At 40.5% G+C, this 207,699-nt stretch overlaps 1 protein-coding gene across 4 annotated transcripts; it reads left to right on the top strand.

Moving 5' to 3' along the window:
* Positions 1-35,157: 35,157 nt before the first annotated feature.
* On the top strand, positions 35,158-179,438 carry PDGFD (platelet derived growth factor D). Of its 4 annotated transcripts, none has more exons than XM_048294664.1 (8): positions 35,158-35,708; positions 117,100-117,286; positions 121,051-121,231; positions 121,899-121,940; positions 146,066-146,125; positions 151,393-151,594; positions 164,377-164,591; positions 175,905-179,438. In XM_048294664.1, exons 1-8 carry the CDS (start codon positions 35,579-35,581, stop codon positions 176,037-176,039), a joined length of 1,152 nt encoding a protein of 383 aa, XP_048150621.1. In that variant the 5' UTR covers positions 35,158-35,578; the 3' UTR covers positions 176,040-179,438. The 4 variants fall into 4 exon arrangements, with proteins under 4 accessions (XP_048150621.1, XP_048150623.1, XP_048150620.1 ...); XM_048294663.1 differs by having other exon boundaries at positions 35,159-35,708; positions 117,082-117,286; XM_048294666.1 differs by lacking the exon at positions 121,899-121,940.
* Positions 179,439-207,699: the final 28,261 nt, after the last annotated feature.

The raw sequence follows: 207,699 nt of genomic DNA, 5'->3' as shown, positions 1-207,699 counted from the left end.
AGCCCATGGGGAAGTCAGGCTCTCTGGGATGTGGATCACTTGGTGGGTGCTCAGCACCACATACAGAATGCCCTCCTTCAGAGTGCAGAAAATTTCAGCTGTGTCACATTAAAGCCTGGGATAACGCAGTACTTGTCTGGCACATCAAATCCTAAAATGAATCACGTGCTTCCAGTCACACAAAACGACTGGTATCTAATCTCCATTGAGACACCACAGTATTCTATACCTTCTCTCCAAAAACTAAATCCAGGTGTGACAATTAAAACATACTAAGGAGCTTCCATTCAGAAAAGGAAATTAAATCTTGTGATTTCTATGAAAATAAATTGGGCAAGCTTCTGTCCATTTCACTGCACTTCATGTCGTCCCATTCACTTTATTGTTTTCACTTGGTTTCACAATTTTCTCTCTTTTTTTTTAGCATTTCATTTCTTTGAATTCGTCTCCTGTCTCTTTGTTTACCTTTCTTCCCTGATTTCAGGATTTCAATGGGAATAATTTTGGCAAGTTTTGGTCCTTTTCACTGCACCTCATTTCATCTCAGTCCATTTTGTTGTAGTGGCTCCATTTCCCAATTTTCTTTTTTTTCAATTGCATTTTATTTTATCATATCTCCTTTCCAGAGTGTTTGTTCCACTTGGTTCTCTGATTTCAAGATTTCATTTCCTTTCTTGAAAGGAAGAATTTTAGTTTGTCATGTGTCATGGGTTAGCAAGCATAGTCCTGGAAGTGATGTTCTTGCAAAGGGGTGCTCACAGCTTCTTCTGTGACCTAACGGAACCTATCAGCTGGCCAGTTTGAATATGGACAATTCTTTAAGCCACTTAAAGTTGTGACCGCCTCTGTGATCCACACTTAAGAATAGGAAACTCCGAGGCAGAGCCTCTCTCTCTCGTTTCCGGTGCTGGGACAGGTGGCTGCGGGTCCCGTGTGGGGGCCAGAGGGCCCGGCCCAGCCCCTGCTCAGGCCAGGCCAGGCTGGGCCAGGCCATCCTGGAGCCGATGGGCCCTGTTCCACCCATGGAACCCCCCCCACAGCTCTGCTATGGGCAGCCGGAGCGGCTCAGCTCCCCCTCTCCACTGCGGCCAAGATTCAGCTGAAGCTGCCCTGCTGTCCAGCAGAGATCATGTGACCAACAGTGATAAGCCACATTCCAGCTGCAAGGCTGAGGTGAGATTAACCCTTTTAGTACTATGAAGAGCTGAAAACCGGAGGGAAGAGAAAAAGGAGATGATTAAAGCTGAAATTCTGTTGTGAAGCTATGATGTATCAGAGTACCTGTTGTAATTTCATGAAGGCATGGGGGGTGGAGCGTTCAACTTGTACTTGTGAGCAAAAGCACCTGCACTGAGATAGGCAGATGTTGAAGCAGCTGTAATTTCATGAGAAGTTTGAACAGGGAGAGATGGAAGCTATGAGGACTTTTGCTCCAAATGGAAAAGGAGAAAACCTCAGTTCCTAGAGATGGTCTCAGAGATAGTCCTAAAGATGAAGATGAGGAAGACCCTTTGCTCCCAGAGAAGAAGGGCCTCTGTTCTTAGAGATGAAATGCTCCCAGAGATGGGTGAAGAGAACTTTTATTTCTGAATGGCTCAACCTTAAAATTGCACCCCAGTAATTTCAAGAGTGGACCCTCGAAAGCAGTTGTGGGGAAAGCTGCAAGTCGGGGGGAAGGGACTCGCATGCGAGCAGAGAACCAACCCGGGCAGCCGTCTCGTGATAATGTTTTGATAGCATGGACAAGAGAGACTCCTCTTCCTAAATGGACTGAACAAGGTTATTATGGAAGTGATAAACAGACTGAACATCTCAAGGGTTGTCTTTTTACATTGTCAGTGGGAGAAGGGAGGAAGGTGGGGGGAGGAGAAGAGCTCTGTAGTGTAGTGGTTATCACATTCACCTCACACACGAAAGGTCCCTGGTTACAAACCAAACCCACTACATCATGTCAGCAACTTTCAGAGTTACTGCAGGCACATTACACAGCTATGAATACCAGAAAGTAAGGAGTTTGCTCCATTCTGATCTGATGCCCCTGAAATTCTCTCTGTGTGGCTGAGGATCAGTATGTGCCATGTCTGGTCCTGTCCTTTTCTGGGCATGGAGCTGTAAAAGGCAGAACAGACAACAGGGCACCCACACTCCCTGGCCATGGGCTACCCCAGCCCAGGGCTCTACAAGTCTCCCAATACCTTAACTTGGCATCAGTGTCATAAGAGAAGGTAGTGAATCTCTGGCTGTGTGTCTAAGGACGCATGGCTAGAGCCTTGTGTGGACCTCTGGCTCTGGAAAAGGAGGGGTAGCTGCCATCTGTCACACCATGTGCAACCCCTGCCTGCTGTGTGGGCTCAGCAAGCATGCTGGCCTCCCCTCCCTGCCCTCCTCCGTGCCCTCTCGCCTCATGCTCCGGCCTCCTCACCTCCGTTCTGGGCAGGCTCTCACACAGCCTTTTCTATACACACCCCGGGCCCCTGTGTCACAGCAACCACCAGCATTCTCCCTGCTGTGACACAGCCGCCATATCAATGGAGGGAGCCAGAGCCAGAGAGAATGCCCAGGAGAAAAATGGCTGTTGCTGTTCAGCCTTGTTAAATGCGGTGAGATGGATAAACCCCACAGTTCAGGTCCAGGGAAAATGGCCAACAAAGAGAGCTGCTGTCACTCCTGTCTCTCTGGACAGCTTCTTAAGCCAGTGCTGTGGTCACCTCACAGTGGTTTAGCACTAGCGATGACCCTTTATTCTCTAAATAGAGCATTTCATCTCACAAGTCATAATTATATGAATGGGTGTTCAATCATTTATAACAGTACTCCCATCTTTTAGTAAATCCTGAAAACACAATGACTGCCATGTTGGCAGCTACAGCACAGGATGAACTGTATTCAGTGGAAGAGTGATGACAAAGTGTTATTCAGTATACAGCTTGACATGTTTTTTCTTGGCAAGGTACTTCTGTCCTGATCCAAAGCTAGTGCACATGTTTTCTTCTCTGGTCTTCCTGTGATGTTTGTCAAAATTATACAAATTTACAGTCTTTATAAACTCCTTCCAAGGTAAATCAGCACTAATTTTAGTCACAAGGATAGAGAGGATCTTTAGTAACAGAAAGTTGAAAGCGTCTGCAAATTTGGGATGCCCAGACTGAAAATCTTAAGGCCTGGTTTTACAGGTCTCCTGGCACAATATTTATCATTCATCCCATACTGACTTTGTTTTTGTAACATCTATGTGCCACCAAAATCCCTGGGGATTGGTATTCATCTCCTTTCACCCCAGGAAAATATACTGTTGACATCTATAGAGATGTCTGTCTCTATAGACACGTAGACAATTGAGTCAATGGAGAGTGATCAGTTAGTATTTCTACAGCGGATGACCCCTTTGATTAAGATGAATAGCAGCATTAAATGTTCCTGTTTCTCTCCACTGACTGTAACAAGAGTCTAATGCAATCAGTCCTAAGGACAAAGGATGCCTCTTCAGCATCATAGATTGTGGTTGTGGAGCAAGTCCTCCAACTGCATGAACTTTGCTGCTTCCCAAAGCCTTGATTCTGTACACCAATATTTTACATGCTCACACAAGAGGGGCAAGTTCTGGGTGTCACCAGGGCTATTTATGCAGTCTGCATGGCACATTTATTGGAAAATACATATAAACAGTAGCATCAAAAGCCTTTTTTTGAAAATATATTATTTATTATTCTACCCTAACGTGACTCAGGGTCCCAAACAGTAAGAAAATACTTCAGTACTATGTTTATAGTTCCCATGGGTATTTGTACCATGTAGCAACACCCTTTATTAAGGATAAAATCTGAGCAGGATGAGGATTTTATTATGAACAGATTTCCTCTCTTCATAATTCTGAAAAAATATTATTTCAGCAGTAAGGTGAATGCAAAGGTCAACAAAAATAAGCAATAGATTGCTTCTCAGACTTGCCAAATCTACTGTTCTCCCCTTATCATGCCCTCGCCTTAAGAGCAAGAGAACCTATTCCAGGTTTTTGAAGCCAAATTCCACACAAAGAGGTTTAACAGAAAATAAGATGTGTGCTAGCGTTTTTTGCTAGTAGTTATGGTTCCAGAAAATTTGACTTTTATTTTCCTATGATCTCTTTTCAAACACCACCATTTAGATTACCCAAATCCAAGTTTCTTAGATTGTTCTACACATGTCAGCAAAAGGTGTATCATTCCTCAGGCACCAAGCAATTCAATATCCCTTCTACCTTTTGCATGGCTCAAAGTATGTTACTGTGCGTGGTGCGGGTCTTATCTATTTCCACCTTTGCAAATCTTGGAAGAGAGATCCCTGCAGATTCTGTTTCTCTGCTGCTGGCATCCATCCCCTTGCACAAGAACATCAGCCTAGCAGTCATTGTCTGTAACTCCTGCCAAAACGAAGTCTGATCCCAAACAGCTTTGAAGATAAATACAAAGGACATTAAGAGATGGTGTGTGGGAAATTATATCACTCCCACTTTACAGAAGTCCACTTTTCTACTGTACTCTATTTGGCTGCAGTTTGACATAGGTCACAAAAATTTCTTGTCCTCTCACTCCCCAAAGTTTTCCCTTCCCTTCAGGAAAAAGACAATGTGCTAGGAAATTCAAAAAGTCCATGGAACCCAATAGGTGTCATTGCCTTCTGACCTGGAGTAAGCCATTTCCCAGCACTTTTCCAATTCAGATCTTACCATTTAATTACTATACAACATCAGTAGCACAAAACACTCCTCTTCACCATAATTACAAACATGTTGTGACCAGTTACTTGCAACTTATTTCATGCAAGCTTATGACAGGATGTCGGCAGATATATTTTGGTAGTAGTGGTCAACATGGAGGCTGAAGACACCAAAAATTACGAGAAGGAACAGAAGAAAGGGGAATATAGAGATAAGCATCAAGTGAGAAAGAATGATATCAAGATAGATAATATGTAAAACATGGAAGAATCACAGAACCATAGAATATGCTGAATTGGAAGGGACCCATCAGGATCATTGAGTCCAACTCCTGACCCTGCACAGAATACCCCAAGAATCACACCATGTGCCTTGAGAGCATTGTCCAAACACTCAGACAGGCTGGGTGCTATGACTACTTCCCAAGGGAGCCTGTTCCAGTGCTCAACTACCCTCTGTGTGAAAAACCTTTTCCCAATATCTAACTTAAACCTCCTCTAACTCAGCTTTATGCTGTTTCCTCAAGTCCTGTCACTGCTCATGAGTGAAGAGATCAGTGCCTATTCCCCTCGTCTTCCTCTCATGAGGAAGTTGAAGACTGCAAGGAGGTCTCCCCTCAGTCTCCTCCAGGCTGAACAGACCACTCTTCATATGGCTTCTTCTCAAGGCCCTTCACCACCCTCATGGCCCTCCTTTGGACACTCTCCAATAGTTTAATGTCGTTCTTACATTGTGGCACCCAAATCTGCCCCCAGCACTCGAGGTGAGGCCGCCCCAGTGCAGAGCAGAGCGGGACAATCCCCTCCCTTGCCCAGCTGGTGATGCTGCGCCTGGTGCCCCCAGGACAGGGTTGGCCCTCCTGGCTGTCAGGGCATTGCTGACTCGTGTACAACTTGTCATTGACCAGGATCCCCGGGTCCCTTTGTGCAGCCCTGCTCTCCAGCATCTCATTCCCCAGTCTATACACACAGTCAGGGTTGCCCTACCCCAGGTGCAGAATCTGGCTCTTGTCTTTGTGAAACTTCACATGGTTGGTGATTGCCCAGCTCCCTAATTTGTCAAGGTGTCTCTGCAGGGTCTCTCAGCCTTCAAGGGAGTCAAGAGCTCCTCCCAATTTAGTATCATTGGCAAACCTAGTATTCCTTCAAGTTCTGCATCCAAGTTATGAAGATGTTGAAGAGAACTGGGCTGAGGATGGAGCCCTGTGGAAACCCACTAGCAACTGGATACCAGCCTGATGTCACCCCATTCACTGTAACTCTTTGTGCCCTACCCGTGAGCCAGCTGCTCACCCATCACAGGAAATTAAAGTCATTCTTTTTCATACTCTTGCCCCTTATATGCATTTCCTCCTTTGTAGACCAATATAAGACAGTCCATGAAAAGCTTCTAGCAATAGAAATAATTAATAATTTCTACTTCCCTGGTATATAATTCCCTCTTATTCACTATTCCTCCCTATTCCCTAGTGAGCTGGTACATCGCTGCAGGACAGAAGTATATAGGCAAACAGAAAGACTGTGTTCTTCCTCTATTTAAATTTTTTAGGCGTACTTATATTCCCTTTCATTCAGTTTCTTGCTCTTTCCCGATGGAAGATTCAGACTCATTAAGGGGAAACCAGGAAAAACTAAATGCTATTTCACTGCATTATTAACTGTCATCCAAAAATAATTTCATCTTTAACAATTGGTCTGTGCCCCTGGAATACTCTGAAAGTTTTTCTCCTGACTTTAATACAAGTAGTGCCCTGAAAAGCAGGCTGAGAGAGATGGGTATTTTCAGTCTGGAGAAGTCTCCAGGCTGATCTTATTGAGGCCCTTCAAAATGTAAAGGGGACTTAAAAGAAAGATGGACAGAGAATATTTAACAGGGCCTGTAGTGAGAGGACAAAGGGCAATGGTTTTAAAGAAGGTAGGTTTATATTGGCGATAAGGAAGGAATTTCCTATGATGACGGTGGTGAGACACTGGAACAGGCTGCAGAGAGAAGCTGTGCATGCCCCATCACTGCAAACATTAAAAGTCAGGTTGAATGCTGCTTTGAGCAACCTGACCTAGTTGAAGGCATCTCCTCCTATGGCAAGGGGGTTGGACTAAGTTATCTGTGGTAGTCCTCTCCAACCCAAACGATTCTATAAGTGTTAAGACATGAAATCTAGCACTCCATCACATATTTTATAAATTCACCTGTGTAATGCAAAGTACAGCACTTCAGTGCTAACTTGGCCTGTCTCTGAGAACATGAGATGCGACACATCCCCATCGGGAGACTAAAATTTACAAATTTTAGTACAAAAATTATACATAATGCTATTTAGTTTCCCCTCAGAAGATAAAAATGTCACTACTGCCATGGTCAGCACAGATTTAGTCTTGAAAGTGCTAAACAACATTTTGGAGAAAGCCTGTGCTTTTTCAGATGCTCAAACTAGTTCTTCTGCTCATGTCACTATGAGGGTTTGACCTGGCAGAAGTGGGAGGTCTTGAGGACACATTCTGAACCAAATTTCACACAAAGTAAAAAAAAAGTCCTAGAATATTTAAGGGAAAGATTAGAGCTGTACCTACCACAAAGATCTGGAAAACTGTCCATACTGTAATAATAATCTTTCAGTAAAAAAATAAAATTCTGGCTCTTCTATTTATATTTGGCCTTTGTTACCACTATGGATATTCCAAGGCCTGCCCAGAATTTACCTGCCTGTCTCAGACAGCAGGAAGCAGCTTCACTAAAGTATCTGGCTGAGTACCCCATTCAGGAATATCTCTAATCTACATAGGTAAATCACTGTTACAATTCCCTCACATGGAGGAATAAACTGAAGCTGTAAGTGTTTTACACATGTTGGATGGGTACAATAATCTGAGAGTCATTGAATAAAGTATGTTGAGTAGTTCTTTAGCCATGTTTTGTGAAAGAAATTTGAATGAGGCACTTCATTTAATGAAATTTTTTATGATTATAAGTCTCTTTCTTCTGAATGAAGAAAGTTTCCTAAATCCTTGGAGGAGAAGAGTATAGTTTAAAGCAAACACATCTGTTTATGGAGGAAAATCACATTCTTGCTTTCCATAGGCAAGTTCCTGGTCAGATATGGACTTTTTCCAATCCCTTTCTTTTCCACCAATCACTACATCTGAGTATTGTTCTTCAGTGGTCATCTACGATCCTGGGAACTAAAATTCATAACTAATGGAGTTATAGACTGAATAGGGACATGGGTTCACAACCCTTTACAATCTTCCAGTCACTTCTTCCCTCTGCCCATAGATGGCACCAGTCTGTTTTTTGTCTGGTATAAAAAATATCAATTGTTCACAGTTGCACTTTAGTTTGATACTTACAGTGTTTCTCCTAGAGAAAACCTTGTTCCTCTGAAAGCTTGTCTTCCTTTAGATACATATATATCCATACACATGTATATACACAAAAGCTAGACAAATACAAATATTCCTCATTCCCACAAACTTTTTACTAAGTGCTTTTCTCTCCTTCTGCAAGACAAATGAAACAAAGGCTTTATTACTCTACTCAGTGATCGTTTCAGATCATGGTAGTCAGCATGATTCATTTCCAAACTGACCCTGCACTAGGCTGTAATTTTGTTTCCATGGAGTGCTGGTTTCTGCACAAAATGGATACTGTTTGGTGTAGACCGGAATGCTCTTGCTCTGAATGCTCTGTGGATTCAGCATGAGGGTAACTCACGAATTTATACATTGATATAGTTTTGGTTTCTGTTTTATCCCACGTAATTTCCTCATAAGGCATAATTTCTGGGACATGATCTGTTGATTTTGGTTTGGTGGGTTTTTCTGGGTTTTTTTTGATTTGTTGGTTGTTCTGTCGGGTAGTAAATGCATTTTTTCCATTGATCTATCTGTCATAACCTCAAGTCTTACTTTTATAGCATTAATGATCACCTCAGACTCCATCATTTTATACAGGAAACTGAATGTCTTTCTCCTCACATGCATCACTTCACATTTATCTACACCAAATTTCAGCTTTCATTTTATTGCCCAGTCACTCAATCTCATAAGCTCCCTATGTAGTTCTTCATAGTGATCTCCTGTCTTTTTTAGTTTGAATAGATTAATATCATCATCAGACTTTATGACCTAAGAGCTCACACACTCCTCCAGCTCATTTATGAATGTTGTCTGGAGAACAAATGTATGCTGTTCAGAGAAGAGGTCTTAGTGGAAGGTACTGTGAACCTTCAACACTTTGACTTTGGTACAAAAGCATCCACCTGAGAATTTTGTAGAAGTGACCATCAAATGCCAATGGATGGAGAATTGCACAAGTTGTCATTTGGATGTTCCCTATGGAGACAGGTGTACTAGGATGCAGTGATAAAGGCAAGAGAAAGGTTTTCCACTCAGACACATCAGAGGAGGTAAGGGAATAGTAATTCCCAGATAACACGGGAAGGATTGCTCAATATAATGACTACATAGAGCTTTTTTTAAGTGCTGTAGTTATAATTTGTTAGAGGGAGGAAGGTGCTCTGGCCACTATTCAAAAGACCAGAGCCATATGCATTGCCATTTCATTTCATATAGTTGTTTGAAAGTAGACTTCTCCATTCTTTGAACTGTTTTCATTGAGAATTAGCTTGGGTTTGGTGTTTTTATTCTGTTATCCCATTGCTTTAAATCAAATAATACAAACCCAGAAGCAAAGAGTTTATATCATATTGAAATGAAGTTATTATTGGATAAATTATTGGATATATTATTATAAAAGGCATCTTCTTTATCATCAGAGAGATGAAATGTGTTTGAAAAACCATCAGTCATGAACTGAATGTACAATCCCAAAACAAAGCTGCAGCAGCTAAATGGGCAAATATAAACTTTGTCTCTCTAAGCAAGACAGTAACAAAGATGAAGGTGATTTTCCTTCTCTGTCTGGAGAAAAATTAATTTAATTTAAAAACATATGATTGAAAGTGAAAGGTATCAGAGATCACAAGAATGCAATCTATAAAATTCATGCAATCCTGCATTATACTAAAAAAAGAAACTCAGTATTTATGGAAAAAAATCTGAAAATTACAATAAGCAGAATCTGGGAAAAAAAAAAGTGAGAAACTCAGTGACTGGAAGCTCAAACAAGACAAAATCAAATAAAAACTAACATTGATACTTGAAGTGAAGTAATTGACCGTTGGGTCAAATGGACTGTATTACTTCATATATTTCAGTGGTGAGTTGGTATTCTTATACAACGATGATCTCACTGAAACAAGTTAAATTCTTGTTATGCAAGCTCGTTTGTAGTTGATATCGCCTTTGTCATGATTTAGGGCTTTAAAATAGACAAAGATACAGACTCAGCTTCAGACATGGGAGTAACTGTGTCTGAACTAATGTTTATGGAGAGGAGTTCAGAATATATATATATATATACATATAAAATTATACTGGATACACATGCTTTATAAAGTGTCAGGGTGTTCACAGACCCTTATTTCTATATCTCTGTGGCCAAATTGCAAAGTCATCACAACTGCATGAACCTCTCTATCCATTTAATCACCCATTTGACAAGTAGTTCCACATTAGAATGATCCTTCATGCCGGAATTTTAATATCTAAGAATAATTTTATGCACAGTGTAAGGTCTCTGGTACACTCCAAGTCAGAAATATCTTGGATATAACAAAGCAATCATTAGTGGGGTTTCATTCTGCTCTCAGTTCTGGATCCAGTGTTTTCATCTTCTGAGCAGAAGGCAAGATAGAGTTGTTGGTCTCAGTGTGATGACTTATCTAAACAATAATTGAGAGCTTTATCTCTCATTATTCCTTAATTTTTTACAATTTCATAGACCTAAATAGTCCTCTTCCTGATGGATCAGTTTGTACCCAACAGTCCCAGAACCAACACTGCAGTATCTTTCCCAGATGATCTCATTTAAAAGACTTGTTCCACTAAACTACTTGAACTTTGCAGCTTTATATGCTTTGGTACAGTTTCATAATTTCATAATTAGTCCATTCACTCTTGTGTTATATGATGTACTTCTCCTGTGAAAACTTTAATCCTAAGGGACTGCGGTATTTGTATTAATATAATGGAAGTATGCCCAATTTTGTCCTTATCTTTAGAATTCCACTGAAAAGTGCCATTTGGGAATGAATTTATTAGTTTTAATCACAGACTTGGATTACTAAATAATGTGTATCCAGCACAAACAATTCTTTTGTTCCTTGGTTATTTTATGCTGGTCATGGATAACGAATAATTCATCACTAAATAATATTTGTGGCACCAAAGGTAATGTATTTTTTACACAAAGACAACTTTTTTCATTGCTCTTATTAGTACCTGCAGCAACTTTTCAGTTCTAACTTTTGCTTGTGAGTTTTAATGTATGTAATATCTACTGTGCTAGGCCAGCATGATGGCTCTCTTTTTGATCCAACAAATAATCCTGCACATGATTAAAGCTGTGTGCTTAATGCTTCAGGGCATCCAAGGGCTTTTTCTGTCACACTTATCATGGCATTACATTTCGGAGACTCCATTTCACTTGCAGGTCTAGGCATTGCCAAACCACAGCCTTTTTTCCTATGTGTATTATTGGCTTTCTAGACCTAGAACCAGTCGAGGTAAATTAGCACAGCTCTACTTTTATCAGTGGAAAACTTCTTTTTATTACCTAATCCATTCTTTCTTACTGTTAAAGCTTAGTAAAGTCATCTAGTGAAGAAGATCCCACATAGGAATCAATTCTCCAGCACAGTTATCAAACACTAGGGAAATAAAGCCCCAACCATGTAAAAGAACACTGGTAGACTCCAGCTGTTCAGAAAACCATTTGTTACAGTTAGATTATGTGTTATTCCCAGGTGACATTTATGAGCCTCGTGTTACTTTTTAATGTCTATAAAAATCCAGCAGAAGGTGCACTTGAAAAAATTCCACACTGCATTTTAGATGATGTTGCTTTCCTGCAAAAATTGTACCATTCCTCATAGTTTACAAATATTTTTCTGATGTCTGACTTTTCCATTTTCTATTTCTAAACTAGTATCTGTGAACATTGCCCTTTTTTTTCCACCCACATATTTCCTCTGCTTCTTTTCTGCACTGGATCACAAAACCAGTGGTATAAAGATCAGGGCACTCTCACTTAGGCTTTGGGAAGGCTGCCAACTGTCAGATGCAATGATCATATTCAAATATCCTTTCAAAAAGTCTTTTTTCCACCCACCTTATAGAATCCAGGCTACCTAGGATATGATTCAGTACTGCGTGGTGTTGCGGTCACAGAAAGGCTTTTTTTCTTCTTCCTTGGATGTGAATTGCTCTCCTGACATGTGTGTTCCTTTTCCTGTGAATCCTAAATAGACATTCTTAAGGACACCTAAACCCATGTCTTGGTTCTCTAAGTCAAAGTAATTTTGGCTTGAAATATAAGAAAGTGAATGCTTGCTATGAAACATATAAATCACACTAATAAAAAAGAAGCAATTCAAAGGATACAAGGGAATTTGTCTATTTATCCATTGGCTTTTCAGGACTGTGTACCCTAAAAAAAAGTATTTTAAATATTGAGATCCTCTAACAGTAATTCCCAACAAGTTATGCCACTAATAATAATAAAAATAAAATCCAAAATATATATTACAATGTGATTTCATGAGAATATATCGGTGTCTTAAAAAAAAGCACTCAAGCTCAGTGTGCAACAATAATCAGAATGAAACTCCTTATGTGATTTGCCAGGAAGTAATTTACGTGGATATTGTAACAACTTAGAATTGTTAGAGGTTGGGTTTGGTTTTTTTTTTTTTTTATTATGAGAGTAAATCTGATTAAAGAAAGTAACTTTGTGATTTAAAACTGCTTAAAAATGAGTGATTGGATGTTTTGCCCCAAAATCTGTCCTGTGAGTGGTGTTTTAGTGAAGCATTAGGCATGAGGCTTGTTTTCTAGAGGTATTTGGTGCCATTTGAAATGCCTTCTGTATCCAGTTGGGCCTTCAGATGTTACTGCAGAAGGCACAGACTTCTACAAATCTTGAGTGGTACCAGTAAGGTGCAAGGAATTCTCTAGAACATTTCTAATCTTACATACATTTTAGATAACTGAATCATATTATGCATGCTTCAAACAATTAAAAAGAATTGGTGTGACATCGAGAACAGCTTCTGCATCATTGCCATGTCTGTGCTGCCAAGCTGTTAAAAGCATGAGGTCAGCTGAGTCCTAAGGAGGGACTCAGACCACTTCAACAAACTTCTCCAGCCTCTGTATCCTTTCCTACTCTCAGGCATATAGAAGAGATGCTACAATGATTGCTCTGTCAGTGGGGCAAGCTGCAGCTTTGAGAGCTAAAAATTGCACAAAGTACTCCATAACACAGAGTCACAGAGTGGTTTGGGTTGGAAAGAACCTTAATGAACACCCAGTCCAACATACTTGCCATAGACAGGGTCGTCTTTCACTGGATCATGCTGCTCAAAGCCTCATACAACCTGACTTTCGACATTTCCAGTGGTGAGGCATCCACAATGTCTCTCAGGAAACTGTTTCAGTGTCTCACCACCCTCATGGTAAAACAAACAAAAAAATCTTCCTTACATCCATTCTGAACCACCCTTCTTTTGTTTTAAAACCATTGCCCCTTGTCCTGTCAATAGAGGCCCTGTTAAAAAGTCTCCATTTTTCTTATAAGACCCCTACACATATGGAAGGGCCACAATAAAATTCCCCCTGGAGCCTTCTCCAGGATGAATAATCCCTGGACACATTACTCCAGGTGGTGTCTCATGAGAAGAGAGATGATCATTAAAATTCTATACATACTCTGCTCTTCCCTTTCTGCAGTAGCAGCAATGAATTTTGTAAAATGCTTTCCACTACTTAAAAAAATTCTCTTTCACCCTTTACTTGATAACTTCTCCTTTCCTAAGAAATCTTGGTATTTTGCTTGTAAAGGATGATAATTCAGATTTTTTCAAGTAATTAAACCCCCAACCTCTTTGTTTTTTAAGTCTTGTCTTATCTTTTTGTTTTAGGGGGAACAGTGTACCCTTTTAAATATAGCTAAGTCAGTGGATAAAACATTCTCAAGTCTTGTTGTATGACCACAGAGGTCATTTGTTCTGCTGTTGTGCTGATTCTGTAGATCCTCTGGAGGGAAGTTGAAGGCACCCCTGCCGGGCTGGGCTGCTTACGAGTACAGACTGTGGGAATGCTTGCACTCTGGAAAGGGCTTGTTACTGAGTCAGGAGCCAAACATTTCAGCCCTCATTAAAGACTGACGTGTCTGGTCTTGCCCAGGACAGGAACACAAAGCATCTGCTGGACGTTACTGTTAGAGGGACGGGATTACTATCTGCATTTCTGCACTGGAATGTTTAAATTTCATGCAGCCTTGAGGAGGTGTCCCAGACTTCCATTAATATTTCCATATATCAGTTTCACCTGAAAAATACTCAGGTGCTTCTCTTAGAACCCCCATGTTCCAAAGTTGTACATGACATACAATACTGACCTGATGAAATTCATAAAAAAAGGTAACAGGGATGGATTTTTTCCTCTCATAGAAGTGAGACAGCCCAAAAACTTGGATCTTGACAGTGGTATCAATCAACCACAAAAAAAATGGAAGTTATCACTTTTTATCTCATAGCAAATTTTGTAAAAAATCTATAGGAAGACTAAAATGAAAAATAGCAGAGAGATACACTTGGTGCATCTAAAAGAGCACCTGGTAGATTTTCAGGGAAATTTGGAATTGGCTTAGCTCTTTGAAAATAATCCATTTTTAGTCACTACACCTTTTTTTGTTTTAATAGAACTTGAAATACATTTCCAATGCCTTCACATTCCTTAAGATAATTCTGTTTCACATAACATGTATCTGAAAAATATAACATATTTGTTCATACGTATTTTTAATGTTTTTCATAGTAGCAACTGTGTAAATTTTTTTTTTTATTTATTTTCTCCCCCAATTGTTTTCTGGGTGATTTTTTTTGTTTTTGTTTTTTTGGTGGGCTGGGGGAGTTTGTTGGTCTACACCCTTGGCGTTACAATACACTGAGAAGGCAGGGCACAGAGCAAAGCTCTGTTAAAAGCTTTCAGTAAGATTTCCCTCCCTACTACTTCTGTGGCTCATCAGCATTCCCATTCCACAAAATAATTAAGAGGGTGCTTATACTTAGGCTTGTAAAGTGGTTCAATTTGAAGATGGATGCCGCAAGGTTTAAAATAAGGCTCAAGACATTTTTCAGACTCAGGGACTCATTATTTTCCTTATATCTGAGGCATGCCATATCAAAGGGTCCCAGAAAATCGTCCAGCAGTAATGTAATCATAGCTGCCTGAGAATACAGGCATGGAGAAATCTGTAAATAATGGCAAAGCTTTTCTTTAGTCAAAATAGTACAGCTGGAAAAGCAGGAAAGATGAAGAAGGGCCTTTACATAGGGTCTTTTACAATTTTATGGCTTGCCAGTGCTGCACGATTTCTGCTTCCCTTGAGTGGATATGTAATGAGAGCACATGGGGTACTTAGATATCACTTACTGTAACGCAAGCTACTGCAGCTGAGCAATATGTATGAACTTCTTCTAGAAACTACGTACGGCTTTTCTTTGCCTACACAGAAAGTTCAAAGAAAAATGCTTTATATGTGAAATTGTCTTATGCACCTTGTATAATTTATACAGCTCTGAATGCCATTTAGCATTCAATGATAAGGTACTTTGCAATTTAGGTAATTTGTAGTATCTCTTATAGAGTGAAAAAATAGAATTTTGTATCTTTCCTATTTTATTTTGTATCAAATAAAGTAAATTTTGCCATGTCTAACCTCCGTCAGTGTCTTCCTGCTGTCATCCATAAAGCAAAGATAACTGCATAGAACAGCTCCATATTCTTTGGCAATAATGATTAACAAATCATTGCACAAAAGACTGAAAAATACCCCTGATAACTAAAAAGTCACAATAAACTCCGGCAGCAAGTTGAACTTTGGAAAAATCCCATTTACTTATGCCTTGGGAACTCATACTGAAACTCATATTTATATTTCATTTGTCTTGACTTCTAGGAAACCATCTATGTATTGAATCTCAAGTACAGGAGAATACTACAGAGAAATATAGTAGAGATTAGCGAGTACAAGAAATATTATTAAAGTGCACATTTTTTGGGCTTTATATGATATACAGGCAACTTCATAAAGAAATTTTGAATGGAGAGGACTAGAATCTAAGTCTGATAGGTACTTGACACAGCTCTTCCACTGATGTGCCTCATCATTAATTTAGCTCCTTTGGACTTGCATGTGCTGGTCTTTAACACAGCTGCCCTAAACTCTGCCAAACTCACAGGGCCCTGAGAATTTAATAAATAATATTTGCAAAATAGATGCCTCTCTTAGTATAGGAAGTGTTTGCTACATTAATGGGACTTGATTAGGAAAGTTACTGGAGGACACAAGGGTAGGAATTTGTTGCCCAAATACTTTCTAAAATTTGTCCCCTGCACTATATGCACTATATGTGTATTTAAATGTAGATGTTTATATAGTGACTGAGACTGGGACAGTGATTGTTTTACCAAGTCTGACAATATAATTTCCCAGAAAAATAAGACATGCTAAACTGCACTGAAGGAGAGAGTAAGGAACTTCTACTTCATGAACAGCAGTTCATTTTTATTTCCTTACATTTTTCTACTTTTAATTATACAACCAATCTGATACTAAATCTGAGCTACTTCTAATTAGGAATATTTTCTGAAAGACCAGTTATAACCACTAGCTTTTTATCCCATTCCACAGCAAGAACTAATTTTATATAATAATTCAGTCTAACAGATCTTTTGCAGTCCTTTTCCACAATATTTTGGACACATCCTATCTTCACAGAATTTTCACTTCAGTTTTGCATAGTAATAACAGATTAATTGATTAATGAACTGAATCAACAATTTTTGGCTTAAAAGAGAGCCAAATTTCTCACCCTTTTAAATCCTGAATAGAAAGCAAAGTGCAGAGCAAATTTCTTGATGGAAAATACTGTAAAAGCTATGTTGTGAGAAATAAATAACACTAATGCTCAGGGGGTGTTACAGAGCTTGCAATAAAAGTCTGTATGCTGGCTTGAGATGATATTATACATTAAACTTCATGGTGGATCACACTGCTTCTCTGTGACTTATCAGTCAAGAATTACAAAATCACAGATTAACTTAGGCTGGAAAAGATCTCTAAGATCATCCAGTCCAACTGTTAACCAAGCACTGCCAAGTTCTCCACTAAACCGTGTCCCCAGTGCCACATCCAACCTGGCCTTGAACACTTCCAGGCATGGGGCATCCACAGCTTCTCTGGACAACTTGCTCCAGTATCTCATCACCTTCACAGTAAAGAGTTCTTCTAATATCGCCTCTTATCTTGACCTCTTTCAGTTTAAAACTGTTCCCCTATGTCCTCTCACTACATGTCCTTTTAAAAATTCCTCTCCACTTCCATCTAGGTCGTCTTTAGGTACTAGAAGGCTGCTATATGCTTACTCAGGAATCACCCAGTGTTTTTCTGTTTCCTCCTGAATTCTTAGTTTCAGTACATTTTCTAGCAATGATTTACACTGGTAGCTTGCTTGCTTATCTGCTTTTCTTTTTCTTTTTAATATCAGCTTTACTCACGTTCACATGTCTGCAACCACATTTACTTCAACATCTCTTCAAGTCCTGTGAATTTGGAGTCAAACTCTGAAAATTCTCCCCAGAGTATTACATTAGGTTGGGAAAGAATAAATTATGCATAAAAGCATTATATTCTTCTCCTGTGCATAATAATGCTATCATGAGAGAAAAATTAGCTTATTCATGTCACATGAAGTCTAAGAGTTTTAAGAGATAGTCCAACCTGGTATCACATTCTATTCCTCCTTTATGCTGAAGAAATGGTGTTCTCTGATGTAATGCTGCCAATCTGCCCTTACCATTTTCTGTTACAGCCAGACTAATTTTTATGTATCTCATGCCCTTTGGGTCTAAAATCAGCTTAGTAGTACTTAGAAGCCAAGTTTCTAGGTGCCTTTGAAATTCTAGAGAAGAGAAAGCCACAAAGATTGTCCAGGGTTCCATTTACCTTGTATCTATTTTAAAAGCGCATTAAATCAAGAGCTTAAAGCACCCTTGCTAATTACTACTCACCATAGCTAATCATAGGACAAGATGGAAAAACAGCCTACTGAATCATTTGGACAGACTGCACAAGGATTTGATCTTCTGTAATGCTATGTCTTGAATTTCAAGTTGCTCAGAAAATTCAAATCCATGATCTAAATCAGCTAAACACTGCAGCCTCTGGGTTCAGGGCTAATACCTGTGTACACAGGATTATAATCTCCTGCCTTCTAAGAATGTTTTGAACACTAACTGGCAAGTATAAATTGCTTCAGTTATAGGACAGAAAGCCAAATATCTACAATATTACTATGGGATATGGAAATAGAAAATTTAATTCCCTATTTTATCACATACCCCCTTGTGTGATACAAGGCAAGTCATGTAGCCTCAGTAATGGAGTCTTTACTGAACCTGAGCTGTCTGGTCCCAACAATGTCACATGCTCATATACTCATACTCTGGTTCCAGGTATCTACCTTGCCCCTATAAGCAGTCAAAATGAGGACTGACTGAAAATCCCACTCTCTCTTGCAAATGGTAAATCAGTACCTTCTAAGAATTTTGTTCTCTCTTGCATGCATGATATTAGTCCTGTGATGCCACTGCAAAGGCAGGCAAGAAATATGAAAATGGCCAGACACATTCTGCTGGGGTCGATCTGCTGTCACTGCAGATAACAGTGCCTTTGGGTGCACTTTACAATGCAGGAGGTACTAGAGATTTTCCTACTGTGTACAGCGGCTGGCTTACCCTAAACCTGGCCTTTGCATCACTCCTCATGAATAACATGGTCAATTAGTGAATCTACATTCAAAGAACAGTGTACACAGAATCTCTGTTTTCCAGTTCTTCTGTAAAACAATGTCAAATTATAATTAATAATGCATAACAGAGGTATTATGGAGATTAACATATTTGGAAAATGGCTCAGATATTATTTTAGATGGGGACTGATTGTAACTGCATCAGTTCCACATAGTATATTGCATAAATTGTATTAAAGACATGATAATTCATTATTATTTTTAGTACTACTAAAACAACCCATGCGCAGTTACAAGGTGTTACCTGCAAATATTAAGTTTTGCATAATGACACAAGAGGAAATCTAATAATCCAGAAATGCATCCAAATGGTTTAATATACAAAGCATTCAGGCAACAATCCTTCTATTTGGGAGAATCAGATCTCAAACTTCTAAATGTATGTTCTCCAGTACTTACAACCCTAAAACCATAGATATGGAAATCATAATCTTGCTTACAAAAAGAATGTAATAAACTGACTTTTTCACTACTTGAATAGCTAGGGTCTGGCTGGGTTCATTCATGAAAGCTTTTCCATATGCAATCACTGATTATGTCATGAACTGAACACAGCAGAAGATGGCTACAAGATCTTCATTAAGTTGGTGATAGGCATCTGGCTGATAATAAATCCAAAAAAAGAAAGTTTGTGAAGCCCTCTGCTCTAGCAAATTCTTCATTTATCAATGTCAGCCTGGCATACAGGCCTATTAGTAATCATAGTAGTTCAACTGACTGAATTAGGCACACATTTTTGGCTAATGGAATGATAATGCACTGTGCTGAATAAGGCTGCTCTACTATCCAAGGTTTCATGGTCTGAAATGAGAAATGGTTTGTTGGAATTTGGATTAAAAACTAAAAAAATGTGTATTGAGGATATTGGTTATATGTGATTTTCTCCTGGCCCACAATTAAATTGAATTTTATATCTTTTTCCTCTGTAGATCACTGCTGAAAATTCATAGCAAGATACCAAAGAACTAGTTTTCTTCTACATTATCTAGAGAAGAGCTCCTTTTGCAACAGATGACACATGAAGAAAGAGCTGGACTATGTAAAAACAACCAAATACAAACAATGCAGAAATTATCTGTCGTCTAGGAATAGCTTTTTTCCTTCAATCAAAAAGAAGTCATGCATATTATGAGCCTTGAAGTCATATATATTATGAGCCTTATCATGAAGATGAAAACACAATAGTCCCCAGTATAAAACCAAGATGATTTTCCATGACATTAAAGCTAATTATAAAGTCATCTCTTTTAAAACATCTTTTACAGAAATCATAGAATTGTTCAGGTTGGAAATGGTCTCTAAGATCATCAGGTTTAACCCAGCACTGCCAAGTGCACAACCATGCACATGTCCCTGTGTGCCACATCTACACACCTTTTAAATACCTCCAGAGATGGTGACTCAACCACTGCTGTGGGCAGCCTTTTCCAGTGCTTGGCATCCCTTTTGGTGAGGAATTTTTTTCCTAACATCTAACCTAAACCTACCCTGGCACAGTTTGAGGCCTGTCTTGTCCTATCACTTGCTACCTGGGAGGAGAGACTGACCCACACCCCACACACTGAAAACTCCATCCAGCTCCATAGATTTATGTGTGTCTAAGGAGTGTAGCAGTTGCTGACCACTTCCTCTTGGGCTATAGGGAGTTCATGCTGCTCCTCATCCCTGTCTTCCAGCTCAGAGGACTGGGAAACCACCGATCTTAGTATTACAGACTGAGGCAAAGAAGGCATGAAGTACCTCAGCCTTTTTTCTCAGCCTTTGTTGCTATGTGTTCCCCTGCATCCAATAAAGGATGGAAGTTCTCCTTAGCCCTTCTCTTTTTGCCAATGTATTTGAAAAAGCATTCTTTGTTGTCTTTTATGGCAGTAGAGAGATTAAGTTCTGGTTGGGCTTTTGCTTTTCTAATTTTCCCCTTTATAACCTCATGACAGCCTCACAGTCCTTGTGAGCTGCCTGCCCCTTTTTCCGAAGTGTTTCATAAACTCTCCTTTTTCTTCTTGAGCTCCAGATAAAGCTCTCTGTTTAGCCAGCCCCTCTGGCTCATCTTTTGGCACATGGGGACAGCTTTCCCCTGTGGCCATTAGAAATTCTTGCAGGATGTCCAGCCTTCCTGCAATACTTTGCCCTCCAAGTCTGCCTCCCGAGGGACTCTATCAACTGAACTCCTAAAAAGTCTGTGCCCTATCATGTCAGGGCACATGGAGGGGTAGAGCAGTCACAGAGGAGCTGCCTCATGAGAAGCCTATATGGGACCATGATGAGAGTACAGTGTTCTGATTATGTATCACATCCTTTTCTTTAATAAATCAAATATAGTGTGGAAAATACAAAGTAAAATGCTGAGAAAAAAAAAAAAATAAGGCAATGAAAGTAAGTTCACCAAAGCACTAAATCAGAATAAAATGAATGAAACCTTTAAATGTCATTTTAGTAACTACATGCAACAATGGCCTTAATGAAAAAGAGTGGAGAAAATATTTGAAAGGCCAAGCATGGGGATCTCAATATTTGGAAAGTTTGCCCTTTGTACCTTTTATGCTGGAAATTTGAGGGAAGAAGGGGCAACACTCAAAGGCTAAAAATATGGTCTCTCAGCACAAAAAGAGCAAAAGGATAAAGAGAATGCAAAAGATGACAGCTTTTGGATAAAAGCCAGCCATATAAAGATATCAGCACAGAATAATAGGAGAGACTGGCACACATCCCAAATCAATTATGGAAGATTAGTGCAGCATAGGTCAATATACTTGCCTTCAGAAAGCCTAAGATGTGCATAGCAAAGTTCAAGAATAGCTACAAAAAAAGGGAAGAAAATGTGAATTTTGGGAGATAGGAGGAAAATGAAGGCCATGCTAATTATAAATCAAAGGAAGGCACAAATGTATTATTATTTCACTACACCTGTTTGTGACCTCTGTATGACCACACAAGGTCTGAATTTACTGATTACAGACTCTACCTAAGACAGTTATTCAGTGGGTGTGGAACATTTGAGACACTTCATCCTGTTACCAGGTAGATTGTCACTTGATGTTCAGTACTTCTGAAAAGATACAAATTACTGTAAGCTCCCAAAAGCTTAATTTACTCAAAATGTGAGATATTCTTACCAAACCAAGCATATCTAACATGATAGATTTCCATTTTTTAAATTAATAATATTTTATGGAGACTAACAAAAAACTTCAAGTAAAGTACTGCTCATGAATCAGTTCTGGTTGTAAATAAGCCCAAGGCCATTTCCATCACTCCTTCAGAAAGGAAAAAATGATACCTTGGGTATCTTAAAACTCAGGGTGAAGGTAAAGTAGCACATAAATGCTGTGCAGGGTAGTTCAACGTACATTAATAATTTGTTACTGGGACTACAACTAACAATTACTTACTTGGACTACAGCTCACAGCTGTCAATCTCATTGAGACTGTGTCTGAAAATACCGACAGGAAGTCAAGCATTAAAATCACCTACTGTTCAACTTTTATGAACAGCAAACTACCATTGCTGATTTACTTCTGTAAACTACAACTCCTTCCTCTGCAATTATGTACTGAATTCCAAGCTAAGAATGATCATCTTCCTTGGATTCATCTTTTCTTTAGTGCTTCTCAAACACCTAATATAAGAGCAATTCTTCTAATTTTTCTTCTAAATCTCTGTTTACACTATTTAAAGCGAAACAGACTTTGAAGGGCATTTTCAGAAAAACAGAAAATTGTCCCTTCCACCTCATTTGCTTTTTCTTCTGTGAGTTCAGCAACAGAATTTAGAAGAATTCATTATTGCTTCTGTAGAGAGTTATTATCCTTATTTTGTTATGAAATTGTTAAGAAAATGTGATATAAAAATAGCCAGACTGTAAATCATAGACTGGTTACCTGCCTCACTGTCACAGAGCTACGTTACTAGAACTGAGGTCCTTTTCATTACTGACTAGATCCAATGAGGGGCATAAAATAGGATCTTTCTCATGCAAATATACGACTCTCTGTGTGTTTCTGCAGGTGTGTGCAGCGAATTAGTCCAACAAACAGTAAACAACCAGTACTGCATGAAGAGGTAAAAGTGTCAGCTCTAAGAATACAGTAAAAATAGGCATGTAACTGCCAATAAAAAATCTTACACAAACAATACTCTTTTCAATTACCTAATAAATTCCTTCTCTGTTAAAACTGTGAGAATTGATCAGAAAACATTGTTTGAATGCTTTTGTAAAATGTGCAGTAAACCTCTTTTACGTCTTTTAATCCAAGAAAGAGACCGATCATTTTTCCTTTTACAAATTGTTCTTTTCAGATCTCAGTGACTCAGCTGATTTTGCTCCAGATTAGTTTACTTTGACACCTGACTGAAGACCAGAGCTGCAGATTCTGTAGTCCTGTGTTACAGTGGGGATTCTGTTACACGATGTATCAAACAACGAGGCCCGTGGAAAAGAGATATGTATGGACCGATTCTTGCTAGCTGTTTCAGAGATGTTTATTTCTCCAGCCGCATGGCCGGAGCTCTGCCGAGGAACTGAGGCAATCACGGGACCCGAGGGTCCTTGCCCGCGCAGGGAACACAAAACAACCAATGGGGAACGAGGCTGACCAGGGGCAGGGAAACCCCCAGGGCCCCTCTCCCAGGGCTCCATGGCAGGGGGAAGGGACCCCAACAGTCCTGAAGTTTTAGGCTGGGATATTTCTTTCATATGTAAATATCTGTAAATTTCTTTGTTGCAGTTTTTGCTTGGTGTCTTAGATCTGCACCAGCACCATGATATGCTCAGTCTAAAACACCTTTCTGTGTATAGCATCACCGTGTGACTTTTTGTCATGCAAATTTGCATAGGGTAAATTCATATGTCAGATTGATAAATAAAATTCATTCCCAACTCCAGTGACTTTTGATATAAAGTAGCTGTCACTATAGCCACACAAATAGCAGTTCTCAAAAAAATCTTGGTTACTCAATGAGTAGTCCAATCGTTCTTATTTAACCTGAGTGTAGTATGGTAGTAATGCAAATACATCTAATCTTGTGCTGAATTAGTCAGTGTTAACAGAATGACTAAAAAGTTCATGGTCCATTTCTCTTCTTCCTTCCTAAATAAATCTGCAACTGCAATAGAGATAAAATTGTAATGCTTGGATATCTACTGTCACTGAAGATGGTGCCCTCTTCTGAAAATCAGATTTCTAAAATTAGTAGGCAGCTTTGGAAATAAAGGTCAAAAATCAGTTTTCTGGTGTCCTGTGGTAAACTAAATCAAGTTAGGCTCAGAACTGAGCCTCCAAAGCCCTTTCACAATATGCTAGATGTTTATGCCCTGCCTAGGAAGGTCACAAATTCTCATATACCGTTCAGTGAGTTAATAATGGCTAATAAGGAGCTCACATGGCCTAGCCCTGCTTAAAGTAAGTTTTCATTGCAATGCCGCCAGAGTGAGCCTACAGCAGAGCCTCTAATGCCTGATCTTACTGACTTCCCTCATCCAGAGCAGCTTCTAAGGAAGCAAAGTTCAGATGAAAGAAATTTAGGAAGTACATACAATGGTAGATAATGCTGTTTGGTGAGATCAAAAGACTTTTTCTTGCTCATAAAATATCCACAAGACTTACACCAGGAAGACACATGAAAGATGGCCTTGTAAGTTTAACATAAACTGTGTCTGAGGAACTGTGAAATAAGCAGTATAGTCATCTCCTGCCAAACACTGTTATCCCTGAGCTGTTTTAAGTGATCATATCACACAGTTTTCAGTGCTTAGTCAAGGTCCTTTTCCTTTTAGACAAGCCTGTAAAATCAGCATACAAAGTCATTGCCACATGCAATGGGACAGTGCAGCTTTGCCAGGAAGAAACAGAGAGAAAACATTTTAGGAAATGTTAGCCTAATGAGTTAAACACTGACTCGTACTTCCATTTGTTACCTGCTAATTTTGTTCAATGTGACATTGGACAAATAATTGCAGTTTATGTTTTCCCCATTTCTACAGTGTGAACATTACCAAACACCTAGATAGCTTCCAGAGAAAGGCTCTGAGGATTGGGCCATTTTTGTGAAAACTCTTGAAAATGAAATGTCCTTACTAACTCCAGAGGAATGCTGTAAAAGGTATTAGAGCTGCGATATGCACAGGCTTACAGGGCTGCCCTGCAAGCTCTGTTGCATGCCACAGGACTGAGAAATGATGCAAGTTTCTCAGGGAGAGCTGGTAAAATACCTATTATCAATTTGCTCTCCTTTCCCACTATTCAACTCTCTTTTCAAACTTTAACTGTTTGAACTGAAATGCAACATTCCAAGCATCTGCTTCAGGCTGATGTCTTTTCATTCCCACTGAATAACTATTATATTGCTATTAAGATTGCCATGCCAAACTTTCAAAAGACATTTTGTGCAACCTTAGTTTGGTCCTTTGTGCATAGCTATTACGAAGACAACTAACAAATAACATGACTAGAGACTATATTTTCTTACAGTCTATGCCTCCTTCAGGGCCCAAAATGGAGGTCAGCATGGAAGGCAGGATTCACCTGCACTGCCTTCAGATATCTGGAGCCCTGATGTCTGCAGCTGAAGTAATCAGTTTGTGTTTCCCTTAGTTTCACTGAAAACAACAAAAAAAACGTATTTCCAGGGTGCAACTCAGCTTATTCTTAGATAGACACATTAACCCCGTTCAAAAACTGTCAATTTTTGTCTATGCTACAGACATATCTATGGTTAGATGCAGGATTTTATTTGGCAGATCATGTATCAGTCATTTAATTTGGTTGCTACAGTGTATTGTGAAGTACATCATCATCCCTTTTCTCAAATGGGATTGGGGTGCAGAAAGGTTAAGGTAAACAGTTTCCATTAGTTCTAGACACTAAGATTTGTAATGCTTGGTATTATATAGCTCTAAATATATTCAAGAAACAATGAACAATATCTGCTAACTCAAATACAGTTATACATGCTCTGAACTTCTTCTAATGAGACTTTACTGTCTCCAGCTGGGCATCCAGAAAATGAGAAACATAGAGCTGAAGACCAGCTGTGAGAAATCTGGTTTGCATCATCCCTGTAGCAACACGTGTGGCTGGAGAAACCTTTCCATGTCGCTCAACTGCCTCAGGGATTCAGTTTTCTTTTCCATCTATCTCCTGCCCCAATCACTTCATAACTTTAAGCTCTGCAACAAATGAAGTAAAGGTTCTACAGTCTCCCTTTTTACCGCAAAATCATGATTTATCTCCTTCATTAGGTGTATTTAATCCTCTGAAAAAGGTACTTTTCACACACAGTAATTGCAACATATGCCCTACATACATAAAAGGAGGCAGAATTAAGTGTCATAAAGTATTTTATTTCAGGAATGTTCTAATTCCTGATTGGTAACTTAGGTTTTCTTAAGTTAGACATTTAAGTCTAGGTTAATCATCCATAGTTGTCTTACCGGCTAAAAAGAAAGCCATTGGAGGTAGGGGAAGGGCAAGGGGAACTCAACACTTCCTAAGTTAATTATGAAATTGGCATGTTAGATCAAACACCCTCTGGTGGCACCTGCTTCTCTCTCACACTGTAAAGGGAATCTAACATCTACATCAGATTTAGCCCTCAAAGTTTTTTTAACCCTTCTAAATTTTGGTTTTTAAATCTATGTTTAGAGCAGATTATTCCGACATTTGTTTATTGAGTACCTCAGTACTTCAAAATGTCCACAGTTGCTGTAGGTGTGCACAAATCTTTCTTTTCCTTGTCTTTTTCTACTGCATGTTTTTATCTTGTTCTGCCATTCCAGTGGTCTCTGGAGAGGCCTTGTTATTTAATTTAGAACGTACTTCTGAAATAAAATTGAGCCTGATAAATGGCAAAATATGTTTTACTGTACATACTGCTTCCTAGGAATGCATCGAATTAGTATGCCTTGTTGGGTTCTCCCCCAGGAGATTGATTTAGTCTAATGATAGTGCAAGGTCATTAGCACAGTATCAGCATAAATTCTGCTTAACCAATGCCAGGTGGTTAACTAGTTTGTGTTAATGTGTTGTGTGAATAAAACTGTGAACTCAACTCGTCTGTATGACAATGTGATCTCAAGAAAGATTTGGGCAGCCTGAATGTATTCCCACTAATCTGGAACCACAGACAAGTCATTTTCACTGGTGCCCCTAAAGTAAGTTGAAGACAGTCATGCATTGCATCCAAAGCAGATTCAAAAGATTTTTTTCTTAACAAGCTGATTTACAAACTGTATATATTTAAAAGAAAAGCTTAAATATGCTTCATGTGCTTTCTCCAATATTTATAAATAAATTCCATTTGAAAATCTTATATGCTTATATGTTTTACTCAATTGTATATGGGTTCTGTTTTCCTTATGATCTAAAATTATCTTCGTTAAAAAAAAAAAAAAACAAACGGTAAGTTCAGAGTACATTCTACAACGCGGCTGAGTGGAAGACTGCATGTGGGTCAGGACAATGCCCAGCATGAATATGGACTGGAGGAATGAATGGATTGAGAGAAACCCTGGGGAGAAAGACTTGGGGATAGTGGTGGATGGAAAACTGGACGTGACCAGTCAATGTGCGCTCATGGCCCAAAAGCCAACCATATCCTGGGCTTCATCAAAAGACATGTGGCCAGCAAGGCAAGGGAGGTGTTTCCCTGCCTCAATTTTACCTTTGTGAGACCCCACCTGAGGTGCTTCATCCAACTCTGGAGGTCCCAGTGCAAGAAAGACAGCAACCTGTTAGAGCAGGTCCAGACATGGACCCTGAAAATGCTCCAAGGGCTGGTACATCTGTCCTATGGATGAAGGCTAACAGAGCTGGGATTATTCAGCATGGAAAAGTCTCAGGGAGGACCTTATTGATGTCCTCCAATAGCTAAACAGGGTTTATAGGACAGATGGAGAGAGACTTTTTACCAGGACCTGTAATGACAGGACAAGGGGCAAAGGTTTTAAAGTGAAAGAGGGGAGGTTCAGATTGGATGTAAGGAATAATTGTTTTGGTTGTTTTCATTGTGAGGGTGGTGAGGTACTGGAACAGGGTGCTGATAGAAGTTGTGGTTGTCCCACTACTGGAAATGGTGAAAGTCATGTTGGATGGGGCTTTGAGCAACCTGATCTAGTGAAAGATGTCCCTGCCCACAGCAGGGGGGTTTGACTAAAAGATCATTACGGTTCTTTCCAACCCAAACCATTCTATCATTCTATGATAAAAGCTCTGTGCATTGAATTCTAAGCCTCAGTGTTTTGGATTTTTGACCTTTCTGTTCTGGATTTTTCCATTTAATGATGTCAAATTGTTGATTTTTAAACAACTGAAAAGGCTTCATTTTGCTATATCTGTGAATACAGGCATATCAAGAGGAAATATGACAAATTTACTTTCCAACAACATAACCAAACACAGTACCAAGAGTGTCAGCAATGGATAAAGGGTTCACCATTCTGCATTGCACATTTCTCACTGCAAGACAGAATCTTCCCTACATATAAAGCAGTGTGGGAAAATTCTTGTCAGAGAAAGAAAAACAGAAAAAATAAGGGCTGAAGTTTTTGGACAATCAGATTTAGGAAGTATCTCCATTGCATGTGTGTGCCCAGACCTCAAAGACGAATGAAATTACCCACAAAGGAATGACAAAAAAAACCCCAGCATCATGGCTTGGCAGTTCTGAAACACTGTCAACAATATGAGTAAGTGGTGTTCTATTGAACTGAAGACAAAGGAATACAGGCAAGCTGTAACTCAGGAGGACAAGAAGAATTTTACATAACTAGAAGGTTCAGTCCCTATAAAATCCTTAAAATATTTCAATAAACTTCTGATCCTCTAAGTGGCTGAGTAGAGGAATTTACATGGGACCTGTATGTATGATGGCTGCTCAGAACTTTAGCCTTGGGAAATTGAGGGGAAATCTTCAATCAACAAGGGAAGATATTTGATCTCTTACATGTTTTCTGACCTGAATACAAATGGTAACACAGTGGATAGCAAGAAGTTCATGTGCCATCTTTGTGTTGCCAAGACATGAGTTATTGCTCCCAGGCTCCAGTATCGAGATGCATTTCAGTCTTTGCAACAATGCTCAGGTGGTATCTCCTAAGTTTTTTACAAGACAATAATTTACAGAATTTGAAAAATGTTCCCATGCTGAAAACGTGCTGAAGAAAACAAATGCTGACGTCAAGAGACGGGAAATGCATCTTGCCCCAGAGGAGAGAACACAGAGTAGTCCAGAAGGAATGTCTGGGCAGTATTACACACACAGGAACCTACACCACACTGTTTCTCTGTCTTACTTAAACTTGTTGCTTTTTTTGTGAACTAGTATCTGCAACATGAAAAGAGGAAGCATGAATTATCATGAAAAATTCCGTCTGAAACCTCAGATCCTAGCGATCTCACCTTACCAGTAGTAAAACATTCCCAGAATTTCTCTAAAATTTTAGATGACAGTTTTCTAACTCAAATGTATTGAAGGCAAACAAAATCTGACATAATTTTGACAGGTGCAAAGAAATTGATCACAGAAATAACACAAGTAGTTAGGTAGTAGACACAAGGGTTTGAGGACAGATCTTTTACCAAGTCCAAACCAATAGTTTCAGATTACTTGCATCCAAATATTTAAAACTAAGCAGAGGATCCTGATAAACCATTGCTGTTCATTCACAGCACAAGATCAGGGACAAAAAAAAAAATCTTTAAAATCAGTCATTAATCACTTGAATTACCTAACATTGATGGTGGGTGATTCTCTGTCTCAAGATACTGTAAAATTCATTTCCTACTATTTTAAAATCAAGTTTTTATCTTTTCTTTTTCTAAAAGATACCATGCTTTTAAGCAGGAGGTCAGACAGCAAAATGGTTTTAGAAATGCAAGAAATCAAACTGTATCATGTCAGAAAGGTCTCTTTATCTTTAAATCTATAAACCTGGGAACTGGGGTACAGAAGAAATGCAGTCTTTCTGAAGCTATTACTCTTATTATGACAAACTTAGGAGAAAACATAGCACAGTATTTTTAAACCTGAATTTATGTCTAAATGCTGGCTCCACTGATATAAATGGGGGGTAAAAATCCTACTTAACTTCAGGAGGGCCACATTTCTTATTTCATTGTGGCTTATACCCATTTTTTGAAAGCATGAGTCTGAATATTCCATGCGCACTATATGTCAATTGGTACTGTCACTACGTACCAGTGAGACAGTCTGAATGATATAGTGGTTTCTCAAAATTTAATATATCAACGTGTTCAGCTTGGGATATTGTTTTTTCTTTCCCTCCCTATGTGCATGTTGGTGCAATATTTGTCTCTTAACATTTGCAGTGGAGAACTATCCAAAAGTTACATAAAGTCAGCAAAAGTCATTTAAGAGTTGGGAAGGGAGGAAGGTATACACTGAAAGGGAGAAGGGCACAGCATCCTGCAGCGGTGCAGGCACAAGAAGGAAAATCAGAAGACAGGATAAATCAAAGCTACCTGCAGCTGTTCTCAAGAATGGGCCAGACAAGTGACCTTGCACAGCTGGTTTCTGGAGGAGGACAAACAGCAGCACCACTTGCAGGTCTGTGGCCCATATCTAACGTTCAGCATTCTAACACGAAGATCCACAAATCAATGCTATGTTTGTATTGATACCAGGCAGCAGTACTTGTGTTTGATAGGTCTGATCACCTAAAGCGATCAGTTTCACTGGGGATTTTCTATGTGTGTTGTTGAATCACTGCCTGTAGCTCAGGTAGTAAATCTGGCCACGGATCCCTGTGCTGCACTTTTCTTTCTTGATGTCTCAAGAAAAATCGCCTGGGGTGATTTTCTTAGTAACACATAACTCTGCCTGTGTTTTCTAATTCCAGACATATAATTGCTTGGTCTAATTTTCCTTACATTCTTTTGGTCTTCCATCATGGTTACAGTTGTTTGCTTAAGACACATATTTTAGCAATCATGAGATGTTTCTCCATCCTACTCTATGCACCTCTGCTCATTCTTATATCTTATTCACAGATTACAAACTGGAGGATGAGGTCATTGCCCTCACTTGACTGCCTTCCTATATAACAGAAATCACAGTGCCTGGAATTAATCCCTGGAGGCATATTGTTTTTAGTTGCTGTTTTCCAAGAAACTGCAGAATCACTTAAAATTTTATCTGTGGCTTGTAGTATGGCACATATGAACATGCTTTTCTCTGTTGCCTTTACAGACTTTCTAAAAGTGATCAATAGACCCCATGAGTTCCTAAGCACAGCTTGAAACCACTTGACTGGTTTTAGGAAAACACCAAATCTTGCCTTTCAGATTTTCAGTGGTGAAGAACTTTGGTATATCCATAGCTTTCCACAGCGAAAAGTGCGCCTTTTACTTCTAACCTTAATTTGTCTATCTCCAGCATTCACCTTGATACGTCATTGTCCACTGGACAGAATAGCCTTCTAGAATCAATATCCTACCTCTGGGAGGTAGCTGTGACCCCTCTGATTTTCTCCTTGACAAGCTAAATGGCTTTTGATTTTTTAAGCTTTTCCCTGAGTGGCATGTTTCTCAACCTCTAGCCAACCCTGTGGTTTTCCTCTCAGATTTTTTTCACTTTATTATGATCCTTTCTAAGACTTTATGCACAGGAACTCCATGCAGCAGTCTAATAATAACAGAAGAAAGCAAAATGCCCCTACTCTAATTGATATTCCCTTATCTAAATAAATATTCAGGGATCCCAGAGAAAACTCACAGAGTTGGGTTTTGCTACTTAATCAACATAGTTCAAATGTTCTGAACAAACAGTGCATTTGTGCTGCACAGACAAACTCTATGGCACTGGAACATCTCCCAGACAATAAATGATAACAGAGATGGCTACAGCCCATTGACTTCCTTGATAATCCACCCCCATCATTTTTTTCTGCTTCAGCGCTTTCTAGGATTAACTACTCTATCCTACAACTATGAATGTACTTGTTCCCTGCACTTACTCCATAGTCAGTGGAGAGAAACTGGACCTTCCAGACCACCCCAGCACAGCTGCCTAAAACCGCTGGGCTAGAGTGCCCTCTGACGGGTATCCAATTCTCTCCATGAACAATGAGAATCAGTGTGACTGGCTAACTCCAGGCACCTTCAGAGGACTAAAATGAGGTGAGGTGGATAGCACTGCCCAGTCACAGGCACTGGGCAGTGCTGCCAGTGGCTATTTTAAAGCATGAGCTGTGTCAGGGCTCAGCTTTACAGCCATATCCAGCATCTACACATCTGTCTCTAGATAACACCAATGCTATAAATCATCCCATTGTTACTCCCCCAAAGTTTTTGTCATCTTCAAAAGTCATCAGTAATAGCTGCATTTTTCACAGGTCATTGTTGGAAATGCAAATCAATGCAGAATTAAAAAATTAGCCTAAGTGGCACTCTCTCAAAGAGAATCCATTTAACAATGTTTCCTCTTTTCATAAACATTTTTGAGCCTGTCATTTAAGAAGTTTTGAAAACATTTAGTATGCATGGATTTCATTTCATATGATTCAAATTGTGCAATACCAATTGGTACCTTATGAAAGCCATAATTTGACACTATTCTGCTTGTCAACCAGATTTCCAAGTTAGCATGATAAGCTTTTCCAGGTTGATTAACAATAATTATATTATTTTCTTTTTAATTTCTATTAATTGAGCTTCATGCCAACTGTGAAGACTGTTATTAGGATCCCAGCTGAGCAGATAAATGTACAGTTTAGGTTATCACAGTTATACATCAGTGTGTCCTTTTGTGCAGTAACCACGACTTGCTGTAGGTCTTCCTGTAGAAGCCACCTGATGCTTTAAATTGTCCCAAGCACTTAGAATGCAGATTAGCCAGTGTGCTAGAATGTTTTCCAGAAAGGAAAGACACAGTGATGTGTTTATAAAAATGTCTGAGTATAATCCAAACTTCTCACACTTTGACAGGGGGTTCTCTGACACTTTATTATAGAGATACATTTCTGGGTTTTGGTGGGTTTAGTGGTCTTTAAAGTGAACTAGGAAGCTGTAGCAACAGTCATTGGAATAGAGGCCTTTCCTACTATGGTCTACCAATGCATGTTAGTCTTGCTTCTCTGTCCCAAAATCTTTCTGTACACCAAATTGGAAAATCTGAGGGTTTTCTGATACTAGGGCTAAAATAAATACCTGGTAATTCATAGAACTAGGTCTCTGTTTTGGACCCCACAATATTACTCCCTGTTTTCTGAACTGAGAAAGACACTTGTCTGTTCTGCTACAAAAATATTTTTTGCTTTAAGAAAAAAGACTGGCACCATCCCGTGTTTTGCACAGAGAGAAACAGAAATGTACTGTGAGCATATGACAGGAGTTATACACAGCTCCTCTCAATGTATATCAAAGCCACTGGTGGTGGAATCCACTTGCTGTCTCCATCATCATCTAGTTTATGAGGCCTCATGCTGTTTTGCTTGAGAATTCTCTAAGCAACCAGGTATCTCTGCTACATAAACAGGAACTTCATCTTATGTACCACAACAGTATGTACTCTTAAAAAAAAAAAAAGTGCTGAGGAAACCTCAGTTCTGTGCCCTGGTCAGCCTGAGGAAGTTTAAACTTATAGTCTCTATAAAGCCAGGGAGCACATCAGCCAAACAGCTGTGAAGTGTATAAGACAAAAGCCTGTTCTACTTTTCTGTTAAAGTTGGACCTTTGCAGCCAGGGAGGCATGGGGCCAGAGAGACTCTGTCTCCAGACCCAGGTCTTGGGAAGACAAATGAATTTTATATAAGAAAATTTATATGGATGAAGCTGGATACAGAAACAGTCTTGGAAACAGTGCCCTTTCTTGACTGAATTGTGCAACTGCTCAGATACTGTCAAAACACCTTTTGTCTGACTTTTGGTTGGAAGGTAATCCGTCCCTCTTTCTCTTTCTCTCCCTCTCTTAAAATGGCCACTCCCCCAAAGAGAACCGATGACTGGTTCCAGCATCCTGAAACTAAAAGAGACTGAGGGCCTGAAGGCACCAAGAAAGGCAAGACTTCACCACGGGGTTGTGGTAAAGGTCAGGGTATTGACCACCTCCTTTTATCTTAAAAGGTACCTCCACTCGGAAGAGAGCTGGGGAGCTGGGATTCTATTGGCATTTTCTGGCAGTTCCTTGTAAGGTAACTGGAAAGAGGCAGACACATTGACTGAATGAACAGAGAACATCTCCCAGGCTCCCCCATACTCATTTGCTCTGTGCCCTCTATTTGACTTTCTGCTTCCATTAGGATGATTGAATTGGCCACCTTCCCTCTGTTCACCCAGCTCCCCCCCTGAAATGGGCACCTAAAATACAGGCACATCTGCTCACAAATGAAGCACTGTTGGAGCCTTTCCATTATCTACCACATGGGAGCAGGATTAGGTTCACTGTCAGTTTTGGGGAACATGAAAGGGATAAAGAAGCATGAATTATGCATAACAGAATTGCACCCTACTGTTTCTTAAGACATACAAGATGTTTCAGTCCCATTGTCATCTTAGCACACTCTTGGAGAAAATGCTTCACACAGCCAGAGGCAGTCCTCAGAGTGTAGCAGGACTCATCCAAGACTCCTGATACAGCACCATATTGACATTCTTCTGCTAGTGACGTATGTTTCATGTTGTTAAAGATCTGGCAGCGTGTAACAGTTTGTTAGACTGGCTAAGACTGCATGAAATGTTGTAAGAAATAAACTGAGTAGGGAAGAATTTATTAGAAAACTGTTAAAATCTGAGCGAGCTTTTTTCTGCATCTTCTTTTTGATTATTTTCATTGCAGCTAATGGAAGGAAAAAGAGTATTAAACTAGCAATCTGACCACAACCCTCACATGCCTTTGGTTTAGACCTAAACTCTTCCAGGCAGTAATACAATCTTTTAATACCAGACCAAATTTAGAGGGTCTAAATTGGTAAGAACTAACTTTTTATGAAAGGCTTTGGACAGTGCTTGGCATGACAGAAACAGCCCGTATGTTTCTCCCAGGGACAACTGCGGGTTATTCACGAGTTATCCCACTAAGTCTCTTCACACGCCGTGGAACAGTTCGGAGATTTGAGTCACTCGGCCCAGGGATGACTTTTACGTGGCCACCGGGAGCCTGAGGGTGACGGGACCTTCGGGTGCGTGGCCCCTTTGCTGGCGGAGAGCCCTTGGCACACGGCGCCCGTCCTACCCCACTCGCCGGGAGCCCGGCGTTCACTCCGCGGCGGGGACAGCCCCCTCCTCGCACCACCCCTCCTGCCACTTTTTGGCCAGAGTGGAGACGGCGCGGCCGGTAGCTCAGGGAGGGCCCGGGCACGGCTCCCACCCCTTCCCCCGGCCCTCCTTTCCCCCGGCCCCCGGCGCGGAGAGCGGGGCGCTCCCGGCGCTGCAGCCCCCGGCGGCGCTCCCGCGGCGGGCGGGCGGGCGGGCGGGGCGGTGCGAGGCGCGGTGCAGCCCGGCGGCGGCCGCGGGGGAGCGCGGCTGCGGCAGCCCCCGCCTGCCACTGGGGCACGGCCGTGCTGGACGAGGAGAGTGCGCGGCGGTCCCGGCCCGGGAGCTCCGCACCTCTGCTGAGTTCGGCCGGCCCAGAAGGGCAGCCGAAAGTTCAGCATGCAGGAAGTTTGGAGGCAGCTCGGAGAGTAGCGCGGCGGCGGTGACCGCTGCTTCGCGTGCTCTGGGGTTCTGCTTTTTTTCCTTTTTTTTTTTTTTTTTTTTTGGCGGGGATCGTGCCTTTTTTTTCCCCCCTGCATACAGCTCCCCCAAACACACAAGCAACCCTCAACAACCAAAAAAAGTCCGGTAAGGGGGAAGAGAACACGAGTGAGGGAAGCACCCTCGGCGGGAGAGCCCGTTTCTTCGAAGAGACACGGTCCCGCTCGCAGCTGGTCCCAATGCAACTGCTCATCCTCCTCCTGCTCTACGCCGTCGTCTGTGCGAACTTCTGCAGCCGTCAGGGCACCACCGCCCCTGCCCAGAGCGGATCTATAAAAGCCCTGCGGGCTTCCAACATCAGGCGAGATGGTAAGTGTCCTGCTGCTTTGTTTATTCCCAAGGGCTGCTTTCGCGGAGGATGCCCTGAGCGCGCCCCGGGGCTGCCGTTCCCCTGTCCCGGGAGCGAGGGCCCTGTCCCGAGAGGACGACGGGGGTCGGTCTAGGTGGGGTCCCGTTCCGGGGGGGATCGGCCAGGGCGTGGGGGTCCAGGAGCGTGTGGCCAGGTGGCAGGAGGGAGATGTGGGTTGAGGGGGCGGCTCTGCCCGGCGGCTGCATCTCCGGGCGGTCCCAAACTTCTCGGGGCAACTTCGAGGAGGTTTCCCGGGAGTCGGCGGAACCTCCAGCATCCCCTCCGGGCTGCGGGCGGCACCTCGCCCCCGACAACGCGGAGTGCTCGGTCCCGGCTGACCAGGCGGGCCCCGCCGGGCGTCCCTCAGCACCCGCGGCCCGTGTCCTCCGTGTGCCTCTGATGTGCCGGCGGCGGGGCAGAGCGGGGCGAGCGCCGGCTCCGGGGCGGCTCCGGCCGCACAGGCTCCGCTGCCGGGGCTCTCAGGGGCCGGGTGTGCGGGGCGCCGCCGTCGCCCCAGGGCTCCTTGGCGGGAGCGGGATCGTCTCCCGGCCCTGCCACAGCCTCGCCGCCTTCGGCTCCTGTAAGGGCTGTCGGCGTGCTGCTCTCCTGGGTAGGGGACTTTATCGACCGGAGGGTCTGAGCCCAGGGCTCGATGCTCCTCTGGCTCTGGTGGACACTGCCCCACCAGGACTGGCCTCGTCCCTTGTGATGCCCGGGGATGGTGAGCACGCAGCAGGGCCGCAGCGAGCCCTCGGACACCGCCCGCCCCGTAGGAAGGGTGTTTTCAGCCTGAACTCCGGTGCGGTTCCCTCCGGGAGCTGCCGGCAGAGGATGTCCTGGACAGCCGAGGTGCTGCCCAGGGTCTGCAGCGCAGCAGTGCGGGACGCAGGTGCCTCGAGTGAACGTGGCCGTGTGCTGTGGCCCCACGGGGAATGAATGGGGAGACTGCATAAAAACAGCGCTGCTGAACTTCACCTCTAGGATCCACGATTATCAGTTTGGGAAAAGTGATGAGCCTCTGGCCTGGGAGCAGCCTGATGTGCTCCAGCCTCACGTGGGAGAACCTGCTTTTGCACGTTGCCATGTACCTTCTTACATGGCGAAAGGCAAAAATGCATCTTGAAAATGAACAGAGTTAACATCAGTCTTCTTGTTAACATCTTCCAGTTGACAGCATTTATATATTCTATAAACCCTTTCCAAAACCCCAGTCACTTGAGCCATTTCCAAGACTGTATTTGCCAGTGTTTATTTTCCAGCATGTATACAATGCATGTAATGGGTATACAGTTGATTTGGGAAGATGTTTTTGTTTAAAGTTTGGAGCCATATTGAACTTAATAATATTTTGTATGCCTTTCCTAGTCACTGAAAGAAGGCTTAGAGAAGGTGGAGGATTTTTTTCTTAGAACTGAAATGTTAAGTCAGGAAACAGGACAGAATTGCAGTTCCTTCTGATACAGAAATCAGATTTATTCTCATTAAGAAAAAGAAAAGTATGTGTTCGTAATAAAAGTATGTATTTGTTATTTCTGTTTTATTCTTTAAAACTATTTTGTGTTTTATCAAGCTTCATGACTTGTTAGCCTGCCATCTGAAACTTCATAGAAGAACTGAGACCATCTCTGAACTAAGCTAAGCAAGCTTCCGTCCAACTCAAACTTCAAACAAGCTTTTTCTTTGAAAACTTACATACTTAGAACATCAAAATGTGTGTTACACTGATCTTCTCTGTATGGTCAATGAAGAAATCATTAACCCCTAATATAAATAAGGTTTTCATCCTAATGGCAGTATGATGGATGTTTTACTCCTGTGGTGTAAATTGCTTCTTGGAGTGATGAAGAGAACAAGCATCTGAAATTATTAGTTAATTGCTCTCTTCCTAGTTGTGATCATTCAACATTGTGATTAAACTTTGTACCTTTAAAATTACCTGAGACAACCTGTAGTGGGTGATCTTCATGGGTACCAGGTGGACTAATACTGGGGCTGTTGGAAAGTGGCAGATCTATATGTAATTACATCCTACTTTTCATCTTTGCTGGGACATGTGCTAGTGAGCCCTGCAGCCTACAGTGAAAAGTGCCCATGCTGAAGTCAGACACTTCTGCAGTTCTTGAATGGATGTTATGGACATTCTGAGGAGGTCACAGACTTTGATGAAGGCTAGCATGCTGCAGGCTTGCTCTCTCCCTGTGCTTGGGAATCCTGTTGCTTTTTCTCTGCAAAGGACCACGTGTTCTTGTGTGACCAGTGGAGCTGGGTGTGGGGTTGCAACATTTAAAGCAGATCAGTTGCTGATCCCCCTGATTCTACTCAAATGAAACTGTTGCTTGAGTTCCTTCAATGAGGATCTATATTTGTGCAGCCAGAGGTTTTGAGCAGTATTCCAAATGTTGAATGCATGTGATGAGCTTACAAGCAAACTGTTTAGACCATGGTTGGCTGTAGGCCACTAATAGTATTTCTGTCTTTCGTAATTCACAGTGGTGTTTTTGTGTTGTTTTGGTGTGAAGCAATGATATGGAACAGCATGAAAGACATGTGAGTTGCATTGCTGAGTCAGACAGTATTTTTTGCTTTGTAAATATTTGCAGACATGACAACACAGAATGGGATCTGAGAGCACACAATACATTGGGGTAAATGTCTTCCAACAGTCTTTCTCAAAACACACAGCAAGCATAAAAAGTTTAATATTATGTTCTGGGTTGATGATCATGATTATTGGGTTGTGAAATTAAAAGAGATACTGAAGAGGAAACAAGGCCCATTCAGCTTCAAAAAATATCTTGGCAAGTGCAAGACCACCTGCACATTTTATTAATTTTTTTTTTTTTTTAATTCAGTTTTCAGTTGCTTCCAAGCAGGATAAACTCTGCATACACAGAGTTTAATATGGAGGCTTTTTCTTGCTTCTGGCCAAAACAAACCTTTGCAGTGTGCATGATTCAATATTGCCTTTCTTCTTCCAGACTAAAAGAGGTTGGCCTATTTGTAATTGCTCTTAAACTTAAGACTGAAGTTGCTCTGATAAGAATCTATAGATGAGGGCAGCACATACAAAAAATTGCCATTTAATGCCTACCAAATCTAACCAGACTGTACTTTCTGCTGAAGATACTAAGAATATAAATAACCTGCTTACAAGACATCCTCTTGTCCTAGTGGAAGGACGGTCATTGATGACTCAGGAGTCCAGTGTAGCACTAATCAATTTTTTAAAGTGTTCTGGAGGTGCCAGCAACATTTATAGCACAAGTACTGCTGTTCACTTAGAGCGTTTATTAATGCTATTAAGTACTTTGAAGTTCATCAGAATAACACACAGGTCTTCCAGATGCCTCCATTGTTCTGTTTTGACTCAGTTTCCCAGTTTGCAGTTTGGAGGTAGTACTGCCTAATTACAAGAAGTCTAATGTTTTGTTTCTCTTATTTTTGTTGTTTATGTGTACTTGGAGATGAAAAGTGGGAGATAACAACTGCTAAATAATATTATTTACTATATAATCTCTATCTGAAACATCACATGCTTCTTCTTATCTGTGATTGAACAAACAGCTGTGTAGTCTAGGAAAGTAGGCCTAGTCTGTATCTTCAGACTAAGCGTCACCATACATATTTTAAACTTCAAACTCCAGAGTTTAAAGAAAAGACAGAACAGACAGCATAGTGTCAAATCATTTTAGTATATAAACAACTGAAAGACATGGAATCATCTGTATCTTCTGATGTGGATTTGAAACCATAACATCAGATGACTGGAGGTAAGATTCTCAACTCTTGTGGTTTTCATTATGAATCCAGAAAAAAAGGAATTTTCAAACTTTGATTTGCTTGTGCACCACTAAAATACAAAGGAAAAACTGTACTATATCGTTCTGGGGAACTGCCAGTAGCTTTTGGCTCCTTAAGGGCCAGTCCAAATGGATGTGTGCCATTAACTCTGTCCTCTTCTTCCCTGTATTGGCTGATGCCTAATCACAGGGAAAAGTATATGGTGATTTGGGCAGTATTCTCTCACCAAATAAGTGTTAAGTGTCTGCTCTTGGGAGAAGATGGTGTTGTTTTCTGTTTTTTGGTTGTTTGATTGGTTGGTATTTTAAAGAGGGTGGGTTTAGATTAGATGCTTTAAGGTCCCTTCCAACCCAAGCCATTCTGTGATTCTATGATTTTATGGTATTGGGAGAAATTCTTTACTGTGGATGTGGTGAGGCACTGGCACAGGTTGCCCAGAGAGGCCTGCTCAAGGGGTTTCATCAAGCTAATCTAATGCAAAGTGTCCCTGCTCTTGACAGAGGGATTGTAACTAGATGACCCTCAAGGTTCCTTTCAACCCGAACCATTCTGCGATTCTATGATTTTATGTTTCCATGATTCTATGAAATGTCTCTGGTATCAGTAGTAGTATAGAACATCAGTTTTGGAATGAACTTACTGAGTTCTTTTATAATAGGCTTGTATACATTTTTTAGAGGACTCTGGTAACATAAAATTGTGTCAACTGTAAAATGGAAAAAATAAATTGGGTTTTATAGGCTTCATTTCCCCGTTTTCTAGATTTTATATAGAAGTGTGTATTTCAGGCTTCATCAGTTTAAAAAAAAGTCTTACTAATTTCCCTGCAGTAATGCACTTTGGTCTACAATTATCTGACTTTGATGATGTCTCTTATCTGTATAATTAACAGTTTGGGCTGAAATATCAAAGGATATTGCATGAGAATTTCAACCCTGACTCAGCAGCAAGCAGCATAGAGGAATTCTCTAAAGGAACTTGAAATATGTTTTATCAGGCAGATGTATATCATGTAGTGGAAGTCACTATAAATTCTTCAGTCTCTTGAAACTTCTTGGTTTTCGTTTGGGGCTTTTTTAAGTATTAGTATAAAGCTGAATTAGGCCAGCTAATTTGTAAAGGGCCTGAGGAAAAAACTTGATAATTGTATTGCTTTGATTTGTAGAAACTGAACAGTGCTGAAAGTCTAAAATAATGTGGGGAGTTCTTTTCCACTGTCATGCCACGGAAATGTTGTGTTTTATAAAACATCTAGGAATAGGCATAAATAGAAAATTCACAGGGGATCATTAGCACAGTAATAATTATCATGTGCTTAACTTCGACCATCTTCATAATTCCTTTAAAGTTAAGGGGTTCAAGTCATACAGGACGGTGTAATAAGAAAGCTGGAATAGCTTATATGTAAATGAGGTGAGAAAAAATAACTATATTTTATGATGAACCAAGAGTACCAAGTATTTGCAAAATTAGGAATTGTAGAATTGTTTAGGTTGGAAAAGACCTCCAAGATCATCAAGCCCAGCTGTTAACTCAGCACTCATACAGTTGGCCTTGGGCCATCGATCCAGCCTGTCCAGATCCCTCTGCAGAGCCTTCCTACCCTGCAGGAAACCGACACTCCTGCCCAGCTTGGTTTTATCTGCAGACTGGCTGAGGGTGCATTCTCTCCTCTCATCCAGGTCATCGATAAAGATATTAAACAGGACTGCCCCCAGTACTGATCTCTGTTGAACTGACTTGTGAGCAGCTGCCAGCTGGATGTAACTCCATTCAGCACCACTCTCTGGACTCAGACAATTGAGCAGTCTTTTATCCAGGAAATAGTGCACCCCTCCAAGCCATGAGCATCTGGTTTCTCCAGGATAATTCTGTGGGATATGGTGTCAGAAGCTTTACTAAAGTGTCTTGGGTCTGGCTGAGATGGAGTTAATTTTCCCCACAGAAGCCTTCACAGTGCTGTGGTTTGCACTGGTATTTAGAAAGGTGTTGAGGACACAGCAGTGTCGTGGCTACTGCTGAGCAGTGCTGGCACAGCATCAGTGCTGTGTCTCTAGCATTCTGTCCCCCTCAAGTGGCTGGGAGTGGAAAAGGTCCGGAAGGGGACATAACTAAGCCCAAATTAACCAAAGGAGTAATTCCATACCATATCACATCAGCTCAGATTGTAAAGTTAAGGGAGGGAGGAGGAACGGCAGGCATTCGTTATTTTACAATGTTTGCCTTCCAGAGCGATTACTACATGTGCTGAAACTCTGCTTCCTGGGATGTGGCTGGATACCACTCCCTGATGGAAAGTAGAGAATAAAGTTTTTTCTCTATGCACACCAAACTTCAGCTTTTTTTTGCTTTAGTAAACTGCCTTATCTCAACCTACCAGTTATTTTCCATCTTCTCTCCCCTCTCCTGCTGGGAAGGGGAGAGATAGAGAGGCTTGGTGGGCACTTGTTGTCCAGCCAAGGTCAACCCACTACATAAAGTCCAGGCAGACAACATCCACATCTGTTTCCCCTCTTCCACTGAGTGGGTCATCTGGTCACAGAAGGAGATCAAGTTGGTCAAGTCAGGACCTGCCTTTTCTAAAGCCATGCTGACTGGGCCTGATCCTCTGGTTGTCTTGCATGTTCTGTGTGAAGACACTCTGTTGACGAGCTGTTCTATGACTTTTCCTGGCACCAGGGTCAGGCTGACAGGGCTATATATCTGTGTATCCTCCTTCTGTCCATTCTCATAGACGGGTGTCACATTTCCTGACCTCCAGTTAACTGGACCTTCTGGATTTGCTAGCACTGTTGGTAAATGGTGGAAAGTGGCTTGGTAACACTTCTGCCAGCTCTCTCAGGACCCTTAGGTGGATCTGACCATTTCCTCTTGGATTGTGGGGGCTTCATTCTGCTCCCTGTCCCTCTCTTCCAGCACAGGAGGCTGGATACCCAAAGAAAAGTGGTTTTACTATCAAAGCCTGAGGCAAAGAAGGCTAAGTACCTTCAGCTTTTTTACAGGCTTTGTTGCTATGCTTTTGTCAGTTGTATTTAGTCTATCAAAATAAAAAAAGTATATATATCGTAGGCAAGAGTCTTTTGTACATGCCTTTGCAGAATATAATTTGTATCTTTAGGATATTGTCTAGTATAGCAAAATAGATATTTACCTATCGCAGAATCACAAAATATGTTGATTTGGAAGGGACCAAGAATGATCATTGAGTCCAGCTCTAAGCCCTGCACAGGATATCCCCAAAAGTCACACTGTATGCCTGAGAGCATTGTCCAAATGATTGTACGGAATGCATAAATTAAGGACAGAAGTACAAGGAAGTGAGATTAAGCACACTTGATATAGTTGGTTCCAAATCAGCATTAAAATCATAAAAATACTGCACCTGGGAATTTTTTTTTAGAGTACAAAAAAAGCCCCCATACCCCAGGTTGAATATAATTTTTTGAAGTTCTAGTTGAACAGTGAACTATTAGACCAATATTTGAACCTAACTATTAGTTAAGATCTTTGCATGATTTTGGTAGCTATGTAATTTATGGAATTTGGGTTGAAACCAGTTATGTTTAATAATGTCAGGTTTTCAGGTTGCTAGTTGAAATTCTGAAAGAAATGTTCACATTATTAAAATTTTTATTAATTAAAAAGGAACTTATTAGGAAAAGGATTATCAAGGCAGAAATTTGTTGAACAAAATAATATACAAATTAACTACAATGTCTTTCTGTCACTCCTTCTTTAGACTGTGTTTAGATTATGTAAAAGGAATATAGCCACAAATGTATATTATTTATACAGTAAGAAACTCCTTTGGGGAGCTGTAAATTAGAAGGACAGGGAATGGCTTTTATTTCATAACTCTAATATACTATATGTACAAAAGATACAGCAGGAATTAATGTGTTTTATGCTCCAGTCTTTTCCTATGGATCATCTTGCTAATACTAAAATATATCTGCAGCAAATTACAGACTGATCTCTTTAAAAACAAAATATCTTGCAGGACTGGCACTCAATGCAGGGTAGGCATTTACATGTGATACCAGAGTCCCAAAGGCCTCAAAATACCATCTCCTTGTTGTCTCCAGAGCAGTAATTGCAATTTCTTGAGGTCACTTCCAACCTCAGCCATTCCACAATGGCATCTACCACAGCTGAGAGAGGAGTGGTGATGGGTGGAATACATTGGTCCTAAGAAGTAGAGCTTGCCTTTCCCATCTCTTCCATCCTGCTCCTCCTTTTTCCCACTCTCCCGCTTCCCCCATGTGCAGCAGTAGCAGGAACATGGAGTCCGGTCCTTTACATCTCTGGGGCCAGCTGTGCCCCTTTTCCTTGTCATCCTCCTCCATTCCTCGTGTAGCTGCACTCAGTTTTGCCTACCCATCTGAGAAACCTTGGGTTAACTCTCAAAGTTTGTAGCATGATCCCAACCCTAGAGAATGGCTGCCCTGGCTTGCTTGGGCTTTTGTGCACTTACAGGGATTAGACATCAAGATATTAAAGGAATCCTAAGAAATACTATGAAGGCTCTGTGTTGGCATTCTCTGTAGTAAGAATTTGCCCACTAATGCAGAGAAATTTAGTAGTAATCTTTTAGTCAGTTGATTCAAGCTGTATTCAAGAATTGCCTCCAAAATCCCTGCTATTGTATTTATGAGGTTGATTACCTTATAGCATATTTTGGATAAAAGAGAGCACTTATATCACTGCTTCTGGTGAGGTTCTCTTGGCTAAAATACTGGATTGCGTATGTTGTTTGGCAGTTTGTTTCAAATCAGTCTCCTGTTTACAAAGCTAAGGAAGTGTCCTGTTTACAGTGTGAAACTGGTGATACTTTCTTTTGGGAGTTTTGGTTTGGCTCTAATATTTTTGGTAGTGAAAAAATCCTACATGATCTCAAGCTTCCTGTTGTAGTTGAGTAATCTTCAGTTTCATGTTTCCTTTTTGATCTGTATCCCATGCTGTGAAGGCCAACATTCCATATTTCTGCTTTAGCAATTAGAGCTCTGCGTATCTGGAGATGGTGGAGGAGGACACACTTTTACCTTCTGATCAAACTTCCTGCCAATGTATTTTAGCCCTGCTTTGCCTTGGGACTTGATGATATTGAGACTCTGTAAAACTTATTAATTAAACACTAGGTCTATGAAGAACTTGAAAAATAGCCATCTTGACTTTTGTTGCACTAAAATCAATGACAAAACTTCCATCAGCGCTTCTTGTGGAAACACCTGGCACACAGTTCACATGAATTAATACAGGATAAAATAAAATGCTTAGAAATTCAGTGATGAGTTTGTAATAAAACCAAAGACTCACAGAAATGTTTAGTTTGAAAAAGACCCTAAGATTGAGTCCAACCATAAACATAGCACTGCCACGCCCACCACTAAACCATATCCCTTAGTGTCACATCTACACATCTTTTAAATCCTCTAGGTCTAGTGCCTCAAACGCTTCCCTGGGTAGCCTGTTCCAGTGTTTGACAACCCCTTCAGTGAACAAATCTTTCCTAATATCAAATTAGAACCTCACTTGGTGCTGCTTGATGACATTTGCTCTTGTCCTATTGCTTGTTATTTGGGGGATCAAACCCCACTTGGCTACACCCTCCTTTCAGGCAGTTGGAGAGAGTAATAAGGTCCCCCTGGACTTCCTTTTCTCCAGGATGAACATCCCCAGTTCCCTCGGCCACTCCTCATCAGAGTTGTAGTCCAGACCCTTCCCCAGCTCCGTTTCTTTTTGGATGTGCCTCAGCACCTCACTTTCTTTCTTGTAGTAAGGGGCTTGTGTAGGTAAGATTTACAGTACTCACAGTTAAGATGTTCAGTTAGTGTCCATACACTGAGAAAAACCAGACAAATCCTTTGCAGTGATAGAGACAGAGGGGTAACTGATGTATTAAAAAAAGAATGCCCTAAGGTATATTACCATGTACCGCAGCCATAGGAAGGAGAAGATCCAGCAGGCAGGAATTGTGCAGCAAGATTGATTGATTTAATTATTTTACAAACTCTTTTATAGACTTTTTTCTTCATAGTATAATTGGACAAAGGATCAGCCACCCCTTAGGGTGATTGGCTAAAATCCTAAAACATCCATTGTCAAAATATTTTTCTACTGTACTATAAACAAGACTTTTCAAGGTTGCAGGTGTTTGGTTGTTCACATAACTCTGATACCTCTCTTCTGTGAGAGAAAAAAATCTCTCACAGGCTTAGAAAATAGCAAGAAAATCCTTGCTAGCAGCATTTTTGTATCCACACTGATGTAGTTACAGATTGTGTAGCAAAAATACAGAACAAAGCCTTGTATTCAAATGTCTGCTTTCTTTTTCTCCTATACTGACTACTTGATGTGTCACACACAGGATATCCTACTAGTGACTTCAGCTGCAGTACATTTCTAAACAAGGCCGTAAGGAAACCTGTCAGTATTTTTCAGTGTCTTGCATTGTTTCTGTTTGTTTTTTAAAGAGTTTCCAAATGTAATACGCGTGGGTTTCTGTTATTGTTTCTTTTTGGATCAGTTGCAAAAGATTTTTCTCATAGTTGAATGTATTTCTAATCTGATGTGACTCAACGAAAAAAGTGGATTGAGGACAAAGGAGAGACCCAGACTGGTTAGAGAGAAGGAGTAAAAATAGCTACACAGAATGTTGATCACCGGAAGTACTGTGGGATCTGGACACCCTTTATGTACTGTTCTGCCCTTAATTTTTCAGCCAATTTTCTCGAAAGATAAATCCTTTGCCTTAACAAACCAGTGGCAGTAATGCTGAGTGAGAACAGCAAGTAGGTGGTGATAATGCCTTGAGATTCTTTGTAGAGATGGACTAACACAGCTTCTTAATTGCAATGCCACAGCTGGGATAATCACTGATAGCAGAAATTTCACTCACACATCCAGATGTCAGTAAAAGGGTTTAAGACCTCCTTGCAGAAGCCTACAGTGAATCTGCTTCTTTGAAACTGATAGAAAGCCTCAAAGTTAGGGCACTGTTTCTCTTAGTGGATCAGGTTGTAGGTCTGTTCCCTTGCTCCATTAGTCACATTCACGTTGCTTTGTTAGGTTTCTGAATGTTTGGCAGTCGGCACAGGGGGATGCTGCTTTCTTCGTCACTGTCCATATGGTGTGACCTGGGGTTCCCAAGCCCCCAGGTATGCATGTTATCACTGTTAACTCTAGAAAGATTTCTTTGAAGTCGTGAGAAGGTGAAAGGGATTCTTTGCTTCTTTCATCCTCCTAATAGAAGAGAACTGTTCTATACCTCAGGTAGGGTTGGTTTATTTTTGTTTGGAAATAACACTTGTCACCCAGGAGAGCTTAATGATATGGCATGCATTTCTCACCAGTTTCTGTCATTTATAAGATCCTGGAAAATCAAACTCTTCTTTTAAACCGAATATAAAACTTGCATCATATAGTAGTGATCTGGCTGATCCTAGTACATGTGTGGTCTGCTGTTACATAATTAGCATGTGCAAACATTTGAACCTCCAGAGTCAGTTCTCTGATGGTGCACACCCTGTTAACTCTGCAGTATACTTAGGGTGTCTTGAGTGGGGCCTCTGAGAGATGGCTGCAGTGACAACCCCACCGTTGCAGCACCCTTGAGTAATGTTGAGGTGTCTTGGGTCTGTCCTTGGACCTGCATGTCAAAGCCCCATCTCCGTACATACAGCCTTCCTCCCAACAGACTTCTGGAAACAAGTAATTCCCTTGGCCACATGACAACATGGAAACAAGCATCACTGCAGAAATAAACTTGTTTGCACTCTAGAGGAACCTCATGCTACACTCTAGCATGTATCTGGGGACTGATCCTGCACCTGTGTTGTTCCCACACTGGCAAGCAAAGGAGGCTGAGAAGTGGATTATCATGGCTGTTCAGCCTGCTCTTTCCCCAGTCTCCTGATTGGTCACAGCACAAGATTTTCCTGGGCAGTGTTCATGCGTTTGACAATATTTTCCTGCAGGCAATATCACTATATGTAAATATCTTTAGTTTCACTGTAGGGGTTGAGCCCTGGCAGCTTGGAGAGGCAGAAGTGCCACCTACAGCCACTGTTGCATGTGGGAGATCGTTACCAGGGTGCAGCCATCCTTAAAATGCTGTGGCCTTGCCGTCTGTGCTGTCCTGCCTCCTGTCTACTTTCCTTCTCAGAGCTGCCACTGTTTTTGCAGACTGAGAGCTGTGTGACACACTGAGGTAAAATAACAGGGCACATGAATAGCCAGTTTTGGGGAACAAAGAATTACACAAAATGACAGTGTGATATCCTGTATAAAAATCAAATATCTTGGTTTTCACATGCTTGTCTGAATATGATTTCAGTGGCACGGGAGTTAAATAGCAGTCTCTTCTCCAGAGAAACCCCAGAATAAAACAGGGAAAGCTATTATTCTGGTGTTGTAACTTTGCACTCTTGTTCCCTGGGTTTGGTTTCATCTAGTGCGTAGGGATGTAGAGGAAGGTCACAAAAAAGAAATCATAATGACTTGATATGTCAGTTCAGTTTATTTTTTTGAAGAATGACTTTAAAGGCTTTTTTATCAATGTGTGCAGGATATTTTTCACTGTTTGCAGGACCTCTCTTTTATTTTTGTACGGGGATCTTGTCTCAGGATTTGTCTCCAAATGACTATGCCATTTCCTGATTCTCCTGCTGTCTTTTGTGCCATCGCAGCCCTTGCAGGACCTAAAGTTAAACCTTGTCAGGCAGATTGCTTTTAAAGCTTACCTTACGCAAGGGAAAAAAGTGTCACCTGTTTTTCTTATCAGAAGTGAGACAGAATGTATTTGTATCTATGCTTTTGCAGTGAACTGATTGCAAATTTAAGTACATGTTGTTGTAGTTTTGACAATGAATTCCTAGCATATCATTTTCAAAAAGTTATTTGAAGGTACCTTCAAAGGTATTTGGCCAACCCAGAACAAAAATACTGTGAGCTGACTTTTTCTTTCTAGGGAGGTGCCCAGACTAGTTACCTAGTGCAACTTCTGCTTCCCTTCTGTTTTCATGGGTGAGAGAGAAGCATTTCCTTTGGTTGTTCATTATAAATCAGTATTGTCGATTTTTTTATTTTCATTTTACATTCACCATGGCTAAAGCAAAGCCTGTTCTTAAGAGACAAACCACTATGAACTCCACAGTATTATCATTATCTTGCTGACTTGCTGTTCTTGCCAGTTCAAAATTGCTTAAAATTGCCAGATAAAACAGAGGATCTGATGCCAGCATGTGAAACCAGGCAGTTTTCTAAACTGGTTTTGACAGAGGTTCCTGTGCAGCCAGCAGCAGCTGGCAAAGCTTTTCACAGAGCGTGAGTGGGCCTGGTGAAAGAGCCGGCGTGAAGAAACCCAGAGAGCTCCCACTGGGGACTTGGCTGAACCTCTGTCAGAGAGTTACATATGACATGCAAGATACACTGTGCTTCTTTATGATGGATACTAAAAAGGAGTTCTTGCCCATGATGATTGATGAGTAATTTCACATGGAATGTCCAATTTCTCCTGCACATATGCAAAGCATTTCTGTTAAAAAGCTGGTAAATTTTGACTGTCTGATGCTGTCATCTGATGCCCAGAAAAAGAAAATTGAGAATAGACTGGCAGTACTCAAAGCTGAAGATTTCTAGAACTTGTCAAATCCCCACATATTCTATATTCAAAACAAAGTACTGCTCTCACAAATTTTTCCCTAAATATACGCTTTTAAATAAAGCAAAGGAAAGCAGTCAGAAAGAAAGAAAGCATCAGAGACATTTTCATGTCAGTTTTTGCCAGGACAAAAAAAAAAAAAAAAGCTGTCAGATCACTAAACATGTGGGTTTAACTTGAAACATACTTTTAAAAAGAAATTCAAAATCACATTAGGTACAAAGTTGAATTGACTATGCAGCCTTGTTAAATGTTCAAAATAAAGAAAACAGAAGAACCAAACGTGTAGGGGTTTTTTGTTGTTGTTATGGTGGTGGATTTTTGTTGGGTTTTTTTTTGTTGTTGTTGGTTGGTTGTGTTTGTTTTTGTTTTTTGTTAGATGCATTTTAGGGCCAGACACAGCAGGAGTAAAGGATGAAATCATGCATGTTCAGCCAGGTGCATCACCAGCTATGTCCTGAGTGTCAGAGGGAAGATGAGGAAGCAGCTGCAGCCCTGCCTCACTTTCCCAAATAATCTTCCCCTTGGGTATACAAACAGTGCAGTAGAAGGGGAGGTCATTGTAAATAATGAGTTGGATAGTTTGCTAAGACTCCTCCTTGCTCCCTGCTGAAGTAACTGCTCCAAGTCTTGCTGGTGAATGTGGAAGGGCATTCCCTTGTTTCAGTGTGCACAGGATGGAGATCCCTCCTGCTTCCCTGCCATGTCTGTATAACTGAAGACACGGTTTAGCCCTGTGTCAGCAAGCAATCTGATACATTGCTGGATTTGACTTTTCACAGTTCCTCCATGTGGTACTGAAGTTCTTACCAAGAAAAAGATGCCCCTGCTCATTTCAGGGTGGTTGGACTAGATGATCTTCAGAAGTCCCTTCCAACCAATTTATGGATATATGATTCTCTGAAAAACAAATGATGTGTTCAGACTCTGTATTCCTCACTGAGCTGTGTGGGAGAGACAGTCCATGTGCACCTCATGTGAGGTATATGTATATTTTGTGCATCTTTTTGTCAATGCATGCCATTTTTGCTTCCTGTGGAAAATGGACACTAAGTGTAGATCCTGTCTTCACCTTGTTCCCAAGACTGGTAATAATGCAATTTTAAACATTGTGTGATTGTGTTCAGTTTGTAAAAAAGTAATTTATTGTAATTTTGAATTTATTAATATAGTGTGATTTCAGCTGCTGCTCACCTCAATAATGAGGGGTAAATAAAATGCTAATCTATTTTACAGTTTTTGTGTTGAGAAAGTTCAGGTACTCAGATAACTTAATTAGCACTAATTTTCCCAGTACACTGATTAATTTCTGAAATTTGTCAGTTTTTAGACATCTTTGCTGAAAGTAGTCAAACTGTAATGAAGCTGGTATTGCCACTGTGGCTTGAGGTCTGTCTTTTCAGTATTAACTGGTATCTTTACATTCACACTCTGTGAATCCATATTTGACTTTTAGTAGAGAAGAGAAGGAATAGTGTATAAAACAATCATGGTTTTTCTCCCTTGTGGTTGGCAGAGGAGAAAGGAATATTACAGAAAACATGAGAGGGAATGTCTTCATGCATGCTCCTGTCTAGATCTGATGTGTGAATCCTGTCCTGTATGCAAAGAAACATTTGACTGAGGAATACAGTATCTAGCATTATGTCTCGTAAATCCATCAGGATCACTCAGTCAATACTGGGGCAGCAGCTGATACTGTCTAATTTTAAATACAAATTATGAGTTGCTCTTTTACAATCTATATTATCCTTCAGTAGTTACTGTCTCTGTCCCTATGATTATTCTGGTAATTTCTTAACTGGAAAAATGAATACCTCAGACAGCTCCTCACAAAGAAATCCTCTGCTGCAACATGATTCAGGCTTGCATTCATCATGCCACTGCTGGGGGTATTAAGTGGAAGTCTTAGGGATTCTCTAGAGTTCTCTGGTTTCTAGTGCTCTCAAGGATCTAGTTTTAAGACCTTAACCAAATTCTGCCACCTTCTCCCACATCCTGTTTGTCTAAGAGAGGTGGTTCCTGTGCCTATGTGCATAGCAGGTAGCCTGTATGGAAAGGTAATCAAACACCATGCAGTCTTGCTTGATTCTAGTGCAAATATCTGTTTCCATAGAGCATTACAAAGATAATATGCAGTCTCTATGCTGTAACATTTGCGTTTTTTCCTTTGTCTCTTCCTGCCAGAACAGTTTCAGAATAATCCCTTTCTGTTTTCCTCTGTTTTGCAAAGAATTCCTGCTATGGACCAAGTGACATTATCAGCCAGTGAGAAAGTTTATATGTCACATACAGTTAGGATTTCTCTCGAATAAGTGCAAAGTTTTATAGATTCATTTCATTTCAGAACCCCTGGTAGTATGCATGGATTTAAGCTGATGCTGATCTCTCAGGAGCTGGGACTTAAACTCCGAATTCAGGTGTCAAAATGGTATATTTTTGTTAACCCTACAACCTCCTATTTAAAATCTATGCAGGACTTTTTATTGTTCTGATAGACATTGAAAAGGAGGTCATGCTTTTTTGCTTCTACAGTTTTAAAGTTATCTGGACATAAAACTTCTATGCTACAAAAATAAATGTGTTGTTCTTAGATATAATACCAGTTTATATTTCAATTAAAATCTTTCAAATCCTATGATGTTTTGAAGAATTGATATCATATGATCTTGATGAAATTAGTAGCTAGAAATTAGTCTGTTTACTTTTTCTGTATTGTTTACATCTGTTGCATTGAAAACTGAATGGTGGTGGTGCTGCTACACTCTGGAGATTATTCTGCACAAATCTCCATAAAATCTGCAAACTTTTCTTTGTGATTAAATATGAATATATATTTTTTAACATAGGGCTCAATTGTGTAATAAAAACATTCTTAATAAAAAAATGCATGCTATCTAGTTTGAAAAATAAACCCATTTGAAATCATGGCAGCTTATTTGAAGATGTGAGCAAAATGTAATACTTTGCAAAATGTAAGACACGGTGTTGGATATCTGCAAAATGCTTTCATTGAGATCTGTCAAATTCTACTTGAAATATTGCTGTTTTCTTAATTATGTATGGAATTGAAGAACTATTTTTATCTCTTGAGGTCAGCTCAAGTTTTGGAACCATAGCACAGTGGGATGCAGTTCATTAAATATCAGTATGGACCACATTTACAGTAGATTGAATAATGGTGTTGGCTTTTTTTTTTTTTTTTTTCCCAAAATCTGCAGTCTTCAATTGCTACTGTACAGAAATTTTGCTTTCATTATTCCTGGTTTCAATTTACCTGACAGTTGTAGAGTGAATACTCATTTTTCATTTTGTCCAGTTCCCTCAAAATTGAGAAATCAGTTTGGGCTTACAAAAGTCCCCAAACCAAACAGATCACAAACAGAACAACTAGTTTTCTCGTCCAGTCCGTAAGTAAAAAACAAATATATGAAGTCAGTGCTGCAGAGAAAAACATCCAAAATAAAAATAGGAACACACCTGAACAGATGCTTTCAAAAAGATTTAAATTTTTGTTTTATTTTGGGGCCTATGAATCATTTCAGAAACAGGGCTGCTTTAGTGTGAATAGGAGCCATGGGAGTTGACTAATAGGTAGATTTTCTATGTTTACTAAGTCAAACATGTTATGATACTTCTTTTTCTGATACTTTTAACACAATTAGGTAGTTCTGTAAAACTAAGAACTATTTAAAGTGCTGGGATATACACATTTTAATTGAATTCTGATTTCTGTCTAAATGGGGCTTGATGCAAACCGTAGTCAAAATAACTTTCATTATTATGAATATATTCTCTGACATCTTAAAAATCATAAATTTCAGGCTGCACAATACATGTATGATGAGACAAAATAGCTTTAAATACTATTAATCATAGCTCATCTTCTTGGGGAGCAGAATTACTTGATCTTATGCTAGGTTATATTTAATTGCAGACAGTGTGTTCTTGATGGTGGTGTCTTTAAATATTCTTTTAAAACAAGCAATCTTGAAAATTAAAAATGAAAACTCAGAATAAAATTAAAGATATAAACATAGGTTTCCTACCAGTACCTTTAGAACCCAGCTGAAATCTAAATGTGATTCAGTCCATCTGCCCAGCTCCATAGTAGATCAGAAATTATGTCATGAAGTCAGTCACTTTATTTCAGGTCCTGGCTGCAGGCCTTTGAAAAGTGTGTGTGTGTGTGTGTGTATGTGTGTACAGCCATCTGTATGTACGTGTTGGTTTGCCTTGTGCTTTAGGGATTCATACACATTTACATTTAGATTCAGTCTGCCTTACCCTTTAAATGAGGCTGAAATGCAACTGGTAGAGAAAAGTTCATTTTAAAAGACTTCGGTGGTTTGAAAAATGGGGCATCTTGCCAAAGCTTCCCTTATAATTGAGGGGGAGAGACGGACACCTGCAGAGAACTGCTCATCCCATTTGTTTTAGATGTCCACCTTCAGGTGGGATGAATTACCTTCTGCATATGTCTTTTTGCACTCAACACAGAGCAAGTCTAGGGCAAGTAGGTCACTAGCACAGCAAGCTCACAAAAGTACCTAAAAATGTTCCAGTTTTTATTACTGTCTGAGAAATGTGGTTTGAACCTTCTTAATCTCTTTGAAATGCTGCATCTATAGGATAAGGTTAAAGATTTCTTTAGAGTGATGAGCAATGGCATTACACTCATTATTTCTGACTAGCAAGTCATAACAGTCCATTACTCTGGGAAATGTGAGCTTCAAGAATAAATGTTCACTACCACTGCTTTTGGGATAAAATGGGGAGAGTGACACTACTGTTGGAATAAGAGGAGATTTAGGATTAGATTTGGTTTCTCTTTTTGGTTTTTTTTTCCCCTCCAGGATCCCAGGCAGTTATTTAATAGACTTAGGCCAGCATATACTTGAGAAGATCTTATGTTAGCAATTTTTTATGTGTACAGAGGTCAGCTGAGATTAATATGTCTCACTCCTGCCAGCTGGTTTAGACCTCATAATGGCATTAGGGTCTGACTCATGGAGAATGAATTTGTCAGAGGTTTCTGGCAGGGTCTGAAATCACTGCTTGTAAGGAAGCAGCTCTTGGCAACACCTGGTTGAAGGTACATAGTCACAAAAGTTGAGCCAGGAGCTGCTGCAGAGTTGCAAGTACTGAAGGGAAAAGGGATTGATTGAATACTGCAAAGAACATCATAAATCTTGTGGTAACATTCGTAGGAAGATACTTTGGGTGTGGGCTGGTTGCATGAACGTGTAAGTGTAGACATGAATTTACATTTTTTGAGCCCAGGAGCTCTCTACCTTCGGAATCTTTTCAGTTGTGTTTGTCTCACTGCCCAGCTAGCTCTTTCCCTCTCCTCACTCATCCTGACTAAACCCACTCAGGCATAATGCTGTCTGAAAGATCTATGTCTGCAGATCTCCTCTCTGGAGCAGCTGTAATGCATGTAGTCACCGGCTCCTACATGTGTTTGTGCACCTCAGACTGTGTAGTGGGAGATACTTGGTAGCTGTCTACTGCTCACATGTTGTAAGATACTGTTTTCCCTTGTTCATCAGAAGATGCAAAAACAAAGAAAAAAATAAAAAATCCCGAATATATTTAGAAATTTTTAAATCATTTTCTTGCTTAAAATAAACCTACCTAAATGCAGATATAAAATGTCTAAATCTTACTGTGTTAAGGCTTAAACATTATTTAATATATTTCATTGAAATCAAGTGTAGTTCTTTAACAGTAGAAGTATTGCAACCTTAAGGCTTTGTACCTCATTGGTAAGCTGCCTGACAGAGTTCAAGAAGTGTTTGGACAATACTCTCATGCACATGCTGTGGCTCTTGGGGACAGTCCTGTGCAGGGCTGAGAGTTGGACTCCTTGATCCTGGTAGGTCCCTAACAACTCAGTTTATTCTGTGATTCTGTGATTCTTTGATTCTGTGATTCTTTGAATGTGAGCTGCAATCTAAACTTTTCCCAGTGTTAAGGCATACTGTAATGTTCTCCCCCTGGATTGACTGCTGAACAGTGAGGATGAGGCTCTCTCCAGCTCCCTGGGAGACATTAATAGTCTCTCTTCTCTCTGTTTTCCTGCTAGTCTTCAGAAAGCTTACAGAACTGAAATACCTTTGAGGCTTTATCCTCAATTTAGCCAACAGGTTCAACAGTTTTTAGGGAAACTCACAAATGGGAATATAGGCGTAGAGCAAATCCGCACTGGTGATGTTATTGAGTGCTTAAGGACTAAAAAAAAAGATTCTGTGTATACCTAGAAGTCCATTTATGGAAACATTACAGCATGAAATCAGGCCCCAGTGCTGCCTAAGCTCTCATCTCACAGGAGTGTGGAATAAACTAGCAGTGACTTCAATGGGAACAGAGTACCGGGAGCTTTCAGAATTCCCCATCCAGTCATATTTTTATTTCTCACAGTGCTATGAGTATTTCAGATACTAGAATTTAAACACATAAAGGAAGAAAGTCAGAATCATAGAAAGTAGAAAACTTCTCTTCTTTTTGAAGAGAAAATTAATGTCTCTTTAAAATGGTAATATTTAAAAGAAATTAATGAAAATAAGAGTCTAGAGAGATTCTGTTCCATTAAGAATGAACATAAGGTTGTATATCTAAACTTGCCAGTAAAGGTAGGTAATGTATAATTCCTATCTGAAAGTAGAACATAATTTTATAAATGACAGTTTGCATGGGAGAAGTAGTAGAGAGGTAAATCACATTTTGGATATTAGACTGAGATTTATATTGTGTTAGGAACATCATGAGTCTATAAGGTTTGTTTAGTACTGTGCAATGGCTCTGAAACCAAAATAATTGCAGCTAGAAACTGAGTATTTTCTGACCATACAAATACTGTTTCTGGTTCACACATACTGAATTTACAACACAACTAAAACTTCATAACTCATCATGCCCCATTTCTTTCTTTTCAGGAAAATACCCAGCCAGTTTTTACCCAGGCTTTACATTATTTTCTTTCAACTACTCATGTTAAAAAAACTATTTGCAACTTGTATGTTTGTCTCCACAAATAATTTGTAGTTTAAATGGTATAACTATTAACTAATTGTCTTCTCAAAGTTAGGCTTGAAAAACTGATACACAGAAACATCCAGTGGGATCCAAGTGTTGTTTTTTTTGTCTTACTGCTGTGGGGAATCTTTTATTTGGTTAAATGAACTGCACCCAAAAAAAAAATATATATATATAAAAAATAATAAAAGAGCTAGTAAATAGAAATGCAGAAGTGAGAGGATGTATGAATGGCACAGTTCAGAAGTACTAAGATGGGAATCTTTCCTTGACCTTCTTTGGGAATATGATGGAACCCAATTTAAATGAAAAACAGTATTTCTGTAGAGGTCTCATAAGGATTTATTTACTCAATAAATTCACTTGCAAAAGTTCATGTGGTAGAAGGCTTGATTCAGAATATTTCTAAAGGGTACTTGATTGCATCTAATGTGAGACAAATGGTTTAATATGTTTTGAGTAATGCTAAGACACTTCTGGACTTGACCATATGCCCTGAAAGATAATGACATTACTATCTTTGTTTCCAAAGTGCAGTGCTTGACCCTGAATGAAATTGAATAGAAACTGTCATTAAATTAACCGAATGTTTATAGGGCTAGGAATCCAAATAGAATTAAAAAAAAAAAAAGGCTATGAACCAAAAGATGTTTTCCTTTGTTATCTAATATTACAGAATTGCTTATGCCTATTGTTGTTTTAAGTTGCCCTTTGAGGAACTTGGCACAAGCACTATCAGAAGAGAGATATCAGACTGAATGACTGTTTTGACCTGTTTCAGCAGAGTTCTTTCTTGGCTTCTATTATTGAGCTTAGATTAAACAGAAAAGCAAAGGCAGATGTGTGTAATATGTTGGAGATAATGGTTTGGACAAGATGTGGCTGGTTTTCCTCTCCTCTGGTTATTATCTGTTGACACACTGAAAAAACTCACTTGGAAGTGATCAGAACCAAGGCATCTAAGCATCAGTCCTCTCTTGGACTGCATATCTGTCCACTCGGGGAAAGGCTGGTTCAGAATGAAGGAACTGAAGAGAAAATAGCATTTTCTACCTAAATTTTAGTCTGCACATTGAAGGCTTTCAACATGCATTAAAAGTAAAGCTAAAGTCCTCCTTTCTCTTCCTGCAGCTCTCCATCTTTTCACTTGACATCTTCACGAGGCTCACAACTGTTAGGTGGCTTTTTCCTCCTCTTTTCTGGCTTGATCTTGAAAATGCTGAGAGTTGTGGCTCAGATACAGCCACAGATTTAAATATGTTTAATGCTGGGAGTAGATTACTCAGTGTCCTTTACGTTTTGCAGGCCTGTGGTCTCTCTACCCTAAGCTATAGTCCACTTCCAGAGGCTTGTTATGCCTTATGCCCAGAGTCTTCTCATCTTGATTGTGCTTTCCCATTCTTTGACCGAACTATTTGTGTCCTTCATTTTCCTGTGCTGTGCATTCCACTTTGTAGCCCTCAGTAGCCCTCAACACCCACAGATTACCTTTCTCTTCTCGTGCCTTTTTTATTATGCTGTATTAAGCTAATTTTTCTGGGATCTGAGGCTTTGCCCTTTAACAAAGCTGCATCTGTCTTCCTGATAGGCAATATTCCTAAGGTAATTTCCTGCTCTTCACACTTTCTATCAAATCCTTTGCTAAAATTCACGTACTCCATTCGTGTCAGTACTTCCCCTTTGTCCTTTTTTAGCTTACACTGCAGTTGAAAAGCTTGCCTCAGTCCAAGTCTCTGTATACAGGTCAAGTGAAATTCATCTTAAAAATAGTATATTCTTTTCTACTACTGGTACTACTTGGGGGCTGTAACAAAGCTGCTTAGCAACCTTCCTGCCATTCTGACCATGATTTGGATGTGCCAAGTTTACGTCTGTTTGCTCCCAGATGAACTCTTCCTTCCGTGTTGGGGGTTTCTCTTTCTTTGAAATTAACACCGTGGTGTATTTATAGAAAATGATCATGTTGTGTACTGATAAACTGACCCTTGCTAATAGGAAGATGTTCTGAGTTGTTTTGTTTCCTACTCCCTTCTGGAATGCAGAATTAGCATGCTGGTCTCCAGTTTTAGCACACGAGGGCTATACTGCTGTTAAAGCAGTGGACAGTGTATTAGGAGAGGTTGAAGACTTACAGAGATGACAGATGAATTAGGTTTTGGGTGCTAAGTTATTAAAATGCTTTTCTGAATAACAATAAGTAGTTTTATGAGCAATGAACCAATAAACATTGGTTTCTTTAGGGTTTTCAGCCTTTATTATGAGAGCCACTGTGGATTTCCTGATACCTGGTAAGGGTCCTCCAATTGTGCAGCCTTTCCCTGAGCCAGCGTCATTAGCGGAGTCCCTTTTTCTAGCTGGTGTCCTGTTTTCTCTTGACTTGCAGAAATACTGTACCTTGCAGCCTCTCTTCCTACCTCACCTTGGTTCCAATTGGCTTGAAGGTTAAAAATGCAGTAGTGGGTATTGACAAGGAGGCCTGGAGACTTTGTGTGCTTCCAAGTTTGGTAGCCAGCTCTAAAATTCTGCCTGTAAATGTGCTGCCTTGTAGAGGATCCTTCTGGATATTGAATGCTATTGTTCATGCTTCAATCAAAGTATAACTATTAAATTATGGCTCACCAAGTGCACATCTCACATACTTAAAAATAGTAAAATAGTTTGACAAAAAATATATATGACAATTGTGGAAGCAGTTTGAAGGCCAGTCTCCTACCTGGATGAGCTTTGTCTGTTTATCACAGTTCTTTGTGGAAAGTGGAGATAATGTTGATGCTCTTGAAATACCAGGCATCCACAATCCATCAAGGTGGTTAAGTATTAGAGCTCTAAAGTTTTGCACCTCTTGGATTTTCTGTTTGCTTAAGTGGAAGAAAGTGAGCAAGAGCATTTGACTGTCATGATTTACTGTGTGTTGAATACTTAGAAGAATTCTCCATCAGAGTGAGTCCCAACTTTCAACACCCATTTTTTTAATGTCTTGCTTTCAAGAGCCTTATTTTTTGGCCCTAAATCAAGATAACACTCAAGCACATACTTCCATCCCATTGACTTCAGTAGCATTAAGCTTCTTTGTGCCCGTATGTGTATATCGTAAACAAAGGGCTGATTGCAGAAGTTACATGAACCAGTGGTCTAAAGGTGAAAATCTCCTTCTGAGATGCACTGTCATATCCTCATACTTATGAGATCACAGTGCTGCTATGTGCCAGCAGCTAGAACAAGGGGGGTTTTCAGCAAAAGTTTCATGTTACTGCTAGCTGAAATGTTACCAATATTTGAAATAATATATTCAGTATTATTAGTTGGTGGGGTTTTTTTTTCTGTTGAGAGGGACACAGTGATTTAAGAATGAATGAGGCTAACACAAACAGTACAAATAAGAAACCTGAATACTTTTTTAGGGTGGAAATACTTTAAGGAATCTTTCTCTTACACTGAAATCTCTTTCCACTCCATCTGTGTATTACCATTATTCCCACTGTGGTTGCTGATCGCCATGTGGATGTTGAATTGAAAGACTGATCTCACCACCTCTCTCATTTCTAAACAAAGGCTATGTTTTTTTGAGTCTTCAAGACCTTTTCTTGTTTCATGCTACTGTAGCTTGAATGATTTCAGCAGAAGTAGGGTACTACAAAGGAGAAGCCTGATGCATTACATCTGTAATGCTGACAGTGGCCTTTCAAATAATGCCATTGTGGTGGGCTCACATTATTGTTATAAATGCAGGGGGTTTCATCCCACGGTAGTTATTCTACAAGAAGAGTTCTTTCAGAGCTGGTTAGCAAGTTATAGACCAGAAAAAGCCACTAGATTGATTCTGGAATTCTTCATTAAACAGAGTGCAGTATTTCACCAAATGATTACTTCATTGCAATGACATCTTTCTGAATAGGTTTAGAGGAAATTTTTGTTTCATTACTTAAAAATCCTATTTTAAAACATTTAAACTTGCTAGAATCCATTGTTAAGTTACTCCACTGGTTTGGAGTTAATTTAATCTTGTTTTTAGTCTGAATTTGTCTAGGCTTGTCTGAACTGTAGCAGTTTGCTGTGCCTCAAATATAAATATTTGTGATAATGCTAATGAGAATAGAAGATGTGTACTGGCTAAGAAAATTTTCAGTCTGTGAATTTGCTTTATTGTAAGAGACTACTCCCAGCATTTTAAAGCAATAAAATAAGTTGTTCTTTATGTCATTTTTATACAGTTTTGTCACTTAAGAGACTGATTGGAATTCAGATTTTTCAAGATAACTTTAAACTTTATTACTAAACTTTAAAATAAGATGTGACATGAAGTCAAATAGCCCTGCTATACTTATGTGAGGTATGTGTCAGGATGATTTCCAGACTCAGAGCAGCTTATGATCTACCAGTGAAAAGCATGGTCAGAACACAGCTGCTTTGCCAAAAATACATTACTTGCTTTATATCCTGGATCCTCCATGAAGGTTGTTGTTATGAACAGGATTTTTTCCCCCATGATATTGGGTCTGCTCCTTTCCATATGGGAGAACTCTTGAATTAGCTATTTTCTGGCTGATAAAAGGGGACCTCTCTCTCCTGTCTTCTACCTGTTAAGGCATCTTGTGTTCCCTCTGATGTCTGGTCTCCTCTGCCCTCCTTACTGCTGAAGAAAATGTCACATAAAATTTTGAAACTGTGGACCCTTATGATTCATGCTTATCAGTCCCCAGAAACCTGAATTGCTGTGAGACAGTGACACGCAGTTATTTAAGTTGTGGCGTCTGGAGGACATGATTTTATGTGTAAAGTCTTTTTTTTTTTTTTTTCTTTCCTATCATGAAGAGACATGTTTAAGTTTTGTTTGGGAAATATCTGAATGCAGCCAGTCTCCAGTGTGATGATCCTTCAGATCTGGGGTAGCTTCATGATACTTTATTAGCCCCACACATAGCTAGTCTGACCTGTTACCTCTTGCTTAACAGAAGCAAGGGATTTTGGTTTAGGATGTCATTATGGAAAAAGGACGTTGTGAACTTAACTGGAAATTATATTAATCTATTAATTGTTGTAATGAAGCTTTCAAAGATCAAGATAATATTCCAGAAAGTTTGAGAGTCTTGCAGAGTCAGGAAAGAGTGAATATCAAGTAGTTTTCCAGAAAAAAAAAAAAAAAAGCGTAGATTGTGGAAGTGGCAAGCTTTGTGGTTGGAGAATATTTCCAGCATTACCTAACATGCCAATGAGACAGTGAAACTTTGGCAGGGATCTCTCGGTATACAATTTTAAATATTGTGCTGAAAAATGCTAACGTGTTGTCAGTTAGTGACTGCAGGAGAAATGCTGATGAAATAGTTTGTCAGAGAGGATGAAAATAGAAAGTGATATTGTCTTGTTTACAGGGAGATGTGGTAGAACACAGACTTGCAGTGGGTTCAAAGTCACATATATGCACAGATGTTCCCTGAAGCTGCCTTACAGATTTTTTTTCCTCACTGGGGAATGTCCCACTGAAATGGGGCAGAGTTGGTGACACCTTTGAATTCACCTCACTCAGTGTGTACATGAAACGCGTCATCTGGGTTCTGTCTGAGGGCAGTGAACAATGATGGGCTCATCCTGAGAAGTCTTTACCCCACCTCAGACTGATGTTAAAGCAAGGTAATACTAATCCCCTCTTCTTTCCTTTTTTTTGTGTAACCTTCTGACTGTCCCATGGGACTGGTTTTGCGAAACAGAAGTCTGCATCCCACTATTAGCATTTCAAAGCAGGCTAGCTGTTTCTGAATTTCCATTCAATTAAAAACTTTGGTTAGGGCATTTCTTTGATCTATGACCTGTCTTCTTCCTTCTTTTCCTTATTTTATTTGCCCTAGTCCCCAGGGAAAATATACTCGTTTACATTATTTTTTCAACTTCATTTCTGTCTCTTTGTTAAAGAATAGGCTAGGGCATGTGTTGCTCTGAAGAGCTTGTAGCACATGCAAGATGTTGCACAACTGGGATCAAAAATGGCTGGAAAAAGTGAAAGCTGTGATAATCTGCCAATTTCTTTGTTTGTGTCTTGTTGCTAGAGAGAAGTTAATATATTTGATATATGATAAAAAATCTTGTGAAAAGACAGTAGAGGATGCACAAAAAATGAAAAAGAAATGGGAATCTAGGATATTTTCTGAGAGTCCATCTTCCCCCTTACGCACCCTCACCCCCAATAATTTTAATATCTTAGGTTAAATCTGACTTCCCTTGTAATTTAGCAGAAGTAACTCTGGTGACTTAACTCTTGCACAGCACAGGCTGGAGAAAATCATGCAGCAAAAGTGGGTTAATGTGAGTGGTAGCAGAAATTGCAGAGTGGAATGAAGGGACTTCAGTAGGTGTGATCATGAGTGACCTCACTGCCTATATTTCTCTTTCCTTCACATCCTCAGGAGAGCCACACTATAAATAGAATGGATGCAAAATAGTTGAATAAAAGTAATTCTTAATATGTTTTTTTTCCCCCCAAGGAGAGTGAACTGACCTTTCATTCAGAGGTCTGTCACTTGCTGGTCTACTACTATTGTGTAGTACATATGTATTTCTTTCTAAGTATACCAATGATAATAGCAACTAGCAGCATTCAGCAAAAGGTTCTGAAGGTCAGGAAGCAATGAACTGGAGAGGGAATAACAGTTGCCTGTGCCACAGCTGGCCTTGGTGAGAGAAAAGGAGCAGAGCAGGAGGAGAGAGGAGCTGCTTTCTGGGCACTTGCACAGAAGATGGGTGTTAGACCTGACTGTCAGCATCTTCAGGTGCCAGCTGCAGTCAGTGTCAGGGCTGGGGAGAGCTCTGCTGGGCAGAGGATATGCTTCTGCACCCCATTTGCTACAGTGTGATGTTTGTCTGCTAGAAAATTCACTGAATTTGAAATACTCAAAAGTTCATTAAATGGCTGCAGTGGCAACACTTTCCTGTGAGTAACAGCTGTGCCTTTGACATCATTCAGCAACACTGCAGTCATTCAATTTTCTCCTTGCCTTTTGCATAAAGGAGAGGAGATTGCTGTGCATTGGGGATGAATGTGGACATTTCTCTTTCTTACCCTTATTGATTTCCTGTTATAACTTGTAGCATAATAGTGGTAATAGCTTGAATGCACTGTTTTTCTCAGCAATAAATGATGTGATAAACTACTGGTCCTTTTGTCTCTTAATTTGCTCTGGCAGCCACATTAAGGCTTTTTACATAGCACAGTGATAGTTTTATTATTTTATTCAATTAGAACAGCAGACAACCTGAGAGAAGGATGGAGGTACAAATGTAGTTCATATCTGATACCCAGAAAATCTTGTGTCCAGAAGTGGATATTTATTATTACACACAAAATGTCAGCTTTGGGTCTGTGCTTGGACATTCCAGCTCTTCTGACTATGGAGGAAACCCAAACATTACATTAGACTGGGTAGGAAGCTTCAGATGGCTTAATCCCACCTAGTAAGTTCCTTGACTGCAGGGACTGCATTTGTGTATACTCAGTATAATGTTGGACTACCTTGATTATGTTTTGCCATCAGCATATGTATAGAGCTCAGGATAGCTGGGGAAGCTTTCCCAAGGAACTGGGCAAATGCCTTGTAGTTATTTCACCTTCAGATTTATGGTGCTGCACCTGTACTGTTACAGGTATCAAGATTTAGGTAGTTTGAAAGATCATGCAGTGGTTTCCATGAGTTGCCATTGCATCAGACCATGGCATAGTCATGTCTGTGTTCTACAGTCTCTGAGATGAGATCGACCTGGAAGATAACTGCTTTTGTGATATCTCTGCAAGTTTCTGACACCTGGCATGTATCCATGTAAACTCAGTGTTGTGACTTTGAAGCTAGTACTGTGTAACAATTGAGTAGAAGTGGCTGTGTTATCTGCATCTCCCCCTCAAGGCTGTACGGCATTAATATGGCATTTTAATAGACTGATGATTTTCTTTTTTAAATGCCAGGTTGCTGTGCTAGAAGCTGTAACAGTTACTTTATTGTACAAGTTCCTAAAGAAAATGGGTTTTTAATAAATATTTTTCTTCAGGGTTTGTTAAATGAGATTAACTGATGATACGTAGAATATGATATGTAGGATCTTTGCACAGATGTTATCAGGGCTCGTTGAGTGACCTTTAACTAGATTTGAAGGGGGAAAGGATTAAAACCAGGGTCACAATAGATAAGCCTGGGGACATCACACCGATATGTGAGAGATGATGTGCTAGCAAGGTCCTTCTGTCTGCCGTCTCAGCGGAAGTTGGGGATCGGGATCCAATCAGCAGCAAAGATGCAAGGGTTGATGATGCACCTGAGAATGGTCACGTAGGAATTAGGACTTATCCCCCAAGAAATGTAGTGGGATCAGAAGCCCATGAAGTGCATCTACAGCAATGAGCACACCATGGGTAACAAGCAGGAAGCCATAGTGTAGCAGGACAACTGTGACATTGCTGCCATCACAGAAATGCAGGATGACTCCTGCAGGACAACTGGTGTGCTGCAATGGACAGCTACCAGCTCTTAAGAAGGGATAGGCAAGGAGTGAGAGGTGGTGGGGTAGCCCTGTATGTTGGGGAGTGTCTCAACTGTCTGGAGCTTAACGATGGTAACCATGGGGTTGAGCATTTATGGGTAAGAACCAGGGGGAAGGCCAACAGGGCAGCTGCTTTGGTGGGAGTGTGTGGTGGGAGGCCATCCAACCAGGATGAAGAGGCATATGAAATATTCTGTAAGCAGTTGGGAGAAGTTTCACAATAACTAGCACTTGTTCTTGTGGGGAATTTCAACTTACTGGATGTCTGCTGGAAGTACAGGACAGCAGAGAGGAAACAGCCCAGGATGTTCCTGGAGTCTGCGGAAGAGACCTTCCTGACAGAGCTGGTGAGGGAGCCAACTAGGGAAGGTGCCCCCCTGAAGCTGCTATTTGTGAGCAGAGAAGGACTGGTGGGTGATGTGCTGGTTGGAGACCATCCTGGACACAGCAGTCATGCAGTGACAGTTTTTGGTTCCAGCAGAACTTCAGAGGGCAGACTTTGATCCATTTTAGAAGCCCAGTTGACAGAGTCCTTGGGAGTGAGTCCTGAAGGGTAGAGGAGTCTAGGAAGGCTGGATGTGCTTTGAAAAGGAAATCTTAAAGATGCAGGAGCAGGTTGTCCCCATGTGTCAAAAAATGAGCCAACAGGGAACAGAGAGAATTGGATGGCTGAATGAAGAGATTTGGATGGAACTTGGGAAGAAAAGGAGAGTTTGTGACCTTTGGGAGAAGGGGAAGGCAACTCAAGAGCACTACAAGGGTATCATGAGGTTATGCGGGGAGACAATAAAAAGGGCCAAAGCCCAAGTAGAACTTAGGCTAGTGCCATAAAAGACAACAACAACAAAAAAATGTTTTCAAATACATTAGCAGCAGAAGAAAGGGTCAAAGAGAATCTCTATCATCTACTGGATACAGGGGGAAATACAAGCTCTCCAGGGAAATGGTAGTCACCACCCCAGGAGGCATTTGAAAGACATGGCGCTTAGGGACATGGTTTAGCGGTGAACCTGGCAGTGCTGGGTTAATGGTTGAGCTTGATGATCTTAAATCTCTTTTTAGATCTAAATGATTCTATAATTCTATTTTAAGTCATAGAAACATAAGGTAATTAGTTATTGACAAACTACTTGCAAGTTGGTGACTGCAGAACGAGAACAGAGGTCACATGCCTTGCCCAGGGCCATAAAGACATTCAGTGCCTAATACAAAGTAGTTTCTGGCTTTCTTGGTGTAGCCTCTTGCATGCAGAGAGGCTATTTTCAGTTGCGCAAAGACTGCAAGAACACAAGGTCGAGCCAAGGAATATAAAATCAGAAGAAAGCTGGAGACATTTTCTCTGCTCTACTCTCCCAACTTTAAGTAATCAATAGCACTATGGAGACTTGCTGAGCCATAGTTTGTATCCAAACCATCATATTTTACAGCTTCTGATGAAACCATCCCCTACAAATGTCTAATACTTTTTAAACTCATTTAAACAGTTAACCTTTTCCATATCCTGTAATAGTGAGCTCCACAAGGTAATTATATGCTGCATGGAAGCTATTTGATTTTGCTGTCTGTAAATGTTCTGCTTGTATTCCACAATATCAATTTTCCTCACTGTGATGCGACTTGCATCCTGTCCCTATGCAGATGGTAAGAGGTTTTGAAGAGTGTGGCTCAGGGTACCTGGCTGTGCATGGGCACGTGGTCACCATCCTTTTGCCTCTTCTGTGCCAAACTGTGCATGACTGGAGTGATTGGCCTCTTTATGTGACATTCCTTGGCTATAGGAAAGCAAAGGAATATCCTTTTCATTTTAAGTTCAGCCCAACCATTTCTTGGCCTGCTTTCTTTTGGCAGAAAAAGGTGTCAGTGACACTTTTGCCGACTTTCTGGAAAGTGACTGAAGTGAAGTCATACTCAGTGAAGTGTCTGACCTTCCCCACACCCTCTGTGTTGCAAACATGCTGTCCCATTTTCAGCCTAGGAATTGAAAAGCATTTGATTCTTAAAACCACCAGGCAGTTATTTCAGTGAGTTTTAGTTAAATCTCCTAAATGCACTTACTCCTGATAATTAAAAAGTCACATATAAAGTATTTTTAATACACAACCAATTGTACTTTAAACAGTGGATAGCAATAGTATACAAGGTGAGGATTAATATCCATTGAGATCTGAGTGGTTTCCATTGTTTCTTTTTAATACCAAGTTGTGGGGGAAGGGTGTGTGTTTGGTATTGTGTTTGAATGCCAGACTGGTTTCTTAGCTTTCACAGAGAAAGGAGCAGGGAGGAGGCTGCATTCTCTCCTAAACTCACTGTGACTGTGATGCTTCCTGCAGAGCTGGTGCACCTCTTTGTGCAGTAATGGGTCCCTCTGGGAGGAGATGGACACTGCAAGTGCAGCAGCATCAGCTTTGCAATACATCATCTTCCCAGCTCTGCCAGCATTGCCCTGAAATGCTCAAAAGCACTAAATGCAAATTTTCAAGATCTTTTTGCATGGTTCACTTTTTAGGTGGAATTCCCTTTTGTCTGAGGATGACACTTTTCCTGATTCCTCTTGATTGTTCATTGGAGACCTTCCCGTATGTCTTCCCACAGCAGCCACCTGCAGTAGCATGTCTATGCAGCTCAGCTCATGTTCTTCAGGATCAAAGATTCCCCTTTCTCTCCTCCTTACAGAAATAGGAGGGAAGGTGGCAGGTGCTTCATCTCTTTCCGGTGCTGGGCAGCTAGCCAGCCGTTTGTGGAGAATGTATCACCTTTGGCAGAGATCTAACAGATCTCTTTGCAGAGGGAAAAGTGTCATCCAGAGACCTTTCAAGTGGTGTTGGACCACCACTGGACTAACAGACAGGGATCTCAAATAAATTGTATAGGAATAAAATGCCTGCTGAAAGCTCATGAAACCTTTAATAGAAAATAAGAAAAAAAAAGTTATATTGGGAACAAGCTCTTTAAAGCTGCATACCTGTTGTATTTTATATGTGATAGGTCAAAATGCTAACAGAAGGTTTAACACCTTTAATAAATCCTGTGGCTTTTTAGAGTAATTCCTCTTGAACTCCTAACATTTCTGTAAATCCTGGATGTGGTATACCTGATCTGTAGGACTGCTCTGCTACAGCCTGGCTTGCTTTGTAGTGTTTTTTTTTATGGTGCACTGAGTATCCGTGGTGCTATCTCATGGCATCTCTCCCAGTAACTTTATCCCTACCTCAGAGACTAAATTCTGCCTTAAGTTGATGATCCTCTTTGAGGTAATTGATGATCTTGTAGGATAGAGCTTGGCCTTGGGAGGTAACTGCTTTTTCAAGCTCAGCTGGGCAGAGCAGCTCAAGTGTTGGCCAGGAGTGGCTCCACACCCACCAGAAATAGCCTCAAAGGCCCAGGAATGTTGTTTGTGTTTGTGCAACTCCTTGTGCTCAAGACGCACAGGGCCACCCTGAAAGAAGCCAACCAGATAAACAACACAGCTAACTCCTGCTTTGCCTTGGGAAGCCAAGATGCTTTAGCAGCTTGTTATCTCACTGAGGACTTGGGAATTAATTAAGGATGCTTGAGTTCAGACCTCCTGCGTCGCGGGGTAACACTGCAGCGATCGCGATGCTGGAGCTCACAAGAGCAGTGAGCGGGTCTGTATCAGGTACCTGGCACTGCCAGGTACTGGTTGCCTGTGGTGGCAGAGTCAGGAGGAGTTAGGACTATCCAAGATGCACAGTTTTGGGGCTGTGACTGGCTCTGCACTGGGAGCTGGAGTCGATCGATGAACCACTTGTCCTCCTTCTGACCCCAAAATGGAAGTGGGCAGCTCCGTGTGCGGAGAGCGGTGGGGTGTGTGGGCACTGTTCCTCTCCTCTCCAGCAACTCAGGAATAGCAAAGTGGTGTTGCAGTCGTATGCTGTAAAGTAAAACCTCTTGTTTTACTTTTTTGGCATGAAACGTTGAAAGAGATTGTTTATACAGGTATGGCCCTGAATAGTTTCTGGTTTCTGCTAGTGGAAATAAAGCAGGCCAGCATTGTTTGAGCTTTTGTGACCCACCACTGACTAATTCTTGCTGCTGTTTCTCTTCTTGCAGTACAGAAAGGGGTTGGGATTTTTCTAGTGCCAAACCATGGAATTCAGGCAGACTTTCTGTCTGTCACAACAGCAGTCTTTTTCTTGTGCCCAGACAATGTTTGACATGACCAAACTTCATTTATACATTGAAGTTTTAATGAAGTGGCCTCTTTGAAGAAAACTGTTCCGAGTCTTTCCAGCAATTGAATCTCTGCAGATAGTGGGCAGGCACTCCTGGAGTCTGCCAGCCCTTCATTTCCAGCATGACGTTCCGAGGAAGCTGGTGTGAGGCTGTTCAAAGACAAGCACCCAGGAGGCTGTTTGCTACACTGAAGTATTCAAAGCTTCCCCACTGATGGTATTTTATCTCTTTTGTGCAGTAATACAGTAGAGCTAAGAAAAGACTACACGACTGAGTGTCAGGTGAAGCTTTTTTCCCTTCATTTCTTCTGGATGCAAATTAAGCGGCATAAATTTGTTTTCTGAGTGATAAAGGACATGTGATATTTTAAATTTACAGCTTGAAGAATTTTAACAGAAAGCAAATACTTCAGCAACATGATCTCTGAAAGAGGACTCCTTCAAATTGACTTTCCTCATTTTCTTCTATTTTTGCACTTAGTTACAATGATCATTTACAGGTGTGAATCTGCTTCTAAGGGAGCAAGAAGCAGTATTGAACACCTCCTTCTGCTTCTTTTTCCAGTTCATTTAAGTACTGTTTTTTCAGTCAGTTAAAGTATATGACATTTTCAGCCATGCCCCCCAAGCCTCAACTCAGTCACTTTCCTTGCATGGCTGCAAGGAAGGTGGGGAAACATGGCAGAGGAGGGCTGTGGTGTTGGGTGTGGTACAGTTGTGTGTTGAGCATGAGGTCTACAGACTTGGCTTACACTTGGCAGGAGCTAATCCTTCTCAGATCCTGGATCTATACATTTTAGTAAAACAAACAAACCGAAAGGAATAATGCAATTCTTCCTGCATAATAGTTATTGTCCCAACTTGCACAAGAACAAAATAGTGGATTTACTAAATAATGTTCAAAAGCAGCATTCCTAAAGTGTTTAAAAGTCAGAACTACTATATTTCACTATATGTGAAATATATTTTGCCTTTCACTATTTTTTCTGCAAGTTTTATCATTTATAACAAAGTAATTCATTAAATAAAAGAACAGTGTAATTAATTAATTGATGTGTTTATTTCTGCTAACTGCATTTGAGGCTTCAGAACTGCAGTGCTCATCCTCTCATCCTGTGCTTTTATTCACAAGATGAAATTAGAAAGCAAGCTCTCTCTGAAGCTTTTTGTTTTGGTTCTTATTTCTTCAACTCTTGGAATGAATTATTCAGTGAACCAAAAATTCTTAAATAAACTGTCAAGCAAGATACATTATCTGTATTTGCAGAAGAGACTAGTGCTGTCAGAATCGGTTTCAGCACTTTGTATTGTAGGTGCTTAACCACTGTCTTCCATTTCACATGTTACTAATAAACCACTTGAGGTATTTGACTTGTTTTGGACCTTTGACAACAAGCATGTATTATTTCAGTTATTCAGTGTAAGTAAAACAGTATATTATATGTTTTAATAGACATAATTGTTTTCTTTTTGAGTTTAAATAGGCTTATTAGAGACAGATGAATTAAAATGCAACAGCATAATTTAAAAATATAGCAATTAGGTTCTCCTTCGTCCTTTTTTAATTGACCCTTATTCACGTGTAGTTGGACAAGACACCCTGGAGAGCCAAGTTCCATCTAGTTCATAGGCCATAGATAGCTGAAGCCTTTGAAGAGGCTTGAGAACCTTAAGCATCCATTCATGGAATCACAGAATCATTTAGGTTAGAAAAGATCTTTAATGTCATCAAGTTCAACAGTTTACCCAGCATTACGACGTCTGCCACTAAACCATGTCCCTGAGTGCCACACATGAAAGTCTTTCAAATACCTCCAGGGATGGTGACTCCACTGCTTCCCTGGCCATCCTGTTCCACTGTTTGACAGCCCTTTCAATGAGGAAATTTATGTTAACATCTAATTTGCACCTCCCCTAGTGCAACTTAAGGTCAATTTCTCTCATCTTTTCACTTATTACCTGGGACCAGGGACCAACTCCGACCTTGCTACAACCTGCTTTCAAGTAAGGTTCCCCCCGAGCCTCCTTCTCTCCAGGCTAAACACCCCCAGCTCCCTCAGCTGCTCCTCACAGGACTTGTGCTCCAGACCCTTCCCCAGCTCCGGTGCCCTTCTCTGGACACGCTCCAGCCCCTCAATGTCTTTCTGGCAGTGAGGGGCCCAGAACTGAACACAGGATTGGAGGTGTGGCCTCAGCAGTGCCAAGTACAGGGGGACGGTCACTGCCCTGGTCCTGCTGGCCACACCACTGCTGATCCAGGCCAGGATGCCATTGGCCTTCTTGGCCACCTTCTTGGCACATTGCTGGATTGTGTTCAGCTGCTGTCAACTAACAGTATCACGTTCTTTTCTACTAGACAACTTTCCAGCCACTCTTCCCAGTTCAGTTTTTAGTGATTTTTTTTTTAGTCAGTTAGTGGTTTTTATTTAGATCTCCTCTTTGTTGTAGCCTTTCTTAGCCTTTATGAGGCTTTAAAATTGTTCTGTTTCAGGGATCATGTATCAACTCCAGCTCACTTTTTATTATTATACATGTAAACTACTCTCAAAATGTATGTATTCTACAAAGCAGTCTGCATGGTAGTGCTCATTCAGGGTACCATTTTAGCCTTTCTTAATTGTTTCTATGTGTGGAAAAGAGAGGTTCTGAATCTTGTGGCCTATGGTTTGGATGAAGCCACATCTTTTGGCATTTTTGTTCTTTTATTTTGTACTATATGTTGTTCTTTCTGCTGCAGTGCATTGCTAGGGATCCCAGATGTTCATCAGAAATGGTATTGTTGTCAGAGTCCCTGCAAAACAGCTGAGCTGGGAAAACAATAGTTGAATAAATCTGATGGATTGAGCAAACATTTAATGAGGATCAAGGGAGCAGAGGAGTGAGTCTGCAAGGAACATCTAAAGTAGTGCATTTCCCCTCTGTCTCTCTTCTTCATCACTTTGCTTGGCATGAAAGAGCTGAAGCCAGCTGCCTTCTAACATTTGAACACAGCAAATTATAGCAGATGATTCTCATCCCAGACACAGTCTGTGTATGCTCTCCTGTCAGCATGGAAGTGTCACAAACACACTGCAATAGGGCTAGGAGAGCAATCCTCTGACACAGAAACAGCTTGGTAGCTTTGTCACATCACCGCCATAGACCCCACTGTGAAATCCGGAGAGCTCCTATTCACTGCTACAGAAATTCCTGACCTCATCTGCAGCTGGGGATTACCCTGAACTGATGCAGACCATTTTTATTTTAGTATTATTTTGGCAACCATTTCTCTCCTCACAATTGTCTTATGTAGGAAAGAAGTTACCTGAAAAATGGCACACTTAGTCTGGTGGGAATTTGTTGTCCAGTTTTGTCCATTTAAAAGTAAATGCCTCCCATTCTAAGATGCATGGAGGTTGAGCCCCTTTCCAAGGCAGCCTCTCTTGGCTAGCTACAGAAAAAGCCTTGAGGTGACAGAGATACCTCGGCTTTAGATGACTGTACTTGGATGAACCTCACCTTGGGTAACGTAACATGTATTTATTTTCTACTACTTTGAGGGAGAGAGGAGAGAAAATTACCTGTGTGGGTTCAAGCTGGGAAGTATCTTGGACTCAAAGTGAGAAGAGAGGGGAAGGAGTGTCCCATTCCCCTCTGGGAGACTTTTGGGCCAGATACGATTGCATGACACAAAGAAGCCAGTTCAGTCTTTCTGATAGGAAAGCATCAGTGACCAAGTAAGTGTCAGCTTTGCCTTCTTTTTCTGGAATTTGTTACTTAGAAATCCTGGATCTTTGCAAAGGCCTGCATTCCTCTCTATCGCAATGTTGATTCCATTGTGGCTTTTCTTGTTGAGAAATTTTATTGATGATCTTTCTGTTTCCAAACCTATGAGCAAAGAGTGGCCAAAATATCTGTTTCAAATCTTGTTTAACCGCAGAACTGCCAGCTTTGTCATTGCGGTTGCTCTGGAAGCTCCAGCCTTTCCACCTCTGTCATAGGCCCCAGCTGTCACGCCTGCTGCCGAGGTCTCTGCTGGGGTCTGTGCCAGACCTGAGCCTTGCAGGGGGCTGGCAGCCTCTGCTTTGACCTGGAGCCAATCTCTGCCGCCACACTCAAGCCCAGTGAGATCGAGAATGAGGAGAGCTCAGCTCAAGTGAATTTTCTTTGGCCTAAAGGAGGCTTTTGGGGATTTTTTGTTTTACCGGAAGTATACCACTTGCGCATTTTGATCCCTGGATGATACCAGATAGTTGCAGTGAGTGAAACCACAGAAGTGGCCAGAGTTAGGAGAAGCTTGTCAAAAGCAAAACAGTATCAAGTTGTGGTACTTTGCCAAAATGTGTTAGGCTCAGATTTTATCTAAGTCAATATAAAAGATGAAAGTGGGGATCAGGCACAAGGTCAGGCACCAGGCTGGAGGTTTACTTTAGCTAAAAGGCAGCAACTACAGCCTGTCAATATGCAGAAAGGACTTGCCAGACAATTCAAAAGCTTTATGAACAAACCTTGGCTTGTTCTCAGAAGATTATGTGTTTCAATTTTTGTCTGTTTTTATATTCATGAGATGAGAGATTCTTCATATCTTGGTGAGTAATTGAATAGTGTGTCTTGGGTTTCTCTTCATTTAAATATATAGAGCTAAACACTCTATATAGTATATTGTCAGATATGAGAAATTTGGCACTGTTGCAAGGCACTTTCCAGCCCCCTAATAAACTAATCATAGGGCTCTCACAGTCTCAGACAGCTGGAATTGCTATGCTACTCTTATAGACATCTTCTTTTGCATTTGGTGTCAAGGAAGTGACCTTTATTTGTATGAATGACTCCTACTGTAAGGGAGTGGCCTCACTGACATGATGTGAATTAAGGTTATTTGGAGGGAGCAACACAAGAAACTGCAGGACTGTGTTGGTACCATTGACACCCATTACTTGTGCTCCAAAAACACTGGTGTCAGTAGCAGAGTGAATCAGGGGGGTCATGATCCATGGTTCAGTTATATATTAGCATTTGGGAGGGGAAACCAGATTGTAAAGAGGACACATGGTAGAACAATTGTGGATAACCAAGGAAGGATGTAACTCACTTGAGGTGTAAGGGTTGTTTTTTTAAGGACCACACACACCCTTTTATTGAGTGTCTGCTGTACCCCACCTCCCTCTGTGGATTTCCTTAAGTCGTTATGAATTTGTGCTGAACAACCACTGTTTCTGAGAAGTCACAGCTGTAAATGCCCCAGTAGGGCTGGTCCTTTCCCAGGGAGTGGAGCCCAGTGACTGTCCTGGGCTTTCCACCAGCCAGTCCTGTGTGACTGCTGTACTCTGACATTCCTTTGTGACAAGCACCAGATCTCTTTCCTGGTCACTCTGGTATCCATGTGGCTCTGGAGATTTTAAAATTACGCATCAAAGCTAGGGAAGGCTTCTTCAGTCTTTCTCCACAGCTGATGGAAAGAGCTATCTACCTCTTTAAAGGGGTCCATCCAGTCCTAGCATCAGTACCTCTGGTATTTCTGGTGCTCTGGTGACAGCAAGGGAAGCTTCAGCTTGATTTCATAGGACTAAGGTTTATCCTTGAGTCTCTTTGAGATGACAAGAATAAAGCTGGGTTCTGGTAAGGGCATGAGAGTATGGCTGTGTGGGTGGTGTAGAGCAATGATTTAGATAATGCCTTGCATGGAAAGCAAACAAAGCACAGTCATATTTAAAACCTGGTTTCAGAGGTAGGTATACCTCTGGTTTGCTCTGCATTTCATCAAGTGCAAGGTGAATCAATGTTAAATATATTCAGTTTTCTTTCCTTTTTTTGAGTAATATTTTCATTGTTTAAGGAATTAAATGCTTAAATGGTTTTATTTATAATTTAGTCTTTTAATAGGAATAGGTAGAGATGTTATCATTAAGTTTTGTTTGCTACAAGTTTTTTTGTTCAATTTTTGAATAGGAAATACTCATAAGTTCCTTACCATTTCTGTACTAAAATTTAATACTACTTTAAATGGTTAGCTGTGATCAAGAAGAAATTGCACCTACTGTGCAAAAACTGTTATTCCAAAGCAAAAGACCAGTGTACTTAACATCTTTTGACAAAGCTGTTTTAGACACAGGGTAGTAAAAGCGGACTCTGTTATTGGAGTCTGAAATTCTATAGCTGCATTTAAAAATGTGTGTTAGAACTGTGTCATCGCGTCAGGCAGAGGCATCCCCCTGCTCTGTGACTGATGAATGTCATCTCTGCCTGCCACATCCTGTCCTTCAGCCCCATAAATGCACTGCTCTAACACAGTGGATTTTCAGAAGTATTGTGACTGTACAAAAAGTATAAATGTTTGAAATATTTGAAATATCTGAATTATATTACATGAGACTCTGCCAATGTCTCCTCTGCAAGAGGGTTCTGTTTTATGTTCCCAAACACATGCCAGACTTCAACCGCAATACGTTTTTCTTTTATCCTTAACATAACCATGCTATTTAGATATGCACTTTTTTTTTAATGACCTAGCTTTTGCCATAGTTTTTGACACCTCAGACAAAATATCCCTAATGCATTTAGGCAGTAGACAGTAACTGAGGTGCAGCCTTTTTATTTTCTCTTTTAGTGTAGAAACAGTCATTATAAGGCAAAAGATGCCAGACATAAATTGGAAATAAAAGTACAGTTCCATATTGATTTCCTAGGTTCTTTCTCCTTCCTCATTAAAAACTTACAAGAGCCTTGAGTTCCTGATATGAGTTCCTCTTTCTCTTCTTAAACTGATAATTTTGGGGGAGCAGTAATTCTGTAGTAATAGTGTGCTGTGAAGTCCTATGCAGATGGCAAATATAGGTAGCCCAGAAGAGGTTCGAAGGTAATAGGTCTGCATAAGTAGAGTGGAAGAGGAATATGACTGCTTGTAAAAGGGAACGCCTGGATGGTTGCATTCAAAGTTATGGCCGGTGCCTCAGTGGCTCAGTGTCCCAGAGGAGACAGTGGGATTTAGTGCACTCTCAGAAAGTTTGCCATCGACACCAAGCCGTTTGATGCTGTTGACACACTGGAGATTTCTTTTCCTGTAGTCTTGTATAATGACCTAACTACAGCTGCCCTTTAAAAACAAATACCGTGTTTTGTGTCAAGAGTAAATGTACATTTTATGTTGAGATAATGTCAGTGTCTGATCTGTGGTGTACTGTTGCTGTGTAACAGAATGAATTGCGACAGATCAGACTAGTTTTATGCCATCAGAGGAACTATATTGATACATTTATCTGCAAAGTTTTGTTGGGAACTAAGCAAATTATACTAGACGATCATGAAATTCAGAAGCTCCAAGTTAGATTTCTGTTTGGAACTTGAAAGTAGATGAAGCAGTGCAGGCAAGCAAAATCATTCCTGTGTTGTAGTTTGTCACGTCATTGATCTTAGTTTAGTTGGGAATTGTTTTTAATGCACTGAAGATTCCCTCGCTTTTTTTCTTCAGTCTCATATAGTGTTCAATATTGCAGTGTTCATCACCCAAAATTTCAGTGATATTCTTGTAGGGCATTGTAATGGAGCGTCTTATTGAACTAATGTATTATTTTGTCATTGATAATATTTTTAGAAGTTGAAGCTGTTATGTGAAATAAAATAATTTCATTTTCTCTGATCACAATCACAAAACATTTAACAATTTTAAAAATGTCTTGAAGCCAATGGCTAATATGGCTTCGATTTTAGAAGAAACTTTTGCAATGTTAAAGGGACAATACCAGTTGAAATTTTTTGTTTCAGTAAAGTAGTTCACTTTTTACTGCAGGTAGCAATAGACATTTCAGTCCTCTAGGAATGTGGTTTGTAAGTTGGTTACATTCTGCAAATGTACTGAGAGTGAAAGGATCAATGAGAAGGATCAGTCCCTGGTCAAAGTCTGGCCTCTGGTTCCTGCACAAGAGAATAATGTTGCTGTGCTCATGTTCTTTATACAAGAGAAAGAAGGTTAATAGGGTGCAAAATTTCTCGATAAGAAAAAGTAAAAGCTGTTTTGCTGAAGTGCTTGAAACAAGCTGACATGAAAATGTACCAAGGTTTTATAAGCCCTGCTCAACTTCAAATAAACCTACAAATAGACCTTCTAGTTTTACTATGGCGAGTGAGTGCTCTTGGGCTCAGATTTGTATACTACATGACATGTCTGGAGGAGTTACAAGCTCTTGAAATGGGAATGGTTTGCTGTTTGTTCTGTGTGTATGTATTGAGGGGTGTAGGTAATTGCACGTTGACCTTCTGATATAGCAGCTCTAACAACTGGTGCTGTAATAATCATCCTCCTTTCAATTCCATGGCAGAATGGAAATTGCAGTTCTACAGATTGCTTCTAATTTTATATATGAGCTTGTTTAGAGCCATCTATCATTGAAGAGCATGCTGTCTCCTCATTGTGGCTTTTAAAAATTCTGTAGCACGTGGACTGTATTTGATGGCATATGATGCTGCATGCAGGCTGACCAGACCGAGCCATCATCACATGTGCATCCTGGCATCAGCCAGACTGAGTTGCTTTACTTCTCTGCCCATGATGAGAGGTAGTGGTGAACACTGCTGCTTTTCCAGGTGATGGTGAGTGATGGCCCTGCCCCAAGTGCTGGTCAGGGATGGAGTGGGGCTTCCTTCTTTAAGGATTGTTCCCTACAACCTTCCTTAAAGCACTGTGGTGACTGGAAATTAATTAGTTCCTGCTGTTGTGATGTGGCTCGAAAGGTCAAAGGTATGGTATTTCCTGTAGGGGCACAGATGTATTTGAGAACGGTTCTTGACTTGTCAAAAATCTGCTTTGGTTTGGTTTGGTTTGCTTGAGTTTGATTTGGTTGGGTTGGTTGAGTGTTTTTGCTTGTTTAAGTTTTCATTTTGGAGTAAGGAGAGAGAATGTTCTGATTGTCTGTGATGACAAGAGAAATTGGTGTCCTGTGACTGTAGTTCAAGAAATAAATTTTATCCATGTATCAGGTTTAGTGTTTTGGCTCTGTGGCAGAATCCATGAGCTGGTTTCTGCTAGAGGTGTATAATCTCAGTGAGCAAAATCCAGGGCTTCTGGCAACACCCATATTCAAGTCCCATGGCAGAAAGGATCTAAGTGGCAGGGGGCAGGAATGGGGGTCCATGAGGCTGAAGGAGGGCTTGGCACTGGGACTGCACTGTTTGGAAAATTGAAGGCAGAATTGTTAAAATGGTGGGATCAGGGAACAGGAAGTCGTGGGCACATTTTGAGAGGGATCAAAGACAAGGTGAGAGAGTCAACCATGGGAGAAAACTTTCAGCAGAAGTTAGTAATAGGATGGAAAAAAAAAAGATGACTATTTTATAAGACAGAAAATAACAGGGATGTGCTGCATCATGCTCAAGGCACAGTAATGCTGACATTGCCATATGCCTCACTTCAGAGGCCTCAACCTGAATGATTACAGGCATTTCGTTGTCTTTGTGCTCTTAGAATTGACTCCAGTGGATCCAGGAGATAGTGTGTTCTGGCGATATCATGGAGAAAGTTTGCATTGTGTCTTGTGCACACTGCCAGTTGAAATACAAGCAAAAGTAGTTAATCAATTTTTGCAGGTTATTGTTTTAAATTTCAGGCTATTTTTCTTTTCTCAGCTTCTCAAAGTCTTCATCTCTCTCTATGTCCACCTTTGGACTCCTGAATTAAGAGTGCAAAACTGGTCTTTGTTTCCCTGCTATATAGTGAGTGTGTTTGTAACAAAGAAATAGGTACTGCTAAGAGGAATCCAAGGGAACAGCTCTTTCCACACCTTAAAAAAGCTAAAGCAAATTCATACCAAAAAAAGATGCTGAAAGGAATGTGGAGGACTCAGAAGAGCTAAGTGAAATTTGGCTTCAGTGATATTAATGGTAAAACTTAGATAACCATGGAGCCAGTGTTGCAGCTTTGGATTTAGTTTCCATCACTGCCGTTAGTGGAGCTGCCGGTTCCCCTGATGTAAAATGAACACTGTGGCACTTTCCCATCATTGTACAATGCTGCAAGGGTCATTGCAAAGAAAGCCCACACTAAATCCAGGTATTTCCTTCATTTACAAAGCTCTGTTTTATTGCTGATTTATCATGGGCTAGAACGTGTGGGGAGGTTTCCCAGCTGTTTCCAGACACTTCCTGTGGGGACTCTCCTGTTCCTGACAGCTGAGGCCACATCACCCTGTCTGGCATAACAGTTGTGCTGCCAAACAAGAAAGATAGCCACACAAAACTCAATGTCTTTAGTGTGTGGCCTTAATTCCCCATCTGTCTAGCATCCTGCAGCTATTAGAGATGGATAATTTTCCTGTGGGGTAGAAAATATTCCCTGGATCATAGGGGATTAGGGGTGCCATTATGGGGCCACTAGCTGGAGAGGGTATGTACATCTTGGACAGGCCCTTTGGTTTGTTATCAGAAATGCATGGGTTTTTCTAGGGACTTTGCTGATATAACTTAATTTATATTGTTCTCAGTTACTGTCTCTCAAAGTTTTTCTAGCAGCTGTTTATCATTGTGGAAGTGTATCTCCAGTGGAGAAGAGCAGATGGACACCTCACTTCATACTCTGTGGGGAATTAGCTTTGTGAGTCTGTCTTACAAGCAAATTGGCTTTAGGACCTGGAATTTGCCTTTGTTTTGAAAGCAGACTTATGCATTTGTCCAGAGTACTACCCTGCCTAGGAATGGTGAAGTTAGCACGGGCATTTCTGTACCTGTGTGTAGTTATGGCACGGTGAGTGTGTAGAATCTGAGTGTCAAGTACATTTTGCTGTGATTGTCAGTGTCCAACACATTCTCTCCTGGGTCAATCAAGTAACTAACTATATTTTAATATAAACTGTGATGCTGTGTCTCTTCTGTCTAATACTGCGTATGTCTGTGTATCTAGATAAGTTTGCATGCATTGGTGGAAAATAACCTCATAATTTTGCATAGCTATATTAAAGTAAAATTAACCTGAAAAATGGACTTGAGAGGACAGGAAACTGCCAGTAAAAGTTATTAACAGTCTATTGGTAGAGAAAAAGTTAATGCCTCTTCTTCCTATTTATAGGATTCTTCCTGTTTGCAGGATTCAGTCAAAGCACTGAAGGTGCTTAAGCAATACCATATGTCAAAGAAGTGAGTACATAAGGAAGGAACGTGCAGGTTTGGAAGAGGCTTGCCAGACTGGTAGCTCCATCCTTCTGATCTCCTTACATGCATGGTTGCGTGGCAGAGTGGCTGCAGTTGTGCATGTACCAGAGAAGCTGGGCATCGACCAGGGCAGGGAGGTGATGTGCTCACACCTGAAGTGGGAAGGTGGGGAATTAAATAGCACAGGACTGTGATATTAGAAATAAGGCATTTCATCACTAGTGCTGCTAGAAGGAATTTAGAGAGATGTACTTGTGCAGAGTAATCTTAACAGCTGGATCCATTCTGTGTTATCCCAGAGAGGGCTACCCCATTTCTCCACCTGAAACACCACCCACTCTTCTACCAGCATCTTCCCATATCCACACTTCCTGCACAAGAACCCACCTTCCCCTCCAGCCCAAGGCAGCAGTAGGCAGCAGCAACCCACTCACACCTTTTCCCTCCTTAGCTATCCTGCCCACCCCATTGGCAACCAAAGATTATTCCCTCTCTCTCACCCCAGAAATAGCAACCTCTTCCTCAGAGCCAGGCAGCAGAGCCTGGAGGCCTGTGAGCTGGCGTGGGAGGAGGCATTTGGCTGCTCAGCCAGCCATTCTTTGTGCTGCCCAGGGAGAAGGCAGCCAGATGAATGTAGGCACTGGGTTTGACGTGCCAGCTGCCAATTGGGCCATGCTGCTGCAGCACATTCCAGCCGTGAGCAGTGTAAAATGATACACCAGGAGTACAGATGTGGTTTGATGGCTGGCGCTTGCTTCCCAACATTCCTGGTCTGTGCAGCATGCACATCACACTTTCTCTCTTTTCCTTTGATTGAAAAATGATGAATAAGGGATAACTGCTTTTCAGCTGTGTAGGGACTTGGGTCAGTTCTCTCTCTTGGCCAAAGAATAGAGGTTGTGGTACAACTTCCATGCAGTATTGCAGGCCTTTAAAGGCATCTGCTGTTCTGCTTGTGTAGACTGCTTGTGTGCATGCAAGCATGTATGCATGCAAGCATGTATGCTCTTTTTTCTGTTGTGCTATTAAAATGCTGCGTACTTTCACACTGTAGAAAGCCAACTGTCAGGATACTAGGAGAAACAGAATTACAGTCACAGAATAGCTGAAGTCAGAAGGCACCTCTGGCAATCATCAATGCTACTCAAAGCACAGCCAACTTGAGCAGGTTACCTAGGGCTACGACCAGTTGCATTTTGAATATCTATAAAGAGGAAACTCCACACTTCCTGTGGGCAACCCTTTATAACATTTGACCATTCTTGAGACTAACTGGTTTTTATGATGTCTAAATGACATTCCATGCATTTCAGTTTGTGTCCATTACCTCTTTTTCTTTGACTGTGCACCAGTAAGAAGCTTCTAACTCCATCTTCTTTACCTGCCCATCAGGTATTTACATTCATTTATAAGATCCCTAGAGCCTTCTCTTATCTAGGCTGAGCAGAACCAGCTCTTACAGCCTCTCATCATATGACAGGTGCTTCAAGACCTTCATCACCTTTGTATCTTTGCTGGCCTCTTTCAGTATGCCCATGTCTCCCTTAAACTAAGGACCCCAGATTTGGACACAGCACTCCAGGTGGGTCTTAGCAGTGCTGTGCAGAGGGGCAGGGCCATCTTCTGGCAGTGCTCTGCCTGATGGAGCCCAGGAGGCTGTTGACCTTTGTCACAGGGACACACTGCTGGCTTATGTTAAACTTGGTGCTTACCAGGACCCCCAGGTCCTTCTCTGAATAACTACTTTCCAGCTGTTTGATCACAGTCTGTCCTGGTGCTTGGTATTATTCCCTCACAGGTACAGGACATATAATTCCTGTGTTGAACTTCATGGGGTCCTTGTCATCTGATTTCTACATTCTCCTAAAGGTCCCTCTGAATGGCAGCATATCCATCTGATGTACCATCCACTCCCCCCAATTTTGTATCATCTGCAAACTTGCTGGTGCACTCTCTTCCATCATCCAGGTGATTAATGAGGATACTAGACAGTATTTAGTAGATGCCAGTGTAAACTATAGGGTGCACCACTAGTGACTGGCTTTCAGGCTGGTCTGGATTTCTTGTCACTGACCACAACCCCATGATCCTGACAGTTTTCAGTCCAACTCACTGTCCACCTACCTAGACTATACTTCCTCAGTTTATAGGTAGAAAACGCAGTTGCTTCCTTTTCCTTTGTCAGCAGGTCTCAATCCCCATTCAGCAGCAGGCTTGCATTTTCCCTTGTTTTCTTCCTGTTGAGGATATACTTGTGGAAGCTTTTGCTGTTGTCTATACCAACTCTAGATTGGCTTTGGTTTTTGCAATCCCATCTGTGCATGTTCAGGCTGTTTCAACATTTCTCCTGTCCTTACTTCCACCTCTTGTATGCTTCCTTTTCCTGTTTGAGTTCAGTCAGCAGGACCTTAATCATCCATGGAGGCTGCCTGCTGCCTGAACTTGACTTCATGCTTTTTAGGAATGGACTAATTTTGAGCTTGGAGGAGGTAATCCTTGAAAGTCAACCAGCTCTTGAGCACCTCTTTGCTCTAGGATGGTATCCCATGGAGTTCTTCCAAACAGATCCCCTAACAGGCCAAAGTTGGTGCTCCCAAAGTCCAGGGTTGTGATCCTGCTGTTTGCCTTGTTCCATCTTCTCAGGAGCCTGACTTTTATTATTTTATGGTCCTGCAGCCAAGGCTGCCCCCAGCCTTCACATTTCTGATCAGTCCTTGTTGAGGAAGATCAGGTCCAGCAGAGCTGGACATAACTGAGGAATCCTTAGACATCAGGGGTTTTAAGCTTGCCTGTGAAACGAGTTACATTTTCTTGAGCCATTGGTGTCTTTTATTTGTTACTTTTTATTTTTCTTGAGTGACTGAAAATCCACAGCACCATTCTCCACAAGTCTTCATCCAGAAGATTTGCACTGTGGCCTGCTCTGTTTTTGTAGGTGCCGCTGCATGAGCATTACTTCTCTCATCCACTAAGTATTACCCTGTATTTCTATGCAGTGGCTCTTACGGAAGCAGAGCCACAGTATTCCTGGCCAAAATGTTTAGCATAATTTGGAGACAATGAGCCCTTGAATGTGAAGCATATGAGCACCATTCTTTCTGCAAAGCCTTTTTAAAGATAAGCCATAATTAAAGATGTACAGAAAATCACGTCTTTGTTCCCTCACATTGCAGAGAGCTTAAGTCGGTTCTGTGTCTTTTGTGTGTGCTTGTCACATTGATCTCTTCCTGGCCTGTTACCTGTGCCAGTATGGGCATGTCTTCCTGAAAGTGGGCTTTGGGAAGAGACATTAGTACACAAATACCTCAAGTCTTGCATCTGATACTGCTTTTACCAAGTTTAGTTCGACTTTTTTTTCCTAGACTTGAATTCTTTCCCAAGGACAAGCTGATGTTTGGCTCTTGGCTTTTTCAGAAAGTGCTGGTGGTGATATAATCAGTTCCTTACTGTCAGTGTGTCACTTTTTAGTTGGCTAGCACAGCAATAGATTAAAAACTTAAGTGGGTGGAAAACCAGATTTAATGAATTAAGATGGTTCATAATTATTTCTAATGTTACTATTCTCTGAGGACGTAGTCACCCATGAATATGCTGCATTAGTTTAAAAAAGAGTAATTTCTCCAAAAGAGAAAGATAATTTTATATAAAAAGTTAACCACTAACTGTCTATGTAGATATTTCCATTTATTTTTTTTATTGCAAGTGGATGTTGTTGGTGTGGTTCATAAATGATGAGTTGCACTGAATAACATAGTCCTGCCTTTTTCTGAGTCTGTCTGAACTCATGGACCTCAGCTGAGTGGCTTTGGTGAAGCTGGGGACAATATTTGTCCTGGATATGTTCAGGTAAGTAAATTTGTTATTGGTAAGAAGCTGTGCAGACCATAGGACAACATGAAATACTGTGTTATTCAGTGTTATCCCTTTCCCACAGAACATTTTTATGACTGTCCAAGCTTTTGATCACCATCTTTTTACATGATCAAATTCACTTTCTGTGTCTAGAGGCTACAGAGATTAAAAATCTGATATCTCTTAGAAAATTAAGCTTCAACATTCATCTTTAGTATCTCATCCTAGATCTGTGGCACTCCCTCTGGTGCATACTTGCCAGGAATGCTTTTCATGGGTATTTATAGCAGTATTTCTTTTTAAAACTAAATCTTTTATGATAGACTTTGGCTTTTGGGCTCATTTTTATTCCATATCTCTACTTCAGTTGCACAAGACCTCTGACGTGGTAATCTAGTGGAATGAGAAGAGTTTTCAGTTCAATATAGGTTTACACAAGTTTTGAGGCTTTGTGCAAGTTTTGGGATACAATTCAAACTTTTTTCAGTATCGTGTTCCGGATATTTCATAATATATTGTGGTAATTCTTGGCTTCATGATGTATTGATCATTTAAGTTATTTAGCTAAGGAAGCAATCTGGGTGAAAATGAAGATTAGGTGCATGAGATACTGAAAATGCATCAGTAGGGATGTTTCTTTAAGAAAAGTAGATAGATCAAAAGTCTCAAAACTTGAGGAGAAGGAACTGACTGACAGCTCATCTGTCTATTTGTACTCCCTTGTGTGAAGATCTCTGATCCAGAACACTGGGTCACTCAGATAATGGTTTAAGTCAAACAAGGCTGACCAGGAAGAGATTTCAAGAGTTTGTTTAGGAAGTTGGTCTGTCATTTCACCGATATTCTTTCTGTTGTGTACATGATGCCTGATACAACTTTCCAGATGTGGGCAATTTCCCAGCACTAATAAATTGGAAATGTGCTTATCTTGAAGAAATAAGTAATAGTCGTAGATATTGCTTGCATCATACCTGAGGGCCTCCCTCATATCCATTCATCCTTCTTATCAGAACTACATCCCTTTTTCACCCAAAAGTAAGCCTATGCTTTCTTATTTCCTGGGAATATTTCAGCAAATGTGTAAGAGTCCATTACATAACTGCGAATTTAGCTTCTTTCAGAATCCTAAATTTTAGTAAAAGCAACAACTTTCCAAAATTCTTAGCATTTGTCATCAGATTTCTATGTAGTTTCCAGCATTGGGAAGTCACTCTGCCTGATAGTGTCATCCCATTCATTTTGTTTGTGGTTTTTTTTAAAATTTTTGGCTTTTGACTTCAATTTGAGCAGATCTAGGCCAAAAGATTCTTTTACCTGGTAATATGGTAAAAATACTACTTAATACCTGAATAACTTAAGGGATGAAGAAGCCTGATCTTTTGTTTTCTTCCTTCAGCTATTTCATGTTGGTTTTCATCCTTTATTCTCTTTCTCTATTTCATTATCCTCCCTGCTTCATTTTTGAACTTATAGTAGAGACATGAGGGGTCATATCATAGAGATATGAGGGGAAAAAAAAGAACCCCTCATTAGAAATGCTGCTGAGGTTGTAGCTCTCTTAGAAATACCTGTGGTAACTTTCAAGCAGCTGCAATATTTGGCATGCTGTGATGTGCTCTGTGTTATGATAGCTACCCTGCTATCAATACTGAGATAGCTAATTTAAAGATAGCTCAAATATGTTCCCTTGAGCTCTGGTGACTCCTGGAGTGTTGACTGTGAATAAGTGCTCTGATTACACAGTGAATGAGTATTCTATATAATATATGGGGTATACCCAACAAGATAATGAAAAATGGAAAAGGAGGAATGCTTTTCTTCGTTTGCAGGTATTCAATTTGACTGTAGGAAATAAAAAAGGTGAAGAAAATTATGTGAGGGAAGGGCAGGACACCATCATGGTAAGAGTCACTCTGTCCATTTCTTCTTGTGATAGGGCAGCATTAAAATTCAGACCATCCCAGCAGCACACACAGCATTGGTGCCTTTCAGGAGCAAGGAAATGCAATTCAACAGTGCCTGCATTTGTCAGCAGATCATGCTATTGGGAAGGGGGAACCCACATTAAAGATGTCAGCAGTTCTGCACTGCCTTCAGGCTCCAGAATAGTGTATTGTCTCATAATTATTTCCTTTATATTTGATCCAGTGAACTTTCCTCCACTTCTTCCTTCCCACATCTGTTTTGTTTCACAGCTGTAACTGGTTTAGAGTCATCATAATAAAAAGGAAACCTCTTTTCTTTCAAAGCAATCTGTAATTTGGCAGGGAATAAAATGGCCACTTCAGCACTGGTGACAGAAAAATCTGCCTTTCATTGAAAGAAATAACTTTCTCCAGACTCTTGTTTGGGCACACTATCTGCAAATATATACCCTGAAGTACACGGAGGGTTAACATGTAGCATAGAAATAACAGTTTAATCTTTTATACCTTGTAATAATTTTCTTTCCTGTGTGTCTCTGTGAATTCTTCTCCCTCTAATGCTATAGCATTTCATTCAATTTCATGCATTGCTCTGCTGCAATGCTGTATTGCAGCTTCACTTCTTTATCTTTTGCAATAAAGCACTTACTTTTCTTTATAAATAGACTTTCACTGCTAGTATTTTTTCCAGGACCCTCATTTCCTATTATGAACAGAAATTGTATGTAGCAGGGTGGTTTTACAGTCCAAGAAATTCCAGAGGCCCAGACCTGACCTGCAAAAATTTCAGGTTTGTAACTCAGAAATATAACAGAAATACCTTTGGAGAGCAAAATGTTTTTTGATGAGCCAAACACAGTCAGCATAGCCTCTGAGTGCTCTCTTCCTACTCTCAAACCAATGCAGAAAACAGGGACAAAACACATTGCACCATTTTTATCATGCATCTTGAAATATTTTTCAAATCTCTAGTGCCTTCTGAATCTGCAGACTTAGCCTTTGGTGGGAGAGAACGTGAAGTTGCCTCTGGGCAGTGGGATGGCAGATTTCTGCAGCAGTTGTCTTCTTCAGCCATTCTGCCTCCCTCTGTTTTCCACAAGTTCACCTCAAGCCATTCAGCAGGGAATTTACAAGCTATAAAACTACATTATTCAGTTATGAAGTAATAACCTCATCACCATGACTTCAGCAAGGGCTCATAAAAGGCAGCGTCAGATGTATAAGCAGAGGAATTGCCAGCTATGTCTAACAGATGGCTTGAAATGACAGACTTGCTGGTTTTTGTAACTCAGAAAGGTAAAATTCTGGTTAGGTGTATTGTTGATAGTCTTCCTTTGTGAATTATTAAATGGGTTAAAAATAAAGCCAAACACTTCATGTGGAGCACTTCTTTTGGGGCATGTTCCCCTCGGATGTGATGGTCTACACTGCAGATGAACTTTCAGGTTCTTCATTGCTCTTGCAAAAGCAGTCATGATGCAGAAAAATGCTTCTTCTTCCATGTCACAGTTTGGTCATTGTCCCATGTATAGTTTGTCAGTTTTCTGTTATTTTGATTCTTCTTCAATATGACACCCACGCAGTGTGTTCACCCTGTGGGTTAAGTAGAGGGCTGGGGACTCAGCTGCCTGCCTTTGGAAGGGCCAGAGGCACATTGCTTTGCTCTTCAGGTACTTGTTAACTCTATTTTTGAAAGACAGAGGCCACATTTCCCTTTTTCTCTTTTTCATTTTTTTTTAGGAGCTCACCAGATCTATGCAGTCTTTCAAAACTAGTTGCCAGTGGCTCAGAAAATTCATTTATTTCCCTCTCACTTGAGGCTGTATTTCATAGCATTTATTAGTAAACTGCAAAATATTAATGAAGGCATCAGGCCAGGTTTTTTTCCCTCTCAGAAGTATGAAAAAGGGTGAAAGACAATGAGGTCCCTTACATCACCCACACATATTAGACTGAGTGTTTGGAATATCTTAGGAATTGTTCTAAGACACAAAAACTGTTAGTGCAGTCTGGACCTACTATTAAGGACAAGCTGGAATAGAGATGTTGAGAAGGCTTTCACATTACTTCAGAGTAGCTGTTTCCCATTAACCCTACCAGCACCCTCTAATATTGCAGAAGGTGTTAAAAGGTATTTAGAGATCATTAAAAGATTAGGCATTTAAAGATCATTTTGAAGGCACGGAGTCACCTGCAGGAACCTGGAGATCTTAATGGGTCCATGTCTGCCTGCATGGACACTTCTCTTTTACAAATTAACCCTGTACAATTTCAGTAGCCATGAAATTATGACATTTGTAATTAGAAACAGTGAGACTTCATGATAATATCAGCATAATTCCTATCATTTTGCCTGATTGCATGAAATCCTGTAGCTCATGGAAGAGAGGGATGTTGTCTCGTTTTGGCACAAGTGGTGTTCTGGTGGCATGAGTCAGCGACAGTTTAAACAGAGACCATATCTGCTTCTGCTTGCTGTGATTGCCCATCTGTTTCTTCTCTATTTTTTGCAATTATTTATCTCCAGTTTGAGGAAATACAAAGATGGCTATTCTGGTTTTGTAATAATGGTATTCAAAGTCTGATTCCACACCATTCTGAAAATCATAGAATGCTGAGTATAACATTATACAGTGGCAGATTACAAAGAAGAATAATTCCAAGGAAAACACTCAGTGCAAAACGAACTTAGCAAAGTTAATAGTTGCTGACATTAATGTTTGCCTGAAGGTCACAGTGGCACAAGTCTGGCTGGACAGAGGGACACTGTGTGTCATCATAAGCCGGGGGTGGCATGGACATGTCGATGCTGCCAGCCCATTGGTGTACTGCAAATTATTTAATACTGAGGTTTCACAGGCCACTACAGTGTGGAGCTGATGCTGAATTATGTTTCGAAAGGAAGAAAGATTTGGAACATGAAAGGGGGAGTGGAAGCAGCTCTTCAGCAGATGGCTTCAGAGGTGGGAGCTGTGAGACACAGACAGGGCAGTGCTCCATGTTTAGGGGCATTGTGAGCATTGCCTTGGAAGTGGTCAGTGTTTGATTTGTTCACTTCTTGATGGATGCTTGAGAGAAAAGGGTACAAGTCTCCTCTCCTAACTGCTCCTTTTGAATAGCAATATCACAAAAATACTTTAACCCATAAAAAATTATAGTATTAAAAAAAAAAAAAGGAACAGCTGTGTGAAAATTCATTAAGGCAGTGACATGCCTAAAAAGACCTTGTTAAATCAACAGCATTTCTTACCAATGCAACATGAAAATGTGGTGATATTTTTAACAGCTAAAAAATTACTTTGATACTTCTGAGTATCCGATAAGTGCTATGATAGTCCTGGAAATACGGGGAGATGTTGCTGAAATTCTGAAGAATAATAGTGAGCTGTACACTTTCAATTGCTCATTGTAACTTAACAGATTTTATGTAAGGAAGGATGACAAAGTCTTTTGCAGCCCTGTCAGGTTGTACTGTCATTTATTGGTTCCAAATTACTCTAGTAGTCTTTGTGGGGTTTGCAATTATTAATTATTTATTAGGATTAATTGAGATTATATAATTCCATAGATATCATAGCACTCTAGTCAAGGGTTGAATTAACAGGTAAAGAGATCATTGGTGCAAATCATAGAATCACAAAGTCATTAAGATTGGAAAAGACCTCCAAGATCAAGTCTGACCTGTGGCTGAACGCTACCATATCAATTAGACCATGGCACTAAGTGCCACATCCTGTCATTTCTTGAACAAATCCAGCGTGTTCAAGACTCCACCACCTCCCTGGGCAGCCCATTCCAATGCTTGTCAACCCTTTCAGTGAAGAAATTCTTCTGAATTCGACCTGAACCTCTGCTGGTGCAGTGTGACTCCATTTGCTTTTGTCCTGTCGCTGGTTGCCTGCGGGAAGAGGCTGACTCCTACCTTGCTGCAGATTCCTTGCGTTTGTGCCAGGTACACAGGCTGCTTTTGCACATGTGGAAGCTAAAGCTTGTTAGCTTTTGTACAAGTTGATGAATGTGATATGGGCATGGGCCCTGCTGGGTTTGAGTACAATTAACAATAATGATGCATGCTATTAAAGCCTGACATTTATTAAGCACACACAGACTTCCAAGTCTGCTGCAGCTGTGGGCTTGGGTGTGCCTGCTCCTGTGGGATGCATGTCATCTTCCTGAGCCACACCAGCCCTGGTGGGAAAGCAGGGGAGGCTGCAGGCACTACCAACAGACCACTTCAACTCTCTTTCCAAGACAGTTGTCAGGATCCTGGGACCAGGGAGCTCAAATCTCCTCCCAGTCCAGAATTCCAGGTAGATGCTGAACACATGCATCATTGAGTTCCAGAATTTGTCTCTCTCATTAATTTTTGAAATTGTTAACTGCATTTACCTAAAAGATTGTATGCATTTTCTATTGATTCTATCATGTCTTTCATTTCATATAAGACAATTCCTACTTATTTCTTTCTGTAGAAATTGCTTAGAAGTCAGTTTTATGCTGACACATCAGAAAATGAGACCAGTTGTACTTCAAAACAACACTTCAAAGATTTTATTGATTTTTGGGTTTTTTTCAGAGGAATGTTTCATCAAGGGCTTTCAATGAAGTTCTTTCTTCAACACTTCTTTAATATACAGTGCTCTGAAAAGTCAAAATACTGTCTTCTTAAATGATTAACCTAAAAGGGCAAAAGCATCAATGCCTGAAGAGTAGAATAAGTTGAGACTGATGTATATTAGCTAGTAATGCAGGTTTTTCTACTTAGATTCACAGCATTTAGAACTGTATTCTTTCAGGAGGCAAAATTTGAAGGCAGTTTTCAGTTAAAGACATCTTCTCTTGGAGTACGTGTTCAGCTTCTCGTTTTGTGTGGATATGTGTGGATGTGAGTATATTTTATTGTCTTAATCTACAAAATCTGAATGTTGTAATGTGATCAGCATTTCATGGTGGTCTTACTTTTTAAATTTTATACAAGATTACACTCATGAGTTGTGGGTGTTTATAGGTAGAGAGAAGGGTGAGAGGGAACAAGGAAGGTTGAGGGGAAAAAACAGTGTTCTATGGGATATGAGACAAGGATTTTATTGTGAGTCTTACAGGATCTGTCTGTATTACTGGATATGAGCCATGGCACAGTTACGCACTTTTCTTGGAGGAGTGCTGATAAACCCCTGTGTCACACCAAAGGAGAGGGGGATCTGTGGTGGAGATGGATCAGGGAAGCTCCTGGATAAACAGTTATAGTGCTCTTTAAAAATATCTGTAGGATTATTGCTCGTGTTCATTTGCTTTTAAAGCTACACTCGATTCACTTATATGGCCTGGAGTTTATCCTTTTAATTCTGTGCTTGGAGAGAGAGCTGAAATGCTGACCACCATGCCCCCGAGGGCAGCCACCACTCAGCACACTCCGGAGCTGGCTGGCACACCACCCACCATGTGGTTTGCACCACCCACCAAACACCACCCAATGTGTTTTGGAAGGAAGGATTGGCTCAGCTCAGGTCCACTCACAGTCCCACTGAGCACTCTTAGGAATGACATCTCTTAGGAAGACTTCATTCACTTCCTCCTTTGTCTTTTTTTTTCTCCCCTAAGATTAATGACTGTGCTACACTTTGACAGCTTGGGATGAGTTTTTCCAAGATGAACATCTGCCCAAAGCCATATTATATTAATTATTTTCTTTAGAAAAATGATGACCAGAAAATGTCAGGAATTTCTGGTAATAAAGCAGGGGAAAAAAAAAAAGTTTGTTTTCCGATCTTGATAAATGTGTTGACTTTGAGTAGCTGTAACTTCTCTGTATTTTGGCGAAGGCTTGAAATTTGTCAGGGGGTGGTTGGTGGTGTGGATGAGGGGCTGAATTTCTTATAAAAAGGTCGGTTTTGTTGTGCCACTCCTACACATATCCATGAGAAAAGCTGTGTGTTTGTCTGCGCTCAGTGGATATTCCATGGAGCTCCTGTGAATTCAGCCACATGGAGCATCTCCTGGTTGAGGCAGAGGATGACTTTCCCTGTGGTCACACCAGGGCTTCCAGGGGAACACAGGGCTGCCTGTGCTTTCTATGACATCCCAGCTGGCTGAGCAGTGTAGAATGTTGGTGTTTTGTGTAAGGGAAGCATTGTATTTACCAGTGATCACCGGGAGGAAGGGACTGCTCAGGAGGGAGCCCCATGCTCTGCTCCTCCATCTCCAAGCAGTGGGTGATGTGCCACCTCATGTCAGGTGTGTTGTCTCCAGCACATGAACTGGAGCATGCACCCATGCATCATCAGCTGCTAAAGTGTTTGGGATCTCTGGTTCACTCCTCATAGACTCCTGACTCCCAGGCCATGAAACTCAGAATACCCAAAACTGGCAGCATAAAGTTGGAAATCTCACTCCTGCCATTGACCCCAGCCAGCACCAACCACTGATGGTGCCACTCTTTTTTGTGTGCTCTGTTAGGTTTGTTTCTAACCTATGTAAGTGCTTAGTGGCTTTATCTACCGCTGGATGTTTGAGGGTGAGGGAACTCTGATACACACCCCAGGCGTGATTTTAGGTGAGCTATGCACTTTGTCTCATGTGTGCAGATGGGGTTTTTTCTTACAGAAAGAGTGATAACATGGCATGGGGGCTAGCCATCACATTTATCTTAATAAAAAAAGAGACAAAGAGCCAAGGTTTGTGATGCCACAGGGGCACCAAATGGCGGTAGGAAAAAAAAAAACAAGCGCTACTCTTTTTAGCCTCTTTGTTCCTGTTAAGCTGTGCTAGTTTGGGGAGGTTTATGGATAAGAAAAAAGGAGAAAGAAATGCCTGCAGTATCTAAGCTTGTGCTACTTGGTGAGAGCACAGACTCAAACCTTCTGGTTTTCAAAGAAGAGACAGAAACAGTATATTTCTACAAAGTCAGGTACAGTCGTCAGTGTTGTCAAGTATTGTAGTGTGTACCAGATTGTGTCAAGTCTGCTAGAGGCACGAGTGCTGTCTCTCTGGTTTTGAGTTAGCAGAGGGGAAGAAGAAAACTTGAGATATATGGTCTTGTCCAGAAGAAAAAGATAGTGAATCTTTTTTAAATTTCTGCAATCCCCAGTTAGGTGTGATCAAAGTACTCCTGAGGTAGTTTAGCTCTCTGCCTCTCACTAAAATGTAATACAAACCATTCCCTTCAAGCTGTCTGTGAGAAGCCCCCCTGTTACTCCAGTGAGTGCAGTGTATTGACAGCAGGGCAGGCAGACCAGGAAGCCAGTTAATCTTTCCTGAAATACGACTTGCTGTTATTGAAGCGATGTTAAATTCTAGTAGCTGGTTAAAACTTGTGGCAGTGGTCCCCAAAGTCCTCAGCCCTCTCGGTAACACCAGATGCTGTGATGGTCCTGGTTAAAGTACCCCACTGTGATGAAGGAGACTGAAGCAAAGAAGGTTGTTGGACTTTGCCCAGGTGTGAGCAGGTCCTCAGTGGAGGGGAGTGGGTGCTCCCCAGAGTCCCCAGAGAGGAATTGGAGAAACCAACAGCCCCATGCCCTCACCTGCAGCCTCCTACTTCAGGGTGGGCATTGCCACACCAAAAGATGAGCATCCTAAAGTAAGATGATTCAGGTGCTCCTGCCAGCAGATAAATTATTAATAAAATTAATAATTATTAATTATTATATAAATAAATTATTCATTAAATTAATTAATCTTAATTATTTCTGAATCCACCGAATGTAAATGGAGCCTATGTGACAGGTTTAGTGGGATGCCTTATTTTCAGGCAGCAAAGACATGACCCTCTGCAGCATATTCACATCCCAGTTTTGATTCTGCTTAGGTCACATTCCCCCAAAAAAACCAGTCTTATCCTCTGCCACCAATTCTGTTGGGCATCTTTTTTGTCCTGAGTGTGGCATGATGAAAATGGAGAGGAGGTTACTCTGACCAGATGGAGTCCAACACAAGCAGTGTCAGGTTAAATTTACAGACTGTTAAGAGCTGTCCTACAGAGAAGGACTTGAGGGTACTGGTGGGTAAAAAATTAAAAATGAGCTGGTAATGTGCACTCAGAGCCCAGAAAACCAGTTGTGTTCTGGGCTGCATCCAAAGCAGCATGGCCAGCAGGTTGAGATAAGACCCCACCTGAAGTGCTGCATCCAGCTCTGAGGCCCTGAGTCCATAAAAAAAAGCATGGATCTGTTACAGCAAGTCCAGAGAAGGGCCCTGAAAATGATCAGAGGGGTAGAACACAACTCCTGTGAAGACAGGCTGAAAGAGTTGGAATTGTTCAGTCTGGAGAACAGAAGACTCAGGGGAGACATTACTGGAGCCTTTCAACACATAAAGGGGGCTTGAAAGAAAGAGAGAAACTTTTTACTAGGGCCTGTAGTGACAGTTTAAGGGACAATGGTTTTAAACTGAGAAGGGGGTAAGTTTGTACTGGATGTGAGGAAGATATTCTGCAGTGAAGATGGTGAGATGCTGGAACATGCTGCTGAGAGAATTTGTGGATATCCCATCACTGGTAGTGTTCAAGGCAAGGTTGCATGGAGCCTTGAGCAACCTTATCCAATGAGAGATGTCGCTGCCAATGGCAGAGGGATTGGACTAGATGGTCTTTGAAAGTACCCTCCAATGCAAACCATTCTAAAACAAGTTAGCATAGTAACCAGCATCTGGTCTGATGTGGTCATTGTAAAGTTTCTGTGGGTATTTTATGCAGGGGAGTGTAAAGGAGCATAAATGAGTTCCTCAGTGGCTGATGGGGGCGTGGATCTTTCTAAGTTACATCGCAGACTAATTATGCCAGTCAAGGACTGTGGATCATAGGACATAGTTTATAATCAAGAGTTTGATAGCACGTAAGAAGTTATGAGTAAGCCATAATAAATTATACAGCCTTTGGAAGTCAGGACAAGTGCTGTATATTTGATACGGCAGAGCAGAGTGGGTCAGTAAGTGATGTATAGATGATGTGATGTGGTCAAAGACATAGGCCTGGGAAAATGATGTCTGCAGGAGTTTCCAGTATAGATATGAATGGTGCACGAGTCCATGTGACAAAGGTAGAGATGACAGCTCAGACTGCATTTCAGCTGTACAGCTTGCTGTGAGACAACAGATACAGCTTATGCATAGCAAACATAACAAATACAGGACCTGGAGTGAAAAGGTGCTGCCAACACTACAGAAATATGATGATAGCACCCCAATAAATGAGATGAAAGGGACTACCCATTTCTTTTTCTCCTTATCAGTACATCTTTTGTCACAGATACCTACTTTACTGGATACAGCAAAGCTCATCATGTCAGCTATTAATTGAAATGAATTATCCCAGGTTTGGAGTAAGCAGCAAGGCTTTGATGTCTCACTGCCTGGCAATGATGGTTTCTTAATGGCTGCTGTTGTATTATGTGAAAAAGTATGCAGGGAAGTATGTGAACATTGCAGTGTCAGGTTTGGTGATTTACTCCATTTTCTTCTTGTTTAGTACTGCAGAATATTGATGGTTTTAGTCCTCAGAAATGTGACACTTGTACAAGATTTGTGACTGTCACATCAGTAAGGAGCTTGGCACTCTGTCAGTTTGGCACGCTGTTGACTCTGTAACTTACTCTTGAACAAGGGAAAGCAGGCAAGCAAGGAATTTCAGACTCTGGCACCTGAAAACTATGAACACATCCTTTTAAAATAAATGTTTGTCATACATTTGGTTTTAAAGCACTTCAAAAGGACTAACATGACTAATAAAACTTGAAGTCGTTTTTATTAGAGTTTTACCTTTGGAACAAAGCAAGTCTTCCATAAAGGTCATATTTGTTCCTGAAATCAAAAAACCAAATCCCCTTCTTTGGGCTATTTCTTACCTTGGAAAAACTTGTGTTGTAGCTCTAAATAACTTTCTTAAAGCTGCTCTTCTTTTTTGCTTACTATAGCAGATGAGAGCTCCTGAAGTCCCCCATGCTGTTCACTTCCATTATAGAGCCTTGCTTGCTTTGAGTGCATGTGGACATTGGTGTGCAGGACCACATGCTTCCAGCAAGACAGCTTTGTCACACTGGCATCCTGGCCTGACTCTGGACTTCAGGACCCAGAGCAAACCAAACAAATTGTGAGTGGCAGAGTGCCGCCATCCCATGGTCCATTGCAGGGGTGACTGAACTACACACAGCTCTTCCACCAAGCATGGGCTACGGATAGGGTATAGCCCATTATTTAATTTTTGACAACCAAAGGCACAACACCTTATCTCTGCTAGGACAGATGATCCTGAGAGGGCAGGGAGTTAATTTTGCATATATTATTCGTGCTTGTTAGAAAACAAGGAGACTACAGTGACACTTGTCTTGTTCCAGGCGTTTAGGTCCATACTAAGTAACTTCAGAGACATGAGAGGTTGCATCAAGTGCTGTCGAGGGACTTCAGATCCCTTTGGAAAAAGACAGAACTCCCTTCACCTCAGTCTCTCCCTGAGCATGGGCGAAGCTCTATGAATGGCCGGCTCTCAAGCACAAAAGTGCTGCTTATTGAATATAGACTTATGAAAACAGCTATTTGAAATAAAAATGTTTCCCATGCTATATGCCTGACTAAATATGATCTGAATGTCTTCAGAATATTGAGGAGTAGCATCTGGGTCCCGTAACAGTTTTATCTGACTCATATTATAAAGCCAAGGTGCTGCTGCAAAGAAAAATCCTGCAAGGTTCCTGGATTTTTTTTTTTTTATAGTGTCACAGAAAACTATCTCCCCTGTAATTGAACTGTTCATATTTGTCTTGTAAATTTACAATTTTTGCTTTATTTATATAAAATGGGGGGCTTGGAGGAAAACAATAAAACTCACAAAAAGACTGCAGACAAAACCTTCTTCCTCTCATAGTAATGGACATCTTTATTGCTTGTCTGCTGCTACTACTGCTGTTTTAAGACATTGTCTAGATTGTGCAAAACTTCACAATGTTGCCACCAAAACTGTGAGTTAGGTTAATTGTTCTAACCCTCTTTTCTTTACCCAATATTGTAATCGGCTTCTTTTGTTAAGTTGACATTTTCCTAAATGTGGGTTCCCTATTAAAAGTACATTAAAAGTACCTATGACAGAAAGATAGACAATACTGTGCTAGCAGCTGCTCGTTCTGTACACATCGACCTTTTCCATCAACAGAACAACCACTGACAAACACACTCCTTCCAATGCTTAGGATCTAAAGTGGAATAAATTGATACAATTGCTGATCTATTTTTCTGCTTTTTTGATATATGTGTACTTTCAAAGCAGCAAGTAGGAGAAGTGGTTGGGGTCCATAATGAATGGTGACAAGTAATGATCCTCATACCTGTCAAACACATAAATATGCTGTCACACTGGATGAAATGGAAGTAAAGATGTTGCCTGCTTTGCTAGATAATTTCTGGGAAAGGTCAGGGTTAGAAATTAATGTAGCTTGGAACTACTTTCTCTGAATTCCTTTTCCATCCATTATTTTGCTGACTTTTTGCCGACTGTACCATGTACAGTCCCTGAGATGAGATTATGTCCTTCTCAGAGTCCATCATTGACACAGCATTTGGAGAATTAAAGTCATACCTGAATTTAGTGGAGAAAGAATGCCATTACTTTTTTGATACAGTTTTGATTAGTTTTGCTCATTATCCCTGGAGGCATCTAGAAGAAATCAGATTCATGAATATATATTCCATCCTGCTGCTGGAATCAAGCTGGGAGACACCTCTGTGTTGTTAGTACTTCTCTGTAAGTAGCCAAGTGCCATCTCTCTTTCCCATATGCAGGTATCGGTTACCACAAGGATATGCGTCTGCAGGGCTGTTCCTCTCACAGGTTCTCACTCTGCTTTTCTCTGGCTGCAATTACATTGGTGCCATAGCTTCTTTTTCTTCTTCTAAAAACGTTGTTGTAGAGGCATTACCATCATTTCTAATTGCCTCAGCCTTGGCCAGTGGCACGTCTGTCTTGGAGCTGCCAGGGATTGGCTCTGCTGGAATTGAGGGAAGTATCTGGCAGCTTCTCAGAGAAGCCACCCCTGTAGCTCCTTGCTACCAAAACCTGGCTATGCAAACCCAATACAACATTTTTTCAGTTAACTCCTGGTCTTTGATCTTAACATTTAAGATTAAGAAAAGTCAATTTTGGCATCATCTTGATCCCGCAGATCTCTCTAATCTCTATTATTTAAACACTCAGTCTGAAACTGAGACTGGGGCTGGTCTTGGAAAATGCTCACCATGAGCCCTTGAAGGTCAGGTGCTTGTTCTTCATGTCAGGTTATTCTGCCCATTCTGCCAGTGTTTTACTGCATGACCTTGAAGAGATCAGAGAAGTGCTGCAGCCATAGCATCTTTGGGACCTCTTTGCTGGACTGCTGCCAAATGATGTGAGGTAAAATTTGTAAGGAGAAAGGCAAAGATAACAGAATATCTTAGTATAAGTCAGCTCAGAAGCTGAGCAAGCAAGAGAGAGACAGTAGGAAACCAGTTTTCATTTGTTCTGCTGTTTGCAGAACCACTGTTTCTAACCTAATACATTTTGACTGTGGGCTATAGCCTGTATCCTGCCAAAGTTAAAATGGATGTTCATTATGCTCTGTTTTGATTTTATCATCTGTGAACTCATTGTCTAACAATAATATGTTTCTTGATTCTTGGTTATGTATCAATACTTACCTTGTCCCCATTTTTCTCTTTCCTTTTTTTTACTGACACTGGGATCTGTAGATCACAGATTTAATAATGATTTGGGTTTGGCGTGATTAGTTATCAGTTTATTTATTAATTAGATAGCTAACTGCTGCCTGTTATCTCGCAACTGCACTGAAATCACTTCTTCAGTGAGGTTTGAGAAAAGGGAATCCCAAATTTTACTTCCTTTCCCCATGGTATTTTACCCTGTCTTCAGCCGTGGACTTTCTGAGTGAGGGCAGTCCTTTGTGTCCCCAAGACCTCTCTAGATATTACTGTAGCATATATTAGCACCTTTAGGAACAATTAAGAGACATGAACAATAAGTTTCTTCATACATTATCAAGTTTCTTCTTCACAGTAGTATTCACCAGTTTTTGAGTCAGTGGCGCATATAAAACACAGAAAACAATACTGCTCTGAGTTTTGGTTGCAACTAGATTGTCCTCTGCAGAAATTCTTTCTTTTTGGGAATTATTTATCTTAGTGCTCCATAAATCTTGTTGGTTGTCACAAAAAATATTTTTAATCCCTATTGTTAACTTTTATTTCTGGAAAATTGGTATTATGCAGAGACTTTGCTGAAGCAAACAGTGCAGGAGAGAGTGCATCAGGTTCAGATCTTGGGTCCCTAGTCAATTCTGAGTCTCTTTCTCTAATGTAATTGCAATATCCAGACATGGAAAATTTCATCGAAAATGTTGCAGAAGAGCCTGATTGTTATAAGAAAAATGCTCTGAATGATTTGAATCCAGTTGCAAAATGCAAATACTTGTAAGACTACAATAGGCATAAGATTTTCACATTTTGGTGATGAAGTTAAGAATACCAAAATAGCATTGCCTGTGGTTTCTCTCTAGGAGAAATGAATGAGTATTGCATAAAAACATTGTATTCTGAAGAGGAGCAAGTCCTTCTTCTTACATAGTGCATAATGCTTACACAAGATCAGTAATTTTTGATATTATGAATTCTGTCCACTGCTTCTCTTCTCTTTAATTTCTTTGCCTGTATTTTTTTAAAGAAAACTTTGCAAGATTTTAAAAGAAATTCAGAGATTAAGATATGTTTTTTGCAACCACTTTCTAGTGGTAAACTATTCACAAAAATGACAAAATGGTGAAATAAAAGTTATTGATGTAATGCTAGAGTTTGTTCCTTTATGGGTTTATGAAAAGGTCTGTTGAAAACACGGCTTTATAACTAATAATTGAATCTTTATATTCAAGATCAGATGCCACTTTAAAATGGGGAAATGTTAGCATTTTTTCTTCCTATCTTTCTCTAACTACTTTTGCACTGCTTTTACCATAAATACAGACCCATTTTTCAGCCTTTTTCCTTCAAAAGAATCAAAGTCAAGAGTCGATTGTATCCATACTGTTGCCACGGCTGGAATGCAATTTTTTTTCTTCAATATTTTAAGCATGTGCTGCTACCCCTGAATGGACACAGATTATTGAACAATAGTAAGATAATACAGAGAAATCTTCAGTCTCTCATTGTGTTGAAAATACTGGCTTTATTCTGCCTTTAAAGATTAATAGTTTTGCTGGGATATATTGAGTTCCTTTGATGTTTAAATATTAGAAGCTATAGCTCTTTCAGGTAACGTTAAACAGAAGTGATAAATGTGTTCAAATCTTGATGGTTGGCAGAATTCTCTCACTAATATGTGCACCAACTGAAGGGACCTTGTGCACCTTCATCTGATTCTCATACTAAAACACTTGGGTCCAGAGCATCTGAGCTGTATAGTGGCTGGATTTTAAATGTGCTTTGGTCAAGGTTTTGGGTTTGGATTTGATTTTTTTTTCCTTGTTTTCTTGGTCTGTCAAATTCCCAAGGGAGTTTTTGCATTGACTTCAGTAGCATTTGAACAGAGCACATAGGAGTCTGAAAAACACAGTTACTTTGCCAAGGAGTTGTTTTCCTTGATGTGTTTGACCAAGCATTGATTTTCCTCCCCCATGTGCTCTGAATGCACTTCAGAATTAAAGTCTGCTTTTATTAGCAGCTTTTAAGGCAGGGAGCAGTGTGATGTCTTCCTGAGCATCTTTAGAGAACAGCAGCATCACAGCTGCTAGAAGAGCTTTGCAATCTATGTGTGTTAATTACTGCTAAAAATGCTTGTAATAAAGTAGGTGTGATTCTACTTACGGGTTTCGTTAAAAATGGAGTCTGGCCCTGACATCTCACTGGCATGCAGTGAGAAGCCTGTTGTTTAAGTCAGGAGTGGTTTAGCCCTTCTCCATTTTCCTCAAGGTGCTCACTTCCAGGAGAAAAGTTCTGGTCCCAGTGGTCTGGAGACTGTATTTCATCTGCCCCTCCTGCACTCCCCAGTCTGGCATAAGAAGAAGGGAGACCTCAAAAAATCCACTTGTAAACCTCACCAGCGGGACATGGACGCAAAAAAAGAGAGGATCAATGAAAATCCTGTGTGCCCAAAGGCATTTTGATTTTTTAAATTCAGTTACTCTAATTTAAAATGTTACTTTTTCTTGCAAACTTTCTTTTCTACCCTCAGACCACATAGAGTTTTTCTACTGGCAAACACTGAGCATATAATTAGTAATGGATGTGAATATGACTTGCTTTTTATATGTTCTTCCATCACTTGTCATTGTTGCAGTTATCTGGTTTTTGTGCTCCATCTCCAGTTCTTTTCCTGTCCTGCCAGTTGTCATCACGGCAGCTTTTGCAGAAGGGATTTGTGTAACCGTATGGTGCCTAGCTCAGGGAACACCTTGAATCCTGAGGGCTACAGGTTGCTGCCATGATGCATTTTAAGAGCAACAGCCACGTCCTGAGGAGACATCTCGTCACTGAAGGTGTCCCCAGGCAATTGTGGCGTGCTCCTCTGCCAATCCAGGAGGAAGGCTTCCAGGAAGCTGTGGGCACGTCTGTCCTGCATTGTACCCTGCCCAGCAGAAACCAGCGCCACGCTTTTGTCCTGAGTATTGCGTATCTGTGGTTAAGTCAGGTGTGAAAACCTTCTGTAGACCTTATTATGTTCAAAGGGGGGAACACATTGAGAAATGTGTTGCCTGTCGTCATGACCAATGATATACGAGCAGTCTGCTGGGTTTTTTTGTGTGATTGTGAAAGGAGGGGATGGAGGAGAAGGATGGCTCACACAGCAGATGATGTGATTGATCAACATGTTAACTAGTATAGCAAAATCCCATCTGTTTATATGGTTTACGTCTTTCCCAGCTATGAAGCAGTGATGAGAAAAGAAGCACAGAAACAAAAATCCATCATGAATGAAAAATTGGAGCCCAGTCCTGTTACTGATGCAATTAGCACAGTTTCAACAAGAGTAAGATCCTGCCTTAAGAAGGAGTCTACATGAACATCCACTAATACTGTCCTCCCCTAATTCTGCTTGGCAAGAAAATGAGGCTTTTTCTCTCCACATCTCTATTTTTTGTTCAAAATGTGGTTAAGCCATTGGATGTCTTCTGCAGTAATCAAACAGAATCTAGAATAAAGGATATTATAACAAGAGAGCCTTTCATAATGACTAATTGCAACTTAATTTTTGTTGGAGTTTTTCAGTTTCTGTCTGCTTGGTTTCTCTTGTTCGTGTTGGCGATGGAAGTGAGCAGGATAGTAAAACATATTGAGATCCAGACCTATTCTGATAATTGCATTTCTTCCTGTTAAAATACGACAAAACTTAAAAATTATTTGTGCTGTGAGCAGATTCTCTGGAGTAACAGCACCACGTCTGCCTCTCTTCTTTCCGTAGCTTCTACGAAAGAAGTAGCTGAAGTGGCTTTAATTCTGAATGAAGCAATGTTTATGGTTTCTTTAATCACTGTTTACTTTCAGTAAGAGAGCTTTTTCAAGTAATGGGAGTAAAATATATTCTTCTATCAATCTGTCTAAACATTAAGAATGCTATGTAGAAAACTGTTATAATTTAATCATAGATGTACTCATTTAGGGGGAAAAAAATCCCCAGAGGCATGCATGCAGAAATGTCTTAGCTGTGTATGCAGATTCTCAAAAAAAGGGCTGTGAATGTATAATTCTGCATGCACAGAAATCCAGACTATCAACATTTTGACTTCTGTCACGGTATGCGATGCTCCATGGCATGCCTGATGAAAAGCTTTTGTAATCTGCCAGAAGAGAACTATTATCTCTTACAAACACAGAATCAGGGGCAATTTGTGTCCAGTCAGTCAGTATTTGGGATCTCCTGGAGGTGGGCTGGGGCAGAAGGTGAAGAGTAAAGACCTGCAGAAGGTGTGGTGCTCACAGGTTCCTAAGAAGAGAGGTGGAAGTTTCACAGTGAAGTTAAGAAATACAATTCTGCCAGAATTGTAGCACAAATGTGATGCCCAAGTGGTATTTTGGATGTAGCCACAATCTGGAGTACAAATAATGTGAGTAATGATGAATGTATTGATTCTTCTTATAAAGCAATCCAGTGTCCAGTGTCCCTGAATTGCAAATTTTGTCTGAATCCCAAGGAAATTTAGATGGCTTTGGTAATATCTATTCAATACATGGCCTCCTAGGACTACAGTCGTTTCCCCATTTGTCAACACCTGCCATAAGAGAGCCTTGGTCTTAGTCTGCAGGAAGTAACTATATATTAACAATATTTCTGCTACTACCATGATGCTAATAATTTATAGTGCTAACATGTCTCATATCTTTTCCAGCAGCCAAGAAAACTCCCTTCTCTTATCTGCCACTGTTGAATTTGGAGAGTAATACTTTCTTTCATGTCCTTCCACTAACCTTAGATATTTATGGTAGCATCAAGTGCTTTGACAGTCGTTGTGTCCTGCTCCTTTAGTTTCTGAGAGAAAATACAGTCTCCTGGCTTCCTCATAATCAGCCATGTGTTAAGTTCTGGTAGAAAGTCGTTCTCTGCAAACTTTCTGCAAACAGTTGGTGCAGTTTATGAGTTCTTGTCTTTTTGGGGAGAAAGAAGTTAATCCCTACATCCATTCTATTCATTCTCATTTAAGAAAATAAATCCCTGCTTTTTTAATTTCTCTTTCCATTGTTTTTCTTTTTCAAACCTGTAGTTGGCTTGACTTTTTTTCCTTTAATACTTCTTTCAACAAAGTGCTGTTGCCAATGGACTTTTTTGAAACCACCTCCTCCAGATTTTTTTTTTGAGCTGTCTCCTTCTGCCCTTGGATTTCTTCATTAATTGTTATAGTACACAAAGACTGATAATTCTGCATCTTGACAAAACAGCAACATGTATTTGGAGAATGTGAAGACCTCAGTATATGTAATTGATTCCTAGGCTTTTAATGACTAGTTAGCATTTCTTTCAGGACTTGCTTCTTAAAAGCAGTCTTTTTATAGCCATATGGAAATACTTCACATGATTAAAGAAAGGGGGAAAAAAAAAAACAACCCAAAGTCAAGTATCATATACAGGAATCTGTTATGACAAGATTTTAGGTTAATTTTGAAATAAGGCCCTGAAAGTATCTATGTGTTTATGTCAGTAACAGACATTACATTAGCTTTTTAAAATCCACAAATGGTATGGCATCTGAGTGATTTTATAAACAGTAAAGTATGTATTTTAATGTCAAATTCTTACTTCAAAATCTGTGTTTTAGCTCTGTGCAGTAGTGCAAATTTTGTTCATAAGGTGTGACCAGGAAAGGAAAAAGCCATGACAGGAACAATGTTGTTTGGGGGAAAGCTCTGTTTGGGTCACATGAACAGTACTGGTTTGCACTGGTTGATGGGCTGACATTCTCTTGAATCACATGGGAGTCCCCAGTGCACCTAAGTGAGACTTTCAAGGGTGCCTGACTTGCTGATCCCAGCGAATTCTAACAGCACTGAAAGTGTGAAAAGAGTGAATGAAATTCACAGATTTTGCTGAATTCAGCTATTACATTTATGCACAGAAGATAATTTGAAAATTACAAAAATATTAACAATGTATTAATACTTGTTTTGAAATAAATGGAGATGTTTTCCTTTGAATCAAACAACTCAGTCTATGTTTATATAATTAGGAATCTTCCCCAACTCAACCTACAAATAAAAAACATGCATAAATTCTTAACTCTGTTTAATAGGTCAAACACACCTTGAATTTTCCCTGTGAGCTGATTTAGTTCAGTTTCTCATGAGTTCTGTGTATCACTGCACTGGGCACTTGCTGCTGCTGCTCCTGCTTGGATTAGTTTTCTCTTCTCCTTTTCACCTGCTGCTCTGGTAAGATCCTCAGCTGGTGTAAATAGCTGTGATCACTGTTGGGATGCTGCTGATTTACACAAGCAGGTGGTCTGGTTCCAGGTTGTCTTACTGCTCCATGAAAATGGATTTGGTGAGCAAGCTTCTTCTGTAAATGTCTGAGCTGAGTTTATTAACATCTTAGTATGCCTCAGACAAGTGAGGGTATTTTTAGAGTGTTTTCATTTTATTTCTTAGGAGAATGTTATGTTTATTCTTTCTTGATTACTTAAAGGCTGCATTGAAGAAACAAATTGTCCATTGAGATGGTTTTAGTGGGGCATTTGTTTTGTTCTTGACAGAATGGTTCTCTACATCCATTAAAAAGTAGGAACAAAAGAGAAAAGCCTTTTATTTAAAGCTTTATGTATGAAATAACCAAGTAAATGTGTATGTGGCTAGGCTTGAATTGGCAGGTAGGGGACCACCAGTCCCTTAATTAAAGTGAATGAATCAGGGAAGACTCTCAGCCTTTACCGTGCAGCTGTGTAGCAGACAAACCTTCAGTCGGTGGGAACCTTGAGTTCTGCTGGGCTTTCCTGTGGCATTTTGGGGAATGCCACCACCTTCTGCCAGTGCATGCAAGGAAGGACTCACCATGCTGCTCCTGGGCAGAGAGGGAGAGAGAGAGAGAGAGAGAGAGGGAGGGAGGGAGGAAGGAAGGAAGGAAGGAAGAGAGGGAGGATTGCCTTCTCCTTGGCAAATATTTGCTGCACAAATCTTGGTAGTGTTTGCATATGTCAGTGTGGGCTTAAAAAATGCATACAGACCTGTAATTGGGAGAAAGAGCATGGATGTGGGCAGCTTGTGCCATTGCATACTCCATCCTGTTCATAGCCCGTGATGCAGCGAGAGTGATGGCTCTGAAACGGTGCCCCACGTTTTGTGCAGTGAAAGGGCAAGGACTGGGCTGGCAAATCTGCTGTGTGGAAAGGAGGTGGCATGAAATGTCTCACTGTGATTCCACCAGTGCTCCGGCAGCCTCTCTGAGCTGGTATCTGCTCCCTTCCCCTACCGCTGTAGCCAAGCCCAGCATCTCACTGGTCCTTGCAGCTGCCCAGTGCAGCTGTGAGCAGAGAGGATAAATAGCCAGTCATGGAGTGTATCAGTGTCCATAACAGCTCATGAGGTTTACCAAGTGGGAATTTTGTTTTAGTAACAAATCAGAAGTGAAGGTCTGAGAAGGATGGAGCTGATGTGAGGTGGGGAGCACCATGAAAATGCAAAAAAATTAACAACTTTAAATAAAGTAAATAAATACAGAGGCCAGCAAATGATAGGTAGTAGTGCTACTTAGAGTACTTACACTGCTCACAACTGATTTTAGTAACACACAGTGAAGCTATCATTTACCAAAGTTGTCATTTACTTATAGTTTTTACCAGATGATATTTAAGGTCATAGTTGTGGTATTTTCTTATTTACAGTCTAAACTATAAAAAGATCCAGAACATTTCACCCCAGGGAATCCAAAATTGGTTGCTGCCATTCCTTCTGACAGAGTAATCTAGAGTGTCTGCTGCTAAGTAGGACTTCTGAAGTCTCTAAATCAAGAAAGGTATAAAATTTTATCCTTTGATGGACTATTCTTCCATGTCTTCCATAGAAATAAGACTGAGATAAACTAAGCAGGAATAAATGAAGCAGGTTGGAAGTGCAAACAACAAAAAGGTCTCTGTAATTCTTGCCAGTAAATAGAAATCAGAAAAATACAATTTTGACACCAAATTTGTCATTAATTCAACTTTCATATATGTTCTGCAAGATGAATTTTTTTCTTTCTTGTGTCAAACACATGAACTAAAACATTTTTCTGACATTGTCTCTTCCATTGTTGTTATAAGTAGAGATGGTTTTTGTCTTAGTGGACTGTAATCCTAGATGCCAAAAAATATGCAAAGACAATTGAGTAAAAGTCACTTGTTTGGGTAGTCCAGAAAGTGACAAGGTAGCCATCTGCGTTTCAAGCATTAGTGTGGAAAATAGTTTTCCTAGGAAATGGTGCAGTATGTCCCTGTCTCTCTTCAGTAGCTCTGATACAGAGTGTTCGTGAAATTAAATGATGTGAGAGTACTGTATTTATTGGACTTTCTCACCCTTTTTATCTCAGTGACATAAGCTTCTTATCTGACTCCTCTTTGGCCAAACAGCTGCTTGGAGCTGTGTTTAATAGTCACACACAGCTGTGCCCTCTGAGCAGACAGGTCCTCAGCACATTCTGTTCACCCAGATGTGCAGCATCAGTACCAGCACAGAACTGGGGTGAGGCAGGAGTAAAATAGTCCCCTTTGTCCAAAACAGATGGAGGTTAGACCTTTTCACCTGCAGGCTGCAGGGCTTGGTGGCCTAGCGTTGATCTCTTGGGTTCCACATGCTCTTAGAGACCTACTCTGGTTATGCCTCAGCCAAACAGCCAGGTCCTCCCTGCTGTCCAGCCACATGAGTACCACCACTGAGTGCATCTCTCCTTTTTTGCAATGCAATCTACATCAGGAAGTGTAAAGCAGAACCTGAGATTGCTCCCTTAAATCCTCTGCCATGATATCTACAGGCATTTCTCCTCAACTTTAGGCTTTCAGCAATGTGGGGGCAAACTGGGTTTGATTGGTTCACCATGTTTCTCTGGAAGCTTTAATGTGAGGGGGTGCTGATGGTGTCTGCTGGTTAATCTTAAGTCATCTCACATGTCTTCTGAAAGTTGGAGGAGTGAAATGTGCCTCTTTGTGTTCCTGCTGGTGAATTCTGTAGCCAAAGCTGGCTGAATTTTTCATTGTAACTGCTCAATTCTTTTTTTTTTAAGTCAAACATTTCACTGAATCCACAGTCAAAGGACGACTTTGAAGTTTGGCTTTGTCTCCAGCGCAATTGCACGGGGGGACTCCAGATTTCTGTTTAAAAGTGAGAGTTCATTGAAGGTCCATGAAAGTGAAGGATTGTTTAATTACATCCTGATTTTCCAACAGTATACTCAGCCCTGCTCAGAACATAAAGATACATAATGTCTGCTCCCTGTGGAGTCTTAGCAAAGGCCTGGTTATCATTGCCTCCACACAGGTTTCAGTGTGTTTTCATCTGCTCACACGATATCTTGTGCCTTGAACTTAACAAACCTAAGAGTAGGTTAGGCTCTTCCCTTTTTTAACAACATCCCCCCATACAACCTAGAAGGAATGTTTCCAGTCGCTTCCTCTTGGTAACCAGCCAAACAGCTGTTTTTCCAGAAAGGGCTTGGGAAGCTGAGGTGTGTAAATCAAACCTTTGGAACCAGCTCCATTTCCAGTTTTGGTTTTGGCTTATGGTGGTCAGGATGTGTCTGTACTGGCATGAGAGATGGTTGTGCCTATGGCACAGCAGCTCCTGAGCTTGTGGGCTGTGGTGATACACGCCGGTATCATCTTCCCGGCTGCTGGTCCCTATATATTGGCAGTGAAGGAGCTCTCCTGCACTTTAACCACATGTAGTTTTGTTCCTAGGTGAAGGACTAAGGAAATGTCTAGATGGTCCTTTGGTGCAGGATCATAACAATAAAAGAAGGCCACAGCCAAGAACTTTATGTGCCTGGAAACTTCGTTGAATTGCAGTATCCATCCACATGACAGCTCTGCAGCGTTCTGATGCCAGACCTCCAGAGAAAATCCTAAGCGCTTACAGGAAAGATCCCCCGCACTTCAAGTTCTCAGTACTTTCAGTGTGCATGACTTAAATTACTTTCCAGACTGGGAATTTTGTTTCGCAACATGGGTCTTATGTAAATGATGTAAAGCCACCCCTGTGGCCCAACTCGTGCTTTGCCTTCATGCCGGGAAAAGATCTCAGTATCTTCTGCCCTTTTTGCACCAGAGCTGTGGTTTTCAGCAGAAGAAAACCGAGGCATGGGAGCAAAAAGGGGGCCACGGCATGGTCTGCTCTGGTCTAAACTGTCAGAGACTCATGACAAAGTGCCTTGGAGTAGAAAGTAGAAAAGCTTCTGGGTCTTTACTTCTTTGGCTAAATCTTGAGTCCTGGTCCTTGTGCCAAGAATTTCTTCTGCATTTTACCTCCATCCATTCCTTGGAAAATGGACAAGCCATCTTTGAAGCAGCATTCAGAGCCCATCCATCCCCTGAGAGGAGACAGAAGTGATCTGAATTCTCTGAAGCAAATAGAAGAATCACAACACAGGCTCCTGTTTTCTTGGAGGAGATTAAGCTGTGTCCTGATATTGACTGGAATAGAGTTCATTTTTTAGCTGTTAGGCTACTGCATAAAAAGGAACAGACTACCAATAATCATATTTTAATACAATGAGATCTGCCTTTTTTTTAAAAGATTTAGGTAATTTTAAGCTATTAGGTATTTAGTGCACCGGCCTTAGAGGAACTGAAATATCCCCATAAGCATTTATCTTTGCGCAGTTCGTTGATATATGGACTCTAAGAGACAAAAAACATGCCCATGACAAACACAGTCCAAGCAAAGGATGTCTGTTAGAATACTATTGCCAGATTTTCCATTATAAGAAACGACCTTTCACTCCATTTCAGAGATTTCAGATCTCCAGTGCTGACATAGAGGATAAGGAAATTCACATCACCAGAGAAAATGGCTTTGATTTGTCTTTTGAAAGAGATCTTCTTTTACTGCCTAATGTTCCAACATGTGACCCCCACTCTAATTGCCTATCTGCTACAATATGTTCAACATGAGAAGCCTTTTCCCTTTTGACTGAATTTTCTTTTTCCTTCTGCTAACATTTTTCTTTCTATAAGGAAATTCCATGTCTTTTTCAGACTTAGAAGTGCTTGAGTGAAACAGTTTCTAAAACAATATCTTAAAAAAAAAATCTTAAGTTTTGAGCTATGCCAGACTTATGAGGCAAGAAGTCTTTGCTTGGTAGTAAAAAATTGAAAAATAATGAAGGGAAAACGGAAAAGGAATAAATTTTCATTGCACCAGGAGAATTAGAAGGAAGCTTCCCATAAAAGATTACTTTCTTGAAGCCACTGCCTCAACAGGAAGATTCTGAGTCCACAATGTGCTATTTCTTTGCAAAATGGTATGAGCCAATATCCAGTGTTGCTATTTGTGCTTAATAGCAGTTGTGTCTCTACTTGGCATCATCTTGTCCACGGCACTACACAAGTTTTATGTACCAGCTTTCTTCCAAAGACGTTGGCACTCACTGCAAACATCTGCTTCAGTTATCATGTTTCCCTTAAGCTCTTTGCAGCACCAGGAGAATCATTTCCCTCTGTATTTTTTTCTCACGGTTTCTCAAGGTTTTGTGTGTTTTTATGCTCATGATCATGGGGATATATGCATTAGTCTTACCGCACATCATTAGAGCTACATATTCTTGATATCCACATTTTCCTCTTTCATACTTAATTATGAAATCCCAAGAAAAAAATACTCAGTTTGCAGTTTTTTTAAGAGTCCAACAGAGAGATGCACTGCAACACTACCACCCATCATGAAAGAACTAGCAGCTGAAAAAGTGTTTTAGATGTTGGCCTTACACATGTTACTTTTCTAAAGACACTTTTGATTTACTATAAGATATTCAGTATGTTCTTCTGTGTAGAAGGAAATCTCTATCAAGAACTCAAATAAAAGCAAATAATATAAGTCACTGCTAAAAGCAAACATCACTGAGTGTGGTATCTTTGCAAAAATAATTACGGAATTTTTTTCTCAGTATTCATCTGTGGAAGACTGAGCAAGGACCTCACCAAAGTGGGCAAAAGGAGAGTTACAGCCTTCACCCCACCAAAATGGAGTCCCACCTGTTCTTCATTTCAGGACTGTTTTTTAGTTCTGTATGCAAAGTGCAGTTATGACAGTGACCACTTCACGGGGAAAATAGTATTATTAAATGTAAATAAAATCATGCTTCTTATAGTGAGAAGCGTAGAGACAGGCCATCTCTTTGAATTATGTGCCTGGACTTCCTTATCAATTGCTCATTTAATATTCTCATAAGTGGTCTTTGCTGAGGTCGTGTTCAACCACAGATTGACCAAGACTAGTGGGGTTGCTCTGCACAGAACCACAGGCAGACTACTAACCATTCTGTTATCAAATGGATGATGGCTCTGAATTGAATTTTAGATGTCTGGAGTGTTTTCATTCTTTGATGCCTTCTCTTCTGGTGTCGTGCACTGGCTAATTTTACTTACTTCGAGTACAGCTCAATTTTTTGTTTCTTTGGTAAATCCTCTTTGGTTATATTCTTCTAGCAATGATCTGCACACAGCTCAGGGACTTGGAGGGAGCTGATTGCTTGTGAGGTCTGAATTTTGCTGAGATCATCTTTGGATATTGTCTCTGTGACAGAACAGGTCATGCTTTAGATATGAACTCTGATGTTGCCTGGAGTATCTTTCATGCTCCTGATAAAAAGAAGAGGCCTGTTGATAAGAGAAGGAGCAGGTACCTGGAGCTTCTTCTTTGAAGTCCAGTGGCAAACCAATGAAACTGATAGTCTTTCATCAACTCCAGTGGGATTTAGGTTCACTTTTTAATTGCTCATCTGCTGAGTGGTAAGTAACACATGAGGTGGTGTTAAAATGCTGTTCTTTTTTTTTTGGGTCTCGATCCAGCAAACTCCTTAAGTATGAGCTCAACTATAAGTTTGTTTTGTCCTTGAAATAAATGGGGTTATTGAAGTTGTATAAAGCTGAAAGCAACTTGATGTTTTAGATGGATCTATTATCCCAATATACTCCTAAATATGCATCCTTATACCAGATTGGCTGTTTCTCAGTTTAATGCTTCCACAAGAGACAATTTGCAACTTTTAGCCTGGCTGGGATTGTGCTGCGCCCATTTCATCACTGACCATCTCAGTTCTTTCCCTCCCTTGGTTTGCCTTCTTGGAGAACTGCTGGTGAATCGTGGTGGGAGCAGAGCTGACTTAGGTGTGTTAGGCCTCTGTTGTTAAAAGGGCAGAGATGTCTAGGACTGGTACTACCACATGGTGTTATATTCTGCATTAGAGAGCAGAAGTGTGATGTTGTGTTCACTGTCGAGGATTTATTTTATTGTTTATGTCAACTTAAACCCACAAAAAATAAAAATGCAAATCCAGAAAACCTCCATTTTTAACAAGGAAAATGACCTTACAGTTTTACATCTTCCCAAGATGTGACCAACTATGGAATATGATATTTTGACAATGAACTCTGTCATCTTTTCATCTGATTTACACAGAACTTTATGGATAACAAGTAAAGTTTCTGCTTATTGCAGGAGGGTGGGGAATGAAAAAAAAAGCCAGTGACTGTCTGAACAGGCTGCCATAAATACAGCTCACTTGGCATGCCTGGCCCCGAGATGAACTGATTTGTGGTCTGGATTCAAAAGTGTTTTACTGTTCTTTGCTTCTCTGTGGATTCAGCTATTTAGATCAGGCTAATTTTCAACTGGAGGAACTGAAGAGCTATTATTCTCCCTGAAGGTTATCTCATTTGTTTAAAAACTGGTGGCAAACCACTGACTGCTGTATTTTTTTTTTTTTTTTTTTGAAGACAACAGCCATGGGGGTGGAGAGTTATATCTGGAAAACTCCCACATGCAAAATCCCAAGGTCCTTTCCTGAAATAACAAATACTTTCACAAATAGTAAAATGAACTTCACCATGGTTCTCAGAAACTCTCTCCTCAGCTGTACCAGAGGATGAGCTCATCAGATTACACTCCATGGCATTTCAGAGGGTGTATTTCTTGTCATAAAACATGTCAGAGTGTGGTATTTTTTCAGCCTTTACCACTGTATCAGTGTTGGTTGGACAACTTCCCCAAGGGGAAGAAAGACAGAAGCAAACTTACACACAGCACCTTAGGAAGTGAAGCTGAAATTCCAGAAACCTTAAGTGAAACTAAGTATTCCATATTGTTGGTTAGGTCCTTAGACAAGGTTATTTTCTGAATTCTTCTTCTTTCTAAAGGAGTTGAAACTTACAGACTCTCCTTGCTGGATATATCCTAGAACAGATGTCAGATTAGCTATTATCAGGTAGAAATTGCCTTTTGGGTTGGCTGGGGTTCTTTTTGTATTATTATGACTATTGTTTTAGTGAAGGAATTCATTTTCTGTTGAATGATGATGATGATGATACAATCAGACTTCTGTCTGTAGTAATAGGCATGTCATGACTAGGAGGAGTAGCTTTAAGAGGAAAGTGTTGATACTCTGCTAAAGCTCCAAAGGAAGTGCAGGCATCCAGAGAAAACACAGGATGAGATTTGTGTTTCTGATTGTTGCTGTTCGTGTAGCATGGCGTAGCTCGGAAAGGGAAACATTAGGTGTGCTGGGCACCTGTGGTGGGGACAGTTTTGAGACAAGCACATTTTCCTGAATATTGAACTGTACCTCCCAGTTCCCACTCTGACACCCAGCTGCACTCCTTGCAGGGGGACAAAGGCAAGCACTTCGGAAAATGCAGCTGCCTTGAGCACTTAAATGGGTGCTCCTCTAATTTGGACAGCTGGACTATCACGTATGCCAATATGTTTAAAATTAGTGGTTGCAAAAGAATTAAGAGAAAAAAAAGAGAGATTAGTTCAGATAAATAAAATACAGAACAAGCTGCTTCCCAATTAGCTCAGAGTCTCTACAGGGAATTGCCTCACAAAAAGGATGTCTTCTAGATTCCTTCCCACTCATCTTCCTTATGAGATAGTTTTTCTCCGCCAGTGCAAGGATGTGTTTGTGCCTCCTGCCATCTAGAATATCTTCCTTCTGTGTATGGTCTAAATGGCCTTTTTGTCTTATGACTTAACACCTGCTTTTATTCCTTGTGAAATGATTTTATATGCTTTTTAGTAAATGTGACAGGCAGTGCATTATGCACTGTTGTGTTTTATTTACTCCCATGAAGCGTTATGGAATACAGTTAGAATGTGACATTGAGGACACTGTGTAGTGCTGCACTGTGTTGTGTTGCAACGTGGGACAGTTCAGTGCCTTGAAAGATGCACTGTCTCTCCCTTTGCCTGTATCTTTTATTAAGTGTTTTTTATCCTGACTTTCCCCTTGCCTAATGTGTAATTTCCATGAGTTCCCCCAGTGTATCTGATGAGGACAATGCTTATCTGCTTGGAAAGGTCTTATTTTAGTCTCATAGCTTTGTTGATACAAAAAGTGCGGGAGTTGCTCGCATCTCCTCAAGCTGTTTCCCAGATGCTTGATGATTCACAAGGAGCCAACCTCTTGAGAGTGAGTCTGGATTGACTGTGTTCTATCTAAGCCTGATTACACTGTGAAATCCCAATAAAAATCCCCTTAGAAGATTCTAGCGTGTTTGATTCCAGAGCTGGCTACACCACTTCAGGTTGTAATTTAGTGCATGGTGAGGGAGGTGAGAGGGAATCAGGCTGTTTCCGAGCTCCGGAAGAGTCTGCTCCAGTGTCAGGGGAAGGCTCCAAGTAGCTTTAGATTTCATCCCATGTAGGCTATAGAAACAGTACGTGTGGTCATTCTCATCAAACATACTTTCTTCCTTTGTGGAACAAACTTTTCCTCAGAGTGCAATATTTGAATATCTCTTATTTTACTATCGTGAGAATTTTCTCCCCATGCTTCTCTCCAGCCTTTCCTCTAAAATGACTTTATAACTGCTGCATTTACCATGATACAAATAACAAGTCACTGTGCTTTGATTTTTAAGCTTCATGACACATGCAGCTCTATTGCTCCATGTACCTGTTCAACTTGGATACTGCAGAGCTGTGCCAGCCATGACATTTCAGCCCTGGTCTTGGTCAGGTGTGATTGACTTGCAGGCGGAGCATGCACATGGTCTGTGGGATTCAGAGTTGAAGTTAAATGAAAAGCCATGACAGACCCTCTTCTTGGTGTACAAGAGCGCAGGTAGTGTTCATTCTCAGCTGGTGTGCTGTGTAAAGTGCACAGATGTTTTGTTTGGGGGTGTATGTATGAGCACATTTAAGAGATACTGTCCCCAGAACTCTAATTTCAGCAGCTGACGACACCAGGGTAAAGCCTGTGCTAGGACTACCTGGGAAAAGGGAACTTCTCCCTCAGAATCATGAACCAGATTGAACCACACAGTGAAATGCATGGTGACAGAGGGAAAATGGCAACAGTTTGCTGTCCAAGAAAGAAGAGTAAAGGACTCTCAGGCACAGGAGGAGTTTTGCCATGTTTTACTGCAGTAACTTTTGTTCTGACTTAGGGAATGGTTGTTTCCACTAGAATTTGTTATCATCAAGTCTGTTTTATTTTTATCCCTTTTCTTGGAAATTTTGGATAAAGTCCTGTGAAATATCTTGTCCTCTTGGTGTACTGGGTGTTTTCAGAGTCCAAAGGTCCTCAGCATTTCAGTAAGAGCTCAGTAGTGTTGGCTGGACATTTTGTTTCATTCCAGATTAGGGGGAAAAAAACCCCCACAGATGTCTTTTTTCCCCTTTTTTTAGAATAAAAGCAAATACAAAACAGACTTCAGCATAGATGTCCCTGATGAAAATTGCAACAAAACTAATAGGTGGGTGGTCTTTATTTTTACCAAATTGGTACTTTTCCAATGCAAATTGTTTGGTCAAAGCAGAACAAAACAAAACTGGCTAGTTCTGTACTTTGTGGGGTAGGGCTGCATTTGCTTTGAAAGGGTGACTCAGGGTGTGAAAGCATCTTAGAAAGATGTCACAATTAGATCTGTGGAGATAGTTTTATAGGAAACACGGGCTTTTGTCTTCTGAGTTTCGGCTTGTTTGGAAGCTAGAATTACTTCCCTGTCAGAAGAGTACAATGAACTGTTGTTAGACAACCATGCTTTGCTTACAGCTGTGTGCAGGGAGGTATTTACAGCCAGGAAGCAGTGAAAAGTAACCTGAAAAATAGATGTGCTAATCATGAAGTTTGTACCATTTGTCTGGATTCCTGTTTTTAATGAGCATTCATAAAACAAGTATATTTATTTTATATAAAGAGCTTAGAAAACTTCAGTCACATGTTAGATTTTATTTTAAGAGTGAAGACTTAGATTAGTGTGTGTGACAGATGGCTGAGGCTGGTTGGTTTGGTTTCATGTTTCCAGTGTTCACAGAATGGCTTGAAGGAGATATTTTTCCCTCATTTATTCTTCCTCAGTAGCCAAATTCAGGAGAAGGCACCAGTTTTCTATTTCTATTGCTTGCAGTGGAACTGGAGGTTGACCTGGCATTCAGCAGAGTGATGTTCAGTTTAAGATAAAGACACCAGAGTTGGGTGTTTACATGAAAACAAGTGTCCAAATTCATGTTGATCCCCAAACATTACATGGGGAGGGAGCACAGGTAGCTGTCCCACAGGTGGAGGCTCGGAGGTGTGTGTCTTGACTGGGAACTGAAACCTGCCGTGATCTCCATGTTGCCTTGGAGCTTCTAATCCTCAACATTTCCCCATACTAAAGCTGTTAATGCACGGAAGAGTGGTTGTTTGCAGTTCTTTGATGCAAACTGACCCGAATTCCAGTGTCAGAAACAGCTGGGCCATGCAAGTGTATGGTGCAACTGAGAAGACATTTTGACTTTTAGAGAGCTGGGTCTTGCCAAAGTTCGTGTAATCCTTGGAGCCAGGGATTTACAGCAGCAGAGGCTTTACCTCAGTATAAGTAAACTTTAGGAACAATTGAATATTTGCTCAGGCAGAAGCTGTGGAATTTTAATTAAGTAAAGACTTGGCTATTTGTCTTGAAATTACTGAGTAGGATGATTGGTGGGACAGAATCTGGCCTCAGTTACATCGGTATAAGCATGGAGTATCTGTTTGTGTTAATGAACGATAGGCAGCAAATGGTTCACACCGTATAAATAAAATCAAAACGTGACCTGACACGTGTTTCTGGGAGGAAATACTTAAACACAGTAAAGAAATTTAAATTCACCCATACTCACTTTCCTGCAGCCCTTCATAGCTGCTTTTGTTCAGAGGGCATTGCTCCCCAGAGCACAAAATTTGGGAAGCAGGGCTATTTACCTTTTTTATTTCAGTCTGTCTTATTTCATTGCTCTCAAGCTTGCAGCTTTTATTAAAGTTTAATTCTCTTTTAAAACTAAAGTGGTGAGAAGGAAATTATATACTCAATATAAATGTAAAAATAATGATACATTTCTTATAAAATAAAGAGTCTATATACTTGAGTTCTGGTGTTCTTACTGTTTAATAGGGGATTGAATTAAGAGAAAATACACTGTACTTCCTATTTAATAATAATTGCTCCTAGACCCAACTTTTTATAGACTTGAAATGCAAATAATTGTGCTGTATTATAAACTGTTGTGTTTTTTGCCTTCCTGTAACTGGAACAACATACTAATTTCTACAAGTTGTGACTACTAACAGAGAGCAATCACCTCACAGACTTGTACCGAAAAGAAGAGACCATCAGCGTGGCAGGGAATGGCTGCATCCACAGTCCTCGCTTCCCCAGCAGCTACCCCAGGAACCTCCTGCTGACGTGGCGGCTCCACTCCCCAGAGAGCACCAGGATCCAGCTGGCTTTTGATAATCAGTTTGGACTGGAGGAACCTGAAAATGAGATCTGCAGGTGAGTAGCAAGCGGAAGTTTGCAAAGGGCTCCTTAAGACCTCATTTGAACTCACTGGCATGAGACTGCAGAGCAAAACCAGGGCATCTCTGGCTGGGTCTAGGATGTCCTTGCAAGGAGGACAGACCTTTAAGGGGCCCTCCCAGCTGAAATTTATCGTTGAGTTTATAAATAAACTGAGCTTTCCTGGACCTGAAGCAGTTTTCTCAGATTTTAGTCCTTCTATAGCGTTTTAAGCACACGGTACTTGTATGCTCAAATCCAGCTATCTGACAACACAGGTACTACTTTAATAGGATTTTGTCCTCTATCACCACTGTCATGTTTCAGCCAGGCAAGAAACATCTTTTTCAGTAGGTGGAAGGCTCTAGGAGGTTTGAGTGAGTAGGTAAGCATTTATATTGGGGTGAGAGGGACAGATAAAAATGCATTGAGAAATATAATTATGTTCAAAGTACTTGCTTGTCTTTATTGCTACTCTTCACTGCTACAGTTCCTTTTAAAACTATTGAATATAGGTCCACAAACATCAGTGTGCTGGTGCATGCTGATATATATAAATCTATTTAAGCATGCCCTGCTATATCCCAGTTACTTTGGTTCCCCTTTTAAACAAAAGTGACCTTAAGCTCAGCTGATCTGACTGATTAACCTAGGTGGATAAACTGCTTTGCATTAGTAGAGTACAGAGGTGAATCTTGCCAACACTCACTAAAACAGTATAAATCCATGTGTTTGTATTTCTTTTATTCAGCTCTCTATTCTGTGGGAGAAAACAGGCTCCCATGCCCTCCAAAAGGCAGATTGCTGTGATGCTACTTACATAAAATGCTCAAGTCTCAGCCTCCAATTCTGCCTGATCATGTTGTTACTTACACCTTATCTGTGCAGAAAACTGGGTTGTTAGTGTTTCTGCACACCCAGCCTCTTCTTATCTTATCTTTGTCAAATAATTTGTGTTTGTAGGGTTTGGCATCTCTGCAGGCATCTTACAGGGTGGACTTTTTTTCCTTTATTTTTCTTTGTTAAATTTTCTGCATTACTGACAGAGAGAACGGTTCCTGCAGGTTTGTTTTCCATGTAGTAATAAAAGAATGCAGCCTAAAACTGGCTCTCCTTCCCTACTCTTTGGCAGGTCTGCTCTGCTCTGGTGATGTTGGTCCAAGATCAGCAGCAGCGTCAGTAACAACAGTATCCTCCCAGTACCCCAAATGCTTTCCCAGATTCAGAGCCTAATGCACACGGAAGTGACCTGTTAATATTTACATAGTGGATAAACTGTAGCTGACCTTAAAGCATCACAACTTTGAAACAGAGGGTTAATTTACTGTGGAAAAAAGATGAAGTATTCACTGTCAAAAGCCATGAAAGGTGGTGGCACAGTGAGGGAAAGTCAAGCTGTTACTGGCATTATGTGCTTGGAGAACATCTTGGAAGACAGGCTGCCTGCTTTTTCCAGAGCAGCTAATTTAGAATGCAGGGAAAAGCAAAGACCTTCCATCATCCACAGTGTCTATAGAAGCTGGAGAAATACCACATCCTTTTCTGCCATAAAGCTTTCCCTAGAATTTCTGGAAGACCTTTATTTGGGTAGTATTATTTCCAGAGTGAGGAAGTTTTTGGTCAGATAGCTTGTGATAGCTTTAAATCTGCTAAGTACTGTGTGCAGTTAGATTTTTTGCTAATTCTCAATATATTTTTCAAAACTAGATCCTTTCTGCAACTTCAGTCCCTGACAATCCCTGCAGTGCTGCTTTAGAGAGACAGCCAGGACTGTTATAATTGAAATGAATGCCGAGAGCTGAGCATATGCTTGAAGGCTGGGCATACTGAACAAGTAATTCAGGACCTCTGCACCTTACCTTGCTTTTGTATTTGCTTTTGACCTTAAGTTTTTTCTCCAGAAAATTCCTAGTGTTTTCTTTCGATTTTTCATTAATGCTAATTATTGTAATTTGCATACTATTAAGACTGAACTGATTGAAATTCATTCAGGCTGAGGAATGAAAAGGTATATTTTAGCAGAGCTATATTTCTTCACAGCTTCTGAAGAAGGAGAGGAAATACTCAAGGTCTTACAGAATGTTCTAGAAGTGCTGTTAGCATTTCCACAGGCTCTTGATAAGAGATGATTCTGAAAAGCAATTAAATTACCCAGCCTCTGAGGCTCCTTGGATGCACAGAAGCAACTGAGAATACACCTACTTCCATGATCATTGCAGCAAAACCTCTGCTGTTGAAAGAGATACAAGCCCATCTCAAAAGTCCATGGATTTTCCCTGGTTTTGCTAGTTAGTCTGGCTTCTGGGCTTCCAAAAGTGGGGAGGCCAGTCAGGACAGCTTTCACCAAAGCTTACAAGGTTATCTTCTGCTGAACAACCCCTTGTGTTGCAATAGGCATTAAGTTTTTTGCTGCCCGGGGGGTTGGAATGGATTCTTGGGAGCTCTGCTGGGTACTACATCTGTTACCACCAGGGACTGGGAGCTGGGGATAGTGGAGAGAGATTGAGACACGTTTACCCTTGCCTGGAGCTAAATTTTGGTGTGTTACAAAGAAATAATATTTCAGCAGAGTTCGGGCAGGTTTAAGTGATTCGGTCACGGTGGATGTGTTATTTTCTGTTCTGTGCAGTTTGGGGCTGGTGAATATAAAAGCACCAGGGTCGATATTCTCAAACCACATAGTACTTATGGGTTTTTTCTCGTGGGCTCTCAGCAGAAAAAGAAAAGCAGGTCTGTTATTTACAGAGCTATTCAGCTCCCACAACTGGGTAAGGAGGAGGGTACTTGGCCCACAGACCTGGGGGTGGGAAGCAGTGCGTTGCTAGCAAGAATCACTTAACAGTCCTGAACTCCATCTTTGGAGGGAGCAGATGCTTTGATAATAGAAAACATTCCTGATAAAGATCTCCAGAGTTTTAAGGCTTAACTGTACTGTGAGGATGGCACTCAACCTGCCCCTCTTGTAATCACCTCTGCCTCTCTGGCTGCAATGTGTGGGGCCTAATTCTGGCTTCAAAGATATTGAGAGACATTTTGTCATAGATTTAGTAAGATCAGAACTGTATTCTCTGTCCTCTTTACTCTCCAGCTTAATAACTGTACTCCGCACTGCAGCACACAGAGCAGCTGCATACTTTCCTGCTTGAAAGCTAGACATAAATCTTTCCAAACCAACTACAGGAGCAATGTGACACCTACAAGGAAGGTCCTAAAAAGCACCTTTTGGTAGCATGCACTGCCCTGTGTCCCTCCAGCATCCCCCTTTGCTCCTGGCACAGTGGCTGCCCCGCTCTAGCCCTCCTACTGACACAGCAGGCGGGAGCCTGTGGCTGCTGCTGCAGGGAGCTGGGCAACCACCAGAAAGTGCACAAGTGCTTGCAGCTGCTCAGGTTGGGCAGCCTGCCTTAAATAATATTTTATCAGGTCTCTAAATTATTTACCCACCACATGAAACGCAATGTGTATGCTTACTGTATACTAAGCGCATGCAAGTGCCTCTTACTGCTGTTTTAATGTGGTAGCAAATACTGTCATGTTCCAGAAGCACAGAAATCAGTCATTTGAGCATTCAGGCAGTAGTTTGCAGCTTAGTTTATTTTGTGCCACATGAGCGTGTCCACCATTTGTAATATTTAGTCTGATGTTTTGGAGTGGAGAACAGGGAACAGTTGTCTTTGTGTCTCCAGCTGTGCTCCTGTAAATTTGCAAGCACCCTCTGTAACCAAAGTTAGCAAAAACTAATTCTTCATACTCTTTTTAAGGTATGACTTTGTGGAAGTGGAAGATGTATCAGAGACCAGCACGGTTATTCGAGGACGGTGGTGCGGACACAAGGAAGTACCTCCAAGAATAACATCAAGAACAAATCACATAAAGATAACCTTCAAATCTGATGACTACTTTGTGGCTAAACCTGGATTCAAGATATGTTACTCTCTTGTGGTAAGTCTCCTAGGGGTAATAGGGGTGAGAGACAGATTGCAGTGTAAAAGAGCATCAGTTCTTGAAGACTGGATGGTGTAGCTAACCGTGGTATCAAAACACTAAATGACTGAAAGTAATTTTATTCCAGCAACTGCATTAATGCAGATCAAAGTACTTTTGCCATCATGTCATTAAATATAAAATAAAGTCAAGTTCAGTTCAAGATTTACTCTAATAACATGTTTCAGAAGCACTAACACTTTCTATGCTGAAACTGCACTGCCACTGCCTTGAGAGATGCTGCAGAAATAGCAAAGAAATGGCTGCCCTGTGAACCCCTTTTTCATGTTCATTTGAGGTCAAATAAAAATACCTTGAGGGGTTATGGCTGTGATTCTCAGATAAAGAGTAGTTTATTCTGCATGCAATAAAATTCTGCATGCAAGACAATGTGCAGGCTCAGACTGTATTTTTAACCAGATGTCAACATACCTCTCTATATGCAGAAGCATTAGTAGTGTATCATGTACTGTTTCAACGAGATGAAAACCTCCTCTTTTTTTTTTTTTTTTATTTTGGTTTTCTTTTTAGGGAGCAGGAATGCTCAGTACTCTTAAGTAGATTTTGATACAAATATGTATTCCTTTGTATTGTCCTGATTAATATTATAATGCTTTTGGTGCAGTGTAGCTCGAAAGAGGCAGATTTTGCAAACACTCAGGAAATGGTAAGCATTAATTTATTATACTGTCATAATTTCGTTTTCCTATCCATCACACTTCTTGCTCCCTTTTCATTCAATCCACTGTCCTTTAACAAGAATAAGAAAACCTGGAATAGCAATAATGTTGTAACAGGAAAGAGTCATTGTTTGAGTCATTTCACTTCCACCTCTCGGCTTTGCATGCATGTATGCCTGTGTATGCTAAAAAGAGTTCATAAACAGCACATTCTCAAGACAGAGCAAAACTATAAAGATTTTGCTCCCTTGCATTTAAATTGTTAGGCTTCCAGTGGAATAAGGCATTAAATTGTAAGTACGTCCTGAGCTCTAATTTGAAGGTAATCTACTAAAACTCAAATTCAGGCAGAACAGTCTATGAAAGACCACTGGGCATAAAAAATGAGACAGTGAAGCATCAGCCTTTCTTTATGCTGTTTGTATTTCAGCACAGCCACAGAAACACTGCTGAATTTAGCATGTTTTATTCCAAAGAACATAAAGACAGGCAGATAGTATTAGACTTTTCAAAAAGGAATGTTATCACTCATAAGACACAGGACTCTCTGCACTAAAAAGCTCAGGAAAGGCTACTGTATTTATCTCATTTCAAAACTATGAGTAAACAGAGAATTTGCAATCTAGAAAATCTATTTACAAGAGTAATCTCTAAGTGCACCCTCTGAATGAAATACTTCTTTATTTCAGAGAAGAGCCCTGTACAGGTTATTGGTGGTATTTGTGAGATGGGGGATGATTTGTACTTAGCTGGTTTTCAGATTCCAAACTGTCCAACCTAAAACTGCAGGATTAATACTGTGCAGAGTCAGCCCTTATGCCATAGTCCCCACAGTTGCCTAGAGCACAGTTCATAGTTATGCTGAACACTGCTGACCCCTGAAGGTTGGACTCAGTGTGTTTCTAGTCAGTAAACCAGGGAGCATTAATGAAGCATGCAAAAACATATGGTATTGTGCATGAGATGAAATGAAGGACCTTTACACTGCCTTTTTTCCTTCCCTTCGTAACCTTCAACAAAGGGCTACTTCTGGGGCCTTTCTTGGAACATGGTGCACAAGATACGTGCAAATCTCTTAATTCCCTTGCTTTTTCTTATGTTTGGAGTTTGGATTTGCATGGTAGTTGTTTATTTGTATACCAGACTGAAAATTTTCCAGAGAAAATAAAGCAAGTGATTTGGAATTTATTGATCAGCTCCATCTCCTGTGCATCGTGCCAGAATGACTGGGGGAATTTCTCACTGTTACTCACGCAGCCAAGCAGCCTTGCAGCCTGACTCCTTGGCCTCTTGTTTATAAATCTTCAAGGAAGTCAGTGAAGTTCACTACATTTGATGCAGATCAAGCTTTTACTTAGTTCAGCACTCTACATGAAGCACAAATAATGCACCACAGAGCTTAGCAGAAACATCCTTCATTATCTTTGTGTACTTGCGGTTTTTGTATTAACTTCACATTTCAGTACCATTTAGAGAAACAAAAGGGGATTATTTTTCTAGAGAATAATTAAAGTAGATTTGTATCTAGAGAATAATTAAAGTAGATTTGTATCACTTGTAGCACATTTGCCCTTCTGAAACAAGGTATAGATAGTAAACAACCCATGTCAGATGAAAGGGTTCAATGGGATTAAAACTCAGACTGATTCTGGAAAATACAAAAAGATACAAGGATGGTCTTTAACAGTATAAGGTTGAAAACTATATGTATACATGTGAATATTTAGCTGTCCCAATATAAGATAAGGGACCAGGGACAGGGGAGAAAAATCTGTGAAATAAAGTCTGACCATCTAGTTACAGCATTTAGCAACTTCGGCTTGCCAAGGCTGTTGCCCTCCACCTTCTTCCTCCTTCTCTTCCCACATCCCCTGTGTCTTGGCACCTCTGCCTCTGCTCTCCCTTCTGTGGGTCTGAGGGACTTGGAAAGCTGGAGGGGGAGCAGTGATGGTGGTCGTGAAGGCACGGAACAGGTCCAGCGTGCTTGTGGCCAGCTGCCTGTCCCAGATCTGCTCTTCTCTCACAAAGTTATAGCACTCCCTGGAGTGGGAGCTCCAGGGTGGACCTGACTCCAGGAGTTTGTTAGTGAGTCGAGTGTGTCCTGCTTTCCGCTGCTGACCTCAAGTTGCCTAGGAGTCAAAAGTGTCCTAACCTCTCCGGAAAAAGTCCCTCCTCCTCTGTGCTGGTTCAGGAGGAGGTGGGTGTGTACAGCTGGGGTCTGGTCTCTACACTGGACACTTCACATTCAAAGCCCCCAGTTGTAACTGTGCAGTTTGTTGGCTTAGTCTGGGTATCTGCATAGTAAATTGTTTCCCTTGAACCTCTTTAAAAATTGCCTTTTCCTTTAAGCTTCACAGATCTGTAGAGCAAAAATGGTCTGGAGCAAGACCTAGATAGCTATTATGCGTGAGCCTCATTTGATTGCAAATTTGGTTGAAATTCCTCCCTATCATTATCACTTAAAGCCATTATTTCTTGGTACTTTTTTCATGCTTTTCTTGATTGAGTTGCTGTAGAAACATTAAATTGTATTATAGAAGGCACTGAGGTATTCTAGTATTTTTTTGTGGTTGTTATATTATTTTTTACTCTAAGGACATAATTATTCACAACAGTGTAGAAATACATGAAACAGAGGAAGATAAATAATCATTTCATATATTTCCCTTTTTCCTTCTGAAGTTTTTCCAATGTCATAATTCTGGAAGGGAGTGTTAACAAGATTGGATCCCATGTTTTACAACTTCATTTGCACGGGCATTTAGTGAAATCGTCTAGGAACTCATTCAGGAACATGTTTCAACAATAAAGGTGAATGTTTTGAATTAAAATTCTCAACTCTTCACCTAATTCCATTTTAATGAGACAGATAGAAAATGTTGGATTCCATTTGCTAATTACAAACATTATTTTAAGTTTATTGTAAAAGGCACTTATTTATTATACATTTATAACAGTAAATTGCTATTGCTTTACTGATTATTCAGTTAATCCTAAATGAAATCCATATTTTGGAACTTTTGACTAAAATCATTATTGGGGACAAAGGCTACCAAAAAGCTAGGAACATATGTATATGCACTTTTATAAACATGCATATATATATAAAGATATAAGTTTACATATATGTCTTTTTACATACATACACATACACGTGGTATTAAACAGGGGAACATAAGAGCATTTGTTCCAAGATAAGCTTAGGTGTCAAAATATGTATCAATGTGTTAAATCCGAAATAATTTTGCCTTGTTTAAAATGAAGCTTTTTGGATGAGGGAGCCATAAAGAAATTAATGGAATGGAGGAGCGAGGAATTTTGAGTTTGGATCCATATTTGGAATTTTACAGGAAAATAGTTTTCTGCTCAACACCCTGTATATAGGTCACCACTCATATGATCAAAAAGAGAGCATTAGTCACAAACAGGGGTAAGACACCACAATAAAATGCAATTACTTTCCCATGCAAAGAATATTGACCAGTCAAAGTTTGCTCAAATTCTAGGCTTAAACTGTTTGATACTTGCCTGTTAAGTTCAGAAGAGAACAAACAAAATTGGAAGACCAATCAGAAAATGAAAATGGGAAAAATATGAACCTGATCCTGATACTTGCACTCACTGCTATCACTCTGAATTAAGCGACTGGTTCCCTGTATTTTACTAGACTTGTCTGCGCAAGTAGTGCAGCAGCAGGCTTAAGGGGTTTTTAAAATAAGTCAATAAATAAATGCTCTTAAGAGTTAACAGGATCACAAAAAGTTTCACCAGTGGGAATACAGATTCATAAATATCATACGGAATGATTAATTCTAAGCTGAAGCCAGTCTGGAAGCTGCATCAGTCTGCTGCTGTGCTTCTGGTTTAGCTTGTCACTTCTTTCACAGAATAGATAGATAATTCATTTATATATCTGGGACAAAATATTCTGCCTAAAACTCCATGTCATATATCTCATGTGACACCAGGAGTGATAATAGTGCATCTATACTTTCCTTTCTAGTATATAACCCACAGAAGGAATCCAGTAAATTGCTGGGAGTACATAAGGAAAGGAATGGGGTGGAGTGGTATGTCTTGGTTAATAAAGGGGTGGAACATGAAATAGATCTCATGATGAAGAAAGAAGAAATTAATCAGGGACCTTTTATCAGTTCTTCTGCTTTCTGTGATTTCAGTTTTGATTGCCTGTCTATGCTAGACAGCAAAGATTTTTTTATAAATACAACCCATGTGCAAAACGCGTAGTGATGAACCTTCTATTTTCTTAAGTTCTGACAGAAAACTATTTTCTGTTTTGCTCAAGGCATACTATCCTCATAAAATTATCTGCCAGAGGCTTATCTTTCAGGAGAGAAGTAATTAGGTCCTAGCTTCTAATTAGATAAAACCTGCTCAAAATTTTTAACATTGCTTCTCCAACTTCACATAAGCAGGGAATTCAGGAGATTATCTATGCACAATTTTTTTTTTTTTTTTTTTTACTTTGAAAGGTGTTAAAATTTTTAAACAGCAACATAAAATGACAGCACGTTAAAAAGGGATAGTACACCTCGGTGCATCTTGAGACATGGAGTATCTCAGAGTAATTTTATATGGGAAGGAGGAATGCTTTCCATTTAATAAGGGGTGCCTGAGAATCCAGCAATCCTCAAGCTTCTGCTCAATTCACAGGACCTAATCTGTCCTTCAGCAAAGTTTGAGGAAGAAAGGAAGATGGTGTGTTAGACAAGCAAAGCAGTGTGGTAAGGCAGGCACATTTTGGTTCTCCCAGCACTCAGAGCAGAACAAAAGATAGTGAAGGATACAAAAAAAAGTGAAAGTGGGAGTCAGCTTGGCAATAAGGAAAGGGTGTTCTTGGGTTTAGAAGGCATGTCTGGATGGTCAGTTTCACAGGCAGCATTGGCTGCTGCAGGGGCAGCCAAAGTTTCTAATTAAAAGATTCACTCCTACATTTGCATCAAACCAAGAGCTTTTTCTCCCTTCAGCATCCTGTCACACTTTCCAAAACCCTGAATGTTTACTGCCTAACTCCTAAGTCTTGTCCACCCAATCTCTTTTCCTCCAGGGTGAGAAAACTTGCAGATTTTCAAGTCTGAGATGCACCAGCTGAAGGCAGCATATGAGTCACAGGAAGCCTGAGGGCTGCAGCCAGAGCAGCCAAACCTGACGTGACCCAGCTCTTCACAGTCAGTTGTCCCAGATTGCATTGTCCCCCACTGTTCCCTAGACTGTGGTCTTAACGTAGTCCTTCTCTTGGCAGGTCTCTTCTGAAGGTCTGAGGCCCCTTCCATGCTTGCTCTTGTCTCAGACACAAAGATTGGCCCCAATCCTTCTGCTATGTGACTGTCCAAATTTTAAACTTCGTTAGGAGTTTCCCTGTCTTGTGTCTTAATTTCAAAAGCCATTCAAAATGCAGAGATTTCAGGGAGAAGAGGAATCACCTATCAGCTTAGCATTAGAGGATGCTACAAGTACTAGAGGGAAGGACTAATATAGGGTCATCCAGGAATGGCAACGAAACAGTGGCAGCAGCAAAGACAAAGGAGGACAGTTAAGTGTAGTCCAAGATCAGAAATAAAGGTTTTTGTGGGTAAGGCAAACACACATAGTAGAAGAGTCAAGTCCACAGAGAGAGAGAAGGCAGCAGAAACACCAAAATATCATGGTCAGAGAGGCAGGTGAAGCCCCAGACAAGCAAATATTCTTGAAAGTGAAAGGGAAAATTACAAAACCAAAGGGCGGAGAGGCTGTGACTAACAATATCGAACTTGGCAAGCACATCATGATAGAAGGAGCCTTCCCTCTCTACTAGGAAGGCATCCACATGTCAATTGTTTGTTACAGTCACATGAGTGCAGTTTCAGTTGGACTCAAGAGGGTGAATGGCAATAAGGAAACATTTTTAGCAAGGTAATGAAGGGAAATAATGATCTGTGTAAACGAGAAGAGTCATGGCAGCATGGTTAGGAAGGAAAAGAGGAAAATGAATGGGAGATTTTAAAGAGGCAGTGGACTTGAAATAAGAAAGACTGTGTCCAGGAAAGGAGGGAGGGCAGGTATGGATCAGGTAGAAAGCAAGACAAAAGTAAGACCATTTCACTAGATCAGCCTCTTTTGGCAAAACCTCTGACTGTGAACTTGAGGACTGGATTTGAATATATTTCAAAAGTGAAAAGAGTCAACTGGGAACATGACTGAGGAATTGAGTTATGGCCAGGGAAATACAGACCTTCTTGCAAGGAAGATACCGGAACCAGAAGCAGTGGGACCATTTAAGCACACAGAAGCTCCTGGAAGCTGTCAGACTTCAACTGATAAAACAATTGTTTTAATCAGAAAGGAAAATAGACCTTAATGCCTATGTTTTCTCAGCTGCAAGCATCTGTTCCTGGCAGTTTTGTTGTTTGAACAGCATGAGGGAGAACTGGCCATTTGCTCTGCTCTGTCCTTGATTTGTTGACAGCTCAGTTAAAGTGTGGCTTCTTTGCAGGATGTTGTCAACGATCTGTCTTAACATAACAGCAGTCCTGTTAATGTCCAATTCCTGCTGAAAATGCTGCATCTTAACTCCAGCCACGTGCTATACACTGGATGAGAATTCACCAAACTCGTGGCATTGGCCAAGGGCAAGGAAATGCAGCACTTTACACCTTCAAAGGATTGTACAAACACAAGTGTGTTATTTTCAAATCCAGTATCCTGTCTCAAATAATTGATACTAACAAGACTTAGAGGCATTGTTCATTTAGGACAGCTTTAGATTTTGAAGGACTGCATTTCCTGCAGTCAGAACTTACTTGTTTAAAGAATTCCTAAGGAAATTAGTGACCCAGAGGAAATTTCCACTTTTCCAAGATAAGTTAGATGTACAAAAGACACCAACAGGAAAAGGAAAAGATCATCATGTGCAGTACAAGAAGGCTACTTACCCATGTTAGAAAAAAAAAATCAGAGACTCAAAAGCCTCATTCAGTATGAACATGATTTCTTGAAAAATACAGCAGAAGCAAACTTGAAGATGCAAATTCCAAGAAGCACACAATCATATTAGCAATGGGATCATAGCATGTAAGAGTAGCCGGTAAGAGCCACAGGGATGTTGCAGTTGTTGGGAAGTGTGTAACACTGGCAGAATAGTGACTTCAGTGTTTTAACTGAATGAAGGGAGCCACGGTATCATAGCAACTGGCCATGATCTTGCCACTGTACTTGACTAAGTGAGGGCATGTATGAAGATTCATGATGAATTGTCTGTCTTGTTAGCTTTCGTGCTGTTGTGGTTTAAGCCCAGATTGAAATTAAGTGCCACACAGCTGCTCACTCACCCGCCTCCTCTCTCCACCCTGCTGCCCTGGTGGAATGGGGAGGAGGATCGAAGTAAAACTTGTATGTTGAGATAGGAACAGTTTAATAATTGAAAATAAAGTAAAATACAATAATAATGATGATAACAAAAAGGAAACAAAAAGTGTGGTCTGTTCAGGTCACCTGTCCCATCTCCATTCCAGTTTCTTTTGCATGCCTCCTCACTGGCAGAGCATGAGACTAGGAGGGAAAAAAGAGTTCTTGACTTAGGACAAACACGACTTAGTGAAAACCTGAATCTGTGTGTTATTAACACCATTCTCTTTCTGAATCCAAAACTCAGCACCGTAACAGCTACTGAGAAGAAATTAACTGTAGCCTAGCTGAAACCAGGACATGTGCCCATGTTGCTTCCTGGTTCATAGTCATGTTTTACTCATAATAGATCTGGATATATAAAAAAGTTCTATATGAAAGCTAATTTTTTTCCCTGTTCTTCATATGTCAGTTACAGTCAAGCAATCTCTGTTAAACAAAAATACAGATTACACAACAAATAGTCTTCCAGTGAGCCAGAGTTCACAATACTGGTGTGTGGCAAAATTGTTCTATTGGACAAGTAAGAAATTAAACCCATTTCCAAACTTGGGAAAATCTTACCTAGTTGTTTTAATTAGGGAAACAAATCAATGATTCCTAACAGTCTGGAAGTCTTGAGAATGAATTGTGGTTAGAAAATGGATGAAAGGTATTCAAGGTATTTTGTATTAAGACTACTCTGGGCAAATCAGTCAGTTTTAAAAAAAAATTTGATACTTAAGACTTTTTTTAGAGCTTTTCAGTGTTAAAACCCATAATTCTACTTACCACGTGTGTTGGACAGCTTTCTCATGGTATCTGTAAAGAAATATTTTAATTAACATTAAATATGCATTGGTAGCAGAAAGTTAGGATGGATCCAACCACCAAAAATCATAATGCATGAAATAGAAGTGTACATTTTATGTGCCATAATGAGCATAACCTGGGAGAGGGCAAAGGCCACCCCATTCCCTGACTTTGCTTCCCATGTCTGTGCAAACAAACAGAAAATATAAGTAGCTTGGACCTGGTGTTTTGACACCGTACAAGAGACACCAGTCACAGCTTTAATGCAGTTCCTGTTAGAAGACAGAGACCTCATAGCTAATTTGTCTGCTTGGAATTGACCATTAGGAAGACACCAGAAGGAGAGATGGCAAATGCAGTAGCAAACTGAGCCTGCCATAAACACCCAAACAGTGCTGCTGACGTGTGATCCTCTCTTGCATCTGCACTAAAGAGGAGGGTTAAATCCAACCATTCTCCCCTAAGTTAACCCTCAACAACACATCAGTATGCATGAACATGAGGTGAGTTTACACTGTCAAACTTTTTTAACAGCACTCATTAACCTGTAGATTACATTAGCTGTTTGTTTGAAAAGTGGGACTGTTTTAGACTGTTGACTTGAGGATATAATGCTGTCTCTGTAAATCCATATTCTGTCCTTTACTTCCACTTCAGCAACAGTTGAAGAATGTTAATATGTGAAATGATCATAATATATGAAGAACTTATTTTGGTTTGGTAAATTTGGAAGGTGTTTTCTAAAAATTTAGTTAAAATGTCAGATTTGTTGGGAGAAGAGAGATGCCATGCTTGATTCTGTAAAAAGTTTAATTGAGCACATTGTCCTGCAATGCTGCAAAGAGGTGTTAATTAACTCCTCCTGGTTAATGTGGCAGGACTAATCTGACCTACTACTGTGGCCACAAGGGAAGAGGAAATGAATGGCCTGTTCTTCCCAGGCGCTGTTGCTGTTGAGCAGCCTCTGCTCTAGATTTTGTACAAAAGATGAAGGTGCACAGCTTGATTTAAGTGTACCAACTGCGTTGGAGAAGAGTAGGAAGTCAGTCTGCTTCCTCTGGAAGTCTGTCAGAAGAAAATACCAGAAGTGGTATGGTGCATTGAAACATGCTAGACCTCCAACCTGCACTGAGGAACTTGTGAAAACCCATCACAGCAGGTGTTGGTTGCAAGTTGTCTGTTAAATCAAAACAAGGATTGCGTGTCTTCACAGCCTTGTGTGTAGAGAGGGTCTCCAAGGCACAACTTCATGTTCTGTACTCCTCCAATGCTATTTATTTGACTGTGTGTCAGCACCTTGCAAAGCCTGGTAGCACAATCCTGCTCTTGTACTGTTCCAGCCAAGTTTGGGTTGCAGGGTTTGTTTCAACCTTAGCACTGTTCAATGTGTTTTTGTCATTCTTGGCAAGGAATGCAGTTGCATTTTCAATGCATTGTGTGTAATGGGTGTTTAATTGCTTACATAATAAATCTTTGCCTTGTTTGTTGCAACAGCTGTAACTGCTGTAAACTGCTTACATGTCTGGATCAGATGATACTGATTGTTTTAAGATTACTGAATCTAAATTTAGGCGCTTTTTTTCCCCTGGTAATGTCTGATGCAGACAAACCTAGAATTCTGATGGGAGGTCATGCAGTCAATTTTCCTTCAGGAGAGGAATTTTCTGTATTGTAAATTCATTGCATGATCTCTAGTATAATTTTTAAATATAACAAGTGCATACAGAACATTTAACCATGGACTAATAAATCACTGTTGCAAAGACATTTTTTCTTTCATAATAAGTTTTAATTTCCCTTTTTTTTTTTAATGCCATACCATTGCCTGCAATTATATTCCTTCCTGATTTATGATAAAGTCTGTTCTTTTTTTGTGGGTGTATATCTCCTTCAGATATTTGCAGTGTACTTTCACACTTCTTTGCTTTCTGCTTAGTCAAGCAATGATCTCCATATTTAGCTTTTAATCTTACCCAAAAATTCAGGCTATTCAATCCCCTCAGAGTTTTTGATGTTCTTTTCAAAACTGCCCCATATTTTCCTAACTTTTTACAATGCCTCTGTGGTAGTGAATGGAACTAAGTCTGGCAGTTCAGGCATCACCAGGGCTGTTTTATGGGTGGTGGTGTTGCCAAAAATCACTTTGGCATCAGTGTCACCTGCCAGGGTAACCTGCTTAGGCAGGTCTGTATGACAGTTGCCAGCCTGGCTGCCCTAACACTGCGAATGTGTCTTTCAATGGATTTTCTTTTGTCAGCTCAGTCCATCTATGGGCTCCCAGGTTTCCTAGACTCCTCCTTCTATCCAGCATGTAATTTAAAAACACATTAGGTTGCTTCTTTTCACAGCAAACTTTCTTTGTGCTGGGTTATGATAATATCAGTGATTTTTGCATGTCCTCAGCAAAGATGGTTGGGCCTGCAGTTGCATTGTCCATGGGTTTGGATGCAGCATTGTGACCTCAGGGAGGGTGCTGGCTTCCAGGCCAGGCTCCACCACTGCTTGCCCTGACACCTTCTTATAGCCTGAGACCTTGCCACCTCAAAGACAGGCACAATTGTAAAATGCCATGAGATTAAGTTCTAAAAGACAGTACAGAAGCAGATGGTGGTGTTCCAGCTTCCGGTCTGGGACACTGTGCCAGCAGGGTGGGCTGTGTGGCTAAACCAAGAGTGAACAAAGGGGTTTGTCTGCTGTGCTGTTTTATTTGGATGTTCACTTTTCCTGTGCCTGCCACATTTACCTGAGATCCTCTTTAGTGTAAGAAATTGCATGTCTACAAAATGGAGAACAACAATCCCAGATTCCAGACCAAGACGGTGGAAGAACAAAAATCAGCTTCAGACCACACTGAGCCACTGGTCTGGTGGGTGTGAGAAAGCTTGTCACTATTCTCATCCCTCCCCTCCTTCTTAGGTGGCATGATGACTGGAGCTCGTGGGATCTCTACACTTCCTTTTAACAATTCTTAGTTTTATTCTGACTCTGTAGCCCCAGGCACAGGTCATCCTTCCTCCCTGCTGGGGAAGCTGGTTTGCTCACAGGCTGCTGCTGTTGTTTGCTCAGCGCAGGGGTTCTGACTTCAATAACCTTCACACTCTACACACATTTCCAAAGACAGTCACGGTGCTGTGTAAATCGTACTTGTGTTTTCTATGCATACACCTTTATTAAATTTAGAACCTTCTGTTTTGCTCTGAGCACTTGATAAAGTCCATGCATGTCTTCATAATAAAGTGGGTGACAGACATGGCAGAGTGGTTTTGGTCTTTCCTTACTTGTATATATTCACACACATCTTTTATTAGTTGCAGTTATTATTTTTAGTTATTATTTTTACTTATATTTTATTTATAATTTAATATTATTATATTTAGTTATTATTTTTAGACTTGATAGGATAAATCTTACTTGAAAATTCTTGGCTAAATGACACTGTTATATAAAATAACCGCCTGCATGGTGCTGAGCTTTGTGCTACTGAACTGAACACCTCCTCCAGCCCAGGGTCAGATTTTGCAACTCATCTGTAGCAATGAAAGCAAAAAATAGTTTTTAGGTTCCTGGAATTAGTGTATCTTCCTGTTAGATCATTTTCAGCAGAATCAAATAACATCCAATTTTTCTGTGACCCGTAACTATCACAGGGGGTCCGATGCTGGTCAGCACCGATGTGCCGCGACCTTCCTAGAGAGCATCCTGCAAAGAACAACTCTTGCAGGGGCGGTGGCAGGCCTCCCTGGGCAGCAGGGGATTCCAGCAAGTGTAGCAACTTCTCTACTACAAGTGATATCAGCTCTTTGTGAAATCACCCACGGCAAACTCGGGGACAGAGAGGCAGGAGCCCCGTTTGGCAATTTCACAGAGGTGGCTTTTATTGCCCGGCAGCCCCTGTAAAGGGAAGGCCAGGGACAAAGACTCCCTCCTGAGGGGCAGAAACAGGGGCTTTTTCTGGGAAAGGCAGGGGGTGGAGTAGAAACCAATTAGCCCGCCGGGTACAGGCTATTAGCATAGAGAAACAAGGCATGGTGGGGGTGGTTCACTTTGTCACCATGACCCAGAGGAAGGTTGCTTATCTCTGGGGAGAGTCTGTTTGCGCTCAGGTCTCTCTTCTCCTCGGGATTGCAGAGGGCTCTTGTGCCAAGGGCTCACAGCCCTCCGCACGTAACAACAGGAGTTTTTTTCATTTTAATAGTTGTTGTTTGGGAATATAGTTTAATTGTACAAAATGGTGTTTTGTGGCAGATAAAGCTTATTTTCCAGGTCCCTTTCTTAACGTGAAGGAGCCTTTTTTTTTAATAATGCTTCTGATCTTGGCAGCTATAAAAATGCTTCCTTTTAATCAATATTTGTGTCTTAATGTATTTCGTAGGTCATATTTTGTAAAAAACAGTATTGAAACTCTTCCTCAGACTGTAGGAATTAGGCACCACGTTGTCTCATTATGTGTTCCTGATTCTAGGCACCATTGTTGTCCGGCCATCAATGATATAAATGAAGCATAAATGCAAGCTCTTCCAGGATCAGACCCTCTGATAAGGAAGTCTGTGTATCCAGAATTGTCAGTAGAGACTTTTCAACAGGGTGGATATGAGCCAAGGCATAGGCACAAGGTTGTTTGCATGATTCACATTTTTAGCATGGCTAGTTTGGAGCCAGCACAGGCCTCGGGCTGTTTCCAGTGTGCAGTTTGTTGTGGCCATTCTGTTTTGCAGGGTAGTAGTTGTGTCTGAAGACATGAGTCATGCTGTATCTGATCACTCTCTACCTCATTATACCACTTAACTTAGATGTAGTCCAAAAGTTCTTACATGGAGGTTGTCTTTTCTTTCATTTTCTCATCTCTCCTCACAACACTGTGAGTGACAGAGATAATGGCATTTGTGAGCCCTGGGATTCATTGTTTGCAGGCTTATGGGTAAGTTTGAAAAAGAATTTTATCTTTGAGGAAAGAAAAATGAAAATAACAAAAAAACCCTGAAACTTGAGAAAACAGCTTAGAAAGTATGAGGCTAATTTTTCCACTGCTGTAGGGCAGAATAAAATAAACCACCTTGGGACCGCAAATATTTATCTCACACCAAGGTCTGGCCAATAAACTTGAAACCAAAAAAAAAATTCTTGAAAGAACCTGGGCACCATGAGGACAAGTAGTCTGACTGCTCTGTGTGGTTTGTGTTGAATGCTGAAGAAGCTGCTAGTGATGGAAATAAGCTGCTGAAAACTTTGCTTTCTCTACACGTAAAGAGAAATTGGGAATGCTGTGTAGGTATGGGAAGCTAAACCAAACACTACAGATGAGCTGAAACTTTTGTGCCTGACTGGAAATGAGATCCTATTTCAGAATGTGCATTGTATTTACATGTGTGTATTAGCTCTGAGCTGCCTGTCCTCTCAGCAGGCGCGGTGTACACAAAGTCTTGTGTGCTTATCTTACGCTGATGGTTAGGAAAGAACCTGGATGTATCAGTCATGTTCTTATTCAGGCCTTCCACCTCTTTTTGCATATGCATGAGTTTATACAGAAAAATTGGCATTATTAAACTCTGAAGAGAGAGCAAAAAAACCAACTCAGAGGAGATAATGTAAGGCAGCGGAAAATAGGACACTCTGCTCTCTATACACATAATTTATCTCCATCAGAAATATGTGAAAGTAAACACTGTTTTCCCACCTTAGCAGCAACTTTGTCTGCTGACAGTGCTAGCTCAGTGCTGGTTCAGGTACATTTTCCAGGTGCATTAAGGGATAGATTAAAAGCAGAGACAACAAGCTTGTAATATCACCTGCTGAAATCTGGAGTCTTGCATGGGTGCTGGCCTACTGCTGGTGCAGTGGCTGCCCAGGAGGGCTGGTATTCCTGGACAGGGATGAACAGGGTGGCCAGGAGGGCTGTACTAAAAACCAGCAGTGGAAACTAAACACAGCAGTGCGTTTGGTACTTTAAAAATGCTGTCTGGTGTTCAGGAAAGACTCAGAGTTTTTGAACCACAGAGCAAAGTGTCTCTGCCAGAGTGTGTGAGAGCACTCTCCCTGTGTTTTCTCCTCATAAGCCTGCATTGCTGATGGAGGTGGGCTGCCAAAAAATCTGGCCTGCGCAGACCAGCATTGCAAGGCCAGGATGTTTGGTGTCAGCTTGGTGTCTCCATAGATGGGGTATGTACCTACTTCCTGCAATTTTATCAATACTGATACCACACCCACATAGGTTAAACCTGGCTTTGCCTGTTAGCTGGAGAATACCATCATCAGTTTCCAGAAGAGCTGCTTGCGCACACAAACGTCACGTTTTTTCTGACCATGACCCTGTTCTGCATTCATGGGAAGGTAGTGAAGACATGCAAATGCTCACACAAGCCTGCCAGTGAGGAGAGGCCCCACCTGTGCCTGTGGCCCCCTGGGAGGTGGTAATTTGTGGTCATGTGGCATCCTCTTGGTGATTTGTGGTAGTGGGTGTCCCCTTGGTATGGTGAGAGCATCTCCTTGTGCCCTGGGGAAGATCTGTTTGTGCAGGTGTAAGTCACCCTCCATGCTGTGCCACTGTGTCACATTTCAGAATAATTTCTTGGGGTTTTATCTTTCTTCCATAAAGGCTCTTGGTACCAGTTCCTTTCTGAGTCCATGTGTGCCATCAGATGGAGTTTATGGCTTGTACCTTTTTCTCCACTTACATTCTTTTCAGTGAAAGCTTGTTTTTCTTACCTGCCACTGCTTCTGACCTCTGGTAGTCCTACCATATTTCTTTGTATTAAATGATGTTTACAACTTCTTTTTATTTTTTTTCCAGCTTCAATTCTCTGTGACATTTTCCAGGTCATTAGTATAAAACTGAATTAAACTGCTTGTCTTGATTTTTCACTGCTTGAAAATATTTAGCCTATTATAATTCTACAGACATCCTTAGTCTATTTGGTTATGCTTGTATTTAGTCAGAATTCAAATAAAATAAGTCATGCACTAATCGTGGCCCAGTACACACCTTTCTGGTCCTGAGATTATGGCCTCAGTTTGGTGTTTAGAAGGATTTTCAAGGCCATTTTTTGGTAAGCTGTTCCCAAAACTGATAACATCGTTTAGTTAGATTGTTTACAGAAAGGTGGCAAATGTGTTTTTTACCTGGTCTTTATTCATGGTGTCACTTACAATTGGTGTTTGTAAAATAATGCATAAGAGAAATGAGAAGCATAACTGCTCCTAAGGTACTTGTATTTAGCTTTAACAGCAGTGGTGTTTCTGAGGAGTAGATCTGGGTCTGGAAGTTCAGTTGAAATACTTTGGTTTTTTCCTTAATTTAGCTGTTCGATGAAATTCAAGTTAAACTATATCCCCAATAAGCAGTATCCTGTGCTGTGTGCAGTAAATCGACTGCTTTTGATCACATCAAAAACCTGGAAAAGCGAAGAGAAAATGGTTCTTTTATTCTTCAAAGATTAGGTATCCTTGCTATTTTTATGATTATTGTACATCTTAGAAAGCTTGGATAGCAGTCTTTTTTTGTTGTCCTAGAAAATGCAATGCCTTCCAGTCAAAGCAGGAGGGTGAACAAATTGCTTTGTTTTGCATTATCTGTGAAACACAACACATGCTCCTGCTGCATGCATACTGCAGAATTAAACAGCATCCTCTGTCAGAGAGCTCAAAAACAAATGGATCCTTCCCAAAAAATCAATAGGCTGGGATTGCTGCTAGGGTAGCTAATATCCCTTACCAGTACCCTTCTACATTGTGTCCTCAGCTTTAGAATTAAATTTGCTTAGCTGCATTAGAGTTTTTCGTTATTACTATTATTTCTTTCATGTTTCTCCCAAATCACGTCTGAAAATCTAAATGTGCATGTCGGAGCACTTAGCAGATTCTCCTGGTAGAACAATGGAAAACTTGGAATATTAAATTAAATTACACTGTATTTGTTAATATTTTTTTTCTCTGATTATGGACCGTGTTTAAATCTATAAAGTATGTGTAGAACTCAAGTGGAAAGAAGTCAGAAAATTAATACCTTGTTCCTAGGAGGTTTTCTCTCAATAATATTTTTCCTTCTATCCCTAGTACTGGGGCCTTTCAGTACATTCCCATTTGGTATGAGTCACACCAAGAAGGAGGACCTGAAATAACCAGCTGTCACTGCCTTCTGTTAACTCTGAAAGAGTTTTTTGCCCACCTAGACACTGCCGGGCAAGTGAAGTATCAGCTTCTTCAGTTTTGCTCAGGGCAGAGTCACCTATTACCAGGGAGGCTGCTTCCAAAACCCTGCCAGTCAGCATGGCAGAAGTTCACCGAAGTCCTCACAAGGGCACTAGACACTGACCTGACAGCAAGTTTTTGGCCCATGGGATCACGCTTCCCAAGCTCTTTTCCACCTGACAGCCCTGGACACCACTTTGATGTGCAGCATCACCCTGATCAGGACCCCTCTGGATGTTTGTTCCCCGCTGCCCTGGCAGAGCCAGCATGGGGTATCACAGGGGGACCAGAAAGCCCTGCAAAAGGGGATGCCACCATGGCCCAGATGTGCTTAGACATGGACCCAAGGTGAGCAAGGAGCCCAGTTGCCTTCAGAACTCTCCACTGTTGCTGCCAAAGGATGGGCACTGCAGACCGTAAGGCACGAAGAGTCACTTCTGAAAGCAGGTCTCCTTTATACGCAACAGGAGTAGAAAGGGAATAGGGAGCAGATGCAGTGAAAGCTTAACGCACCTGGATTGCATCCCTGGATTGCAGTAAGGTGAGCCAGGGCTCACGTGGAGACGGTGAATGCAGTGGCAGCCTAAAGCATCAATGACAGGAGAGTGGCCAGGGCACCTTCACACTTGTAAGTCCGACCTAGAACGCTTACAGGGCACTTGTCAGTAAAAAAGGTGGTTAAGGATGCAGGAAACCAGAAAAAAACTCCACATCTCTTTATCAAAGAAACTCTTTCCAGACTGAAGGATAGCCTGGAATGGAAGGAAATGCTGTCCAGCAAATATAGTTGCTCTTCAGAGGAACATCTCACCCAGTGTCATGCAGGAAACAGTCCCTTGTGCTGGAGAGGATGGCATGAGGCAGTCAAAGGGAAGGCAGTGTCTTGTAATGCAGAAGGGAGTATCCAGCCAGGGACAGCTCGCTAATGGGAGTTTCTGAAAGATTGGTCTTATGGTCAGTTTTATTTCTGGGACGTCTTAGGGACCAAAGTACAACCTGCAGAGTAGCATTTTAATGGCTTTTACAGCACACACAGTGCTGAAGTGCATTGCTCGTGAATGGGAAAATCAGAGTATCAGAGAGGCAAGCTGGATGACCTTGAGCAGCACAGAACTGATTTTCAGTGAAATGGAATGGCCCAAAAATGAGCAAAGAGGTCCCTCATGTAGAGATTAATAGCAAAAGTATTTGCTGTTAAATGGCATCTCACTGGTTAGTGAAGAGGGGAAAAGAAAATTTCTCAGTGTACTAGGCATGTGACCAATGAGGCTGTAGTTGCATCTTTTCTGGAATACTTTGTACAGTTCTGGTCTCCATGGTACAGAGCGACCACATTTTTCTTGGACTGAGTTCAGGGACAATGGAGGAGAAAGGACATTTCTTACTAAGGGCCAAGACAACTTGGCTTGCTTAGTGTAATAAAGCGGATGGTGAGAGGAGATATAACATCTCTTCAGAATTACTGCAGGAAGCAAACTTGGGAGGGGAAGAAAAGGATAAAGCTGGTACTTACATAAGTGGAATAAAGATAAATTTAGCTTGGAAACAGCCAACCAGTCTGAGCTATTTGGAAGAGACAGCCTGGGAGAGCCTTTCAAATTTTGTGTCCTGGTGTTTAATTGCAGAATCAAAATTTGCTATTCAGATAAAAATGGCAAAGGAGGAATTGCAGAATATTTACAGTGAATGTTAGTTGATTCGTATTTTGTTTACAATTGCTTAACTGCAGTATGCAGCAGATTACCTATTAGCAAATCCCTTGTACATGGAGATATGAGGACTCTGTGATAAATGGAAAAAATAAAGGTAATGCACAATTTGCACAGCATGGTAATGAAGTCCTGCACACTTTCTTGTGGGTATGTGTAGCAAACAGGATGCTCATGGGCATAATAGTGCCAGATGACATCTGATTTTTCAAAGGCATAACTATTGTCTCATTTGAACAAGTACTATGTGACCTTTTAGACAGATCATTTAAGTCAGTGTCTTGGACATTCTTCCAGTATGCACCCAGCAATGCCTATTTCCAGAGCTAGGTGAAGGATGAAGAGGAGTATTGATGAAACGTAACTGTTATTAAATATATTCTTCTGCTTCATTTTTACTTCAGCTTTTCATAAATAAGTGCAACAAACTGCAGTTAACCTAAGTCATTATTACAGCCTTAAACTTCTAAAATTTTAGGTATCTTATCTTTCCTGTTCATTTATAGCTAGTAAATGTGTCAGAAAAAATCAGGAGGGATTTTATATGTCGCCTTGCACTAGTATTAACTTCACTGATAAGGTTGTGGCTACTGATACGTAGTGGCAACTGGGCTTCAGAAACTCAATTTATGTCTTTCTTAGGGGGTAGGAATCACACTACTACATTTGAGATCAGACAGTTTGGTGGCCGGCTGACCTTTTTTTACTGACTTTAAAATACTGTTGTCATGGATGGCCTGCCTTTATGGGACTGCATCAAAAAATAGAGAAGACAATTCAGTATGATTAAAGTTATTTGTTAATTTCTTAGCTGTTTCAGTAATAGCTGGCATTAGTGGTAAAATTTGCTCGTACTTCCAGTTTGGATATTGCTGCCTCCACATCTCAGCTACCTGGATTCGTTAATGCTTGCACTGCCAAATGAAAGACATTGGTAATAGACTCTTTTAGCAGAGTATAGATTATTATCTGGAGAGACAAGGTCAAGTCACGTCTAACCTTCTTGAAGGACACTGGCCTCCACTTAATGTTTCATTACAAGGCATCATTCCCAGATTACGAACCATCATTGGTGCACACTTTCCAAATTCAGTAATCTTTATTTTAACGTCTGGTCACCAGAGCTGAACAGAGCAGTGGTTTGACCATTACTGTAAGAAAAATGCAGCCTCTGGCTTCCTAGTGAGTAGTCTGCTGTAGGTATCTTTCAGCATCCTTAGTAGAAGTGTTAATAAATACTATTCTGATATCAAATTAAAATTTAGCAATGTGACAAAATGAAAGTATGGTACAAGAAAAAGATATTTCAAAGGGTAAATCTATATGCTTATATTTATAGAAATTGGAGTGTACTAAAATGCTACATGAGAAATTAAATTTAATCAGTTGAAGTGTACAACCTTGAGTATGTATCACAGCATTTTTTTGAATGGAACTGTGATTTTTCTTTTGCCTCTAACTTACATAGCACCATTTCTGTTATACAGCATGTTCTGAGTTTGGAGTTTATTTGCTTGAAATCTGTGTCACTTTGTATAGGAAATGTAATGCCTATAAATTCAATTGTTAGCGAAAATATAGATACTATTGCTTGTGGCAGAAAAAAAAAGAAGGAAAGATTTACAGGTGATTATAATTTGTTATTACTATATACAAATACAAGTTTATCTGCTTATCAGCTACCTGTCTGCACATAACTGAATGCAATAGATACATGTTGACCGTTGTTCAACAATGGGTACAATTGAGTTTCTGTTTATTAATCTAAATGTTAGGATAATTTTGTCTCTTTTTTCTTTGAGATCTACCCTAATTTTTCCTTAGAGACCTTCTTCCATTGTCCTTTGTCCCTAATTCTTACATTCCAGGGAGGGCTCACAACTTCTTTTTGTTTTTGTACTGGACCTCTTTGAACATGCCCCATTTCACCCATGATTCGTTTGTGCAGGATCTACTGTGTTCTTCAGTGGATCTCTTAGTCCCATTCTTCTGTAAATTTCTGGAAAACACTTCTCTTTCGGATCATTTATAGTCTAAATACCACAAATGGGGTGACAACAGGCAGAGCCCAACACTTCAGCTTCTCTGCCTTAATTTTTTCTTAGTTTACTTCATTCTTTCCCTTTCTCATGCTTACTTTCTCCAAGATCATGCCTGCATTTTGACCCTTTCTCCCTCACTTCTCCTCTGAGTAGAAGGGCACAGTAGAGAAGGTGGCTCCTTTAGGACAGGACCTTATTGAACCAGCAGGCCCTAAGCATCAGTCAGGGGTGCTGCCTGGACTCTTCTTAATCGCAACTCTTTTGAGAACCTTTCCCACACACTGAAGTGGAGAGCATCACCTCAGCTTTCATTAGCAATATTTTGTAGTTGTTTTGTCAGATAAACAATTTTTTACCAAATCTAATCCAATCACCCTATAAACCTACAGATTAAGAAAAAGAGTGGAGAGAGAAGCTTACAGAGATATGGGGCTTCTTTGCACTGGAGAGAGCTGTCAGTGTCCTGTGCCAGTCCTGTGGTGGTTATTGCCTATCCCAGGCATCCTTCCTCACAGTAGTCATGCACCAAGATGGCAAAAAACTAACCTACAGTGATAACCTATGTGAAGAAGTGAAGAATCACAGTGCTTCTTGCTTTTAATTTGAGGACCAGGCAGTAACTCAGCATAGCTGGGAGGACTCTCATGTTTTGCCATGTGGGTGGTACAACAAAGTGAGTCATGACAACATGCTTCTTCTCAAACTGGTGAGCTTCCCAGCTACATCCCAGAGGTTTTCCTGATGCCTCTCTGTTCCTACTGACCCTGCCAAGCCCCATGGCTTCAACACAGCAGAGCCTGTGCTGCTGCAGGTCATGGACCCCCAGGCTGCAAATCATCTTCCTCAGAAACCAGTGCTATCTGGCTATGCAGTCGCATGGATCATTAATAGCTGTGATTTTGCATCATGATCTCCATTTGTGAAAGTCCTGGGTGAAACACGGATTATTCCCTGCAACTCCTTGTCACTTATTGGTGATCAGTGGTGGGAGACAGGCTATAAAGTCAGTCTGCAAAGGAGAGAGTAGCTTTTCTTTGTCTGAAACAGAGCCAAGAACAATATATCAATGTCCATACATATTTAACTCAGAGGACTGATTCAGGATTTGTCTTGCTGAGGTGTAGTTTTGGAAGTTGATGCTTGGAAGTCATTTTTCTTCACTAAATGTAGCTGCTATCAGAAGGTGATTGGTAGTCCTGTTGTTTTGCCTGTATTTTTGCTGCTTGTAGAACAGCTTATTCAATGCTTTCCTGAAGTCTCTGGTAAAGTTTTTATGTTACCATGACAAAAATACAAAAATTGAAACACTGTTGTCAAGGTGATGTATCCAAATTATTTCCACCTTGTTGTTCAGGATTCAGTTATAAAAGATGTGAAAATTTTGGTGTTTTTTTAAATGTTTTAACTAAAAGTTCTAATATGTTTTTAAGTAATGAAGAAACAACAGCCAAAGAACAGCCAAAGCAATCATAGACAAATTCACATGAACGAGGTAGTATGAATTGAATAGATAGCACTGAAAATAGATTTGTCCTTCAGCCTCTGCTAGGGGCAATGGTGAGAAAGTAGGAGAGGGTTTTGTAATGATGAGAACCACTTTGATATTATTATTTGAAATAGCTGCAAGCAGAAGCCGTAGATAATAATAATTTCCAAACTGTAGAGGTTGAAAGCACCAAGGAGCCAAGAATGACTGCAGCTGCCTTGAGTGGTAGTGGAACAAAGCCATAGAGTTGTGAATAGTTTATGCAGATTGAATATAATCAGAGTCAAAATGTGCAGTCATCAGGTTTGGGATCCAAGAAGCAGGTGGTACACGTGTTTATATCAGGATTTTGGAGGGGTTTCCTGGCATGAACCAACTCAAAGAATCACAGACTAAAGAAACAGTTTTGATATCCATGTTTAGATAAAACAAGTGGACCATCCCTTTGAACACAAGACTACAGTCTTCTCAAAACATCCAGTGAAGCAAATTGTTTCTGTTTTAAAATAATGCTTTAGAACTCAGTGCCACTTTTTTTCCTGGAAGTGCTAAATAGAAGCTAATGACAGAGAGGAAATTATTTCCAAGTTTTGCAACTGGCAGCCTTTACCAGAGGATTCTTGAGCTTTCCAAATACATTTTTATTTAATTTAAATTGTGGCTTGTCAAGAACTGGGCAACCAAATGTGTAGACAGGGTGGCCAAGGTAGGCATATTCAGAATTATATATGACCTGATTATAGCATTTGCAGATTTCTTTACTGTTTTTAAGAAAAAAAATCTGCATTCAAAATTTCACCAGTGTTTTGCTTCTGTATTCTTAGCAGAAAATGATCACATAATTATTAATGTTTTAACTGCCGTGCAGCTTCAGTGGTCTCTTAGTGATGGGGTTTCTTAATTTCTGCTAATCTTAAATACTGAAGAAGAAGAAACAGTAACAGTATTGAATAAACAATCTTGTGACTTTTGAGGCATTTAAATATTTTTCTATAGCAAATGAAAAACATTAAAAAGCCAAGTATATTGATTCTGGATCTGAAAGCAGCTCTGTTCCTTCTTGACTAAAGAAAAATTTTATTGGTGAATTAGCAGATTATGAGATCAATTTTCTGTTTTCCATTCCTAAGAAATAATTTAATATATGCATATATGTATGGTCCAATCCAGGATCAAGTCTAGGAAGCATCAGCCGTGCAGTTTCCTTTCCATTTTCTCTTTCCCTTGCCAGCTTAAAAAAAGCTTATCAAGTACTGAGTCGCTATGAAATTGTGAGCCAAGGCATTGATCCATCTTCCTTAAACTTTTTCATTATAAATTATATTATTAGAAATTAAAATCTCGGTATGCTGTCACTTCAGTCCACTTTCCTTACCTGCATATTCATTCTGATCATTAGCTATTCACTGCATGTGTGTGTTTAATAACCATTCTGTAATGCTGCCTTTTTTTTCCATTTTTCACAGTTTAGTTCTTCCAGTTGAAAATGAGTGAAGCTGCCAAAAGATTAAAGAAATGGGTTCTTCTTTATTTAAGTAGTGGTTGTTCATCACTGGTCAGACAAGTGGATTAGAATTTAGGTGACCACATGTCAGCTACAGTTTTGACATCTGTATCTAAGCTCATCCTCCCAAATTCCCTTTATAGAGATAATGGAGACCAAAAAATGCATTTTTAGGGTGCACTGTCATCCCAAGTTAAGCTTCTAAAACAGATCAGATGATTTGCACCCTGGAAATGCCAGGTTTAGTTGACTGTAAATGGAAACAAGACAAACTAGCTTAAATGTTGGCTTTGTAGATGTCCAAAGATCGATGATATGAATCCCATCCCGGTGCTCAAATTAATAATAAATGCCCAGAGATTCTGTGCAATGACACTGTTAATGGGAATGCACAGTGGCTGTGCTTTTTGATGTGAAGGACACAGTGCAGTGATGATCATGTACTGTTCAGCACAAGCACCAAAAGCAGTACAGTCATGTTAGGACTACTTTTCAAATGGATTAGATTACCCTGCTTTTCACCTTGACTAAGTAGTACCAAGGAATTAGCATGTTCACATTCTTTCCAACAGATCAGTTTGGCAACTGCATTAATAATCTGACTGTTGAAATAGAGAGATGGTGTTTAATATTTATATTGGCAGATGAATGTAGTATCCTTGACCAGATTAGGTCCTACTATGCAAAGCAGTATATATCAGATTGGTATTATTATTGTTGTTGTTGTTAATAATAACAATAATATTAACAACAATAATAATATTCACCCATTCTTGTTCAAGCAAGCTCACAAGGAGTTTATAAACATTGAAAAGGGAGGAACCTGAATGGAAGTAGCTTTATTTAGGAGTGACTCATGGCAAGGGACTTCTGCCTTAAAAAGAGTTAGAAAAAGTAACAGATGTTGAATGCTGAAACATTTTGTAGAGTCTGTAGTTAATTTAGGATATTGCCGTAATGGTGATTTTTCCTGTGTGTTTTTCCCCCTTAGGATGATTTCCAGCACGCTGCCTCAGAAACCAACTGGGAGTCAGTCACAAGCTCTGTCTCAGTAAGTAATTTCTCACTGTTTTGCCCATGGATGGATTGGTAGGGTGGCTTGAATCCAACTCAATAAAATGGAACTTGCACAGAGAAACCTCTTTCACCTTTGAAAGAGGATGAATAAAGTGTTTATCCAACTCATACTGGAGTGAAACTATGTTTTTAGGGATAAAAGATTCAGGATATGCCATTAGCTGTTGTAAAAACACAAGACAGCCATTGGGAAATGTTTCTTGCTTTCAAACTAATCCTGCCAGTATGAAAATACAAGATACAAACTTAAAAATTTTAATCATAGAGTGTCTTTACCTACATGGAAGACTATACATAAAACAGGCTGGCAGGAAAATGTGTCTAGCCTTTCATTGTCAATACTGAGAAATTCTTTTTAAGTGTTTCCAATAAAATATTATATATGAAGTCAGATATAGTTACTCTGTATTCAGCAGTGAATTGCAACTTGGAAGAAAAATTAAGGAAAAAAAAAAAAAGAAGAGTAATCCAGTGTGAAATTTTATTTTTTTCTTCATTACATTTGATTCGTGTCATTGGCAAAAAATGTGTCTTCTCTTTTCATTTCCCAGTGCTGGGGAATGGCATAGTAGCATGAGAATTCATAATATGGGCAGTCCTCTTCTGTGTGCTTTGCTGCCTGCTCTGCACCGCGTCACAGCTCTTGTTAACTCCTCTTAAAACACATGAGATGGGGATAAGTGCTTAAAGCAGACTTTACACCAGTGTCTGGAGCATTCATGGAAGAGAGCTTAGTGATAGCACCTTTGCTACAGTAGCTACCAGGAGTATCTGGTGAAGGAACAATAAATAAAATATGGGTAAATTCTACTGATCAGGGTTCAATCAAGGCAGCAAGTAGAGAGAAAATTCTGTGCTGCCAAAATTAGAAGATATTAAGCCAATCACACTTGTGTTTACTCTTGAATTTGCAAATGGCACTTGCCTTTCATGATACAATTCACTGATTGCCTGGAACCAACTGTGCTGAAAGTCTTGAGGAGTGATGTTAGCAGGGCTGAGATCTACTGGATGTGCCAAGCAGGAGATGCTAGAGCAGTTTTACTAAAAGATATGAATTCATTTTTCATTCTAATATGGGTTTGGGAAAAAAAAAATCAATGTGATGGAATATTTTGTTTAAAAATATGGTAGGCTGATGTTTGAAAAAGTAAGCCTAGGGCTCCCTCATCAGGTAACTATGTAAATCAGACTAAGCATATGGTAAACGCCATGTTAGTTAACATCCTTAACATCATAAAATGCACAATATACCAAACAATAACCCAGTGTCCTTTTCATATTGAAAAATTAAGTTCATCTTTTGCATCCTTTTTTTTTCTGAAAAATTGTTTTTAATGTGTTCATTACAGCTAAGGAAGTTCAATACAAATATTACAGGTATCAAGCTGATGCCCAAGGTCACATGGGAACCTACAGCTAAACCAGAAGCAGAACCTCAGTTTCATTGGTTTTCCCATGCCATTTCCTATCTAATAAAATATACTTTCTCCAGCACATTGCACATTGCACCCACAAGTCCTTTTTATCCTCAGAGAAAATAAGGTTGGGAGATTGAGCAATTTTTTACAAAGGCACCAAGGAGAATGTCTGAGGACATCCAAGTTCTTCAGGAGAGAAAGATTCAGGGATTCTGTTAAGGTTTTGAGAGGCAGAAGGACAAACTCAGACCTGTCAGTGTTGGACAAGATGACATACAATTCTGCTGATGCTCATGGCAGGTCTAAGTTTCTCCTCTCAAGCCCACAAGTAACCCAAGGACTCATTTTAGGACCTAGACACATTACAACTCTCAGAATTTTAGAGTGAGAAAATTCTTTCTTCCATGTCTAAGGTCATATTACAGAGTTATATTTTGTTTTGGTTTTTTGTTTGGGTTTTTTCTCAGAAAGTTAAATGCTTCTTTCCTTAACCCATTGTGGCAAACCCAGAAAAAAAAAAAAGAAACAAAATCCACTCCTTATAAGGTTAGTTTCCATTATATGTAAAGTAATTTTATGAACAACAAAAAAACTGTGATGCACATTGAATTGCCTGTCAGGCTCACAATAGAGATAGGAAAGTGAAAAGAATGAGCGAACAGAAATTAAGGGCAAGAGCACATACCAAAAAAAGATACCTTTGTGTTCCAGTAATTGAAAAATTTATTCAGTGCTTTCAAGAAATGCAGAGGAGGTACATAATATGGATAATCTTTGCTCTTCATTACTTCTTACATTTCACTCTTCCTCTTGCCCCCTCTTTGGATGTGATCTCAGAAGTCAGATTATGATGAGCACAAACTCTCCTAAAGCCAGCGCCTCATTCTTGGCAGGACAAAAGAGAGGCAGTTGGGTTGGCGGCTTTAAAGTTGCTTTTGGGCCTGTCACATGATGTTGCTGCCAGGAGGCTATCTGAGCTGTTGAAATAATTCCTCTTGATTTGGCTGTCACTGAGAAAGAGTTAAGCTTTCTTCAGTGTTTGAATGAGGCTGCACAAATCTCTTGAGTAGGAGCTTTTATATGAAAAGAAAATGGGGAATCCCAGCTGCCTGTATGAGTGTGAAATGCCCTGCATATTCACAGCCTGACCTCCACTTCTGTAATGAAATGTACAGTTGAACATATGGAATTAAAAACTCCTGCATTGAGTAAGTCACACACCTGTGGCCTGATTTTTGTGCTCCTGTTTTTTCAGCATCCTTGCACTCTCTCCATCGCTTTTGAAAGGCAGTCAGGGTCTGATCTTTCCCTGCTGATTGCCATCAGCTCCACCAAGCTCTCCTCAGTAATAAAGTAGCATTTGGGTGCCTTTTCCTTTTGTAACCTCTGTGCCTGTGTTAGCACGCTGCATGACGCTGGCTGCACCACTGCTTTAGATAGCAATGCTGTGTTCACTTTGCTGGTGTGAGCTCTTCCACTCTTGGGACTTCCATCTCTCTGACAGTCTCTATTCCAAGCCACTTTGAAGTCAGGAGAGAGGCTTTGAGGTATGCCTTCCTTTTTAAGGGGTCATGAATTTTTACAGGGCTCTGCACTGTGTCTTAGCACTGCACTAGAGAGGCACTGCAGTCACAAGTGGGCCCTCTGAAACGTCTTAGGGCTATTGGTGGTAAGCAGTAAAGCACACCTATGCTTTCTTGACTGCACTATTGTTTGTGTTTGCTGTTTCTTCTCTTTCTGAATTTTAATAATTTGGACTGTCCATATTTTCAGCAAACATATGCAGGAAAATGTCGAGGATTGTTACTTATGTGATATAGCTTACCATTAGAGACAAGTGTTTAATTTTAAAAGATATATGCTGTAAAACTATTATAGTAGGAATTGAAGGGCACAATCCTGCAAACGAGTGAGTGAATTTACTCACATGAGTTGACCCTCCCATTACGACCCAACTGAGTGAAGTTAATCACAAAGATTAATAGTTTAACATATGCATTTACTTGGGAGATGAGGCAAAACAAATATTTTGGGAAGCCATTAATTTTAACTGGCATATTTCTGCTGCATTACTTCAGAGCTGGGTTTTAATGAAAGAATTTAGGTTTCTAGGGGTTTCTCCCCAATGTTTTAACTTACAAGACCAAACAATTCTTGTGCTATACTATGCCTGTTGTTGGCCAAAATCATGTATTTTGATTGTGGTCCTTCAGAAAGTAAGAGATCTGCATTAATAGCTTTTCTTATACATATTTTACATAGTATTTGCATACTATTCGGCCTTGTGCTTGGACAAGGGAAAAAGTGATATCAAGATAGTGAATATTGTGATTCTAAATAAAGAATCTTAAAAATGTTTCAAGTCCTCTCCAATAAAACTGAAATTGCTGCAGTCATTCTTTCAAAGTCAAATTGTGCCAGAAGTTCGGTGGGAGCAGTCAGACAATGGTATTTGGTCCTCCATTTGGTATTATGATATAATTGTGAGGATATTACTATATTGGTCATCCAAATATTCATTGTTACATTGCTGAGATCATAGAATTATAGAATGGCTTGTGTTAGAAGGTTCCTTAGAGATCACCTAGTTTCAAACCCCCTGTAATGGGCAGGGATGCCTTTCATTAGACCAGGCTCCTCACAGCCCCTTCCAACCTGACCGTGAACACTGTCAGGGATGGGGCATCCACAGCCTTTCTCAGCAACCTGTTCCGGTGTCTCACCACCCTCACAGTAAAGAATTTCTTCCTCAAATCTAATCCAGACCTACCTTCTTTCATTTTAAATCCATTCCACCCTGTTTTATCACTACATGCCCTTGTAAAAAGTTTCTCTCCATCTTTCTTGTAGGCTCCCTTCAGACACTGGAAGACCACAGGTCACCCTGATGCCTGTTCTTCTCTAGGCTGAACAATTCCAATTATCTTAGTCTTTTCTCCAGCCCTCTAATCATCTTGGTGTCCCTCCTCTGGACTCTCTCCAACAGGTCCATGTCCTCACGGTGCAGGGGACCCCAGAGCTGGATGCTCTGATCCCTGTGGGGTCTCACCAGAGCAGAGCAGAGGGGCAGAATCCCCTCCCTTGCCCTACTGCCCACTCTGCTTTGGATGTAGCCCAGGACACCACTGGCTTTCCTGGCTGCAAGCACATTGCCAGCTCATATCCAGCCTCTCACCCACCAGCACCCCCAAGATCCAAATATCATGTTTTTTCTGTTTGCTTAATAAGTTGTATTTTTGGTAAAAGAGGCCAATTCAGTGTCAATTCATCAGTGTTTTGTAATACATTTAATTTTGGGGAATAAAGGGCCATTTTTTCAAGTCTCTAACCATGCCAAATTTGTTGTCCAAATTGACCAGAGAAAGACAGTCCAGTGAACTTCTTTCATTTGTCTTTCTGTGCTGTGGTTTCTGATCTGCCTCTTTTGAAATAACCAACAGAGCTGGCATCTCCATTTCTGTGGCCCTGGCCATCAGAGGGCTTTCAAAAGACATTTTCATTACATCTTTGTATACGTGCAAACCATCATTCCCTTTGAGGAGTGCATGTAAATACTGACAGTCCCCCAGTGGCAGTGCTTTTGCTCCTTGCATCTCCTCTGGGATTTGCTTGGGAATTTCTTGGTATCTCTTCTCCTTACAAAAAAAAAAAAAAACCCACAAAAAAAGGTAAAAGAAAGTCCTGGCCCAAAGACTTGCAGAGATGGCCTGAAGTAACCATTTCACTCAATAATGAGACAAGTTTCTCAATAACTGTTTTCAGTTGTTTAAAGTGGTGCTGTAATTTATTCCAAGTACACTGAGATGTATGTCACTCTTAGGGGGTATCCTATCCCTCTCCATCAGTGACTGACCCTACGCTCACGGCAGAAGCACTGGATCAGACCATTGCTGCATTTGACACAGTGGAGGATCTGCTCAAACACTTTAACCCAGACTCCTGGCAAGAAGATCTTGAGAATCTTTACACCGACAGTGGGCACCATTATCGAGGCAGGAGCTACCATGACAGGAAGTCCAAAGGTAGGAAAAGACACTATATGCATACTTTGGGGCAAGACTAGGATATTCCTTCACTCCTCATAGAAAAGTCCGTCAGTCAGGTATTATTAATTCTGGTGCTCATGTTCCTGTTGGAGTCACAGGGCAAGGTACCACCTATAAAAACCATGGATGTGTTGTTTAATCCTTAATCAATTTCTAGGTAGAATCTCACTTGAGAAATCAGACTGAAAACTGCCCTTTTTTAGGATAAATTCACAAGTATAAACACAGGTCCACATGTAAAGACAGATGGTTCTCAGCTTTACCCTCTTAAGCATTGCTTTGTGTGTAAAGCATGGGGCTCCTAATTACCTGTGTTATCATCCTTCTTTAAATACCCTGTTTAGGGACTGTTCTCTGTTGAGTGAGGAATAATCACTTTTATCACATTGTGCTTAGGGAAGCATCTGGTGCAGACACCTGTATGTGCAGCTGGTTTTTTTAGGATGTGAATATCGCACCGTTTTTCATTATGTTGGCAGGGAATATTATTATGGTTTAACATCTTCGTCTGTAATTGAGCAAAGCACACATTTCTGGGTTATGTTTCTTGTTTCCTTCTGTTAGTTCAAATCATCCACCAAATGGTAAAACAAAAGGGCGTTTAGCTGGCAGTACAAAGCCATAATGATAAAGAAACAGAGTTGTGCTCTAGGGTAACCATGCACTGAAGGGTCTGATGAAATTGCCCTTCATGTTCAATATAGATGTAGGAGGTCCGTTAGGATTCTCCAGGATGACAATCGCTGTAATTTTCACAGAAGAGCTGAAGTGAAGAATTTTATTTGATTTCTCTTGTTGTCATCTATTTTCAAATTGTGTATTCACATGCATTCTTCTTTATAACTTTAAAATTATACTTCCCAAATCACAGTTCCAATTCTGTGCAATTTACCATTTATTTCCCCCATTTATTTATTTATATCCCCCCATACATTAAGCATGTGCTAAGGAGGGAGAAAGAATTGTAGTTCCATGTTTGTAACTTACTTATTATTAAATTATGAGGCTGTGCTCTTAAAAGGGATATATAGACTGTATCTGTATTCAGGAAAACTGTCAGGAAGTGTTCCCAGGCCCTGAAATACAGTCACCACGTTGCTAAATTGTCAGCCTGTTTAACCCAGGTCATTGCTGGGTGTGAACCAGGATCTGGCAGAGGCCACCCGCCATTCATGTGTCCACCTTGACTTGGAGAGTAAGAGGTGAATGCTAGGAATGTGGGCTATCACATGGATGTTGTCCTTTGAGCACAAGAATAACCTCAGGCACATACAGTGTATTAGTAGACACAGTACTGGTGTACGATTTCCAAGACAGGTTGGCTTTCTTTGTTTCTGGGCTCAGCACTTCAAAGGAACCTGCGATAAAGCCCTGAGCTCCCATCCAGCAAAAAGTGAACCCCTTTACTTTGCTCCCTTTTGGCACGTCAAAAATTTCAGGCAACCACAACAACACTTGTTGGGGAAAAACTTCACCTCAGTGACTTTCAAGGGTGGTTTGATCTCTGGGGGGGGCCTGTAGAACATGATCTCTGTGTCCTTTATTCATCCAGGCTGGATTTGGCACCAATAGATATGTATAAAAAAGAAATAAAGGGCATGTTCTGTTGTCATGGGTTAGCATAGCTGCGGAAGTGATTTTCTTGCAAAGAGGTGCTTACAGCTTCCTCTATGACCTGACAGAACCTATCAACTGGCTAGTTTGAATACTGACAATTTTTTAAGCCACTTAAAATTTTCACCGCCTCTGTGGTCCACATTTAAGAATGAACAAACCCCAGGAAGCTCTCTCTTGCTTCCTGCCTTGGGACAGGTAACTGGGCTCAGCCTGTACGGGGCCCAGCGGACCCGGCCCAGGCCCTGCTCAGTCCGGGCCGGGTCCAGGCCGGGACCTGCTGGGCCGGATCCGGGCCACCCGCGGCCTCCCCACAGCCCTGCTCTGTGCAGACGGCGCGGCCCGGCTTTCTTCCCTCTCTCCAGTGCGGCCGAAGATTCAGCTGAAGCTGCCTGCTGCCCAGCAAAGATCATGTGACCAATAATGATAAGTGAAATTCCAGCTGCAAGGCCTGGGTGAGATTAACCCTTTTAGTGCTGTAAGTTTCCTCCAGAATAGATGAAGCCTGCAGACATTAAGTAAAGAAGGAAGAGCTGAAACCCTGAAAGAGGAGATGCTTAAAAGCTGAAATTCTGCTGTAAAGCTATGGTGGTGATAGACTATGATATATTAGAATACCCTTTGTAATTTCATGGAAGCATGGAGGGTGGAGCGTTCAAACTGTACTTGTGAGCAAAAGTACCTGTGCTGGAATAAGCAAATGCTGAAGCAGCTGTAAGTTGATGAGAAGTTTGAACAGGGAGAGATGGAAGTGATGAGGACTCTTGCTCCAAACTGGAAGGAGAAAGACCTCTGTTCCTAGAGATGCTCCCAGAGATAGTCTTAGAGATGAAGATGATGAGGACCTTTTTTCTCCCAGGGAAGGGGGAGGGCCTCTATTCCTAGAGATGAAGATGCTCCCAGAGATGGGTGAAGAGAACCTTTGTTTCTGAATGGCTCAACCTTAAAATGGTACCCCAGTAGGTCAAGAGTGGACCCTCAAAAGCAGTTGTGGGGAAAGCTGTAAGTCGGAGGAAGGGACTCTCACATGCAAGCAGAGAACCAACCCAGGCAGCTGGCTCGCTGTGATACTGAGCCATGAGAGAACTTCTTGTGGAGATGTCTCCATAGCATGAGCAAGAGAGACTCCTCTCCCTAAATGAACTGAACAAGGTTATTATGGAAGTGGTAAACAGACTGAACATCTCAAGGGTTGTCTTTTTACATTGTCAGTGGGAGAAGGGAGGAAGGTAGGGGGAGAAGAAGTGTTCTGAAGGTGTGGTATGATTTTTTTTTCCCCCTTTCTTTTAGATCTGTTAATAAACTTCTTTATGTTCTTTTAAGTTTTATGCCTGCTTTGTTTTCTCCTAATTCTTATCTCACAGAAAGAAAGTAAGTAAGTAATGAGTATTTTGGACCAAAACCACTACGTATGTTTAAAATAGAAGCTGATTACAAACCGGGATCCTGTACTGGTTCTGCTCTCCAGATTTCATTTCATTCTCAGATCATATTTGGCCTAGTATCCCATATTATTTAAATAAACACATGAATATAAAATAGCATTTGATGCTTTATTGATGCTAATTAGGCAGGCTACAGGTATCAGTCTGATCTGGTAGTGCTCAGAAAATTCAGATGCATCAAATTTTCTCCGTTTATTATAAATGTAATTCAGCTTCTTGCTATGCAAGAAGCTAGACATTTTTCCAGTTACAATTTTATTACTTGATTTATTTTAATAGGATTTTTGGTGGTGGTGGTTGGATACAGGAAAAAGAAGAAAAGTTTGATAACAGTTTTCCTTTTGTCTTCAAACTAAAGGCCAAATTCCCTGACTGTTACCAGCTCTCTAGGCTAAAGTACCTCACCACAATGAAATCTTTTTAAAATTTCAGATAAGAATTTTTATTTAGTCATAAACTTCTGACAAGATTAAAGGCTTGTTCTTGGATGATGTGAGGAGTAGGGAATAGCTTTAACAAATCCTTAAATTAGAAATGCTTGGTGGCTTTTAAACACAGACAGTGTGGATCTCTGAGGAATGTTTATAGGCACTGGGATAACCTTGCAGCAAAGAGAGCAATAGATTATATCATAATTTATTTCAGATACCTATCTGTTTCTGCTTCCAGCTTGGGTTTTATTTTTTTATCCTAAGTTAGAACAGCCCTGAGGCAGGTAAGAACAATTTTATGTAATCTCTGCCTATCTTTCACAGCATTTTCAGATCATGCCATATAAATGGTATAAATTAATCACTAATAATTTCGCTCCTATACAACCTTCTGCCCTTACCAAACTCTGGCTCAAAATTGAGCTAAAGAGGCAGTACTGCTGAATACTAGTTCTCATAACAGGGATAGGTGATAAATGATATTTAAATGGTATGTTTTCTTAATTTTCCAATTAATAATCTACAAATATCAAGGTCAGGCAAATAAGAAGACAGTATTTTATCGTAGCTGAAACTCACAGAATCAGGGAATAGATGAAGTGGGAGGACACCTCAAGAACTTATATGCTCCTGCCCAAGGCATGATCATCAATAGAAGGTTGATCATGTCAAGTCAGGTTTTTAATATCTCCAAGAATGAAGGCTGCTCAATCTCTCTGAAACCACCTTCTGAACAAAAGAAAACAAAAAAAGTAATTTTCAACATTTGAATAGGTCTTCCTATATTAAAATTTGAGTCCAGAACCTTTTATTCTTTCAAAGTAGATTCTGGCTCCATCTTTGCTTCCTCACATCAGTGCTGCATTGATGGACTGAAGGAAACTATATGAGGCTCAACAAGGCCTAGTGCAGGGTCCTAAACTTGGGGTCACAGCAACCCAGGCAGTGCCACAGGCTGGGGGAAGAGTGGCTGGGAAAGACCTGTGGGTGCTGGTCGACAGCAGCTGAACATGATCCAGCTGTGCCCAGGTGGCCAAGAAGGCCAATGGCATCCTGGCCTGGATCAGCCATGGTGTGGCCAGCAGGACCAGGGCAGTGACCGTCCCCCTGTACTCGGCACTGCTGAGGCCACACCTCCAATCCTGTGTTCAGTTCTGGGCCCCTCACTGCCAGAAAGACATTGAGGGGCTGGAGCGTGTCCAGAGAAGGGCAGCGGAGCTGGGGAAGGGTCTGGAGCACAAGTCCTGTGAGGAGCAGCTGAGGGAGCTGGGGGTGTTTAGCCTGGAGAAAAGGAGGCTTAGGGGGGACTTTATTGCTCTCTACAGCCACCTGAAAGGAGGGTGTAGCACGGTGGAAGTCAGTCTCTTTTCCCAGGCTACAAGTGACAGGACAAGAGGAAACAGCCTCACGTTGTACCAGGGGAGGCTTAGATTGTATATTAGGGAAAAGAATTTCACAGAAAGAGTGGTTAGGCATTGGAATAGACTGCCCAGAAAAAGTGGTGGTCACCATCCCAGGAAATTTTCAAAAGGTGTGCGGATGTGACATATGGGGATATGGTTTAGAGGTGATTTGGTAGTGCTGGTTTTGTGGTTGTATTTTTGATGTTGGAGGTCTTTTCCAGCCCTAAGGATTCTATGATTTTATGTATTTGTACACATTAATAAATACATAGACAGATCAATCCCTTCCTGCATATCTCTTACAAGTACCTGAAAGTTGAAGAGTATGTGGATTAAATCTATAGTTACGATAACTCCATTCAGTCTACAGAATCTGATCTCACATCTCTACAATACTGATGCAATTCTATTAAGTGCATTTCTTTCTATTGAAATCAAAATTGCATTTCTATTGAAATTTCTATTGCATTTCTCACTATTGAAGTGAGATTTTGGCATGAGATGTGTCGCACTAATAACCACATGAAGTTTGAAATTTAATTCTATATATGTTCCGCAAGGTTTGCTGTTAACCACTCCAGTGAAAGCTGACTGTAAAATCACAGTGCAACCTGGACTGGCAGAACAGGACAGGAAAGAAAGGGGAAGACGCACATTCAGATTTTCACAATCCTTAAATGAGGGCCCATGTATAAGCTATAAACTATGGTGTACACCTACATGAAAATATGATAGACGTTTCAAATAACCTCAGCAGTTGTAAATATACTTATAAAGGTTTGCTACCAATTGCTGCATTTTGGAAACTCTGAAAGTATGAATATTCAGCCTTATGTTCATCCTAGGCTCTTAGAAAAAAAGCAGGTCATACCAAAGTATATACTTTAAAATAATTCCTTTTGCATTGATGTAATATATTGCTGACCTCAGTGTCACAGTAATTTGGTTATTACAAATATTAAGCATCTCCAAAAAGATGTCACTGGCTATTGGGTTATTTAATACTGTTCATGGAAAGAACACAGGTAAAGAAGTAAACATCCATGCTTCCAATTATGTTGAACTTCTCCACAAATAGGTTTCTGTTCTTTTAGAGAGTCATAAGGAGAGTTCAGATATGTTTCAAGAAAGCATCTTCATCCTAGTTAAATTTCTGAACACATGAATTTATCTGGTTAATAATGTTAGAAGAGCTTCTAAGAGATACTGTTGTAAACAGTTCCAACCATCAATTAAACATGGTTTAACTTTTCCCACATGCTTGTTTGCATTTATGTTTTGCTGTTGTCTCTGATTTTTTACCTCCCATTGAATAAGGGGTTTTAATTAAAAAAAGACCTCTGCCTGTGAAATGGTTTGTGTACAAACGAAGAAAGAAAGGAAAAAGAACAAGTTCACTGTTTCTCATCATAGAAGTAAATCCAAATGTGATGGGGCTGGTACCCAAAGAAAGGGATTGTCTTTAGAAAGGAATGGGGTGTTCTGTTTTGTTTTCCCATAAATAAAGCTAGGAGGCAGGAACACATGTAGATAGATACATTCTGGTAATTAACAAGACTACCCCTGCCTCTGAGCTCATTTTCTTTTTTGGAAATAGTATGCAAGAAGCCTTTGGCTATCAGAGGAAATTAATCAGGTGGGACATTCTTGCAATAGCATCTGTCTGCAGTGACAGCTTTACAAGTTAAATAAATAAACTCTTGCTGGCGTAACCACACTGCTCTCTGGAAGGGGAGTAGTGAGCTCAGACCAGTGGTCTTCATGGAATGTTTCTGCTGTTCATTGCCAAATGGGTTCCCAAGATCAGGCAAGTTTCACTATGTCCTTAACAATAGTCTCTAATTGTCATTACATACAATGGTCTAGCAAGAAGTTAAAATTTTAATGTAATTTCTCAGAGGCTTGCAAGCAGTGGTCAATAAATTACTGTGAACGTCCAAGCAGTCTTCCTTGAAAGATTCTGGGATGGCTGCCAGCAAGTTTCAGTGCACCAGACAGGGCGTGCAGGCATCACAAATGCTGAATGCTCACTCATTCATGGCAAATTTGAATATTCCAAGTACATGGAATACCTTCTTAAACAGCTGATAATTTAAAGTATTCCCTGTGCTTAAAACCCAGAATATTTCTCCCACCATTCTTCAGTTAGGAACTCAGTTGTCTGTTGCATGCAATCTGCGCACACATTCATTCACTTTACAATGTAACTCCAATCTACATTCATACCTTCCCCCTCTGTGACAAATGAGATTTTCCCTCGTGTGTTACGCAATGTAATTGTTGGTCACTGCAGTGAAAGATTTTCTTATTAAACCCTTTTTTAAAATGCACGTAGCATGTTATTTATCACTGGAATAACCTGCTCTTTTTCCATTACTTTCAGTGAAGCTGTGTCCAATAGTTTTGCCTGCTTTTGCTACCTGACCTGTACCACAGCTGATAATCGGTTTGCCAGTCCATAATAGACCTATATATTTTCCACTTTGTTCCATGAAAACAACTATAATCCCACTGAAATTCTGATCTTTCGTTCCTCTAAAATAATAGTTGCTGTATTGAGGAGGTTTGTCTTGGTGCTCTGATTCTGCAGTAAATGCAAATTGCAAGATCTTCTTAGCTCTCATGAGAAGGATTTAGATAGCTCTCCAATTTTCCAGGTATATTCAACAAATTGCTTATTGTGATATCATTACCCTGTGCAGTAGAACAGTCAAAACCATCAGCCATGTGTGTTGAAGTCTAAAAGCCACTGGGTTTGGTCAAAATTTGGTATGGAGAAGAATTTTTTCATCAGTGTCAGCACATTTAGATGATTTAACCAGTAGAAGATGCAACAGGAAAATAATGTTTCATGTGTTATTATCATATAATTGTGAGGATATCATTATGTTGGTAATCCCAATATTCGTTGTTATGTTGTTGAGATCACAGAATCATAGAATTGTCTGAATTGGAAGGGACCTTAGAGATCATCTCGTTCCAATGCCCTGCCACAGAGACACCTTGCACCAGACCAGGTTGTTCTAGGTTGTTCATCCAACCTAGAACACTTCCAGGGATGGGGTATCCACAACCTCTCTGGACAACCTTTTCCAGTGTCTCACCACACTCACAGTAAAGAATTTCCCCCTAATATTTAATCTAAACTTACCTTTTTTCAGTATGAAGCAATATCCCCTTGTCCTATCACTACTTGCCCTTGTAAAAAAGTCCCTCTCCAGCTTTTTTGTGAATTTTCCAACTCAAGTTCAGCCACACCATAGCTTCAGTCAGCTATAGCACTGCTCTGAATGTCTTTGATGGCTTCTGCAGTACCTCTAGTCTACCTGAAGATCTTTAGCAGTATTCACCCCAGCGTTACTCTGTGGGGAGCACAAATAATAGCCAGCTTCCAGTTGTACTTGGAAGTGCTGACCATTTTCCTCAAGTCTCTCCGATATTCCAGTTGTCTATTGAATTTGTAGTCCACCTATTCCATTATATCTCAGAAGTTTGGCTGCAAGGATACTATGGATCACTGTCAAAAGTCAGCAAATGCCTCTGGTGCTTTCACCTCATCCAGCAAGACAGTTGTCTCATCATAGCAAACTCTGAGGTTGGTTTTGTTAAATCTGTTCTGGATGTTCCCAGTCATCCCCTTGTCAATTATGTGCCTGGGCATTGCTTCCAAGTTGGATTTACCCCTTAATTTTATCATGGGCTAAGGTTAGGCTGACCAGTCTGCAGCTGCCCAAATCCTCCTTGCCTTGCTTGTAGATGGCCTTGACATGTGGTGTAGGAATACCATGGCAAGGTGGCTGCCATCTCTTACACCTTAGCTCCACTCTGTGACTGATGCATGAAAAAGTGTAAAATGTTCAGATAGTGTTAGGACCATGTGTAAGTTTGGAACACATAAAGTGTTAAAAGCAACCCTAACAGACCACCTGTCTTTTTAAAATTAATCATTTACCAGCAGCAAAGATTTTCTCCTCTATCTTTAAGGCCTCCCTTTTTCTGAATAAAACATGGCATTAGCTGCAGTCTCTTGATTTCAGTGCCTACCTCTGATTAAGATCACAGAATCACAGAATATTTTGATCAATGCTTCAAGGTAAACACTTGCCATCGAGCTATGTGAAATGAGGATGGTTTTAAGCAGAGGATTTCAGGGAAGGAAGGGGTAAACATTGGACCCCAAGTATCCAGCTTAGTGCTCCATTGCATCTCTTTTATGTCTGCTTTACCTTTAAGCTGAGTCTCTGATGCAGACATTCTGTAATAATACTTGGGAATTATTTGCATCCAGTCTAAAGAACCTTTTAGTTCTAGTTTTAAATTAAGGACTCCAGTGGTTTCAGTCCTTGATAAGTAAAGCAGCTGGATTTCACACCAATCACACCAAGGCTCGGTTACATTTAAGTCACAGCAGTGAAGTGATGCATGAAACTGACTGTACTGTAAAATCTCATTGTTATATGGATGAGGAAATGGACTAGCTCCAGACAGTAAAACAATCCAAAGACAGGGAAAAATGCATATTGAAGCTTTCAGCAGAGAAGATTGTTCAGAATAAAATGTGTTCTTTTGTTAGGAGGCAGTAAACCATGATCTAGAGCTTAGGATTTAATTAGGCAGTGGGAGCTGTTCTTGTGTGTCAGTGTGGTGCTAGGAGAGTACAGAGTACGTTGTTCGCAGCATACACTGTGTGCTCACCTTATCCCACCAAGAACTGCAGTTCTGCAGAGCAGAGTAAGAGTGTAGGTGTTTTCCTCCAAATGAATTTTAATGGAAGATGACTTGTGTATCTCTTAAATATATTTATTTAGGCTTTTCTTCTCTGCTTGAAGTTACTTATTTTAATTTTTCAGCATCACTAAAATAAGACCTTTTTGCTATTGTACTAGTCCATTTCAGCCTGGACTCCGATACTTTGATACCCTGACATACACAAAATGGAGAGAATTCACATCTTAACTGATAACTCTGGGATTTGGCAGTTCTAAAAACTGATAGTAAGTCAAGCTCAGAATTCCTTGAGTATGATACCAAGAATTCATGCAATTTTCCATTAGAAAATCTTCTATAGGTGTTTCAAATATAGTTCGGCATATAAAAAAATACACTAAATGAAATGTATTCTGCTACTGGTTGATTTCAGAATTCCTGAAGAATGTATTCAGAGAAAGTTTTGAGCCCTCATTATAAATGGTTTATTTCTTCATACTGCATAGAGAAAGAAAATTATGCTAATTATCTTGTTATCCCCTCCTATGCTTCAAGCAAATCAGCAGCTCTCAACAGCCCTGACTCAGCTACAGCCTAAGAGACCCTGCAAAGTGACTTTGGAAGGTCATCAAAACTGTGTATTTGAAGGCAGTGAGCGAAGCCTTCCCCCCAGTGAAAGCCTTTTGCAAGGTCAACCCTTGCTGTTTGAATTGAGTAGTTAAGTACTGAGGCCAGAATGAGTAACATTGTGATGGATATAGTCTGCTCTCTGCAGGAAAGCTCCCCCACCCAGGTCCTTTCCTTGCTAGTGCTTTCCCTCTCTTCAAGTCCCCTTGCAAAGACTCATTTCTGTGGTGATAACACAGCAGTGCCAATAGGTATCAGCTCCATGCAGGAAGAAGGAGTGTTGAGCCTGAGGGGAAGTGTCATCTGTGATAGAGCAAATTTCGTTCAGTCTCCCAACTGTCTTCTGGACACAGATGTCAGTTCATGTGAGCTGTGTCTGGGCCCTCTTTACTGACCATTTTTTTACTGGAAGCCTTGTTTCCTGTGTTACCTCAGCTGAATTAAGTCTGAATTAAGCCTTTGAGTATTTTATTCTAATCAGTAAAAGCCATCATAGTCCATAGCCAGTTTGTCCTGATAGCAGCCTGCTCATATCAGTATTCATTCCCCTGGATTGCTGCAGTGTCAGAGTGTGGATGATCCAGGCTTTCTCCTCAAGAAATCTCATTAATGATGAAGGCAGGAAATTTTCAGCCCTCTTCTTCCTTTAGTAGATTTTTTCTTCACATCAGTCAGCTGAAATGAATACAAGCCAGATAGTGCTTTGCTTTACCAGTTAGAAAAGCTGACGCCAAAGGTCCTGATGAGAAGGTTTAGAGGAGTGGGAACACGGGAAACACTTCCCTGTGGAAGGAATTAGCCTGAAAGCCTGCAGTGAGAAGAGCTGGCTTTGAAGAATGACAGTGGAGAAGAAAGTACCATCAGTTAAAACAAAGAAATCAATATACCCTAGACTTTGTCAGTCCTGGCTAAGGACATTCGCAGTGTATTTTTCTCTCAGTGCATGAGTATACCACCAGCCCCATTGATTTTGTGCTTATAGCAGGAGGACGATCTATACCTCTTTTGGAGAGGTGCTAGCTCTCTGGAGAGAACCACTGAGATTTCATGGGGGAATGTATCATAATTGCTATAAAATAGCAATTTATCTGCTAAATTCCCATTGACTGAGATAACACCTTGCCAGGAAAGTGGATCTGCTACGATTTTCTATAATAGCACTTCTAAAATTTATGCACCCTTGCCACTTGCATATCAGCCCTGTGAATGTCTCCAGGTCAGAATGTAAAGGGTGCATGATACTCAAAAATCACAGCTTTTTCCACAATTAACTTTGTCATGTTGACAAGATCTGAGTCACAGAAAGCATGAAGTGTCTTTGTTGTAAGTTTTCACATATTTGTATTAAAGCACAAGCGTAAGTGTTCTCAGAACCAGAGGTTATGTTGATCTGTTAAACAAGCCCTTAAAACCTGATATGTTCACAAACACTAGACTGTTACCTCAGTTCTCATTTGAGCCATCCCTATTTTCCTATTGATACTTCTGTTAGCAAATACTGTTTGGAGTCGAACTCAACACAAGTTCACGTCCCCCACTCCTGAATGAATTACTGAACTTTTGAACACCTGGTTGGTAGACAGAATCCTAAGGAAAGAAAAAAAACAGAAAAGGAAGGAGAAAGAAATCAAAAAAACTTCTGTAGAAATAGAACTCATTAAATTTGTTACTTTTGTCTGTGTTACAATTGTGGAAATAAAAGTGGGGTTTTGTTTTGTTTTAGCATTACAAGCTAAAGCTAGAAACGGCACTTAAACTCACATTTGATAGTCTATATGTTATTTTTATGGCTGGCTTTATTAGTTGTTTACATGACACATCTCAGATACTAGGCATTTAAACATCAACCAATTACTGGCATTCAATAAACCTATTAATTTTAATTGTATTTATTTGTATTCCTATTGTAGTAACTTTTACCAGATTAAATTAATATTGCTTAGATTGGTTTCTCCATCTAAAAGTGAGTTATCTAAATTCTATTTATAAACAATACAGACAGGCAACTTGAGGAAGAAAGTCATGCAGCCTGTCCTAAGTGATCTTGCAAGGAAGGGATGAATCACTCCCCAAAAATGTTTCTCTGATGACCACAGGAAGGGCCTTGTTTTTGCTAAAAATAACAAAATAGATCTTAGCATCTAAGTAAGCCAGGTATAAACCGAGGAAGGAAGAGGGTAGCAGTGGTGGAATCTCTTGCCCAAGGATCCAACAGGTGAGTGACAAAGCAAATAAAATGACCAGTCTTCAGCTTTCAGGCTAATATTTTACTGCAAACCTTCCCTTCACCTTTATAGTAAGTGTGATCTCTGCTATGGCAGTCAGTGGGAGAAGGATGACAGCCTGGATGGCCACCTGTAATGATTTAAAATTGGTAGGTTTATGTTTATTTGTTCAGAAATCACCGCTATAGTTCACATATTTTTCAATCAGCACCCTATCACTCTGTGTTATTGACTGCCTGGGGAGCAGTATAAACCAGAGGAATGTCCCGCTCAAACCTCACTAATGAAACTTCTTTTGCATTGCAGTTGACCTGGACAGGTTGAATGATGATGTGAAGCGTTACAGCTGCACTCCAAGGAACTACTCTGTCAATTTAAGGGAGGAGCTGAAGCTGACAAATGTAGTTTTTTTCCCCCGCTGCCTCCTTGTCCAGCGCTGTGGCGGAAACTGTGGCTGTGGGACTCCGAACTGGAAATCCTGCACCTGCGTGTCAGGGAAAACAGTGAAAAAATATCATGAGGTATTTTCATTTGTTCTTTGTTACTCCTTTTGGGTATGTATTGCTTCCACGGATTCTGAAGTCTTTTCTCGGACCTGCGTGTGCTGCTTGTTAATTGGCTGTGTGTGTGTGAGAAAGGGGTGTAGGCAGGTATTTGTGGGTAAGTTAATTTAGGAGAAATTGGACAGAACTTTTGCCACCTCTGAGTGGATGCCACCACAGCATCCTAGTGACCTTTGTCGCAAGAATGAGCCTTATGTTGGACTGATTTTTCCCAGTGAAGGACAAATACAGAGTAAATGTATATACCACTGGAAATACACTTTTTGGAACATGTGTTCCTTGAGCTATTTGACTTCACTTCCTCTTGCTTTAAACTTATGCTCACACTTGGAAATTACAATTAAGTCTCTTGTAAACTCTCTTCCCTTCCAGATTTATTACTTACAGGAGGCAGCTGAATCATTCAGCTTTAGCTTTTTCCCCACTCAGCAATTTTTTAGGAAGGCAAAATTTTTGCATAGGAACAATGTCCATTATTTTAATCCATTCAGAACACATTTAGGGAGGAAAAGCACAAGGAAAGAGCATTTTTTGTTCTTGCCTCTAATGCAGTCTTTTCAGATCAAGACATGAGCAGTGTCCCCTAAAGTGAGCATATCTAGGGAAGTTACTTGGTAGTTGCCTTTCAGTTGTCAGAAGGTAGGGTAGCTGCATGCCATGCCACCTTATTTCTGACACATATCTCTCATAAGAGCCTGATTTACCACTTGGCTTAAGTCCCAAGGGAAAATGAACTTTATGGACTTTAAACCTGGATGTGATGTGGGCTCATAACATTAAGGCATTGTCTTGGGAGACCCTGGGGCTGCAATAGCAGAGGGTTGGTGAAGGTCAGAACTTGCCCACACTGTGAGCAGTGTGATTACTCTTTTCAAAGGTAAGAGATATTTTCTCACATGTAACTGCAGAATACAGCATACTCCACGTGCTAGGACTAGAGAATAATATTTTCTCTAATTTTAAAGAAGATGCAGGGGATGACCCTAGTAATGACCCTAATTACAGAGCAGAAAGCCTTATCTCAGTGGTAGAAAAGTTAATTGGAAAAAATATTAATAGGTATAAAGCACCTAGATGACTATGAGCTGATAAAATTAACTCAGAATGCCTTATATATGAATAAATATTTATACAGCACCACAACATTGTACAAGAATGCTAAAAGGACTGGCACCTCCTGCAGAGAGCAAACAGTCAGCCAGACAAGATCAGACATGGATTAGAAGCTGGTTAAGAGATAAAGAGCAACGAGGTGGAAGAGATGAGCAATTTTCTAAATGGGAAAGGGCTATCTGAGGGTGCCCCCAGTACACAGATTGTTATTTCATGTGTTCAATCTGGAGGGAGGTGCACAGGGAGGTGGCAAAAATGTCAGGTGGCACAGGACATAACATACTTGAACAGCAGAAAAGGCTGTGAGGAATTTCAGAAGGCCTTTGTAACTGCTTATAAATGCAGGTTAGAAGAGCAGCAATCATTAGGATGAGTGGTCTCAACTATTTATTCATATAACACTGGATGTGTGAGGGGAGGAGGGAGAAATGAGGGGTGGAAATTGGGCCAAAGGTTAAGTAGTGAATCACTGTGAAGAGCTTCAGGAAAACAGTTGTTCAGCGCAGTGATAAGAAAAAGATAAGTGACAGTCTTCTGCAGGAATGGAGATGAAGGGGTAACAACACAGCAAATATAGTCAGGATAAATTCGTGGGGGACTTATCCTGGGTTTTGACCATTGGTACTTAAAAGGACAAAGGCAGGACTAGAAAAAATAAATAGAAGCAGCAAATATACATCATGAGAGATGTAGGGGAAGATATAGATCAAAAATATTTGTAAGGAAGGTGGCTCAAAAGTTTTGGATAATTTCATTTAGAAAAAAAAATGGTAGTAAGAGAAGACACAGTGAAAGGTAGAAAATAATGAATAGTAGCTAAAGGAAAATTGGATCTTCCTAAATGATATTTTCCTTAAGAAAATAACAAGAGGGAGACTGAAAGGGAACTAATTTAAAATTATAAAAAGGAATTGTTTTTTTCCACAGTAAATCTGTGTGGAATTTCAACACTTAAATATGACATGTGCATAATTCAGAAGATTCCTGAAAGAACTCAAGTAAAGAATAAACTAAGGAATCCTGACTTACACCTGTGTCAGAATTTAAGTCAACTGTTGACAGCAGCTAGAAAGAAAAGTGCTGATTATGAGTATGTTATCAAGAGCTTACTTTTTTCAAGTGTTTGGAAACAGGTAGTGCTGGTACACCAGAATATCAAACTAGCCAGGTATTGCTCAGCACCAGGATGTCATGACTTACAATTGCCCCAAATTAATCACTAAATTCAGGAAATTCAACATTCACACTTATACATCACTGCTAATTTATTTTCCTACTCATTTCTTCTCTGAGAACCATCTGAATTCAAGACAGTGTTTCAGCTTTAACATTAAATGGCCTTTGTAAGTTTAAATTTAAATTTCATCCCTTAGGGATGAATAAACAGCTCACTGAGTAGGTATTTAGCCAAGTATCTCCCATTAACATGAGTGGAAGTCATGCAGATAAATTCATGTATGACATACTAAAGATGTATCCATTAATTTTAGTCCAAAATGTTTTCCACTTTATTATTATTATTAGCCACGCACAGTTAATCAGTTTCATTCTTGTTCTCCTTTGACACTTCAATTTTACTTAAATACCAGGTAGAAAAGGCACTGAGCAGAGGCTCTCCACATGCCAGTTTTAGAACCATGGAGCCAGTTTGCTCTCTTAAAAGCCAGTTTGAAACCCACTAACCTTAGCCAAAGAGCCTTTAGTTGCATAACGAAGGATGGAGCTTCACACTTTATGAAATCCCCAGCACCATTAATTTGGTTAAAAAGCTCTGCCTTCTCCGGCAGGAAGACAGAGGCCAGATTCAACCACAAGTCCCAGTTAACTTGATTTACAGAAGACACCAGAAGGAAATATTAAGTAGTGGCACAAAGAAGGTGTTTGAATAACTGAAACTGAGTCCTGCAGATCCCAGACCCTTTCTCTTGCCAGACTGATTTTGCCTAACCTCCATCCTGGAGCTTCATCTACTGAGCTCCTAAACCTGCAAGTGCTTTGTGTCTTGCACATGGATATGCGTGTCCTCAAAAGTAAAAATGTCTCTGGAGATCACTTAAAAGTTCCCTGGCATTTCTGAGCTACTGAGTATTTCTGGGTGAGAAAGACAGGCAGGCAAATTTTACAAAAGCAATAGGCTCCTTTTTGGCTTGGTAGCAAGTGCTGGAGTAGCTGCATGTTGGTAGCTGTGGGGACCTTAAAGTCCAGGGTGTTTCTTGAAAGAGAGGCTTCTAGTCCAGAGAGATTTCAAGGTTATCTTCTCCGTGTGCTCTTAATGCTTTTTAGTTCCCTCTTAGTTCCTGTTCAAAGCCTCTCACTGTAATCACTGAGCGCTCCCTCCTAGCCTAGCCTCTCAGGACTAATAGCCTTTAATTTTCCCAAGCTGAGACTGCTGCTCCAGTTCCCTGAATGGAATGTACAGCTCCTTTCTGTCATGTCCAACTATAAGAAGTGATGCAACAGCAGGGAAAATGCGAACATGAGAATGCCACAGAAAGGGGTAGCTTTTTCTTTATTGCCCTGGGAGATGTTAATCATGAGCTCTCTGGTCTTCTTTATGGCCTGGAAGTTTGCCATGACTTTACCAAAATACTCAGCAGTTTTCAGAAATGAATGGGGTCATAATTTGGGTAAACAGTTTTATTGGTGGGTTTTTTTTTTTTTCTTGCAGGAGTCTTGCAATGCTCTGTGGTTTTCTGTGGCTTCTGGGTTTGCTTTAGAGCAGAGCAAATACTCTGGACAAATACTCATGACTTACCACATAGTGTCACAAACCCTTCAAACGAAACAGGCCAAGTCCTGGCAGTGTCTGAGAACGTCTCTAAGGCATAGTCTGCCGTAGGTGATACAAATGCTCAGCCCTACTGCTGTCTGACTTTTTAAAGGGGACCTGAAATAAAAGTGTGTTTCCCACTGCAGTTAATTTCCTTTAAAATGCCTGGAACTGTTCATTAAAGAGGCACAGGCTCTAAACCTGGAGATTACTCAGCACAGAGAAGGTGTGGGGAACTCAGACCAGGACTCAGTTCAGCTGTGGCTGTGGCTGTGCTATCCAGCCAGCATGCACTTACCTCAGAGAAACAAGAAATCGGTTTTCCCATCTCATTGCTGTAACTGATGAGATGTGAAATGAGTTTCCGTGGGGAATAAGTGCTCTTAAGGTAGCAACCAGAATTTGTCAGAATGTGTAAACCTCCGCAAACGCAGTGCTGAGCTGCACAGCTAAAGGGCATATAAGAAAAAAAGAAAAAAAATCAACTATCAAGCTGATTGCATCTTTTACCTATTTATTTGTCTCTCCTGTAAAGACTGATGTGTTTTTCACTGTCTATAAGGTGCTTCTTCCCCACCTCCCATCCCACCCCTTTTTGAAGCATTATGTCTCCATTCAAGTTTGATGTTGATTGGAGCTTGTCTGATGCCTTCACAGGACATACATTCAGTTAATTCTCAGAGACAAAGTTTTGATTAGTGTTAGGGTGGCAATTTCATAACCTCTGGTTGCCTTGAGAGAGGCAGTAGGTACCCCAGAGCACACAATACCATATCTTGGCACAAGTTGCTGGGGCATAGAAACAGCTTCAACTGAACCCAACATTGCAAAGGGAAAACAAGACTGAGGGAATATTATACAAGAGAAAAGAACACAGGAGCACAACAGAAAATAAAAAAGTGGCATGGAACTTCAAGAAGACAGAGTTACTGCAATGGAGTTAAGAAATTTAACTAACACAATTCGATGCTGTGCGGGCTTTTTTCCTTTTTTTCTTTTATTTTTCAGAGAAATGAGAAGCAAACCTTAAGGAGGCACTTGAGAGAGCAGACAATAATTCTCATCCTGTCCTTACACAGGGAAACATAAGATAACTGGTCACAAAATGATCCAAATGATGCTGACACGACAAAGGGAATTTGCTAAGGGATTAAAAAGAGCTGGAATCATCAAAGCAGTGTTCAAGGAGTATGGTCTGCTGTTGTATGTCCTGGAGTTGATAGTACATGTATAAAGGAGATAAAAGGTTGTTATGGTAATAAAGGCACAGAATTAGCCTGACAAAAGAATTAATTCATGGAATATTGTACAAGAAGCAGCAATGGGATTTATTTGGAATGCAAGTACAAGGAAACAGAATGAGTCAGAAATGACTGCTAGGTCACGGGATGAGCAGAGAGAGCACAGAAGTGCAGTGAGAAAAAAAAGGTTCATTTTTAACTAGATGAAAGTGAAAGTTCTTGGGTTGACATGTGGAAGTTAAGCAAGTGAGACATCCTGTGATACATGTCAGGACAGAGAAGCAGTTTGTGAAGGAGGAACATCTGTATCTAGTCAGTGATAAAACAATAGCTGTGTCATAATGCACACCTAATTCCTGACAAGATCAGCAAAAGTGAGGGTCTTGTTGATGTCACATATGTCAAAAATATCATAGCTTTAGTAAGTACTTGAGGTACTTGAGTTTTGAGCCAGTTAATCTTTTCCCATGTTTGTTGTATTAAAACCAGGTGTTTTTTATGCATAAAAATAAAAAAAAATAGAAACAATAATCCCATTTATATTCAATGATCCCTTAGTTTGCCTGCTGCTGCTGATCATCAAGCCAACTCTTTTTTCTTGTCCCTGATACCCTGGGTATTATCTCTGGTAATAAAGAATACATCTTTGGGTCTATGTCATTGGTTTAGGCTGTGTTCCTAGTGGAGTAAAGGTCCTTGTGCTAAATTATGAACCACATTCCCATAATGCTTGGCTTCTTAGACTCAGAGCACAGCTAAATTGTGTGTGACCTTTGGATTAGATAACTTTCAAAAATTGCAGAGTAAGATTTTTTTATGTCTATCAGAACTTGGATCTGTGTTGAATCTTTTGCACTTTTGATGCTTCCTCTTTCATGAATCTCAGACAAATATAATTTGGTTTGCATGCTAGAATGGTGTTATTTTTAGATGTGCAGAAGGAGATTAGATAATGCTGTTTAGCAGAATTTTAAAATAAGTTCTGCAGAGTACAAATTTCAGTATCTAAAATAGCATCCAGAGTTGCTCACCATCCTCTGTCACAAGAATGTGAAGCTAATTAGAATTGGGTAAGCCATAGTCATGTTATTGATATTCTGTAGCTTTCTTAAGCTAATCAAAAAGAAAAAAAAAAAGCTGATTTTTGAGTGGGACTTTATTTTTCTATTGGTGCTCAAAATACTGGTCAAGAATTCAGAAAACAATTTCACTATTGTTACTAATAAGTAAATGATAAGTCGGAAATGCCTGTGGGAGACCTTTTTTAAGTTTTGACTGGGTTTGGTATCACTCTTTGTTTTTCAATAAAACAGAAATCAGCCATCATGTACTGTCATGGCTAAATGTTGCCTGACTCCAAGGGTCAGTGATACCTGGCTAGGATCATCAGCAAATGCTGAAGGGATGCTTCACCTCAATCTGGCTCTACCCATCTAACACTGTGAGTCCAAGCTTTGGGCTCCTTTCCTGGTCCCCAGAGCTAGCACCACCAGAGGTGGGTGTTTCAGGTGAATCATTCTCTATAGTCACTACTTTATTGCAGCTTCTACTGGAGACATGCCATGTATGGAGCAGGGTGAACAGATTATCTCCAGCTGGGTCCTCTTCCTGGCAGTCATTGCCACTCTGCTCTCCTCAGCCCCTGATGTTGAGGTGTTCTTAATTTTTGCTGAGGTGATAGGGGCCATCAGCCCTGACCCCCTGTGCTCCACAGGCCACTGGAGAGCACCTGCTGCCCCCAGAGCACAACCCAAATTGGTACTGTACACCTCCTGGAAAGGCAGTCCTCAAACAGGCTGGAAACCCCACAGTTCCTTGGAGGGCTGTCCAGGTGGTGAGTGGGCCTCACTTAAATAAGTGTGCCCTAATTCCACTTGAAGTTTTTCTGGCTTCAACTTCCAGATCCTGGCTTTTGTAATGGCTTTGCTCTCTGGTTTAAAGAGGGTTTCAGAAGCTGGCATCCAAATTCAATACATGATCAATGAGCAAGATTGCTGGCAAGGAAATGCATGTAAGCGTTTTCTTTATATTTCCTACAACACTGTCCCCAAGGAAAGTGATGCAGTGGCTACAGTCATCTCACCTTGAAACTTCTCAGATGCTCAGGCATATCTAGAAATTAAAATGCCATCCAGCATATTGTGTGCTCCTGTGGGGCTCTCCACACAGAAAATGCCCTATTGCACTTTTTTTTTGTATTACCTATAAGCACCAAATCCAGCTCAGAAGCAAAATAATCTGTCTTGATTTTATTTTAATTGTTTTAATAGTTTTATGACCATAATTTACTCGGTGTTTGATGAGAGGGGTATGACTGTAGTTACGTGCTCTTTGTGAGGCAATGATCTGAATAGCTGAGGCACTGCAATTTGATGAGAAGTGACAGACATTGATCCTTTAATTTGAAAACTACAAGGTTGTTCTTTTTCACCCACAAAAAAAAAAAAACAACAGCCTTTTGAGCATTCTGGACCTGTCATATGCATATTTTCTTACAGCTACTGATCCCATCAAAAAAGGAGTGATAAAATGCCCTAAACAGAATTTATTTGAACTATTCTCATTAATTCAGTAGATCCTCAGCTTTAAGGACCTGTCCATGGAATAAACAGCAGCTATTTGCAGAATAAAGGGTTGTCTTCCATCAACTGCGGTCACCAGAAATGGCCTTACTTCCAGATTCCCTTGTACTTAGATGAAAACAAAACTGTTAGGCAGAAGTAAGACAGAGAGCTTTGAATATCAGTTCTGTGATCAGCTATTAAAGTAGCTCTGCAGAAGGATTTGGACAGGTTGGACCTGAGACAAATTGTGTGAGGTTCAACCAACAATGCCAAGTTCTGGGTCCTAAACTTGGGTCACAACAACCCAGGCAGTGCCACAGGCTGGAAAACTGCCTGGTGGAAAAGGACCTGTGGGTGCTGGTCTGTAGCAGCTGAGCATGATCCAGCTGTGCCCAGGTGGCCAAGAAGGCCAATGGCATCCTGGCCTGGATCAGCAGTGGTGTGGCCAGCAGGACCAGGGCAGTGACCGTCCCCCTGTACTCGGCACTGCTGAGGCCACACCTCCAATCCTGTGTTCAGTTCTGGGCCCCTCACTGCCAGAAAGACATTGAGGGGCTGGAGCGTGTCCAGAGAAGGGCAGCGGAGCTGGGCAAGGGTCTGGAGCACAAGTCCTGTGAGGAGCAGCTGAGGGAGCTGGGGGTGTTTAGCCTGGAGAAAAGGAGGCTCAGTGGGGGACCTTACTGCTCTCTCTCTCTCTGACTGCCTGAAAGGAGGGTGTAGCCAGGTGGAGGTTGACCTCTTCTCCCAGATAACAGGTGGCAGAACAAGAGAACATAGCCTCAAGTTGTACCAGGGGAGGTTTAGATTGGATATAAGGGAAATTTTCTTCACTGCAAGGGTGGTCAAACATTGAAATAGGCTGCCCAGGGAAATGGGAGTCTCTGTTTTCCTGGACGTATTCAAAAAGCATGTGGGATGTGGCATTACAGGACAGAAGTCAGTGGTTGACTTGGCAGTGCTGGGATAATGGTTGGACCCAATGATCTCAGAGGTCTTTTCCCGCCTAAATGATTCTATGATTTGGTAATTTCAGCTGTGTTCAATCACTGTTTTCCTGTCTTGTCTGGGGAACTGCCTGACAGTTCATTTTCTTATCAGCAAAGCCTATATCCTGTGTTCATGCTTCCTTATAAAAAACACAGAGAAAGTCCCCAAGCTGTCAGATGGTCTGTTAACTTAAATACAGTCCACATCCCCTTGCATACTTTGATTTGCTCTCAGCTGGAAAAATAAGATCTACCTACCCATGATCTTGCAAAATGCCAGTCATCTGGATTTGTCAGATTTTGCTGAAAGACTTCTTTAAATAAAGAATTTATCATGGGTTCAGCGTCAGCATCTGTGCTTGATTTTAAAAGTAAGTTTTCTTTAAAAAAAATCTTTGAAGATGTGGTCTATTTTTATCTCTGTAATAATTGCAGCAATATGATTAGGTTCAGTCCTTTTGTGCTTGGGACTACAGTGTGGTACAGCAAATTTTCCTAGTGTCCATCAGGATTTATTGCATATGTGGATGCAGCCAGTGTTTGAAATCAATTCAGAGACACTATATTTTTGTTGCTTTAAAAAAATAATTACATGTTTCTGCATTTCTAACAGGACAAAGTAATTGTGTTTTCCAAACACAGTACAGCAGCATGAAGGACCTTGCTTAGGCACAGTCCTTACTCTCAGTATTACATAGGCAAAATATAAATTCCATCACAAAAGGGAGAACAAAATAATAGACTGCGTCCAGTGCTCACCACTTTTGTTACATTCCATTACTTTTCTAGCGTCAAGGCCTTAATGGCAGAGAACAAATGGGCTCGTCCTGAGAGCTGCTAACCTGCCTGCCCTTCCCCACCCACCGTGTACAGCATCTCTGGTTATCCTTTGGCAAGTGCTTCACACTTAAGTTTTGGGACTTTCTAATTCTGTTGAAAATGCTCACACGCTGTTGATCTGGCACACAGTCTCTTATTCCCTGTCCTTTCCAAAACCATCTCAACTCTTGTATGGTGTTACAACATCAGAAAGTACTTTAGAAAAAAAAAAGGTTTGTTGAGTAACAGAGCGACCTGTTACTTATAAATCAGTATGATCTGTTAGAGGAGAAATGTGGGTGCTTTGGTGGTTGAGGTGTTTGTTTCAGAGGTTTAGGTCTCACTTGCCAGTTGGCCACTGGCTTTGGGAGGTCGTGCACTTAACAGACATCTCTCCATCCTGGAACAAGCAAGAGAAATCCAGCTGATCTAGCAGTCACTTGGCCAAGCTAGCATGAGTCACATCAGCCTGCCAGGAGGTGAGACCTGTTAGCTCTAATGTCTTACTGGTGTGTGGTTTCTGGACTCAAGCGCTTGAGGCCGCACTGCGCAGAACCAACCCACCTGCTTCTGCAGCTGTGCAGCTGCAGCCTTGCTATCTCCATGTCCTGATCCTTGTCAGTAAATTTCTAAATGGAAAGGACTGTATACTGGCACTGGTAGTGTTTCTACTAATGTGTGGCATAGTCTTGAGCAAACCAGTTTCAGATTCTCCATGTACACAAGTCTGACAATTACCATCTCTTTCTGGCCAATGTGCTGTGAGATTTGGGAAGATACAAGATCGTTTTCAGGGAATCAGATTCATATAATGATATGGGTTGCAAGACGTCTCTGAGGGTCTCCAATCTCCCATAAAAGCAGGAAAAATGTTGAAGTTAGATGAGGTTGCTCAGGGTCTCATCCTGTTTATTTTGACTGTGTTGAGGGTTTCTGCAGCCTTTCTGGACAACCTGCTCCAGTGTCTAACCACTCTCGGTATTTTTTTACTATACCCAAATAGGATTTTTTTGTTGTTGTTGCATCTTGTGTTTATTGCCTCTTTCTCATATTCTTTACAACCTACAGCCCCCTTCCTCCAGGTCTCAAGATCACCTTGCCTAGATAGCATTGTTTTCAAAAGCATCTTGTACAATGTATACTTCCCTAGGAAGTAATTTTGTTTGCTTGTTTGTTTGACATTATTCACAGTAAATTCTTCAGAAATCATTTAGGTTGAGCCAGAGATTTTTAAGATAAGCCAACAAAACTCAGATTCCACAGAAGCTCAGAGGGATCTGACACATATTTTGTGCAAGCTCCTTCATCTCCTTCTGCCTCCACAAGTATTTAATTTTTGGACCAATTCTAGTGATACGTGCTTCAGAAATTTCAAATTGCATAGAAAAGTGTTCCTTGTTCTTTAAAGGAGAAATAATGCACAAGGAAGAGGAGGGACAGGATGCTTCAAATATGTATGGGACTGCAAAGATGAGCCAAAGGAAACATGCTGGATAATTCGCATGCAAAGGAGCAATTTTGGACATAGTTAGGAAACTGCAAGATATAAAGATACCTGATGTAGGAAATAATACAGTCTGTCCAAGCTCCAGGACAAACAGTACAGCAGGATGTCAAAGGGTGCAAAGAAAAAGCTGGAAATAAAACAAAACTGTGTCCAAATTAATGCTGGTCAGGGCCATTAAGGGCCGTTGTTGCCCTTGGGGTCCCAACACTCATATCTCCTCAGATCTCCAACAGCGTTTTCTAATTCATTGTGTTTTTGTTGATCCTCCCAGGTGCTGAAATTCGTCCCTGAGGCTGGGCATACCAGAAGAAGAGGCAGAATCAGGAACAACATGTCCTTGGTAGATATACAACTGGATCACCATGAGCGTTGTGATTGTGTCTGCAGTTCAAGACCACCCCGATAAAAAAGGAAAAACAAAGAAAGAAAAGAAAAAGCCAGACACACTAATTTCATCTTACTGGACATTTACTTTCAAGCAGGATTGCTCTGAGGACCTTTACTCACTAATCATTTGAAATTCGCTACTAGCCTGCCTTTGCAATTAGCAAAAATCATTGCTGTGCTGATTAGTGCCATGGCAACTAAACAGGTATATCATACATTTATGTATCAGCATCCAAGGTTTTAGGATTGTGGTTATCTGTAGCTAGATTCTGAGGGTTGAGATTTTAAAAGCTCAATTGCAGCCCTTAGGTACACAGTGCCCACCTGAATATAAATACCAGGTGTGTAGGTATTTGTGGTAGCTGGCAGTGAAATAGAGTTGTGTTTGTTTTTCACTCACCAGTTCCTACACTCAAATTCTGCTGCCATTTCTACCTCCTCAGCTCTCCTGATGGTAGGTAGGGTTTTCTGGTGGGTATAAATGAAGGGAGAATTTGAGCCTGTATGAGTGCAAAATGGTTTGCCCCACTCTCAGAGGGAACTTTCCAGCATTCTGGCCCAACAGAGTGAAATAGAATGCAGATAGTTTTCACTACATGAAATAACGCATCAGTAAAGTCAAATCTCAGTGTTCACACTCGACCAAATCATGTGCTGAAATTAGTAGGTGCTTTGCAGAAGCCAGGATACTGGCTGGTAGTGGGGTGCAGAGGCTGGTACTTTTGCTGTGGTGGCTCCATGGGAGCCATCACCCAGGTGCTTCTGCAAGAGGGGGCTCCTGCCAGGCCCCCAGGTAAATACCTGCAGGCTGGAACTGATTTTGGTCACTATCTACCTGATCTGGATTCCTGCCCCTTGCCCAGAGTGGCCGCACAGTTGCCCAAGAGGAGCCCCCTCTACACAAGAGGGGCGAGAGCCCTCTGCTTGGATCCTCCTCGCAGCAGTTCGAGGAGTGCCGTGTTTTCCTGTGGTGGAGATGAAATAGGGCACTTGTTTGTTGAAAATATTGATTTGTTTTGCAGTTGTGTTACTGGAAAACGAAACTGTGTTTGAGATTTAATTATCATTATTTGGTTTGGGGTTTCTTTATTTGTTTGTTTTAAATATGGATTATTATAACTTTGTCATATATGCATTAATCTTAGTTATCTGAGGTTAGTTGTCTCATTCCAGCTCTGTGTATTGCCATGGTTAAACTGTTGACAGTGAATTTCTTTTTTTAAATTGCATTTTGCTGAAGCATATTAACTCATTAAGCAATGTCTGTCAGTCATGGAAGGTGTGCATCATTTATTAACTTCCAGAAGAATACTACTATATACCACCTCATAATAAAATTAGCACTTTAAAAGCTACAGCATAGCTTCCTATGCCTTTTAAACTATTACAGAAGTGCTCTAGCTGAAAAAGAAAAAAAAAATCTTTCCAAATTAGCTTTAAGGATTTTCAAATGCTGCTCCAAAAATGTAAAAGAACAGGCAAATTTAAGTCTGGCAAAGAAATTTGGAGTTTTGATCATGAATGTAACAGAGGGAATAGGGTGGCACATTTAATGACTGAGGTTTTATGTTTTATAGTAGACATAGGCTGCATTGAATCATCTTGTCTGTGTTGGCTCTTGTCTTTCTGTCTCTCTGAAAGAGTGAAGTAGGTTGACAATAATAATTATAATTAGTGGAAAATGGCGTGTTCTGTAAAATAAAATAATACAAGGCCTTCAAACCAGTATGTTTTAGTACTCTACAGGTTTGTTACAAAAGCACCCTAATGTTCTTATTTTCTCTCTTCATCAGCTCAAGTATTTTTCAAGTACTTTTTTATCATTTTAGCAAAACTTTGCTGAAAGATCCCTTAGAAATGTGTTACTTTCTTTCCTGTACTTTAACCTTGGAGATTCAGAAAGTGTGGGGGTTTTATTATTTATATTAATTTTTCCTCTCTGGCTCCCAGATGTCTATTTAAAAATGCTCCTGAATGCTTACTCAGGAAGTGATTCATCATTTTTCAAAGCAATTCACATTAAAAGAACAGCCCTGTAACCAAAGATTACCACCTTCATTTTGTAGTTCAGGACTGTTTAAAGAACATCTCATTCTTTTTCTGTCTCTAGCTTAATAACAAGATTGACCCAGCCCTTCCATAATTTTTAGCTAAGTTTGGAAGAAATTTGCATGCAAGACCTTGGCAGTATGGCTTGTTTTTGAAACAGCACACTCTTTGTATATCTCTGACTGAATCCTGCCTAAGCACTCTGACTTCCTAGCTGGTGTTGGTTGCAGGATACACAAGTTTCACAAGGCTTTGTGCTCTAAATGGTCCTTTAATTCCCACCCGACGAGGGAACTGTGCAGCAGGCAGTGCTGCACCAGGTGTGTGCCATGCAGCACTGCCTGCTCGCCCGGTCCCACCCCAACAGCCACGTGTTGTGAGGGGTGCTTTTGCCTCCTGATCGAGGGCATTCAGCCTTGTCTGGGAGCCCGAGTTACCCCTAGAGGCAATTGGGAGAGGCTCTCCCATAGTGTGCCTTAGTCCAAAGGTTGAAAGCACCCAATTTGGGAGCTTTCTTTTCTGTCTTTTGACTATATAGAAAAATTCTAAATCTGATTTGGACATCTAAGTGCGATACACAAAGGTAAATAGTATGGCTACTCCTTTTAAAGTCTGAACAGCTGGGAATTCAGCTAGCTGAGTTAGTTAAAGGCAGCAGTGGATGCCAGGGTCCAGCAGAAAAATTCAGATGCAAAGTGAAGAACATCCTCTTGCTTAATGATGGGTTTACCTTCTTAAATATAAGCTAAGCTTGTCACAAAGTTTAAAGTATTACTCCTGGGACACTTACTAATGAATGCAACCATTCACTGCTTCCTGCTGCCATACAGACACCATGCTCCCAGCCAGTGCAGGAGGATGGGCTTCGTGTGGCAGTGTGGGGATGATAGCACACATGTGGACTAAGAAAAACTCCACAAAACCCAAGCCCCGAGCTTCAATGACCCTGGTGAATCCAAATATCAGCAAAATTTTTCCATTTTGTTTATTAGCAGAAATTGCAATGGTGTATCTCCATTTTTTTTCCCCTCTTTTGTCCATGTATAGTCGTTACATTGTTTACACACTTTTAACTTAAAGAGCAAAGCTTTTAAAAAAATGAATCTGGTTCAGTTTTATTGGTGGAACTGGAACACCCCAAAATAAATACATTTTCATTGGCAATTCAGAAAGAGTCCTAATTTCAAACCACTCATCAGCTTTTTGTTTACTATATTCTTCTGGGATAAAGCCTACTTTCTCAAGTGCAATTTATGTATATTTTTTTGTTATCTCAGTAAATGCAGCTTTCCTAGCAGTACTTTTTACTTTATGCAGTATGTAATGTGTCTTATCTTGATGAAAAAATAAATACTGCTTTTGAAAGAAAGTACTCTGAGTGATTATTCATAATTTGGATGAAGAAAGCTGTTGTTTGCTGAAAGACATTTCCACAACATGACACCATCCATATTCACAAGGTCTCCTTTTGAATTTTAGCAGTCATTCCCAGGAGCATCAGGGAAGGACCAAAGTGGAGTTTTTGGATAATGGAGTTTGAGCCCCTGAGCTGGCAGAGCTAACAGCTGCCTTGTGGAGCAGCAGCAGTGGGAAGCAGCGCAGCATGTCTAAGAGCTGGATTAGGGCATCCCCCCATATTTGGTGCTGATCTCAGCCCCTGCAGGCTTGGCTTGGCTCCAGGAGAGCTGTCCTCACTTGCTATAGCTGCTCCTTACTGCCAAAGGAAGCTGCTGCAGAAACTCTGCATCTCACCTGAGCAAGGGCAGAGCTAAGCATCCAATGTGTGCAGGGCAGCTGAAGGAGCCTAAGGCCTCTCAAGGTGGGCAAATTTGAGCTGTGCTTCTAAGTTTGGGCATTTCCTCCAGCTTTGCCAGAAGCAAATTTTGCTGTGTTGTAGCAAATAATAACCTTAATAGCTTTGGTAACTGCTTTCAATTTAAGGTTCTTGTGTTAAGCTGAAGCTGCCTTAGGCCTTCACTGGACCTTGGACTGAATAAGAATATGAAGTTTTTCCCTAACTGATTATTCAAGAGCTAGATGCCCTGTCTGATAAGAGAAATACAGATAACATACTGTAGTCTGGGAACCCAGCTTTGTAGTCTTTCCTCATGCATGAGCACCTTTTTCTGTACAGTAATGCCACTGATCTGGAACAGCCAGCCATTCAGATGAGCGTATTTATCCCCCTTGGTTTGGTCCTTGTTACTCAGAGAAAAATATTACTATATATTTTTTCCTTTTTTTTTAAAGGCAGTCGGAAGAGACATTTTCTAACAAAGGAATCATTTCTCTTGAGTACAGTGAGCAGGGCCATAGTTAATGGGTAGAGGAGATATTTTTTGCCTTTTGGAAATGCACTGAATACACTACATAGACAGCAGCTCAGCAACTGCTAAATGTTCAAGGATGGCATAAAGCTCCTCCCAGCTGGCATTGCTACACACCTCTGTAACTAATGGCTAGCTAACACCAGTTTGTCCTTATGCTCACAGGACAAGGAGTGTGTGAGTGAAAGCTTTAGTAAGTCTGAAACTTTGAAAGCAGCTCTGTGTCTCTTCATTGTAAAAGTATGTGGTTCCCAAGGTCATTCAGAAACTCACCACTACCTTTTTCTAAAAATTGTGGGTTTTTTAAACATTCATCTTCTCCTTTTTGAAGAACACAGAATCTGCTTCTAGTTGATTTTAAGATCTGTAACAACTGTAAAAATACTTCCCTGCAAATTCAGTTAAGATTTCTCTTGCTCTTGTCCAGAGTACATTGCCCATACACACTGCTGTAATGTAAATTCTGCAGATGTCAAATTTGTACTTAGTCTCCCAGGGACTCCAGTGCAGCAGATAATGAAAATTTAGAAATTAGCGTTCTTGTCTCTCATTCTAGGAGCTTTAACTTTGTTTATTGACAGTCTTGGTCAAATATGCTAAAATACATCACATTCATAGTTTATTTGGTCATTCATTGGCAGGCCATGAAGATCTGCTTTAAGTGTTCAAAGCGCAAATTCAATTTTCCATTCCTTTTCAAAGAATCATAGAATGGCTTGGGTTAGAAGGGACCTTAAAGATCATCTAGTTCCAAATACTTCTCCTAGAGATGGAATTTCCAAACCAGCAAATGTTCTGCCATGACTAGTAGGAGGGAGATATTCTAGGTTCAGTCTGTCTTCTAAAATTGATTTGACTTAAGACGGTCTGAAATTCTTGCAGCAAAAAGTTGTATATTTCAAAGCTGAGTTTATATAACCTGATTTTTGAAACTGAGTTTCAAAACCTCATTTATGTATTGCTTATAGAAACTTGCTGTGGCACAGACATGCTTTAATAAAAATGGAAATAGTTATGTAATAACAGTAAGTGTATTTGATGCTCCAATTTCAAGCTGACAAAGATTTCTGGTTCAGTGGAAAGAATTTCAGTTTCAGAACTAATACAAAGCAAACAGGATAAAAAGGACAGGATACCCTCAAAGATTTTGACATAAACAGTCAAATTCTTTGACATAATAAAAAAACCCTTAACTTTTATTCATTGCATTTCCTTAGGAAAATAAGAAGAGCAGACTTCTTAACCTTTTTGTTCTGAGTTTGGAGAATATCATCTCAAGTACGGGATACACTGAAATGAGCTCTCTCAGCTCAGTCTGAAATCAGTTTACCCTTTCTTGAGATGAAGGTGGTCTGGAGAACCACCCTTCATATCAGTGCGATTCTGTCAAATCTTTCTGTGTGCTCCCATTGTCATCACTTTTTGTCAAAGAATAAACAAATTCATTTGGTTTGGTAATACTGGATTTCCACTTGCGTGTATTATGGGAAGAAAGAAGATTCCCTCCCCCAAAATGGGAGACCATTTTACATTGAAGAATCCCAGATGGGCTGAGGTGGGAAGGGATCTCTGGAAATGGTCTTGTCCAGTCCTCTGTTCAAAGCAGGGTCATCCTACAGCACTACAGCAGTTCTCAGTTCTCTCCACTTGAGTTTTGAATTTCATCAAGGATGGAGACTCAGCACTTTTTACTCGACTTTGTGTAGAGGAAGAGTGAGGCATTAGTTTTGGCAAATTCTGCGGAGGCAGAGAAAAGTCTGACAAACTCTTGGAGCTCCACTGAGGGCTGTGGCTCATGGAAGACTCTTCAGTCTATGACAACCAGGCCTTTCTCCCTGCCACATATATCCAACAGTATCACATATCTTAGGTGGTGTGAGGAGAAGGACCAGACATCCTTGCCAGAGGATTTTTTCCCCCAAGGTACTGTAACAATTGTTTAGCTTACATGACTAAAGGCTTCTTCCCACGCACGAGACAGAGGGATACATGGCACAGGAGGGAGCCCCAGTCACCTCACCAGAACAATGGAGACCCCAACACACTCACCCGGGGCTGTTCTGGAGAGTCTCAGGGATGGGGGATACCCCATCACCCCACAGAGGGAGGAGTGGTCACTGCCAGGGGTGCAAGGACCATCATGGGAGGACGATTGCATGAGCCTCCATCTTGCTGCCAGACTCAGGAGCTACTAACACTGTTCAGCAGGCCACCCCAGGGATCCCTCATACATTGTGGAAAGACTGGAGACTGCAGTATTTTACAGCTTTCAGATAGATTCTCTCATTAAGGCATAGGAAAGCAAATTGTCCAGCTTTGCCAGAATATACAGGTTGGATGCAGCTCAGAGCAGAGCCCCCAGAGCATCTTCCTGAACTTGTAGAGCACCTGATGTAAGAGGCCTTCATTAAACTGTTCTGATACCCGACAGATGGCATTCATTACAACCTTTACATCAAAATACCAACCCTTGGATTCTGTTGCTAATTTATTTCAAAAGGTCAGGCAAGGATTTGTGTGCCCTCAAGGGATTGATTGCGTTATAGGAAGCTGCACTTTCAGTATTCAAATAACCTCACATAGGCAAAACACTGAAATTTTCTCAGTTAAACTGCATCTGAACACCGATTACATGACTGATTATTAAATGAAGATAAGCCATGTAGGCTTGCATGAAGAAGACTAATTGTTTTTTTCAATTAAAATAAAGACACTTGGGTCCAAATTAAGACCCTGACAAGAAAAGGTAAGCAAATTAGTTTCACTGGGAAATGCAGCTACAGCATACCTGAAATCTTCAGCAGTGAACGAGTCAGCAATTTTAATAATCAAAATGGCAGTATCCCTTGAAAAGTCCTTCTACATAAAGCTAATTCAAGGAGCAAATTAAAACTAGTCCTTGCATTTTAATATCATAGCTGATTGCAATGAGCTATGGCCAGCATCAAGAGCTTTTTATTTTATCTGAGTATATAATTTCTTCTGTCTGACAAGCATTTTAAGAAGCTATGCAGCTTTCATCAAATACCAAGCTGCTGTTCTTTACCCCTCAAAAAAGTGCTTATTGAAAAACAGAGACCAAAGGGCACTCCTTGAATAGACCAGAGCTCCCATGGACACCCAAATCTATACATTAAAAAAACCACAGTATGTTTAGAATGATTTGTGGGTGTGTGCTGAGGGAGTTTTCTTGTGGCTGACATGTTTAAAGGCAGAAGTTTGCTTTAGTTTCCAAAACACCATGTTGAATATTCATGTAAGACCCTACTGAATAATCAACAGTGGCTACAGGCTGGCAAAGTAATAACCCAGCTGAAAGTGATAACCAGCCTATAAACCATGCTTGTGAGGCATCTCCTAAGTGAAACTGTTCCTCCCACTGACACCTCCTGCCTTTTCCACTGCATCCTGACACTAAACCAGATTGACATTACACAAACTGCAATGTCTGGTCCCCTATGACATCGACCTTCAGGGACATGCAAGTAAACACTCGACAACTGCTTTGACCAAAGAATCAACCTGACATTTTTTTAGCCTATCGAAGTGAAGGCTGACTCACAATATTGTTATTTACTCTTTATAAAACCTGTGTGAACCATACAGTTACATGCAGCATAAAACAGGTAAAAAGTTGCCTGTAGATAAATGCTGGAAATTTTAAAAGACCATGCTAAAGCCTTTAACTCAGAGAAAATTTACGGAGGCTGCATGCTCCAGGAAAAAAAATTATCTGGGTGGTCCTTGAAAACTGCAAAGGACCTTATGAACTTTCCTGCATGTAGAGCACCTGATAGGGTACCAAATAACTGAGAAACTTGCTATACAATACTGTATGATAAATTACTCTTAATTTGTAGTGATTTTTCTGGTCTCAGGAAGTTTCCAGAGTAATTTCTTTAACTGTATCTTGTTCCAAGCAGCTGCTCCTCCTCAGTTAAATAAAAAAATGCAACAATTCTCTGATCAAATACATCTTGGGACTGTATCTGTGTATGTATAAATATAGCTACACATGTATATAAACATAGCCACACATGTATATAAATAATTTTTTTCATATACAAATATACAAAATATTCCAGAACTCTACATTTAAAAATAAGCAGAAAAAGTTCAAATCCCCCACCAGGATGAAATTCATCAGCAGGCAAAGAGAAATATCCTTACACTACAGGTAAATTTTCTTTCTTTGAAAATCACTGAGGGCTTTTAATATGAGTACTCTGCAAGACAGTCTCATTTTTCTTCCAGCCTTCTCTTCCAGGCTTCCATTGTTCACACAAGAAATCCTGAGATGTCTGCTCAGCACGCTTACTGAAGGTTGTTAGTTGTAGTTCATTGAAACTCTTCAGCTGAATTTCTTTTTGTGAATTTTGCAGTCTGGCTTTTCTGCACAAGCCTTGAAAGATTGCCAACAGCTATGCTTTGTCTTTTGGGTGTTTAAACCTAAAAGACATCAAAGAAATGTGCCTTTCATAGAGAAATTCAGTGCACGAGAAAAGAGGAAATGCTACATATTCCTCTGCCAAGGTCTTTGAATTAGGCATTGATGTTGACCTCAGATATCTGTTAGAAGAACCCTGAGGTCTTACTGTTCCAAGATACAGCAAGCCTGTAGATCTTAGGGAAATTGTGAACTTTATGAAAGCATGAACATCCTCACCTCATTTCACTTGCAAGCATCATCACCTTGAGCTGTAACTCCTAGAAAACCCTTTAGTACTATCATTTTCATATAAGGTGATAATTTGTCTCAGGTTCATAGGACCACACCTACGGAGAGAGGGAACCTCAAAGAAGTTATCCGGTATGTACTACAGCAGTCTTGACAGAATGGGAAAAGACATATAGAGGATGAATGATGAATATAAGCCTTCTTTCCTCTAGAAGCAGCAAGATTAGTCTGGCTTTGAGACTCTTTGCTTCAATATCATGATTGTATATTGCTTATCAGTTGTTAGCACTGGATAATTAACAGGGTCTTTGGCCCAGAAACTTAGCATTGTTAAGATGTCTGGTAAGACATCTCTGGCCTGGCCTTTCATCCTCTGACAGTCACAGGAGAGAGTCAAATCCATGCAGGGAAGCTTCCCTGACCATAACACAAATATCTAAACCAGGTCAGGGAAGAACAGAGAGGAAGAAGCACTCCCTTGTCAAGGTCACCCAAAACTCAGTTCAGTACAACTTCTACAGCTTTGTTGCTGTTGTCCCCAGGGATGGCGAGAAACTACACAAGTCCAGGATTGGGTTCAAAGGCCAGAAGTGGCTATATTTAATTATATAATTCATCTTTGTTCGCAAGGGTGGCATAAAACCATTGAATGCTTGACCATCCGCCTCACAGAGGGATTGGCTGAACGGCATAACACCCATTTCCAAAATATTTTCCCAGTGAACCAAAACAAGTCAGTGCAGGTGTGAGATAGAGAGTTAGTTTACAGAACTGTCTTCCACTGTTTCTCAGCTAAAGCATGAGAAAGGAAAACTTCACAAAATGCTTCAGCATCTGGAAAATTCCTCTGCTCCTGCCTTTTAGCATCCACACAGCTTCAGTTCCTAATGCATATGGCTAATAAGCAGGTGGTACCACAAGAAGTAGGGACTTGTGAGGCGTGGGAAGAGCAGCTCATACAAGGTTATACAAAGGGTTACTAAGTCTTTTTGGTGAAGGTTGAAGGCTGGTCCCAGTAGACATGTTTGTAGATGGAAAGCTGAATAATTGGACTGAGTTGTCACTGGTGACTAAACACACCTCTCCCTGGGCTTTGAATAAAGGTCATCTAGATTAACTGTTCCTACTTGATTGTGTAACCATTCCCCACCTTTTCCTTCTAAAACAGTGGTTTTACACGCTATTGCTACACAGGCCTGAACCGGAATACCGTGTTAAATGAAGTTATATTTGTTAAATATGGTCTTGAGGTTGCATTTATAAGACCAGACTGCAGATATGTTGGCATGCTCTGTAGAGAGTAAGGTAAATTCAAGCACAAGCACACTATTGCATTGCAAATAAACCATTTTCCTCGTTGAAGAAAATTACTAACACAATGCTGTTTATTCACACTGCCTAGACCAAGGCACTGTTTGCCAACTAAACCGATTACATCATCCATTTTTTCACACTAAAATCTGTTGAAACTAAAAATAAATGACAGATCACTGCAAAGTCCTCTCCCCTGTCTATTGGCAAACAACACTCTCTGTTCTTTCCAGTGATGACTGAATGGCAGGATGCAATGTAACAAAAAAGTCATAAAAACTGCAGAAAACAGAAACTTCCTGTCTATTAATTCTGAACTGTCTCAGTTCTGAACAGTTAGGACAGACTGAAGCAGTGGGCAATTATAAAGTACATTCCGACTAATAACAGGTAGACTGAGTTTGCCTAAAAGAATTATTACAAGAGAATGTACAAGTGGCTGGGAAACCTACCATGCCCTACCGTTGTTTGGAATTCAGCTGAAATGGATTGTGTGAGGCAGAGGAAGCTATAGAAATTCCTCTTTCCTTTGGGAAGGATGGCAGATGGATTTATCACGCTTGTAGAGTACTAATTCTATTCAGGCATACAATGTCATATATCATGTCATTCGTGGTGTGGATCATTACAATTGTTTTGAGAGGCAGTTCTACAGCAAAATCCCAATCCCCAAGCTTCCAAGCTTAGTTTGGGTACATGCTTACAGCTCACAGCTTGGTATTTCTAAATATTATTTCTATTTCAATACAATCAGTTTGCTCCATGTTTTTCAGGTATCCGTATCAGGTAGTGTTCAGAAGCAAGATTTAATTTCAACCCCATGTCCATGTCAGTTTTTTTTTCCCACTGGATTCACAAGTTCACTGATTCTGGTCCACAAAGAAACAGTTATTCTTTCTGTCGTAGTCCCGATGATTATTTTACATTAGATCTTTCTTGCGAGAAAGTTATTTTTGGTGAAATGACAGGGCAAACCTCTGTGGAATTCAGAATAGTCATGCTTCACTTGAGCCAAACTTTTCAGCTTGTGCTGAATATTTATTTACATGCATCAATGTGACATCACCACAAGCTAGAAAAACATTCCAAGAGCCCACATCCAAAAATGAACACAAATCAGGGTTTCAGTTTCCCCAGATTTCCTGATGTGTGATATTAGTTGGAAAAATAGTGAAACTTAGAATATGTTGATACCTTCCTCACAAATACTTATATACTGTAGAGGTTTTCCTGAGTTGTTGAAGATAAAATCCCACCTGAAAACATTTTTCTGAGAAAAAGAGCCAATTTTTAAACAGGTTCATTTCCAACTTGGGCACAGCTGGTGATTTGCAAGCCCTGATTGCACCTACTGTCCCTGCAGGAACATTGCTCAGTCATACCTCATTGTCATCGGCCAGAGCTCATTCCTGGACAATGGGTGCCAATAAAACCTGCCTAAAGAGGCAGAACTCCAGAGCACACAAGGAAACTCTAGACATTGCAGATGTAATGGCAGAAAGCTAGCACTTACAGGATTATGTTTAAAGAGACATAGATATGCTGATTCTGGTTTCATAAAAATAAAAATAAAAATAAAAATAAAAGTATCTATCTAATAGCTGTCTAGTGTAGCTGATTATAAATTCCCAGTCACATTAAAGACAAACCAGATATTGAAAATCACCTTCAAAATTCAGAATTTTTGTAGACTCCTAATATGTTCATTTACTCAATATTGGGCCTGATGTCTTTTCCTGGTCTTAAAATCAAGAGTCAGACATGGTAAGAAGGCAAAAAGGGATTTTACCTTGGTGTTTATTTTAAGGATCCTTAGGTGCACCATGCCCAGGTCAAATGCACCTCAATGCCCACTGCAGTGCACACCACACCAAAGACCTGGTATTACATTATAGGTCTTACTAATTAGTATATTTATCAAAAATTCCCCAATGAGAGGCTTGAGTGAGTCCCCCTCCCCAAGGAGCCTTCCCCTGGATGGTTCTATCTTAGTTTACAGAATGTGTTCTGGAGAGGACCTTGGGGTCTGGGGCACACTAATCCCTAGCTATGGAGCTTCTAAAATGTTTAGTCTCTTAGCTTGACAAACAAGTCCAAGAATGTAGGCAAAAAGCACTAAGAATACAGAAGTTGTAAAAAGGTATAACAGAGGTATAAAACAAAAGACAAAAAATCATCATGGCATCAGGCCCGCTGGAGAGTGCGATGCATTAGTAAAAAGCCTAAAGAAATTATATATTATATATATATATATATTTATATATATAAATTCAGTGGGATAATATGGACAGGGTAAGCAAAACGAATTTGAGAAGAAATTTTAGACTGAGAAACCATGGTGCAGTAAGCCTGATGGGAACTGTGCAACAACCAAAAGCTCTGATGATTAACTCCCCATGACATTCAGGTATCACAGAGGGTAAAACTGGTCTTATTAGTTGAGGAATGGGTCAAGGACCATGCTATAAGTTATGCTTTTGCTCTCTCAAAAATCTTCTCTGTGTTTCTTACTGTGCTAAAGAAATCCTAGATTGCAGAGAAACAAATTATAGAAGCCTTGCAGGAATTAAAGTGCAAGAGAGTTACTGTGCCATCTTATTTCTGGTGCTGTATTTCTTAGCAGCACTGGCAGCATGATAGAGAAGATACCGTTTAATTTAGTGCTGCTTTCATACTGTAGAGAAAGTCTGGATTAATTTTGTTTTGATCTAGTAAACAGAGACAGATTCTAAACACTAAAACCAATTTGTGCTACAGTCTATTTCTCAAAACATTCTCTTATAGACATATCATAAGTGAGCTTAAAAATAATTACCTGTGCAGTTTTTGAGACAGAAAACAACATTATCCAGAAAGACCACTTGCAAGAACTGTTCCACAATGAGATAGAAATAGTAAAACACTGTTTATATGCAGAATATATAAAGCATCAGCTTTCTGCATTAAAAAGATATTGGGTTTAAGGTATACCTTTAAAGAAAAAGAGAAGCATCAGAGGGGTAGAAGGGTTCCAAAGCTGGAAGCTGAGAAGAAAATTCATCATAAGCTGGAAAACAGGTTAATTTGTGTGTTGTTAATTCTGATTTGGTTGCATGGATCTGAGTATGTCTAGAGGCTGCAGCTTCAACTTCTGAATCTCAAAGAGACTCATTCACAACAGAATTTTAGCAAAGCTTGTGTGTGCATGCTTAAGTTAATTTCTTGAAGGTAACAAGGTTTGGTAATGTTGTCACTTTGATTTAGGACTGTTTGTACTTCATCCAAAAAGCTAAGTTCCAGTATTTTTGATATCAGTCTAGTGGCCTTTAGCTTCTTCTGCTTCACCTCCACTGTTGCTAACACTTACATAGTCATGAAATGAGCTACACCATGGAAGTATCTGGATTAAAATTAACTGAAAAGAAAAACAAAAAACTCAGAATCACCACTTTAAGCTGTTAGGAAAGGCTGGCTGGGGATGGCAGTATCACCTTGTTCCCTGACAGCATAGTGCAGAGCTTAGTCAACCTCATGTTTTTGCAGCTGGAAGTAAATTCTTTATCATAAATAAGGTAATTTTAATAATTAATCGTTTTAGCCAGCTAAACTCAAGTTTACTGGTAACCATTTAAAGTGGAAGGAAGGAAGGAAGGAAGGAAGGAAGGAAGGAAGGAAGGAAGGAAGGAAGGAAGGAAGGAAGGAAGGAAGGAAGGAAGGTTGGTTGCTTAGAAGGAGAGGGAAACACGTAAATAAAAAAAATTAAAATCCAATGCCTAAGGAAAGAGCTGCAACTGCAGGAAATTATGCATTGCATGGAGTTGCAATGGTACAAAGTGAGACACTTCTGAAAAACTGTAAAAATCCTGCAAGTTGAAAAAAGTGTTCTGAAAATGATCAATCTTGCTTTAATACCCTTTTGATTATAGATTTGTGATTTGAGCAACCACCTGCCATGAGGAACAATAGCCAGGCCAGGAATTAGTGTTATTAATAAAGTGTGGTATTTTTTCTTGTTTAAATTTTCACAGCAGAACATGCAGGCATTTAAATATGTAATTAAGTGTTACCTGCCACCCCTGCTGACTGCACAGTAAATAGTGCCAATTTCTCAACAATTTTTTTTTGAGTAATGCTTTGCAGTCAGCAAATGATTCTTAAAACTCTGCAGTCAGAACAAATATGCTGTAAATTTTACACAGTCTTTCAAAGAGGTAGTAACTTTAACCACCTTATTAGTTGCCAAAAGCATAAATTACCACTTTAGATTTTGAGGCAGAATTCAACAGCTTGCCAGAGAAGAAGTACTATCTGAGCAGTACACACCAGAGCCTTCCATAGAACCTACAGAATTTTACTACACCAGGAGTGGTGTGTTTTATTGCCAATAAAAGCATGATTTCATTAAGGAACTTCATCATATGCAACACTACATAAACTATCTCTTTTTTCACTGAAAAAAATCCCACTAAGATCAATTGGGCAACTGTCCAATTCCCAGACTAGGAATTCTATGTAATAAACAGAATATGAAACAGTAGAAAATAGTTTTATTTCAAACAAATTATGATTTCTAGCTAGTGTCTGGCATTGCCTTGTGAAGGATCCTGTTTCCCCACTGAAGTCCAAAGTTGTGGTTCCATAACACAAAAAGGCCTCTGAGTGCTCTCAGGATTGTGTCAGGGCTCTTCTATACTAGAACATTGCTGAGGATTGCAAAAGAAGTTCCACATCAAGCAAAAGCAAGTTTTTTTGGGTAGCAGATCCAAAGTAACAGGAAATAGGTGAGAAAAAGTAAGGACTCAAGGAAACAGCATGAAGCTGAGTTGGGGGAGGTTTAGGTTGGATACCAGGAACAGGTTTCTCACCCAGAGGGTGGTTGGGCACTGGAACAGGGTCCCCAGGGGCGTGGTCACTGCACCAGCCTGACAGAGTTCAAGAAGCATTTGGACAACACTCTTGGGCACATGGTGTGACTCTTGGAGTGTCCTGTGCAGGGCCAGGAGTTGGACTCAATGATCCTGATGGGTCCCTTCCAACTTAGGATATTCTATGATTTTGTGATTCTTTGATACCAGTCATTACTTAATGCTACTAATGGTATTGCACTGTATTGTTTCTAGAGACAGCCTATTGTTCTTCCCACATGGCAATACCAGCAGGTATCTTCTTCAATCCTGTTAATATCAGTGATTCAAGGTCTCTATTCATTTGTGTACAGTTACAAGATATTAAAATATTTTTCATGTGTTCTAATACTAAAATGACAGCTATGTAACTGGCTTATTCATTGTGATGGAGCCAGTCTTGCCTAACTGAGTAAAAGCAAGGTTCATTTCATTTTCTATTTAGATACTGAATTTTATTGAGTTCTGTCATCCCTCTAGAGGTTCCTCCTGAGTGCTTTCCTTTCTGATTCTGTAAAAGATTTTTCTTTTCATCACCTGCAGTTTCAACTACTATTAGCTCACTCTTTATTTTATAGTTTGGATAAACCACATGTCTTTCTAGGTTGCATATTGATAATCTCCAGAGGTGTCCTTTCATCAGGGCTGTACAGGAGGAAGGATAACTGGTATTTGGAGGTACTCCCATTCTTACAATGACCAAAATGTAGAACAGAAATGAGTACAGCAAAGATGGATCTTCTAAGTTGCTACAAAGCATTTAGATGAGATATTTGACAGCAACAGATGAAATTTACTTTATCTGAGGTCAAGGAAATCAGTAAGAGACAGCTTTCATTTCGTTGCAGAACATAAAGAAGGAACATATTTATTCAAATTACATTTAGGCATGGAAGTTTGGTATTTGTGTAAACCACAAGATCCTTCTATAGTCGACAAGGGTGAGATTCAGTTGACCAGGTGTAGATCCACAAGTAAGCCTCCACAAGTAAATCAACAATAAGAACACCCCATGTATAACTGAGATAGTTGGAAGAATAATACCTCGAAAATGCTTATTTCCCTATGGCAATTTTAACAGCATGCTCAGTATCTGCACTGTAGAGCTCTAACAACAGGTGAGATGGATCCCACTGTTGGACTCAAAGGTGCCTTTGAGGTGGGACGAAGTACCCGCTGGACAAAGTTGTGTGTGGCTGGAGGCGTGGTTCTCTGTTCCTGTCTTCCTATCTTCCTTTACTGAATTTAGCAATGCAATACAGCTTCTGCCTTAGACATCTGCTAAGTATCTGACTGTGGAAATTAGTGCATTATCTGGAGACTGTACAAGCCATAAATTTCATGAATAATATGACATTTAATTGCAAAAAATTTAGTACCTAAGTCCATATTTAAACTAGTGTTTTCTCTACTCTTTCAAAGTTGCTGAGTTCACCCAGCTGTCTTTGTTTTCTGCAGGAAGCATATGTTCCCAGCACTTAGACCTTAACTGTCTGGTTTTAAGAGGTCTATTGAGTTTAAGAATATGCAGTGCCAGTGAAATCTGATACATGTGAACAAACAGCAAAGTATTGACTGGGATAAAATGTAAACCAGATAACAGTTGTGAATTCTCTGCAAGACTGTAAACATGATACCCAAAGGCCAGTACGAAGGCAGTCTTGTTTAGTGTCTTCATCATTGTCCTGTATGTGGAGAAGTAAAAACTTTAGCATATCTTTAAATGACAACACATAGGAGTCGAAAAAAAGGAAGGCACTGTGAAGACAGTGCATTATAAAGTCTCAGTCCAAAAGGACCCTGAGAACTGAGCCAGCAGAAATCATGTGGATTTCAGCAGTGAGAAGTGCAAATCTCTGTGCCCAGGTGGACTAACTCCGTCCACCAGTACAACCTGGGAGATGACTGGCTGAGTAGCAGCCATGATCAAAGGACAATTACTGTTGGCACCAGGCTGAACATCAGCCAGCTGTGTGCTCTCAGTGCAAATAGTGCAAACTGCATCCTGAGATACATTAGGGTTACTGCCATCAGCTGAAGAGAAGGTGGTGTTCCCCCATGTTTACCACTGATGAGGCAACATCAGGAATCCCATGTCTAGATTTAGTCCCCCTAGTGCAAGAAAAGCATTGAAAGGCTGGAGAAAACACGAGATGGTGAAGAAACCTTGAGCTCATGGCCCATAGGGAAAGGCTGAGGAAGATGATCTTGTTTGATCTGGTGAAGAGGAGAGTGAAGGAAAAGCTAATAGTTGTCAGTGGCTGCTTGAAGGAGCCTTAGAGAAGCAGCAGTGTAAAACTCATTTTGGCATCAGATGGTGGAAGAAGGACCAACAGTCACAGTTCCTGGGATGAGACATTCTGCATGGACATGAGGAAAAGGGGTTTTTTTGCAGCAGTGCTGCCCTGGCACAGGCTGCCCAGAGAGTATTTCAAACCTCCATCCTTGGAGGCTTTCAAGGCTCATCTCACTAAAGCCACAGAGCCATCATCTAGTGTCAGCAACAATCCTGGTTTGAACAAGAGGTTGGACAAGAAGACTCCAGGACTTCCTCCCAACCATTTAAGTGACTCTCCAAGACTTCCACATAGTCCTGATGCATAGCAAAAGTAGAAATGACTGAGAACTTAATTTTCAGAAATTAGTTAAATAATTTCAAGGTTTTTTAAAATTGTACCACTTTTGGAAATAGAAACTAAATTCTATCCTCTTCCTCTTTTTCTACCTTCCTTCCCCCAGGGGAGATCAACTGCTAGATAAGACACATGGTGAGAGGAGATCAACTGCCTCAATGCTGATACTCAGAACCACATTTTTCAGATCTCTGTGGTATCTGACACACCCAGCTGGGACCAGAAGATATGAAACAGGGTCTATAGAGTCCCAAGCCCTTCTGGAAAGGCAGATTGAAGCCTGTATTTAGAAGACTGCATCCCACCCTATTAGTGAAATAATTTATTGTAATTCTGAGAAAGCACAGTGGCAGCATGGCTAGACCAGCATTTCAGTGAAGCTTTTTTCTTTAAATGTGTCAGTTGTGGCAGATAGTTAATGCTAGCAATAATTTGATATTGCATATTAAAACATAAAATTGCAATATCTCCTTTAAAAAAAAATTCAGGGTCTTAGGGTATTTCCTTCAAGTATTTGTCATCAAACACACTGAAAATGATTTGTGAATATCCTGGAGAGCACTACATTTTAACCACTATTTTCCTTTAACCCTGCAATCTGTGTATTCAAGATTAACACCAGTAATTATAAATAACAGTCATCCAAATTAGTAACTATAATACTACAAATTTGGGAAGAAAAGAAAGATACAGAATTATCTGGACAGGGTTATAATTTACTGGTGTGCAACTCAGAATTTGAAGGAGAAATGAAATATCCACAGAAAAACAGAAGACAAGCATAGCTATTTGTTTTCAAGATATTGTGTTGACAGGCTGCTTCAGCAGTTTTGAGCGTTTAAAAAACAGGAGTAACAACAGTTAAGACATAAAAAAATATTTATTATGAAAGCCTCAAATTCACAATGAATTAGACAAATAGCTCTTATTATGCCCATGCTCCACAGAGAAAAAGGATTCAAGAGTTGCCAAAGAAACTGAGGAAATATAGGGATTTAGCTGAGTCTAGGGACTTCTGGAACTTTTCTTTATTAATTCCATGTTTAAACACCTGTACTGTTTTTCTTCCTTTGGTCATATTCGGGTTTTGTTTTATTTATTTATTTATTTTTCTAAAATATTAGTCATCCAGAAACAAACAAAGACATAAAAATTTAACTCAGCCACTGCATGTTATATCCAGCAGGAAGCACAAATGCAGATACACTGGTGTACATTTGCAAGTTCTAGTTGTCAGTCGTGCTAATTTGTCTTTCTGGGGTCTTTTTCCCAGGCTGTTTTGGTTCTGAGTTGATTTGGTTAAATTAAATAGAAGAAGATATTCTCATGAACTCAGGTCTTTTGTTTTACCAAGTATTCATGGAGAATTTATTGGACCAAAATTACGTGAATGTCAAGCCACTCAGTTTCATTGCCTGGAATGAGAACCTACAACACGCACAGCTCTATGGATGACTCTCAAAAGACACTAAAAACTTAGGAGAGGAAAAGACAACAGTGTACACTGAGGTGAAATCTCTTCAGATAGGGATGCCAAAAATTAAAAATCACAGTTGAAACATCAACATAAACACTTGAACCTGTATACAATCCCCAAACCAGTGTTTGCTTTTTAATACCTCTCTTCAAAACTACAGCCAGTGAAAAGCGTCTGCCAACTCTCAGTGACATTTAGCAACAGTTCTTCCATCTTTAGGGAATTGAGATCGATTTTCCACAGCTACCAGTGTAAAGACCTTTTGCCTGGGAGCATACAATGATACCAAGGTCAGAGGATTTGAACGGCAGCAACTTTTACAGGGTTGGACTTCAGCCATGTGGTGATTACTATGACCAATTAATGTCTCCCATTTTACACCCTGATGTCACCTGCAATTTCAAAACAGATTAAGCAAAGTGGTCCCTGCAAATTCATGGGGACAATTCTCTAAAGTCAAGTATCAGACTCAAAAGAGTCTGGCACAAGACAATGCATAAATCAAAACTAATAAAAAATTACCACCACACTTAGTGCTGGATCTGCAGTTGTCGCATGCTACAGCCAAAGTATATGCTGTTCTCTTTAGTCCTTCTGCTGTTGCTTTTTGGGGAAAGTGAGCTTATGCAAACAAGAAAAGGAAGTTGGCCTGTGTGGTGGATAGGCTTCTGGCAGGGTCACATTGGTATCTTCTTTTTTAAGAATATTTCAGAGTCTCATTTCTCATTTTTTTTCTCAGGGTCCCACCTTCTCTGAAGCAATACTTGCTCTTAGGTAGACAATTTATACACAGCACCTCCTCTCCATCACTGTTTTCTCCACATATCTTTGAAATGCTGAGCCTCTTCTACTGTGAACCTTGAGTATCATTCAGCCAGACAAGAAGAAGGCAGCAGAAGGAAAATTTTATATGGCACTGCACAAACCAATGCAGAGAAAGTGCCCAATGCAGAGAAAGTGCGCTCATACACAATATAATGAAACACCCAAGAGCACACAAAAACAATTTACTCCTGTACCATCCTTGTCTTGAACTAAAACCCTTTGGATCTGAGATAGAGCTGAGAACAAGATTGCTGAATGTGGGGAGTTGACCCTGACTGGACACCGGGTGCCCACCAAAACTTCTCTATCACTCACCTCTGAAACTGGACAGGAGAGAAAAAATTATAAAGAAATTCTCATGGGTTAAAATAAGAACAGGGAGAGATCACTCACCAGTTACTGTCACAGGCTAAACAGACTTGACTTAGGGAAATTACTTGAATTTATTACTAATCAAAATCAGAATTGAATAATGAGAAGTAAAACAAATTTTATAAACACCTTTCTACCACCCCTTCCTCCTTCCTCGACTTCACTTAATTCCCATTTCTCTATCTCCTTCCCTCCAGTGGCGCAGGGAGATGAGAGCGGGGTTAATGGTCAATTCATACCATGTTGTTTCTGCTGCTGCTTCCTCCTCAAGGGAGGATTCCTTCCCCTGCTCCAGTGTGGGATGTCTCCCTCAGGAGAAAGTCCACTGTGAACTTCTCCAACGTGACTCCTTCCCACAGGCTACGGTTTTTCATGAACTGTTCCTGCATGCATCCCTTCCACAGGGCACAGTCCTCCAGGAACAGGGTGCTCCAACGTGGGTCCATCACAGGATCATGAGTCCTGCCAGAAAATCTCCTCCAGTGTGGGCTCCTCTTTCTATGGGGCCACAGGTCCTGCCAGGGGCCTTCCCCAGTGTGGGCTTCCCACAGGGTCATAGCCTTCTTTTGGGCATCCACCTGCTCCAGTGTGGGGCTCCTCCAGGGGCTGCTCCATCATATATTTCCATGGGCAAACGGCCACAGCTGCCTGACCATATTCTGCACCAGGGGCTGCAAGGGAATCTCAGCTCTGGTGCCTGGAGCAGCTCCTTCCGTTTTTCTCCACTGACCTTGGGGTCTGCAAGGCTGTTTCTCTCACATAATCTCACTCCTCTCTCTTCTGGCAACAATTACATCTGTGCAATAATTCTTTTTTCCTTCTCAAATCTATTATTCCAAAGGCACTACCACTATTGCTGATTGGCTTGGCCTTGGCCAGTGGCTATATGTCCATCTTGGAGCCAGCTGTCATTGGCTCTCTCAGACATGGGTAAAGCTTCTGGGAGCTTCTCACAGAAGTCACACCTGTAGTCCCTCCCAATCCCAAAACCTGTCCATGAAAACTCAATACACTGTAATACACTTTGGAGAGTTAGCCTCATCTTTCCTTCACTTCCTTCCCACCCTGTGCTGAATACCAGGCTGTCTGAAAGGGTGCATTGCCTCACACCTGAGAGCAAACATTGAGACCTTTCTATAAAATATTAGATACTGAAGTCAAGATAGGACTGAATACCTTCAGGGTCTCTCTATTGTCAGTGGAAAGAAATTTCATTGAAAGAGAATCAGAAAGCAATTTATTGTATTCATGCTACCACAAAATGTAAAACCCTGTAGGTACAGGAGTTATATGACTGATATAAATGAATAAATTAATTTACATATGAAATGTGGCTTCTTTAATTTTGTGAAGAGGCAGTGTCTTAAGGCCTTTATTATTCTTCTGAAGATGTTGCACTGGGCAAGATGTTTATCCAAAGTTATTGACTGCCCAGTAAAAGACTTTGAATTCAGAAATGTTAAGGGGGCAGAGAAATCCACATAGATATATTTTTGAAAATGAAGTCTGCCAGCTGTTAAAAAAGATGTAAGTGGAAAGGCTCAGAACTGCTAATTATTTGAACCATTTAAATGGGAAATGCTGGTTTCGTATTTAACATTTTTGCATTGCACTAATCTGTGCTGGCAGGAGAGTCAATAAAAGCTTTACAGGGAGTCTGAACACAATGTGATTTTTCCTAGCCAGATAAATCTTCCCTGTCCCCAGTATCGTTATTATCCTCCTGACAATGCATCTAACAATTGGAATAAAAGTGTAATTGAGATATATGCTGCAGAATGAATTTACTCTGAAAACATTTTGCAGGAAACAGCCACAAGCGAAGGCTCAAGTTTTGTATGAGTTGCGTGTAGTTCTCATTGCTCTGGGGGGCGGGAGTCTCATCTAGAAAACAGGAATGTGCATCAGTCAGGAAACTGTTTGACTTCCAAATTCATTTCTGATTCCAATTCAGTAGCTGTAAGGCTTTCCCAAAGAAAAAAAAAAAAAAAAGAAATCCAATTGCTAACAGCTGTGGGATTATCTCAGGTGTTTATTGCCTCTGCTCATCCTGATTGAAAACAAGAACAACAAAACCTGATCACTGGTATCACTTTGGATGAAAAGTGGAAATGAAATGGCAGAAACAAGAGGCAAAAGTGACTGGATGAAAAATAGCAATTCCCTCATAATCTTCTCATGTAGGCTGCCTAGTCTTACCCCAAAGGCACTTGCTAAGATGATAGCTATAAGAATATAAACCAAAAAGTCTTCCTGATTCACTCAGTCCAGTCTCTTGGTGTTACATTCAGCCAAGTTATAAGATTCTCCTAATTATCTTTAACAAACTCTGCCTTAAAGAGTGTTGACTTTCTTTCCCCAGTAGGAAGAGCTTTGGAAAAGTCTACCAAAGATTCAGTCTTTGGAAGTTTAGGAAATTTCTTGTAAATTCTAACCTATTTTTATTTATAACTGATTTATACCAATTAATTTTTCTGCCAGAGAAATCCTAGACTTCAAGTGACTCTTAACCAATTTGCAGAAATATTACCCATGTTTTTACAATGAGCCAGCATCAATTAATTTGCAGCCTATCTTTAAACCCTTTTCATACACAGTAGCACCTTTGACCATTCAAAATCTCCTCCAAAGAGGTCTGCTTTGGAAGATTACTTATCAACCAGATTGCTGCCTAGGGAAAAGAAGTTTGAGATTTTTCTTCTTCTCAGGCTTTGAAGGTTTGAATTCCTAGCTCTTGGTTCCATTCTCTTCCCGGAATGTGCCCTAAGTTCACCAAAAAAAAGCCACAGCGCTGGCAGAACTGGGGGTTTTACACAAGAAGGCAAGTAAAATTCCTCCTGACAGAACAGAATATGTCTGGGAGAGAGCCTGACTCCTGCTTGTATCCAGTGACCTGAACATCAGCCTTTCCCTTACCCACTGATAAGGAAGACTGTTGCTCAAAGTCAGGACAACCACCTGTGTCTAACAGTAGCTGTGAAGAGTTAACACGCCTCTCTCTCTTCTCTTTGAAGGTCACTGTAGTTCTATGACTGATATCCCACGAGCTGGGGAGGTGTGAGACGAACACTTTAGTATAAGGTGGTCATAGAAGTGTGGGACAGAGCATGTCAGCCTCCAAATACCTCTCCAAACACCTATTTCTCAGCTGTTGATGCAGATACTGAGGGCTATGTAACCTTGTTACTGGCCTAGCTCACTGGGAAGACGGCCGTTTCTTTCAGCAGCACTACAGAGGGAATTTTTATATTTCTTTGTGAAATGGGAAGGTCTATTCTTTTGTCTATGCCTCTTGGAAATACTACAATAATGGGAAAAGTGCCAGTAGACGTGAGTGAGTGCAAAGGAATAAGTCACGCTGGTCAGTGGAGACAGAGGTCCTTTTCTTTGTGGGAATTAGGAATTCTTGTTTTAAATGATTTATAAACTAAGTTTCTCCATCACAGATATTGGCCAGTCATCCTCTAGTAGCCTACTCTTGATTCTTTCAGTTGGATTAATTACTATGTAAGAAACAAGAGTAGAGAATCAAATTTGGTCTGTACATACCCCCTTCCAGCCACCTGACCCCCACTCTGTTTTCAAGGCTTATGTAGGAAGATCCTGTCAGTAACACAGGTCTGCATCATTTCAGTGCACCAGCCAAAATGCTGCGTTGCAAGCTATCTCATTTGATGAAATTACAGTACAATTAATGGCTACATTAAAATAGAATTTGCATTGGGGTACTTATGACATTCCCATTAAAATCGCATTAGTTCATAATGATTAACACTCTTTCATTGAGCATGGAACAAATTAATCTGTGGATGCTTCAACTTACCTGTGCCCAGGAAAGCAACTTGCAGAAGTACATAGGGGACATTGTCTCTGTTGTAGGTAACTATTCAGCACCTGTTTCCAATCAGAGCAGGTGGAAAATGAACCTTAACAGGCCTCTGTGTAAACAAGAACACAAGAAATTCATAAGTCACAAGAATGGCTAAGTGAATCAAAGCCACACTTGCTTTGTCTATGACCAAAAGAGAGTCAAGACCATTTTCAAAATTAGTTGCATTATATTTTTTTTTTCAAACAGAGATGCTAATCATTTTGAATTTGTTAAAATTATTACTTTTCAGGCCTATGACAGTGGAGATCAATGCTGAACACACAAATCCTTCATTTCTTCAGCCAATGCTTAGATCCATTGGTGTGGTAGTTCTGACTAAGCTTTGCAGAGTGCAGCTCTTGAAAGTGAGGGGAAATAAAGCTGTTTTGGAGTATCTGTCATACTGGGAGAAGCTGAGTGAGCTGGCACTGTTCACCCTGAAAAGAGACTGGAAAACAGGTGATGTCATCTACAGTTATCTGATGGAATATTACAGAGAAGATGGAGCCCAGAGTATTCTCAGACCATGATGGTTTTTCATTTTCCGGTCCAGATGGACATTAGCTTGTTAAATCTGAGCCAAAATGGACCCCAAAACAGCACAAAAAGCTCTGCTAGCAACTAGCCAGCCCAGAAGCCTGTTATCCTCTGCAGAAAATGGTTCTTTGAGGCCATTCTTTTGCCCAAATGACTTTAAAGAAAGAGAATATCGTCTCAGTATTTTTCATTTTGTTAGCTACTTGGTGATAAAATATTCAAGGCTACTGGTGGGAAAGGGGTGTTTCCTAGCTGAGCTGTATTGTTTCTTCTCTGAACCAAATCCTAAAGAATTGTTAAAATGATAATAAAAAACCTCACTCTGAGGCTAAAATAAGAAGCACAGAGCTCTACAACTCAACACTTCAGGAAATCAATACTGTTAAATAAAGGGTGGTTTGTTCATCTCCATATTTTTTAGCTAACTTATTATTTCCTCTCACATATACTTTACAGGAGATTTTTTAACTGGTCAGCAAGAGGGATCCTGAAAGATTAACTCCCTGAACATGGAGCAGAATACACTTTGATTAGCAGGTTGCCTTGTTAACAAAATAATTAGAGACAAAATATTCATAGATGCTACAGAAGCCCATTGCAAAGACACAAATGGCAGCAGTAGCATAAAAAACCAGTCTCCTTGATCATACTTTAAGATACACTGCTGGTGAAATCAGGATCAATTTATTCATGGCAGGGATAAATAATGTGCATGGATTCCTTGCACCCAACTAATTTCACCTTCTGTCTTCATCAGTAGTGAAACAAGCATCATGATGGCTTAAAACTGTCACCCACTTGAAGAAATAGTGCAGATAAACACTCAAAAATTACCCATAACCTAAAATGTGTTTGATAAAGACTAATCAACTTCAGGAATCACCTTAATAAAAATATAATTATATTAATAGAAGTTATGAATGCAAAGATGCAAAGGCAAATCTGTATTTTCAAAATAAAAATAGTCCAAATTTCTTGAAAAAAGCCACTGTATTTGAGGTTATGAAGCTGGGGAAACAATTATCGTGCACTCCTCATTTTTTCTCAAAAAGCTGTCTATGAACCTGGAGCTTCCTGTATTTATCTCTGACAAGAGGGGTATTTGGAGAGAGTTTGAGCTAAATCACTTCAAGGTCATTAAACAGCGGTTGCTACTAGTTTTGTTTTATTATTAAAATATTATTAAAATATTATTAAAATATTCCATTCATATAAAGCACTTTTAAAGAGATCAACATTTCTAGGCATGATTCTCGATTTGTTTCATGACAAAGTTTAAAAGACCATATAGACTACAGACCAGTTTAATTCCTCTCCACAATAACACACTTCTGATTCATCAGAAATTTAGAAGCCAGCCAGGCAGCAGTTGTCTCTTTCTTTTCTCTGTTGTCTTTATTTTTGCACTAGAATTTGGTATACTTAATTTGTATATATATGATGCAACCATATATTGGCATATATAATACAGAAAGATGCTTTCCTTTCTTCAGTTTTCTTCTTAACTATTCTTCTGTCCAATAAATGAGGGTGTTTTTGTTATATATGTCCTCATGAATTTACTAAACTTGGCTTCAGTGTTTCTAGTAAAATTTTCTGATTATTTCTTTGGATCTCTATGTAGGTTATGTGAGCTCTTTAAAAGCAGTTTCAGTATTTCAGCACAAGTTCTGAAAGTTGTTTTATTTATTTGTCATAATGAAATCAAATCTGCAAACTTCTGCCACCTAATTCATATCCCATTTCTTAAATAGCATCCTCTGTTAATGTTTCTGAAGGTATTTTGAACATTTTCCTCCGGGTATGCATGGAAAACTAGCAGATTTTTCTCCAAGTAACACTAAATATGTGCTAGTGTACAACTATGCAGTAAAGCAATGGTCAGCCTTTACTTAATCTTATCTACCAGTGCATTTCTAGGTGATTTGGATGTGTAAAAAGTGGAAGGATAGTTTCTCAGGACAGATTTTAAAGGACAGGCTAAGGGATATTTTGTCTGAGAGCAATTTATTAGCCACTCCTTTTGCACCTGTACTAATAGGCTACAGTGACATGCCCTAGGGAGGAAAAACCTCCAGTTCTTGGGACTGGCACACATTTTTCTGTAAGGAAATGCTGCAAAGCAAAAAGTGCAGGTGCAGGTCACCTCACAGTCTTAAAGGTGCTGCAAAGTGTGATTACTGTGCTTAGAGGTGCATGGGTGCTTGAGCACCCGTCAGACTTGGCCTATATTTCTTCCCACCACCACCCTTAATGCACTGGCCAGTGGGAAAGTCTAGGACAGCTGAGTTAACAGGGGGTTCCCAAATCACCTGCAAAGACATGGGAAAGTGTAGTGTGGTCTGTAGTTTTTTACTCACAGGAGTAGGTCTAGTTCTCATATTTTCTCTGCTGCAAGCATCCTCAATTATGGGGCAGAACAGTGACAACCATCACAGCAGTTACTACTATCCAGTGAAATTTCCACTTGTTCTAGAGGAACAACTGATACTTAATGGAAAACAAATGTCCAGCTCTGGTTTGTATGACTGAAAAAATCCTCACAGAAAAGGTATTATCATCCTAAAATATTGTGGCTTTATAACTCTTGCTGGTGGATTTTGCTTTAAACCAGGGTATAACTCCTACAACAGGCTCATCACATCATTCTCTGTCCCCAGTGGGATGTGCCATCAGACAAACAGTGCACTCTAACAGATAAGAATTATCTCACCAACATCTACAAAGAGCAGAGTGATAATATTTTGCAAATAACAGAAGTGAAAGAAATGCATTTGAGTGTTCATTATATTAGCATCCCTGTTAGAAATATGCCTCAGCTCCTAAAAAATCCCCCAGTGGATGCATGATTACAAAATATGACACGGTGTCAGTCTGTTCTCCACAGCGTAGTGTATTGCTTGACAGCTAATGTGCTTTGCTGCGCTGTTATTAGCTGCCTTGCTGCAATGCAGTATGTCCCACAGAGTAACTCTGGTCTCTGCCACTCTGCCCTGCTCAGCCTCTAAATTCACAGAGTTAATGCTGATTATCTTGGAATGGTAATAACATGATTTTCCAGTACCTGCCAAAACAGCGATCATATAGTTAACAGGAGCTGTGACTGTCAGCCAAATCACATACTGAGCACAATTATTTGAGCCATTAATTGCAGTATAGCATTTCCTCTTGAGATAACAATGATTAAAATTTATGCTGATAGATAACTCTGGAGTAGAACTGAAAAAAGAGACTTCTGAATGCACATGCAAGTCACACCTTTGGCAAGAACTTGCTGATAAGCCTGACAGTTTATCACTGCTGTAATAAGAAGAAGCGAAAGCAGCATCGATGTGAAACAGCAGCATCCAATGGGCCGAACACCAACACTGAGTTTTCTAGGCAGCTCTGGAAAGATTTGTGCTGCTGTCCATCTGCAGATGGTCTGAGCACCTTTTATGTAAAATCAGCAGGCATAATGAGGCATTATTAGACACTCAGCAGGAGCCTCTATCCTTGTTTTTCAGACCAAAAGCTGTGCTTTCTGAGCTGATGAAGCTTTAGAGTCTATTGGCCCGGATCTTCAGAGCTGGTCAGATAACTAACAGGTATTGATTTCAGTGAGCTCTATGCATCTGGACACCCAGGCACTAAATCACTGTCACTGTATAGTCTCTCTGTCTCTAAGGGTCATATACCTTCATCTAATAACGAATCTGAGAGTGCCCATCGTGGCAATGCCAATACCGTGAGCTAAGATTTTGTGACTACATAAGCTTCATCCCCAACAGCTACCAGTGCAAAGCAGTCCCTGCCTCTCTATAAAAGGTGATCTAAACCCAAGAATATCACAGTCTGCATTTTCACAGCTTGCCCTGCTCTAAACCAGATGCAAGTTCAGCTGTGGCAGTGCAAGCTCAACTGCAGAGGCCTTGTTGGTGCCAGCAGTGCCCACTGCCCCTGCTGCTGTCTGTGGGTGGCCAAACCATGGGGCTGGGGGCAGCACAGTGGGGGCTGGAGAGACTGGTGGTGTGCACAAAGGGCAACCCTCCTCACCTGAAATACTGAGAACATCATGGAAACTCCCCAAACTGAAAAAGCGGCAGAATTAACGTATCATTGTGCCCTTGTTGAAGTGCACATGCATGCAAAAAAAACGCAGCCATGAGCATGGACCCACACAAGTTGCAGCAGTCAGCAATACTCAGCACAGTTAGTCCAATCACTCTACTGCAGGATGGGGATTGGTAGATTAACCTTGTGCCACTTTTACTAACCCATTTTAACCTTCTAAACTCAAAGCTCTGGCAGTCATGAGGAGTCATCATGAGGAAAAACACTGCTGAAATTCAGCTCATGTTCCCCTTTGAGAAAAAAACCCCAAAAAAAAAGACTCTGAGACTGATGTATTCAATTTTTTGTTTTTTTTCCGTGAATGACATTTTGGACCCAAATCTATCCTGTAACACAGCTCTGTGTGAATTGTGGTACCCAAGGCCTTTAGGTGCTGCAACCTGTATATTGTTTTTAGGTTTGAGTAGCTAATACCAGAGAAGAGAAAGCTTTGGTGACTTTCTCTCATGGAATGTACAGATTCTGGGAAGTCAGGACAAGGATAGGCAAGCATGGCTGTGCTCTGCGGCAAAGCATTTTTCTTAAAGATATTGCATCAAAAATCTGCAGGGTTGTAAGAAATTGCTTTAAGTTTTAAATGTTAAAGTACATTTTATAAAGTGTGTTGTCTACATGAGGGTCCTTGGCTCCTGTTCATTCCCTTGCCTGTGCTTATAACTGAGCACTGCAGTATTGCACCACTATACAGTAAATTCACCACTGGGTGCATAAAAGGCCCATAGCTGCCACACCTTTTCTATTTTTTGGCTTGTCCAAGCAGCATGTGGCATGAACTGCATGGGAAGTCCAAGTGCCTTTCCCACAAACAGCATCCTACTTAGCAATAAGCTGAATATATTGCTTACTTGACCCTTGCTGCATTTGTCTTCAAAAGGGTCTATCAACCAGCCCCTTCACCTTTCTTCAGTCCATAGTTTAGAATGAAGAACAAAGGTTTCATGGGTTTGGATTTCTCTGGGCTCTGTAATTAAATAAGAAAACCACAACAGAGTAATCAAATGGCATGTCTAAGCACATTGTTACAAGTTTGAAAAATAGTGCTTGTGAGAGATACAGAGAAATAATTAAGAATATGGAATGTCAAAGTGATGCCGTCGGGTCAGGATTTTCTCGTTATGGGGGACAGAAATTATCCAGAAATGAGGATTGCAAAGATAGGGCGATACACCCCACAGCATTGTGAGACCCTGAGAAACAGGAAATCCTTGTCCTTTAATTTTAATACTTATTATTACATCACTGAATTTCCACTGCCCATTAGACACCAAGTACAAATTAAACCAGAATCCATGGGCCAAATCTCACATATAACTGCATGGTATGTTATTCAGCAACCTGGCTTTACTGGGAAAGAGATGTGGTGAGTCTTCAAACTAGCACCAAACAACGCATAAAATGTGCCTATAAAATGACCCTCTAGAGCTTCTGTTTGGTGTTTGACAAAGATTTTTTATAGATGTGTATCCCAGCCATCTGCTGGTTCCTTCTCTATTTGTTTTCTCTCTCTTTGTATGTTGTTGGTATTCTCCCCACATTGGCTCTGTTGCTCAAGCAGTCCATCACAGCAATCTGTCTCTCATGTCAGTAATGTTTTTGCCATTCGGCAGCAAGACATGGGTAGAAATACGAAATAGAAAATGACCCTCTTATGTCAAGGAAAAAAAGAAACTGAAAATTGGTCATTGTCTAAGTCTGGTGTTTTCAGTCCCAGGAATCATGCCCCATTGTCTGGTGCAGAGGAAGCTGTCACATCTGTACAGCTTAGGTACAGGACCGAAAAAAAATCTTTGATAAATGTCACGGCTGCATTGACCCAAGAGTCACCGTCTAAGATTTCAGCTTTGTTTCCCAGCAATTACTGTAACTCTCAAGACAACTATTTGCACTGACTCATGAAACAAAATCACAACACAGATAAGGAAATTAACACAACTTAGGTTTTCAATTTGCATAAAAAAGACTGGACTCCAATAGCCATAACTTCCTCATGGTTCAGTCTCTACCTGAGTTTCCAAGTGATTTCATTGAGATTGGCTCTGTACTCCCATTCCTGGAAACCAGGTAATTTCCCTATTCACCTGAACTGCCTGGCCTCATAGCTCAGCTCAGCTCAGAGACCGCACAATCACGGAATCATAGATTGTTTTGAGTCTTTTAAACACCAGATTTTTGCTCTAAGTAAAAAATTGTTTAAGGAAAACTTCTTTAATTCGAACTTTGATTGTATGTGAGAGGATGGAGGACTGCCTTGCTACTGACACTTACAGGTGAAGCCACGTGTGATGTTAGGGGATTGCTAAATCCTGTGGCCTGACAGAGGTAAGGCTGCCACACCTCCATAGCCCCAGCTCCAGCCATCAGTGAGGGTGCACTGGTGTCCCCAGAAGGCACATGTGCCTGGAGCACACATATACAACACATATGTACATGTGCATACATACTTAGCTGGCCACACAGATCGATAGAGAATATGGCACTCCAAAAGACACGAAATGCACCGGTGGCCTCATCCTGTCCTCTGTCTGTTAGCTCTGGCAGAATGTTCCTTGCTGGGAAATGTGATCCTGCAAGGTGAATTCCTACAGCAGCTGGGCTCAGACACT

The sequence above is a fragment of the Corvus hawaiiensis genome, chromosome 2 (assembly GCF_020740725.1).
Source record: "Corvus hawaiiensis isolate bCorHaw1 chromosome 2, bCorHaw1.pri.cur, whole genome shotgun sequence".
NCBI lineage: Eukaryota > Metazoa > Chordata > Aves > Passeriformes > Corvidae > Corvus > Corvus hawaiiensis.
This window is presented reverse-complemented; position numbering and strand designations above follow the sequence as displayed.

Excerpts from the sequence above, each read along its gene's own strand:
- PDGFD (XM_048294663.1), top strand. The coding sequence starts at position 35,579 with ATGCAACTGCTCATCCTCCTCCTGCTCTACGCCGTCGTCTGTGCGAAC. Across the intron at positions 117,287-121,050 it reads CCTGAAAATGAGATCTGCAG|GTATGACTTTGTGGAAGTGG; the intron begins GTGAGTAGCAAG and ends ACTCTTTTTAAG. Across the intron at positions 121,941-146,065 it reads TTGCAAACACTCAGGAAATG|GATGATTTCCAGCACGCTGC; the intron begins GTAAGCATTAAT and ends TTTCCCCCTTAG.